This window comes from Rhamphochromis sp. 'chilingali' (genome assembly GCF_963969265.1).
Source record: "Rhamphochromis sp. 'chilingali' genome assembly, chromosome: 6".
NCBI classification, from domain to species: Eukaryota; Metazoa; Chordata; class Actinopteri; order Cichliformes; family Cichlidae; genus Rhamphochromis; species Rhamphochromis sp. 'chilingali'.
This window is the reverse complement of record NC_137933.1, coordinates 30,998,401-31,286,758: the sequence shown is the minus strand read 5'-3', so window position 1 is coordinate 31,286,758 and position 288,358 is coordinate 30,998,401. Positions and strand designations below refer to the sequence as shown.

The following is a 288,358-nucleotide window of genomic DNA, read 5'->3' as shown; positions in this document are numbered from 1 at the left end:
CAATGTTAATATTCCAGTGTGAATTCCTTAAATCAGCCTAAAATGGCTGAGCAGCAGAAATCCCCACACCCATCACCCTGGGGACCATTTTCTGCCCATTGACTTCCATTATAAACGCTATTTTTCAACCCCAAATTATCATCATATGATTTTATTTTTTCTTCTTTTCTTGGATGTCAATGAAGACTCAGGGCCTTGAAGTTTTAATTTTTAAATTGCAAAAAAAATGCAAAAAAAATAATGGCAGGTCAAAATGTATGTTGGTGCCAATCTTTGGTCCATCTAAAGGCCTACTTATAATGACAATCACATATTACTTCAACTGGTTTTTTGTGGAAATATTTAGTTTCGTTTTTTGGTTTTTGGGGCTTATAACACAGGGCGCTCATGTAATAACACTGGGATTTGAAGGGTTAAAACAACGAAAATATAATTAAAACTTTACATGAATATTTCAGGGAGAAGTAGTTTTACAAGGTTGGCTAATTTAAAGTGGAATAAAATATGGATATATGGTCTTTTTATGGCGTGGCTGAGAATGGTCCCTAGGGTGATGGGTGTGAGTTTTTTAAAGGATGGCAGGAGGGTTAAGAATGGCAAGAACTACAAAACTGTTTGATACAGTAAACTGAAATATGTGTGCAAGGTTCTGTAATAGATAAATTACACCTGTAGCTGTATGATCTCACCTTGACTGTTCCTCATCTGCCCAGAGCACCAGAGCCAAAATAAAACTAAGGTGCTGCACACTGACTGTGGCATGTTTGTGGTATTTAACAAAAATGAGGGCCATTAAGTTGGCGAGCAGGCAGAGATGAAGGGAGCAGGGAGAGCGTTTGAAAAACTGCGTGGATGCGAAAGCTGAATTCCTTGAACGCTGTTTGAAAACTGTAATCCCAGCCGAAAGGTCAAAAGTCTCAGCAGGTTTTTTATTTGTGTCTTTGTGCTGCTGTTTTAAGCCCAGAACACGCTTTGTACTCCGTTCAAAGAGCAACATGAGGGGTCTGTGAGGGGATTAGTCTGAATGATGACGGCAGAGGCGGTGATGTGCGTGGGTGTGTGAACGCGCACGGACACACTCACGCACGAGAGTGTTGCTGCTGGCATAAAAAAACATCTTCTCTGTGAAAGTAAACTTTTCAGTGGCCAATAAAAACAGATATATAGTTTTGTGTTGAGATTTTAGATTAATTTTTTTTATTACAATGTGAAAATTTACTGTTACATGATTGTGTTATTTTTTAAAATTCTTTTAGAGGATTATAAAAAGCACACTTTTAGCTTTAGCCTTGGTGAGCTGCCGCCACTGGTGCCTACATCTTTATAATGCTCTACTTTAAGTGACTTCCTGAATGAGGGGTTTTTCCTATGTAAGTGGGTAAAGGGAGCATCCACAAGGAAATACATTAAATACTCAGAGTGAACCGTTTTCTTCTATGGTCTAAGGTGTTGGATGTAGACTTTAGGGATTTCTTGCTTTCTATGTAGTAACTTCTGTTTGATTCATCATGCGCTCGTCTGTGTTCTTGCCCATCCTGTTTCCCATCTCTAATCAGTTGTTTGTCATTACATCTTTTATGCTTCTCTGTGTTTGTTCCCCACATCCTGTTTCCCTCCAGTATGATCTGAACTATTGTTCAAGCACCTTTTGTACTTGATATTGTAATTACAGATTCACTCTTTTGTTATGATAGTGTGCATGGTACAACTTGCATTTGGGTCCTTTGGCAGCAGCTCTTGAGATTTCCTGTACAGATAACAAAGATACAGTTTGTATATTTCAGTGCTTCATACTTGTGTTTTTAATGCCAGAAAATATACACTAAAATTACATCTAAACAGTGTTTTTGCATTAGACTTTACTTTTATATCAGTCACGCCAATCCCTCATTTTTATTGAAATCATCTTGTGAGCTTCAATAGTAATTTAAAAAGTACATTTAGCAGCTGTTTTACATTTTTAATCACTTGAGGTTTCCATATAAAAACTTATCAGCCATGAGGACTCATAACAAATCAATCACATGTTCATAAACACATGGCAGGAATAACTTTTTGGCCTGCAGCAATCTGTCACACAAAAGAAGTATGAGATCCGTTTCGGTGCCACCCCGATGTAAGTAATGGTCTCAGCCTCGCCACCTCTATAAAAACTGTTTGGCTCTGCCACTGAGTGCAGCTTGTCTAGTAATAAACTTTACCCTCACACTTGTATTTATGGAAATCACACAATAACATACAGTTAATTTGGGATAATAAATTTTACGTTATTGTAGTTACTAGAACATTTTCAGATGCATATTTTCAAAACTGATGATGAGTAACATCATTATTAATAGGTTGCAACATTTGTTTTGGAGCAAATCTCTTCATTAAATTTTCAGGTGCTTTTGTTTCTTGCAGAGCCAAAGTGCTATGGCATTATCATGATTGGCTTTTTCTGTATTTTAGTAATGGAGTTTCTTCTGTCTCCATTTGTTTCCTCAGTGGCTGTTCAGAAGGAAAAGGGCCTCATTACTCCTATAACGTGAGGTATCAAATACATACTGGTCAGCAGTTAAACCCACAGTAAATGCACAGTACCATTTTAATAGCACACATACGCACACATTTACAGAGAACAGAGACAAATGTTGCACAACACTGTTACCCCAGAGGTTCTCTGACTAGGGATGAGAGTTGAATTTACGAGCCTCGATCAGTTTCTCAAAAATACAACTAGTCCTCTGCGTCCCTGCAACCAACAAACACACAAACACACACACACAAAAAAAACCTTTGTTTCTTTCGCACACTCTTTTGCCCTTTTACCAACTCTACATTCAATGCAGCACACTCATAACTGCGAAAGGGAGAGGGCATGTATGTATGCATGTGTTTATGTGTGGCTTTGTGTTTTCATGTGTCAGTGTGTTTATTTGCCTTTGTCTGTGCTGTGATTGTGATGGTGTGCTTGGAGACATTGTTAGCCCCAACAGAGAATTGCTGCCGTGTGTTTCAGCTCAAGGTCTCAGCCTCCGTCTCCGGCTGTGGTCTCAGCTCCTTCCAGCTGCTCCTGAAAGCTCCACTCTGCCTGAATGAGCTGCTAACCTTGGCACCAAATCAATATCAGCCAAACTCTTTGAAGAATCACAGATGGAACTGGCCTCACTGCTCTGTGCTTTCGGTAGTGTGTGATCAGTGTGTGTGTGTGTGTGTGTGTCTGTAATTGCTGCCAGCCTCCCTTTCCTGCTTGGCCTGCGTCCAGAGAGCAGCGTGATGGTGGAGTATCTGCTCTCATTCATGATGGAGGGTGAGTTTTAAAGTTGGCTAAAATCCACCCACAACCCCCCATCAGTGGAACCCACAATGGTTACAATTCATAAGTTTTCATAAGTTTATTTATTTTATTGAATTCTTCAGTTATGCGAATCCAAAATAAGGCGGTTCTTTCTTTAATCCTTCCAGCTGCCTTTGTCCTTGGCGTAAACGTACACTCGCACACGCATGCTTCCTGTAACCCGGACTGGTATCATCTGATCTGGGTGTTGCTGTAGCTGATCGATGGTTGTGTTGAAATATCTCAGGGTGTGATGGGAGGCTGCATTCACACAGGCACAGAAACATATCAATAACCTGAACTCTCTGATCCATCATCTGTGTCTCTAAATACAATTAAATAGCTTCTTTTACACAAATGCACTCTGTACACAAGCTAACACCTAAAAACAAATAGATACATGCTTGAATAGATTTTACAGCTGATCTACTGCAGCAATGCCGGCACTGGGATGGCAAAACACACAAAACAGACACCTGACATGACAATGTGCAGAAACTCCTTTATGGTTTCCCTCACTAAGGCATAAAGAAAAGCAACGTTTCCAATTAATGGGAGGAGAGTGTGTTAATTTTTAGATTAAGTGTGTTTTCTTTGCTGCCAGCGTGGTTTTTACACAATAGTTTTGAATATGACGATATCTGAATTACATGCAAGGATTCCTTATCACAAAGAAGGTCTGCATATGAGAAAATGTGCAGAATTTGTGAATATGAAGCATCGTCTTTATATTTCTTGATAAGAGTGTGATATTCATTAAGTCCAGCCTACTAGAAAAAATGTTTCTGAATTGCTCTTATGCTGCTCTGTGAATAACTTAAGTTAGCAGCTATTACAAGGCCAATATTTGCACAGAGCAGCAGCCTGGAAAATGAATCCTTTGTTGCGCATCTCATTTAATCAGTTGCATGAATCTTCAGTGTTTAAATGAGGAGTCACTTATTGTGGCTTTGAGTCCAGTGTTACCCTGGAACAAGGTAAATCAGAAAGTCCTTCAGAAACAGAAAAGAATAGAGGACACTTGGGCACTTTTCACTCATCAGAGGGCAAATTGGTCCGTCTTCTGACTGCAGTCTGTTGATGGGAAGGACAGCCACACAATAACAAATATATTGTGATTCTGATTGTATTCTGCCATCATTTTTCTTTGTCTCCTTCTTTCTGCTCTCCTCTCTCATTTTTTCCCCTTTTCTCCTGTCCTCATTATTTATCTTTACTCTATTCTATTACCCCCCCTCCCCCAGTTCGTATGCCTTCCTGCCTTCTCGTATTGATTTTCATTTATAGGTTTTCATCCTTTTCACTCCCATTTCTCAGCACTGATGGCACCTTGCAGCTTGCCTCTCACTCTGCCTCTTCCCTCACCTCTCCACGAGTAAATGCCTTTCACGTTCTCTTGCTGTTCTTTTGTTATAATATCAGATACTTCTGGGCTTTTCAATACAGGGAGGGCAGGCTGCCACAAAGAGCATGCACCACAGGTGAACAAGTCTTGGTAGTCTTATGCTATTCAAAAGCCACAAAGGTCACCCACTTTCCTTATACATTAATGAAAAGAAGTTGGTATGGATCCAGAAAGCTTTCAGAGAAAAAAAGGTGCCACTAGCTATCAAAAGATTTATTATAGAATATATTCACTGCAGTATAGTCTGCTTCATGGATGTTGATGTTACTCATATCAAATGTTGGCTGTGAGTTATGAGCCAGGAGATGGATTGGCTCAATAAATACATTGTTAGGAAGCACTGTGCCCGCGTTGTGTATTCTGTAATCACAGAAAGGTGCCACAAGGGAAAAAGTAAACAAAAGTGGGACTTGTCATACTGTTCCCCAGCTTCTGGGACTGGTTATTAAACAAACCAGATTTCCAGATAATAATTTGCAAAAAAATATATATATATATATATAAAATGAATATATTCATAGCCTAAATCACTGATGTTTACTCATAAAAGACAAATCTCTTAAGTCTTTGTTTATTTCAACTTGCAATACGACATGTCTTCTAACATAATCAGGTTATGTTTCACAGTCAGGATTAACATAATCAATGCAGGAACAATTCTAAAATTAAGGGACAACAAGAATTAGGAACATTGCAAAGCTGACACCATTAAAGAGAGCTTGGGTTGACTTCACATGTTTTTACAGTGCCTGCAAGTTGTTTCCGTGGTCCAAAGACATGTCTTTTAAGTTCATTATTGATTCCAAATTCGTCATAGGTGTGGGTGTGAGAGTGATTCTCTGTCTTTTGGTGAGTGTGAGCCATCCTGCTGGTGTTAGCTGGATATTCTGATATTCTCCATCTGTCACAGCCTTTCTAGATTAGCGATTAAGGGTACAAATGATGTTCACTGAGAATGTTCACCAGCATAGTGTCCAACATGAAGGTGCTAGAGTTGACAGCTAAAACAGACTGAAACTAGTTACATGTAGTTAGAGTCATATATACCGGGGCATTTTTGCTATTTCACCAGTTTACCAAAACATTCAAGTCACAGTTAATAGTATCTGTAGTATTTCCACTAAAAGGGACTCATTTTCCATAGAGTTCAGAATTCAGTCATTTTCATTGGATTCTTCTCCTGAAAACAGGCATACAAAGAAAAGAAAATACTTTCCAAACCTCAAACTTTCCCTTTTTTTGTATTTATACATAGATATTTTTTAGGTTATAACATATTTAACACCAAAGACAAGAAACCCTGTTAAATCAGTTGCATCACACCTCAAACAACTTTAGATTCCTAGCATAGTGTGAATAACAGTCATTAAAAATACCAGATAGCATCCTCATCCGGACTTCAAGACTACAGAATACTGTTTGTCCCGTGTATTACATCCATGCTGAAAGTACATAAGAAGACAAAAATCTACAAAGCAAACATTGTTTACCCAATTAGATGGATGGCTCTGTGATTGTGTGTAAACTGGACTCCATGTTTGTTTTGACTCTCCAACCAACGAGGAGAAGCCTGAGTATCAATGGAGCGAAATGTCAACTAAGAAGAGCGATAACGAGATGGCGTCGGAAATGTATGCCCTTACTCTCTTGCGCCTTACACAAACATGCTTATATCGATGTTGGTTATTAATTGACCAGACAAAGAGTCATCCAAGGAAACGGGCTGTTTTTCTCTGATAACAGACACAACCTCTAATTCTGAAAGACTCTTTGTAGTTAAAGAAATCAAACTGAGGATGATTCTTCTTTAAAATAACAACTAAATTCTTTATTGATACAAATAAATGAAAAAAATGACTTTAAGGAGCGAGAATAATGCTTAATGTCTAACATTTTCCATTAAGAAAACAGTCTAATGCTAGCTAGTTATTATCTTTTTAAAATTATGAAGCCAATCAGAAATATTAAGATATTCCAAAACATTTCACTACAAAAAACAACAACACAACAACAACAAATGTTGCTATGTTTAATTTATCACATTCAAAATGAGCTCACATAAGACTGATAAATGCAAAGTTTTGCTGATCTTCTGCTAAGTCCAAACTTGTATTTGTCTTTGACTGTTGCAGCCCTGAAAACAAAAACAATAATTGCAAAGCTATTAGCAGTCACTTGTCAATCCCCAATAGTACCGGTCAGCACAACTGTAATGAAATCTGTCAGTGCCAGTTAAATCTGTCAGTGCGTCACAGTATACCACCATTATAAATCTGGTGTCTGTGATACATTTTATTTCGACCAGTAATGAACCAAGTGTATCGACTGAGAGTAACCAATTACATTTAATGTGGTGGAAAACCTTGGAAGTGTCTAAAAAAAGTTGTTGAGAGAGGAGTGAGGCGTGCAAGGCGTACAGTGATGTCTACATTCTGCAGGAGTACAGTGACAGTACAGTAACTTTTCCTTCTAACAGTGAACAGCAGCAATGTGACAAACTGATTGGTAGGTTTGTGCATTAGAGATCTGAAAACTAATGGAGAACTCTCTTTTTTTATTCTTTTTTACAAGAACAAAGGCGCAAGGACAACAACTATCATGAAATGACACTTTCACCAACCAATAAAAACCCAATGAAAATATTCTGGAGAGACAAGAAAGGTAGGACAAGTTTGGAAGTGATCCGATCAGATGCCTAAATTTAGATGGCTAAATTGTGATTAAAACAAAATAATGTTTAATTCAAAAGACTATCACTAAAACTAGATCAAAGTTTGCTGTCAAAATTAACATTGCTGTGGAGGAATACAATATCAAGCATGCTTCAATACTCTTTGTGTGTTCACTCCCACTGCCACAAGGGGGAGAAAAATGTTTTGCACTGCAGGGTTAATAACAAAGGGAAAATGCAAATTTAAGAAAGGAAACATCCCCTTCCACTGCTCCAGCTCCTACATTTTAACTTATTGGATATTGGAAATGCTACTGCCTGCATTGATACTGAATGTCAATTGCAAGTCATTTAATGATCTGATGCTAATGGAATTGCCAAGAAAAACTCAGTTTGGGGGATTTAAATGCAAGATCATGTGCAACCTTGATACAAATACATTTTCTAAGGTGTCTTTTGAAGTTTGCAGAGTCACAGTTCTGATATAGAATGTGAAGAATTCCTGTCTTCTCTGCTGACATATGGTATGAATATGATTACTCCCAAACAGAGAGCTTCTCCTTTCCCTTTTGCCCCCCTGCAGGTCCTCACCTGTGGCGCTACTTTGCTATTTTCCTCTTACTGATTGAAAAAATCTAAAAGTGTTCAGTAAAACAGGGGTCTTTGCCCCTGTAGCCTGGCATTACCAAGAGTCGTATTATCCTCAGTAGTAGCTCTGAAACACACACACACACACACACACACACACACACACACACACACACACACACACACACACACACACACACACACACAAACAATGGCACATCGATCACACATCACTACATTCTGACATCCTGAGGCCGCCCGTACATACACACACACACACAGACCTACACATACACCTACCCACACACACACATACACTTACACACACACAGTCACAACAAAAACATTGATTTGCCCCCCTCCCCTCCTTCTGCAGAAAAAGACTGCCAATCTTCACCAGGCTGTAATTTTATGGCACAACAAAATGAAAGGGTAATTTTAGCAGGATAGTGAGGGAGAGGCACAATCGGAGATAAAGGGACAAAGTTTGGTGTCTGAAAGGCCGGTGATGATGATAGCAGCCGTGCAGCGAGAGAGAAAGGAGAGAGAGAAAGGCCGTTTGACAAGGCTGACAGCCTCACGCCTCGCTACCCAGCTCAGCACAGAAAGACAGGCGCTAAAACACTGCAATTTAGATAGTTTACTGGCCATTGTCAAAACACTAGCACAATCTGTGGAGGGTTTAACGGGTTTAAAGTCACTCAGTGGGGACCCCCCCCCCCCCCCCCCCAACTCTACTTATTACTTTCCAATGCTGTCTTCTGTATACCTATGCTGAGCATACTGAATAGTCGACCTGCTGACTCTCTCGCTGCAATGTAAATTTCAGTTTCAATGAAAAACTTCAAATTAGTAATAACATATGTATAACTATATTAAATTATGATTCGCTGTTACTAATCTGCTATGGATATTTTTCTTTGCTCTTTATTTAGAAATTATTTATCACAGTGCAAAGATGGACACAAACAATACACTATGAAGTTTAAAGTCACTTTTTCATCTGCCCTACCCTTGGCTAATAAATATAGTCTTTGAAAACCACAAGAGAACATTATGCCAGAATTGGTACCATAGTATATGAGTGTGTCCAGAGGATTTCATTGTGATTAGTCACCGCTGCCTCTTCTTCCTCACTTTGTCCTCCTTTTGGGCCAGATGGTATCAGTTTATTGTGTAGCACTGATGAAGACAAGCCATGCCTTTTATTCAGTTCGAAGGAAGGCCAGGATAGATTGATATTGATAACTTCAAACGGAGGCTTTGGTCTGTGGTTTGCAGAGTGGAAGATGTCCAGCAATTTCCACTTTTTCCCACCCTTACATACAGAACGCAGTGCTGTATCTCTGTTAATAAATACTCTGACAAGTCAAGGAGTCTCTGACAATTAGTGTTAGTTAATGTTAAACAGTTATTTTGCTCCTCAGCACCATCACTTTGGATTTGAAAGCAGTTGGTGTAATTGAAATGCTGACTTTCAGGATTAATTCAAGCATTTAAACAAAAACAATATTGCAATTATTATTTGGGAAGAGATTTTCACATGCTACTTCATAGAGATGGGAATTGTAAAGAATTTGGCAATTCCAATTTGGTTGTTGATATCAGTTATTGATTCTCACTGGGCTTTCACTGGCAGTACATAACGTAATTTATCCCATGAGAAAGTAATTAATTATACTACTCATTACATTACTTTGGGGTTCCTCCCTGAAAAGACATGAAACACACTGTCTCACAATTACCAGTTAACAATATAAACCTGAAGCTACTGTACCCACACACCAACACAAATTCCCATGCTAATAAGAACACACATAATCTTCTTCTTAGTATTTAGGTATGAACACACAGCAAAGGTGAAAACTAAGACAAAGAGGCTTCAAAGTGATCACCACAGTGATTCCACTTTAGAAATTTCAAGAGGTAAAAACAGAGGCTGCAGCCCGACTGCTCATCAGTTTGTTACCTGTTGAAGTTCAAGCTCTGGCTGCTGGGTTTGGGTCAGCATTCACTCAACTTTATTATCACTCTGGGTTCTTGGCTAGCTTGGCATTAGCACGTTGTCTGTGCAGATGCTTGCAAAGACCTGAAGTTGTGTTGGCAACATACTGCGGTTGTTTCTGTTCTGGATGCAGTTTCCACTTTAGCATCATGCTTTCATCCTTTTGTGCAATGAAAAGAAAAGTAATGTCCATATCCAGGCTGTAGGCAGCACCACTATTTTCCTCCTCAGGCACAGCTGATTGTAGTGCAAATGGAGCAGATAAGCAGACTCGATAAGAAAACAGACTAACAATTCCAAGAAATCAAACTACTGGGAAGTTCTCGATTCCCGTCCGCTTGGTCCATTTTTTTGAGACTCAAAATTGTTTGTAATCAGTCTATGCCTGAAGTCTTCAGTACTATTCAGAACTAATTCTGCTACCTAGCAGATATGTCCTCAATACCACCCACTCCAGCTGTCTCCACATGATGACTTCCTTCCGCTGCAGTAACACCTGCTTTGACCTGTATTGAGTTTTCATTTCAAAAAAAAAGCTACCAAATGCAGATTCAACACTTTAACACATATGAAGAAAACAGTTCTCCTCTGCCCATGAAACACTGATTTGTACAAATACTTTAAAGAAAACTTTGAAAATAGAGGTGCTTTTGGGGGGGGGGGGGGGGGCACGTGTAATTCCAAAATTCTTGATTTAATATTTTTGCTAAAGTCCTTGAATTAAAACTCTAAGTCTACAATTCAATCACACCGTGATTGATTTTTTTTTTTTAATCCTCTCACCATTATACTGATTTGCAGATACAAAACTATGAACTTTATTGTTGTAAATGGAGCATGTCTTTTTTAGGTTAAGTTCTTTACTTGTATCAATTAATTTTGATGTGAGATTACACAAAAAGTTGCAGTAGTGAAGACTGGCTTAGAACCAGAGCTTGTACACCAACAGCAAGCCTTAATAAGATTTAATCTGGCCCAAGAGCCAAACAGGAGAGAAATGCAAGACTAGGCCTGCACAATTAACTCAGTTTTAATCTCAATCATGAATTTGGCTTCGAACAATTAAATGAATATGTGTCAGTAATGTTTAAAATGTGTGCTTCACTAATAACAAAAGCAATCACAGCTGTGCAGCTTGACATTTCCTCGACTATTATGGACAAGAAACACTATGTTAAAAGACAAACACAACAAAGAATTTAAATGTGTGGCACAGCAGAAGGTGAAGAGCTTCTCCTCCAAGTGAATTATCAGCCATTGTTTGGAAATACTCCAGATTAAGCTCAAGTGACGTTCACAGTGAAAGAATCATATGCAAATAGGGCTGTAGAGCTGTGTGTGGACTGACTCTCGAATAAGGAAGACCAATTTTATTTTGATATAAGGTTAAGTTTGTTTGCAGAAATGTTACACAATGTGGATGTGAAAGCAAAGCAGTGTTATGTTTCCATGACAGGACAATAAAAATATTTTTTCACTAAAATCAATTCATAATTGTGATCTCAATATTGATCAAAATAATCATGATCATGGTCATAATAGCCCTTCAAAGATAGATAGATAGATAGATAGATAGATAGATAGATAGATAGATAGATAGATAGATAGATAGATAGATAGATAGATAGATAGAACATTTGGGGGAGGGGGCACAGTTTAGAGGTCGTAACCTTGAGTATCGATCAGGTTTTGCCATTTCCATGGTGACTGGAGGCCCTCTCTCTGACCTGCTGGAGTACATCAGACCTGAGATCCATAACGCCTGTTTGTTCTCTCTTTTACTCTCTCTTCCTCCCTCTCTCTCCTTCTCTGTCTCATGCACATACTGAGACACACCTACACAGAGGTGCAAAAACACTCATCAGCTCACACATACACACGTATGCACACACACATGCACACAACTGCTCATCCAAGCACAGGAAGAAACTGAATTAAACCTTAAAAAACAATCTGAGCCTGCAGAGAGGACAATTCATCATGATCTGTGTGTGTGTGTGTGTGTGTGTGTGTGTGTGTGTGTGTGTGTGTGTGTGTGTGTGTGTGTGTGTGTGTGTGTGTGTGTGTGTGTGTGTGTGTGTGTTGCTGTTGCATGGAAGGGGGGATTGTGGAGTTGGTGCAACGGGGTAACTGCAACACTCGAGCCCCTGACCAGTGGTCCACAAACTCACACACAAGCAGTGCTCACTTCACAACACTGATCTTTAAACACTCATCCACATTCCAGCCAAGGTCAGCTAGACTGTAAATGAAGCTACATATCTGGCCAGGATTTGAGTGAGTCAGAGAAAGAAGCTGAGCCAGTGAGAGAGAGAGTGAAATGAAAGACAGAAGTAGAAAATGAGAAATGAGAAGAACATATGACACATATAGTGGACGCATGTTAGAAACTGGTTTATTTAACACAACCCCAACTTTTTCTTCACTCTCACTTAATGGATATTTAATGCATTCTACCAATTTACAGTAGTGGTCTTGTTCCTTTGTTTAGCATTAAAAGATGAACTCATGCCTTGTTTTTTGCTTTTTCTTCTTTAGCATTTGCTCCATTGGCTCTCTCTTGTAAGTTCCTCTGAATGGACTTGTCTTTTTCTGATTTGTTGCACTCACTGTGTGTGTGTCACTACAGGAGGCAACTAAAACAGAAGAAGGGCTTTGAGTTTGTCCCATAGGCTAGCAGGGGCCCGCAGAGCTGAGAGGCTGCCTCTTTGTGAGGAAATGATTTTCTCGGTGCTGAGGAGGACACTCCAAATCATCTCCAGCAATCTCAGTAATGGCCCTGAGACGCCGCTGCCTTTGTCCTGTAATGGTGACAGATGACTGGCTGGGCAGACGGGGGCCATCCAGATGCCTAGCAAAAACCTCCACGCGCGTACACACACAAACACTTGCATAAATTGCCACTCCACCAGCAGCCGGTGTGATTGCGGGTAATTGTCTCTTCTCGGGCTGTGGTGTTAGTGGTTATCCTTAACGATCACTCACAAAGAGGAGTTCCAACTATCTGTCCTTTCAAAGGAAAGATGATTCCACTTTACAGAGTCACGCCTGAGCACCCCAGCAGAGCTCCCTTCAAATATAAAACCTATGACAATACAGCTTTTAATGTTAGTGGATTAAAAGTGTTTGGACTTGTTCACAGAACAGATGACATGTTGGTTATGTCAGCCAACACAAATGTGCATAAATTATTGTCAAGTCTACTGCAGAACAATGCTATTACAACATCATTTATTTCTGAGGTGTCAAACATAAAGCTTGTGGACGAGAACCAACCTCCTGGATGGTTTTATAGAAAACAAAAATTGCACAGGAGGGGCTGATCAGAAGTTTAGGAACACATACCTTTAAAAGGCCAAATCTGTGCAAAAATGTGGATTCATTGTCATTTTCTGTCAGGTAGTCAGACGGTCATTTCGTTCTGATGGCAAAGGCAAAAAAAACTTTCCCTTTATGAACGTAGTCGGGTTGTTGAACTGCATAAGCAGTTATTTGTAATTTCTTAAATGATCCTGAAGGTTATGGAACAAAACGTTCAAGTCGAAGACCCAACAAATTTTCACCAGCACTAAGCCGGAGGATCCAATTGGCTGTTGGTCAAGACACTGGATGATCCTCAACGCAAATTAAGGCCGCTACTGGTGCCGACTGCAGCCGCATAACCATCAGACAGCATCTGAGACTGAAGGGCTTCAAAAACAAAAACCTTCTTCAAAGGCACTTCAAGAGAGCACCAAACATGGGACATTGAAAGGTGATAGAAAGCTTTATTCTCTGATGAGAAAAACAAATGTAACCTTGATTGTCCTGATGGTTTCCAAGTTTACAGGCATGACAAGCAGATCCCACCGGAGATGTTTTCTACGTGCCACATTGAAGGGTCTGGGGTACTTTTTCCTTCAGTGGAAAAATGGAGCTTCAGGAGGTGCAGGGGTGTCAACGGGCCACTGCCTATGTCCAGATGTTGCAGAGAGCATCTGTCATGACTGAGGGCCCTCGTCTGTGTGGTAGCAACTGGGTTTTTCACCATGCCCAAAGGACAAGGGACTTCTTCCAATAAGAACAGCAGAATAACATCACTCTTTTGGGCCATCCTGCATGTTCACCTGATCTAATCCAATTGAGAACCCTTGGGGATGGATGGCAAAGGGAGTTTACAAAAATAGACAACAGTTCCAGACAGTAGATGCACTTCGTGCAGCCGTCTTCACCACTTGGAGAAATGTTCCAACGAATCATGGAAACGCTTGTAATCAAGCATGCCTCAAGGAATTTTTGAAGCGATCAACAATAATGGTGGAGCTACTCATTACTGAGTTCATGTTAGGAACTGTTCTGGGAGGGGGGGGTTAAGGGGTTTTTTTTGGAGGTGTGGTCCAAAACTTTTGATCAGCTGTTTCAGTTTAAGCATTGTTTTCAATAAATTGCATGCTCAAAAAAATGTTTTGTCTCCCTCCCATTTCTTCTTGTTGCAGGTTGAAGGTCTACTTGGAACCTGGTTAATCCAACCATGCAAAATATGATTATTTTTTTTGTTGTCATTTTTCAAGTGGTCTTAAGCTTTTGATTGGGATTGTGTAAGACCCATTTTGTATTTTTTAGTTTTAATTCAGTGGAATCTCTTTTTTGTGTTTTAACAGCTGGAAAGACCCCAGTTTGCATGCTATTACATGCTTTTTTGAGTAAAATACGTTGGAGAGAAAAAGTTACAAGAGTCACTGGTAAAAACCTGCATGGGGAGGGTACAACAAGAAAATTCAAAGCTGAAACAGATTAAAAATACCTTTAAAACCTCTTTCATTTGTATGTTTTAAAAGTTTACCTGTTCAAGTTTGGTGTTAAAAGTGCATTGCATTAACTACACCTTATGCATCGCTGAATCAAAAAGGAGACCAAACCTTTTTGTTCTGGTATCACTGTTTGTGAATCCTCCGACTTTCAGCAGGACATGAAAGGACAATTTTCGATCACAGGGGTTGAGAACATGAATTAAATGGTTTGATGTGACCTAAAGTTCGACTTTTAGCCAAACAAGTCTCAAACACATGTTAGTGACAGAATCAATGGGTGTAAATGGAGAAAGCCTGTTGTCTTGTTCCATGCCTGGTAAAGAAGAGGTGTGAGATGTTCTGTTGCAGTCCCAGTGGTCTGGGGTGTTAGCTTCACTTTAACTTGTTTGAGAGCTACCATATCTCTGCTATGTAAAGTGTAGGAATGATCCAGTTAAAGTATTCAGAAACTATCCATCAGGGTTTGAGGTGTTGATGTATTTCTCATTGACTGGGCAGTTTTTGTGCTTTCTTTGTCAAAGTGGGACGACTTTAATCTAAGGTCAGAGGAGCTAACAAGACTTTCTTCAGAATGTGGATGTAATAAGAGGCTTCACCGTTATCACCGTTATGTAAAACTATTCTAGCAGAGTGAAAGAATAAAAATATGGAGCTGGAAATGTGCAGAATGCACTGAGCACTATTGGGACAGAAAACATCATTTTAATGAGGGCCTCTATTAAGTTGTTTCAGACCCTCATTTAAATTGTTTTCCGTCTCAATATTGCAGCTATGAGGATAATGAAGAGTGGAAAGGCAATTAGTCCAGATGTAATACCAGTGGAGGTATGGAGATGTCTAGGAGAGAAGACAGTGGACTTTTTGATAGAATAGAATAGAATAGAATACTTTTATTTGTCAATTTCTTCAAATGTACTTGCCATACAAAGGAATTGAAATTACGTTTCACACTGTCCCATGCGTAGGCATTGACAACAATAAGGTGCAGATGCACAACAAAAACAAAAACAGCCCTAACAATAAGATAATAAATAGTAATATAATAATATAAATAGTGCTAAAAGAATACTAAAAAATATATATATAGCAGCAGGTGTGTGCAATTGCAATGCAAGTCAGGAATGTTTTCAGTTCTTGGTTCAGAGAGTGTTTCCTTGTTGGAGAGTGTGGGGGGGTAGAGTCCAATCTGTCTACTATACTTCTGCCAATCTGGTGATTCTGCTGGCTGGGAGCCGGGAGGGAAGAGAGTTCAGCAGTCTCACAGCCTGGTGGATGAAGCTGTTGGTGAGCCTGGTAGTGCGGGAGCGGAGACTTCTGTATCTCTTTCCAGAGGGCAGGAGGCTGAACAGACAGTGCGCGGGGTGGGTTGCATCGTTGACAATTGTGATGGCTTTGCGGGTGAGGCGAGTGGTGTAAAAGTCTTGCAGGGAGGGGAGTGGTACACCAACTATCCTCTCAGCTGTTCTCACAATGCGTTGTAGAGCTTTTCTGTTATAGTCAGTGCAGCTACCGCCCCACACAGTGATGCAGCTGGAGAGGATACTTTCAATAGTTCCTCTGTAGAATGTAGTCAGGATGGGTGGTGGAGCACTTGCCCGCTTGAGTTTGCGCAGGAAGTAGAGGCGCTGTTGTGCTTTCTTGGCCAGTGATGCTGTGTTGGTGGTCCAAGAGAGGTCCTCACTGATGTGCACCCCCAGGAACTTGGTGCTGCTCACCCTCTCCACTGCAGCGCCGTCGATGGTCAATGGGGGGTGACAGGTGTGGCCTCTCTGGAAGTTGACAATAATCTCCTTGGTCTTACTGACATTTAGCAGGAGGTTGTTGTCTCTGCACCACGTGGTCAGGAGCTCAACCTCTTTCCTGTAGTGGGTCTCATCGCCCTTGGTGATGAGCCCCACCAGCGTTGTGTCGTCCGCAAACTTCACAAGGTGGTTGGAGCTGTAGGTTGGTGTGCAGTCATGTGTCAACAGGGTGAAGAGCAGAGGACTGAGCACACAGCCTTGTGGAGCCCCCGTGCTCAGGGTGATGCTGTTTGAGACCTTGTTGCCCACACGCACCGCTTGAGGCCTCTGGCTGAGGAAATCCAGCAGCCAGTTGCAGAGGGAGGTGCTGAGGCCCAGTCTGTCCAGTTTACAGATGAGTTGTTGTGGTATTATGGTGTTGAATGCTGAGCTAAAGTCTATGAACAGCATTCTCACATATGAGTCTTTCTTGTCCAGATGAGTTAGGGCTGGGTGGAGGGCAGAGCAGATTGCATCCTCTGTGGATCGTTTCGCTCTGTATGCGAACTGGTGTGGGTCCAGGGTGGGAGGTAGGGTGGATTTGATGTGTGACATGACTAGTCGTTCAAAGCACTTCATAATAATGGGTGTCAGTGCCACGGGGCGGTAGTCATTGAAACAGGCTGGGGATGGTTTCTTTGGCACAGGTATGATGGTGGCAGTCTTGAAGCATGATGGGACAGTGGCTTGCCTCAGGGAGGTGTTAAAGATGTCTGTGAAGACATTCTTCAGCTCCTCTGCGCAGTCTTTCAGCACACTACCAGGGATGTTATCTGGACCCGCTGCTTTCCGGGCGTTGATGGTGATGAGTGTCCTCTTCACGCTGGCAGCAGACAGGCACAGAGGCTGGTCGTGTGGAGGTGGTGGTGTTTTCTGTGGGCGTGTGTTGTTCTGTGCTTCAAATCGTGCAAAGAAGCTGTTCAGGTTGTTGAGCAGAGTGGTGTCGCTCTCACAGCTACGCGCTACAGGCTTGTAGTCTGTAATAGCCTGGATGCCTTGCCATAGGCTTCTTGCATCCTTGCTATCATTGAAGTGGGAGGTTATCTTGTGTGTGTAGTCCTGTTTCGCTTTCCTGATGCCACGGGACAGGTTGGCTCTCGCTGTTCTCAGGCCTATTTCATCCCCAGCTCTGAAGGCCTTGTCTCTGGCCTTCAGCAGCCTGTGGACATCTCCTGTTAGCCATGGCTTCTGGTTGGCTCGAGTTGTGATACTTTTCACCTGTGTTACATCATCAATGCATTTGGTGATGTATGAGCTCACCGTGTCTGTGTACTCCTCGATGTCTATGATGTTATTGTAGGTGGCTGCTTCCTTGAATATGTCCCAATCAGTTGACCCAAAGCAGTCTTGAAGAGCAGAGGTGGCCTCCTGTGGCCACACTCTTACCTCTTTCATAACAGGTTTGATGACCTTCACTCTCTGTCTGTATGCTGGCATTAGCATAACAGTGAGGTGATCAGAGGTGCCGATGTGGGGGAGGGGGATGGCTTTGTATGCTCCTTTTTCCTGTGTGTAGACCAAGTCCAATATGTTGTCTCCCCTTGTTGGAAAATGTACATGCTGATGAAACTTTGGGAGAACAGTTTTAAGATCAGCATGATTAAAGTCTCCTGCGAGGATGATGAAACCGTCTGGGTGTGCTGTTTGTTGCTCACTGATGGCCTGATACAGTTCGTTCAGCGCCGCATTTCTATCGCTGTTGTTGCTAGATGGAGGTATATAGGTAGCGACCAACAAGATCGAACTTACCTCCCTGGGCAAATAGAAAGGGCGACACTTCACGATCATGAACTCCGCCAGTGATGAGCAGTGTTTGCGTACTACAGTGGCATCCCGACACCACTCGTCACGGATGTAAACACAGACCCCGCCACCTCGGGTCTTACCTCCGTCTACGAGAGCCCTGTCGGCTCTGTAGCATGCTAGCTGCTCCAGTTGTATGGCCGAGTCCGGAATGTTGTCATTAAGCCATGTCTCGGTGAAAACTAGCACACAACAGTCACTTACTTTGCGATTCGCTGATCTCAGAAGTCGTATGTTGTCCATTTTATTGTCCAGAGATCGTACGTTGGCTAAGAGGATCGATGGTATGGCTGGGCGAGTTGGCTTAGCCTCAAGCCTGACTCGGACACCTCCGCGCTTGCCCCGCTTCCTTGTCCTAGCGCACCGCTTTCGACGCCTCCTTGCCCGGGGAGGGTTAGCAGGCGAGTCCGGTGAGTTGCTAGGCCAGCTAGCAGGCTGTCGCAGAAGTCCTATCTCCCTTAGCATCTCAACGTTAGTGTTCAAAACTTGGCAAATCTTGCTTCTCCGAATGTGTAAGAGAGCCTGACGACTGTACACATATTCCGACGTGGACTGGCGAGAAACACTTGCAGAAAGACATTTACTTGACGAACAAAACATCGCATTTTCGGGAGAGCGTGAGGTCGCTGCGTCTACACGCGCCGCCATTTATATAACTGTTTTTAGGACTGTTTAATGTAATTCTTGAGAGTGAGAGTATGGAGGACAGCCTGAGGAATGGAGCAGCGTACTGGTACTGATTTTCAAGAACAAGGATGATTTGCAGAACTGTAGTAACTATAGATGGATAAAAGTGATGAGCCATACCATGAAGATATGGGAAAGAGTTGTTGAAACTAGGTTAAGAATAGAGGTGAAAATCAATGAGTGATATGGCTTTATGCTGAGAAAGAGCACTACAGATACAATATTTGCTTTGAGAGCGTTGATGTTATAGTATAGAAAAGTCAGGAGGAGCTGCACTGTGTATTGATGGATCTAGAGAAAGGTATGAAATGGTGTGAAGAGAGGAACTATGATACTGCATTAGGAAGTCATGAGCGGCAAAGGAGTTTGTGAGTACTTGTGGAGGACATGTATGTGCCTAAATGTACCTAAAAACCAACGAAGATTTCGACATGCAACCATAGACATCTGCTCAGAAAACCTCCCATCAGCTACAGCAATACTAGCATAGTACTGACCCATCAAGGCACGGTCATAGGACCCTGTAGTGTGTCCTGGGTGTCCTGTAGTGACAATGGCGATGAAACCTTTGGGTCCTGTGGGTTGCACTGTTGTGCTTCCAAAGATTCAGGTTGTTACCCTCAGTACAATGGATACTCTGTTAACTTGGGAACTTTTTCAAATATTGTCATGTTGCTAGAGTTAGGATGCTTTAGGACAATTTATTTTATTATAGCTGAATTATTTTGAGGTTTCTTTTACAAATTCATGCCACTTTTTTTGCACTTTCTGCTGTTCTCACTCAAAGTTTGGCAACATGAAGGGAGATACATCATCGGTCTGACAACAAATACTATCTTAAAGTTTAAAGGTATGTTTTTACTTAATTTTACCATTGAGTCTGTGGCAGTACATGAAATTCATTGATTTTTACAAACAACACACTAAGAAAAACATTCCTTTCTTAATAAAAAGTAAATTGCAATTTTATTTCACAGACGACGGACGTTATTGGCGTTCTGGTGTAGGTTAATTTGTGTATCTGCATGATGCTTTGCAAGGTTAGTTAGGGTCCGAACATGTAAAAACACTGAAGCGTTTTATGTATCATCATCAGCAGAATGTGCAGACTCTTATTTACAGAATCTAGCTCCATTTCAAAATAAACTATCCCTAACTGCTTACCCAGGTTATTTCTTTAACCCTTTAAGACCTACCATAGAACCAAGTTCGCCAGAGCTTATATTATATTTTTACATGCTGTGGAGCCATTTTTGGGAGCATTTCAAGTTGCTATACATCAATACAACCATTATAGCCCAAACTTTAATAATATGTCTGCATTAGGTGCATAGTAATTACATAAATTGCAAAAAAAGTGCAATAAACTACAAAAAAATTGAAAATCGTTTTTGTTTTTTTAACATATATTTCTAGTTAGAGAAATTTAAGAGGCTTATCCCTCAAAACTGTAAATACAAAAAAGTTACACAAACTAGTTTCCCACCACAGGAAATTTATTTTGAGTGTCTTCATAGTTTTATTTTTGAAATACACCAATTTTTATATACTGCAGGAAAAACGAAAATAAATATTATAGTGCAAATTTGCAAAATAACAGCATATGCATCAAAATAAACTATTTCCAGCAGTGCAATATGAGTCTTAAGCATCCCAGAAACGACACAGAAAGTCATAAAGTCAAACATAACTTTTTAAAACACATAACAAGTAAAACACAAGCTCATAAGGCCCCGATCGTAAAAAACTACATTTCCGCAAAATGACGTCACTTCCGGTTTCAGGCAGGTCATGCGGTCATGTGATAGTTCGCGCTGATGGACGTAGGAAGTGTTACAAACAGCTGATGGATCGGCGAAGCGTGTTTCTGGAATATCATGTTTTTGTTGCTGCAAGTGATTTTTATGCAGTTTTTGCAAAGCTATATGTGGAAGGAAACTGTGACCTAGGACAAGCTGATGGCATAAGATGTAAGTACAACTCCTCCAGTTTCATATGCAAAAAAAATTATTGCGCTAGCTTACTTGGTTGCAGAGCTACCGGGATTTAAAAATAGTTACGCAAAACAGAGCGTGCCCGCTCCGATCGGCTGTAAAGGGTTAAACATGAGAACAAAGTGTGGGAAACACTCTTACTCTGAGCAGTTCTTTGCATTGTGTCTTGCTGTTGGAGTCCTGCTGCCATGTGGGGGTGTGCTTGGTCTGGTTGCATGAATCGTTTCCCAGCATAATACTGAAATATAATGAAATGATCAATGTTATTCACCTATCAGTGGTTTTAATATTGTTGCTGATCGGTGTAAATTTAGTACTCATTAGCAGAATAGACCACCATCTTGCCATCTTAAAACTGCTCCAGGCTTTTTTCATTGATCTTTCATTCCAGAGCTGCAGAATCCTATTAGTGTATGTCACCAATAAAAATCAGTAGGCAGAGGATATATTCAATGGCCTTTCCTCATTAGGAGATGCCCACCAGCAGGCCTCAGGGCAGATCAAAAGGGCTGGTCTGAATATCACCTTCAGGAATAAAGATGTTTTTTTTTCTTTAAAATCAACTCCAATCCTCATGTTTCACTGCGTGAGGCATGCAGAAGTAAAACTGTGTGAGGTTTAACAGACAGTGTCCTCTGGGTCTGAGTTTGGCTGTTTGTCTTCCTGCCTTTCAGAGGTGTAGTCTTTATGGTCTACGAAGCTATCTCCAACTGGTGAAATAATAATTTGCACTTTCTATTGTTCAGATGGGTACAAAATAAAGAAAAACACAAAAACTAACATGTGGGATTTAGATGCTTCTTTAATGGGGAAAAGGGGCTCAATGGAAGGCTGATTAGTTTGATGCGAGCCTTATTCTATGGCATTATGCTTCCTATCGATTTTCCTAAAAAGTCTGTCTAATGGCTCATGACCAGTAGACACAAACACAAAAGTGACCAAGTGAGCAAACCAATCAGTAAACAGTGGAAAAAAGCCCCTGTTTGCGATAAGGATAAGGATATACACATAAAGATAGACACGAGGATAACCCAGGTCTGATAGTGCCGTTGTATCGCATAACCGTACTCAAGACCACACACTTTTAAATAAAATGTCTTTTTATTGGAAAACTTTAGTCCTGTGATATGCTGAGCTGTTAAAAAGTAGAATAATATGATACAATATTTTAGATGTATCATGCAGTCCTAAGTGTTGCTTTAACCTTCCTGGAAAACTGAGCTGAATAAGAGCCTTCTCAAGAGAACGCTTACTGTAGAAATGCCTGGATTAACTGCACTTACAGTATGTAGTAAGGCTGTGTGAATGTGTGTGTGTGTGTGTGTGTGTGTGTGTGTGTGTGTGTGTGTGTGTGTGTGTGTGTGGCAGGCCATGTGTAAGGCAGCCGAAAGTGGTCGGAGCCAAATTGCTTTATCGTTTGTGGATGAATTGAATAAAGTCATATCTGGCTTTTTGGAATGTTACCACAGGGTTCAGGAAAATTGGTTAGTGGAGCAATCTCGCTGAAATTTCCAAGATCCTGTTACACACTCACAAGGCACTCAGTGAGGACGGTTACGGAAAAATACCTGATGGGTTTGGACAAAGGCAACTTCACTCAAAATCTTCATCATCTTTTACCCAAAAACATAGCTCAAGAGTCCAAGTCAAGACAATTTGAAGAAAAAAAAAGCTGGTGTGTGAAACACCAGTGGTACACTGTAAAACCTGACAAGTTAAGTTAACTCAAATGATTTGGGGAAACCGATTGCACCAATTGATTCAAGTTTTATAACTTAAACAGTTTGGGGTTATTTAAGTACTTTATTAGAGTCCCAAGAACCCAAAGCAAATATGATAATGTAACTCAAATGCATTATGTTTATTTACTCATTGTATTTAGTATGTTTCAACTTAAACCATTAAATTTCTTGTACTAAGATGCTGTATTTATTCAAACTTATTTAAAGTGTTACATGCTCATATTCAAATTAAGTTAAATTAACTTAAATAGTTGTATTTAAACAACTTAATCCAATTGGGGAAACCGATTGCACCAAATGGTTCAAGTACTATTAACGCAAAACCAAGCTATTATTCTTTCCATTCAGTTTTTATTAACTTTAACTGCAGAGAAAATACAGAATGAATACAACCATACTTTCAGTCATAACCTATGACTGCTAAAGCCATTATCAAATAACAAATAATTAGGCATTTTAAAACTTGCACTTTTAGGGAATTTTGAATGTTTTTTGTAGCATTTTGAAAATCGATTAAATGTACAAAACACAAATTTAGTCATGTAGACCTGATACATAGGTGTACATCATAAAAAAACAATAGTCTAGAGGCAATTAGAGCCATAACAATCACAATTTTAAGTAACATTTAGTATAATAATGAAATCACATGCACTACAGCAATGCAACTATAGAAAACAGCTGAACTAAGGATGTCACTAACAAAAAGTATTCTCAAAGGTATTTGTGGCTTCGCAACAGTTTTGCCCAGACCTCGAGTGAACTGGCACTCATCACACAATTAAAAAATAAAGCATGAAAGTATACTGTACATATTGACTAATTATCAGTTATCTCGCAAAAGATTTCCATGTAACTAAAATATGTTTTTAGAAATAAGCTTAAGATTACACACTATGTGAAGATTTTTTTCAATCACAAACAAAACGTCAAATATGGATTTTCTCCTTATTCTTAGCTTTCTCCACATTGCCTTTTAGAAAGCTAATTACCCAGAACAAATAAAACTATTGAAGCCATTCACAGATAACTGAAAAAGCACGAATATAGTGACCAGTGAAAAACAAACATCATCTGCACAAGCTCATTTTTTAGTGTCTGCAATTTTGGTTTTAGTTGCTTTCTCTCATCGTCTAGCTTCAGCAACACTACTTGAATGAACTCAAAAAAGCCAGTATACTTCATAGGATAGCTCAGATGCAGAGCATAGATTAGCCCAAACAAAGACACCAGGGCATCAGTCCATGAGTGATGAGTCATAACAAACTGATCTTCAAGTTCTATGAACACTTGGCGTGGTGAGAAAGGAACTCCTCCAGGCACCTCCTCTTCATCGACATCAGCAACCAGAGCAATTCTATGGCTTCATAGAACTCAATTTCACCCTAAGATATAATACAGAGTGCACAATTATTCATCCGTAATATCTCTGTTAAAAGCATAAATACAAATGTTCAGGCACCTTTCTTCAGTTTTTCAAATTCTATATATCATAACATGTTTTAAGTTGACAGTGAAGGTTCATTTTTCATTCATCCAGGTAGTCAAATCAAGGATGAAAGAAGTTTATAAGTCATTCAACTTCACGTCTTCAACTTTCAACCCAAGTCCAGATGACTTATAAACTCCTTTCAACCTTTTTTAAATTCAAATGTGCAAATTATTGTAATACCAAAGTACCTTGCATGTTTTGAAAATCTCTGAGGTACATTGGTAGGCCGGCCAGAACTGCTGTTCTAGTTGCATAGATGTCGTTTGTGTCCTTATATATATATATATATATTAGGGCTGCCACGATTAGTCGACTAGTCACGATTACGTCGACTATCAAAATCGTCGACGACTGATTTAATAGTCGACGCGTCATTTGAAGCTTTGTAAGATCCCAAAAGCAGGAATAAGTAGCAGGATTTAAGAGTGTAATAACGGACTGAAACAGAAGATGGCAGTACTGCATGTACAAGGATGCCAGCTGCCGTTAAACCCCGAAGAAGAAGAAACTGTGTCCCAGAATTCATAGCGCGGCCCAGCGCAGTTGTCAACAATGGCGGCAGCTAGTTAGTTTTAATATTACTCTTATTATTCTTTCTGGGTCACAAAATAAACGTTTAACATATTTTCAGGCGAGAATGTAGCTGTGTAAACCTCAAATATCTGCTCAGTTTATCAAGACACCACATATTTTCAAAAGCGCTCCGACGTTTTCGGAGGCGTCTGTTACCCACTAGCTCGATAGCTAGCCGGGGGCCATGAGAGCACCGGACTCCCGGCAGATCGTTTTCAAACCCACCGCCCTACTCAGGTTAAACATATACAAGTCACTTAGATAACTTAAAAATGTTATTGTTTGGCTTTTTTCAGTATTTTATTTGTTCCTGAGTAAATCGGCTGAGTTTATTAAACTCCACCGAAACAATCTGCACATTTAATTAGAATTCAATTAACTATCATCTTGTCTTTATTTTTTGTTAGCACAGACCTTAAGCACTTAAAGCTGTAAGCTAATGATAGTTATATAAGAGCAGATGCTGCTGGTGCAATAAGCTGTACTTTTACGTTCAGTGGATGATGATCTGATTAGTCGACTAATCGCAAAAATAATCGGTGACTAGTCGACTATCAAAATAATCGTTTGTGGCAGCCCTTATTTATATATATATATATATATATATATATATATATATATATATATATAAATAAATAAACAAACACATAACAATGGCAACTGCCAAGCAAGCAGAATAATAATTAGTATCTTTTAAATACCTGTTTTCCATATGCCGACAAAAGCTGCTCCATCCTTTCACCGACCCGTCCAGTTTTCCTCTTTTTGTAAAGTCCAGTCAGCTGAGGAGCATAATCATCCAGTGCAGCATAAAACACATGTGGCAGATTCTGATTGGTGATCCGATGAAATTCAAAGTAGAGCTGAAGAGAATTCCAAAAATATTATAAGCAAAACACAGCATACTATATGAGCAGCAAATGTTATATACATAGTTGTACTTACCTGTGTCTCATGAAAGAGTGCTGGCCATGGTCCCTCGCCTGGCAAAATTTGAGGTTATTGGATGAGGACGATTAACTTTGTCAGAATGTTGGTATGGAAAGTGCAGAATTGCTCTGTTTAAGTCTTCTAAGTTAAAATATCTCTTAGAAATCAAACCTTTAAACAATGTGCCAACTCCACTGAAATGACACCTTCAAACAGGTCGTGTAGGAAGTCAGGTGGGAAGCCTGTGACAGGATGAAAGAAAGAGAGATGGTCAGAAGGAACACAGGTGTTTTTAACACCATAGTTTTCCTTAATGTCATCATTCTGAAGCTCTTGCACAATAATTATCATGAGCATCTTTTGTTCTCATTACATAATTCCCTGTAACAGCATTTTCTGTTTGCATTTCTGTTTGGGTGGCATGACAAAACCTACAGAAATATGTAGACCTGAAACTCTCATTGAAACCAGCAAGTCCATGGGCAGAAGGTTGTCTGCCACAACAGAGTAGACAGTGCCTTTAAGACATTCACCAAGAGTCTCAATGTAGGCACCTACTTCTTCAAGAGTTTTCAGATCATTTAAGAGTGGTGACAGCATTTCCTTACACCCAAACTGGCGTACATCATTGGAATTGCACAGCAGAGCAAGCTGGGTGCAGTGTAGAGCAGAACAAGATTTAACTGGAAAGTTTTCCAGTGTCCAATAAACTGCAAAGACTTTATGTATTTTCTTTGAGGTACCAAGTGGGTTTGTGATCAAAATCATCCACATAAAGTATCATTGACAATTTCTGTCCCTCTTGTGACAGTAGAACATTTTCCTGGTAGTAGGATCCATCACAAAATGACATGAAATGTCCAGGAATCTGTGTGGGTGCTTGTTTAATTTCTTCAAGCACATCATTTTTTTTCAACAACAATTGCAAAGATGTGAGAATAGGCACATACATATAAGTGTGCTTTGACGATTCAATTAAATACTCCACAGGTTTGACATATGGAAAATTTTCTTCATAATATGATTTCCTCCTCTTTGCTGTAGATAGTGGTCCTTCAGATGTGACACATTTATGTAAAACATTACTATCAGAAACTGCCTGACAAATCTCATCCACCAGTTTGTCCGTATATGTACAGTTGTGCTTTTTCAGTATATCTACAACTGATTTTCTAACCAAAGGCTGTGATAACAAAAACAACTGATCAATATGCTCAATAATCTCCTGTGTTGCTCTCTGGGACACATGGAGAAGGGTCTGCATTTTCAAGAAAAATCCAGCCAGATTGTATTGCAACTGCTCTTCTAAACCCTCAATTCCACTGATTTCACTGGTGGATGCCACTTGATTGTCATCTGATGACTCTATTGAATCAAGCTGCATGTCATCTTTTTGTTCTACATTTATAACACTTTGCACAATGCCTTCATCGTAACTTGTTGAATTTTGGTGGTCTCTGCATTTGTGGGCATTGAAGGTTGAGTAGACATTGGTTTTAAAATTGCAGTTCTTGAAAGGACATGGAACAGTTTCTTTTCGTTTTAAATGCCCCCTCAGATGGATAAACATTTGGCTTTCAATAAATGGCTTTTTAAAATTACACATAGAGCAACAAAATCCATAATTATTCAAATCTGGATAAGAACCGTCTTTTCTTTGCGTGGGAGTGTGCATTGTTGACATGTGTATCTTTAATGAATTAAATGTATTAAATGTACACATGCATGTGTTGTAGAGACAGGGTAAGGGTGAAATTGTGGAGTACTGACCATGGTTGAGCCGATAATGCTTCAACAACATGACTTTTATGGCAGTAGAAAAACTAGACAAACTACACAACTTGCAATTCCACATTTTGATACCAAATCGTTTTAAAATCACCTTTACTGGTTGTCTTTAGTGCAGTGCTGGATGATCTCTCGGCATGCTACTGCTCCTTCAATCGTCAGACTGTAATAACACAAAAGCCATGAGGACAGAAAGCTAGCAGAACAGTTTTTACTTTTACTTCACTTAAAAACAGTCAATCTGAATAACACAAGCTTGGAAAACAGTAAGATTTATTCTTGCACTACAGTTCATTTTCAATTCAGGTTGGTCAACTACTCTATACGTTATAAAATAATAAAGCAATTTTACACAAGTGAAGTACACAATAGGCTAACCCTTGGAAAGTACAGAGTCAGAAACGTTTAGGTTTGGTGCAGTGCAGCTTTGAAAAGGTAAATTATTTCGCGACTAAAATGCCACTAACCATCATATTCAAAATTTGTGAAGGCGAACTTGTCCGTTAAACTCTTAAAATTAACACTAAATAAATTTTCTACTATTTTCACTGTGCAAAAGTAGGCTACATTTGAACTTGATAAAGGTCAGAGTCAGAAAAGCGTAAACACTGATTTTACCAAAGGTTTTGTGGCATGCAGTTTGCAAAAATCAGACTACTTACCAACTATTGATTGAAACAAGCCACCAACCGTTAATTTTTTAAATTGTGAAGGCAGACTCCATACAGCGCTAGGCGGGAATTGTGTGCTGGCAAGCTAAGTTACGAGCTACTACAACAAAGTAGTCTGATAAATTACAACGAAGTACAACTAAAACAAAGCAGTCTGATAAATGTACGTTTTGTATGCTAGAAGTAAGCATTAACAAAAAAACATAAAAATAACTTTATCTTGTACTTTCCACTCTCTTGACGAGGATCCTGTCTCATGGCCGGGCAAAACACTGGGGGCGGGGCTGTGGATGATGACTAATACAAATGAATTAGCACAACTTAAACAGTTTAAAGCAACAGTACTTAAAACGTTACAAAAACATAATGTGTACTTATTACAATAAAGTTATTATATCATATGTATACTTTTGGGTCTACCTAACACACTTCATGAAAGTTACTTTAACTATTTTTCAGAACTGAGTAAGAACAACTTACTTCTTTTAGTAAGATGCACTGTTGGGTTTTACAGTGTACATATCGGAAAAATAAAGTTTGTTTTGTTTTGTTCAGTAGATCACAGAGGGGTAAGATTCATTAAGATTCCAATATTGTTCTTTATTATCGATAATAAAAGGCACAAGTGTGTACAAAGAAGAAAAAATTGCTTTTGTGACATTCATTCATCACTAACTGTGGCTGGAGGATAAGATAATGGTGCTTACAAAAGGGGAAAACACACTCTATAACTTAAATCTCATCACTTTTCTGCAAGATGTTGTCTTTCAAGATGTTACCTTTGTAAATATATGATACATTTTCAGTCTTTAAATTCTGGGGATTTGTCTAGATTGTACCCTGCCTCTCACCCTATGGCAGCTGGGATAGGCTGCCTCGCATGATCCTAAATTGGATGTACTCAGATGAAATTCTGGGGCAGTTATTGGTGAATTCCACAATTTATATCAAAATATTTTGAATTTATCACTACTTTAATTTAGAGCTCTGACTGAGCTCTTCTTTTTGCATTCTAGTCAGGCTAAAATGAGAAAAGCTGAATATATCATCATTAAATTGAGCATTTTTAAAACTATTTTCACATAATTCTAAACATCAGACTCTCCTGTTGTGAAGCTGTATTAGCACACACAGTCACCAGCGACTTCATTAGAACTACCTGTTGAACTGTTTATTAATGCAAACATCTAATTAGCCAGTTGCATACCAGAAATTCAATGCTGGTATGTAGAACTAGTGAAGACCACCTGCTTAAGTTCAAATTGAGCATTTGAGTGGCAAAGGAACTCATATAAATACTTTAGTGTAGTTTGTTGTGATAGAGAGGTATTATCTTGGCACACTTTGGGCCGCTTTGCACCAAATGAGCATCATTTAAACACCACAGTCTACCTGAGTTGCTGACCATGTCCTTGCCCTTATAGCCACATCAACCCTTAATCTGATGGCTGCTTCCACCATGTCACAAAGTTCAGATCATGTCTTTTCACCTGTGTCTCATGTGCAGCGGTTGTGTGAGTGAATACAATACAGTGAATTTTGGAGCCATCAGTATAGAGTTTTTGATGTGTTTGAGAAATATGGGTAAGTTCAAATCTAGCCACAGATTAAGGTGATCAAATGTAGCATACTCCAATTCTAGGTTCTAGAAGACCCATCGGTATTATGAAACATAGTAAGAGGAACAGACGAGTAAGTGGGAGGGGTCATTCAGGTGCAGTAGGCTTATTCACAAGGTGGTGCTCAACCAGAGAGACTCATAGGCGACATAATTGGAAGTTCAATAAATCCTTAATGTTTTTTTCCACATGCCACAGTATGTTTCTGTGTTCTAAAGAAAAGCTGAAGCAAATACATTTCCAGACAGTCAAATGATTTGTGATAGATGAAAAGCCGATTACCTTGATCTGGATTTTTTTTGTCCCCCACAGGGATGTGATAAGATTTTATTATAACTGAAGTGTAAATGAAGTGCTGCTTGATATATTGCTTTATATTTATTGTATGAACTGAAATTAGGAGGCACAAACCTGTAAGTGCCTGGATTGTGTTGACATTCTGGTATTTCTTATTTCTATATTTCTGTGTTTGAATCTAATTGTTCCCTTTGTCCCTGAAGCACTAATCCTAGTTAATTGTTTTAAATTAATGTTTCCTTTTTTTAGATAATGTGATCTGTATTCCTGGTCCTTCTGCCTTTCTTCAGGGCTTCCCAGTAGCAACCTGAGCTGACTAAGCGCAGAGTGGTGTGGGATGGCACTTGTCTTTTTAGTGGAATGATGTGCAGTGATATTTGGGTAGGATAACTTATGATGAGTGGAGAAGTCAATACTTTCCCAACCTCTGGCTCCTCCTGTTGTTTATCAGAACTGCTTGTATGCTGCATACCCTGACTACTACTTTTGCTTAAATGAAATCTATAACTATTTTCCTAAGTAGTAGTTTTTAGACTATACTAGCAAATTAAATGTACACGGGGTGACTAAGATCCCAAAATCAAACTGCTAAGAGGCCCAAAGGGTTCTCTCTTACCTTTGTCACTTTCAATTGTTTTTTTATTTTATTATTTTATGTTATTCATGAACATTTCTATCACAAAGTGGTGATCAACACATCAGTTTGTCATGTCCTTAATTATGGTGCAAAAGTTTAGACAGTAGTGAAGAGAGCATGTGCATGCTGCATCTGTTTGCCCTCAGTATGTAGTTGTGTATATTTGTGTGTGGATGTGTGTGTTCATCTTTGCAACGTGGGGCAATTTGATAAATGGCACCAAAGTAGAATAGACTGGTGTTCAGATGGCTTCAACCTTGTAAAGATGTGACAAATGACGGAGCAGAAAGTATTGATTCCAATCTCTCTGGTGCAGTGTTTCACTGTGAAGGCTGCGCACTTGCAGACACACACATACTCACACTATACATACAAACATGGCTGGGAAGAAGCACAAGGACGGTGCACATGCAATGAAAGGATTATGTGTGCATCTGTGCGTGCATATGTGTGTATGAAAGTATGTCTGTGTGGGAATTAAAGGACACGGATTTCAAAAAAGACTGTACGTGTTTGTGTGCTGGTGACATAAATAATGTGCTGTACCTTGTTGGTTTGTGCTAGCTGTGGTCTTCGAGCATGTGTAAGTGTGTGTGTGTCTTTCTTTGACCATATGTGTGTTTCTATTGTTAGTTGTTAGTGTTTGGATGCCAGCAGGAGTCCCTGGTCACACACATTAAAGTCTCATCTCACTGTGTTTTTAAACCAGCTGTGTTTCTCCACGCTGTCAAGAACATTCAGTGGCCCGGTTGATATCTCTGAGTGTGTGTGCGTGTGTGTCAGCTGTGTGTCAGGGTCATGGACGTGTGCGTGACATTTTAGCATGATCACATAAGAGGGCAGAGGTCAAAAACAGCTAACCAGAAGTAGAGAGGAAGGGGAGGTAAGGAGCTCATCACAGGGAAGGGAAGACCAGGAAATAATTAAACAGAAGGGAAGAGGAGGATAGCTGGTCACATTTCCTCAACAGACAGATAGCATTCTTGGAAGGGCAGGAATGGAGACCCAGTGTCCCCTTTTTTGTCTGTTACATGAAGTCACACATTAATTATTCAATCAACAGTGTCCTGTGGTTGATTTAAAAACAACCTCCTAGCCTTTCACTTGCCACAAAGAGTCCCCAGAGTCACAGTCAGTGGATTGTTGCTTTGGCGCAGCAGTGGTATGGATATGTGGCTAGATAGCTGTGTTAAAGTTTAGTAGTTATTAAAAATGTATAGCCAACAAAATGCCAAAGAACATATGCAATATTACAGGAAACAGGCACCTCTCTGTTACTGCAACGCGCACTGCAACCCTGAATTTGAGATTTGCCATTTCAGCAAAAGCAGATGTGCTGTACAAGTAGAGTGATGTGATAGTGATCTTGAGGACTTTCTATTGGAAGCACTTCAAGTATTGTTGGATTAGAAGAAACCAAGTGAAAATACCTAGAGCTGGGAAATTAAGCTTCCACTTTATTATCCTAATATGGACACTTTTACTTCCAAACCAACATGGTGTAGGCCGAAATGCTGAACCTGAAGCTTTAAACACAGTCACAGGTTTTGCATTAATGTTTCATTTGCAATCAGTGGAAGACACAAGAAGTCATTTATTTAGGGGCGATCGTGCCTCAAGAGTTGGGAGTTCGCCTTGTAATCGGAAGGTTGCCGGTTTGAGCCCCGGCTTGCACAGTCTCGGTCGTTGTGTCCTTGGGCAAGACACTTCACCCGTTGCCTACTGGTGGTGGTTAGAGGTGGTGAGAGGGCCCGGTGGCGTCAGTGTCCGGCAGTCTGTCAGTGCGCCCCAGGGTGGCTGTGGCTACAATGTAGCTTGCTATCACCAGTGTGTGGATGACTGGTTGTGTAAAGCGCTTTGGGGTCCTTAGGGACTAGAAAAGCGCTATACAAATCAGGCCATTTAAATAATAGGAAATAATGACTGGATTTTACAGATTTTGCACTGCCTGCCAGTTAAACAGAGAGCAAATAACTTTTGATCTTATTTTTTTAAAAATAATCATTACATTTTATTGACTCTGGGTAAGGATGATTATATTGTATCACTGTCCATGACTGCGTAAATACATAAAATTGGAAAATTAGAAAATATTCACCAATCAGAGACTCAAGCAAAGAAAAACAAAAGAGCTTTTGCATTATGGTCGATTGTTTTAGGCTATCTTGTTCCGGCAGTTCACAGACTATTTTAAGGGTTGTACAATTTATGCATGCAGCATTGATTTAGCGAGACAGATAGAGATAGATAGATAGATCAAAACAGTCTTACAGCAGTTTGTGAAGCAGTCACGAAATGTCATCTATTGATTTGTGTTCAGGGACACAAAATCCTTTTTTTTTTCAGTGACTGCCACAAAGTCTCAGGGCAGTTTGTGAAATACTCTCAAAATTACATATTTTGTGTATATAACATTTTCATTTGATATTTATTTTTACATTTTCACTTGCCGCCTAGTTCGGTTTAAGCAAACATTTACCTTCTTAGGTTTACAATTACCGTTGCCTGTTCATTTAGAAGTTGGGCTGACTGTGCAGTGCACCTGAATACTCAAGTCTTTAGATGTTTTTGTTTGTTTGTTAAATGTGGAACTATATGCCATCTCAGCTAAGAAATGTGACACCCCTTACTTTCTCAGCAGTGATCTCCATGCTTAATTTCACCTCATTGTTGCCAAATTTGACTTGTAGTTGCACTTTAGCAACTTGGAAAGAAATGTTTGACATTTTGCTATGAAAATTAAAAATGCAGTGATATATTTTAAAACATGTACAAAAATGCACAGAAATATATGTAAAGCAAAAACTAAATCCTGGCAAACTTTCAAAAGTCAATATTTAGTTCGACCAACTAGTTTATTCTTCATCACAGCCTTAACTTTACCTTTTTTGTACTTTCTTGAAGTACTCTTCAGGAATACCTCTCTGCTTCATGAAGGACTTTCATAGCTCTTCTTTGGATGTTGGCTTTTTTGTTCCATTGTCTCTAAAGATGATCTCAGACTGCTTTAATAATGTTGAAATCTGGGCTCTGGGGAGGTTAGTCCCTGACTGATTGTGTTGCATTGTGTATTTTTCTATCCAGGTATGCTTTCACTGCACTGATCATGTGTTTGGGGTCCACTGAAATGCTAAAATGGAGATTTAAACCTTGACGGATGTAAACATTTACTGATGCACATCTCTCCTCCCACCATACTGACAGATGAAAATATCAAATTTGGTCTAATGTATCACTTTATAAGACCTGTTACCTGTTACCATTCATTTTCAGTCCACTTCTTGTGTTGGCAAACGTCAACCTTTTCTTCCTGTGCCCCTCCTTAAAAATGGCTTCCTGGCAGCCAACCTTCTTATAAAACCATTCTAACCAAGCTCCAGCAAACAGTAGATTAGATCAACTAAGGAGCTTGATGGATCTCGAAGAACTATTGCTCAAGACCACTTTAAAAAATTACAAGAAAATCTATTTCCATCTATTTATGCCTGAAACCATATGAAAACAGTATTTGTTGAGTGCTAACACTTGTACATACACAAACGCACACTAACACAATCATTACTGTCAGTCAGGGGGGAGAGCATTCAGCAGGGGGTCAGTGCAGAGGTCAAAGGCATTCAGAGGACCAAACACCACCACCCTCCTCCTGCTCACCTCCTCCACCCCTGCAGCAACGCCTCCATCATCCTCCCTTACTCCCAATCAAGCCCTTCACTCTTACCTCTCCCCTTCCAGTCTAAGATGTGTGTGTGCGGCACCCAGACATCATCTCCCTGATACGCCTGCTCCTGAAGCTGCTGTAAGGGAGCATTACTTCCGACCTCTGACCTGGGGAGAATTGACTCTTCACCAGGCCTTGCAGGGTCGCTCACCCCTGACCCTTGAGGGCGTCTAGTCAAAGCCAGCCAATCACAATTCTCTTTGATTCACTTTCTGACCCTCCGCTCTGGGCGGAAAAGGTTGGGCTCGTAAGCATGGGGGGAGCTGGCCATAAAAAGCATACCACCCTGCTGTGATGGAGCATATGTTGTAGCGTCTGCCTATCATGGCAGATCTGTAGGGTTTCTGTCACAGCAAGCGTCAGCTCCAGTATGTGCATGTACGCCTGTGTGTACTAAACAGGATCATAATGTACTAAGTAGTACGAGCTGAAAAGTACATTTAGAGGACAGGCTGCTGGACTAACCACAGCTTTCTCTAGTATTAGAAATGCAGCAAAAGTCCAATATTTGTATATATTTCAGGCAGAACCATAGAGTACATTCGGGTAAGGATGAATATCCATGTCCTTTAGCCTCCTGCTGCTCTGGTGAGGTCTTGGACAATGAAGTTTACTGGAAAGTGATGGAGAATTCTTACGGTCATGACCATTGGTGTAATCTAATGACTGTTCTCTCACAGCAAGGAGGAGGAGGATGGGAGATAGTAAAGGCCATGGAAGTAGTGGACAGGAGGGAAGTAGATGACGGGGGGATGGTCAGGAGGGATGGAAGATGCTGTTTAAAAGCAAGGTGGGCGTCTGTCCTCAGGACTGGCCGTCTGGTGTTGACCTCTATTCAGTCAAATCAGATAAGCAGCTCTCAGCCAGTCAAAAGCACTGTCTTTGTCATGTGCCACCAGAAGCATAATTCAGATTCAGATTCATTCCGGTGTGTTTGCGTGTTGATAATATTTAAATTATCCTCTACTTTTTAAGTGAGATACTTTTTGTCGTGTGTGTGATGAACTTTGATCTGCTTCTGCTGCTTAAGTAAAATTTCCAAGAATGCAATAAAATAAATATGAAATATGAAATCATAGTCAAGATTCTCTGTGTCAATATTTTGTCATTATATATTTGTTTATTTTAATGATTTGTAGCGTATGGTGCATGTGTCTGTGTGGTTAGCCTACTGACCTCCAAGGATTTATGGGATGCAAGTGTGAAAGCTTTGTCACAGAGATATATCTTCAGGACCCATTGTGTTAATGCAGTTTGTGTTGGGTTGGCCTCGCTCCCTCTTCCTTATTCTGTGTGTGTGTGTGTGTGTGTGTGTGTGTGTGTGTGTGTGTGTGTGTGTGTGTGTGTGTGTGAGACAGGGACTAATTCCATTAGTGGTCTAGTGCTACGGGAGATGAGCAGGGATTGACAGAGCTGCAGTCGTAATGAATTGGCTCTGGCAGCATCACTCAGCCTATAAGTTCGCTCTCTTTCTCTCCTCCCATTCCTCCCTTCCTCCCCCACTTCTCTCTCTCCTAGTAACACTTTCATTCCGCTGCCTCTCAATAAACACACCCTTGTTAGGGCCTCTCTCCCTAATCACAGCTCTTCATTACAGCCACATTGGCTTAAATAGCTGGTTTCATTACAGCTGCTGTGTGTGCAAAACCCCATCCTGCATTTGCCAATTTCCTCTTTGTATGAGTCCCAGGCCACACTCAAAATCCACTAATTATTCCATAGTCATCATACCGTATTTATATAAGGGAATTGTAAAAGAGATTTTACCTTTAAAGATTTTTTTGCCATTTGACTAAAGTTTGTCACGTTGATCACATAATCATAGGTGCTGCCCAAAAGTTTGTGATTGGCCTCAATCACATAGGTCAAAACTGGCTAGGGAATATGAGTATTCTCTGGCCATTTGCAGGTGATTGCTTGAAATTACTGTGAAATCAAAAGCCCCAGTTGGTCATTTTATTGGTATTTTATTGAGCAAAAGGACGAGAAGCACAGTGATAATGTAAACTACATCCAGAACAGAAACAACTCCATTATTCTTCTAACACACCTTCAGCTCTTCACAAGCACCTGCACAGACAGCATGCTAACGCTAAGCTTGCCAAGAACCCAGAGTGATGTAAAGCCGCGTGAATGCCGACCCGAGCCCAGCAGCCAGACCCTAAACTTAAACAGGTAACAAACAGATGAGCAGTCAGGCTGCAGCCTCTTCTCTGTGGGACTGTAGCTTCAGGTTTATGTTGTTAACTGGTGACTATGAGACAGTGCAGTTCACATCATTTTATGAAGAAACACAAAAAGAAATGTAATGAGTAGTATAACTAATTACTATCTCCTGGGGTTAATTAAGTACCCTACTGCACTACACTACAGGAAATTGGTGTAAAATGTGTAATACATTACTTTTTTGAGTAATGACCTCAGCACTTATGGTAAAAATGGTAGATGGACTGGTTCTTAAATAGCTTTTTTTACTTTGTCTGAGCACTCAAAGCACTTTATGCAACTTGCCTCATTCACACCAGCACTTTTCCCTGTGCTTTTTCTGTGTAAGTGCCTTCCATCTAACGTTCACACACATTCATACTCTGATTGATGCATCAAAGAGCAATTTGGGGTTAGTATCCTGCCCAATCCGCCAAACCACCAACCTTCCGATTAGAAGATGACCTACCTTCTCCATCACAACAAAGAAAGGAAACACCTCCAACATCCACAAACATTTGACCACACAGTGTGCAATTAATTTGCAAGAATGTAACATCTTTGAAATGTTGCTTAGCGATAGTGGTGAGAAGCCAATGCTAATCTCAAGAGAATCGATGAAGGAATCTGAACCACTAACTTCCAGTATTACTAAATGCAATTTTCCTGATGCAACATAGTATTTTATTCTATTTTATATAATATGTTATTCTATTTTATCTTATTCTATTCTATTCTATTCTACTCTATTCTATTGTTTTGAATCATCCCTTAGTTCTAGGCTGTTTTTTCACCACTCTGCATTTAATCTTTTGTTAGTATTAATCTCTGGCTCTCTACCAAAGCGTTCTTAGTCCTTCCTCCTCTCACCCCCAACCACTCATGATAGCTCCAAGAGCCTGGTTCTGCTGGAGGTTTCTTCCTGTTAAAAAGGCGTTTTTCCTTCCTACTGTCGCCAAAGTGCTTGCTCATAGGGGGTCATATAATTGTTGGGGTTTTCTCTGTATTATTGTAAGGTCTTTACCTTACAATATAAAGTGCCTTGAGGCAACTGTTGTTGTTATTTAGTGCTATATAAATGAATTTGAATTGAAAGTGTGACATTTGGGTGAAATTGGGTGTAAAAGGATAAACAGTGCTGTGTTGAAAACCTCAGATTGTTCTGTTCAGCTGTATTCTTCATGATTTTTTCTTCAAACACTTGCCGAGCATTCATTAAGCAATGCTCCCACTGTGAAAAGGACACCATAACAAGTAAGAGATGTGCCCTTTGAAACATGCTACCTTGAAGGCAGATGTTTTATGTTGCCTGTTTGGTTCACACATTTTTGAGTTTTTCTGCTGCTCAGTATTTAGTTACCAAGTTACCAAGCATGTAAACTATGGGAAACTGCAGCAATCTGCTAGCAACCAAGCTAATCCCCTGTAGGGTTTTGGTGCAGCATCCTCCTTGAGACTGATTCTAGCCAGCAACAGCCAAGAAGCTCCAGCAACCACTGTCCAACAAGTCAAGGAAAAGTGCATTTTTTTAGATCCTGTCCTCTCTGGCAGATTTTGCAATCAGAATTATGATCTGAAATCACTGTCGTGCCAAACACACTTTGCTTTTCCAAGGTCAGCTCCATAAATTCTCTACAGGCTCCTCTTCTTCAGGGTTTATCTGTTCATGTCTTCATTTGTATTCGTGTTATCTAAAGTTATTACATTGTATGTGGTCTAAAGTATGACAATGTATAAGACAAGACAGGCAGGAGAGGGGAAGAGGGGGTGGGTATATTAAAAGGACAGAGTAGAAATAGAAATGTATCTCCAACTAAAATCAACAATCTTCTTGTTGTGTGTGTGTGTGTGTGTGTGTGTGTGTGAGAGAGAGAGAGAGAGAGAGAGAGAGAGAGAGTGTTGTGAGTCAGTGTGTATGTGTCTTTGTCACAAAATGTATGTGAAAGTGATAGGTGGTTAGGAAACCTCAGGAGCCAGAGACAGGCAGAGAAGGATTCAGGTGAACCAGGCTATTTGCAGCCTCCCAAGAATACCTTTGATATCTGTGCACCCATCCCAGCAGGAGAAGGAGAAGGAGGGAGGCCCTAGATGGGGAGCCCACAGCCAAGGGGTGGAAGTCCCAGAGAACCAGAGGCGACGGGCAGCCGATTCTGTAGAGGCCAGGCGCTGTGGTGTCAGCCTCCCTGGGATCCAGGCGCCCCAAAGTACCCTCAGATGACAATTCAGTGCCTTTATCAAAACTTAAATATGTCTTAGAAGAATTGTTTGTTTCTCCCCCCCTGGCAGAATCAATGCCATGCTGCATTAAAAGTGGCCCAATACCTTTCTAAAAGATCATGATATTTTTTTTCTTAGAGTTATCACCTGCCTGTATATCTGAGTTCTAGCTTACCTTCCTATCCCAACCAAAACAACACCAACATCACTAACCCCGAGCCTTCCAAATTCCTCACATGAATAATGCATTGTACAGTTGCTCTTGTTTGAAGTTATTCAGCAGAGAGATGGACAGAGTACTGAAAGCCTCCAGGTAACATCACTGACCTTTAAGTGGAGAAAGTAACTGCTCCTGTAGTGGGGGAACCCTACTGGTTGTTACAGAGCCAGCCAACCCAGTGACAAAGAAAACCGAGGTGACGGGGGGCTCTGAAAGGGCACACAATGTCGATACAGGAGGAGGAGTGGTCTTCTGGACCCCCACCAGCATAAAGAAGATGAACACACTTGGGTTCTGCAGGTCTTTATCTGAAAGTCTTGAATTGTTGCCCTTTGTGTGCATTGTGCTGTGATTGAATGTGATCCCATGTCCTGATCACCAGGTCTGAATGAACTTCACGCCTGATGACACTTGACACAGATGGTACTTTTCTTTTGGCAAAGTGTCTTGTGCCATCCAGGGAATTTTCAGAGTAATTGGTGAGATTGTTTAGCTGGCTAACCACACAGACACAAATGCAGATGAAAGGAACCAGTGAATCCCGCATCCCATTCAAGCCTCCTAAATCAACATCTATCGTGTCCAATAGGACAGATGTTGGTTAAAGTTGCTTTCTTACTCTTTCCTATTCAATTTACATTAGTAAATGGTGTTTCCTAATAGTAGAGGAAACATGGATGTTCAAACTTCCATATTTTAAGGTATTATATTAACTTTTTGTCCATATGTATATAGTATATGCTTTTGTCTCTCAGTTTAGTGAGTGGCAGGTTTCAAATTTAATTATGTAACACTATGGACCCTAATATGACATGCACATATAACTGTAAAGCAAGAGAGAATAAACCAACTTTTCTTCTATGCTACAACTTAAACTAGCAGTAGAGTGTATTGGACTGTGCAGGGTTTAAATGCACAGGATATATGCACTTTTATCAGTGAAGTTAAATTGAATCAGTTCAGGTACTTTGTGCATTGTTTTTATAGAGAATACACAAAAAACACATTAATGCGTTTAATATTTTTTGAAAATACAGGTTGTTGTTCTTTTTGTCTGTCAGTGCTTTTGACTGGACCCATCCTCTGTTACTTCTTGATGTTAGCCTTTCTTCTGATCTTGTCATTTATTCTTTTATAAGGACATTGATTCTGTAGGTCATGTCTGCTGACCAGTTCCCTCCCCCCCTAGGAGAACTCTTTCATGTTCGCAGCAGTAAACTGACGTCTTCTCTGGCCACCAGCAGTCAGCTTCCATAATGCATACATCACAGAAGCATGCACATTCACATAGAAACACATATAGGTGCAAATAGTGAAGTCACAGGTGCTCTCTTGCAGTATAAACATAAAGACAAACACAACTTCAGCATTTTAATACACCTCGACATTCCGACACATCCCAGAGACTTTTCTGCTTTCTATGGTACAAATTCATTGTGGTTGTTGTGTACATATTATCCAGTTCCAAGTTATTCTCTGTGGACCTAATCATAACAAGCTGTACGGCTTCAGAATTATACAACTTTGCAGGCCATGTCTTTTATTTTGCTTTTTACATTGATTATCCAGAGTATGTATACTGATATATAATTTCTTGAAAATGAGTATTGAGATGGAAAGAATGAAATGAATATTAGACTGAACTGTTACACTGTACTTTGCTTTCAGCTCATCATTAATGCTTTCCTGAAGGCACTTCTAAGATAAGGGTTATATTCAGTTACACATGTGGAAAGTTGTGGCTGCAATGTGTAGCAATCATTAGATCTTTGAAGTCTGCTTGAAGTTTTACTGAAGGACATGTGCATAGTTGGTGCATTTTAGTATAATGTCTTTGTAGATAAAACATGCTTAGAAAATTCAGAGGCACATGGATATTTGCACAGAGCTAACCACCTCAGGGGAAAATATGCTCTTGGGATCATTAATTATACCATGCCTTTTAAGGGTTTCAGAAAATCAAATGTGAATTCTCTCCATTTAAAGTTGAATTGCATGAGTAGATGCACTGATATGATGGCACCTCTGTAATTAATTGTACACCATAATAGTTTGCTAATGGTTCAATTAGCTAACAGTATATTTTTGTAAAACAATGTTCATTAATAATAACTAATTATGGTATTTCTTCCACTATTTGTTCAAAGGTAATTCATTGCATAATTATCTCCTTATATTTGTATTTATTCTTTGCTGCACTCCTGTGTTGAACTGATAGTGTGTCCCTACTGATGGGGAATTCAAGGAAACAGTTCAGTGTGTAACTGGCCATTCATTCTGCTATTAATTTAGTATATAATCTACTGTTTGCTGCTTATGCTCCTGCAGCAGAAATATTCTGCAGGGTGTTGAATACATTTAATTGCAAATGCCCTTTTTAGCTGTTATTGTGAAACAGTCACAGGAACTGTGATCTATATTAATGTGTTGTTGGTTCAAATTCACCATCTGACTGAGGCCTTTCTGTGGGGAGTTTGCATGTTTTCCCACTGTCTCTATGGTTTCTTCCTGGGAACTCTGGCTTCCTCCCATAGTCCAAACACATGATACTTGTAGGGTTGCGCTAATTGGTGATTCTAAATTGACCATATGTGTGAATGGTTGTCTGTCTCTCTATGCTGACCCTGTGATAGACTGGCAGCCTGTCCAGGGTGTACGCTGGCTCTTGCCCTGTGGCAGCTGGGATACACTCCAGCACCCCTGCGACCCTGAATTTGGTATGTGGGAGAAAACATGGATGGATGGACTTTAAAATTATTCATGTAAAAGAGCGAGAAGGATTGAATAAGAAGACTAGCCACTACCCACATCCTTAATTTCTATTCTAATGCTGAAACACCATTTATCAAAAGCTGAGGTATTACAAAGCAGAGGTGAGGTAAAACCAGAAAGTCAATGCCAAATACTCTTTTCCTTTGACTAGTGATTTTTTTTTTTGCCCATAGCAATACATAAATTTTTCCAGAGGTGTTTTGTATTGCTCTCTATGCACTTCAGGTGTAAAATAAAAGTGATGATTTATGCTAATTATTTGCGGGCTTGGATGCTAAACTTTACTTGCATTTCCATGTACACCCTCTGCTATGACGTGAAGCACCAAGAGTCCAGGAAGTAAGAGCAGTGGGAGAGAGTGAAGACTCTTCCTGGACATTGTATCACTGTGCACTAATTGTCTCTTTAACTATACTTTCCGGTGGTGGAGCAGGTGTAGAGAAGGGAGCCTCGAAGCTGATGGTCTTCCAGCAGGTCCATATATGAAGTACCTTGTTAAGCTAAGGTGGTCGATAGTGTCGGCAGTGTTTGTGTGTCCTCATTAGCTGCAGGATGTCCCTCAGTAGGCGAGGGGAGGTAAGGAGGCCCTCATCAATGATGAGGTTGTGAATGTGTGTGTGAGCATTTGTGTGTGTGAACCATCACATTGATCGATCCCACTCATAATCTCCCATGACCCCCTAGGCAGCAAGAATTACACCAGTGGGCAGTGTGTTTGGTGTGTGTGTGTGAGTTTGTGTGGCTGAGTGAGTAGGGGGTGGGGGTCTCCATAATTACAGCAGATGGAGATAGTATCTGAGGGACCTATGCACAAGGGAAGCTGAGAGAGGGCAAGTGGATTAACTCAAGAGGAAGAAGATGAGTGAACATGGTTCTCGTGTACTCAACTCTCCTCTGCAGCTAGACAACATGCTCCTCTCAAAAAGACTGGTCCATATGAATCCTTTAAATCCAATATCATTGGACCATTAGTGTATAAAACATCAGCTGCTTTGTTCTATCAACAGTGCAGTTTTTGGTGTGATACAGGAAAGCGTGGACTGGAGCTATAATGTTTTGGGAGAATTTGCCAGCTGGACTGCACTATGATGTTGTTTTGAGCTTATCCTGTTTTCCTTGCTTTGGGACTTTGCTGATATGTAGTCATCAAATGTGGTAATTCATGCACTACGAAATATACTAAGAGCAGCTGATGTAAACCAATCAGCTGCTTTTTGTGCAGAGAAAAATTAAAAAATTTTGTCAAACTAACCTTAAAAAAAAATCAAGCTTATCAGTGCTGATAACAGCTAGGTCTCCTACTATGACCGTGGCAGAGCCTGCAGAGTCAAGGACCAACAAATGAGCATGTTTTTCTCTTATTTTCTTTTCTTTTAAATATTCCAGGATTTGGCATTGTGACTTTGTCCCCCAGGGTCACACCTTCAACATGGAGATCTACAGAAACATCTGTGGCCATCTAAGGAAGAAAATTCAGCAAAAAAACAACAAAAGCCTCAATGTGCAGAATGTGCTCCCACATACTGTTTTTTGAAAATGGGGGACTTTAATTTTTAGCCACATTAACATGATCTTTACTCACCACCCACCTAACATTCAAGCTGTGGTACTCTTGATTTAAAGCAGATTTATGGTTGTGCGCTTGTGTCCGTATTTGCCTACAAACAGCTTTGCAGACTGACGGCTTCATGCTGTAGCTGTTTGCTCTCTTGTCTCTGCTCTTTGTGAACGCTGCCTCGCAAACAAATCTGTGGGCAAGTCTTGATTGTGCTGCTGTTGATCTTTCACTCAGCCACAGAAAAGAGCCAAGTTCTAACACACAAAAACATGCAGTGAAATGAGCTTTAAAAACAACAAGAACTGCCAACTGCAGCCACTGTCCGTCCTTTTCGTGCTGTTCTTTTTAATCATTCATGTTTTTTCCCCATCCTGTCCACTTTTCAGTTAATTGGTATTCGACCTACGCACAGAATCGTCCACTCTGAGCTGCCTGTTGGGGTTTTTTGTGAGGTTTTTTATACATTCAAGCATATTTGTATGGGTTGCATACCCCTCTAGGTTCTGCGTAGGCGAAAATCTACACTAATGAACACACGCTCACTACTATAAATCCCTCATCAGTCCCAGAGAGCTGTGTGGGTCAAAACAACAATAATTACAAACCAAAACCTTTCACCTATGGTGGAGGAGCATCTAGTGTGCTGCACTGCACCTTCTCTGGTTTTAGGGGCTTACTTAAATTAATCACATGACAATCACACCAAGAATAATACATAGAACAAAAGATAAATTTAATTATGCTTTTTCAGATTCACAGCATTAACGACAGCAAATTATAATTTTCAGGCAAGAGAAATCAAATTATTATTCTTATGAAAGAGACAAAAAAAAGGTTCAAGCTCACAAAGTTGGCTTTGTTATGGTTCATTTTTTATGAGACAGGCGCAACATCTTCTCTGCTCGTTCAGTCCTTCAGCCCTAACTGTTAATTTTCTTGGGGAGGAAAGAGGTTGGAGTTATATGAAGGCTGTCATATGAGAGTCGGCTGATACATCAAACACGATGACCTTACCCCTGGTGACAGTCAGGACAGGACAGTGTGTGGGTATCATAGTGTGTTTTTGTGTTGGTGTGAATGTTCATATGCGCGTCCTGATTTTTAGATTATTTGGCTTGTTTTCCTGCATCACAGGTCATCGTCTTCCTTTTCTGGGCTAGCACATTACGTAGCAAATATGCAAATCAGGATGCATGAAACGGTAAGCGAAACGAAGAAGGTGTGGATGCACTAAGGGATCTCCTCAGGTATAGGATTACATAGGCTCAAGATTATTATTGATTTGCTCATAGAGCTGTCAGTCTCTGCTCAGCTACCGTTTGCAGGGTGACTGACAGGGACGGGGTTGGGTGGCCCACAGCCAACCAGAAGGAACCACTCTGCTGGATGGGCAGGAAAGATGGAGGGAGATTGAGAGAAGGATAACACAGAGGGATAAGGGTAATTGATGATTGTTTCAGCAACGGAGAGGGAGGAGGGAGAGCAGAACAGGGGGCAAGAGAAACCTACACAGAGAAAGAGAGTGAGGCTGATGAATAGGAGATGGAAGAGAAATGACTGAGGGCAGAGAAAGGTAGGTGATGAGACAGACAAACTGGGAGAATTTGGTCTGCAAAGAGGAACGAGCACTACAAATATTTTCTAGAATTTTTAACTTAACAGTGAGGAAATGTATGTTTTGTGAAGGTTGAGACTTTTTTAGGGCTAAAGTTATGATGACATTCAACATATTTTAATAGTTAAAAGTGGGCCAACAGATGCATTTTGTCACTATATGTATTTTTATACGTTAAAAAACACATATGTACACCGATTAGTTACTTCAATTTGTCTAGCATCACTCACAAGCTCTCCATAGTATGTAGGATCTCTATAGTTTGTTAGCAGGGTTACTCAAAAGGTTGTTGACAAATTTGTATGCAAGTGTTACCAGATGTAGCTGCTGCTGTGGATCCAGGATTTGCTGGGAGCTTTCTCTACTGTTGGAAGATTTCACATCAAATCTTCATAAAAGAAGGCATCAAATAAAAATAAGAACATGTTAGGCACAATACTCAAGAGAATATCACAAACTCATCAGTGAATCAGTTCAATTCAGAAAATAATCAATTCCTTCAATGCATGGTGTGGAGAGGTGCTGACTATCAGACTGCTTTTGTTTTTAGTTTTGATTGTGCTGTTGAGCTCCATGAAAATCAGACAGTGTGAACACTACTCAAGCAAGCCTTAATAAGCAGTGCTGGGCAAAGGCCTTTTACACAGCAGTCAAAGCTGCTTTTTCATGTCTCTTCACAGTACACGATGGTTACAAAGCAGATTCTGTAAAAAGGAAAAGAAATTAACAAGTCTCAAAGAAATGTGCAAATAAATTTGTTTTTCTAGAGTGTATATATTTGGGAGCAAAGCAGAATGTCAGACATTTCAATGTTGCTCGTTGGGAAGGTTGAAATTTCCTTTTAGTCTCCAAAACTGCAAAACATATATATATATATTCCTCATGGCAGACAGCCTGCCACTTCTTCAGCTCAGGAAATGAAGACTAATTACCTTTCCAGTCAACACGGCATTGTTTTTCTAGGCTTTTATTTTAATGACTACTCACAGGCAGAGAGGTTAGACATCCTGAGCAAAGACGCAAAGGTTGTAATTGTGGACTCAAAGGAAATGAACAAAAAAAACTACCCTGGACAAATTTCCTCTTACCCTCTAATGACAAATTATTACACGTCTTGCACATCTACAGGTGGTTGTTGTGGCTAGTTGGTATACCTGCCATATTACCATCACTCTCCAAGTTTTGACAGTTTTAATGTTAAAGAGTTTTTCTCTTTTTGTTGCCTAAATCTAACCACAGAAAAGAGGATTGAGTCCTTTTTACACCCCTATCACTGCCTGCAACTACAAAGCTTCTTTGATTTGGCCTGTTTTGGTTAATAAATCTTAATTTAACTGCATAAAACAGACAAGTCTACAGACAAAGTTCAGTGCAGTTCAGTTCATATAGGGCCAATTCCTAACAGTCACGTCAAGGAGCTTTACATTTAAAGGTAAAGACCCTGGGATATTAGAGAAAAGCCTCAACAATCACACAATGCCCAAAACACAAACTAAAGGCACTGGGTAGTAAAATGCATGGCAAGTGAAAAGGCAGAGTGAAAAAGAAGTCCCCCAACAGGCTAAAGTAGCAGCACCACTAAGAGATGGCTCAGGATCACCTTATTCCAACCCAAACTACGGGTTTTATTGTGGCGGACATGGTGGGCGTGGCACAGGTGTGGAGAGGCTGAATCACCTGATCTGCATCAGCTCCGCATGCCTCCCCTGCCTATAAGAGCAAACCAGGTCCTGAAGGATGTTCTTGGTGGTGTGTATGTTTGACTGGCAGCTGAAAAGCTGCAGCCATGTTGGAACAGCAACCATTAGAGAATAAAAGACAATGCTGAAAAGCATCAAAATGTTTTGGCTGTGTGATGTTTACATTTATCAAAAAGGAAATTTTTGAATTCTGATCTTATAAGCTGAGAGCGTGGCTGTCTCCTGAATCCAAAATGAGACCTGCTTTCACAGCAGTGGGCGCTGATAGCTGAAGGCTCTGTGTCCCATTCGATTTTTAGAAATTCTCCAAACCACAACAGTGTCTGCAGTCTTAGGTCCTTCGGAGTCTGCAGGACTCTGTTAAGGACATTCTATGACACTGTGGTAGCATCTGCTCTTTTCTATGCAGTGGCCTGCTGGGGGAGTGGATGCACGGACAGGGACAGGAGCAGGATTGACAAACTGGTGCGGAGGTCTAGCTCCGTGCTGGGATGTCCCCTGGAGTCTGTGGAGGTGGTAAAGCTGACATCCATCATGAACAACCCACATCACCCACTGCATGAGTATGTGAGTGGGCTGAGCAGCTCCTTTAGTCAGAGACTGAAACACCCTCGCTGCAGGAAGGAGCGCTTTCGCAGATCATTCATCCCACAGCAGTTAGACTCTATAACTCCTCAATCACGATGTCATAAGTCACTGGACACTGTGAACATCCCCGGTCACCACTTCATGCATAATGGACCTTCCATGTGTATGGACATGTGCAGGTATATATGTATACATATGTATATTTAGTAGGGGTGCAACAATACTCGTATCAATATCGAACCGTTCATACAGTGCTTTCGGTTTGGTACGCATATGTATCGAACTGTTAGGTTAAGGCTGTGTGCAGGCAGGAATAGGACCCAAGGTGCAGACTCCGGAGACAGACGTGAACTCAAAAAAGGCTTTAATTTAATACTCAAAATATAACATAACTGAAAAAACTCAAAACAAACTTAAACTAGAGAAATGACAGAACACACAGCTATGAAAACGGTAGATCGCGACACAGACACAGAGAAACACTGGGCTTAAATACACAGAGGGAGCAATCAGGGAATGGGTAACAGGAGGGAAACACAGCTGGGGCAAATCAGGCCTAACGAGACAAGAGGAAGCAAAACCAGACACATTAACATCAGACATGGACTTTCAAAGTAAAACAGGAAACACATAACACAGACTGAACAAAGACACAGACTCATATGCAGGCACTACAAAGGGAACAGAGACGTGGGAACAGGGCAGACACAAACACTGACTGAACACGGGGATATAGGAACTTAGGATACACAGACGCGAACTAGACAAGGGGATGCAGGTGATAGGGGAGACATAAGCCATAAGACGGAACTCAAAGAAACCAAAAACTAGAAAGTATAAATAATAACATAAACTCAAACACCCTGGGTCAACGACCCAGGCATCCTAACAGTACCCCCCCCCTTAAGGGCCGGCTTCCAGACAGCCCAAACCAAAACATCAAAATCAAAAAAAACAAAAACAACCCAACCAGGGTGGGCGGCGGGGGAAACAGGATGGAGGGCTCGAATCAAAACAAGGAGCCAGAAACAACAAAACAAAAAAGTGCAAACACTGGAGCCCGGAAAGCAACAGAACAAAACACAGAAACAAAGTCCAAAACAACAGCACCAAGGCCCAGGCAAAGTCCAAAAGCAAACAAACAAAAGAGCTCACGAAAGGCGCAGAGGCCCAGGCAATAGTCTCAAAAAAAAAAAAAAAAAAAAAAAAAGTTCAGGGGGGCCGGCCCGGAGGCTGACAGCACGATAGTCCAATCCCGGGCAGTTCAGGGGGTCGGCCCGGAGGCTGATGGTCCAAGAGCCCAGAAAACAGTTCAGGAGGCCGGCCAGGCAGAAGGCACCAGTGGCGACGGAGCAGATCAGGAGGCCGGCCGGGCGGGAGGCAGCGACGGCGACCAAGCAGGTCAGGAGGCCGGCCGGGCGGGAGGCACTGGTGGAGGAGTAGTTCAGGGGGCCGTCCATGACGGCGGCGTAGTTCCGAGGGCTGTCCATAACGGCAACGACGTCCAGACATCGGCCGGACAGAACGTGCAGGACGAGCAGGACGGGCAGGACGAGCAGGAACAGACAGCAGGGAGACCTCAGGAGCAGACGAAGCTGAACACTCGGAGACTGGACCAGGCGGAGCTGCAGAGGCTGAGGCCGGACCAGGCGAAGCAGAAGCCGAAGCTGGACCAGGCGTAGCACAGGCTGAGGCTGAATCCGGACCAGGCGAAGCTGCAGACTCAGAGGCCGGACCAGGCGGAGCAGCAGAGGCAGGACCAGACGGAGCTGCAGACTCGGAGGCCGGACCAGACGGAGCTGCAGACTCGGAGGCCGGACCAGGCGGTGGAGCCGGTGGTGGCTGAACGGCCCCCTCGGACTCTCCAGCGGAGACAGGAGGCTGAAGCGGTTCCTCGGACCCTCCAGCGGAGACAGGAGGCTGAAGCGGTTCCTCGGACCCTCCAGCGGAGACAGGAGGCTGAAGCGGTTCCACGGACCCTCCAGTGGAGACAGGTGACTGAGCAAACAACTGAGGCGGTAACTGAGCAGGTGACTGAGCCGATAGGTGAGCTAATGTCTGAGCTATGGAGAGAAGTTTAAGTTGTATTGACTGTTGTAACGATGGCAGTAATGGCGGGTGAGGTGGTGGATTAGCAGATGGTTGGACTAGGTTGTCTGAGCCTACGGATCCTACAGAAAACTGCTGGACGGGCTCACCTGAGCCTCCAGCGAGGTCAGAAACAGGTGCAAGTACCTGCCGGACACCAGCCACTCCCACCCGAGGAGAAGGTACGGGTGCAGGAGCTAACTGGTTCCCGGTCATCCTCACCCTGGGAGCCGGGACAGGCACAGTCAACGGCTGGGCAGCTGCAGTCCCCACCCGAGGAGCTGGTACGGGTGCAGCGACAGGCAGAGGCTCAGCCAGCCTAGACACCTGAGCAGGGACCAGCTGGACCTCAGCCTCCCTCACCTGAAGCACTGAAACAGGTGCAGGGGAATGCTGGGCCTGAGCTGCCCTGGGAGCAGGAACACAATGGTGCGAAGGAGCAGGCCCAGCAAACACAGACTCTTCTAAAACGTTTTTTAACTTCCTACCACCACCACGTCTAACAGTCTTAATAGTCTCAGTCTTAGCAGTGTTCATTTGATTATTAGTTTCCAGCTCCGAGGAACGACAGCAATCACAACTCACCACCGGGAGTTGCTCCGCAGAAAAAGAGTGGTGACGGTGTGAGCGTCGCCTCCTCCGGGAAGTGGGAGGTGGCGAACTGGGCTGCGAATCCTCCAAAGGACCGGGCTGCGATGAGGAAGCAGAGAGTTTGTGAAGCTCAGAACGTGGCAGACCCAAAAACAGAGCGAAGGACTGCAGCGGAGTGAGTCTAACGTCCGGTGTCACATAATCTCTCTTTCTCCGCCGCTTAACTCTCTTGTCGGACTGGTAATCCAGGGGTGAAGGCGGAGGTGTAGCGACTGGAGAGAAGGAGCACGTGCTCAACCTGATCGCCCGAGGCATAGACGCTGGCTCGGCCGTAGCCATTTGGAGGCTGCGGGGCCCTCCCAAAGCCAAATGTGACCCATAGAAGGGTGACTGGAGCTCCTGGGCATGCTCAGCTTCCTCCCTCACGATCTCCTTGAGGAAGGCAGAAACTGCGGGTCGCTGATACCACACGGAGTCTGCTGGGTCCATGTTCTGGTCGCGATCTTCTGTTAGGTTAAGGCTGTGTGCAGGCAGGAATAGGACCCAAGGTGCAGACTCCGGAGACAGACGTGAACTCAAAAAAGGCTTTAATTTAATACTCAAAATATAACATAACTGAAAAAACTCAAAACAAACTTAAACTAGAGAAATGACAGAACACACAGCTATGAAAACGGTAGATCGCGACACAGACACAGAGAAACACTGGGCTTAAATACACAGAGGGAGCAATCAGGGAATGGGTAACAGGAGGGAAACACAGCTGGGGCAAATCAGGCCTAACGAGACAAGAGGAAGCAAAACCAGACACATTAACATCAGACATGGACTTTCAAAGTAAAACAGGAAACACATAACACAGACTGAACAAAGACACAGACTCATATGCAGGCACTACAAAGGGAACAGAGACGTGGGAACAGGGCAGACACAAACACTGACTGAACACGGGGATATAGGAACTTAGGATACACAGACGCGAACTAGACAAGGGGATGCAGGTGATAGGGGAGACATAAGCCATAAGACGGAACTCAAAGAAACCAAAAACTAGAAAGTATAAATAATAACATAAACTCAAACACCCTGGGTCAACGACCCAGGCATCCTAACACGAACAGTACAAAATTTTTTATTTATTTTATCAACTTTTCTTCTGACGATGTCTGTGTTGAGCGCTCAGTGGATCTGCGTTCGACTACTCCGCCTAGGCTGCACTGTCGAGTGCAGATCCACTGAGCGCAGCACAAGCTAGCAAGACAGAAGCTAAGCTCGTTGCAAAATGGCAAATTGAACCTCCCCCACCCTCATTCAGATCTGGCGTTTGGAACTATTTTGGTCTTCATGTGAAGCATGACCCTGATGGTAATCGCGTCATGGACAAAAGTAAAACAGTATGTCGGATGTGCCACGCAATGCTCAATTGATGGGAACTAGTGCGTCCAGTCCCATGCACGGGGCGATCCGCGGTAGCTCGTTAACGGAGATTTGCGCGTTATGGCGTTAATGTCAATTTAACGAGATTAACACTGACAGCACTAGTGGGAACACAACGAATATGACGGCACATTTACGCCAACATCATCCTCGTGCAAAGACAAGTGGAAGCAGACAAAAACAACAAGCATGCATGCTACAAACTTTACCCGAGTCATTGAGACAGCCGTTAGCACATGATTCTCCTTATGGGGACCTGATATGTTTAATATGCTGCTGAGAATATAGCCCAGAAGAAGCGTATAGTATAGCTTTTATTTTGGAAAGAGCCATTTCTCTGTAATAAACTCTCTTTTCCAAAGATGAGTGATTTCTCGATCAGATAGATTTATTTTTATTATTATTATTTTGTTGTTTTAGCAACATTAAATTTAAAAACTGTACTTTTGAGTTAAAATCTATATTTATAATTTTAATAAATGACAAATTAAAAAGGCATGAACATTTTTTTTTGTATCGCAAAAATATCGAACCGTGACACCAAAGTATCGAACTGAACCGAACCGTGAATTTTGTGTATCGTTGCACCCCTAATATTTAGTGTGTACATGTGTGTGTGTTTGTGTGTACATGTCTATAAATAGGAATAGTAGTGGTACAATAGTTATGTCAAGCTATATAGTTTATGTCTTCCATATTTCCAACCATATCCATAATCACATACTGTGTATGTTACCATTGTACATAGTGTATTATCTTACTTCCTTTCACTGATTGTACTTATTTGTATTTTTGTATTTCCTTCTGATATCTGTACCTGAGCTGAGGTGACGCAAAAACTTCCCCATTGTCGGATCAATAAAGTCTTCTCTTCTCTTATCTTCTCTTATTTTATCTTAGAAGTGCTCTGTTGGGATAATGTGATACTATGAGGTCCTTTAGATCTATGATGGGACATGATTGGTTGCAGTGACGCTGGATTAAAAGCAGCATAATTAACCTAAACTGAGAAAGTAAATTAGACCTGTGCAATTTTACAGTGTTTTTTGTTTGTTTATTTGTTTTTAACAAAAACAGCAGGAATTTTGATATTATATCAGGAAAGTACAGGTTTAATTATTACCTGGGTAGGTAGATTGTATGATGCCGTTTTCAGGCTGATAGCACACCGTGGACCCATTGTGAATGCATAACTATGGAATTTCAATCAGCCTTGTAAGTGTATCATTTCTAACAACAAATACTTTTCTGCTGTTGGGGAGTGGTTCGCAAAAACAGATTTATGCGGAGCTGCAAAATGCAAAGACAACAAGCTCTCAGACATTTAAACTGCAAAACAAACAAAGAAGTCTAGCGAAAACATTAGCCCATAAACATTACAGTGAGAGAGACAGCTCACCCAGACAAGGTGGGATTGTTGGTGCCAGACAGTGTGGTTATTCCATCTTAGAAAACAGACGCCCTAACTGGATTTTCATGCACTAAAGTGTCTAGATCTCTAATAAAATAAATAAATAAACAAATAGCGGCAATTCTGGCATTTTTATTATATACATTTGTGGATGTTGGACAGACAGCAGTATTTACATTTCATACATTGGTGTTGTTTTCTAAAGTGCAAATGCAAGCATAAAACGATCGGTACAGGTATGAAATATTGAGAGGAATGACACCTACATCTACTCTAGAGATACTTGGTGCGTAAATCTAGTTTGTGTGATGCCTCCTGTGTCTCATCTTGCCTGCTCGCAGCACTTTAATCAACCCCCACCTACAAACATGCATACATAGAAATTCCAAGATAGATAGATAAACAGATAGATAGATTACATGTTTCTTTTTCATATGCTCGCCTTCATCTACTTCAACACTCAGTCTCTTTGTATCTCTTTATTTCACTCGCTTTTTCACAGTGGTTCCCTAAGACTGCAGATGCAGGCACAAACAGTCACTCTGACATTGTTAGACGTTGCACTTTAGAAAGCCAGATGATTCATGTTTTTTATTTGAGCACCATAAAACAATAAAGCATGATTGCTGCGCCTGCTCCTGCTGCAGCTTCCTGCCGCTTTACAAGACGGAGACCAATAAATGACAGCGTTGATTTCTGCCCACACTTTGCTCTTTACCACGTAAAATTATCCATATCCATCTATAGAGACACAGTGAAAAAGGCTTTTAATAAAACACTGACATATGTGTTACACTAATGAGCCTTGAGAAACATGCCAGTGGCACATGGGAAGTGGGAAGAAAATGCTTCCACATAACGTGTACTTGCACAGAACGCAACATATTTCAGGTTGGCCGACATGGAATTAGAACTTAATGTAATATGTTTATTGTAAAGCATGAATTTTCCATAAACTGCTCAATAAACAGTAATTAAGTAAGCTGCACATTGCAAGTAAGCACTGGAAGTAGAAAAAGCTGAAAACAACTGACCAGAAGTGGGAAGGTGGGCAGATTTGAGTGTTTCCTCTCAGAAAGCTGTCTCTTTGTGTACAAATGCATGCGCTAGCACTGTTAGTATATTTTCATGTGATGATCTCATCCTTGTTTTCCTCCCCTTGAGGAGAGGTATTCCTACTCAGTCTTATAAATGAGAGCCTGATCCCAGTCCCAACTCATCACATACAACCTACTGAGTGGTCACACTTAGCATTATTTGCAAGATTTGGGCAATATCTTGCAAACAAATGCAATTTTACCAAAGCTAGTAACTTATGAGGGAGTGACAGAAAATAAGTAGTCAAAGTAAAACTGGATGCAAGTAACAGTCTCTGGGCTGATGGTCCTGTTGTCACTTGAACCTCTCCTCTTCATGAACAGTTTGTGGCTCTTTTAAAGACGAGGGTTTGGCTCTGTGCTGTTAACGATTGCTCTTGTATCAAAGCACAAACACCAAAGGATACCTTGTGCATACCTCTGAAACAATGTTTTAGTGCACATGTAGAATGACTTTAACAGGGTCATACCTATAAATCATGTTTGTAATTAAAGAAAGAAATCCACTGTAAAGAGTATGAGATAAAAAAGGTTTTTGAGGAACTGTGTGTAAATGACCTTTAAATTTGGTAAATATTTTTACGTTTGTTTGAAAGGCACTTCGGTTTTATTTTGAAATCCATGCTTTTATTTTGAAACAGGAAACTGGCACAAAACCGTTAAAGGGCTGTTAGTAACGTTTCTTTTAGGATATGGTAAAATAGTGTGCCTTAAAGTGAAAAATATGTACGTTTACTTTGCCAATTAGTACCTGGCTGACAGTGGCACAAGGTTTGTTAATGTTTCCTTTAACGGAATAAGTTACATGCAATCAAAATGTCGTTTAATAGAGTTTATATTGTTAACCTTGAACTTGACCTTTATGTGTAGTGGTAAGTTAGTGAGGTGATACAATGAATTGAGTGATGTAAATTTGATGTATATGCTATATGTGAGCAGGAGAAATTTGTTTCCTTTGATCTTATGGTATTAATATTGCTGGTTTTGTTTTGCTCCTAGCTCTTACGGTGTCTTCACTGAATGTTTCAATAAAAACATTTCCAATAAAACCTCTGTGAAGCATCAGTATAAGAGACCATCATTCAGCCAGGGATGCTACAGTAAGAGCTTCAGCCTCACGAGTTTCACCTGACTGCCAAAGTCTATGATGAAAGAAGAGGGATTCATTGTGATGGTCTAAATGTGACACTCGCTCAAAATGGAAGCATCTCAGATATTAACTGCAGAAGCAGAAGGCTCAGATCAAATAAAAGACATCTGTCAAGCAAGCAAGGATGAGGAACTTCGCAGATCTGATCGCCCAAGAAATCCCACGGAGAAGATGCTTACATTTCAGAAAGAGGAGGCATACAAAAGGGAGAAGCGGCTCATGCACCTTTATGATCAATGGAAGATCCAGGCACGTAAGGCAAGAAATCAGCTAAACCTAAACATTCCAGAAAGTGAAATCGCAGCTCTCATTGATATCTTAGAGAAATGCATGAATGATATTACGGACATTTATGTACAGATCAGAGATCACCTCACACCATCCAGTGAAACGAGACGTCGTGTTGATGCATGTGAGGCCGTAACAAAGGACATTATTAAAATTGCATATGAAAGAATATCAGGCATAGACGAAGACTATGATAGTGAAGCAGTCAAAGAACGCCTTCGTGAGCTCCTTAACAGAGACTATGCTCATTCCATATATGGATCCACGGTTTCACCTCCAAGTCAACACACTATAGACTCCATTGTCGCAGTAAAAAGAGCAGATGCTGCAGCAGAATTAGCAGCAAAGGAAGCAGAATATGAGTTGTTATTGGCGGAAGGAAAACAAAAGGAAAGGATCCAGCTCTTAGTAGAGCAACAGAAAAGGGATCTTGAAGCTCAAAAACATGAACTAGAAAGACTAAGGGCTGAAAAGGATATAAGAGCAGCACGAGCAAGATTGTCAATTTACAACCAAGATGTAATGCAGGAGGGCAGCTTGTGCTCTGCTAACAGCAAACTAAGGAACCAGGAACATATGCACCCACATCAAGCTGTATCTCTGGCTCCAGTTCAGCATCTCATAAGATTTCCAGCTTCACCTCCACAGACAGATGTGTCCCACTTAGCTCAAGCAGTACAAGACAGCATAGCCATGAACAGACTTCCAATGCCAGAGCCACCTGTATTCACCGGCGACCCAATCCAGTTCATTGAATGGAAATCTTCATTCATATCCCTCATAGATAAAAGGAACATATGTTCAGCTGACAAACTGCATTACTTGAGAAGATATGTGGGAGGTCCAGCACGAAAGACACTTGATGGTATCTTTTACAGGGAGGATGATGAAGCGTATAAGGATGCATGGGATCGCCTTAATAGCAGGTACGGTCAACCATTCGTCTTGCAGAGAGCTTTCAGAGAAAAACTAGCTAGCTGGCCAAAGATCCACTCAAAGGATGCAGAACAACTCAGAGCATTCGCCGACTTCCTACATGCATGTCAGCAAGCCATGCCTCATATTAAAGGGCTGGACATTCTGAATGACTGTGAAGAGAACCAAAAGCTGGTCCAAAAGTTACCTGAGTGGGCAGCTTCAAGGTGGAACCGCAAGGTGACCCAGTTTATGAAGGACAGACAGGAATTTCCAGCCTTTCAGGACTTTGTCAACTTCATGTCATTAGAAGCAGAGATTGCCTGTAACCCAGTAACTTCCCTCCATGCATTACGTTTATCAGACTTACCTGCAGAGAAACATCATCTGAAAGAAAGGAAAAATAAATCTACTGTTCTTCATACACAGACACTTACAGAGAATGAGAAGAATGTACCATCCAAGACAAGCTTAAAGCCCCCTTGTACATTCTGTCATGATAACAAACACCGCCTACATAGTTGTCCAGAGTTTAAAGGAACGCCTCTGGAAGAGAAAAGAAAGTATGTAAGGGAAAACAAACTCTGCTATGGTTGTCTGAAACCAGGCCATAATGTTAAAGACTGCCGCCACAGACACTTATGTGATATCTGTAAGGGACGACACCCAACTTGCCTTCATGACGACAGATATTCCAACATGAATGCTGTGTTAGCCTCTAATCAGAATACAGACGAAGCAGTTACGACATTGTCTCTCAATACAGAGACTGAGCACACATCTACGACTACATCCATGATTTTGCCAGTCTGGGTTTCCTCTTCCAACAACCCAGGAATAGAAAGGCTTGTCTATGCTCTGCTTGACACCCAGAGTGACACTGTGTTTATTGATGAAGATGTTAGTCGTAGCTTGACAACCAAGACCTATCCTGTAAGGCTAAAGCTAACCACCATGATCGGAAAGGACACAGTAACACACAGTGAAAGAGTCTCAGGTCTCAGAGTGCGTGGCTATACCTCCACAAATCACATTGATCTCCCTCCTGCCTATACCAAAGACTGCATACCAGTGAATCGAAGGCACATTCCTACCAGTGAAACGGCGAGGCATTGGAATCATCTCAAAGCAATAGCAGATGATATTCCGCCACATTTAGACTGTGAAGTTGGTCTTCTAATAGGTTATAACTGCTCACAGGCACTAGCACCAAGACAGGTCATCCTAGGAAGAGATAATGAGCCTTATGCAGTCCGCACAGACCTAGGATGGAGCATCATAGGCTGCTCACCACCTCACCTTGAATCTCCTCCTGTCGCCAACATATGCCATAGAGTAACTGTCAAAGAGCTTCCTCCAGTGACGCCATCCGATGCCATTAAAGTACTTGAGTCTGACTTTAAGGACATCAGCAAGGACAACAGAACAGTGTCTCAAGATGACATCCTCTTCCTCAATATGCTAAAGGAAAGCATTTACATGAACGCACATGGTCACTATGAGATGCCTCTCCCTTTTAAAGAGAGACCCTACCTTCCCAACAACAAGCAGTTAGCTATCATCCGGCTCAACCATCTCAAACGAAAGCTGCTGAACAACAAGAACTACAAGACTCACTACGTAACGTTTTTGAATGAGGTAATTAAAAACAATGATGCTGAAGAAGTTCTCTGTGAAGAGAAGGAAGGTGAAACATGGTATATTCCACACCACGGAGTTTATCATTCCAAAAAACCAGAGAAGCTCAGAGTGGTTTTTGATTGCTCGGCTAAGTACAAGGGAACTTGCCTAAATGATCATCTCCTGTCGGGCCCAGATTTGACAAATACTCTAACTGGTGTTCTTATCAGATTTCGACAGAACCATGTTGCTCTGATGTGCGACATCGAAAGGATGTTTCATCAGTTTCATGTGCGCGAAGCGGATAGAGACTACCTACGTTTCCTGTGGTGGAAGGATGGGAACTTCAGTGTGGAGCCACAGGAATTCCGTATGAAAGTTCACCTTTTCGGTGCTGCATCTTCACCGGGATGTGCCAACTATGGGTTGAAACATCTCGCTAAGGAGAACGAGAGCATGTTTCCTCTGGGCTCCCAATTCATTATGAGGGACTTCTATGTGGATGATGGTGTCACAAGCATAGCAGATGTAGATGAGGCTATTCAGCTTGCAAAAGAAGCCCGAAGGCTCTGTGCTATGGGTGGTCTGCGACTACACAAATTTGTGTGTAACAATGCGAAGGTGCTTGAGAGTATAGCACCATCTGAGCGTGCCACTGAAGTAAAGGCTCTTGATCTTGCCTTTAGTGATTCATCACTGGAAAGAGCCTTAGGAATCCACTGGCACATTGAGTCAGACAGTTTCAGGTTTCATGCCCGTTTGAAGGACCAACCAGAAACCAGGCGTGGTATACTATCCACTGTTGCCTCTCTTTATGATCCACTTGGGCTTATTGCTCCTTTCCTGCTAACTGGGAAAAGGGTTCTTCAAGAAATGTGTAGGCATGGTACAGGTTGGGATGACCCACTCATCAGTAAACTGCAACCAGTCTGGAGATCCTGGAAGAGTGATCTGGCAAATTTGGATAAAATCACCATACCCCGATGCTATGTACCAGCTGACTTTGGAAAGGTCACAAAGAGAGAGCTACATCACTTCTCTGATGCAAGCACGTATGGTTATGGCCAGTGCTCATATTTGAGACATGTGAATGGAAATGGAACTGTTCATTGTGCTCTGATTATGGCAAAGTCCAGAGTTGCTCCAATCAAAGCTGTGACCATCCCCAGGTTAGAACTGACTGCTGCTGTTGTATCAGTTGCAGCAAGCAATACTCTAAAGGAAGAACTGGGAATTTCAGGGATTGATGAATACTTCTGGACAGACTCCAAGGTTGTACTGGGGTACATTAACAACGAGACACGTCGCTTCCACACATTTGTATCAAATAGGATTCAGAAAATACATCTCAGTACAACTCCTCAGCAGTGGCGATATGTTTCTACTGACAAGAATCCTGCAGACCTTGCTTCGAGAGGTTCTAGTGCAAGCAAGCTTCTGACATCGAACTGGTTTACTGGACCCAAGTTCTTATGGGAGAAAGAGGTATCACCAGAGGTAGAGGTAATCCCAGAAATCCCAGTTGGGGACCCTGAAGTTAAAAGGGTTCAAGCACTAAATTTGGAGTCTGCAGAACAAGTGACTCTTTCAGACCGCTTGTCAAAGTTTTCTTCATGGTGTAAGGTCAAACAAGCTGTTGCGCGACTTCTTCGCCGAACCAAGAGTGACAAGTCAACAAGCCACAGCACAGTTCAGGAGCGAGAGGTTGCACAGCGCATCATTATAAGAGATTTATAGAGACGAGTGTATCGAGATGAGATCCAGCTACTTAGTAATGGCTTACAACTTTCACGGCAGAGTAAACTGTTTCGATTGGATGCCTTTCTTGACAAAGATGGAATCCTCAAGGTGGGAGGAAGACTGAAAAATGCATCTCTCCCTGCCTCTCAGAAACATCCAATGATCATTCCAAAGGACCACCACATAACGAGGATGATAATAGCTCATCATCATGAACAGGTTAAACACCAAGGAAGGGGTATAACCATCAACGAGATCAGATCAAATGGATACTGGATCCCAGGAATGAACAGAGCTGTTGCATCTTATGTGCATCAGTGTGTCAAATGCAGGAAACTCAGGGGATCAGTGGAAGAGCAGCGAATGGCAGACCTGCCATCTGAGCGGGTGGATCCATCTCCACCTTTCACTTATTGCGGAATGGACTGTTTTGGGCCATTTTTTACAAAGCAAGGGCGTAAGGTGAATAAGCGTTATGGTCTGCTTTTCACATGCCTTTGTTGTAGAGCAATTCACATTGAAATGGTGAATGATATGTCAGCAGATGCCTTCATTAATGGCCTCCGATGTTTTGTTTCCATAAGAGGAGCAGTACGACAAATAAGATGTGACCAAGGAAGCAATTTTGTTGGAGCTAAGAATGAAATGTATAATGCGCTGAAACAGATGGATGTCAATCGTCTGACTGCATTCTTGGCTGAGAGGCAGTGCGACTTCATTATGAATGCTCCCCATTCAAGCCATGTTGGAGGTGTCTGGGAGAGACAGATCAGAACAGTAAGAAATGTACTTCGGTCCACTCTTTCACTCTCACCTGGAAGATTAGATGATGCCTGTTTGAGGACATTGTTTTACGAAGCAATGTCTATTGTGAACAGCCGTCCACTCACTGTGGATAACCTGAATGATCCAAATGGTCCAGAACCGCTGACTCCTAATCACCTACTCACTATGAAACCCACTGGAGCCTTACCACCTCCCGGGACGTTCATCAGAGAAGACATGTATGCTCGTAAGAGATGGTGTCATATCCAGTATCTAGCAGAGCAATTCTGGAACCGCTGGAGAAGAGAGTATCTCTCTAATATTGCCACTAGACAACGTTGGCATATTTCTAGAAGGAATCTGAAAGTTGGTGACATAGTTATCGAAAGGATGGATGATCTGCCACGGAACGAGTGGAGATTAGCCAGAGTTGAAGAAACAGTCGCTGATAAAGATGGGCTTGTGAGGAAAGTTAAGATTCGTCTTGGAGACCAGAAAATGAAAAGGGAGGGTCAATGTTCTGGCAAGCCATCCATTGTTGAACGGCCCATTCAGAAACTGATCTTGCTTTTAGAGGCTGTCTAAGACAACGACTATACCCTTTATTGTATGAAGACTTGTGGACATTACCTGCAGGCTCATGCATGGATAATTCTTTGTTTTCGTTATGTAAAAGGCCTTGTGGTTAAGGTCATTTGTTTTTAAAATTCATTCGTGTTATAGTTCTCCCTTTTGTTAAAACACTCATGATTTGGTGGGAGTGTAAATGACCTTTAAATTTGGTAAATATTTTTACGTTTGTTTGAAAGGCACTTCGGTTTTATTTTGAAATCCATGCTTTTATTTTGAAACAGGAAACTGGCACAAAACCGTTAAAGGGCTGTTAGTAACGTTTCTTTTAGGATATGGTAAAATAGTGTGCCTTAAAGTGAAAAATATGTACGTTTACTTTGCCAATTAGTACCTGGCTGACAGTGGCACAAGGTTTGTTAATGTTTCCTTTAACGGAATAAGTTACATGCAATCAAAATGTCGTTTAATAGAGTTTATATTGTTAACCTTGAACTTGACCTTTATGTGTAGTGGTAAGTTAGTGAGGTGATATAATGAATTGAGTGATGTAAATTTGATGTATATGCTATATGTGAGCAGGAGAAATTTGTTTCCTTTGATCTTATGGTATTAATATTGCTGGTTTTGTTTTGCTCCTAGCTCTTACGGTGTCTTCACTGAATGTTTCAATAAAAACATTTCCAATAAAACCTCTGTGAAGCATCAGTATAAGAGACCATCATTCAGCCAGGGATGCTACACTGTGAAGTGGTCAAAGCTACTGTAGTGGATCTTCAGCAACAAAAAAATGAACACAATAAGTCCCCTTTAAATCTCATTCACACACATGCTTTATTCAGAAGCATCCTTGGCAGTCCCTATAGCACTAAGTCTTACTGAGTTTACTTCTGTACCAGAGTAGCTTCCTTTTCACCACTCTACCCTCAAGGACTGACTAATGGGTGTGCTACAGCTTTTTCCTTCTCATCATAGCATCTGGAGGTTTTTCAGACAGCCATTGGCTGTTTGGTTTCTTTTTCAGTTAAAATTATGTACAGAGAGTCCCGGTCTCTAAGTCTACAAACTTTTAAACTTCTTTCATTTTCAAAGGTGGTGGAGACAGGGCTCTTGGGAACTTTTGTTGCTCAAAGTTTTGCACAACACCACACTCACCCCCAAAATCTGCTGGGAGTTCTTGGCTTGGGCTTTGCTGTGTTGGGTCATCTCTTTCATGCAGAGATGCAAGTCAACTGGATTAAACTTCCTGCAGCTGGACTCAAGTTTTTTGACAGACTGATCCAATAACGCATTCATGAAGTATCACTGTAATAAATGTTTAAAATACTTTTTGTCTTTTTTTGCTATTTTGATGTTCTTTGAGTCATTTCTTCAACATAAGAATATGGGGTTTTTTTTTCTTAAGTTAAGCTGTTTTATACATATAACTGTTTTCTCCAGGTTTTGACTTTCCTTCTCCAGCACACATTATTTACAGGCAGATGGTGGCTGTCTGCCACACCTCAAGGTGCTTGTGTCAATGCCAAGCACATGCACCACACACACACACATACAGACACACACTAAAGCATCGCTAGCCTTGATACACACACAACTAACAGCGTGTCCCTGTCCCCTTGTCACGCCACCCCTGGCCCCACCTCACCAGCACCTCCCTCCCTCCTGTGTGTGTGTGTGTGTGTGTGTGTGTGTGTGTGTGTGTGTGTGTGTGTGTGTGTGTGTGTCTGCTGATATACTGTTTGCCTCAGTATGTGGCTTAATGTGTGTGTATTGGACCGTGAGTGCACACACGTCTCCTTTTCCCATCTGAAATATGGCTGTGTCTGGCCGCCTGTATATCTTGACTTGTTCCTTCAGTAGAAAACCTTGGTCGCTGCTGATGGAAGAAGTACCACCACAAATAGCTCAGAGAAGCATCTCTAACAGGTCACTGCCAAAATGAAGGCGGCATTCACTTTATGACATGCTTTCATGCACCCCTGATCAATTACTCAGACAAGGAAGATGCCGTATCTAACTATAAAAGGTTGTGTTTGTCACAAGGATGAAAACATTAAATCTAATAACTAGTGAATACCCAGTGTGGTTATTATGTCTTTGGAGAGCTCCTGTCTTTTTGGGCTGTAGTCCAAGCCCTGGTGTGTCAGTTGGTATTTTATCATAATGACAATAAATAATATGATATAGTAATTATATTCTTCTAAAACTCAGTTAAAAGCCAATTCAGAGATAAAATGATCTAATATGAATGTCTGTTTTTGGCTAATCCAGTATAGCTGAATAAGATATGAAAATAAATGTCAAATCAGGGTACTGAAAAAGTCAGTTAATCCAATTTATAAAAAAAGTCCTGCACATAGGACATTTCCTACTGATGCAATAACTTGAAATTAGTATGCTCAGTGCATGAAATTTGCATTATTTTCTCTAAGCTAACAAACACTCAGGCACTGCTGAAGGACTAAAACCAGAGCTGACCACCAGAAGCAACCATGCTGTAAAGGGTTTCATGCATTTTAGCATAAAAGGAATTTTTCTGTCTACTTCCCCATATGGAAAAGATATAAAGATATATATAAATCTTATATAGTTTGTATCTGTCTTGTGTGAAACTTGTATGAAAAGCATACAAGAGTGAAAACAGATATAAGATCCCTTGAAAAATTATATAAATGAAACTTGTATGAAACAATATATGAAAGTGGCCACTTTCATGAGTAAATCATATAAGCCTTATATGATTCACTATATGAAGTAGGCCACATCTTATGCAAGTCTCTTATAAGTTTTTTTTATTTCTTTTCCATATGGGTCCAGTCTAAATTGGATTGAGTGTCATTGTGTATTTTCCCAATTTGTTGCAGCGCTAATATATAACACGAACTATAGACCCATTTTGTCAGGGATACAATCTCCATTGTTTTTGTTGTAGATAGTTTTAGTGTTAATGTGCATTTGGGGGCGTTGCACCCCAGAACCTTCAAAGGTTTTCAGGGTTATCCCCGTCTGAATGGTATGTTGGGAACAGGCTCCTGTATGTGATGTGGCTAACTGTTGACGTCTCAGAAAGTGGTCAAACGTCCTGGTAAAGGCTCTGAGTTTCCAAGTATCATTATCCTGAGGTTATTATTTAAATAAATAACAAGGTGTGATCGAGATATTTAGAAGGTGCAAACTGCTGGTTACACTCAGGAAGAGGAAGTCCAAATTAGACTTTTCCGGAAAACATCTAAAAAAAAAACAAGCTGATGAAAACAAGATTAGCTTCTACCAGAATGAGGGTAAACAAAAAACAGCTAATGATTCGAAGCGTGTCACATGTTCTGCTAAACATGGTGGAGACAATGTTGTGTTATAGGAATGAATGGCTCCCACTGGAACCGGGTACCTAGTGTTTATTGATGATGTGATTGCTGATATAAGTTGCAGAATGAATTCTGAAGTGTTAAGGACAATACTCTCTATTTAGAGTATGCTGCAAATGCTGCAAAAAAAAAAAGAACTTCACAGTGGAAATGGATAATGATTCAAAGCATAGTACAAAGCCAACACAAGAGTTTCTCAAGGCAAAGAAAGGGGATATTATTCAATAGCCAAGCCAATCGCCTGATCTCAACTTAATAGAGTATTTTTCAGTTATTAGATTCAAAGCTGAACGGCGAAAGACTCACAAGCACAACTGAAGGTAGCTGCGGTAAAGGTCCAGCAAAGGAAATACAGCATTTGGTAATGTCCATTAATTCTAGATTTAAAATATCGCTATATTTAACATTCTGTTAGTTTATCCGTTTTTTTTAAGGCTCTGGAAATGGGGGATCATATTATATAGATTTTTTAAAAATACACTGAAATCTGCAGTGATGGAGTGTCTCAGTTCAGTTTATTGAATTCCAACAGTTTAATCAAATTCAGTTTTGTTTACATAGCACCAAATCACAAGACAATCGCTTCAATGGTGAAATATGTTCAAGGATTCAAAAACAAAAGACTTGTCAAATATTTTCATGGACACTGACAAATTGGCTCATTCTGTAACAGTATTTCAGACATTTCTTTGGATATTGGATAAAATACCCTTTTCCTACTCTTCCATCACTGACATAAACTGAAATTCAGAATCATTCAAACTCCCCACAGCAGCTGATCTTTATGAAGGACTACACACTTTTCAACTCCCTCTGCAGCCTACACAGAGGGTGACTGACCTTTGCAAAGATTTTAGATGAACATTGAACGTCCTCTCTGTGACTGTAGTTTCCTCCAGGTGCTACATCTTCCTTCTATACACAGGTTAAGTGAGCTGAAAACTGACTCAAATTAAAGTGCAAGCTCAAAACCGTGTGAAAGTGTGTGTTTGTTTGGGAGAAAGCCTGCCTGTGCCAGAGAGATCTATTGGAATTTTCCAAAAATAACTTTAGGAAATGAAAAAATGTAATAATTTTCGTAGAAATTATTAAAAACATGTGTATGTTCTTTCATAAAAAGTGAACTACAGCCTTCAAAGTAGTTATGTGGTTCAGATATCTCTGTTACAAGACCTTAATTCTTTCAGTCTTGAGCTCTATCAGACTGCAATAACACGTGACAACTGGCTCATCCTGCTTTAAAACAGTTTCACAGCAGCAAGGGATTGACTTTCACTTCACTCCTTGTATGCACCATTCCCTCATTAATGCCACCACAGCTTGCCAGGGCTTTGTTCAAGAGCACTTAACAGGTCACTGAGTGTTAACATCTAATGACAGCATTGCACAGCAATCTTTAATGTGTCACACCGGCACCTCCAGTAGCACAATGATGACTTGAGGATGATTGTAGAGGATTATGTAGAAAATGGATCCACTCAGGTAAAGTCCCCTCCAATCTCTCATTCTCTGCTCCAAGTGGCCAACAGCCTCATTGCTTGATGAAATCAATTATCAGTTTCCCTCACTCAGATCACAGTCTTAACGCCGATGGTGAAAGACTGAAAGACTCGCGTCTGTGAAGATTCCAAACAAGCAGAATCAAGGAACAATGAATTATTCCATTAGGAGGAAGAGAGTGGGATGTGTGGGATGTGTTTAATGAAATGCAGGCGCTCACAATGCTCACACACACACACACACACACACATGGGGGTTGCCAAGATATCGAACCAAAGAGGGCTCAAATACCTCCCATGGCTGACTCAGAAATAGGATGCCCCAATCAGCCTCGGGCAATTCTCTATGCATGTTTGAGTCTGACATTTGTTTGTGTTTGACACTTGATACCATCTGTGTATGCATGTCTTGCATACATGTTCATGCATTTATCAGCTTGTATATTATATTTTAGAGGCACATAAAATAATTAGCCGGTTTTTGCATCTTTGTGCGCAGTGAAAGGATCTGGGGTTTGTTTTTTGCTTTTCTATTTTTTGCGTGTTATTCCCATTTAGAAGTGCTAGAGGGAGCTCTCCTCCATTTTACCCACGGACAAAAGTCAAGGACTCCCCCACAACCACACCACCCACCCCTCCTCCAGTCACCCAACAGGGCCAGAAGGCCAAGGCCAGTCCAGCCCTTCAGCCTCAGAGATGGACTTGGACGCCCCGGGGGACCACAGGGAGACCTGCTGGGACCTGAGCCGTGGTCAGCCACAGGGTGAGACAAAGAGTGAGGATGCTGAATGCAATCTGACCCTGTCACTCACTCGGAGAGGCAGGGAGAGAAAGTGGAGAGAGGGTAAAAGTAAAAAGTAGGAAAACAGTGAGAGAAAGATGGGGGGAAATCACACAAAGATAGAGAGCAAGACAGAGGTCCTGCCAGGGCTGAACGGATCCATCAATACAGTGAAATGAAAGAAAAGAAAAGATTCAGGCCAGGAATTATTTTGGGTCAGTACAAAAAAGCCTCGCCACTTTGCAGATTGGGTGTTTAGTGTAAAAACCCAAGGTCTAAAGCACGGCTGTAGTCTGGGCGCTGAAAAGCCATTCTCTGAATTCTGTTCTTTAAATGGGGAGAAATATTGATCTGGCTCAGCTGGCCCTGTAGTGCTCCGTGTGCATGTGTGTACATGTGTGTGTGTGAGGCTTTGTCTTTTAGGACCCAGTGGGGGTGGCGGTGGGGTGTTACCATGGATACGGCCTCACCCCCCCACCACCACCAACACCCTCCACCATCTCCACACACACTCACACGTACACACATCTTCTTTAAGGCCGCTGGTCAAAAGATGTTGAAATTTCTTAAGGCGTATCGGGATGTGTCACACTCCTGGACGTCCAGATAAGGATAAAAACTGCTCCCCAAGGCTACACGAGCATCGAGGTCCAAGGAAACAGACAATCAGAGTGGAAAAATAATAATAATAATAAAAAACCTGCAGAACACTAATGTGCAACACAGACTCATCGGTCATCATTTCCTTTCAATTTAACCTCTTTGTCTCTTCCACCCTCTAAACACTCCTTCTTTTCTCATGAACGCACACACTCACACCATTTTGTGCTCCAGCCATCATATCCTGCAATCTTCTTATAGATCTACACATTTATGCGCACTTAGATGCACGCACTAACACACACCGCCATATAGCAGGCAGGTCCGGATAGTTGGTGCATACAAATGCAGCTCAGGCACACACCTGTCTCGTGAGAAAAAGACATGAGAAGAGGAGATCAGAGTGGTTTAGTGCCAGGTAACTGATATAAATACCCCTCATTACTATGGTGACAGGAGCTTTTTCTCTCCTCTGGCAAAATAACATCATTAGTAGCACTCACACGCTTGCACACATGCAGTGGCAGCAACAAACACGACACACCTGCAGATAAACAAAAACACACACCTTAACGGGGGGAAAAAAAACCCTGTTGATTTTTAGGCAGGTAAAAAAAATATGGATACATGCAGGAAAAAAAAGACAACACAAGGTACACAAATGCAAATACATGTACACAAATGGATAAATATGAAGCTCGACACTCTTTTTCTCCTAAATGATGATGTTGATAATGATAGATAGCGGAGGGTTTCATAGGGTCGTTATAAGGCAGGAAGTCACAGCGCTAGCCTGCACAGGAAGATCAATACACCCAGGGTCAGTTACAATATTTAGGGTCACATGACTCCAGGACCAAAATAAATCAGGATGTGAAATATTGTTGGGGTGGCTGCCGGGATGGGGCTGCGAATGAAATAAGTATGAGCGAGACGAAGGAAGAAATGAAAGGTGAGAGATATCAGGAGAGTAAAAAAGTGAGAGACAGAAAATAAAAATACAGAATTTGGACAACATACGAAACCTGTTCATGATTTTACTCGAGGTTTGGGTGTAAAGGGGGATCATTTTAAACGCACTATATGAAAAACTATTCATTATTAATACGCTAAAAAAGAGTGCATACAACATGCACGCTTCTTAATTTCATCTGCTGCGGTTGTTCTCTCCCTTTATCTAGATGTTAGTGGGTATTACTTCTGTGGAGAGACTATTTAATAAGTCATAAATAATATTATGTTTACTTGAACAGTAAACATAATATTATTTCTGAGACCATTTTAAGCAAGCTACTTACTGCAGGAGCGTATTTCTCGCAGAAAACCCTTTAATAGTGGAGCACATGGAATCAGATTACACTGATTAGATTAGATCTTGCGTATTAATTTCTCTGATGAGCACATTCAGTGTTTTGCTGAGTAATGCCGTTGCTGTCCAAATGGCGAGTGCAAGACAGCAGAAGGGAAGACAGATGAACAGCAAAGACAGCAATTGTATTTCCTCTTTATAATAAAGCTTTTAAACTTTTAGCTGATTCAAACATCCCCCTCTTCTGTCTCTGCGCTGCTGGAGGAAGGGGTGAGGAGAGAGTGATAGATGGACCCGCAGATACATTGTTTAAGGCAAAAGCTGAAGCAGAGAAAGCTGCTGTTTAGCTCGTATCTGTGAAGACTGTTTACAGATGCCGCGCTTCCCATTTGTCGTTGACTGATTGTCGATTCACTGCCCGCGCAAAATTATATCAATTTCTCTTTGGCATGCAACGCCGTGGCTGTGCACAAAAACATTGATCAGCTTATAATAGACTCTCCTATATGCTCATACATGCGTTTGTATGCAGGCATGTGTTTCTGTTTGCGTGTGTGTTTGCCTAATTAATTGAGGATTTCTGGATCTATTCAAGAAAAGCTGACCTCTGACCTCCTTAACAAGTAGCAGCTCCGCCCCCCTCCGGCCCCGAGTCTCTCAATCTCACACTGTGTTAAAGGAAATTAGTCACACACTTAACCACACACACCCTGCCCATTGTTAAGTGACTCCTAAAGTGTGTCAAAGAGGTTTCATGGTTGCTTTAAACAGCTCTCGTCTCCCTTCCAGGCAGCAGGCACGCTCAGGTTCAACACAAACTCTCCGGCACACTACAGATGAGGCACTCAACCTTGGCCCATGACCCTTTATTTAAATCATGCTACATGCAAATAAGAGGCTTCATACATTGCATATAAATTCTATGTATTGTTTTTTGTAGTATAATCTTCTTGGTGTCCTCCAAACTGAATCATGGTTATCTCAGACAAGGCCTGAGATTTCATGATGTGGAATCTGGGGATTTACAGTCTAATGAAAGATATCTGCTGGGTGCATTTGATCTGACTCCTGTCAATGTCCTGACCTAAAGGAATGACTTACTCTAGCACACAGCTAGCTGATTTCAGATAATGATATTGTGATAATGAAGGCTGCTCCAAGAGACGCAGATTTTACTTCTTGAAAACCACCAAAATTCCAAAGTAATCATCACAGAACTTGGAAATGATGCGCTGTAATGTAACTAAATTATTTCAGCCTTCCCCAAAAACATCCCGTGTTGTATTAAAATATGTTCTTAATAATTTGGCACTCTAGCTTAGCTCACAATCTTGTCCAGCCCTTTAAAACATCAGTTTGGGGAAGTAAAATTTGGGGAAGCTGAAATTCAGTAATAAAAAAATGGCAGTGCATGTCAGTGATTGTTTTTATTTTTTTCATAATAAATCTTGAGACCCAGTAAACAGAATTCTGTGGAACAAATATTCTTCTGTTTTCTCAGTCAGATGAAATAAAACGCAGGAGAATAATGCATTCATCATATTTATTTAACATAATATTCAAAAGTGATCAACGCGTTCAGCTAAATCAACACGCCGTCTGTGTGTGCACGGTCCCACACATAAATCTATGATTGTGTGAATTTCTGATAGCCACACACAGATGATCCCGGTGATTGAAAGTGTCTGCCGATTATTGATTTCCCGCAGAGAAGTTGCTAAAAGTCTCGCAGCTAATCCTGGCGGGCTGAACACGCTGTAGATAATGACGTGTAATGAGCTAATGACTTGCTGAAATATTTAGTAGTGCCTCAATAAGGTTGCACTATTAGAGGTGGAAGAGGTCATTAGAGGACCGTCTGAGGGACAGCCCTTCGATTAGTAACACCCAGGGTCTTTGTCTCTGTTGGTCCTCAGAGCTGCGCATACACACAGGCAGGTACGTGCGTGATTAAAAGCATACACACCTACATACATACACAACACGCTAAAAAAGAAGAGACGAAAAAGCATGGCTGTTAGGAGTTAGACCATTGATCGGTCAGCTTTTAAGAGAGTGACCTTTTGCAGAGGGCCCTACTGGCCTTGATAAATCTGATCTGGGGGCCATCTGTGTCTGGGTGGGAGCAGCCTCTTTAGGATGGGACCCCAGAGAGGAGAGGAGAGGAGAGGAAAAGGAATGCAAAGGAGGACTGGAGCAGAAAGAATAAGAGGAAAAGAAAAGACAGGAGAAGACAGGCTATGTAAGAGTGGAAAGGTCAAAGGGAGAAGAAAAGCAAGGAGAGGAGAGAAGCAGAAGGGATAAGAAAATAAAGTAGATGAGAGGACAGTCAGGAAAGAAAAGTGGAAGACATGAAAAAAGGAAACCGAGATAAAGCAGCTATTTGTTAGAGACAGTTAACAAGTTGCTGCACGGTGATTATAAATCTGACAGTCCACACAGCTGCCCCGCAGTTTATAAAGGCTGTGCAGAAAGCCATCTAACAGCCTATCAATGCAAACAACTTAATTGCACAATGACTATTGACAATAGCTTTAAACATCCCAGAGTTCAGAGCAGGCTAATAGAGATCAGTTTGTCTAAGTTGCCACTTTCTAATGCTTAAATTGCAGCCCAGTGGTTGCTAAATACAAAGACTGAAATGCCGTGAGTGCAAATGAATGTACTGTTAGTCCAAAACGATACAGCCATCACACTTCTCACACACACATGATGCTTTACCGATGTGTTTCTGTTGAAACTGAAAATTAGATTTAAGGAATTTTAAATGTTTTTGTAATTAATGATTGAAAACAGCTTGATTTAGTTTCAGCCAGTTATGTAACTGCTCCAGTTGTCGGATCAATCTGACATTAGCAGAAATCAGTTTTTGTTCGAACATTTGAGTTTGATTTGGATAACAGCAAGATGCGTTTGATCCAAGTACAGCTGCAATGCAGGTCATTTCCAACTGCTGCACTTGTGCAACTATGCAGGATTTTTACGGCATAGAAATGGTTTTTAAATTCTGTATTTGTGCACATCAGTGTCTGGTATTAGCTGACGTTAATTTATAGCACATGGGTGGCATTTATAAAGAGAAAAATACATGAAGTATCAAGCACGCTTGCTCTTTTGTAGTTAAAGAAATTGCTTTGCAAAACACATGTGTTTGCTTTCTTTCTCAAAGTCAAAAAGACTGAAGAATACCAGAAGACCTTCTAAGTGGGAGACCACCCACTCTCAGTTATTCTGCTTACAATGGGGGCAAAGGCAACATAGTCTAGGCCAATAAAAAAAAACATTAGAGGGTGATTTTTGTCCTTTTTGCAATTTTAATTATGCTTCAAATTGGGAAGAGACATTAATTACTGTAGTTCCATTTCTAAATTTTTGAACCCTTTCTGTAAATATCACACTCTCTTAGCCAATCATCCAATCATTTTAATTTCACACTTCAAAAAAAACAGCAGCAATCACCAGCTTGCTGCTGATACACACAAGTAAGTTTCTGGTTTTCAACAGCTGACAACACTCTTCTTTTGTTCCTACTCTTTGGAAATGAGTGCAATCAAGGGAGTATGTGCTGTTGTACACCCATAATCAATGAGTCAGCATGCATTAGCATAATGCATTTTGTGGGAGGAATCAACTACACTTTATAAGAAAAACCAAAGGATATTTTGAATTTCTGTTCTGACATAACTAATACTGGCAAAAATGGAAATGAAAATGATTGTTGAAGCAAGCCTAAATACTTTATCAATTCGCTCCTGTTCATTGAGAAAACATAGCCACGGAGACAGGGGAACAAGCAAGTGCACTCTTAGTCCTAAACCCAAATAATTGGGGAATGTTTTGTCAAGAAAGACATCCAGCGTAAAATCTATGCCAAATCAAACATGCAGATTTCCATATCTGGCTGGCTGAGATCTATTCATTGAGGACTGTGTGCTTTTTGGTGAACTGCAACCAGTGTCAGTGTAATGGTATCAATAGGAAGTGATATTAAACTAGACCCTATTATCGTTTGTTGCTTATCCGCATAAAGACTTGATGCACACTTGCCTTTTTTTTTTTTTGTCTAAAGGCATCACATTTAGATGACAACTACTTGTCATGGAAGTGTTTCATTTTTGTTCTAATCACAACTAAAAACCAAAGTGGAAAAAGAAAAGTTACACACACTTTTGCACATTCCGTTTTTCCTCTTTGGTTTATGGTAAGATTAAACCAACAAACAAGCAACTTTTCTACTCTTTGTTCTTGCTTATGTTAATTTTGAAAGGGCATGTCAGAGTATTAGCCATCTTCACATCAGCGCCTCAGCAATAAAGCAAATAAGCACTAAACAAGTTGGCTATTGTTTTTAGAGCTGTGAGATCTGCTATGCATGAACCTACATGAGAAAAAGTTCATTTGAGGGAGGAATTCAACAGAAACAGTATTTGATCTGACTATCTCTTTTATTTAACTTCAACATTTCTCCTGATGTGTGTGGAGCTCAGCAACTATCTGCCTCTCATTCATTTGCACATCAAAGCCATGTGTACTGTAGATAAGAAATGCACACATGCTTAACAAACACACACAAACTTTAACCTCACCTGCTGCAGTACTACCATGTTAACTACTGACAAAACCAACATGCTCCTTACAAACTAACCACTCCTACTGCACCCTCAAAATGTAACCTTAACACACACACACGCACACACACACACACACACACACATGCTCACACACACCATTACTCTTTCTTTCTCTCTATCTGCTACATTTAATTCCCTTTGGAAAAGACAGGTGCAAACGTTGATTGAGCCTGAGCCAGATTTAGCCCCAGCTCTCAGTGTGCGTCCAGCTGTACTCTCCAACCCACTGAGATCGATGTCCAGCCAGCCAGGCAGCCAGCAGGCAGGCAGCCAGGCAAGCAGCCAGTCAACCAGGCTGCACCCAGCGGGCAGAGAGGGCCTACGGCTTCCCCTCAGCCCCAGATACAGCCGCGCTTCACTGGGCTCATTGGGCAGACCACAGCGGGGCATCGCGCAGTGCCAAGCCCAATCACTGCACCACTGATGCAGGATGTGCTGCAGGCAGGACTGGGAGGGGACCCCAAAGGCCTGCTGGACTTCCACCCATTTTCCCTTTACAGCTCCCGCTAACACCACCTTTCCTCCACGCACTCCTCCCCTCTTCCTGCAACCTCCTCTACACCTACACCTCTATTGAACCCTTGCTCCCTCCACCTCCTCTCCCTTTCTTTCCTCGCTCCATCCATCTTGGAGCTACTTTGATTCGGGTCTCTCTCTTTTCCATCCTCCATCCTCCCTGCCCCAGCCGTTCTCCAGCCAACCACAGTTTCCTATTGATTTATTGATTGCTGTCTGCCTGTGGGAGAGCGGCCACAGTCTCCCTCTGCTCTCCCCTGCATGGATTTGTCTTCCCTTTCCCCTCCTTTCTTCTCCCTCTCTCTCTCTTCCTTCACCCTCTCCATCTCACCATCGATGCAGCAGCTCTGAAACATGAATTAGAGAAAGCAGGGGAGTCCAATTTACCAGGAGAAATCGGATTCATCTTCTCCTGTGCTCATTTCTTCTTTCTCTCCCTCACTCTCTTTGGCTTATACCTGTCTTTCTCCTTCATTTTCTTCTGTGTATTTGCTTTTCTCTGTCCATTTTATCTGTTGTGTTTTCACTCTAATTCTCCCGCAGGTGAATGTTAATGACAAGACACCTGGCACAGTCATTTAAGATGCTTTGCACTATGGTTAAACAATGATAAAACATGTTTTACATTTAATTCAGTAGTTTTAAGGAAGTCAAAATATTCCTACTAATGCTCCAGCCTCACTAAATGTCTACTTTAGATATTGTTGCAGGTGTTCAGCTTTCGGAGGAGGTCAGAGAGAGGAAAAATAAGATTCAAGGCAAATTATTATGCATCCTGTTTTACACAGTTTCATCCCATAAAGTAATATTGACTGATACGGCTTTTTTCCCCCATACACAGGCTTTCCACATTCATACATGTATTTTTTTGCACCATAAAAAGTACCAGTCTTGCTCCCTCTTTGTTTCAGGTCCACTGCTGCCAGCATCTTGTGTGCAGTTGCAGAGTGCTGTAACTCTAATTATCACTCATAAGGCACCACAGCACCCTGTATTACATGGGCTTGTGCTCCAAGCTGAGGAGAAGCTTATACCACACTGTCCCACTGAAATGCAGGTTAGTGCCGGTCACTGAGAGCAACATCTGATTATCTGACCTCTCGGGTCAACTCGCAGCTCTCAGGGTTTGGAACAATAGGATCAGTTGTAATGGATGGACAGAAAGATGGGGAGAAAGAAAGAGTATGAGAGGGAAAAGAACCCCCATTTTATCCAATTTAAGCTCTAATGTCAGTCATAGAGTGCATAATTTTTATATAGTTTAATAGGTCTCCCAGTAACGTGCACATAGTACACAAGAGATGGAAAGTTAGCAAAAAGCACATACTTTTACTAGAGCATCAAACTGAAAGTGCGAGTTCACCCAAAATACAAAAAAAACAAACATTTTTTCTCACATTCTTGTGGTCATGCAGATAGCTTTTCTTTTGTTTGCCCTGTTTTCAAAGATTTTTGCCTCCTCCGCAATACAGTGGAGGTTACTAGAATTCCATTTGTTCAGATCAACAGCAATATGCCAACAACAATGCCCCTTTATTATTACCAAACATCATCATCCACGGTTTTTATTTGAACTATTTTCTTTTGAAGTAATGATCCTTGTGAAAATGGCATGTTCTTAAAGGAAAACTATCTGCGCAGTTTAAGGAAAAGTCACAACATTTGTTAGTTTGACAATGTTGTACTTTGTGTAGCTAGTTCTATTTTATGCATTTATTACATGCATAGGGGGAAAAACAACACCTTAAAACTTTTTTTGATGGGTGCACACATACAGGATAAGAGATTTGCCTCTTTTCCATAAACTGCAAAGCCAGGGCTGTGACTTGCTTTTGAGTACATTGACTTATTGCTTCTTCTTTTTTTTTCTGAATACTTTCCAGCTCTGCTGCAGCTGCCAAAGTTGCCTAAGCTTGCTCCTCCTGCCAGAGAAAACTCTCTGGAAATGATGTTTCACATCCAGGAACAGAACTCTATATATAAGGGCAAAATCCCATATGGGATGAGAGTCGTGAGCAGGGAGGAAGGGAAGGGGTTGATGGTGGTTGACAGCAGCTCTTCAAGAAAAGACTACATCTCTGATTATTGCACCGGTGCAGGACACTCTTTGTATTGATAAAATCCATACTCCTGAGATACGTACATCTGTGTGCGACAGGGAGCGTGAGATTAGTTTCCTGACTGGAACCTAGTTAATTCCACGGAGGAAAAGGCACTCCGCACCTGAGGCCCTGGAAGACGAGGAACACAGACAAGCCGACTGCACAGGGAAGGCAACTTATACGCACACTGTAGACACATAGAAACAAATGACCGTACGCGTAAATACGCACCGTCACACACTTCTCACGCACGTGACACTAGTGCATACACACTAACACGCAACATGCACGTTCCCCCGGCCTGACGCCACCACCCCGGCAGGAGCAGAGTGGGGGTTTAGGTGTCTGCAGCCCAGAGAGTGGCAGCACAAGGACAGACGTCTCCCTGGCTGTCTGGCTGCCGACAGGTCTGCTCGATCAATATGCTGACTCTCTCTCTTCCTCCTTCTCTTCCCTCCTACCCTCTTTCCCTTTTTTTGTCTTTTCCTCAATCTTCATCTCGTTTGCTTTCTTTCCTCATTATCCAATCCATCCTTCCCTATGTTTTCTTTCTTTTTAAACATTTCTCCCCCTTCTCATTAGATGTTTTTTCTCTCTCAGCTGTTTTTCTGATCACTACCTATTGACCGCTATAACCCCCAACCCTTTAGTGTTGCTCCTTACGCACACCTAATCGTGCTCAACCTAACCTTCTCCTCCTGTACCTCTCTTAGCTGTTCATCACTCACTTTCCATCATGCCAGGGAGAATAAGCAGGAGTGTGTTTTTAACACACTCAAGGCCCTCTGCCACCTGAGCCAAAGCACCTTGCACAATGCAAATCTATTACTGGAGAAATTATCGACCATAATCTCCATCAGCAGAGCTATACAAATGAACACACTAAAATAAATGTAAAGGGTTGAGCATGCCACTCTGACATTGAAAAACATAAAGTGCACTTTAAATGTAAAAAAATAGCTCTTTTAAGAAAGGTCTCAACACAGCATTGGTCTTCTCAGGAGCTCAGCAAGAACAGGACACACAATTGTGAAAGTGTCTTTTATATTCAGCCATGCATTCTTCATTTCCACTCCTCTTAAATGCAAGTTTCTCTAATGTGTCTTTCAATCTTTATTTAAGCATGTAGTCCCATTGAGATCAAGAGCATCTTCTTCAATAGAGCTTTGAAGGATAAAAGGAGGACGAAAATGTTAGAGTCCAAAAAAAGGGATATGAGAGTTTACAAACTGTGGAGGATCAGACCAGACAGCTTTTAACACTTTCATTCATTCATAGTGGTGAACAGGGGCCTATTCAGAGTTCAGTTTGAACATGAATGTAGTTTATTTGTTTTGTCAAACTTGTTTTAACAAATTTTCACATATATGTTAGCCAAAGCTGTTATTTTGTTTCTCTTTGCAGATTGATATAACTAACGAGACATGTTATCATTTTACTTCTCACTGACACTCAGAGGCAGTCACTGTTCACTGAGTGTCAACCGAGAACAGCGGCGTACAGCCCGTGTGCATGTGCGCGTTTGTGTGCGTGTGTTCTTGGGTTTTCGGGGGGCTATTATGTGCAGTTTGGTGTCTGTGATGGTTTTTTGGGCATGACCTCACCCACCGAGGAGTGCTCACACGTCTCTAATCTCTTTTAGATGGCATGCCTCTCTTTCCCATCATGCGTTTTTTCCTTGTGGCCCCTGGGTAATAAATCTAATGCTCTAAACTTCTACTACATCTCATTGCCATTTCTCCCCCGCCAAAAAAGGGAAACTCTGCGCTTTATGTTCTCTTGAACTTCGTTACGCTGTGCCAGAAAGGAATGATTTCACAGGAAAATGTATATATCGGCTTTGATTTTTGTCTACTTTCTCGCAATATGGGCCTGCTCTAGTGGAATAAAAATTGATTTTTTTAAGCTTTTTGTGCATTAGCTTTTAAATTTGAGATTGTATTTGCAGAACCTGTTTGTGATCAATGAGAGAAATCAAGATTTATAGCTGTGATGTAATATACAAGGAACAGCAGCATCTGCCTGCATGAGATGAGTATAACATCCTGTTTTGACAGTGTGCCTTGGGTCTGTACAGTATATATCCATCTATCTATCTATCTATCTATCTATCTATGTTCTTATAACTGCAGCTGAACATCAGTTCATCACATCATCATCCCATTTTTTGCTTTTTGCTGAAATTATCTTCACCAATGGCATCTATCTACTGTGCCTTATCAGTTTTGCTGTCAATATATCTGTAGTCCCGGTTCTAAAAGGTATGATTGCTTAAATTTGCACAGTCAAATAATACGTGATGAAGAGCTTGAAGATTAATACTAAATTTTTGCTATTTTCCTTCACTTAAAGGCAGGATAGATGTAAAATATCAACTTAAATATTATTTCAAACATCTTTATCAGTATCATCCCAGAATTTTATAGTGTTTGCACCCCTACTTAAGACTTTCCTTTGGCCTTGAGGAGCTAAAAGAGATAAAAGCAGTGAATCCATTTCCTCTCATGTCCTCCTAATTACTCCTCTTCATCATCATCATCATCATCATCATCATCGCCTGCCTCTTTATTTATGTGAAAGCCTCTTTAATGACTAGGTTTGATGTCCTGGCTGCCTGTCTCCAACTTTGGAGAGCTTCCTTGAAGACTAGCAAGTGGCCTTTCATAAATACACATACAAATACTGTAAGCTTCCCACCCCACCCCTACACACACACACACACACACACACTGCCCTTGCTCCAGACTGTCCATTGTGTGTATCTGCAGCCTTGAAGAATCTTGAGGAGTGTCTTAAAAGCATGAAGAGGTTCTAAGAGGGGCACACAAACCAACACACACTCTAATGGCCTCACATTAGCTGACAGCACCAGGGGATAGACACACACACACACACACACACACACACACACACACTTCACAGGGTTCTTTCGTCTATGCAGTCTTTTAAGAGAAGAGGGCAGTTTTTGGGTCCCCCTAAAGACTCCCAAACAGAATAATCTACTTTTTAGTTATGTTTGGAGGGAAAGTCAAAAATCTGTGAATCTCTGAAGCCTTTATGGTCAGTGGCTCTGAACAAGCGTATGAATGCTGGATGATTTAAATCAGAACAAAATAAAAATCAAATGGACAGCACATAAGTCTGTCAGCATTCCAAAGTAGATTCAGTAAGCTGCTATTTTATGACAAATTCTTTGCATTGTTTAATTCAAATACTTCAAAGCTTTTAAAAATGTTTTGCTTCATGACTTCTTCAACTTATGAGCAACAACTATGAAGAATTATTTTCCCCCCATGCACTTCAATAAACTTACTTCTGCATTCTTTCAAACTCAGACAAGTGACAGTATTTACGTGACAAACAGAGGCTAATAACAAAGTTCCTTTACCTTCTTCCAAAGTGTTTGCAAAAAAGGATAAAATCAGAAGAAATTAAAGCTCCAGGAACATTTTGACTGGCGCATTTTGGCTCATGCCATGACCCCAACAAAGGCCTCAAGCCAAAATATGTTATTCAAGCAACATCACTGTTCTTTGAGTGTCTTCATTTATCTGTATTTGTTTCTAATTGATCAATATTTGTTCCCTATTGTTTTCTCGTTTTTTAACCAATTGTAAAGCACTTTGGTCAACTCTGTTGTTTTTAAATGTGCCATACTGTTCTGTAATGCAGGTAAGTCATCTGTGAAAAGTGAAAAGATGTGGGTAAGGTGAAAGCATTGGGAATATTTTTGTCTGATGTAAAGGAATCAGACAGAGTGAGAACACATATAGATGTTGTTGCACACTCAGTGTTGTCATTATGGATGTGCTGGGGAGGGCCAGGCTTTTCCAAAAAACGTCACTGCACCTATCAGCTGAATTGTACTGATATTCTTTTACAACGATAAGAGAAATTAAGCCAGGATTCAGTCTGAGAATTTCATAAATTTCTGATCTTCTGGGATTTTTCCACACAACAGTCTCTGGGGATACAGAGGTGTGAGAAAAAGAACATATCTAGTGACCCTCAGTTCTCTTGCTGAAAATGCCTTGTTGATATCATGGCCATTTAAAGAAGTCCCCCATTATTCTGTCAATAATTAATAACTGTTAGTTATTCATTTTACAGTTGAAAAACATGGGGTTAGTCATCTTCTCCCAGGTCTCCACTTATTTAAATTACTTGACAAATTTCCATCTGATTATAGAAACCTGCAAAGGTGGTTAGAGGTCTATAATGATATCCTTTTGATCTAGCAGGACTGAGCATGAAAAGACTATTCTAGACAGCCTGAGTCTTCCTGACTTGTTCATGTGGAAGGTTTTAAAACTCTGTTAAAAAAAACATAAATAAATAAATTCCCATGTAGGGAAAGTGTTCAGTAACTTAAACTACTGAGAATTTGGGGATTTCATCAAGCAGTACATAATATCATTAAAAGATTCAGATAATCTAGAGAAATATCTATAAGCAAACAACAAGGCCAAAAACAATAATCAGGCAGCACTGCAGCAACAATAGTCACAAATGAAAATCACAGCATGGGGTTAGAAATCCTTCTGAAAATCATTGTCATCAAATGCAGTCTGTTGCAGTTATAACAAATACAAACAAGATCCTGAAACACCCCCCTCTTTTCTGTGCCCAAGCTCACTTCAGATGGACTGAAAGCAAGTGGAAAAACTACCCCGTGGTATAATTAAACTTTTTCTTCTTCGGCTAGTCTCTTTAGGGGTCACCACAGCAGATCATCTGTCTCAATCTCACCCTGTCTGCTCAGCTATACCAACCCTCTGCATGTCCTCCTTCACTACTTCTATTCATTTTGAGGTCTTCCCTCTTTTCTTCTCAGCAACATCCTTTCTCCAATAAAATCCAACCTGAGCGGTACCTGTGATGTGCTCATTTCTAAACTTGGTCACTCCAAGTGAAAATCTTAATATCTTCAAATCTGGATGAAGGTTGAAGCTTGGCTTCCAGTATTTTTGTCAGTGCCACTGTCTCGAACTAAACATACATTTAAACTCACCTTTAGTGTCTCTGGTGCTTTCCACCCATCTCCCTTTCACGTGTATTCTGTTTATCTTCAACTGACTTTGATTCTCTCCAGAGGATACCTCCCCCTCCCCAGACTCTAGAGGGGGCAGATATATCCATATATTGGCGTTAATGTTGGTACTGGTCTCAGATCAATATCAGAATACATACTTTAGTTTGTTTCTTTTCTGTAAGTTTGATACTTTGCTCATGTTCATCAGACAGGTGACATGTCTGTGTAAACTCTCCTCATGGAGGTATTTATATCAAATACCTTAAAAAGGTATTTGATATATGAACACTATTCATTTAATACTGTATATTTAAACTTTAAAGGTTTTGTCACGGTCAGCTGTGTGGCAGTGAAGGCAGAACCCAGAGACAAAGGGTGAACTAAAGAAGACTGCTTTATTTTTGGACTTAAAAATGCAAAAACTCCGGCTAAAACTAGGAAGCTTCCAGATCACAAGGGAAACACAGAACTCACGTGAACAACACAACACAGATATACACTGGAGGGCATTAAGGCAGAGTGGACACAACTGGGAACCCTGCTGAATAGAATCAGACTGACAAGAGAGGGGAAGCAAAACTGAACATAACACAAACAAGACATGAGACTCTCAGAATAAAAAAGGAATTGACACATACAAACACAATGAGACTAAGATAAAGACAGGTGAACTTGACAGTAGGACTGGGGATAAACCAAATGGAGACATGGCAGACTGGGGAGACAAGGGGGCGAAACACAGAAAGATAAACAACATAGGGACATAAGAGAAAACACAGGGACAGTACTACAAATGTATTAACCTGACAAGACAGGGACACAGACAGTCACAAAGATGGAACAGAGAGAGTACCATTTAGAAACTCCTGGATATTGTTCTGTTTGGATTAGACTAGCTACCGACATTTCTGTTTTTTTTGATAAAACTTGGCATATTTGCTCATACCTGCAATAATTTAAATTTAATGTTAAGAAGTATTCTACATATTTTATTTTAAAATATTGCATAATTTGACTCTATACCATTCAGAAACTGTCACTAGTTGTCTTTTGCAATTTGTAGTTTTGGGGACTTTGCAGGAATGCTGGACTTCTTTTTCATATTTTAACTAACCAATACTTAGATTTTTTTTTATTTTTTTTTTACAGATTCTGATTAATGTTGATAGTGATAAAGAGGAGTGAAAATTTCAGGTTTTTCTGATTAATAATCTTTAAGATATTCCTGTTCAAAGACTGCTGAGATTTCAATGTTTGGAGAAAAAAAGAAAAGCCTGAAACTGGATAGATTTTTCAAAATATATGTATATATCTTGAAAAGTATTTGATATACAAAGCTAAAAATTCACAGCAATCACAAGGTTTCTACCATACATTTTTGATGCAAATTGGAAACGGTCAAGCAAACGGTTTGGTTGAAGTTCAGATGGAATGAACCAGTAATTTTTGAAACCAGGGTGCATGCCTAAATATAATGACTTCTATGACACACTCTCGTGCCATCTTAATATGAGTGGCTAATTTTAAGCTCATTTTAGCTACTACTATCACATAGATATACAGTCCCGATCAAAAATTTAAGACCACTTGAAAAAGTTTTTGCATGGTTGGATCTTAACAAGGTTGAAAGTAAAGCTTAAACATGCAACAAGAAGAAATGGGAGGGTGACAAAACATTTTTTGAGCATGCAAAAAACGACACTTAAACTGAAACAGCTGATCAAAAGTTTAGGACCACACCTCCAAAAAGAAAAAAAACCCAGAAATCCCCAAAACAGAAATCAAAGTTCCAAACATGAACACAGTAATGAGTAGCTCCATCATTATTGTTGATCACTTCAAAAATTTGTTGCGGTATGCTTGATGCAAGCGTTTCCATGAGGTGAGTGGGAACAATTCTCCCAGTGTTAAAGATGGCCACGCAAAGGGCATCTACTGTCTGGAACTGTTGTCCATTTTTGTAAACTTCCCTTGGTCCAAAAGAACATCTGGACATAGCCAGTGGCCGTTTGACGCCCATGCACCTCCATTGTCAAAGGTTAAAACCTTTTGTGTCACTATTTATGGGGTAAAACTGTGGAATAGTTTTACTATAGATCTACAGCAATGCTCAGGAATTAGTAAGTTCATGAAAATACTTCGAAAACTGATTTTGGAAGAATATGATACCGATAAAGATGATCACCCATTGTATGTATAAAAATATCAAATTATATCCAAATTATATCTATCACGGTAGCCAAGTTTATATAGGTTCTCCTCGTGTATCGTGTGGAGTATGTGATGATGGGAATTAGGTGAATTATGTGGGATCAATAAGATGTTGAGCAGGGGTAGGAATTAATAAGTATGTTCATACTTCTTCCTACTCCTTTTCAGACCAAACATTGTTACATTATGTCAGACGATTTTGTTTTATTTCATTATATATTTTTTGTTTATCTGAACACATACGTGTGTGTGTATATCTACACATATATTCGTATCTGTAAATGAAAATATATGTAGTGTGTATATATTGTTTTTTGTTTTATATGTCTGAAACAAATAAAGATACAATACAATACAATACAATACATTGTTCCACTGAAGGAAAAAGCACCCCAGACCATTATGGCGCCCCCTCTACTGTGGCGCGTAGAAAACATCTCAGGTGGGATCTGCTTGTCAAGCTAGTGACAATGGACACAATCAGGACCATCAAGGTTGTTGTTTTTTCTCATCAGAGAATAAAACTTTCTTCCACCTTTCAATGTCCCATGTTTGGTACTCTCTTTCAAAGTCCAAACGGTCAGTTCTGTGGCGTTCAAGGAGACGAGGCCTTTGAAAACATTTTTGTTTTTTGAAATCTTTCAGTCTCAGATGCTGTCTGATGGTTATGGGGCGGCAGTCAGCACGAGTAATATTTGTGTCGAGGATCATCCAGTGTCTTGATGGACAGTCAATTGGATCCTCCGGCTCAGTACTGGGCTAGTGAAATTTTGTTTGGGTCTTCCACTTGAAATTGCAAATGACTGTCTTACTGCGTCCCACCTCAGCAGCAATGGCGCATTGCGAGAGACCCTGCAGTTCAACAACCCGACCGCGTTCAAAAAGGGAAAGGTTTTTTTTGCCTTTGCCATCAAAACGTCATGACAGTCTGACTACCTGACAAAAAATTACAATGAATCCACATTTTTGCACAGATCTGGCCTTTTAAAACCATGTGGTCCTAAACTTTTGATCAGCTATAAAACAGCCTGTGTTACTTTAAACATTCTTTTCAATAAATTGCATGCTCAAAAAGATGTTTTGCTCCCATTTCTTCTTGTTGCATTTTGAAGCTCTACTTGGAACCTTGTTGAGATCCAACCATGCAAAATATGATTTTTTGCACTGTAATAATAATACAATATCCATGATTCATCTGTTGAAGCAGTCACATTATAAGCAATAATCATATCCATAACAAGTTAGAGGAATTGCATTTATGTATGCAGTTGGTATCATGACTCACCTTTGTTACAGTGAGATTAAGATGCTTTATGCAAAGTTTCACAATATTCATTCATATCCAAACTGGCAGTGGACTGTAACAAAACTAGACCAACACAAAAGAAGTGCACCACCAAAAAACTTGTAATTCTATTTAAAAAAGTATGTTTTTACTTCTTTGGGATTTTTGCAACAAAAAAACACACACACACACAATACAATACAATAAATAGAAAATACAAGTTCAACATAACAAAAATGGGTTGGAGTAGTTTGCTGTTGCTCACCCGTGTGAAGCATAGCGAGCCTCTGATGGTATCCACTCTCCATCATTGCAATTTTACTGTATTCTGCTACACCTTTGTTAACAGTTGAAAGTCCACCGCAGAAGCATTCAAAGACTTGAATTCATTCATTGTGTTATAGCTTCAAAGCTCATTTATCCTTTGTCACTGCTCACTGGCATACTTTGTATTCAACATTTGTGCCTTACACAGCATCTCTGCATTTTCTTTTTTCCTTTTTCTTTTTTTTTTTGGGGGGGGGGAATATATTGCTGACCTGTTCAAGCAAACACACTTCCTCTGATCACAAAGACCTACTCAGAGACGTGAAAATATTTCACACTCTTGCTCTATTTGCTCACCGAAGGCAGCTACACATGTCGATATATCCTGCACGCACTGGTCAGAAATACAGAAACTAGAACACTTCTCAATTTTAACCTCTCAGTATCAGCGTCTTTTCAAGCATTTTCTTGCTGTTAAAAGATAAACCGGTGTCCACTTCCACTTCACTTAGTGAAAAGAAAATCAAATAAACAGATTTAAGTCACAAGGGCAACTTATTTTTCTGTTTTTCTGTCCCCCACTGTCCGTGTATGCATGTGCTGGCGTGTGCACTTGCATTGCGGCAACCTGCTAGGCTGGGACTGCTGTTGGTGATGAGGGACATTGATTTTTTTTCTTCTCCCCCCTCTGTTTTCTCTGGGATTTTGACAGAATCATAGCACCATGGAAACAAAGAAACTGCTTTGTGACAGAGGAAAACCTTTCATTTCAGCTGGAGTGAATGGCGGCTTGCTGCTGATAACAGCATGGGTAATCATACACACACACTCTTACAGAGATACGCACACATACTACATCTGTAAGGTACTACACAGCACTCACATATAAGGTTAAGGAATGATTGTTGCACATGATTGTGAAAATAAACAACTCAAAGGTCCCTTTTCACTAAACTGCAGCTCAGATACACAATAACAGCTATTATCGGCTTCTGCAGGAATAGATGTCAGATTCAGGATTATTTCCAATCCAAAAAAGAAGAAGAAGAAGCGAGGGGGATGTATATACCCAGTGTTTTTGAACATGTTCGGTTATGTAAGCCATACACTGCTATGGTTTTTGTGTGAGTTTATAATTTTCCATCATTGATTTGGTAATGAGTAAGGAAGAACAAGAGGCAACCCCTGAGCCAAAACCGAGTCAGTCTCCATAGCACCCCGTGTTAAAATGCCCAGTTTTACAGAAAATATCAATATTTTGATAGAAAACCCATTCATAATAAATTAGCTGAACAATCCATAATTCACCTGCTGTCACACCTCAGCTAGTTCAAGTCACAAAAGTGGACTTCTTCTTTGTGGTGTTAGTGGCTTTTGGACTTTTGGAAATGCAGGAATTCTGTGTTTATTTGCTGTATTGCTAAATATACCACAGTAGCAGACCTTCCAAGATGTTTGTGCTCCAGTTTTGGTGTATGGTGTTGTCTGTTAGAACTAATTAACAGGAATGTGTGCCTGTGTTATGCAGTCACACAGGCACATCCAAATTGTTTATCAATCCAAATGAATGCAGCTTGCTAACTGAAACTGTTTGCCGTGGCTGAGAAGCTTACACCCCAGCCCGGTGTACAAGTAGAACCAGGGGTTCAAAGTGGGACATTACAAACCAGTGGGTTATATGGCTGCTTTCATCTTTTATATACAGTCTGTGGAAGAAAGTTCAGACTCTTTCAGTTGCTCATAATGATTCAATTTTTTTTACCCATTTTTAAACTCAAGTTTAAATTTTTAACTAATTATTATAGCATCCAATCACAAAAATGACACAAGTTTAAATTAATGATAAATATTCTTTGTTGACATACAGGCCTTCTTTTGTACAAATAAACTGTAAACTATCACCTGACTCCATCGGAAAACATTGATCAGTTTGAGGGGTTACATGCCTTTTGTCTTGTGTTACTTTCGAAGATGTGTTGTTGAATGCGAGGGCTACTGCTACTTTTGATTTTTCCTTTTAGATTACAGATTGTGTCATTTTAATGCAACAAAGCATCTGGAAAAACAACATCCTAATAGATAGCATGCAGTATGAACGGCGGGAGTACAGAGTCAGATTGCTCTTCATTAAACGATTTGACCCCAAAATATTAGATTTCAGAGATTCTATTGCATTTAGCATCTTTTCTATCATTATTGAGATGACGAGGGATCAAATCGATTCTGTGTCAAATTAACTTGAAGAACACCAGACTGCCAGGCTTTCTTTGTGTGCGACTGTTTGTGTGCGCATATTTCCAGATGTGTTTAGGTTCACTAACTGAAATTAATGTCTATGTGCAGGCATCTATGATATCACTTATTCTTTGCTTTGATTGTAGTGTATGTCATTAAATATTAAGGTGAGGACATGGTATAAGGTTGGAGGAAGGTTATTTAAAGGTTAAGGATGGACTAGCAGATGAGTATAGTTATCCTTAGAGTTAGACTAGGGCTCAAGGAAATAAATGTAGTTATTGTACTGTCCTCTGAAGTGATGGAAGCACCACTATGTGTGTGTGTGTGTGTGTGTGTGTGTGTGTGTGTGTGTGTGTGTGTGTGTGTGTGTGTGTGTGTGTGTGTGTGTGTGTGTCTGCTGCAGCATGCTGAGTTTGTCTCTATTGAGCTGTTGGTGTAATCTGAACAGCTCTACTGAGAGGCTCCTAACCTGCAGCAGAGCAGACGAACAGCAGTCAGTGGTCACTAAGAACAGACAGATAAAGGGACAATGTGGTCTCAAAACATAACTCATCCAGCAGAGATTACAGAGGCAGGACTGGAATACCTTTCCTCTACCATCAGCTTTCCTCTTTGAAGAAAAAAACCAAAAAAAACCCAGTCTGTATGATTTTGAGCTCCCGCTCAGTGATTGTAGCAATATGCAACTGAACAGGGTGAACTTAATGTGACCAAAGGGACTTGCTCAGTCAATCCCCTCTATCTCCCTACTTTTCATGTCTCTGTGTGAGTATTAAGCCAACAAATGAATATTATATGTTTTTCTTAAATCCATATACATTTAGGATTTTATACAGTAAAATTAAGATATCGTTCAAAGGTTGGAAAACTCTGTAAATGTAGTTGTACAACTGTTTATGTGTAAAAGCCCAAAGAAGCTTGACTCATTCAAGCTCATCCAAAAAGACACAGATCATCTCAGTTGTCATAGAGCAAGACATGAGGTACAGTCTGGACAGGTTGCCAATCCACTGGGCTAACACAGACAGACAACCATTTACACTCACATTCAGACCTGCCAAATTATAATTACTAGGTACCTCAACTCCATGCATGCCTTTAGACCAGGGGTGGAGAACTCCAGGCCTCAAAGGCCGGTATCCTGCAGGTGTTAGATGTCACCCGGGGTCAGCACACCTGAATCAAATGATTAGTTCATTAGCAGACCTGTAGAAAACCAAGACATGTTGAGGAGGTAATTTAGCCATTTAAATCAGCTGTGTTGGATCAAGGACACATCTAAAACCTTCAGGACACTGGCCCTTGAGGCCCCTGAGGCCACCCCTTCTTTAGACTGTGGGAGGAAGCCAGTACCCAGAGAGGTGGATTCAAACCAAGGACTATCACGCTACCCTGAGTGGATAATGGAAGAAAATTGACAGATAGATCATTCAAACTTCTCTGTGATGTGTAATCTTCAAGAGCAAATTGTTTTTGTTTGGTTTTATATTTTATGGTGCCCTCTATCAGAAAACGTCATACAGTGTTTGTGTAAAAGTTAATAAGGAAGCGAGTACAAGTTATGATTGTAGCATCTTTTTAGATGAGGAACACAAAGTGCTACAAAACAATAATGTCCTACAAAGAAGCACTGAGATCCTCTTTTAAAGTTTCGATCGAGTCCACAGATCTCAGTAATGGTTGTGCATTTTATAGTTTAGGCGCTACAACCTCAAACACACAGAATCCTTTAGTTTTCAGTGTAGGACACTCACTAACCTGCAGGAACCTCAATGACCTGCATGTAAGTGTTTGCTAATCTTGCAGAGCTCTGAACATGATCAGCAAGATCTTAAACTGAAATCTGATCAATCTTGCACAGCTGACTGTCACTTGACTTTATTGTCATAGCATCTGATGCAAGAAATGCTAAAAAATGTCACAGAATCTATACACAATTATCTAAATTCTAAAAATGAAAGTCTACTTATGTGTCTAGCTTTCTCACTTTAATAGTGTTTCCTCAAGTTTCTTGGTTTCTGATTATTCAAAGTTATTTTAACTTTAAGTTCAAAATCACAACTAGAGATTGTATCTGTTTTCTCATCAAAAAATGCAAAATCATTTATTTTTACACGAGGATTTATACAAAATCATTGCTCTATTCATTGTATCTGAGTATATGTGGGATTTCCTGAGCATAGACAACAATGCCAGTGTTCACTGGAATAAAGAGCGATGTCTACTAGTTCATTTGTGGACGTGTTTGGGCCAATAATGATGCTCTATAAAAGATATTAGTTATAACTACGTAGCTATGTTGCAGGGATTTCACAGATAACAAGAAAAACATGAAATATCCTTCAACTACATTTTTATGTTTCATCAAATTCAAGAAATCAGTACCTCAGATTTCTTGGTGAATGGTGGATTCTTCTTTAAAGGTCTGGACAGCATTTGGTGTTTTGATGTGTATTCACTGCATCTGCCCTGGCCTTTTGAGGATGACTCGTCTCATCCGAAGCCACTCACAGCTAAATGTCCCATCTGGTAACATTTCCACGTTTCTCCGCCTTAAATCAATAGCAATAATTTTCCTAAGACCCTCATACACACACACACACACACACACACACACACACAATGCACACACTGAGACACATGCACAAGGACACATGGCTATCTCCACTTCTTTTTGTTTCAGCTGCCATTTAATTTGATTGGCATTTGTGTGGCTTGCTGTCCTTTGAACAATTGGCTTTGGATGTGCACTTCAGTTAGAAACTAAACGATATGCTCGTTTCTTGATGCACACCGCATATCCTTCTCATATTCTCGTCTCTCGATGAATTCATTGATTGTTTTACCGCCAATATTGTTGATTTGCGGTTCATTTTTTTTGAGCGTTTTGGTTTTCTGAAAAAATCTATACAGCAGTGTGATACTGCAGAAGCACAGAAGCCGGCACACACATGCATCGGTCTCCATTTTACCTCGCTGCAGCTGCAAGTTGGGGCTGCGTGATGGCCGACACTCAGCTTAGAGGTGAAACTCATGGATGCCTACACGACGCATACATGCTAACACACAGAATACATACACACAAATGCAGGCGCTGGCTTTCTCTCTTTCGCTCTCGCATGCAAACACACTTGGCTGCGCTCTGTGATTGATTCAGGACCGATGGAGCCGGGGTAACGGTGAGTGATGCTTCGTTATTAATGTATCCAGATGAGATAATTACTCAGCCCTTCTGCTCCTCTGCTGGTCAGCCAGTTAGTTAAACACGCGTCGGGGATTATGATGTCAGCCAGATTAAATGATCAATTACACACACACGGCAGAGTGCAAGCTCCCTCTCCCTCTCTCTGAAAACACACATACATACACACAAACATGGTGAACATGTGTAGATATTGTGTGTGTGTGTGTGTGTGTGTGTGTGTGTGTGTGTGTGTGTGTGTGTGTGTGTGTGTGTGTGTGTGTGTGTGTGTGTATACTGTATGTGTGCATGCTGGTCAGTGGCCGGTTGGTTGGGGGGCCCTGGCTTTTGACCTTGAGCTCAGGGGTCAGGCAGCAGACGGCCAGCCAGCTGGACATTTCCATCTGAAAGACCCCAAGGACCCCTCAGCTCACCCCCACACACACACACACACACACACACACACTACCTCTAAGATCCCCTCCTTTTTTACTTGTATCTCATTTTCTCCTGCTGTGGATGGTTGGATGGTTTATGAGTGCGGAGAAGCTACAGCCATTCATTTCTCCCTAACTGGGGGTCTAATGGAGAGGTCTACGCTGGAAACCTGAGCTCTCACTGAGTAATGAGTCGCCCTTTACTGTCTTGTGTGTGAGTAGCTTCACACACATGTTTTCTGCGTATGTGCACTGCCCAGCCGGCTCTGTGCGGCCAAGCTCTGACCCTGTAAATGATGTCTCTCCTCCCTTCATCCACAGTGGCTCTTTACTGCTAATAACCTCTGATCAGATCTTAAATGGCAGAGCCTTCCACTGGGCTTGGACTACCTCCAGCCCAACAGGCTGCTAAGAGGCTCCAATCAACCGTAGGCCTTTCTATTGGAGGTTGATACGCAGGGATCCACGGCTGGGATGGGTCACAGCCAGCGGACCCACGTTGTAGCTCCACAAAGCCCCACTGACTACCTCTTCTGCCATCCCCGAAAGAGCAGAGGGGCTGAGAGGGAACAGAGGAGCAGCAGTGAGTAGGGGGGAGGGAAAGGGAGCCAGCCACTTCTCCACAGTCTAATGTAGTTAGGGCAGGGCCAATCAGTCATCCCGACCAATACTAACCATGTCGCTGGGCTTCTCCTCCCATCTTTTCCACACAGGAGCCACAGAGAGCAGCACTGCACATTTACCTGCAATTAGATTTGCCCGAATATCCTGCTGGGAGTGATGGAAGCCCCTCAGACCTGGAGATGGCAACAGCACTGATTCTTTGTGTATTGTATACATATATACAATACACAACATGTAATGCACATGCTTATATTAGTGTATGTTTTGGCACATGTGTTATCAGCAAATTGTAATTCTCATAGAGTGTGTGTTTGGTTCAGTAACATATTAAGGGATGGTGCTGCCTTGTGACAGCCCAGTAGTGTTTGCCTGGCCCTTTGAAAAGGTGGTGGATGGATAATGATTTAACCATTAAAGATTAGTGATTGGATGAATACAATGGAGAGGCTGATAGCTACCTCTGTCTGTTTGCTTTGTCCCTACTGGGAACAAGACAGACCATACACACACATCCACACACGTTAGTTCAATCCCCTGTTGTAGAACCTAATGCTAAACTTACTGTAAGCATGCACGTGTCACAGAGACACCTTAACTATGGAGTGAGAGCTCGGGGCAAACTGTGTGTGCTTGTGTGTATGAGAGAGACTGTGTGTGACTGTGTGAACCTGTGCTGTGTAAACACATCTGCAGTTTCGAGGGAGGTTCTCTCTGCTCGTCAGAATGCACACACACAGATTCCAAACACTCGTCCCTGAACCTCCACTCCTCCCTCCCCTCCTTTCGTCTCTTCTTTTCTCTCCTCTCCAATCGCTCCTTTCTTCACCTCCACCCCTCTTCCCCCCATTTCTCTGTGATTTACAGCTCCTGGCCCCTCCCCACACCTCAGCAGCACATTAAGAGCATTTAAACTGTAGCCGTTACTAAACAGGAGTCTTTATGGAGCCGGTCTACACATCGAAAGCCCATTACAGCTACATCAAAGCGGGATAACAGTGACTAATGAACAATAGATATCATGAGAGACTGTGCCAAATCAGTATTCACTGTTATACAGATGGTGGTTGTATGCGTGTGAGTATAGTGGGCAATTATAGCTCCATTCATTCATACATTTGCTCAACTTTTGTGTGTGCCTAACACTTATAAATATCATTTTAGTTGTGTAACAGGCTTCAACTTGTCTGCATGTGTTTGTGGGCCTGTCTGGGATTAAATTGTGTTTTCTGTCTCCAGTGTTGCATCTCTTTGCTCACACCACCTTGACTCTCAGAGAAACTAGGCTGTGACCTATGTATGTAGAGCGAACACTTGGCTTAAACACTGCGATCCAAACATGTGATAAACCTCAAAGTTGCACTCCTGACATGGACATGACCGCCTTTGTTCCCTTTCTTGTTGATGTTTTGAACGTGTACAAGTGTGGTGGAGCTATTCTGAAGGCTTCACCCTTCATTATTGCAGTGTTGAATGGAGTAGGTGGAAGTGGCCTTCATAATCCTATAATGGTAGGTACATGATGACAGGATGAACCTGTGTAATCCTCTTTTAGATGCAGCTATCATTGTCCACGCTTTCCCTACTAATCTCACCAGTCTCCTCCCACCCCACCCTCCTCCCTCAAATGAACCCCCAAACTTACGTATCCAGATATTCAGAGACATAATTACAGTTCATCTATAACTATGCTTTGCTCAAGATAAATGTACAAAAATAATTAACCTGATTCGCATCCTCAAACATTTATTTGCACTGACTCTGGAGGACATGGAAGCAACATGCCTGCAAGCAGTCAGAGTGAGCTCAACACACTGAACTTCTCTGCAAGTTAATGATTCACCTGAATGTCAAAACCTGAAAAATATTGTGTTTCTTTATGACACTCAGGCATTTTAAAATAAATGCTCGAAATCTGCTACTGGGCAAAGAGGACAAATAATAATATAAAAAGGCGGTAAAAAGGTTAACAAGAGGACTGTAAAATAATAAGAAACACTTCTGGAATCACTGTAGTCTTGGGCTCGAATTTCATGTTGAAAAAGGTATTAATTCAATATTTCTATGAAGGCTGTGAATTGAAGCATTGTGATGGCTATTGTAGGTCCATGGAAAGCCAAATTGAAAAATGAATCCTCTGTCATTCCAAAGTTATTTTATTTATTTAAAAAAAACATATCCATATTATTTCAGACATGTGATTTTTAAATTGTGATGAATATCCATACTAGATTATTATGGCTCTGACCAGCCTAATATTAACACTGGTAATCTGCTCCAGGGAAGTTGTTTTCTTTTTCTGCAACTGACTATTGAGGAACTGCTATATTTCTCTCTTTAGACAACATTTGATAAAAACCACAAGCTTACAGTTGGCATAAAGAAGTTTCTATATAAAAGTTTAAAGCACACATCCTCTAAAATGAAGTCAGTTTCTTCCTGCCTCACAGAGATGTACACATGCCATCAGAAACCTATTGTGCACAATGGTAAGCCACTCGCAGCCAAACACACACACGCGCACACACAAAGAAAAGGACAGTCTGTTGTTGACATGAAATGTATAATCCTCCCCCTTTCCAAGGTATAGATTTTCAGACACAAGTAAAAGACAGCAATCCTTGACCCAACCACTGAGCACCTTGTTAAATCTGCACACACTGTGTGCTGCACACACATTGCTTTTAACAGGTGGAGCTTAGTTATTAAATATAGCACTTCCGATAGTGTAAGTGGCTGAGAGGATCTTAACTGATCAGGAGGGACACTCCTGTTCAAAGCATTATTAAAGTTTAAACACTGATCTACACTTCTGAGCTTTTCAGCTTCCTGGGACTCCATTCACTTCTATAAAATCACAGGAACTAATTAGCTTTCATAAATAAATCATATTTTGCATCTTTGTTGTGAAGGTAATGTTCTTTTAAAACTTACTAGTAATTAAGATGCATTTTGTCTACAGTTTAGGATGGCGTGTTATTTAATTTTGAAAAGGTTAATATAAATACACAAGGAATGACTTGAATCACATTTCTAAAAGGTGAAATAAAATCATAAAACACATGTATGATGTATACATACAATAAAATGTGTTTTAAGGACTCCTTAAAGTACTCATATAAAAATGAAAATTCAAACAATGAAATATTACATGACTCCAGCTGCTGGTAACAATCATGCCATACAACTGAAAGCTTCAGAATAGCCATTAAATTGACCTGGAAGTAAAGTTGTTGGTCAACAAAAAATGAAATATTAAGTAACCTTTTTATGTCTTAATTTGCATTATAATGTAATGGATGTAGTTACTAAAAACCTCTTTGAAAAATCTTATAAACAGGAGACTTCCGCCTGATCTAGTAAATGGAAACAATCCAAATGTATTTTGTTTGAGAATACAATTTCTCTGTGAGCAGAATGGTATGAGGACCTCACCACTTTTTATTTACCATCCTCTCTCTGGTGTGTATCTGCCAGTGCACTGACCACTGGCCCTCAGGCCCAGGGTTCACTGACCCTTCACCCCTGACCCCCTCAGCTGGCCAAACTCTAACCCTGGGACAGATGGATAACGGACTCTATGCTTTATCTCCTCCTGACCACACTCTCCTTCTCTCTGCCCTCACCATAGCCTTTCCTTTCACCTTTTAGTGCCCCTTCCTCTCTTTTCCTTCATCATCCATCTCCTGCTCTTGATTACCTGAATTCATAGATCCACTCAAGTCTTCACCTTTACTCCACCCTCTTATTTGCCTCTCCCTACACTTCTCCCCTCTTTGCAGAGCTCATATATTTTTACCCCCCACTTATTTTACAATTTAAATTTCTCTCTTAAATGCACAGTTACAAACGTGTTTCTTTTCCATAATGTTTTTTTTTTCAAAAGCACTGCTGTTCTGCCCTACAGGTTAGATTTAGTGAAATATTAGAGTATATATTAGAATATAGTAGAGACAGAAAACCATACATGACCGCACTGACAGACCACAGAAAGCTATTTCAGTCCAACCACGTGATGCCAAAAAAGTAAGACAGTAGTTAGCTCATATTTGTAGTAGATTATTTCAAGTGCTTATTTTGAGATTGCAAAGATTAAACTTGTGCTGTAATGCTTCAATCTCTCTCTCTTTATTCTAAATATATGTATATATTTGCACAAATACAAGCATAAGTGAGAAGAGAAAAATAAATATTGATTGAATATTAATTGTAGCCCATAAATGCTTCAGAGGGACTTATACACTCTGATTGTACTTATTGTGGGAGTATTTCACAAATAAACTATGTTTAAGTCTTAGTCATGGAGGCTCCGTCTGCTTCCTTAAATTTCCCCTTTTTTTATCCTGAAAGAAATATTTGATCTGCGTCTTAATAATACTGCAGTTTGTTCTCTCATCTGACTGTGGGTTAATATATGGGATCATTATAAACATTTATGCAGCGAAGGAGCTTCTCGTGCCAAAGGGGCTGACGCTCAGGCGGATCGAACCTTTCGATTGATACTGAAACAATTTGCATACTGATTCTCTTTCAGTGCGCACGGATCCATAACAACACCGGCCAGCTATTCAAATGCGTCTGCATCGAGAAAAGCACGGGGAGATGCACGGTATCGCTGCAGGAAAAGAGAGGCTTTGTACGGGGAGACGAATTTGCGACTGGAAACGAGGCGCATGCAGCGGCTAAGGATCTTTACCTCGGTCAGGATTTGGGACTCTGGCAGCTCTGGAGAAAAACTGGAGGCTTGGAGAGCCGGAGGAGGAGGAGGATGAGGGAGAGTAAGGGACGGGAAGGACATAGATGGAGGAGACGCGAGGATGCCAGCGCATCCTCAGCTTTTTGCAGCTCGCATGTTGGAGTTAAAGAGCTTATGTAAATTGATGTTGAGGCTCTGTCGTTCTGTGCGCTTCTGTAAGGCAGTGAGCTGGAAGGATGATAAAGATGCATGACAGAAAAGGATCCTGCGTTAAAGTCTGGAACTACAGTGTGTGTGTGTGTGTGTGTGTGTGTGTGTGTGTGTGTGTGTGTGTGTGTGTGTGTGTGTGTGTGTGTGTGTGTGTGTGTGTGTGTGTGTGTGTGTGTGCGTGCGTTGGCCGTGCGTGTGCGTGTCTGTCTTTATGTGTGACGCAAAAGAAGAAGAAGAGTTTAAATGCACACATTTGAAGACTGGCACCCTGTTGAGAAGAGATGTGGAAAAAAAAGAGTGCTTTCCGAATCTGACTCACACAAGCTGAGTGTTTCTCTGGCGCATATGCGCACAAACTTAAAGCAGCTGCGCCACATTTCAGTCTATAGTATCTACACAAGGGCATCAATTAAAATGGTCTTTTCCTAGTTAAATGTTGGTTTAACTGTACTTAAAATAATATAATTTCCGCACTGCGTGGCCGATATTACCGGCTTGCTTCATAATTAACTGAAACTGCTTGAGAGTCGACTTCGTTTCTCACATTTTCATTTTATCTAAAACATCAGAAAATAAGTCCCAATAGTTACGAGTTCGTGAGGCAATGTAACCACCAACACACGCATAAATATTTCAGAATTCAGACGTTTTTGGTTGCACACACAGTTCGCATTAATTTGAATTTCTAAAGAGAAATTGATCATTTAGATGCGATGATAACGATGCACCTGTAAAGATAGTTAAGCTGGCCAGCATGCTGTCAAATCTCTTATTGAAAAATATACCCACACTCCTGTTGTTAATGCATGGATAAAATGCATAGATTTTATCCAAATCTGACGCAGTGCTGCAGATATTAATAATAATAAAATCCTTAGTTATTAAACCTCAAATTATAAATGTTCTAAATCAGCAGATACATCTACATGAAGACAATAGTTTCGATTTTTGTTCAATTTGCAGTTTATAGAAATATTTAGGACATAGTGTGCCAATGTGTATTCTGCAGCTTTGTATAGTCTGTTTACTCATGAGCTACTTTTATACGTGTTAACTGCAAATAATACAAGACACTATTTACAGGTTCGCTATTAGTACAGAAAACCATAATTAGGATCAACTAAAATAGTTAAAAGGAAAAGCCGAGAGATTGTGGCTACAAAAACACGGCAATAAGCAGGGTTTTTTTAATTACATTTATTTATTTCAGAAATTTGGAAGAAATTTTCATTTTCCCTAAACTCGTTATTGTTGCCTCCAAAAGCCACACAGCCTGTTTGTGTACGAGGTCATTTGGATTTGAAGCGCACATTTAGTGGGGCTGGTTTGGCTATCGTTGACACGGTTTTGTTGTCATAATTGGAGTCTTACCAAAGTTACAGGGAGTAATTGGGCGGCATATGGGCACCTTAATGTAAAGTGATGCCTTGTTAATTTCACATGAGTGCACGAATCAGAGCAAGTGACGCGGAATAACACAAGAGGCAGTTGAGTTACCCCTGAGCAAGGCAGCAGGTCCGGCATCTGCTGCTCGGCCATGATGGCATTTATAATAATTAGGTGGGGAAATAAAAAGTAAATTCCTTAATCTGGGATGAAATTTTAAGCCATTTTACATCAAAGCCCCAAGGCGTGTGTGTTCCAAAATTCTGGTGGTTATTGGGGAGGAAAGAAAAGAAAAAACTTTCAACAAAAACTTCTTAAAATGATCTTCAAAGATCTTTAAATCTTTAGATCGCTCTTTAGCTTCATTTCATCTAAGTTTACCATTTCCTACCAGGCTGTATTATGTTATTCATGTGACCTGTTTTTATTTTAATTATTATTTTTCTTTTCAACCTCAGAATAAAGCTGGCCTACTGCCTTAAACTAACGTAATTTCTACACTTTTAGTACTATTTCAATTTTCCATAAGACGGCGTTTGTTTTTTGTTTTGTGTTCTTGTTTGTTTGTTTTTTAAATAACCCGGTTGCTCATTTAAATAATCACATTATTCAAAGAGAAAATAATTACCGCCTGTCTAAAATCCCACAAACAAATTACGCAAAGAAAAAAAAAAGTATATTTTAGGTTGGTTTATTATAACAAATCGTAGGCCTTAGCCTGAGTCCCTCCAGGAATTATAATTTTATTCAGTATTGATTGGCGCGCTGTGGTGTGTTTTCAAGGCCTGTGCTTTTTGCTCTAAAGGACAGCCATCAACGCTGCAATGCACATTTTCATTTTTAAAAAGGAAGAAATCTGTTCATATGTTTTCAGATATTTAGGCTTTAATATATTTTCCTCTGTTAAATTCCCGATTCAAATAAAAAAAATCATCTAAAAGTAGAGGAGGACCCATTTATGGATCTCGGGATTTTAGAGGTGAAGCAGTAAAATCAATTCATGGGTTCAAACCTATAAAACAAAAGCGAAGTGATTTATTTTCAAAAGGATGATTCAGTTTCCGAATGTATGCGTCGTTATATTGCAAAGGGTCAATGACCATACTGCTCAAATTCAAGTAGGCTCATTTATAAAAGTTAAGTTCCACCAGATGCCATTTAGCAAAGGCTTATTCTTAAACAAGCCGTAATTGTCATTTTGAGCATCTATAAAGCTTGCAACGCTGTGTCATTTTGCAGAGCTGCTGAAATATTGATCCACCGTCCTCTCTGCCAGACATTATATTGTTGCTGCTCGGATATGCTGCTGTGGGGCTTCATGGGAATTATGCCCCTGATTAATAATCAGTGTGAAACCTACATTTTGCACTTTCAGTGCCCATTCTCTGGATCAAGTTTTCCTTGGCGCACACTATTTCATAAGACTTGATCAATATAATATTTTTCCCTCCAACTCGCCGGTATTTCTTCATCCGCGCATGTATGGATCTGTGGCACACTTTGGTCTCTGCTTCTGTTTCTTTTGTGCTAATTGAATTGAATTCCGCTTGAAATGTATCCTCTTTCAGAAGTGCTCAGAAAACCGTGTCCCTTATATTCTCTGCAAAGCAAATGTCACAGCCTCGTAAGGTTTGGCCTATCTCGGCACAATGGCCACAGAAAGCCAACACACATAAACACACAGCTCAGGTCGTGCAGACATGGCAGAAGCCTATCGATCCGTATGAGAATGTGTAGATGAGGTTTGCTTCCAAGTAAGGCCAAACCTTAGCCCTGCTGGATCTCGTTTGCTTGTGCGAGGAGAGCGCATCAAAAATAAAAACAGACGCGAAAATAGCAAAAGTTTTATTGGGAGAAATTGAGTTTTTAGTTTACAGAATAAATTGTATTTAAAATTTTGATCAAAATGAATTAGAATAAATTCTGCTTGAAATAAAACCAGATGCCTCAGTGTGGAATAAGTTGGTGCTATTGTTAAATTAACATAATTTTATTTAGTGTTTTTTGTTTTCCTGTCCTCAGCTCTATTTTCCTCCCTCCAAAGTCTATTATGTCCGCAGGTCTGCACGGTTGGACAGCCACACTTCGAGGAATTAGTGTCCTTTTGTCTCGACACACGTCACACACACGCCGTTGACATTGACTTCACATCAGAGGCAGTTTAACTTCTCTCTCTCTCTTTCTTTCTTTTCTTTTATTTAACTCGTTCAACCGAGCGCAGGGTCTATTGTGGGGGCCCTGACAGATGCGGGGCCCCTAGCAGGTCCATAACAGGGAAAAGTCTGAAAGGTTAATCTGTCCCCCCGCAGATGTTGGCTTTGGGAGTCTTGAAGCGTCACCTTTGACATGTCCCTCATTCAGCAGGGGGTCCAGAAGGACACTGACCGCTGCAAGCTGTCACCTCGGCCGGCTGAGGACGCCCTGCGCTACCGCTCTATTAGGCTAAACGGCCCTTGACGTGTAACTTAAATGTAAGCGGGGGCGGGCTCTTGTCAGGCTGCAGGTTTGAGGGGGTTGGACACTCATGCAAAGTGCACCACAACATCAACAACAACACAGGGACACGTAGTCATGTTACGTGTCAGCACGTGATTTCCATCGGTGGGACTGGATTGTACACACCTGCCGTGGATGCGCACGTGTGTGTATGCGTGTGTAAATTTCTGAGAAGTTTCTGCAAATAAAAAACAAATGTTCTTAATTGACTAAATAACATGTGGGTGTTGTATTTTTATTATCACCGTTTAATGGCCATACTATATCCTCAAATAGTTCTAAAGCACAAGGATTAAATATGCCCCCACACACTCACACATGCACACTCATGCACACATGCTGGGCTTGGTTCGTTAAGCCTAATAGTTGGACAATAGACACATCTGCTCATCTTTTTCTATCAAAAGAGAAGGTACTACGGTCTTCGTTTGGTTAAACTGCCACATATTTGGCACGGTTGTGGGGGCGGGTTGGGGCAGCTGACTAATAATGATAAAAGAATGGATGTATTTGATGCTTATGAATATATACAGGCTGTGACTTTATTGACAGCCTTTTAAGGGAACAATTAACTCATCCTGCTTTGATTTCTGTGGCGACCGTTTCTGCTTCGTCGAAAGGAATTAAGTGTCGTTGTTGTTTTGTTTGGGAGTTTTGGAGGTTTTGGATCCCAGACTCACCGGTTAAAAATCAACTCCATATGAACCCGGAAGTTTACTTCATTTGCGGTTAATAGTTTAAGGAGGACTGAATGTGAAGCCTCATTACAGCCTTAATGAATTTAACATTTTCTAAATAAGAGCTGATAATTAACGATATAGCTGTGTACTCAGTCAGCATCCATGAGCAGATTTCGTAGGGCTTTGATGTGAGCTCTCTCTATTAGCATTATTAGCATTTGCAGCAAAAGCTAAAGGGTCCTGAATAGTTCTAATAGCTGTGAGCAGCTTTTCTTACCATCCTTCCTTAATAAGGTACCTGACGTCAGAGAATGGGGCGGTGTGTGTACGCGTGTGCCTGAAAGAGAGAGGGAGACAGAAAGAGAGAATACGAGTGGAGATGGGTGTCCCCTTTGCGCATGTGTAGACAGTGAGCTGTGCTGCGGTGGAACAGGGGCTGGAGACACACTGCTAGAGAGATGGCGCGGCACCCGACCGGAGCGCAAGGACAGCTGGTTGGTGGTGGGGGGGCTTGAATTATAAAGAGAATCAGAAAATTAAGAGAGTAATTATTTAAAAAAAAAAAACAACTGTCAAGCAAAGGGGGATTCGGAAGAGGAGTTTTCATTCTGCAAAACAGCGTGCGAGGTAGGGGAATAATGAAATAGGTGAATGTAAGGACAGAGAAGAGGCAATAGCAAAGGAGGCTACTGCAAGAAAAAAACAACAACAAAAGAATTTTGAACTTTTACTGGACGTGAGGACTTCTGGACATCAGCTAACTGGGGTAGGTCAGATAGATGGTTTGTCCACAGCGCTGCCCGGATCATGAACGCACAGCTGTCGATGGAGAATATTGGCGACCTGCACGGAGTGAGCCATGAGTCCGTGTCCGGTCACGGAGAGCTGCTGAGTGGCCACAGTCCACATTCCCGTCCGAGCCCTAGGGGTTTAAGCCACCGTGCTATGGGCATGGCGACCCTGCTCGACACCGGAGACTATCACCCCAGCCACTCTGGACACTTGCATCCAGCCATCAGCATGTGTGAAGCCCCCCCTGGCATGAGCGCGAGCAGCACTTACACTACCCTAACCCCCCTGCAGCCCTTACCCCCCATCTCCACCGTGTCCGACAAGTTTCCTCCCCATCATCATCACCACCACCATCCACATCATCCTCACCCGCACCCGCACCAGAGGATCCCCGGAAATGTTAGCGGCAGTTTCACGCTAATGCGAGAGGACCGGAGTCTGGCGCCTATGAACAGTCTGTATCCCGCATATCATCACAAGGATCCGTGCATGGGCCAGAGCCTCTCCCCGTTATCCGGTTCCGGTCTGGCCAGCATACACACGTCCCAGGCCGGCATCCCCCCCTACGCTCATCCTGGTGCCGCTATGCCTGGTGAGAAGATGCTCACCCCGAGCGGGTTCGAGGCTCACCATCCGGCCATGCTCAGCAGACATGCGGAGCAGCACATGAGCTCCTCAGCTGGTATGGTACAAATCAACGGCCTCCATCACCATCCGCACGCCCACCTTGGCGCGCAGGGCCACGGCCAAGTGCTGGGGAACAGCCGGGAGCAGGCCTCCGGGCCCGGGCAGCAAGGGGGCGGCGGTGGAGGGGGTGGTGTTTCTGGGGGACAGATGGAGGAGGTGAATACCAAAGAGGTGGCGCAGAGGATCACCACAGAGCTGAAGCGCTACAGCATCCCTCAGGCCATCTTTGCCCAGCGGGTCCTGTGCAGGTCCCAAGGGACCCTGTCCGACTTGCTGCGAAACCCCAAACCCTGGTCCAAGCTTAAGTCCGGCAGAGAGACCTTCCGCCGCATGTGGAAATGGCTGCAGGAGCCTGAGTTCCAACGCATGAGTGCGCTCAGGCTCGCAGGTGAGCGAAGCCTCGGTAAAGCCCCATTTTTGCTTTCATCTTTTCATTGATTTCCAAAGAAAAATAAAACGATCGGCAAATGACTGTAATTTGGCACAGAAGGTCACTGGCGCTGAATGTTATCTTGTGCTGAGCAATGGAGAGAGGAATTGAAACTGGGCTTGTAGTTTGTTTTTTGCTATACTGGGAAAAAAAATATAGCAAACCAACTGTAAGACATTCAAATTCACATAAGAGTCACATTCAGGACTGGCGTTTCCTCTGTGCTGGATAGGTCTTTAAAAGATATGTATAACTTGTAATCTCTCTAATTGCCTCCAGATGCTGGAAGTCAAATGATATCAGCTTTAGGACGGAATCGGGAAAAGTTGGCCCTGGTTACTATTATTTATGTTGAGTGGTTAAATTCAACATACAGTCAGATAAACAACAGGAGGAATTAGAGCCGAAAGCAAACTTCACTGAGCTGAAGACCGTGCAGAGACTGGCCTGACATCAATACGCATCCCTTTTCTGTCTCTACACTGATTTTGGGGCTTGTGTGGAACAAGTACTCATGTCATTTTACCTCAAAATATCGACCGCTGGACTGTGTGCGTAAACTGATCCTTCTCCCAGAAATCGTTAGGAACGTGTTTATTTTGGTGTAGATGCAACCGATCAGCTCCTTTTTTTGGAGTTGCCCTTCATGTAAACACAGAGTGTGTGTGCACGTGTTCCTGGGAGTTTGTCATAAACCGAATCAAAGCGACGCCGGAGTCATGCGTTATTTAGTTGGTGTAAAGACGTTTGGAGCTCTCTTTGGCAAAATTAGAGACTTCAGTTCCTCAGCAGAAAAGAATTGAAAAGAGCACGTGTTCGTGTTTAGCTGGTGAACAAACCCTGACTTCGTTGAAGTTTCTCTAATTAACTGGTAGACCTCTGTATGAATTTGTCCCTGTGGTACGCACGAGTCAATTAAGGAGCCCAGCGAGGCCCAAATAGCACGTGCGCGTTCACACACACCAATAGACCCAATAGATTTTTTTTACGTTTATAGGCCCGATCAATGACCTACAAATGGGGCTTTTGTGCTTTTTGAAAAGTGAGGCTACACGGTGGAAAGTGCGCGCTTTTGTGCACGTGTATGCTCGCGCGTGTGCACATCAGTGTAATCACAATTGATTATTTTTCAGTTTTCCCATCTGCTGCTACTGATGTGTGTGTGTGTGTGTGTGTGTGTGTGTGTGTGTGTGTGTGTGTGTGTGTGTGTGTGTGTGTGTGTGTGTGTGTGTGTGTGTGTGTGTGTTTTGAAGAGATTTTATCAGTGGAAAATGAGTGAAACACACACGCGCACACGCATATTTGATATTGCATTTGCATCATTTTATCATTAGTGGAATGAACATATAATTAAAACTAAACTCAGACCAGCAGCATATTGACTTGTATCGTTAAAGCTCTGATTTTATTTTTCAGAGAAATAGATATTCATACAGTGCAGGGAAAATGTAACAGGCCTGCTTCAGTTATTGTTGTATTTTTCTTTGTCGATGTTACCTAACTTAAAAAAAACATATTTAAACTGTATAAACTCTTGTTTTTGTTGATTTTTTTATTTTGGGGGGTTGGCCAAAAAAGTACCAAAATATCAATTGCGAGTTTTATTTAGAAAATGTCAGATAAAGAAGATGGATAATGGAGAAAGAGGGGGAAAATAGAGTTAAAAATTAAATAAATTCAGAATAAAATAGTCTGAGCGCCATTTTATTGATCCGTTCGTTCCTGTGTGAACTGGATATGTGATCTTGTACTGAGGTAGATTTGATCTGTTCATTGATTTTAGGCTTCTGAAATTAATCTTGGGCCTTCTCTCGTTTTCCCACGTATTCAATTACCCATCTGAATATTTGTATGTGTAGAATGGAATAGAATAAAATAGAATACAATGGAATATAAAAGTGAGGAGAGAACCCACTCCAGACAGCGCATAGGAATTCATTACAACTTTTTTTTTCTTTTTTTTTTGTGGAAAGAAGCTGTGATTGCATAGACCTTTCTTGATGGTGGTTGTGTTTTCTTTTTTATTATTCTTGGTGAATAATTATCTACTTCCACTTAATCGGGATGTAGATTCTTGAAATAAATACACGCTGGGCTAAATCTTCGCAACGTTTTCAGCTCAGATGTCTGTTTGTTGTTCTCTGTACGGTTATGAAACGCGGGGCATTCGTCACATTGTGTCAGTACACGCTATGTGTGCAGTCTGTTTTAGTGTGTGGAGTTATCTCGTGTTTGTAATGATTAGCCGGGAGCAGCAGCGGTGTGTGTGTGTGTGTGTGTGTGTGTGTGTGTGTGTGTGTGTGTGTGTGTGTGTGTGTGTGTGTGTGTGTGTGTGTGTGTGTGTGATTAGCCCGATAACGAGGCCGTTGTTATGTTCCCATCGGTCCTGGGAAAGCTCCCTGTCTTCGCGGGCCTCCCGTGCGGGGTCGGGCTCCTCTGTGCTGGCTCCTGCTGTCTGAGTGGCCTTCACTCGTGCTGATTTATTGCAACCCTTACACGAGGAGCTCCGGCCCTCTGTTAATATTTACCTGTACTGGAGACAACGGGCTGCTCATACTCACAATTATAGACCCACTCCACTTTATGGTCATGCTAACAGGCCGCTTCGCTGTACTTTAGCACATGCTGAAGAAAGTGCTTGAAATTAGAAATCATGTATCATGTGAGATCTCGGCGGGGGGCAGGTCCTCTTTTGATTTTATAATTCTAATCGTTTTTAAAGTATCGCGTAGTGTTACTTAAGCTTTCATTTGGAGATAATACACCAAAACTAAGAACAACAAGAGGAATAAAGTAGAGTTTAACGATAATATGTAGTGCTTTACTACAATATAGAACGGGAAGTCATTTTATTAGTTTATTAGTGTAGGGAAACACTTACTGTAGTTGTTCTCCTCTACCTTTTTTTTTTTTTTTCAAAAAAGGTGTCTAAATTTGGCTGATCGAAGTTTTCTGTTTTCAGCACGTTGTCTCGGGTTGACTCATGAAATGCGTTTGTTTACTTCGTGCACTTTGCAAAATTAATCGGTGCTGGTCGGAGAATTGTTTTGTGGTTGTGATGTGTTGTTCATTAATTTCCCCAGTGAGCCCATATTTGGTCTCACCTTAGCAGCCCGCGTCTGCCCCCTCCTGGTCTGACCTCACTCTCCGTTTAAATGACTGGAGCTTGGGGTGTTAATAAAAAAAAAAAGCTGTAGCCATGTAGCAAAGAGTTCAGATTAACTGAAGTTTGACTTTTTATCAGATGGATTCCCAAGTTTTTGTTTTTCCAGTATAAAATCATCTCCAGGCCATTTTCTTTATTTATCTACGTCACCTGCGGGGGACATTGCTTTCAGCACCGTGGACAGCGCTCATTGTTCTGGCATGCTTCCTGCTGATTGCTCTTCTTCTGGACCCACGAAACCTTTGGTGCCTGAATCAAAAGAGGCTCTATGTGGATCTATGAGTCTAATTTTGCTATTATATCCCATGTACCTTTTAAAAAATCTGAAAAGAGGAGTTTTGAACAAAAATAGCACTACTTCCAACAATCATTGGCTGTGTGATTCTTTCAGAGTAAATGATGCAAAAACCGTAATAGAAATGTGTCTGTGAAAAATGTTGATAAAACCTTTCAATTACCAGTTCTACTGGTTTAGTATCCAAAAATGTGAAATATGAAATAGTATCCAAAAATTTGCTTAGACCAGCAAAGACAGTTTACTTGATTTCACCAAACTCAAACCACACACAAGCTACATCAAACATAAGGAAGCTTTCAAAACAGGCTGTGCATCGTTTACATTGAAGGCTAATATTTTATTAGAGCGAGCATGAAACACAAGAAAAATATATGTTTCTAGGAATTAAAGGAAATTAAAGAGATATACAAATAAGAGCTTGTGTATAATTTGGTTCTTGATACAACTGAATATTCTTCATGTTGGCATCACTAAAAACAAATTTCAGCTGCATGTGTATCCATAGGACCTAAAAAGTCCATATCAGAGTAGATCCAAATTGACTTCTCTATAACATTACACAGTAAAGAGGCTTGGATTGGCTTTAGATAATCACATTAGTTTAGCACATTTAGTCCCTAGAGGATTAAGTACCCCTGACCCCAATCCTATGTTATCAGAATATGTAATTTTTGTATTTTGAACAGGTCTCAGGTCTTGACGATCAGGATACAAAAGCGAAAAATACAAATTGTCACATACAAAACCTCTGTTTTACTTTTTATGAAGATAAAACAACATTTTAGCACTGAGGACTTTGCAGAGTTGGAGTGGAAACTACAACCTGCCTCCCCCAGCCTAATATTGTGGAAAAGAACCAATTCATGGTTCAGGCCACACTCTTTACTCAGGACTTTTTAAAATCCCAGGATAAGTTGTGATTCTCGTTTTTCTGTCTTCTGCCCTCTCTCACAAATCCCCTCTCTCTCTCTGTATGTCTCTTTGCTGAAATCTCCACAGCATGTAAGCGTAAGGAACAGGACCACGGCAGAAGCGAGCGGGGAAATGTGACCAAGAAGCCCCGGCTTGTGTTCACAGATGTGCAGCGGCGGACACTCCATGCCATCTTCAAAGAGAACAAGCGTCCATCCAAAGAGCTGCAACTCACCATTGCTCAACAGCTGGGCCTCGAGCTGGCTACAGTCAGCAACTTCTTTATGAACGCACGCCGCCGGAGCCTAGATAAGTGGGTGGATGACGGCTCTGGTCACTCAGCCAACTCTGGCCCCAACGCCTGCACCAAAGCCTGAAGAAGGACTGATTTGACCAACTCATGGACTGACTCAACCTCGGTGGAAAAGCTTTAAAACTTAAGAGAAACAAAGAAAACTTAAAAAAGACCTTGAAGCAACGTTTTGCCCTTAAACCTGTACTATATTGATATTTATAGTATCCAAAGATGAAAAAACAAACCAAAGACTTCTCCTTTGACCTGCTTTACAATGTTTGTTTTAGCAACACATTTATGTGTAACATACTGCAAAAAGACTATAGTTTTACTCCCCCTCTCACACACACTCGCTGTCACTGGTCTCTAGCTTTATTACACCCTCCCCTCACCTCCCCACCCAGTATGAATCTATCATTCGCCACTGTTATCTTTAATCTGATTGGTTGGTTTTGATGATGGGTCCCTAAACAGAGGTTTAATCAGCCTCTTGACAGTCTGATCTGCAGTTGTCCACGGCCTCGAAAACAGCCAGAATGTGGAGCTCCAGTGGGATTGGCCAATCAACTTTAAAGAAAAAAAATCCCACAGGAGAGACTGGATTGTTGTGCAACCTTGTTCGGATCAGTGGAGCGGACTGTCTGACTGTTTGTCCAACTGTCTGTCTTTCTATCAAGCATTCCAGACAGACAGGGAAATGTCCATGCGTAGACTGCTAACCCTAAAACCAAAAGGTCCAACCCTAAACCAAACCAAATAGAAAAGAATGCCTAACATCAACCCACATGGTAGTGCTTTCTTCCAACATGCTGAGGCATTGAATAATTCAAAAAGAAAAACCAAAGCCTTCTACACCTTGAAGCCTCTTTTGCAGTTTAGAAATCAAACCACTTAAGAACATCCTTTGAAGTAATTTGACCAAAGAATATATTTTGTAGTTGATAAAAGTATTTTTTACCTGTTTTCCTCCCTTACCTCCTGAGACAGACTGTTAGTGTGCTCCACGAAGAAGGAAATCATACTTGTCCTTCTCCACAGAACATTTTGAGTCACATTTAAATATTTGCTCCCTGTAAACGGAAATACTCTATGGTATAACCCTAAAAATTAACTATTGATATTTGCCTTATAGATGCCTTCTTGGAAAGAAATAGACTATACCACTTTTAACTTCGCAGACACTCTCCTGAATTATGATCATTGTACTCAATGTTAAGGTTAGTCATTACAGCTACATCTAATCCTTCTAATCTGCTTAGCTAATGCCGGCAGGTTTAGTTCTACTTTATGTGTTCAAAATCCAGCACCTGTCAAAGACAAATCTCTTCAGTTTTCTATGTAAAACACAAGCTACTGGATCTATGTGTGGTTTTGACACTGTGTGAGGGAGCGTGTCAAAACCACAGTGCCTCTGGTGGTTTTAATAAGCACTTCATATGTATTTGATTTTATCTCCTCATCAAAGATGTTGGGCGGAGGAGATGATATCAATGATCAAATCACTTTCAGGCGCTTACACAGCAATGTCAGCTTGTCACCTGAATACGAAAGCACCCCCGCTCCCTGCCTGCTGCCAATCCACCCTGCACTTCCTCCCCTCCCTGCCTCCACTCTCCTAGTAAGCTATGCATTTCAGCACTAGGAGGAAAGCACTACACAGGGCTGGCCCAGGGCAGCATAGCATTAGATATATTACGCTGGCCCCTTGCCGTCATCCTCTTCATGGCCAGGGTTAGCAGCTCTACATTCATCAGAACAAGCGCTGAAGGAGAGGCAAGAGAGAGCTGCTTTTTCTTTATCTCTGAGAGAAAAACCAAAAAGACGACAAGAAACCAAAAAAAAAAAATGTGTCAAGACCTGCTGATGTTTTATAGTGTGAACCAAAGATGCTACCTCACTCAAGTTCCATACGTGATTTTTATCACTTTGATGATACCAAAGATAACCAAAGATTTTTTCTCATTGCACGGCCTCTATGAGTGGTGTTCAAAGATGTGATGTATGTGTCCCCTCCCCCCTATCTCCTGTCTCTTTTTCCCTTCTCCTTTCTCCTCCTCTTTCTCCCCCTCCCACCTGCACTCAACCCATGCACCCCCGCTATGCGTGCTCTTGCTTCATCTGTGCTCTGATTACAGCTCCATAGATAGTCATACTGATGTAGCTATAGGCAGATGTGCTGAACTAGCCTTAGATACACACAATCAGCCATGCTGGTGCCTGTGGGGTACAACTACCTTATTAGTAATGTGATCAGTGGTTGTTCATAACAGAAACACATTACTGTCTACCGCTTTGTTGACAGGAAAGGCTTTTAGTTTGGTTCATTAATGATTTTAAATTTGCATCTGAAGCCTTACCCCACCAGAGCTCTCAGTGTTGCAGCTTTATTTCCACCTGGCCTGCCTGTTAGTGTGTATCTATAGGCTGATAATATTGATCCAACAAATAGGTCAGACATCTTCACCTTACAACAGGCAGACAACCTGACATAGCCATGGGCAGAGTTGATGACTCAACTATAGGCAGACATGTTCCTGAAAGTAGAAGCAGACGTGTTGCAATCTTTCTAAAACTCCCAGGACGAGTGCCTTGCTTGAACCAAAGTGTTAAACCGCTGTTGACCTCTCACCTTTGACTCTGTGAATACCTCAGCCTGTAGAAGGGCCACTACTGAAGAAACAATGAGAAGATTTTTTTCTTTAATCACACCGTGGTGCTTTCGCCAGCGCAACCATGCAATGAAAACATACCAAAGGAATTTTTGTTGTCCACTTCTACAGTTTAAACCAAAGGTCTTTGTTTATCCTCTCCCCTGCCCACCCTTCATCCCTCCATCCCTCTTTCCCTTAACCTTGCTTGTCTCTCTGCTGTGTGTAGGAAGGTCCAGCACTCTGGCCGTGCATGTCTTTACCAATGTGTCTGAATACCTCATAGTAATAATTCCTTTGAGTTCTGCATTGAGACGTCTATCTGTGAGTTAGGCAGAACTCCACTTGTGTGGTAATTGTTATTGTTACTTCAAAAAGCTGTATGATTATCTATTTTGAAGTTGCTGTTTTTTGTTCTGTTTTGTTTTTTGGCAGAAGTGCTCTGTTTCAAGACATGGAGGACAAGTTTCAGGGTTGATGTAGGAAACTTTTGGGATGGAGGGAGAAGCGTATTTTTTATCGGACACTGGGTTATGCCAATATTATGATGGTAGACTATTGCTTTTACAGGGTAAAACCAACTGCTGTGATATTGTGTTCATATTTTCCCTTTTCTCTACTTCTGTGTTGTGATTTTAATTTAATTGCATTTTTGTATTGGTTAACCACTACTTTAATTTATGCATTTGTAGAAACTCTAGATTTGTATATAGTAGGTTTTTGGAAAAAAGAAAAGAAACAAAAAAGACCATTTATGTTACAGCCTTATTTCCCATGCTTAGATATAACAAAGGAGTAGTTTTTATTCTTCTTCAGCTAAATCCTAGCCGGCATTTCAATGTGTGTTTTAAACACTGCCAGAAACCAAGACAGTTGATTTGCCAATGCAGACAAAGTTATACAGGAGCTACTTTGTTGAACAGTTGGCAAAAAGCAGTGTGTACGTGTGTGTGTTTTTCTATTCTTTTGACTTTTTAAAAACACTTATTTTATGGGTATTACTGCACATCCAAAGATTTTTAAAACAAACCAAAAATTGGAAAAAAAATATGTATAATGTTGAAAAGCACTGGCATTTGTGAGGTAGACTTGTTGAGTTTTGATTTGCCATTCGCACGGGTATAGAATGTAGAAGGCGTAGGGCTATGTAGGCAAGCTTACTCTACCATGTGGGGAATCTCCTGTTCAATGTACAATCTGGAGCATTTGAAACGAGGGCTGCAAGCCCCGCTCACTTTGCTGTCTCATACACAGAGTGAGGTGGAGTTTAGGCTGGGCAGCCGGTCTGCCAGGGGCTGTGCCGCGGAGCTGGGTCTGTTTTTATTGCCGTGGCACCGCCGCCTTGCTCCATCTAGTATCTGTTCTTTTGGTACGTACTCGTGTAATGACTATAAGCAAAGTCTAATAAAACTGCAAAGAACCTTACCAAGGAATCCGTGTGCGAGTGTGTATGGAGACGATTATTCGGATTGCTCTTCTGTTTTTCTGTCTGTGAATGTGAGCGTGCGCCTCAAATGTCAAGTACTGCTGAAGTATGCAAGTTTGTATGTGAGCTCATTTGCATGCATCTCTTTGATTCTGTCGTTGCCCATTGTCTAATGTGTTTGTACTGCATATTGTCAAGCTTTTTGCTGATGTGTATGCATGTGTGTGGCTGACTGGTACATTTTAAAACAGTAGGTCTCTGGGTATCAGAGGCCGCACTGTTAGTACTGTTTCCTCTCTGTCATGCTCAGACAGCACAGAGTCTCCACGGACTAAGGGGTCATCACCAAAATGTCCATGACAGATTACATCAGGATGTTATGCATTCATTGTGTCTTGAATGAATAAGTACAGATGCTTTAATTTTACATAAAAAGGCCTGTAAAGTGAACAAAAGGATAATGCAGCGTGGGCCTATGTTTTCCTGTTTCCTAATTCATCTCTTATTATTTGTTTTGCCCATAAGGAGTTCCCATATGATGGGTAGCTTGGCTACAAGTCTCATAATAATACTGCAGCACCTAAGACAATCATCTGGATCTCTTACGCTGGGGAACTAGTTTCCCACCCGCAGAGGGGTGTCCTCCAGCTATTCATATACAAAGATGCTTGAAGGGTTTTGATAAACAAGCATATTTGTTGTCATAGACATTTAGGAATAAATTACAGTAGAAGTTCATTTTGCACTTGCATTTCAAAATGAAATCTCCTTGCTCTTGTCAGCCTTGTGCTCTTGTCAGACTCGATCTCTTTCTTTTGACCTCCTTATCAACTCACAGTGCTTCTTCGGTTTTTAGTCTGCGTGTCAGTGTGTGTGTGTGTGTGTGTGTGTGTGTGTGCGTGTTTGTGTGCGTGTGCGTGCGTGCGTGTATGCCAGAGAGGCAATACTGTCGGTGTTACTCTCAGATGTAAAACTCCATGTCTCATGACTTGATTTGTCATTGCTGTTTCCCAGGCTTTGCTACTGCTTTCTCAGTGCCGTGCAATATCATCTGTTGTGATTGCTAAGCAAATGATAAAAAAGAAAGAAAATTGAGAAGCAAGTGATGATGTCATTCAGCTTTTTTCAGTGTTCAAATGTTTCAACATTTCTGTAGTCACAAAAAGTAGAAAATAAACTGTTGGTATTTCCAGCTTCTGAATCTTTGCTGTTGTATTATTAACATTGTTACTTTAATTTTCTTTTTACTAGGTTTTGTCTTTTCTTGCTCAGACGGACAAATTGAATCAATAAAACTTCAAATTGAATCGGCATGTAGGAAACATCCAGGTATATGAGTCTGTCTTGAATGTCAACCTGCATGACAAGTAGTTTCAGAAGATAGATCCTCAAGGTTAGAGGCTTCATTTGCACAGGCTTTCTCATCTTCAAAAATATATGAAGTTGTGTTCCTAGAAACATCTAGAATGTATGCACACATGTTGCTGCAAATATTAAAGAGTTTAAACGAATTCACTGTGATACAAGCAGCCCATCTGATGCATCAGCATTTGTACCGTGGGATGAGAACATGATGGATCACACACACACACACACACACACACACACACACACACACACACACACACACACACACACACAATAATTTTTACCTCTAACAAATGTGGATTGAAGGCTTTTAATTGACAGATAAATTGTTAGTCTGGAAAAGTTCCAAAATGAATCACATTGCCGCAACAAGTAAAGTATCTCAACCTGAAAGCTTCTGTTTTAACAAACCTGTATAACCTTCATTTTTTTCTAAATCTCCATGAACTACTAACAAACAGGGGTCCGTCTTTACTATAAAATATGTATAACGCCAAAGAAACTAGAGCCACCAGTTTCTTATTGCTAAAAATGTGAGTCACATTTAAGCAGCCAAGTGCAGAAAAACAAAATGTAATTACATCTGGGCTATCATTTTAACTTTCTCAGAGAACTACACGTGAGTCTATTTATCTACTCTGTAGCCCATTACTAATTTAACTGAATGATCTCAAAGTGCAACAATAAAGTGATTCCCTGCATACAACAATGATCGTCAGTACTTGTCCAGGACGTGAACAAAGGTTTACCTGAAGAACACTTTAACGTGATGAAATGATCAGTGCTTTTAACTACTAGGGGTTTTAATCTTGTAGCCGACTGGTTTTTTTTTAAATGCACCACCTGTATCCTGTCACTAGATGGAGCTGTGACATGAATTTTCACAAACAATCATTATTTGCAGTTACCAACATCTTTAAAGGAAAAAGAAAAAGAATAACAAAGATTCAGGGTACTGTACTGCAGCACCTACGAAGATAACTATCCCCATCACACTGAGCTGATTTTCTGACCGTGGGCTAAGACGATAAGGCAAATGAGCTTTATATGCATTCAGAAAATGCCCCCATTAGAATCAGCAGGGGCTTGACTGTCTATATTAGCTTAACAGTTTATTGCTAAATTACATCATCAAACAAACTACAGGCCTCACTGTGTTGCTGGTGTTTGAAGGTAATTAAATTGTGCAGCTCAAAATGTCTGCTGACTTTCATTTGGTTTTTAAAAATAACATAGCCAGTTTTCTCAGGGAGAACGGTGATCATAGTGTATTTAAAGCACATTGCAACTTTATGAAGTAGTTTGTTCTGTAAGATGTCAAAGAACAGCATTTTTTTTTTTATTCAGATGTGCTATATTTACATGTTTAATTTTACTGACCATAATTTATGGCTATTGTGCAGACAATTGTATGGGGGATGCCATGGTTTTAAAGAAATGTGTATCTTCAACCATGTGATATGCAACAGCTCCTGGGGTTTTGTCAGGATGGGATGCAGAGCTCCACTATGTTTGACTCAGCACAAACAACAGTTAGTGTTGTCCTCATACATATGTAAACTTTGCTCCTGCTTTGTCGATAAAAGCCCACAATCAATTGGTAAGTGTTTGTTTTATTGTGCAAATGACCCACATTCTCTGGGTCACATGCATCTGGTATCAGAGAGAAAGCACAAATCAGCTGAATTAAAATTTAAAAGGCTTGCAGCTAGGAGTGGATTGATTGTCAAACTCTGGGTTGATACTGTTACCAGTATTTTATGCAACAGTCTGGCTGGCAGTCCATATGGATACTAAAAAATTTTTTATTTTATTTATTTTATTATCCCCACCCTTTATGCAAGAGAAACAAATAAATCTTAGTTTAAAAAAATACCCCAATCTTCATAACTATTGGGTGTCTATATTTAACACTCTGTCAGAGATGTATAACGTTAAATATGATCCTTCTGCTCTAATGGCTATCTTTGGGGTGATACCTCAAGATATCACTTTGCCAAAATACTATTCGAATTCTATTGCCTTTGCTTCACTTATCACAAGGCGCCTTATACTTTTAAGATGGAAGCAGGGAGCTCCTCCCACACATGAACAGTGGCTTGCAGAGCTCATGAGGTTTTTACATTTAGAAAAGATGAGATATACACTGGCAGGTTCAACCACCAAATTTCTTAAGGCATGGCAGCCATTCCTGATGTACATGGAAACATTTAAAATGACCACCTTATCATGACCGGATGCCATATCTCTATATCACTATCATAGTTAACTGTACACTGAATGTCCCTTATACATTTTATTTTTATATTTGTTTGTTGTTGTTTGTTTGTTTTTTGTTGTTTTGTAGGGGTTTCTTTGATTTGTTTGTTTTCCTTCTCTATTTCTGTTATCTTTTTGGGTATTGTAAATACTGAACAGCAAACTACTTTATGTTCAATGTTTTGTTATTAACATGCTGCTGTGACTGAAAATAAAATTTATAAAAAAAACAAAAAAACAAACTCCTTTACAATATTTCAGTCAAAGCCATTTTATTCAACACAAAATTTCTTTGACACAATTGACATTTGTTATCACACCCGTTATCAAATAACCGTGGTTATGTTTGAACTAACATTCCTACTTTCAACAAATAGCTTCATTTTTTTTAGTTTGCAGTATCTTACAATATTTTGCTATCTTTGTTCTGTATCCCAAATAGTGTAATTTCACTAGCAAACTAAAGCCAGGTCTACAGAGTCTGTTCATGAAGTGAATTGTTATTGTTGCCTTTAATCAACACTGTGTTTCATCACAGTGTTGATTAAATCAGAGCATTTTTCCCTTGTCCTCTATTTTCCACCAGAAAGTCAACACACCACATCTTACATGTATCAGGATAGGAATAAAAAACGCTGCAGGTGAGACTGCAACAAAGGAATGAGTGCAAAACTACTGCTTTCACTTAAAAATATCATTAGTTTAATGTATAACATCTTCCTTGACATTGAATGTGAAATTGCTAATCCATGTGAATAACCATTCAGATTTTACAGCAAATTAACTGATTTTCAACACAGAACAACTTTTTTTAATCAAGTGTGCATTTGTATTACCATTGACACTGCTGAAATGCAACTTGTAATTTTAAAAAGCAGTGTCTTGGGTAAAATGTGAGGCATTTAACCTATGCTAATTTCAGACCCCCATGGTGCTCCAGCTGGCTAAACAATGGTTGAAATGGGTGGGGTGGTCTTAACACCTATTTTAAAAGTATTAAAACTATCCCCATGATGACAAAGAAAAACAGTTTCCCATGTCCTTTTTTTTTTTTTTGATTTTTCTTTTCTTTTTACTTTTTTTGGGTGCCAGGACAGTGGGTGAGAAAAACATGACTACTCTTGGGGGAAATACAATTACATTGTTCTTCTGTTACTGCTTCTACTGCACATTTTCTGACAAGAGCTGACTCAGATTTAAAAGTCAGAGGTGGGAGCTTTTTGACCTAGATGAAGACCTTAAAACTACTGAAGCAATGCACAATAAAACGACTAAGATGCATATGGTCTCAATTTTGATTTTTTTTACTCTAATTGTTATAATTTACCCCAGGTTGTGTTACTACTATCCCAGCAGTGAGGCAGGCTATGAACAATAGAACTCCTTGTGTTATGCATCAGGTAATTAATTGCCTGAGAAAGTTGAACAGGTTACAAACATTTCTACTTGCAGTGGGTACATAAGGCTATTTTATGCCAAAGTGTAAGAATCGTGGCCCAAATATTCTGCGAGCTGTAAGTGTTCCAATCACCCCCAGGCTCCCCTACTGTTTTTTTACTTCATTTTTGCCTACTCTTTGGATTTCTTGCCTTAATGCCTAAAGTCACCTCTCATTACCAGCATCTGACTGTGGGGAATCTTCAAGTGTCATCCATGCCTTATAAAATGTTTCGCTTTTAACCTTGAAACTCTCAACCTATAGCTTAAACATTTCGAGCTATTTAAACAAAAACAAAAAAATCAAGTTCTATTAACCATCGCCTTTGTTAAAAAACACCGCAGGGGAGTTTCTACGGAGGAAAAAGACGTAGTGAGCCAAGGGTTACTGTTTTCCAGAAACTTCTGAGTGAGTTTAGATGACTGCCATCCAGTTTGTAGCCAACTAACATATAACAGCATCTCCAAAAATAATCTTGGCCTTGTTTAGGTTGAAGCCAGAACAAAATGTCCACAACGGAAAAAAAGACGAACCCTCACGCGCGCACGTGAACGCGCACCGAATTCCTCTGACCAATCAGCATTGGGAGAGAAGCCCATCTCTTGTGCGTCCTCGTCTCCGCTCGGACTTTTTAATCGCTGTTTGTCTTTCGGAAGTGAAAAGGCACGCTGCTGGGCTTGTGTTTTATTTTTAAATCTACATTTTTTAGCCACACATGGCGCGACTTCCTCAGAAGTTTTGGTACCACTTCTAAGTTGGCGGTTGCTATGGCTGCGAGTTCATGCAAGGCTGGTAGAGAGGGAAGTGACGAGAGGCACTGTTGTTGGGACACGTGACTAGAGCTGCACTGATCTGTTTTGACAAGCAGCGGGGAGGGAAGTGAGGCAGACTGTAAAGCATCACGACTAGGAGGACTCACTGTTCCTTTCATCTGCATTTCGCCTGAATAATATCAGTACCGACCTAGTCCTCTAGTTTTAGTAGTCAGCTGGTGTCAGCGCCCTGACAACAACGGTTGCTCCTTAAAAATAGAAAAAAAGCTTGTGGGAAACGTCGCCGTCGTCCCCGAAGCGTTCGGTCGGAGTCGGACTATTTGTTGTCGGTTTGAAAAGTTTTAATGAGGATCACAAAGGAAGTCTGTACAGGTGGCGTTTCTAACGCAAAGTAGATGGCGACGATTCGAGCTTTGTTGACGGGCAGAAAGTGCACTATGTCCGTGTGATTATCGCTGGTTATCGTTTCGCGAGAGGAATGATAACGCTGAAAATGTTCTCGTCTTAGCAGAGAAAAATACCGAGACCGCCCGTCATCGGTATTAGCAGCTGAGCCGTGGCTACCTGTGCTACATTACTGGGGGGTTGGGGATGTTTGCGAGGTCGTCGTCACTAGCACCAGCTTAACAATACAGAAACAGTAGGGGTTATATAGTTGGTTGAGTTTGCTTTCTGAATAGCAGTGCTGAGTTAGCAAATCCCCCGCGTCTTGGTAGTTAGGAGCCAGCCTTACACAAACGGGGACACCGAAATGAACCACGACTTAACTACGGTTCAGGTGGTGGAATTTGAGACTAGCTGCAAGAGTAGCCGGCTTGCTAGTTAAATTATTTGCAGTCAGAACGGCTAGGCGCAACCAAGCAGACTGACAATCCTTACGCTCACTGTAAGTGGCACACGCTATCTGTTATCTTTGTGTTTGACAATACAGCGCGACTGGATGGGAGCAGACAGTAGCATGCTAACAAAGCAATGCTTTGTTGTTGGATAGGGGGCAGTTGGCACCAACACGCAGGCTTCACAGCTGATATTATTGCTTAGGTAACGCAGCAGCTCTCAGTCACAGAGAGGGGTTTAAGGGGGGCAGACGCCCGTTGTGTGTGCTGTCCAGGCTAGGTGTGTTAGGAAAAAAGAAGACTGGGAAGATCTCTGCAGGAGCACCTGAAGGCAACCTGATGACACTGGACAACATGAAGCCCGAGCGAGGTATGTGTGCCACCAGAAAAACACGCATACACAGACATATATTTATAATGTATCTCCCTGGGGTGGTCAGTGTTTGGGTAAGTTGTGCATTTCCGGCTTTTTAGTAGACTGACTGTACCCATTTCCCCGAGAGAAGAATCAGGTCAAAGAATTATGTAACAGCTGGTCAGCCTGGTCACTGGTTATTTGAATTAACAGATCCTGACTTGGGTAAATGAGTACGTTTGTGTGCAGTAAAACACACATTTGTTGCTCTAATTTACAATGTTAACCCTGTCAGCTGTTTTATTTCCTCATTTTTTGCATCAGCATATAACCTGCAGCTCTTGTTTTGGTAGTCTCTTGCACTGGGCTGCTGCAAAATATTCTTGACACCCACCCTGTTGTGGAAATAAAGCTCCTGCCTTATGCTCTGCAACCTGTTTACAGCTCACTGTATCTGCAGCAAGAGGTAAAACAGGGACGGAGGGGGACATCCTTGTTTCTTTCAGTGTGATTATGCTAATTATACCATTGCATCAATTTGCAAAGGGTAACTCGGTGCCTAAATCTCTGCCCTCAGACTGTTAACAATAGGTTTTGTGTAAGCTCCTTTATTATGTTAGTTGAATTATTCACTAACTAAATGATTCATTTGGTGACTGAGTGGTTGTTTGTGTCCCAGAGTTGTGGTTGCTTGAATTTGTGGAAATTCCAAAATAGCACCATACTTGGGAGCAGTGAAGGCTGACTGTTTTCAGCCAGTTATAGTCTTTGTGTTTACATATGTTGTGAAACTGCAGACAGGCTGCTGACTGGTTTGAGTGGGCTCTTACTTAAGCACGATATGCAGATAATAGGACCCTTACACCGCACAGTAAACATGTGCCCCACAAGGGCATAGGCTTTTAATCCCAGCCTTACCTTTCCTTGCCTGTAGGATCCTTTATATAGAAACACAGAGCCAAACATTTGTGGGATGTGCTTTGCCAGAGTAAAGGGCACACTGGTTGACATAGTACAGTGTAATTATAGCCTAATAATGCAGCACAGCATACTAGGTCAACTAAACAGCCAAAAACAAACCTGCTGGTGCAATTGATTTACAAATAATCTGTATGCGTCTTCCTGCCTTGTGCAGGCCAGTAGATTGAGAGCTGTTGGCCTAAAACACATTTCTACAGTGCGTCTGTTCTTTACCCTTCATGGATTATCGCTGTCATGTTCTAATTATGAAACCCTGTGCCAGTAGAAGCTGCACCACAGCAGCAGCTCACCGTTTGACTGGCAGATACCGTGGTGCTATTGTTATTTTGAACATACTGTGCTGTTCTTGTGGTGGAGATGCCAGATTGCTTATAGGCTAGATGCCTTCTTTTTCTTGCTTCATTTCTCAGAGAAGGGACTGCAGTGGAGAAGAGAGGAGCTGTTTACTCAAGCAGCGTTTTCACACCTGAACTCTGGACACTGTCAGAGTAATTAGGACAGTCACTATCCACAAAGCTGCCCTTTATCACATGAAGGAGACAGCATGAGATAGTCTCTGGACATTTACCTTGGGGATGTTGTCACATGGGCTCAGAGTTTCATCAGGAAAGCTGCTTATTGGGATTGGGATTTATTTTCTTAAATGCACATCAAATGTCTAAAAAATAAAAGTTCAGTGATATAGCCCATATTGGCTTTAAAGATGATCTACTAACAATAAAGAGAGTAGCACAAATTAGTCAACTTGATGAAGGAGCAAGTAATCTACTGTCCAAAATAATGCATGCTAGCACAGGTTTTATGCATTACCTCGGTTACTGTGCATAATACCTGCATTGTTCTGGATTTTATTTTTGTTTTTAACCTGAATACCTTGGGAGGCAGAATCAGACATTAATCTGAAACACTTTAATCCATAAATAAGTTCATTTGCGATGTCGCAGAGCTGTGTGTGCATGTGCACTCCTGAGAAAAACCACACAAAGCATTGTGTGAGCTCTGGAGTTCTCATGAAGGACTCATCTCTGCATGGCTGAAAACCTGAAACTCAGTGACAAGCTACAGGGAAGCTTTGGCACCACATTTACATCATTAAGCCATTCACTCATGCCAGTACAAACTCATTCTGATAACATTTCTAAATGATTTACTCTGAGCATCATCTATCACAGCCACATCAGGAGAAAAAATAAGACAGTGTCACAAACCTTATTAAACAACATTTGTGTGGTACATTTAAATAATTTCTTAGCAAAATTTTGCACTGTGAAAGTCAAACTGTTACAAATACACGGGCAATAAGGCAAGCAGGAAAATCAACCATGTCCCTGCTTTCAGTAACAAAATTTATACTGCACCTATTCAGTAAATGCTGACACTAGCTTTTTACTGGTAAAAGAGGGCTTTGCACTGCTGCTGATTGTCAGTAAATCTGACCCCTTGTGTGGGGAAAGACCTTCAGGCTATTGAAGGGCACCAAGGTCAGACTGAGAGTTCCTAGGAGTGCCTTGCTTTGTAAGTCCAAAAGAAAAAATTGAACAAGTCCAGACACATCTATTTCACACTGTCTCAAGTAGGGCTGTTCGATTATGGCAAAAATGGTAATCACGATTATTTTCACTGAAATTGAGATCTCGATTATTTGACGATATTTATTTAACCCTTTAAGACCTACCATAGAACCAAGTCCACCAGAGCTTACCGTATATTATTTTTTTACATGTTGTAGTGCCATTTGTGGGAGCATTTCAAGTTGCTATACATCAATACAACTGTTATAGCCCATATTTTAATAATATGTATGCATTAAGTCCATAGTAACTACATTAATTGCAAAAAAGTGCAATAAGCTACAAAAAAATTGAAAATCGTTTTTGTTTTTTTTTTACATATATTTCTACTTGGAGAAATTTAAGAGGTTTGTCCCTCAAAACTTTAAATACAAAAAAGTTGCAAAAAATAGTTTACAACAACAGGAACTTTATTTTGAGTGTCTTCATAGTTTTATTTTGGAGATACAGCAATTTTTATATACTGCAGGAAAAACAAAAAAACAATCCTATGATGCAAATTTGCAAAGAAAACAGCAGGTGCATCAAAATAAACTATTTCCAGCTGTGCAATTCGAGTTCTAAGCATCCCAGAAACTATTCAGAAAAGTCAAACATGACTTATAAAAACACCAGTATAGGCTTTTAAGGCCTACAAGTAAAAAACGACATTTTCCGCGAATATGGCGTCACTTCTGGTTTTGGACGAACAGCTGATCGGCTCGGCAAAGCGTGTTTCTGGAATATTATGTTTTTGTTCCTGCAAGCGCTTTTTATGCAATTTTTTGCAAAGCTTTATGTGGAAGGAAACCGTGACTGAGGACAAGCTGATGGTATAAGATGTAAGTTTCATATGCAAAAAAAATTATTGCGCTAGCTTACATGGTTCAGGTTCTACAGGGATTTAAAAATAGTTACACAAAACGGAGCGTGCTGCTCTGACCGGCTTTAAAGGGTTAACAATAACAATGTATTGAATAATGACTTTAAAAAATAATATAAAATAGTGTCCAAATACTGATAACAGTGCAAATGTTTGCAATATAAGAAATAAATGAAAAATATAAACATCTATGTTTAGTGAACTTTGCAGTGTTGCTCTGTGGTGCAGCTACTACACCGTAGCAAAGTTTACACACTGTGTCTACTTGATCCACGTCTGACTCCGCGAACCCATAATGTTTCCACACCACTGAAGTTTTTGGGGGTTTTTTACCTCTCTTTTCAACCAACGGCAGTCACTCTCCTCTCCAAATAACTTCTGCTTAGCTTTCCGAGCTTCCCTTGGGTCCTCTTAATTGTTGTGACACGTGTTCGAAATGCAGAGAGGTGCGCTCGATTTGCCACACGGAGCAGCGCGAGAGTAAAGCTTGAGGGAGGTGCTAATAATCGGCTCAGTCATTTTTAATGATCGTTGAAAGCCCAGATCGTAATCGTGATTAAAATTCGATTAATTGAGCAGCCCTAGCCTTAAGTTGTACTGCCTCTGACCTCCTGATCAGCTTGGCGGAAAAAGTCATACCTTCTGGGGAAATGATAAGATGAAAAAGAAGTACTCTGCCACATCTTGCTCCTTGCTTCACCATTAACCCTTTTGAGATAGAATTAGTGGACTTAACAATGGTCAAATTCAACATATCAGACTAGTCTTTGTGCTGAGCAGACCTATCAGATCCCATGTAAGTTGGATGAAAATGCTCCAAATTTTGCGTTTTCTTATCCCTTCATGAGCTTAATGAATTCATACACGCAGGAGTGCATGTTTTAAATTTAAAACCACAAAAGAGCACTAATGTCAGACCCTTTCTCAGGTATCAGTTTATCAGATCTGATATTTAGGGGAAAGAAGCAAAATCAGTCTTGGTCTTCAAAGAGCCCAGCTCCCAGATAATTTGGACATCCAAGAAAAAGAAAAAAAACTTTTCTTAAAGTTCAGCATCTCTTTGGGGCCTTAGTGAAGTGTGTGTTTGTTATTTATGAAAAAAGGAGCACTTATATTCTGCTCCGGGGCCTAACCAGAGTCATCTGACCCCCTTGTTTTTCTGTGAGTTGAGCTATGAGTCAGGACACCATGTGTGTGAGTGTATGTGGGTGTGAGAACAGAGTGAGTGTGGCACAGTATTCAACAGATTGCTGTTGGCCCTAATAAGCGCTGTACCGTTGAACCATGTGGCTCAACTGACAGCTTTTACAGGTGCCATAAAGAACAGCTTTGGAAAACTCCAGAACCATTTACACTAGTCGGGGGGGAAATGGCTTTTTGTATTGTTCCAAACTGTTGCTGCTTAAGTGTGGTAAAGCTGGGTTTTAAAAAGACATAAGTTTTCTTTGTGTAGCAGAGGAAAGCACGATTCAAAACCACTTTGGAATTGTTTATGGTATAAAATCCTCCGTTTTGCTCAGCTGTGGCCTTTTTCACTCTTAGATGAGTGGAGGCTCATTACAAATAAAAGCTGATTTGCATTAGATGTTGACTAGGGATCATATAGATGAGTAATGAGCAAGTTTCCTTATGCCCTCAACCACAGCTCTCATTGTCCACTTTTCAAACAGTATAGTCTGAGATGATCTCAGAGCTAGTCATGTCGGACTTAGTCAGCTGGCAAGCCTCAGTTCTGCATTTGTGCTCTCTATAATGCTACTTGGTGTGTTTGTACACCAGTGCTTCCAGTTGAAAGAGGAGTCGAGTACAAGTCCACCTTCCCCCACCCTCCAGGCTCGTACCACTGCCTGCCTTCTGCCATACGTTCAGCCAGATTACAGCTGCCTCGAGATGTCCCCAACACTTGCCAGCGGATCAGCGTCTACACTCTCACTGATGAGAGACCTAGATAACGCCGAGCGACATGCACTGTTGTCCCGTATAGCACCTGTCTAGTCTCGTGCTGTCTTTGCATCCTCCTCAGCTGTGATTTACCTCCACAGCAGGAGGCTGACACAACAGGTGCTCTCTTCTGTTTTACTCCTCTCACACAGTTGGAGCCATCATTGTCTTTTTTAATTTATTTACTCATTTATCTACCGAGCTTCTGTTCTCAACATGTTTTAGCTTCAGTGAAGTCCAAAGCTATTTGGACAGAGTTTCTGTAATTTTTTTTCTCTAAACACCATCACAATAGATTTGAAATAAAGCAATTATGATGAGATTGTGTGGAGAAGTGTAGATGTCTGGCTTTAATTCAAAGGGTTTAATAAAACGATTAACCATTTAATTTCATTAAATCAAATTCAGTTTTATTTGTATAGCACTGAATCACAGCAATAGTCATCTCACTTTATATAGTAAAGTAAAAAAAAAAATCTGGCCATTTATGCATTATCCCTCCTGATTGTAAGGCACCTGAAAACTAAAAATATGAATATATTCAATACAAAACTACTTTATTGTTTTTTTTATTTTAAGGAATGTTTGTTCTCTTTGTCTGTTTTTTTTTTTTGTTTGTTTGTTTGTTTTTTAACCTGGGGATATTTCTTCTGTCAAAGTCTTGCAGCTGGAATTAATTTTATCTTCTAAGTGCTTTTCCATATTGCCTTTTCAATACAACAAAACAGCCATTTGCTGACCCAGCTGCAATGAACATGGATATTGGACTGCCCATTGTACACCCAGCTTTAGAGCTGCCTTTCGCAACGAATACCATTCAGCTGTGAGTTACTATCCTGGCCCCTGGTGTAATCAGCCTAAATCAATGCTGTTGTGACAGGTTTCACTGTAAGTAGCCTAGCCTTGCGGTCGTATGGGATTGGGCACCCACTCCTCCCAGACCAGTAATGCTCTTACATAATGCTTGAGCATTTTATTAAGAACACCAAACCTTTATCTGGACTTAAATGCAAGTGTGCTCTTACCTTGTATGTACATTCTGTGTGTGCATATATAGACGTGAAGTTTAAGATTACTACTTTAAAGAGCTTTATCCTCACGCAGACATAAAAGCAGGAACATTTAGCCCAGCCACTTTGTTAACCCGCACTGTTAACACGCTTTTTGGACAATCAAAAATACAGAGTCCACAATTGGCCCTGGACTGGCTGAAGCAGTAAGTAGCAGCATGGGTCATATTTCTACTGCCAGTGAGTGATGTCATTGCTTGTTTGTTCGTCACATCCTCCCGCCCCTGTGGCTCCTCATAGCCAACCAGCAGCCAGCTCTGCAGGAACAGGAAGAGCCATCTGGGCCTGGTGATTTTTCTTGGTGGGGGTGGTGTTGTGGTGATGGTGGTGATGTCTGTGTCTCTTTGTCTCTGTGCATTTAGTTTCTTTGTTTTTAGTTCTATCTGTCACTGATTACTGATCTGTTTAGTTTGTCTCCCTTTTATACTTTTAGGGTTTAAAAAAAAAAAGAAAAGAAAACTAGATGAATTCACTAAAATCTAAATTTACCCTTTAGTATAAGCTTTTGAATTGATGGAGACAAGCTAAACAGCATTAATGCAGTAAACAAACCATGTTTCTATGTATAGGAACTTAATCTCCATGAAAAATCAAATCTGGGTGGTGCATCCTTCCTTCCACTTCAAGTTTTAATCCCTGATGTGACATAACAACCTCGCTGTTGCACTATAAGCTCTGCGGGATGAGCCCTGTTAGCTTGAAAAGCACAAAAATAGGCACTCATGCTTGTTAGAAATATTTAGAGTATCCATTCATTGGTTTCTGAGTTATTTCTGGAACTGAGAAACCAAAATGACAGCTTCTTGTTAATCTCAGCGGTGTTTGGAGACAGTATGTTAAGGGATGTGTGATTATCACTCTTCTGCCAGGTCTGAGAGGAGGGAAAACCTCCTGGCAATTACTTTTCTTTCTGACTTCCTTGCTCCACTGGTTTTCTTTTACTTCTCCTATCTCCCTTTTCTCTCCTCCCCATTTTCTCTCCACTCCTCTGTATCATATCACATATAGACCTCAGCGTTTAACACCCCCACCTCCACTATCTGCTGATAATATTGAGAGAAAAAACATATTGACAGAAATAGGGCTACCTTGACTTACTATTTTATACACAAGAACTAAATACCTGACAGTGTACCATGTATCTTTACAGGCTTCTCAAAGAAGGCATTATGCAAATATTTGTATGTGTAATAATGCAGGGAGTTCAGGAAAAAGTCATCATATTGACTGGCAGTCAGAGTGACTGTGTCATAAAGCAAATGCAAATTAAATTTGCATTTCATGCTGATATGACCAGAAAGTCAAGAGTGGCCAATGAGTCCAAATCTAAATTTTATCTTTATGAGAGCTTCTGTGTGTAAATTACATTGTTCGTATTCCAGGCATTGCATATAAAAACATTTTCTCGACTGTGTTTCATTTAAAGGTGTGCTGGTCAAGATAATTCCCATTTGTGATACAGTGCAAACCTGGGGCTTGGGTGTCTGCTCACAATCCAATGCCAGTATTGCATTTGATAGCTGTTTTCCTCATTGTAAGAGACAGGGAATCTTTTATATGTTTTAAGGCAAAATCAGGATCAACCTCAACAGCGCTGTTTTATCTTAATGAAATAAAATGAGGAATGAACAGATTTCAAAGTTTGTTCAGAGAATGTATTTATTTGTAAGTAAAATAATAAATGACAGCAGGTCCATGATAAATGCAGTGGAGAAAAAAAGGGTGATATTCGCATAATTGATTAACGCAGTCTGATTAGGCTTCTAACACACATGTACAAAACGTGGAAATGATGGGAAACATCTTATGTGAAATAATGTTTAATCGAATCCCAGCATGAGCTGCAGTGATCCAGTGTCCTTCTTGCCTCTACTTTATGTAACTTCTCTCAGACCAAACATAACAAGTGGAAATGAAAATTAGTAGAACTAGTAGTAGTAAGTTAAAAAAATATGCAAAAATACAAGTGAAATGCCTCCAAACTGCTATGCTGTTAGTTCTCCTGATAGCTCCTGCTGCCACATTGCAAAGTAAACACAAAACAACACAGAGCACTGAATAGTTCAGCCCAACACGTCGTCACCAATACCTGATCCAGCTAAGATCCAATCCAAATCTTATAGCAGTATAAATATTCCATTCTCTAACCACTGTTTATAAAATCAAAACCTCTACTGTCAGTTGCCATCATTTTTGTTTTGTTTTGTTTTTCGACTGGTTGATGTTTAATATAGCCTCAACAGTCCAGAGTGAATCAGAAGGCTTTTGAATCCTCTTGAAGGGTTTAATTTCTGTTACCAGACACCACATATCTTTGGTTGCAAAGAGTCTTACATAAGCACCACTTTAATCAAGTTCACACACCACACACCTCACTGGCTTCTCTGTTCCCATGCTCACTGTGTGCTGTTGTGGTCAATTACTAAAAGACCAAAGTAGGTGACTCAGAAATGAAATGTCAGATGACACTATTAAGACACAAAATACAAATAAATAAAATAAAATAAATGCATTGTTTTCTGTGACTGTGATTCTGTCGACTTATCAAATTATTAGATGCAACTTTTTTTTCTTTCTTTTGTAAATTTAATTGGGTTCTTCTCTCTCATGTGACCTCTTCTTTTAGAGTAATGAAATAATGGGTACACATACACAAACACACAGACTCCCGGTGTCTGTTAATGGAGAACACCTTCGGGGCTCTTTGTGGAGGCGTTAAGCACATTGTTTATTAACCACAGTGTTAGGTTGAGTTAATTTGAAACTCATCACAACTACCCCCTCTCCTTAACTCTATTGTCTCATCTCAGTTCTTTCAGGCCAACAACCAGGCTATCTAATGAGTCAGGTGATTCCTTATCACTCCAAACATTGCTTCATCCTCCCAGCAAACCAGCTGACAGTCACTCTTTCCTGCTCAACTGCGTTATTGTTCTTTTCACCTTTGCTCGACAGGCTTTAGTCGTTAGATTTTTTTTTTTCATATAGGTATATGCTTTTAATGAATGCTGTTGAAATTTGCTGTCAGGAGCTGTAACCTTGCCCTTTCCTACCAGATTAATCATTCTGTATAACCCTGCCAGCAGTAAGGCAAAGGTTTAAAGCAACTGTGTCAGCTTTAGCCTTTTGATTCTTTGTCCACAGCAGCTATTTCCAGTCTCCAACCAAATCAGTCTGGCCCACTTTTTACACAGCCTTTGGAGCTACACTGCTCGGGTTGCTTAATTCAGACTCCCCTTTCTAGAAATTGACACTAGCAGCACAGGAGGGGTCAAAGGCCTGTGCATTTGCGTTAGACAGGGTAGCTCTGATTACAGAGAGAGGCTGGGTTGTCCCACTGCCCTAGTGTCCTGTCACTGCCAGCATTCAGCTTGCTGAAATTTAATAGTGGTCTTATGTGGAGTGAATATAACCGTAAAAATTACCAGGATTTTGTTTTGTATTTTAAATTTATCATAAAAATGATAATGTTTTCATCTTCATTCCAGCACATCTAGTATACTATCAGGCTGCGTGTTTGTAGTGTTCGGGAAGTAATGCAAGATAAGAATCCGAGTAGATGTAAAGTAGACTCTATAGTGTACATTTAAAGGCTACGTTAGAGAGGTCTACTTAACTGTTGGCCCCACTGGAGCTTAGCAATTCTCACTTTGACCACTGCCCACCTTGTCCACTATTGCTGTACTTACTCCACTCCAGTTCAGGTTAGATAACAGATATTAGTTAGACAGTGAGGTTGAAAAGAACCACTCTTGTTTGAATAACAGAGGCTTTGTGCCTCACAGCTCCAGTGTGTGCAAATAAGGTCAAACAGGATACTGCAGAGAGTTGAGGTCAAAAAGGGCACCGTGGAAGGGTACACCGGACCTTTAAAGATACTGTTATGGATATTTCAGGTGAAATCGGGGGGTATTTGGAGACCTCCAGGAAGAGGTGATTAATTATTATTACTAAATGTCACAAATGCCTGTCTTTTGTTAAATCTCATGAAATTTTACTGTACTTTTCATTCTGCTTAACTGTTGTTCATTCTGCTGCATTTACACCAGGAAGCTGCCCAGTGTAACCAGTCTTATACAGTTAGCTGCCAAGCAACTCATTTGAATAATAAGGGGTTTAAGTACCTTACTTAAGGACTTCAGTTGCTATAGTTGTCAAAGATGAAGGGAACATACTGCATCTCATTTTTAACCCTGGATGTCTGTACAGGATTTGAATTTACACATTTGTATTCACTGGCTAGCCAAGAGTGTGCAGATTTACAGTTCAGAAAGGCTGTAGAAGCTGAATTTGCCAGTCGGTATAGTTATAGCTGCGTTAATTACTGTGGAGGTTCAGTGAAATCCTGCAGACTCATTACACTCCATCAATTGCAGTTACCTAACCACAATAACCTGCCATTGTTACTGGTTCTTTCATCATCCAGTATTGACCTAATACTGTAAGAAAGCTGAACAGATTTGTGTGTATGAACAGAAGTTTTCTTGGTTTTGAACTCGGTGACATACAGTTTTGTTCTCATTAGCCAAATGAGAAATATCCACCTGTAAGTTGGACATGGAGATGAGGATATGTAAAGTAGTAAAGTCGAATAGTAGCAGTTTAGACAAGATGCATAGCTCTTTATAGCTCTTTTATAAAATAAAAAAGCCTGAAGTTAACCTTTTGCACCTCAGCTCAGATTAGGTTTGTTTGTTTAGTCCTTCGGAGTCCAGTTAAGCTTCACAATGGTGATTTTTTTTTTCCCATGAGCTCAGAGGTTGTTTATCATGTAACATCAGTAGTATGTTACTCAGCTACTAAACAACAGCTCTTGTTTTATGTCTGACAATAATGGGTGTGATAGAGAGGACAAGGTGGGGTGCCAGTCTGGGTTGTGCATGTGTTTGTGTGTCTGTGTGTCATTTGTCTGTTGGCAGTTGGAGAATAAAAGCTGAGTTCACAAAGAAGGGTTCTCCTCAGCTGTAGTGGGACTAAAGTCCCTTAGCCAATCAGAACTTGTTGCTATGTCTCATGTGAATCTGCCCCTTTGTGTTGTTAGTGGGAGAGGGACACACACACATTACAGAGTCCATAGTTTAAAGGAAAGTGGGAGCATTTTCAGAAAGGCAGAGGAAAATCCCAATATAGTCTTTGTAAAACTAGTAGTTGTCAACAGAGTCCAAGGTTTAGTGGTGAGATACATTGGCAGCCAGCTTATTGATGAAATTTAAAATACCAGGGTCTCTCACTCTGTTAGTAAAAAACTAAAACAACTGTGATTTGTTTTGTTTTTAAAATTGAAGCTGGAGTTCTTTCTTTATGAGAGATCTTTACCATTATTTACAGCCGCTGGCAAAAACATGCCGGTTTCTTGGCAGACTTCACCACTTCCAGTGTTTTGTAATCTTGTAACACAAGGCAGACAAAAGCAGGAAAGGTGAGCTGGCAGTGATGTGTGATTCATGTTTTAAAACGCTATGGAAACACAGCTGACCCTGTTTATTACAAGTGAAGTTAAGCAAAGCAACAGTCCTCTGCTGTTTTACCGCAGAGATGGAGAGTAAAAGCTCTGTCTGTATAGCGATTCACATTAGAGTACCATAAACGCTGAGGATAACATGCACAGCGACCTAGAGAGGGCTCAGCACTCACAAAGCGAGCATGATCACATAAACAGCTTAACTGTCATAACAGAAACTCATAATGTGCAAAGCAAGGCCGTGGCATAGAGCACCTCACTGCACCCTTACAGAGCACAGCTGAAGCGTTAACTGTCACTTGCGAAGACACATATTGGCGCAGATCATTGCTACACAGAGACACTCTTCAATCACCGTGACGGGAATCTTTAACACAATTTTCCTGTTGCCTTGGTAACACGTGTCCCACCCACCTTTCTTCCCTGGTCAGCAGTTATGATCATTGATCACAGTCTTCTTCCATTCCCAGGTCAGTCAGCCAGGAGGAAAATGACTAAGACCATATCTGTTTTTCTTCCGTTTGTGTTGGAAGTTGTTTTTGTTTGTTTTTAATAAGAAAAGCGGAGGTTATTTATTGCTACAGAGCCTGTGTGGTTATTGCTGGTTCTTCTTTTACAGGAAATTTAGCAAGATTGAAGCTTTTAGATTTCTTACATGGGTGCACTGTGTTCGGGAGCACTTTTAAAACTGGCAGATGTTGAGAAATAGATATAGTACAGCTTCTTATTTTTCACTGGTGAACCTCTTTAAAAATTTTGTCATCTGTATCTGATAAATGTTGTTAATTCAGTTGTCTGAAACCATGTGCATCACAGTGTTGTTTCCTTAGAATTTCCCACGATGTTACAGTTTTTGGTGATACTCCAAGCTTCTTGTTAGCTCGTGATATGTGGTACATGGCATGGGGGTGGTTTTTTGGACCAGCTTGTGAAGTTATACAAGACTGTTCCCTCTATCCAGATGTTTGACTTTTTTTGTTTTTGTTTTTTGGCTTTAACTTGTAACCCGGTCCTGTGGTTGTGTGTTACTGTCCCAGTGTGAGTAATGGTAATTTTAGATGAAAGCTGTAAACCAATATGCTGTCCCAGTCAAAAAGTGATAAAGTTTTTGATCTACAGTAACTAAAATTAAAGGTTATTATTTTGTTTCATGGGCTCGTTGGGATTTAGTGGTAGTACTTTTTGACTGTGTTGTGTTGACTGGCAACAAAGTGTCAAAGTATTTGGGTCAACCAAAACTGTTTTAAATCCAAACTCCTGTTTTTGTTCAGCACAAGTATTTATTTTTTTTTATAACCAAATTCACGCATCAGCATTACAGGATATATCATAGTTTCGCAACACTTCACCAATATAATGTCTTTAATGCAGAGGAATAGAAACAGTCATTGGTACTGTGGATTTTTGATGAGTTTTCTGACAGTTTACTGGAGAAAACCTTTTTAAAAAAAAAAGTGCAAGGGTGACATCACCATGTGGAATAAATGCCTGGTCCAAACAGCCTATATTATATGAAAGGTCTCCTTTTTACCTACATCTTGATACCCAGCTCATTTCTAGCTGTGATATTCACTATACTTTTCTAATGTAGTTATTTTTAACGCACAGAAACTTGTGTTATTGCTGTGAAATGGAGAAACAACATTGTTGTTCATATATATATATATATATTATAGTTTGGAAGTATTGCATATTGGTCAAACAATATTAAGACCTAAGGCAGTTTTTCCAAATCCTTGGGAGTTTGAGAATACAGAAAGGCCTCGTTCACAGAGGATCTCCGGATTTCCCTTTGCAATTTGTTGCCTGTTCAGCTTGTGTCAGTTTTCTTTTGGCATAAACTAGTAGGTCCCTCTTAATCTCTTACAAAGCTTTAAAGTGGAACATCTGTATGCCATGACAGTTGTGTTCAGTGCTTTGTTCTCATTTTCTAACTCATACATGAATTATTCCTTTACTTGGAGACAGTTGGTCGTTCACATTGTGGAGATCATCTAACTCTAAGACAACATTGACGTTTCTAACATGAGAGCTTCATGACTCATGTAATGAAAAGTCGGAGCTGACTACAAAAACAGACACTTGCTTTGTGACTTCTTGTTTGGGAAGAATAGTGAAGGTCTGTTTTGGTTCTTTTTTGTTTTTTATATTAGATTTCGGGACAGATAGTCGTGATCCTTCAGATGTAAAGCGAAATAGATATAATTAATTTGGTCTTGTAAAAACCACCTGGTCTCCAAATATAATCAGTCACATTGCAGAATTATGGAACAAAAGGGGGGGGGCAGCCTTGTGAACAATTCCCATAGTGGTAGAAATGCATTCGCAAGAGCTGCTGACATTTCAAAACTGCCACCTGCTTTGCCACCAGTGCATTTGTATACTTTAAGGCTGAAAAGCATGCCTTCATTTTTTTTGAGGTAGTTGCACAGTGGACATCAGGCTGCTTGCATAAGCATAGCTTTGTGGTGGACTTCATGGGAGTCCCTGTAGAAATAGTCCACAAAGTTGTCTGTACTGTGATACTTGTACAGAGTTAGCTCAGCATAACAGTTATAATATGTAGAAATCAAAAGGAACAGAGAACTGCATGGATGTCAGCATTTTAACAAGTAACTTGTGGCTGTTAGAACTTTTCTCACACTTTTGAAATACTGATGATTATTCTTATCTTTTAATAGCACATGACTTCAGGCACTCTCTACTTTAGCAGTTTCTAATATGGGTTTTCATAGCAGACACCATTACAAAGTCATCAAATAGTTGGTTGTGGGAACCTTCACTTTGAAATAAGAGTGAGAAAAAAACAGAAAAGGAGTGCTTACCAAGTTGTGTCTATATTTATCACACTGGGGGCTGCAGTAAAGGCATTTAGCATAGAAGAACTGTCTTGTAAAAATGCAGCTGTGAGTGTGTCTTTATATCTCTATCGGGACTGCAAAATTCTTGATTTCAAAAGAGAGCCTTGGTGTTTTTTACCATTCAAAATCCAGAGGACAGTTGTGTCCAGATAATGAAAATTTTCATTTTGTAATGTCTTTTGAGCATTGTTGGGTTTGTTGAGAAGCAATGATGGTGCTTTGTTAGATGAAGGTTATGCTGTGCACCAGTAGTGCATAATGTCACATGTTGTGGTGCTGCTTCCTTTGGTTGTTGGTGTTGATTGCTCTTGCAAAGATGACAAAGAAGATGTGATGTATGCTGCTTTTTTTAATCTCTCATTTCAATGAAACTGCATTCAGCACAGTAGATTCTCACTCGTATTTTATGAGTGAAACACAAACAAGTGTTAGATTTGTGTTTATTTATTTATTTTTCCTCTACTGATGCACAGTTAAAAGTCATGTGACACGAAACCAATGTTTTGTTTTATTTTAATCCTTTCAGTAATGCATACTGTACATGATAGAAGTTTAGTTTTTCTGAGAAAAGCTTTGGCTTAAAAATACAACTGCGTATATATTGCAGCCCTTGAGCTTTTGGCACTATCTGCTGTGTCCAGTCCATGCATGATTGAAGGTGAGCTCATTACTGCATCACATTTTTAATTTATATTTCCTGCAGTGATGACTAAGAGGTGTAAGTGCAGCCAAAAAAACCCCAAAAACCCTTTACTTTGAACTGTTCAAGAATCAAGGACATCCACTGCTGTACCCGATCGTAATAAGAAATTTTGCGATAGGAAAGACTGAACCTTCTATGTTTGGCTCCATTCAGAAGGAGTTAGATATCATTGTGTGTTAAGCTGACACACCTCAGTGAGCCCAGCAGACTGCTGCTGCACTGAAGCTGCCTGGAAATTGCCTTAATGCAATGCCTCCCGGCTGGCTGGTTATCTGAAGTCTGCAGACCCAAAAAAATCAAATGTCTTACACTTATCAATTTAAAACCTCAAAAGATTTTAAACATCAGGACTAAGACTGGGCATTTGAACTTTTGTAAGTTGCAAATACCCACTTGTGTCTTTGTTTCCTTGATTTGTCTCCAGAAATGGGTCCACTTGTACAGATCTTTGTTCAGAGTTTTATTGCATATTCATCTTGAGAAAATTGTCTCAGCCTATAAGAGCAGTCAGAGCTGTAGTATCTTGTGTGGATGAAAATCAATTATTACTATGAGATACTTATTATTTTTACAGCATACTTGTGCTCTTAAACAAAGCAAGTGTGTGTTTACTGTTCCTTTTTCTCTTGCTTCTAAGTTTATTCTAATATTAGACGTGGATGTTTTATACAAAGGCAAGTGGAACACCCACTGATAGATCTTTGTTGTTATGTAAATGTTGAATCATGTTTGGGGGGGTTTTCTGGTTTTTTGTTTGTTTTTTCCCTATATTGCAAAATAAGTGTTACACTCACTTAATTTAATTAATTAATTAAAATAAAATTAAGGAAATCCCCACTGTAAAAATTGGACTCTCACAGTGCATAGGGTATATGTTGAAATGTGTTGATGTGCTGTTCTCATCTATAAGAGCTGCTTCATCTCCAGAGTCTTTTATTTATTCTTTTCTGTCCCTGTGAGTATTCTTTGAGAGGAACTCTGCTGAGATAAATGTCACATAATTTGCTTTATTTTTAAGAAATTTTTTCCAAGGTTCAAACATTTGAATGAAATTCACTTGACAGACAGTTAACTGAAAACATGGTTAAAATGACTTCCTGTCTCCCCTTTGAACTAACTGTGTAGGTTTCCGCTTTCCCCTTCAGTCATCTGTCTCCTTCAGTATCTCTACAGACCTTCTGTCTTTCTCTTTGTGAGCTCTGGCTGCTGCCCTGCAGTATGTTATCCCCCCTCTTTTTTGAGTGAGATATATCCTTTCCTTGATAATCAGTACCCCAGCTTTAGGTAGGTGAACTCTGCATTGTTGAATTCCCACTGTAACTTTGATCTGTGACTGATCTTGCACCAGCTTTTGTCTCCAGTTACCTCCATCTCACTTTTGGTAATGCAGCGAATATTTTAGTTAGTTGTTGCTGTTTTTTTTTCTTTTTTCTTTTAAACACAAACGCAAAATAGAGAGAGTAAACCAAACTTCTGTGCATCAGATTTTTGAAGATGCCTCTTTGGTGTGGGAACTGTTTTTCTGGCATTTCATTAAAACTGGATTCTAGAAAAAATTGTTCATTGGTCAGTAATGAAAATAATTATTAGTTAAAGAAAACAGAGCTTTGCATATTTCACAAATCAAAATAATACAAATCTAGCTTAGTTATTTAATCCTCTGTCTAAAACGAACTGTTTTGCTTGCTTCTTTTTTTAACCCATCTTTCTTCTGATTGGCTGCCCCTCATAGTTGGAAGGCTTGAACAGTGGGATGGGTGGGGCTTCTGTGCTCAAAGGTGGAGCTGTGTACCTGAGATGACTATGTTAGAGATAGCCCTTCTGATTAACATCATACAGAACAAAGCCTGAATGATTTGAATTGACTGTTAAAAGCATATGCTGACCTAATTTATTTAAAAAAAAACCACCATTGTAACTGTTTATATATCGCAGGTCTCTTTTAACCATGCTACTCTGGAAGAGGCACAAACCGGGTAAAGTAATGGCCGTACAGAGGAGGATGAGAATGGTGGACATATGGGTACTTACTCAGCATTCTAATTAGCTGTGAGTGTATGTGTTTGAATGTTTGTATGTGTAGAGAGCAGAGAAAGAGGCACAACTATGCAGTGATTGTGTGGCCATGGTGCGCGGATTAATGGGTCATCTTATCTAAATGTGTGTCTCTTACATTCTGTCTTTCGCTCCCTCTTTCATGCCATCTGTTTGTGTTTTTAAAAAGCTACTGGGTACACAGTGTAAATGCTCTACTAGACTAAATGCATTTACATTGTATAATTTATAAAGACAGAAACAAGTGTAAGAATCTGTTGCAACACATGCAACAAAAAAAAGGCACACTGAACAGGTTGCTAAGGCACTTTACTGTGACGACAATGTTGGCTATCGAGAATGACCCCTATGCTCTTGTCCTGGAGGCCTTTTTCCATCCCACATGACTCTATACTGATCTTTTGGCTCGAGGAGATGGACACAGCTGAGAGGTGTGTATGTGATTGTGTGCATGTGTGTGTGTGTGCTGAACCAGGCGATCTGTAGGCGGATTCAGGCTGCTCTTGGTGGCAGGCGGTCATAGGTCTAATAATAAGACGCCCGAATCTTAATCCGACCTGTTACATAATTCACATCACACATGATCAGGAGACAGATGAGAGATCACATGCACATGGAAAAGAGGAAAATAACATTTTCCATCATGTGTACATGTATTACTGTTTGGGTTTGCTTAGTGCAGCATTTATCAGTGAAGTGTCACTGGACCTAAACACACAATTGTTTTCTGTTTGCATTTCTCAAGCACTGTTAGTAGTTGCTTATGGTACTTCTTTCAAACAATTTAAGAGGTCTAATGTAAACTGAAGAACATAATTTACACACATAGATGACCCAAAAACAAATTGAAGGAAGAAAGGAATAATGTATCTCAGACAAACATTAATTTAAAGTGTATGCATACAAACATATCAGCTAATGAGAGACAAAACTGACCGTTTGAAAAGATGGAGAGGCAGGAATTAATCAGTCATGGTCCAGTGGGTAAACGGAAGATGAGGGGAAGGAAAAGGCAGGATTGAACGTTGAACTTGTAGGCTTAATGACAAGTAAACAACTGTTACATAAATTTTAAAGTGACATTAACTATTTGTAGGTATGATTTAAAACATTGTTACATGCCTCTAGCTTTAGGAAATAATTTTAATATATATTTATTAGCTTAAAACGATATATGAAAAAAAAAAAGCCCTGAAGTTTTCAGGTTTCTAAAGGTCACATGTGCGTGTGAGAGCTAGTCAACTAGATGTTGAAGCTCTGCTGCCTTCGTTGTCCACAACAATAATACTATTCAGTCAAACTAATTATTCAGATTTTATAAATGGAATTTGGATTAATGCAATGATCAGACACTGCCCAGTCTTTAACCTGCCAACTCTTGTGTATTATGTGCACAGCCTCTTCCACACACTACTCAGACAGCTCCCTCGCTGTAAGCAAAATTTATTGTGCATCATTTATGTCTTTTGCGTAGGATTTCGAGTATACAACCTACACAGACATGCTTGTGTGCTGTAGTGCAAAAAGCCAGCACATAGTCTGGCATTTCTGATAGTTTAAAAAGTTGGTTTGATAAGTAAAGGGAAAGACAGCCAAGTTTTCCAAGAAAAGGAAGGAGTTATGAAACCATTAAACACGAAGAAGGTAGATGTGAAAAGCACTGAAATAGGCTGCACTGTACAGTTTTCATTGTTTGGGGGTTTTGTTTTGTTTTTGTTTTGTTTTTTTTACACTTGTTTTCACTTCAAATACATTATTTGTCTATGAAGATCTAATTTGGTCTTCTCCACAGCAGGGGCTAAGCTAAAGGACCAACAACAGCGCATCACAAGCAGAAGTAGACTACAGACCTGCTGTTTCACATAATCTTGACACTGCCCATTGTTGACAGTACACAGCTACAACATGTAGACTTAAGTCTGGAAAACTTGGTCTCAGGTCACCACCCAATGATGCTGGCCCCTTAAAACACACAGTGTATTTTCTGTAGTGTGAATGCCTTTAAAACATTCACGGTGCAGAGAGCAGGGCTTTTTCCTGCCACATGCTACATGTGAGAAGGGAAAATATACCAACCTGTTTCTCCAGAAACAGGAGAGGGTTGAAAATAATTATTTTTCTTAAGATACTGCATTACTTCCATCAGTCATTGAGTTGAGCTTTCTGGGTGAGAGTTTTTCCCATGTAGAAGGATCAGTCTCTGTACCAGCAAGATGAGAAAAATGCCTTACTCTGACTTTTGTTCTGCTTTTAATCATTTCAAGTAGCAGAAATCGGACACAAATGGGATTCTTTCTGAACACTTCATCTGTCCAAAGGTTTTCTTCGCCTTAGCCTCTTTTGTCTTATTCTGTATCTTGATTATCTCCTAACTTTGATTCAAGTTGTGTCTCTTTGTGTTTGTGTGTGTGTGTGTGTGTGTGTGTGTGTGTGTGTGTGTGTGTGTGTGTGTGTGTGTGTGTGTGTGTGTGTGTGTGTGTAGGCTTCATAGGAATGCTCTATTCAGGCGCAGTCCTTTAATGAATGACAGCTCTCATCTACACATACAGAGCCTGGGCCCCTTAACCAGAGCCTCCACCACTGGTCCTTTGTGTGCATGTTGTGTGTCATGTTGTCCTTGTTTGTTAGCGTTCATGTGTGTTTTTGCAATATGTGCTTTAGGGGTGTATGCGTTCCCGAGTCTAGCTTTCCCTAGAGCGAAGTAATCTGACACCCACTGTGCACATATGAATTGGGAGCTGTGTGTGTGTGTGTGTGTGTCTGCTTTTGGGGGTTAGCAAACCATTTCTCAGAGGCTGTTTTTTCCCTCTGCTCACTTAAGCGCTGCCCCCCCCCCCCCACGCCAATTCATCAGCCCATGCTTCATTTTGTTCCCGAGTGTCACCTTTAGCCCAGATCCCAGTAGTACCAGGAGCCTCTTTGACCAACTGGGAACATCAAACCTTGGTTGGAAATCAGCAAGCCAGAACCCACCATACCCAGTGTGTGCAACCAGCCCTCATGTAAATACGAGAGACGGTGTCCTTGAATGCTGACCTTTGTCATACATTACCCCATTGCTCCTGTCTCTTCTCTCTTGTTCTAGCTCACTGTTGGTCTCCTACTCCCTTTGTTCACACAGTTCTGATTCAGCCCATAAAGAAAAGGAGATTGTCTGTGAATATAGCCTCCCTCTCCATCTCCTTTACCCTGCTTTTATTCAGCCTACAGCTGGCTAACAGACCCCCTCTTCCCCTCCCTCCCTCCTCATGTTTTGTATTGGACTGCGTTAGGGCTGCCACAAACGATTATTTTGATAGTCGACTAGTCACCGAGTATTTATGCGATTAGTCGACTAATCAGATCATCATCCACTGGACGTAAAACTACAGCTTATTGCACCAGCAGCATCTGCTCTTATATAACTATCATTAGCTTACAGCTTTAAGCTTTTAAGGTGCTAACTAAAAATAAAGACAAAATGATAGTTTATTCAATTTTAATGAAATTTGCAGATTGTTTCGGTGAAGTTTAATAAACTCCTTGCTATCTAAAATATAACAGGACAACGGAGTATATTCTCCAGCATCTCACACTTCTGATAATCAGCTGTCTGCTTGATGTTTATTCAGCTGTGTAAAAACTATAACTTTAATCTCAGACAAACCGATTTACTCAGGAACAAATAAAATACTAAAAAAAAAAAAAGCCAAACAACAACATTTTTAATTTATCTAAGTGACTCATATATATTTAACCTGAGTAGCGAAAGACGGCGGTGGGTTTGAAAACAATTTGCCGGGAGTCCGGTGTTCTCACCGCGCTAGTGACCTAGCCCCCGGCTAGCTATCAAGCTAGTGGGTAACAGACGTCTCCGAAAACGTCGGAGCGCTTTTGAAAATATGTGGTGTCCTGATAAACTGAGCCGATATTTGAGGTTTACACAGCTACATTCTCGCCTGAAAATATGTTAAACGTTTATTTTGTGACCCAGAAAGAATAATAAGAGTAATATTAAAACTAACTAGCCGCCGCCATTGTTGGAAACTAAGCTGGGCCGCGCTATGAATTCTGGGACACAGCTGCTTCTTCTTCTTCTTCTTCTTCTTCGGGGTTTAACGGCAGCTGACATCCTTGTACATGCAGTGCTGCCATCTTCTGTTTCAGTCCGTTATTACACTCTTAAATCCTGCTACTTATTCCTGCGTCTTTTGGGATCTTACAAAGCTTCAAACGACGCGTCGACTATTAAATCAGTCGTCGACGATTTTGATAGTCGACGTAATCGTGACTAGTCGACAAATCGTGGCAGCCCTAGACTGCGTCTCTCTCCACGTGCAGCACCAGCTCAAAGGCATGTAGGAGGAGTTCCCTGAGTGGAATGTGTGCGACTGGCTGGCTATGATATGCATGCACTCACACATATATACAGCAGCAGCTCATAGCTCACACTTCTGCATAGCCAGCTGAGAGGGACTCTATTCTACCCAGCCCCGCTGTGGTGGGAGGAGGACAGGGTGTGTTTATGTGCTTCTGTACTTGTGTTCTTGTGAGGACCAGCACAGTCATAGTTTCAAAGAAGAGAGAGAGAGTGAGAGCAGTGTTTTCACCTAAATTTGACTTGAGTTTGGTTTGCTGCTGGCTCACTTATTTAGACCTGCAGAGGTTATATGTACAGGCAACTCCTGTGAGTCAGAAGAAAGAAAGCTATGATTCTTTGTGCTGCTGTGCATCAGCTGACCTCCTGCGGGATTCTGGGAGTTTTCTCTGGAGAAGAGCAGGAGATGGAGAACTAAGACAGGCTCTTCAGCTGTTTGCTAAAAATACCCTCCTTAAGGTCTAAGCTCATTTATAACACAAACAGCAGGATTTGTTTAATTTTGTTGTGGCAGGAGACACGCGAGCTAGTTGACTATCATCTTACTGACCCAGCTGCACCTTTTTGTAGTTGAGAATCAAATACATTTAATGAAATCAAATACTTAGCATAAGCTGTAATTTTACTGTGACATCTAGTTCTCCTTTGTGCTCTTGTATAGCTGTTAGTCAGAGGGGAATAGTGCCGTTAAAGGTCCTGCTCTCTCGTGCCAGCCCCACCCACAGCCCCTGGCCAAACTGGTGGAGCATGCACTCTTATGATTTCTCTTGAGTGATTTCCTCGTGTAACTGGTTGATCTTTTGTTTGCAAATGTTTTTCCAATGAATATTAATGATGTCATCGTCAGTGCGGCTGATGTTTATGTGCACGCCACATAGAGAAGAAACAATCAGTGTGGCTTCACCCAACAACTCAGCTGACATGGATGATCTAAATATATTCCTTTGAAGTGGCCAAACTGGAAAACTTGTGTCATTCACTGCATTGCCCCACACCCCTTCTCTAAGCAAGTCTTTTCAGCCCAAGTTAAATGGCCATTTTCAAGCATGCAACACTGAACAGGCAGAACAGGTGGCTTTCTGCAGTGGGTACATTACATTTTGTTTTTTTTTTAATTGATACTTTTTTCCAGCTGATTTCCCCCCCCCCCCCTTTTTTTTAAATTATTATTATTTGTTTGTTTGAATGTGCACTGGTCATATAGCTACTGCTGACCCTTTGTTTCTTTGTCTTGTCCAGATGCAACAGAGGAGTTTTTTGAGTACGATGCGGAGGAGTTCCTGGTGTTCCTGACCTTACTCATCACAGAGGGAAGGACACCAGAGTATTCTGTGAAAGGCAGGACTGAGGGGCTACATTGTCCGCCAGCCCAGTCAGCCATGCCTCCTCTTCACAAGCATGAATGCAGCGACAAACTACCCCAGGTAAGATTTATTTCATACATCCAGGCAAGGCATAAAGTTATCTGGTACTGTACCCTACATTTAAAGGCTTGTGTTTTTTAAACTGTTCCACATTAAGAATATGGCTGCATGTACATATTGAAAGGAGCCCTATGTTTTGTATTCGTAAAATAGGCCTAATTTGGTTCGCTGTGGGTCAGCAGTTAGTGGTAGTTACGTGGCCTCGAGGGCTGTTTGATGTCATATCACCTGCACTGATAGCGCTACAGATTTTTACATGATTAAAAATTCCATGTGGAGATATTATTACTATAGTCATGCTATGGACACAATTATCAAACAAGCCCGGGCATGTCTGAGAGCTGTGCGTCACCCTCAGATGATGATTTAGTACCTAAAAAGAGAACTACTTCAACCAACCGCAATGCTTTGCAAAATGTACAAGAAAACTGTTCCCACTAAGCGTGGAAACAACAAACCATTAAGTACAACTGGTGATATGCTACCCAAATGTAAACAAGTGACTCTACTGAGAGCTGCAGTACACGGCAGTTAGAGTCCATCTGACCGGAAATGCAAAGGCTGGATGGAAATTAGTGCTGTGGTTACACGGTCGAAGAGCGTTGCTTTAAACAACTGGTTAAAAAGCTTGACCTACAATATAAAATTCCAGTTAGAAAATCTGTGTTAAAAGTGTGTGTGTGTGTGTGTGTGTGTATATATATATATATATATATATATATATATATATATATATATATATATATATATATATATATATATATATATATATATATAATTTTTTTTTTTTTTTTTTTTTTTTTTTTTAAGGTCTAAAAAATATACATTATAATTTAATTTAATGTTTCTGAGTGAGTAGAGTGTGACATCATGCATTTATCTGCAGTTTGGATCAACCTTACATGTAAACATAAGGGGGATCACATTTAATACAATTATATTGCGTTCTTGTCTTTCTGAAATGGTTAACAGGTCGATACAGAGCCAATCTCCATGTTACGTGTAGCCAAATGATAGATCCACCTCAATTTTAACAACCTGCACCATCCATCACTTTAGTAAACATTTTATCAGGAATTGAGGTGTAAAAGGCACAAAACGCTGATAACCTTCTGTGGGATGACCTTCCAGTCCCCCTTCAGGCACAGAATTTTTCCTTGCTTTAAGCAATGTCAATGTACACAGTTACTCATGCAGTCTTTGTTATGTAAACTAAAAGTTGACTTTCCTGAGGCTGGGCGGTATACCAGTTCATCCAGTTTATCTGGTGTACTGCCCTGAATTCCTTTTAAATTTTGTCATACCAATCCACAGCTGACGTTTTGAGCGCTTCAGGTATAGATTGTCGTATCCATTAGTTGCGCATTAATCTTATAGTTTTAACATCTCAACATAATAACCCAAGACAGACAAACAAACAAAGATAAATTGGAAAGTGGAGATGTGCGGGAACTGAGTCTGCTGTCTCAAAAGTTGTGTTTAAAACATAAATAAATAATAATGTTTTTTGCAGTGTTGTGGGTTTAAGCTCAATGACAGAGGAGCACCCAATAATGTAAAGAATGCGGTATGCTGACTTCATTCAAAAACACCAACAATAAAAAGATATACACATAATTTCAAAGCATAACAGGTGACCTGTTAAGAATTAACTGTCAGCTGAATTTATTCTTTTATTTTTGCATTTATAAAAACCAAAACAATAATATTTAAACACATTCAGTTATTGTTGTATGTTGTTAACTCCTGACAGTTGAAAAGTAACGTATTACGTAAGACTAGGTAACAGCCCTCGTGCAATAAAAGCAAAAGAAAACTGCTATCATAAAAAATTACATATTCAGAATGAAGTGTAACATGTTAACAGGATGTTTCAGTGAGTGGTACCTAAGCTGCTCTGATTTGATGGTATACACACTGTACTGATGCATTAGTAAAGATAATGAAGCTCTGTAATAAATTTTTATTTCTACTTTGGCAACAGAGTTGTAACTTTGTAACGAACCGCTGTGTTAGGCTGTTAGCTAATAAATTGAGTCTACAGTATATCCCTCTGTCACTGGACTGCTGTGCAGGATAAAAATATCTTCTTTTTTTTTTAACTCAGAGGTTAATAGCAATATTTACTCTCTACCTGCTGTGCCCCTAACTTTGGTGTTGACATTCACTAATGAACACTAACCGCTCACCTTTGTCCACGGGTGTGTGTGTGTGTGTGTGTGTGTGTGTGTGTGTGTGTGTGTGTGTGTGTGTGTGTGTGTGTGTGTGCCTAGTGTCGGCAGGCGAGGCGTACCCGTTCTGAGGTGATCCTACTTTGGAGGAACAACATACCCATTATGATCGAGGTCATGCTCCTTCCAGACTGTTGCTATGGCGATGAGTGCCCCCCAAGTGATCTCATCAGTGACCCGGTCATCAAACAAGATGCTCTGCTGTTGGAGAGATGGACCTTGCAGGCTGTTCCTAGACAGTATGACACACACACACACACACACACACACACCATTTTAAAGATGGGGAATGCAAGTAAATGTCTATTTTGTTATTTTTCGTAACGTACACTGTCCTCTTTTACTATACAAGAAGCATTATCTCTTTGCTTACTTTAATGTTCGGTTTTGCTGATGAAGAATCATCTTAAGCACAAAGAAGTTGTTGTGCAGGCAGGTTTTTCTAAAAAAAAAAAAAAAAATAGATTTGACAGTGTTCAAGACACTATTTGCTCAGGCTACTAGAATAGTCAGATTTTTCAAAGAAGAAAAACAACACAAACATAACTTGTTTACTGGCTCTCAGCCCTGTTTGATCTTGTTGAGACTAGCTGAAAAAGCACTTGATTTATGGAATACAAAATTGTTATTACTGTCAGAGCTATTCATGCCTTAATGATAGGGAAATGATATCAATAATCTTGCTACAAACGTTTTTTAACTTGACTGGACAGAGCCTCACGCTTACAGTCTGATGATAAAACTGACATCACTCTGAGCCAAATGGACAACAGCAGAAACTTATAACACGTCTGTAAGGGTCACTGCAGCTGCTAAACTTGAAAGGATGTACATGGTATGTTGGGTCTCTAAGTATAATTAACATGTGCTTGTTTACCAGCAGACTTGTTGCACATGGACCAAACATGGGGCATAACAGTCCTCTTAGTATGACATCATGTGTTTTACAAAACTGCTGCATAAAAACGGCATTTTATTTTATATTTGGGGGACAAGGAAAACCTTCACCAACAACAACAAAAATTTGAAAAATCGTTAGTTAAAAAACAAAAAAACCCCAAAAGGACAGAAAAACAAAGCACAGTTAAAAGCTTTAAAAGAACTAGAAAATAAAACAATGGTCAAAAATCCAAAAAATTAATAATAAAAAATATATATAATTGGTGCGGTACTCAGGGAGTTAATTAGTCTGACATATTGGCCTACTTTCCTTCTCACATGTGTAGGAACAAGGAACACTGTGAAAGATTAAAAAAATACACATCGTTTTCTCATTAACCTGACATACTGGCACACTTCCACCATTTTTTTTTCTCTTTTTTTCTAGAAGCGGCGACCGTTTCATTGAAGAGAAGACCCTGCTGTTGGCTGTTCGTTCTTACGTCTTCTTCTCCCAGCTCAGCGCCTGGCTCAGCGCCTCACATGGCATCGTCCCCAGAAACATCCTGTACAGGTCAGATGTAACACTCACTGAAGACTTTAACAGTGATGAGCTGAAGACTGTTCAGTCAAGCTTCCACACTAGTGCTAGTTCCACACTAAAGCGAAAGTTATGTTAGTTGCACATTTATATACACATGTGTAAGGTTTGTGTGCATAGCTAAAATGTTATTACAGCCCAGAACGTTCTTTTAAACTTAACAGTTAACGGGACCCTGTTTATTGAATCAGGATTTTTCCATCCAATAGGATCAGTGCTGCTGATGAAGAGTTGGTGTGGCAGTTTTCCCAACCACCTTCAGAGCACATATTCCCAGTCCCCAATGTTTCCCAGAGTGTTGCACTGCAGGTCCGTGTCCAGTCGCTCCCCAGACAGCCCACCTATCCCACCCTAGCCTGCAGCATCCATACCGGCCTTCCTCCGCTTTACAGTAAGACTCCCAGCCTCAACCCAAACCTTAACAGCCATGGTGGCCTGCCCACCCTCAAAAAGAACCAGGACCCCAGTAAGGACAACCTCCTCAACAACTCTAATACGTACAGCAAGAGCTCCAACTCAATGTCCAGCCTTCTCCTCAATGGTTTACCCATTCCCAATCTCCCCATCAACAACATCCCCATTAACAGCCTTCCTCACACATCTGTGCCACATCCATACAGCAAGAAGAGCCAAGAGCCTGGTGAAAATCACTCGTATCAGAACGGAGAGCTCCCACAGGGCAACGCCCCCCAACGTCAGGGCTCCCCACTCTTCCACAGGCCCTCTCACTCCCCCACGCCATCCCGCTCCCACTCCCCCTCCCCACTTCCTACAAGTAAAGCAGGGAAGTGGCTGTACTCAGCTCTCAATGGTTCATCTGAACCCACACAGGTAGAAGACTATGGTTCTTGTACCAGCAACAACAACGAGAGGTCAAAGAGTGCACTCCCCGAGCCTCTGAGAGCTTTTAAGAATTTTTCCATGGCCGAGCCACCCCGCTGCCCCTCCCCGAGGCCTGCTGCACCTGAGACAAACCCACTGATTGGTTCCCTGCTGCAGGAGAGACAGGAAGTTATTGCCCGTATTGCACAGAGGCTCAACTTTTGTGACCCCACAGCACCCCCACTCCCTCCCGGCCTTTTTGCTTCTGACAACCCTCCCAAAGCCATGTGGGGCAGTAACCATGATGATATAACTGCCAGTAAGACCAAAGAGCTTGAGGTACCGCCCTATGAGTCTGTGGGACATGTGTGGCCCACCCCGTTTAACACACCTGTGACTGACACTTCTTTCGGGAAATGGGAAAGCTCCTCCCCTAAACCTGCAGCCTGCAGGAGGCTAAAAATGACTGAGACAAGAGACAGAGAAGAGGAGAGGAACGGGGAGAAGGAGTCAGACAGAGAGAAGGAGAAAGACAGGGAGAGGGATACAGACAGCTCTCTGATTGCCCAAGCAGTTCAAGACATTACTAGGCTCATCCAGGAGAGACTGTCTGTCCCCTCTCTGTCCCCCCGGCACAGCAGAAGCGGCAGCCCTCTGCACCATACTCACACAACAACAGTGACACACACAGTCCGCACATACTCGCACACCACACACATCCCACATGCCCCACACACTGCCACCAACGGCTACACCAACGGCCACATACCTAGCCACGAACCTCACAGAGGCAGCACGCACACCGCTGCCACACACACGCCTGTTTGCACAGACAAGCCCCGAGTTGATCGGGGTTCCGAATGCCATTCTCCCCGGGCCCAAAATGGTGCTCAGTCTACACTTGAAGAACCCTCATTCAGAGGCCAGTCCCATGCACAGGCTGGTCAGCGTTTACGAACTCCTCCAAAGGAAAAGCTCAGAGTCAGGACACCCAGCAGCCATGAATCCCCCCCTGCCTCCCCCCTCATTGAAAACCGCTCCTGGCAAGCCCAGATTTCGAACTGGACTTGCGACTACGCCAGCCCAAACATGAACTGTAACAGAAGCCACGACCACAGCAAGCCTCAAGCTCAATCCCAGATGCAAATGCAGATGCAAAACTGCAAACCTGCCCAGGCCCCGACCCTCCAGGATGAGAACCAGGCACCCTCAGATTCTGGATGCTCCAGCACATCAAGTCTAGATATGACTCCACCTTCTACTGTTCTCGTAAGACAATTCTTTCTCTAATGAGCATTGTCCAGTATGTGTGATACCCTTTTTAGTCATCAATAATGTATCACACCTGTGCTAATCACAGTTTTATATGTAAGACAAAAAAAAGGTAACAGAGTAACATGCTTTATTCTAAGTTCAGCTGGGGTAGGAAGATGATGTAAGTTCACTTGTCCACTTGCAAGCTGTTTTAATGTATTCTCTCTATACTCCCAGCGTACTCAGAGTCCCTCCCCTCTGCGTCCCTGCAACAGCTGGAAGAAACAGAATCGCCACTCATTAGACGCTACAGCAACCAAGGCCTTCCACCCCTGCACTGGCCTGCCTCTGCTCTCCAGCCCTGTAAGTAACACACAAGCACACACACATTCATGTACAGTAGCTTCATGTCTTCTAACTGAAACAGTTCTCAGCTTCAAAATTGAACATCTGCGGAAAAGACACTTGAGTCAGATGCAGGCTTACCTAATGTTTTAGCTATGCTTTAATAGTCACTGTCAGAGTCCATGCAAGTCTTTGTCATAACACCATGCTCACCACCTCTTGTTGAAGCATTACTCACAGTGCTTCACCAATGAATATACTACAGTACTTTAAATGTTGATGATTAGGATAGCTTTTTTTTTGGGCTGCTGGGCTACTGAGTAGTTTTTCAGCGTTGATGTGCACACGTGGCGATACGTAAGCTAAATGACTCATCAGCATCTCACCAGTCACAAGTTTCATCATCACAGTTTCTTCTGATCACTTTTACACATACTGTAACACACACACACACACACACACACACACACACACACACACACACACACACACACACACACACACACACACACACACACTTAAGTCTCACCAGCAGCAAGCTGACACATGCAGGTCATGACACTCTCTCTATAAAAAATATAAATAAATAAAAATATGTGTTGATGGTGTCCTGTGTGTCTGCTACAGGTTCCTCAGAGGAAAAGTCAAACAGGATACTTTGACCTGGACACCTCTGTGGCTGGCTGTAAGGGTTTGCCTTGGGCCTCTGGGAAAAGGTATACATTTTCTCACCTGGGATCTGTGTTACTATAGTTACTAGTTTCCAACTCATTTTGTACAAGAAACTAAGTTTTGGGCGCTTTGACTAGTTACAATGCAGTCTTTTGTCTTACAGTTACCTCCCACATTATCTGATGATTACAGTACCATCTGGATCTAGTTACTCATACTTTTCATCATGATTTTTAAAACCTACATGTTTCGCTCACTTTCCAGGCTCACAGCTTTTATTATATGTAACAAATATCGAGAAAAACTTGAAGATGCAGGTATTTTGTTTATTATACAGCTTATATTGTAAAGTACAGAAAATTCAGATCCTAATCACACCCGAACCCTTGGATACAAAAGCCTCAGATAAACAGTTGCATAAATCAGGCTGTGTGAGAAAAGATGAGACCATAGCAGCTTCACAGAGGGCTAAAGCTGGGTCAGCCCCGTTCTGCTGACTTTTCCTCTCACAGTGCCACCTGCTGAAGCTCTGCTGTACTGTGACTGCATCTAGAAATGCACACACGCAGCTCAAAATGGCAGACAGCACTGAACTGGCTTTATATACACAGAGATTCATGGCTCTGCCTACACACAGCAAATGTGGGTGGAAGCTCAGTGCTGCTTTTTTGTACAGCAGATGTTTGAAGAGTTTGGTATTCGGGGGTGAAAGGTCATTTTAGCTGTTTAAAAGAGCTGTTTTGCTCTGGTTGGTAAAAGGCACTATATGATATTATTTGTTTATATTTCGCCAAAAACATATGGTTGATTGAAAGAGTCATATGTAAAGTTTCTATGTTGTGACCTGTGGGCCTGAACACTTTATTTGCACTTCAAATGAATTAGGATTTCAGAGTAACCAACATTTCAAGTTGCCACTCGTGTTTATACACAGATGGAAGCCGGTTTGAGATCATTTTAGCTCACCTGAGACGCATATCTATTAAGGCACACTAGAAATGTGTGCCATGTAAATACCTTTAGGCATTTACATTAGGGCTGCTCGATTATGGCAAAAATGATAATCACGATTATTTTCACTGAAATTGAGATCACGATTATTTGACGATATTTATTTAACCCTTTAAGACCTACCATAGAACCAAGTCCACCAGAGCTTTTTTTTTTTTTTTTTTTTACATGCTGTAGTGCCATTTGTGGGAGCATTTCAAGTTGCTATACATCAATACAACTGTTATAGCCCATATTTTAATAATATGTATGCATTAAGTCCATAGTAACTACATAAATTGCAAAAAAGTGCAATAAACTACAAAAAAAATTGAAAATCGCTTTTGTTTTGTTTACATATATTTCTACTTGGAGAAATTTAAGAGGTTTATCCCTCGAAACTTTAAATACAATAAAGTTGCAAAAAATAGTTTCCCACCACAGGAAATTTATTTTGAGTGTCTTCATAGTTTTATTTTGGAGATACAGCAATTTTTATATACTGCAGGAAAAACAAAAAACAATCCTATGATGCAAATTTGCAAAGAAAACAGCAGGTGCATCATTTCACTGTGGGAAGTGTTACGAACAGCTGATAGGAACGGCAAAGCGTGTTTCTGGAATATTATGTTTTTGTTCCTGCAAGCGCTTTTTATGCAATTTTTGCAAAGCTATATGTGGAACGAAACCGTGACCAAGGACAAGCTGATGGCATCAGATGTAAGTACAACTCCTCCGGTTTCATATGCAAAACAAATTATTGCGCTAGCTTACACGGTTCAGGTTCTACAGGGATTTAAAAATAGTTACGCAAAACGGAGCGTGCTGCTCTGACCGGCTTTAAAGGGTTAACAATGACTTTAAAAAAATAATATAAAATAGTGTGCAACACCACTGAAGTTTTTTTTTTTTTTTAAACTCTCTTTTCAACCAACAGCAGTCACTCTCCAAATAACTTCTGCTTAGCTTTCCGAGCTTCCCTCGGGTCCTCTTAATCAGCGGTCTCCAACCTTTTTTGCGCCACGGACCGGTTTATGCCCGACAATATTTTCACGGACCGGCCTTTAAGGTGTCGCGGATAAATGAGGGAGGGGCTAATAATCGGCTCAGTCATTTTTAATGATCGTTGAAAGCCCAGATCGTAATCGTGATTAAAATTCGATTAATTGAGCAGCCCTAATTTACATAACGCATTTAAAAACGTGTTGATCCAGCATGTGTTTTTTTACTACAGGGTGTGTCTAAAGAGAGAGGGGTACACTGATGAGTCACAGCAGCTGTTCAGTGCTAGTGCTCCACCTGCCAGTCTCAGCCTGCTGGGAAACTTTGAGGTATAGCACACAAACACAGAATCATCTGTTCTCTTCAGCTATCGTTTTTGACATTAGCTCAAGTCCGATTCTCCTTTTTGGATCCCTAAACTGTCACATTCTCAAAGGGATTTAACCTCGAGCAACCACCATACTGCAGGTTGTACTTTTTTTTTTTTAAAGAAAAATGAAAACATAGCTGTGAAACATGGTCTAACAAGTCCTGATTTTAAAACTTTCAAGTGAAAACCAAAACTGTGTCAACCTGTAGAAAAGTAAGAGTGACATTTTTAAAGCTGAACTTATGTCCCATTAGGAGTGTGTGCTGAACTACCGCCTGGAGCCTTTAGGGACAGTGGAGGGTTTCACAGCAGAGGTCGGCGCCAGCGGATCCTTCTGCCCCAGTCACCTTACCTTACCTGCAGATGTGTCCTTCTATAGTGTCTCTGATGACAACGCTCCCTCACCATATATGGTAAAATTTCTTTTTCTATAAAGTAATAATAAAGCCCCCTAAGCCTAGAGATAAAACCATATTAGCTCATGTGTGTTACTTCTGTTTGCCTGTTTTTGATTGCCATGTGTTTTCTGGCAGGGTGTGATAAACCTGGAGTCCCTGGGAAAAAGGGGCTATCGTGTACCTCCATCAGGAACCATTCAAGTGGTGAGGATTTTCTTTCACAGTTGACAGTAGACATGTTTTCAAAATATAGCTACATCACAGCGTGGCTGAGAACAAAGAGCAGATTACAGGAAGTAACAAAAGTGAATGGAGACTCCTTGTGGATGTAGAGGAAACTGCATCATTAAACATACAGGGACCTGTTCAAGGCTGTTTTGTTTCATTTATAGTGCAGAAAGCTCTTATCTCCTTAATACTCGGATTACATTGTTGGGATTGTAGGTATAGAGGAATAGTCATATTATGTATCTTGATCACAGCATGTAAAGTGTAAAAAAATATTTGCTATAGTTAAATGAAAGACAGTGTTAAAACTTATTACAAAGCCTGACTTTAAAATGGTTTTAACCCTGCCATGCTCTCCGGTTAAACCCCTCAGACCTTATTCAACCCTAACAAGACAGTGGTAAAGATGTTTGTTGTGATGTACGACCTACGAGCCATGCCAGCTGGACACCAGACCTTCTTACGCCAGAGGACCTTCTCTGTTCCCGTCCGTCGTGACACAAACAATCAGACCAGCAGGAAACCCCTCGCCCTGGGCCAGGGACGAACCTTGCGCTACCTCATTCACCTGAGGTGAGATGGCTGTTATTTTTGTCTGAACACTCAAAGTGGAGCATATCCAGCAGCACCCATGTTTATACTCCCATTTTCATGCTTTTGGCCTGTCATTTCATGCTTTTCTCCCTCTCCCAACCTCTACCAGGTTCCAGAGCTCTAAGTCTGGGAAGATCTACCTCCATAGGGACATCCGTCTGCTGTTTTCCAGGAAGTCCATGGAGGTGGACAGCGGTGCTGCCTACGAGCTCCAGTCCTTCACAGAGTCCCCTGTTGACCCGCCGTACTCTTCCCGCTGCTGAGGCCTGAAGCCCTCCCTCCTCCACCCGGCAGGCCACTACTGAAACATTAGTCACAACTTGATGCCAGCGACAGACTCAGACCGTTAGTCCATTTGAAAAGAGACGAGGTTTAAGGACCAGAGTCAAAAGCCTCTCATGGTCTGTCTCCACAAACTTATGTTTCATCCCCTGTCATCCAAAACTGGCAAAGGGGGCAGCAAGCTGAGATCCTAGGAGACTCATCAGAAATAAAAGCTTGTTCTCTGTTAAGCTTACAGCTTTGGAGCAGAGTGGCTGAGTCAAAAGTTTCGGTTTTAGGATGTATTTCTAATGTTGTACTCCTGGTCAATATGTGTTTAACAGATTTCATGGGTAACATGCTTACCTTCTATTGTGTGTATCCCCTCCAGCGTCTTGCAGGAGAGTAGACACACATAAAGTTAGACAAAAAATTTATTTGAAAAGAGTCGAGGCGTTAAATCGAAATGTTAATTGGACCTATTGAGTGTGAAATAAGAAATAATTTGTTTCTAATTGAATGTGATGGCCTTTTAATAATAAACGATTCCGATTTTAAATTTTTCAAGATTAGATTGACCCAGCTGAACGTGTACTCAGTTTTCTCTCTGTGATTCCTGAGCTCGGAGCAGAGGTTGTGCATATAGATGAAGAACCCTATGGCAAACGATGCAACATATACCATGGACCACTGAAAGAAAAAAAAAACAGCAACAACAAAAAAAAAACAGTCGAACGAGCAATCAAGATAGACTTACGTGAAAGCATCACAGCAGAACATCAGAAGTGCACTGTGGATTTTTTTTTCTCAATGTAACTGGAAATGAAACAGAAAATAGAAATATTCTAATACTTTTGTACTGTTACAAAACCACTTTATTGGAAGTGTTGCAATAGAAAGAATAACCTTAGTTTAGTGTTTACACATTCACTTTCAGTTTACTTACCATCGGTTTATTTAATATTTAAATGTTTCAGTTATTACTTGTGACGTCTGCCATGCTAAGATGATGTAGTGCAAACTGTATATCATAGTATGTATTTTTGACATTAATATTCAAATCTGAAAAAATATATCTATATATCTTCTAAAGCAATTTGGAATCTGCTGTGTCTCTTTGTGGTTTTAATTCTCACACTATGTTTCCTGTTCTGCCTTTTGATGTGTCTTGATGCTCACCTCCGTCTTTATGTGCAAACAGTAACTGGTTTTCTGCTAAATGCAAGATAAAAGGTGCATAAGAGAACGTGGGAATGGCAAGAATGATGTGTGGGGTGTGATAGCTGATTTTCAGCTGTCACACCCCCACACATTTTTTTTTTTTTTTTTAAACATTGGCCAGTAGTCACTGACTCATCCTGGTGCAAAACAACACTATAAATACATGTGTTGAGATCTGCTACTGACAGCCCTTGTTTTTAGTACATTGTTGATGTTTTTCAAACACAGACAGCATAGCGCACTCTTTGGGATGAGTCACAAGCATTCCTTGTATATTAGGCTGTAATCAGTAAAAGTATATGCACATGAACCATTTTAATCACAATGAGAGTAAAAACGGTATATCTGAGGTGTAAGTGAAAGTTTAAACACAAGTTAAATTGCTTTATGTAATTACAGAAATTTGTTTCGTTTTGTTTTTCTCCGGTTCAAAACAGTGAGTCTTTGTTACCATACACCCCAAATGCATTTCAGATATTTCAGTTTTTTTTTTTTTATCAGTCTCTCAATTTGTAAAACTGAGAATTGGCTAAACTTAACCAAATTTATAAAATAAATAACTGCGATGTTTTTGAAAATCGTACATTTCTGATGAAAACTAACTTTCTTTTCTGAAAAAGTTAAATTTTAGAGAATCCTGATCAACTTTTATACTGTTTCCAGGGCTTTTATTTTGAAAATCAAACCAACTGAATAGTTTCCTATATTGGAGGACTTTATTTAGAAAATTACATAATTTTTCATATTTTTTATTAAGAAACTGGGGGCTTGTATTGTATCTGACACACACCTGTTGGGCACTGTCAGGGTCTAGGCCTGTGGTCTGTTGTCCTTCAGTGTGTGTCTGAGAAAGAGGAAAGGAAATTGTGAATGGCATCTGTGAAAACTTGATGTTAAGAGCAATGTTGCCTATAAGCTGCGTGCGTGCAGCTTATAGGGACATATATAGATATCTATATATCTATCTATAGATAGATATAGAGCCAAATAATAAATGGATTGCACCAAATTCTTTTAATTAACTTGTTGAAAGAATGACTTGACATGACTTCCAGCTTACATAACCACCGGATCCACCATGCAAGGTATTTCCAGGTATTTTGCCTTTAAAATGATAGATTTCTGGAATCTGAGGTATCATAACAAAGATTAAATGACTGGTCGTTTACAGCTTGAAGGATCCTCTTTGTTGTCAATACAATGATTGGAGATGACTAGAAAAGTTTTACTTTTGATACAATAAGATCCTTTTGAAGGGGTAGTGTGAATATCATTGATTTTAAGTAAAAGGGTTTAAGAAGTAATGCAAGTACACTTGTTCAAGTAGACTAGTTTAAACTTGTTTCTTGGCACACTGTGGGGGCCCTTAGCATGATCTGAGCTAAATCCCACATCCAACGTGTTGATTGCTGCTGATCGTGTCATCCCTTTATGGCCAGTGTACTCATATTCTAATGGCGGCTTCCAGCAGCATAACGCATCATGTCACAAAAGCTCAAATCATTTCAAACTGGTTCATTAAACATGTCAATACATTTCTAAAAAATGACAAATGGGTTCTGAAACATTATTCGTTTACGCTGCACGTGCTCATATTTGGCTCTTTTTTTCTTCTTCTTTTTTAAATCAGAAGGAAAAACAAATTACTCTGGGGGTGGGTATAAAAAGAAAACACTTTATTTTGTATAGCTGTATTCCTCTTGGTTTTGTGCAATGAGATGTAGTGAGGAAACGGAAAATAAATCGGCCAGCATTAAGCGGTGCCGAGCTCTCCATCCTCCAGATCTGCGGATTATTTTCTGAGATCTGGATTTGTGACACAGCACATGGACCCAGCAGCTGATCTTTGTGTCATTATGCAACCTAAATCTGAACTCCGTACCCGGTGCGTGTGCATGGCGGGAGCGCGCGTGGTGTCTCCGCATGTGACGTAGTATTGTGTGCGGGAGTGAGCGCTCGGCAGCTCTCGGTTGGGTTCGGTGAGTCAGAGTCGAATCGGGCGAGCAACACGCGAGCGGGGGATTTGTGGAACACTTGTTCGGCTGGTGAGCGGTCTCCTGACAAAAATCACAACTGTTTAAACATGTCGGGGGATAACGAAGAGACTCAGACAGCTGAGGAGACGCCGGTGGAAGAGAAGGTAAACGCGGGCTTTTCCTCACGAGCCCCGGGGACGGTTGCTTCGTGGTAACCTAACACTGTAGCTTAGCTTCTCCTCTTCCTCTATTTCGTTGTTGACATATAAATCACAACTAGCTACCGAGACCCAGGTAGATTAATATTGTTCGTCGGGTATCCTAACGATCTTCTATTACGTAGTAATTCGCGCTTTGTCTTTCAGCTGGAAGTGTTTTGACGCTAGCTGACGTGACATTCAAAGCGTCTATTAGCTTAGCTGCTAAAAAAAATTAGCTTAGCTCATTCAGCACAGTGACAGTTCTCTTTAAACTAGAAGTGCTAAATCAGGGCCTGTCTAATTAACTGTCTTGCCAGCCTGGCTATTGATAGCGTGATTTTTATTTTATTTTTTTAAAACAGAAACGAGTATCCCAACCGGTGGTCCAACCTACACATTACTAGCTAGTAGGATATGCTAATGCTTCTGTCTAGCTTGTTTAGCGGGAGCGGTGAATTTAAACGCTTTTCCATGGAGGACCACCCTTTGCCACCAACGTATTCAGTAAAGTTGTTCAATAAGCAGCCTTCAAACGTCATTAGATAGGTTTTATTCATAGTTTTACGGGCTTAAACGTCTGTGTAAGTGTGGTGCTGTCTGGAGCTACCAGCTGACCGAGAGCTGATTAATCTAATCTTATGCTTCTGTTTGTTTACAGGAGGTTCAGGAAAAGACGATCAGCCCCGAGAAGGCAGAAGAGGCTAAACTGAAAGCAAGATATCCAAATTTGGGAAATAAACCCGGAGGGTCGGATTTACTTCGGAAACGCCTTCAGAAAGGGGTGAGTAATCTCATGTGTTTGTCTTCAAAACATAAAGGGTTCACTTTAGGATTGTCCTTGAAGCTTTTGCTATTTTATATAGGTGCGCTACACGGTCCTGACTAGCAAGTTATTGGTGTTGGACATAGTTAATAGAGAAATATGTCCAGCCCAGTTTATCAGGAAATTAAACTGAGAAACTGACACATATTGGGGGGTTTCTGTTTTATTTTTCTTTGGTTTTTTTAACTTATAAAATGAGTATATTTCCAGAATTTTCTTCCATAGAAAACAGTTCAGTCTCGGTAAAATCAACTTTGATTGTGGATGCAATTTAAGGATTTTCTGCTTCTGTCATGTTGTAAAATCTGGGACAGCAGAGAATCGAAAATAGGTTTAGGTTTAAATAACTTGCGATTGGCACCGTAATAATTACTTGACTTTTTAAAAGTAATCACCTGTCAGTAGAAGACCATCTAATATCTGCTGAAGGGCTTAATAATATATCACAGCATGATTTAACCTGTGTGGTCAGCTTCCAGGAAATTTTCCATTCTCTTTTAGAACATTTTAGTAATCATGTTTGTTGTGATAATAATACACTAACCAAGATTAATTTTCTTTGAATAAATAAATATTTTTCTTGTACTTCTCACAAGAAATTACCTGCTGCAGTAATTTCTTTTTGAAAAACTGATGTTCCCTAAAATTATTATTCGCAAGTGATGCTAGTTTCAGTCATTGTGCAGAAGTACTGTTTATAAGGGTGGGGAAACCTGCAGTCAGCTGAAACTGAAGAAGTCACTTGGATGAGTGATGAAACTTTTCTCCCACTTAAAGCGCTATGTCCAGATGAACAGAATCAACTTTTTGGGATTTCCTTACCTGGGTGACACTAGTTTTTTCTTTTTCTAGTTTTTGCATTTAATTTGCTGATCAAGATTGTTACTGAGTGTATGTGTTCTAATGTTATACTGTGTGTATTTCTCATAGTGGATGTTTTTCTTTCAGTGTTTGCATGGTCCTCTCTGAGGAAAGTTTGTCTTGGCAATTTGGCATTTATATTTCCTGTGTGATACCCTGAGAGACCACAGAAAGCCTCCACCAGTTGTCAATAAGAAAAAAGAAAGACCTGGTTAAAATTCCTTAATAAAATCTCAGGAGTGTACCTTTTTGATCTACAGGGTGGGCCATTTATATAGATACACCGTAATAAAATGGGAATGGTTGGTGATATTAAAGTCCTGTTTGTGGCACATTAGTATATGTGAGGGGGCAAACTCCTCAAGATGGGTGGTGACCATGGTGGCCATTTAGAAGTCGGCCATCTTGGATACAACTTTTGTCTTTTCAATAGGAAGAGGGCCATGTGACACATCAAACTTACTGGTAATGTCACAAGAATAACAATGGTGTGCTTGGTTTCAATGTAACTTTATTCTTTCATGAGTTATTTACAAGTTTCTGACCACTTATAAAATGTGTTCAATTTGCTGCCCATTGTGTTGGATTGTCAATGCAACCCTCTTCTCCCACTCTTCACACACTGATAGCAACACCGCAGGAGAAATGCCAGCACAGGCATCCAATATCCGTAGTTTCAGGTGCTGCACATCTCGTATCTTCACACCATAGACAATTGCCTACAGATGACCCCAAAGATAAAAGTCTAAGGGGGTCAGATCGGGAGACCTTGGGGGCCATTCAACTGGCCCACGACGACCAATCCACTTTCCAGGAAACTGTTCATCTAGGAATGCCTGGCACCCATAATGTGGTGGTGCACCATCTTACTGGAAAAACTCAGGGAACGTGCCAGCTTCAGTGCATAAAGAGGGAAACACATCATCATGTAGCAATTTCAAATATCCAGTGGCCTTGAGGTTTCCATTGATGAAGAATGGACCCACTATCATTGTACCCCATATACTGAGACTTTTCAAAATAAACAATCACGTGAAAGAGCAGATTATTTACAGATGAGAAGTAAAAAAAGAGCCGCCAGGTGCTAAAAAATAAACCTTAGACTCAAACTCATTGAGATGCTGCAGTAGCTGGAGTTGTTAAGGGTGCCATTTGTGAGTAGCTAATATCCGCCGAAGAGATGTTCGACTAATGCCACTCTCCAGCGACATGCGGCGAGTGCTACGCTGTGGGCTCTTGCTGAATGAAGCTAGGACAGCCACTGATGTTTCTTCATTAGTGACAGTTTTCTTGCGACCACATTTTGGCAAATCCAACACTGAACCAGTTTCACGAAACTTAGCAAGCAGTTTGCTAACTGTAGCATGTGAGATTGGTGGTCTCGCAGGGTGTCTTGCATTGAAATCTGCTGCAATGACCCGGTTACTGCGTTCACCAGATATCGACACAATTTCAATCCGCTCCTCACGTGTTAACCTCTTCGACATGTCAATGGCTGTGAACAAAGAGAAACTTGTAAATAACTCATGAAAGAATAAAGTTACGTTGAAACCAAGCACACCATTGTTTTTCTTGTGACATTACCAGTAAGTTTGATGTGTCACATGGCCCTCTTCCTATTGGAAAAAACAAAAGTTGTATCTAAGATGGCCGACTTTTAAATGGCCACCATGGTCACCACCCATCTTGAGGAGTTTGCCCCCTCACATATACTAATGTGCCACAAACAGGACTTTAATATCACCAACCATTCCCATTTTATTACGGTGTAAATGGCCCACCCTGTAGATCGCAGTTTGTGGGATTTACTCTGACATTTAAAAAATTAGACATTTTTAAATTGGTGTCTATTTTCATTGGTGCCACTTTTGTTTAATTTGAATCTTCTGTTTTTCTGCAGCAAAAGTACTTTGACTCTGGTGACTACAACATGGCAAAAGCGAAGATAAAGAACAAACAGCTGCCAACAGCTGCACCAGAGAAGACCGAGATCACAGGGGACCACATCCCCACCCCCCAGGACCTGCCCCAGAGGAAACCCTCTCTTGTGGCCAGTAAACTGGCAGGCTGATGTACACGCAGCCTCAGATGGCCCCCTCAGCACCTCCCAGCCCCTAATCCTCTCCACTTAAGTCTCAGAGATTTAATATTACCTCTCCTATGTCTCACTTTATCACTCCACCCTCTCCACACTGGCCTGGGCCCCACCCAACTGGATTCCACACCTCCAGGTCAACCATGTCAAATCCTCTTTTTTGTTTCAACCCACCCTTTGGCTTTTTCTCTACTGCCACCACATCCTTTCCTCTGTTATTGTCCTCCTACATTTCCTTCATGTCTTGTCTTTACCTCCATGTTTGTCCATGTACACTGAAGAAACGGTCTGTGATGCCTCTGAACAATGGATGGACAGCAGATATGACTGTTTACGAGCTGAAGTGAGGGGCGAGCAGCAGAAGCTTGCATCTTGTGAGGTTTGGGCGCGGGGGGGATTTAGTGTGGTGTTCAGTCTGGAGATTATGATTGTGTGTGTGTGTGTGTATGTATCTGATATATATTTGTCTGGCACAGGGGCAGAATGTTTTACATCAGATTTGTATTATTCACTGTATGACCTTACTCTAAATTATGCTGTCAATATGCTTGAATGATTGAATATAGTAATTCAGAGGCCAAGTTCCGTTTTATTAACACTATGATTGTGTCTGCATTAAAGGACCTTGCAGTAAAGGCTGGGGTGTCACTTTGAACTGCATGTGTGATGCTGGGCTCCCGAAGGTGAAGCTTCACATACTGCATTTTTATTCATCAAGGTGCACTGAGCAGATGTTTAAAAGAGATGCTAAAAAGCTTGGGTGCGGCTCAAATGCTGGTAGCAGGTAGTTCCTTCAAGAAGTGTCAGAAATAGATCCTCTTCTTAAAAGAGCAAAATGCAGTGTTTTTAAGTTTACACTGTGTGCTGCTCCATTTTATATGCCGACACAGTCCTCTCCTAAGGATGGAGTCATCATGAATGAATCAGGTTTTAAAGGGTTAGAGGGGATACAGGACCTGAAGGGTAAAATCCTTCAGAGGGACCAGTCTTTATGCTGTATACATTGGTGGACAAAAACAAGGAACAAATAGTGTAAGTTTTGGGGAAATAATCTTGTGTAATCATGACTTAAAGTAGTTTTATCTTTAGCCCTGCATAGTGCTTTTCCAGAAGTTTTTACTGGCCAGATGCAATTTACTTGTGGTGTGATAAATCAAAGCTAGGACATCTGTCCAAGTTGTGCATGTACATGGCTGCCCTGCTGTCACATTGTGCCATTTTGTTTTGTAAATAAAGTAGTTTTGCACAATACTTTTGTGTAATCTTTAAAGACCTACGATGTATTTAAGGTGCTTTCAGATTGCTAATGTTTACATGGTAAATCTAATGTTTACATAGTAAGATTTAAAATAGTTTATTTTCTAGAAGTTAGAATATTTCTGTGTTCCAGGAGCCATAATTTAAGTACAGCTTTAAATAAGAATAAATATTCAAGCATCCATTTTCTTCTGCTTACCTTGGAATATGGTCACACAAGCAGAGGAGCCTAAATGTTTAGGCACGCCAGATTTGTCCAACTCGCCACTAGGTGGTGATAAGTTGACAGCTCAGTTCCTCTCTTCACCCAAGTGTCCAGAAGATATACTTGCAGATCTGATGATACTGTTACAAAATCCACCCTCGACATGCAACCAGGGTGTCCTGGTGTCATGTGCACTTAGGGGCACCCTTCTGTTCGAACATGGTGTTCGAACAGAACATTAGGCAGACCGTTCCTCCCAGTCACGCCCCACCAGGTCTCAGTGTCGTTTCCCCTGTAAGCATTCAAGTCCACCAGTAGGATGACAAAGTCACTAAATGGAGGACACTCAAGAGCCACACCCCGTCACTCCCAGAAGGCTGTGTTCTCTAAAATATCATTCGGTCCATAGGCACAAACCCAGTCACTGGCACAGGTAAGCAACCCCCTCATCCATGGGCGAAACCCCCCAGGGTGCATACAGCAAGCAATAGGGATACAAGGATACCCACCCTTGCCCACCGCCTCTCATTAAGGGCAATTCCAGGTGGCCTACATGGGTTAAGGCCTAAGTGCTCTCCCTTAAGCTCCCTCCCATTCCTGACTCCAGGGTGAGGCCTAGGTAGCCCTATCCCAGTCAGGGTAAGCTGGTCCCTTGTTCTCTTTTCCATTTCCTCACTCAGGACTAATTTGCCTTGGGAGACCTAACCAGGGCCAAAAACTCCAAACAAAATGGAGCCTGGGCTGTCATTAAAATACAACAGAATGAATACATCAATGGGGTGAAGAATACAAGAACAGCTTGGTAGAACAAAAAGGAGCTAAATACTTAAAACTAATTACAATACAATGTCATGTGAAGATGAATATGAATTATACACTGGTTCAACTCTTCGGTAAGACAAATATTTAATCAATCACATGGCAGAAACTCATTGCATTTGGGTATTAAGACATGGTAAAGACAGCCTGCTGGATTTCAAACATCGGAATGAGGGGGGAAAAGGTGATTTAATGGACTTATGACAGTTAGATGGTCTCATCTGACTATTTCAGAAAATGCGGATGTACTGAGATTTTTCCATACAACCATCTCTAGAGTTAACCGAGAATTGTCTGAAAAAAATAAAGAAAATATTCAGTGAACAGCAGTTCTCTGGGTGAAAGTGGCTTGTTGATGCCAGTGATCAGAGGAGAATGGCCAGACTGCTTGGAACTAATAGGAAAGTAACAGAAGCTAAAATAATCACTCATTACAACCAAGGTACGCAGAAGAGCATCTCTGGACACAACATGTCGAATCTTTGAAGCAGATTAGCTACAGCAGCAAAAAAAGTACACCAGGTGCCACTCATGGGTGGTTTTAAACAACACAGCCTACCTGAGTATTGTTGCTGACCATGCCAGTGGATACACACAGTGTACAGCAGGATAACACACATTGTCGCAAAGATCAAATCATCTCAAGCCAGTTTCTTGAGCCTTCAGTTTGTGCCAACTCTGGGGACAAATGTGTAAAATATTATAACAGCCAAGAGAGCATTTGTGGTTTTCATGCATTTATGATGATGATAAGGAGGAAGGAAGCACACACATGCATGCATAAGTGTTAATATTAGTATATTATTAATATTAACACAGTTTTCAATGTGAATTTTAAATATTAGATTCTGATCTAACAGATGTCTAAACTCATCTGTTGTTAAATTTCAGCCCCACTTTTCATATTTGTTGTCATTCCAGTTGTGCCCTGGCAGAATTTGTGATTTTTGGCCATTTTTCAGAGAATATGAATGACAATACAAAAACGTTTCTTTTACTCGTGGTCAGTCGTTGTGTTTGCCCTTTTCAAATCAGAATGACACTGATCAGAAATTTACATACCCTACCAAAAGTTTACATACCCTAGTTCCAGCACCGGATCCCCGCAGAGCTGCATTCCCAGCCCCCTACTGTACACCCTGTACACCTATAACTGCACACCAACCCAACCTAGCAGTGGCTGCACTTCCTCGATGCCCTAAGGAAGAATAAACTGGACCGGATAAACTGGACCTGCTGCTGACCTTCTAGCGCTCCTCAGTGGACAGCGGGCTCTCCGATTGGCTGGGTGTTTGGTACAGGGGCCACTACTAAGAACAGGAAGGCTGTGCAGCGGGTACCCCTCTGAGACCATCACCACATACTCTTATCTCAGAAAAACCAGGGCCATCACAGGTGACCCCTTGTACCCCTCTCACCACCTGTTTGGCCCACTGGCCTCTGGTCAATCAGGTCCCACACCTCCAGACTTACAAATAGCTTCTTCACACGCAGACTCAGACCAAGTCTTTTCTTTGCATTACTTCTAAGCACTTTGCAACCATTTTGTTCTCTGATTTTTTATGCACGCACGCACACACACACACACACACACACACACACACACACACACACTACAAGTAAACAGATCACAGGTGAGGAGGGTTACCTTTAGTAGTCATTTAAACCTCTTTGTGTCAACTTGTGTGTGTGTGTTATCATGCCAAAACTTCGAGGGTATGTAAACTTTTGATCAGTGTCATTTGGGTAGTTTGTGTCGTTATTTTGATTTAAAAAGGGCAAACACAACCACTGGCCACGAGTGAAAGAAAAGTTTTTGTAATATAATTCCTATTCTTTGAAAAATGGCCAAAAATCACAAATTCTTCCAGGGTATGTAAACTTATGAGCACAACTGTACATCAAACTTAGTATTCACCTCACCCTTACAGGGTGTGCACAGCGGGTTTTATCACATCAACAGAGTGAGTGACACAACAGCCACCTTGTGTGGTTAGCATTATACATCACAGTCACTGCAGAAAATGTATTTTACTGACAGAGAATGTTTTTTTAATCATCATTATGATCAAAATTATTTTAATAGGGACAATGCAATTTAACAATGACACAATACAGACCTTGACAGTGACGTGCTGTAAAGATACAACTATTTTTAATTTCCAGTCCTTGTCCCCTAGGTGGGTTTTTACATCGACAATTCACAAATAATATATGACTCACTTAGTTAACCAGAATATGTCACCTAAGGTTTTTGCTATATGTATATACAATTATGAAAATGAAACACAAATATATACCATTAAGGAGGCATTGTCACCAAGTGTATGAAAACTCAAAGAGGTGCCTGCATTGCTGGATGCAATAAATGCACTGAACATGAGTAGGTTTTATATCTGCCTAACCAATTGCATCAATGCCATTATATTATATATATCCCTGATGTTGGCTGCTGGGTGTGTGGAGAGATCACTTACTGTTTCCTTACTTGTCTTCTTAGGCACTGATTTTTCTGACTCACGCTAGGGTAGTACACACTACATGTAGATTATTTATCAGTTATCTGTCCTATATAAGTCGTGATTCTGACTGGATATTATTGCCATTGGTCTTGTGAACTATCACAGGTGATTTAACGTGGCTCTGTCCTGTGTTTCATTGTCTGATGAAGAGCTGGTGTGCTCAAAACGTCATACACCACGAGATGCAATAAAAAACATTATTTTAAAAAAGAAACTGGAGTTCTGCATTGTGCAAATTATTCGAGTGTTTCCTTTCCTTTTCTTTCCTGCGTTCCTTTATGTGTAGTATAAAGCCTTGACCATTAGGGGGCGCCGTTTCCCACGCGGCAGCAGTTTTCCTCCGTTTGGCTGAATCATTTTATCCATCATCATACCCAGAATGCAAAGTGAGAGACAGCGAAACCTCGGCAGCCTGGAGCCTGTTGGGTTATCATGGCGATAAGAGGCACGTCTTCCCCCTGAGTCTCCGTGGCAACAAACGCTTTGCTTTCCCGCTACATGAAAACACACGCTGAGCCCCGAGCAGCGCGGAGACCTGCCGGACTTTCAGCCCAGATTGGAGGAAGGACATAGCGAGTGACCGTCATGGCAGCGTCGGAGGAGCTGTACACAAAGGTAACGCGAGTGTGTAGCTTTGTGTAGGTGCCTGCTTTTTGTAGCCGGTCCGCTAAATAAATGTCCGAATCGTGGCTTCACCCTCTAGGAAAAATAGCTTTATAGCGTTTTGTTCGCCCGACGAACAAAACGCTGAAAGTTTGATTTTTGCACCTCGGGGAATGTGCAGGCTCTGTGTCCGCGGCTGCAAATGAATGAAAACGGGGTTGAAACCGCTTAAATCTCGTGTTTAGGTGTTTACATGTAACCTTGGATGAACAGCTGAAATGGGTGCAGCTGACAGATGCAGCACAGAGTCGTTTCCTCGCCTCTTCCTCCTCCCTTCATAGTCCTCCTTTGCGTGCAGAAACATCTTCCAAAAGATTTACTTTGCCATTGGATCTCCAAAGAGAAAAACACATATATTATTTTTTACGTTCATATTTTAATTTTACTCTCTGGAAGCCAGGGGGCTAGGATGATGCAAAGGCGGTGCCAGCCAACATGGAGGCTCTGCTTTTTCGGCTTTAAACCCTGTTATTTAAGCTTTAGCTCAAACCTTTGCATCGACATATTTTAATGTCAGAGATTACTTTGGATTTAGCTTCTTGGCTCAGTTGTATGAGCCCTTTCTTTATGTACTCTTGGCTCATGCACATAAAGACCGCCGCATCCGGACACTTTAGCATCCTTCCCCTCAGCATCCAGGATGCTCAAAGGCCCTGAAGCCTCGGTGTGGCTGTGCAGACCCAAATAGTCCCTGAAGACACCATGATACTGCTGCTAGAAAGAGGCCTGTGTTGCACTTTTAACTCTCAAGGTCATGCTGTTGTTTTGCTTTTACGTGTTGGTGGTTGTAAATGTGAGGCAGAGATGCAAGAAAGTGGTGTGTGTGCTTGTGTGAGGGAGAGGGAGGGGAGATGAGTCACCCATCCCCCTACTTTGACAGCTGGTGTCTTTAGTGTGTATAACGTTTGTGGTACAAAGACGGTGCAATGATTTCAAACCTGGACTAAACTCTTCTTTTAAGTGAATCTCTGGACCTTTTTGCAGTCTCTGTTACCTAAACAAAGCTCCAAGGAGGAGACAGTTTTAAACCTTTGGTCACCAAAAGGACACTGAAGTATCCTCAGGGCTGTTTTTCTAGAATCAGTTAAAAAGGCATGTGTTAATTGCTGCATGTAGAGCTAAAGCACTGATGGGAAATCATCTGGAAAGAATGACACTTCTCTGCATTGATTAGATCCTATTTAATGTCAACTTTTGCTGGTTAGACTTGATCATGTTTGAATTTTGTGCACCTATTGTTCCTTATCGTAGACTTGGATTGTATTAGAGTAGCTTTGCATGATTTAAAATAATCCCCATTGATCTTGTAGTGAGCCTTTGTTCAGCCCTTCAGTTCATCCAGTGTCAGAATTAACTTTTTTAGCTCCCTTCATTTTTTCCTTTAAGCCATCTTTCTTCTAATTGGCTGCCCCTCACAAACAGAAGGTTTGAATGGCAGGTGGGTGGAGCTTCTGTGCTTTTAGCTTAGAGCTATGTGCCTGAATTCGCTTACTGACATCCGACAGAGCAAAGAATAGAAAAAAACTGTCTGAAACCTGAGCTTTGGGCTCATAGAAACAACTTTTAGGAAGAGCACCACCATTCAAAAGTATCAATACATAGAAGAAAATAAGGAAAAGCAAAATAGGTCTTTGCAGACATCCTTCAGAATTGTCACAATTTACTGCATTTTCTTGAGATTGTGAATTAACATGATCAGGCTTTTGCAAAAGGGAAAGAGTGTTAAAGGATGTCCACACAGGAAAAGATGAGCAGCGATATGGCGACCAGAAACCAGGAATGTAAATGAATTTTAGCAGCTTGAAATAACCATCGTTGATTCAGAAGGGATGGATCTAAACTTTAAACTCTAATTTTTTTCCATCTTTTAAGTGAGAAACTCAGGAAACCACTTTGAATTTCTGTCATTTAGCACTTTCCTAGAGGTCATGAGGATTTCAGGTTGCTAGAGATTTCTTGAACAATCTCTAGAGTGTGTCTGCGGCTTTAGAGGGCTACCTATAAAGCCTGGAATGTTCCCAATGACAACCAGTGGGCTAAAAGTCATATGCAAAAAGCGAATCACTTTATATCTGGACAGGGATTAAAGATGTCACCTTTCCTTTTCTAATTTTGTTTTTTTAAACAATAAAGTGATTAACAGAGAAATTGACTGGCAGATTATTAATTAAGGGTTCTGCTGGGATAGAAAAAAAATACACATTAAGATGCATGGATTCTGCTTAAATAGCACTTAGGTGTTCGATTACAACCAGCTACCAATAGATGCTGCTGAGTTTGCTTCCTCTGCCAGCAGGATATGGCTTATAGCCATGCATCGACTGAGCTGCCTGTTTCCATAAAAATCTGTTAAAGCGGTGAAATGGCTTTAAATGCAGGTGAGTGTTTGGTTGTATGTGCTTGCATGGCTGCTGACAAGAGTTCGTTTCTGCTTTGAATGGCACAGTGTATTTTAGGAGGACTCTCTATGTGATTTGCTTTTCCAGCACAGGGGCGGGAAACAGTCTGCCCTCTGTGCACACGAGTCAGCCTTATAGGCGCTTACTGTGCATATGTTATCACAAACATCCACACTCACACACACACACACACACCAGCAATCTGTGTTTGTCTCCTGCGTGACCTGACTGCCTGTTTAAAGAGAGGTGACTCAGGGGTGAAGTTCTTTGCTTTAAGACTCTAGTCTGTGTTTTGTTTTGTTTGGGTTTTGTTTGTAACTCGGACCAACAATATAAAACGGATCAAGATCAAAACTAGTAAGAGGGAAAGAGAAGCAAAGAGAGGGCGCTCTCGTGGAGAGGAAAGCAAGCTGCACCTTAAAAAGATGACTCAGAGCTGAAAAGGCCTTTTACCGCACAACTGAAGCTTCAAAAATACACTTGAGTGTCATACAGCTGAGTGTTTGCTGCACTATAACAGGCACATGTGCTGTGTTTTTAAAATAGCTAGACTCAACATTGATTTGTAAAACTAAACTCAGAACTAGGGCTACCCCGCATAGCATTTATTTATTTATTTTTTTTGAGCTGAGGTGACCAAGAGTGAGCAGTTGAGCAAGAAGGGGGCGTCTGAGAATATCATAAAGAAAGTTAAAAATATCAGCTCTGCTACGATTACTCAGAAAGTTACAAGCAGTGTACCTATACAGCCACTGGACTTTACAGGAGGAGGTGTGGCTCTTTCCCAGCTAAAGCAAGAGTGCCATAGATTTTTTTTTTGCAAAGTTGCTAAGTTTGCAACAGTGAAGTGAACTGAAGATTGAAGTTCTCTGCTGAGAGCAAGAAGGGTGTCATGCACTTTGAGCTGAGATGCTGGGTAGTTTTCATATTTAAACAAACAAACCAACAAACCAGTGAAGATCAGAATTGAAAAGAAAACGAACGTGTTCCAGCCGCACTGAAACAGCTTCATGATTCGCCGTGTTAGAGAGCTGAACATGGTTAGACTTTTCTTACCATGCATTGTTGCATATAATGCAATAAGAAGCTCAATAAGCAAAATTTAAAAAAAGCACTCAGTAAGGAACAATCTAAATAAAATACAAAAGAAAGTCATGTAAAAAGGTCAGTGTAATACAACACAAAGTCTTTCTAAGTTGTGTTTATATGGGCTCGTTGAATGATCCAGCGTAAGATCCAGTTTTTCCTTTAATAGTAAAACATAGTAAAGGTTAAGTTGCAAAAACGGAGGAAAAGATAGGCATGCTAATAGTAGGTTAGGTCATTACTGCTATTATTTCTTGGTTGATTATGGTATCACACACAGGCACTAAAATATGTGATTATACTATGAGGCGGTTACAAAAAGATCTCTCTGTAGCTGATTAGAAAATTATTCCCACATGAGGTTTTCACAACGCTCAAATTAGTCTGCATATTGTATATTAATTACAGCACAGTATTTATTTATGCTTTTGTTCTTTTCTAAGATAATTTTTTTGGATAGTGAAGCAATGACAATATGAAAGTGGGGGAAGACGTACAGCAAAGGGCTGCGGGTTCATAATTCAAGTGTCAGTTAAAATGTAAATGTTTTCTACTGTAGGAACTTGCAGCGAGCTTTAAGGTAGTGTGTCAAACTGCAGGAACTGCCCGTTCTTCAGGGACATATCAGAACACAGTACTTGTTTCGCAGTAGGTATATCTGATCGGCCCTGAAAAGCTGCTGTGTGGGGCTTGACGCTGATTGGTTAAACCTATGCTAAAAGCAAAATGATCAACAATGTAAACAACAAGAATGAACAATAATGTCTCAGTTCCAGCAGTTGGTATAATTTTTTTTCATTTGTCAAAATAGTTGCAGAATTGTTACATTTAAATCACTGTTAAGGATTTATGTCATTTAAAAAGAAAATCAATTTCCCAATTTTTACATTTTTAGATTACTTATTATAGATTTTTAATCTTAACTGTTGAGTCACACTTAATTATATTGTTGTTGTTGAACTCAAGACTTGTAGTGGCTGGTTTTTAAATTTTATATTGATATTTTAATTGTAATTTATCCTTCGAGTCTGAAATATTGTTTACACTGAATGTTTTTGTAAGGGTTTTTGGAAGGCTGGCTTTAAAAAGGATATTTAACATAAATATTCTTCTTATTTCTATTATAATATTTATTATAGGGCACGTCAGACCTACCCAGCATTGCTGCAGTGGAAAGGTACTTAAAAAATGTCATATTTTTATTCTCTGTATTGTTTTTGTGATTGTCCAGCTTGTCTCACCTCTAAAAATTCTCACTGTCTCAATTGACATGGGTCCTAAGCTCAAAGAGCTGCAGGTTGTTTCAGCGAAAATGAGAGCTGTATGATACGAGATAACCTGTTGAGCAAGCTGCACATATGGCCACGTGCTAGTTAGTGAAGTCACACAGTGAGAGTAGTCAGGAGCAGATGATGGAAGGGAAAACACCTGCTGTTACATCACTGGTTGGGGTGTTGCCAGCATGTCTGACCTTTTCAACCCATTGACAGCCGTGCATTGTTGCACTTCTGCCATAACTGAATGATCATTTTGTCTCATTTATTCTGGTATCAAGACGCAGACTACCTAAGAGACCTAAAATGTGGACAAACCTTTTTTGAAAATATTATTTTATGACCTCAAGTCTAAGAATTAATTAATTTAGTGGAAAGAAAACCATTAGTTTGCATATTGTAGCTTGATATGCTGATATCCCTAACCCTTATGGCATTAGCCTGAACTGACCTAAACTTGGTATCAAAGTCTTTATTTCTTACATATGTTTATTACATTTTTGTCAATCTATGGAGAATTATAACTAGCAAACACGCTGCAGATGTTAGTTCGACAGAATATCGGTACCTTCATTTTGCTCTAGCCTGTTTCAGTGGTCTGAACATGGCAAGTCAGTGATTGTACAGGATATTAGAGAAAAAAAAAAAGTTCACCTGTTTAAAACACTAATTTAAAAAAAAAACAACAATAACAACAAAACAAGACAGCGCCACAACCTTTAGTTTTGGCTGCTTTTTTGTGCAGCTGTGTATTAGCCACCATGTTAGCTTGCAGTTTAGTGTGTTTGTCATTATGCACACTTTAGCTGCAAACAGGTGGCCCACAGTTTACTGAGAACCTAAAGTGATATGTTGGACTCCAGTTTAAAATTGATGCAGATGACTTTCTGTTTCAGTTATTCACAGTACTGCAATACCATTGTGATACTATAGTGGTAGTATTGTATCGCAGTCTGTCGTGAGTTAGTGTAATTGCCACCCCTATTAAATGTGACATTTTTAATGATACGTTAGCATGCTCGTGTTACAAAACCCAGTTTGATTTAAAAAAACTTCACGAATAGTCAGATCTGTAGGTGTTTTTCCAACTCGTCAGGTGGCAGGTTTTATATTATTCAACGTCATGGGTTTATTTTTTCCCCTTTATCTGTAATTGAGAGCATGTGCATTCAGTTACTGCCATGACCTGGTTAAAGTAATTGCGCAATCATGTTGTACTCGTTCATGCATGAGGTCATTGCAATCCAAACCAAGATACATGGAAGTATTCTATGGCTGAATGTTCGTGAGTAAAATAGCGAGTCCTTTTAATGTGACTGTGTTGATGTATCATCTGATTTTGACCAGAAAGCATAAATAATGACCAGAATTCAATGGTAAAAGAAATAAATAATTACAGAATTTCAATATTGCTTTACGGGAAGATATTACGTTCCTTGAATAGGCTAGCTCCCTTCATGTATCATCCAGGTTCAGTTTTCATCTTTGCAGCTCCCGGCCTGCAGTTGTTTTTCAGAGCGGCTTGTGAGACGGTCCTGTTTACTCGCCGTCTGCCTCGTAGATCATGTGATCAATGAAGGAAGCTGAGATTTTTGTTGACAGACAGCTGGGAAGGCCAGTCGTCTGCCACGAGGCAAGGAAGTTTGGGGAACGTCGTTGAACGCCGCTTGTGTCTGCAGACACAATGGGAAGATTTCATCTGCCAGCGAGCTTTGGAGCTCACTGCTCGATCAGTTAGTGTCTGGTCTTGTGGCGCGTGTGGCTGGAGGCATCCACAAAACCATCAGAGTCACAGCATGAGCTAGAAGCTCGCTCAACAGTCAAAATGAACCGGGAGTTGGAGTATATGTTTCTGAAAGTAAGTTTTTGCTCCTTTTTAAGCTTTAAAGAAATTCCTCCCCTCTTGATTAAATAGTTGTGTCATTATTTTTTAAGGAGATGGATGCTTTTAATGATAAACTGGTGTTTCTCTTTATGTCATATAAAGAACCTTTCTATGCTGTGATTTTGAATTTGGTTTTATTACATTACCTCTGTAATGGTGGCTGTGGAGCCCCAATCCTGACACGCCCTTTGAAATGGTTATGTCACTGAAATCAGAAGGACAGTAATAACTTCCACTTAGCAACAAATCAGATTTTAGCCTGTGCTGAGTTTTGTTATCAGAGTAACAGCAACATCTTTGTTACGGTTTGACGAAATTGAATCAGTAGAAGTAGCTTGTAGTTTTTCCTGCCTGTTTTGGATGCACATCTGGCTTTGCAGGCTTCAGTACAACTTTGTTGGTTGGATGGACCAGCAATATGTTCTTCTGGATAACTTATCTAGCACTGTCATTGCTATCACATAGATTTATTTGCTTTTTATTGACTATTTTAAATAACAGCTGGAACTGTCTTCCACTTACTCTGTTGGTGTGTTATGGTGTTGTAAATATAAGAGAGGACAATTGTGGGTCCCATTCTCTGCTCTTATATAGTGCAAAGAGGCAAACAACACTACTCCTACACTATGCCAAGAGTCAGCACTGGCCAAACTAATGTGATTAGATGCTGATCAGCGTCACAGCCTCTTAGTAAGAGATCTTGGGCAGTCAGTAGACGATTGGCACGCTAGTTGTGCCAATGGTCTAGTTGGGAGCGCAGACAATCAAGGTTCCTTCCTACCAAGCTCTCCAACAGCGCTGAAATCTCTCTAAATCTTAGCGTCATACTGTGTCTGCCCAGCTGAGCAGAAAAACAGCAGATTCTCACATGAGTGGTATCATGTGATGAGGTTTCTGCAGTCTCCATTGACCGCTTTACTGAGAATATGTGAGCAAAACACTTTTTCGCATACCGCTGCGGCTGTCTGGAAGGTCGCCTTTGCCAGCTACAAAATATATTAAGGTTTTCATCCATTTCCGCTTGACTTACTTTTATGAGGTGCAGTGTACTTGTCTAAATTCCTTTTGCTCCTCTGTTCGGTCAAAAGAACAACATTGTCTCAGTCACTAGACCGAGGAATAGATATTTTATTTGAAGACAGTTTAGCTGCATGTTTGATGTTTCAGGTTGTTCAGCCATAATCCTTCTGAAATGAAAATTATGAGAATCTGAAATATAGTTTTGAAGTTTTTTGCTCTTTTTGTAGCAGGTAGATTACACCCAAAAACCAAATACCCAGAGAAATACAGTCATTTGGAAAATTGTAAATATCACAAAAATCAATAGATTTTCAGTTACATTTGCATGGGGAAAAAAGTATAAATCATGAAGGGATTTTTCCTGGCTCCAAATAGGCAGTTAGGGGTGAACCTCTCATGATAAGCATGATTGATCCATAGATAAAGAAGTAGGCTTGTGTTACCTTAGCAAGTCTATGGCTCCTTAATATTTCTGCCTGCAACTGCAGTATGCAGTAAATGTATCACTTTACTGAAGAGGACAAACCCAGCCATGCAGGCTCTCACTTTATGAGAAGGTGAGTTATAAGTGGGGAAAAGAGACTTGCAGTAGGCCAAAAGGTGCCCACTTCTAGAGCGAAAGCTCAGAGCTCCGTATTTGCATCTCTTTAATCTGTTGTTGACTCTGAGCAGAGAGTAAACACTTCTGATGGATGCCCCGCCCCATCGCCACATCCTTGCAACCCCAAAACGTTGCGCTTTACACACTCCCAGCTTCCTGATCTCTGTGACATTGAAAACCTCCAGTACACCTCCAGTTTCTGCATTAGCAGAAATTATTTAATACAGAGAGGCGTTGCAGTCGAATACGGAAGAGTTAAAGCTGAAATGACTTTCAGGACGTCTGCAGGTCTTCTGTGATAACATCAGTTCTGTCATATTCAAAAGGTACCACAATGGCTCCACAGTGTTTGGTGGAAGAGGTTTAATCTTCATCTCAGTAGTTTCTTACTTCTTTCATTTGTTGATTTTTAGATGCTAAGAGCACAAACTTTGGCCGTCATGTAAAGAAGTTGCGGTGTAATTGAGTGAAATACGATTAGCTGGTGTTAAGCCAGAGGTAGCCTAATCAGTTCCTGATCCTTTGTCTCAATTAAACCAGGATTAGCATCAGCTCAACTTGCAACTTCAAGACCTTTCCCTTCTGTTAATTGACCTGCTGACCCCTACTGTGTACTGAAAACCTTAAGTACAGGAAGAAATCATTTTTGAGATTAAAAATGCGTTACACAAACCCAATCCCAAGATTGTGCTATTTGACCCTTAAAAAGAACTAAAATACAGGATTTCTTCTTTTAAATCATTGTCTTCTGAATGTAGCCAATATGAAACAGCTGGAGCATCTGCTATGCTCTCCCCCCCGTATATATAAAGTATATATAGTGTCAGCTAAATTGTTGGTTTATGAGCCAATCATCAATGTTTGGAGCAGGGAAGAGAGCTAAAGCAACATCTTTTAGACGGCAGACGATATAAGAAGCTGCACCAAGACATAGTATGAGATAAATATGTTACTTTCATCCATGAAGTCATGCAAAGCTGCTCTAGTAGTCCATGTGGTATTCAATGAAACCTATACTACAAATCTATTTAAAAACAAAAGTAATTAAAATAAAGTTGACCCTGAGATACTTCCAGAGAAGTATCCTCTTCCACTTGGGGTAGCAACTCATTCCCATCTTGGAGTGGGCGCTCCACCCTGGGTGGGCTTTGCTCACTCTTAGATATAAGGCCTCAGTCATTTAGGAGGAGCTCAGAGTAGACCCTCCATAGCTCCACTTGTACTAGCTTGATTTATTATTTTCAGAGAGCGCTTAAAATGGGGAAGGTTCATTTTAGAAAAAGGTGTTATGTCTAAAAAAAGTGTTCCCTTCATATTTCATACTTACATTTGTATACATGGAAAATCTTCCTGCATGCCAAGGGTCAGGGGAATAAACCGCCAGTGGAGGTCATTTTGCTGCCTCCAAATTCACGAGAATCTATTTCACGGCAATTTGCTGCTTATTTGATTTTATTTTGATTCACTGACAGTCAAAGAATGACCGCCAGATCAGTGTATGGACGTATTATGCTCAATGGATCTGGAATCGAGCACAATATGTTCCCTTTAAACTGTTTTAATAAACAAGTCAGTGACTCTGTCTTTTCCTGAACTGTAAGAAAATAAACTGGATACGCCAGGATTAGTTTCAAATTAGAACAACAATGAGGGACAAATGGAAGTTAATGCTGCAATGTTTATGTGCTGGTTATACTGTGATATTGATAAGAGATGTTGTTTTCTCTTTAGGAGTGAACACATTTTAAATCGCCACACAGAAAACATTTCATCCTTGCTTTGCTGCGACCAAGCATGTGCTGCATGGACGTGTCTTGCATTCAGCATGTGGGGGGGAAAGTAGAGACACTGTAGTCACATGATTGCTGATGTCACACATGCTCTGACGTCTTTGCTCCTTTATTGTCATGCCTCCCCTCATTGTCTGCCACCCCAGAAGACACCAGCCTAGCCTAACCAGCCTCCATCCATCCCTTCCACCATCCACCCGTGTCTCTCTGTCTGTCTTTGAGGCAGACAGTCGCTGCACCCCGACTCATCACATTTTTCTCTCCAGCATTTAGATGCTATTCTTTTCCAGCTTCTTTTTCACTGTGGACGATGATGTCCTTGAAACATGTAGATGTCTGTCAGTTTCTGTGTGTGATTGCGAGTGTGTGAGAGAGACTGCGTGGTTTCAACCTACATCTCTCCTCTATTTCCGAACCCAGGGGAATTTGTTGGACTATAAATATGATTCATTACCTCTGCAGCTGTACTACAGTGCTGTCTTTCCTTTCCCCCTCCATGTATGTCTGCTAATGTGCAAATTGGGAGCATATTTCAGTGTTAACTAATTCAGGATAATCGTGCCTCACACCTAGTGGTGTGTGAAACAAGTGCTCTGTGTGTGTGTGTGTGCTTTTTGTGACAATTACCAGGATCAGAAAGTGTGCAGCTTTGCCTCTGTGAGGTGTGATGATGCTCAGAACTTGCTGTTGCTATTTTTAGTCTCCATCCTCCTCCTCTTCTCCTCCTCGTTCTTTCTGCCTCTTTGTTGCCATGAGGCTGGCTGCTGGGATGGTCTAACACAGGGAGTGATGACATGTTGGAATGAGGAGGAAGATGGTAAAAGCCTATATTCACCTGCTTATAATTCCATCCAATCTGTCTCTCTTAATTCCTTTTAAGTAGCTTTATGTGTATAGAAATCATATATATTAACAACCACTTATGAGTGTTTTGTGTCTTATTTATCTGTGATTGCCATGCCAGTGGAAAATCCCTTCGCTCCTACTTTGAAATTTCAGTTGCTGCGAACCAAATAGACTCTGCAGAGAGTTTCTCATACTGCAGTTGAACAGGCTCCAACTCCACACTCATGGACTGCAGCTGGAAACGGTAGCCTTTGTTTGGGTCATCTGAAGATCCACTTTTACGCTGGAGGATCACTTTAACCAGAAATTTAATCAGGTGAACAACTGGTTTATGTACAGGTACGCCAAACTCACCAAGGCTGCAGAGGAGATGAGGCAGTTTGAGTCTGTTCACTGGATGAGGAACTCACTATAGAGCCAACGTATTGTTGCTCTGTTATTTGTTACCAGAGTATGCAGTGAGATATAGTTTTGCAAGTGACACAGAAAAAAAGAAATGCGTAAATTACATTCTCATTCAAATCCTGCTCATTGAATACAGCTAATTATCAAAGGACAGTGTTGGGTGGATGTTACTGGAAAACTTTGATTCTTGTCTGTACCAGGGGCACTGGACTCTGTTTTTCTTGGATTAATATTTTTGATAAGAAAAAAAGACTTCAATAAGAGAAAATACAAAGGTTATGGGTTCAACAAGCCCTTGTTTATTTTCTAGAATAAAACTAGTCCATACTGAAAAACTTTTCATCATTTCCTCCTTTTTTTAAAATATTCTGTTTGGCTGATAGAAAACTTACATACACTATCCTCCCGAGATCCAGCCTATGCAGTATGCCCTCTTTTTATTCCCACTTTTTATTCCAACAAACTTTCCTCACAAGAAAGTTACAGCTGCCAACTTTAAAGCCACAACCAAACATATCGACCATGAGTTAATGATGGTGGTCGTTATCTGGCACAAAGCAAAATCTCTCTGAAGTTGGAAGGAAAATGGTGGAAAGCTTTTTATGCGTTTACATGAGCTGAGCATGGAGGAACAGTTTCTGCTGTACGGGCTGGTAGAGTAAGGCCAGTTTTCCAGCAGCTATGCCAATAACCTGACCTGTAATATTAAGATCACAATCTTTAACATGATTGTACAGCCTGTGCTGCTTTGAGAAGACTAAACGGAGAGAAAACACCAATATAAACATGAAAAGAACCTAAACCTTCATGAGTAAAAGCTTAAAAAGGACGTTTCATTTAAATCTACCTTCTTTCTTGTTTTAGGAGTTTTGTGCCGCTCAGTCAAACATGCTGTTTGATAAGTTTTTGCCTTGCAGAGTGGTGTTTATACTTGTCTTAGGCAGATGGTTGCCTCTCCGTGAGCCAGAGGTTTCTTTTTATAGTCTTTACCTTGCAGTATAAAGGTTTTGAGGCCACTGTTGTTGTGATTGTGTAAATAAACTGGATCAAAATGTCTGGAGAGAGCTTGGTAGGGGCCATTGGCATGTCGATGAATGTTGCTCTATTTCATGCTTTCATTTAAGAAAACATGCATTTGATCATGTCTGATTTTTTTCCAGTAATGAACATTAAAAGTGGCTCATCTGAAGCGACGTAGCAGAATTTACCAGCAGCCTCTCTAAAAATGATCTCAGCAGCCATCCCAAAAGAATGTCACTTTTACTAAAACTGTTCTGTTCTCTTGTAGAGAGTTATCTATTTATTTAATTTTGAATAAAATTACTGTAAATCCACTGGAATTCAAATAACAAAGTGTCTCTTATGAGAGATAAGGCAGGATGTTTGATGCTGCAGATGATAGTGAGCATCGGTGTCAGACAGTAATGTGGTTGAATCCTGTGGTTTGATCATTTGGGTGGTGTGTGAGAGCTTCTTCCTTTTAGCTGCTGTTTCATGTGTAACTCGGCACAGACGCATAGATGTGCAGTTTCTCCGTCTCTCATTGTCTTCAAACATACTGAATACAACAAACATAACACTTATTGTGTGATACATAAATTAGCTCATATTTGTAGATTTATCAGCTAGTACTGGCTTATCTAAGACATGCTGGTATTGCTATAAAGTAGGTGCTGGTGAGTAATTGCAGTACAGAAATGCAAAAGATATCCAACTTTAAAATGTCACAACACGGGGACTATAAGGCTGTAGAAGGCTACTGTAGAAGTAGCTGTTGTGCATTTTGCAGACTTTAAATGGTCATTTGCAGGCCTTTAAAAATCCAACTTTGGATCCACTGTCACAAAAGCATTTATATACTTCTTTTCTACTAATAGATTGCTGCTGCATATCCAGGCTTGGTGCTGTTTGGAGAACCAGTCCACATGAGAACTGTAATTTCTGAGACTGTAACGAATGTTAAAAATTGATCTGTTCACTTTATTGCGGCTAATTAGTCCCGTTTTTGTTTTTTTTGTTTTTTTGTATTTTTGTTTTTTTTCCCTCTTTCAAATGGGCTTCTTGTGAAAAACCTTTGGGACTTGTGGGTCACTCTGAGGTAACGCATAACTTCCTCTCTACCATTCAGCAAGCAGCAGCACCCAGACAGAGTTGTGCACTCCCTGTGTGACATTGTGTTGCCTCTGCCTTTCTCTCCAAGTGTAGCACATTGTCAGACAACATTGCCGTTATCAAATTTGACCCTGCTACCCCCTTAGTTGGGCAAAGCTTTAAATATTTCCTATTTATTATCATTATTAACTCAGACATTTAAAAGATGGTATTCAGGACAGCCCTAGTAATTTCCACCTGGGGGATTCTGGGCTGAATCTGCCAATCATTGGTAGGTGCCATTGGTGGTTTAACCTCGTAGGCCACCTATACAAGTTCTAACTTCATCCCAGTAATTTTGTGTCCTGCACTGGTTCCCTTTTATATGGATGCCAAAACCTGGCAGTTTGGGTAACAACACTGCTTCAATGGAAGAGTTGACTTTTAAGAGTTTTAGTTTTTAACCTCTTGGGAACACAACTCTATTCGTTTTAATGTGATAGTATCCTATTTTTACACACCTTAAATATTCCCTATTTACTGTGTTCCATGCATATCTTTTTCTTTTTCTTTTTTTCAAATTTTCTTCATCCTCTAACTTACAAAGATGCTCGCTCATTTCTAAGTGCCATTCTCATTATTCTTAAGTGCCACACTATACATAGCCTAAATATACAGGTCACAGTGTTTAGTGTTTCTGCACCAAAAGAGAGAGAGATAGGAATAATGTGCATAACCTGAGGACTTGATAGAGCTTCCATCCATCATCTATCCCTTTCTGTGTCTGGGCCATGGGGCAGCATTCTCAGCAGCGATGGCAGGCTCCCTCTCCCTGGCAATCTCATTCTTTTGGTCACTACCCAAGCTTGGGACCATGGGGTATGAGGGGAGGACTTGGATCGACCGATAAACCAATAGTTTTGTTTTCACAGTCAGCTCTGTCTTTACCAAAACTTACCAGTGCACCTGAGGTGGTTTGCAGACAATTGTGACGGGGCTGGAATGAGAATCAGCACTTTTTTACAGGTGAAAAAACCCCTAATTGGTTCACAAGGCTCTAAAATATTAAGACTCAACAGTTTCTCTGCTAAAGCTGCCATTTCACCCCCACCACTCTCATGCACTATGAAGGGAGGGTTCATGAGGATTTGTGTGACTATGAGGTCATGATTCAGATGATCGGTAGTGAAGCAGCAGACAAAATTAACCACTTATTCTCCCGTTATGCTCCTCTACAGTGAGGTCTTTGTCTTTTGCTTCTGTGAAATCGTCATGAGCAGTTTACGTAATGAAGGTTAAAAAAAATCCTTTAGGCCTGAGAGCGTTCCTGAAAGTTCAACAAGGATTTTTATCGTCATGTGCTCATTAGATGCTCTGGAAAAAATTGGCACTTTTAATATTTCTGTATTAAAAGTTATTCCTGTTCATTTTTCCCCTTTTGTAATGTTAAATATGCTGCATGGTTCTCCAGCTGACTCCTGTACAGTTGGGCTTCCTTGCATAAGTGTGGGCATGCGTCACCATTTATAAGCTAGTCTCTTCAGCCATGTGACCGGCAGCGTCCATCACTGTATTCTCACATTTCTGTGATCAGCTGATTGCCTCCGGTCACATGTATGTAAGGCCTGAAACACTTTTCTGGTGATGCCTGTGTGTTTGTGGGTTTGAAGTTATTATCATGCAAGATCCACTGCTGCTTTCTTTAGTCAGTATAAGCTAGTGTTTGTTCAGTTGTTTGTTTCTATAACTTAACTGACCATTAGGAGCTGAGTTCTCATGACTGTGAAACACAGAACCCAGTGTTTTCTCTGAGGTCACGGATATTAAAAGGATATATTGGATATATTAAAAAGGAGGCGTTTTAGTAAAACTGTCCTGTTGTCCTCCTCCATTTGAATTGAGCAGAAGGAAACCTAAGTGATTTGTGTTGGCATGGAGCATCAGGTGGAGTGGGTTTATCCAGAGATGTGAGAAAAGGGGAGATATGTCACTCAGTGAATCGGGAGTTCAAATTTATGGAAGAATTCTGCAACAGCGAAGATGGTTATATGTTTATAACTTCCAGGGAGGAGAAAAAACCTTATTTTGTAAAAAGGGCAGAAAGCATGGGTTGTTTTTGTTTGTTTGTTTCTTTTTAAATTACACATAGAAATGGCCCATAGGTATGAATGTGAGTGTAAATAGTTGTCTGTCTCTCTGTGTTAGCCCTGTGACAGACAGGCCACCTGTCCAGGGTGTACCCCACCTCTTGCCCTACAATAGCTGGGATAGGCTCCAGCACCCCCCGGCGACCCTGTGATAGATGGATGGATGGATAATTTCATTTAAAAATCATGGCTGGGAAAACGATAGAAATTTGGATGTCCATAGAAACGGTCCTGTGTTTAATACTATAAACGCAGCAGCATCTCTGCAGTTTTTATGCAAGTATTAAAGCACTTTATTGTGTACCTGATGTGAAATAACATGTCTGGTTTCTAACTTTATCTGTTTTTGTTTTTTGTGTGTGTTTTTCTGTGTCTCAGTGTGCTCGGGTTTGGATACCTGATGTAGAGGAGGTGTGGAAGTCTGCTGAGCTCACCAAGGACTACAAAAGTGGAGATGTCTCCCTGCAGCTCATGCTGGAAGATGGAAAGGTGAGGATGATAAGAAGAGGAGCAGGGTGGGGGAAGAAACAGCCTCTTCCTCTTTGTTTTCCCCCCCCCTCTTCTTTCTCTTGGTTTTTCTGTCTCTCTGCAGGATTCCTTTATGGAGAGCGCTAATGATAAAACCAATAACCACTAATGAGATGTAGCAGAAGCAAAGATGCCCCGTGGAGCATTTTTAATGTATCTCAGTACATTTAATTTGTTGGCTTAGAATAAAAACAGCTACCAGCATGAAGCTATTCCTTACCATGAGGCACTCATTTAAATGAATGCCTGATAGTGGCTGAACCATTTACTATATTGCCCGTAGTGATTTAAGATTTATGCAGTCATATTTAAAAACACAGACTATTAACAAATCGAAAGAAACACCAACATAAAGTGTCTCGAGTGTGTTGAGCCTCTGCTTCCTATCAGAACAGCTTCAACACATCTTAGTATCGATTCTCCAAGTCTGTGGAGATGAAGCATCATTCATCCAAAAGATGCTCCAAAATTTGTTGTTTTTATGATGGGCATGAAGAATAGGATAAAGGTTTTGTTCTGTTTAGCTTCTCAGCTGCTTAATATCGCTAAAACTTCAAACATTTAAAATTTAATTTGTTGAAAAGTGCCAAAGAACAATCAACAGATTTTGGGTGTCAGTAAAGGTCAGATGGAGGTTCATGAGGTTTTTTCCTTTTTGTTCAAGCTAAATGTCACAAACTACCTATCCCTGGGCTTTACGCTGCCATAAAAGTAGTAACAATCCAGGTTAGCCAAGGTTACTATAGCTGAGTAAAAATAAATTAAAAATGAAAATAGGTGCAAAAACCTCTTTCAGTAAAATGAAATAACTCAATTCAAAACCAGACTTAGAAAAAATATAAAAATAAGATAAATGTATAGAAGACGTCTTCTGTCTGATGAGGCAGATGTTGTTGTTTTTGAGTCACCTACCCTCCGTATACCCTCCAAATTAACTAATTAACAAGACTAAAGTCGACACTAAAACAAAGCATTTTCAAAAAAAACCCAAAAAATTAAATGAGCAAATCCACTCAAACCGAAACTAATTTTTTTTTCTTCCAAAAAGCAATTAAAATATGCAAAATGATAAGAATTCTGATTTTGATTAAATTGAATAGTTATACAGCTTTGGTGCAATATGCTCATGTGTGTTAGATGACCTCTGCTGATCATAATAACTCAATTATTCTGTGAAAGATGTAGCTAATCTGTCTCAATCTTGATATTGTTTTCCTGAAGATTTCCTCTTACCGAACCAAATATCCTTATCAGACAAGTATCTGAAATACAGTACATCCATCTCACAAAGATATAAAAGGAGCGAGCAGCAGAAGCTTTCACACAGAAAGAGGGGAGCGAAAATGAAAACAACATTTATACTCTCAAGCTTTGAGCGGTGGAAAATCAGTAGCCTGTCTCATGACATTTCTGAGAACGTGGATATGAAATAGTGTTCAAATACCCTGTTAGCGTGGACCTCTGTTAGTGGTTATATAAATGATCTGATCTCTTCAGAAAGCCCCAGACAGAAAACAGCAGCATGGAAACAGTTTAAAGATAAAATCTCTGAGTGGATTTTATTGCAGGACTTAATTTAGTTTGATGTTAGCAAAGCAGATCTTTTCTCCTTTTAGCAGTGGGTTAAAAAACATGTTCTCTTCTCATCATTTGATCAGTGGGCATAGTGAGTTTAATGGTGACATTGTATTGTATAGAACCACATAATCTACTTGGCTGGTAGTTCCTTATTATGGTTAGAAACAGCACATTTAAGTGCTGTAAATCTTGTAATATAGCTTATATCGCTCGAGTCCCTTCATTTTTTTTTAGTCCTAGTCGAATATTTGTGTCTTCGTTTTTTTAACTGAACCCAGACGTCCAAATGAGGTTGTCTGGACTCAGAGTTTGGATGACAAGCTTTTGACGAGTCATTGGTGAGACAGGGTAGAGCTGACATACCTCCACATCAAAAGAAGCCAGTCGAAGTGGTTCAGGCATCTGACTAGGATTCCTCCCGGGTGAGTTGTTTGGGTCATGTCCAACCGGGAGGAGACCTCTGGGCAGACCCAGGACACACTGGAGGGATGTTGCAGCTCTGCTGGGCTGGAAACATTGCGGTATCCCTCCATAACAGGTGGAAATGGTAGCTGGAGAGAAGTAGGTTTGGGCATCACTGCCCCTGTGACCTGGACCTTGGTGACGAGTAGAAGATGGGTGAATGTTTTTCTGCAAGTTCTAACAAATCTAAAGTCTCATTTTAATATTTTAACCCAGGATTTTGTACCAATCCACCATCTTTTAATAAAACGAATACCTTGTTGTGCCATATTTTGAATAATGTGCTGTTTCTTGATTAAGTCCTGTTCTTGTGGTCGTCCTCAGAACATTGAGCACAAGCTGGACCCTAAGACAAAAAACCTGCCTTACCTGCGAAATCCTGACATTTTGGTGGGCGAGAATGACCTCACAGCGCTCAGCTACCTCCACGAGCCAGCAGTGCTGCACAACCTCAAAGTCCGCTTCATCGACTCGAAGCTTATCTACACTTACTGCGGTAAGCAGGTGCTTCGTCTATCAAAGATGCCAGACTGTATGTTTGCAAGTTTAAAATTACAGCGTTAAGTAATGGTGTCATTGAAGGGATAAATATTGAATTGTCACAGAGTTCCTTTTTAAAGCTGAAAGTAATATAAGCTTTATTTCTCAGCTTATTTTAATCACCTTAATAATGGAAGATTTATTAATTTAAATAAACAAGCTTTGTCTGCCTTCAGCATTTTAGCTACTTTATTCCATTATCCTCACTGATAAACTCAAGACATGTTTGCTATTATTGTAAGACAAATTCAGTTCACATGAGATAAAAAGATAATTAACTATATTAATCATTTATCATCATAACAGCATAATTCCTCTTTATGTGGTCTTGCTGCTGTTCAGCTCATTCTTCCGTTTTTTTTTCTCCTCGCGTCGTAGGAATCGTGCTTGTGGCCATTAACCCGTACGAGACGCTGCCCATCTATGGAACAGATATCATCAACGCCTACAGCGGTCAGAACATGGGCGACATGGACCCACATATCTTCGCTGTAGCAGAGGAAGCTTACAAGCAGATGGCCAGGTTTGTCTGAGCATGTGTGTGTTACCTGAGCAGGCTTGGTTGAAGTCTCCCTGTTGCTCAGCCCTGCCTCTCTCATTAGAGTTTGTAGGTCAAAGCGGAGCCAGAAATAGCCACACGGTGGTCTCACTGACTCTCCCTCTTTTATTTTAATCACATGCGTAGCCCACAAAGACTCTCTGCAGGAGCCAACTAGTAGATCTTTGCACTCTCCTGGTGGGGGCTCATATCATTAACACATTGAATATTGACAGGATGTTGCACTAAGTTTACTCAGACCACAGGGCAGTGAAGGAGGGCCAGAGGCAGCAGCCACAAACATGTCCACTATCTCATGGTTGCAATCCTCTTTATATTATAATCATTAAATAATCATATGTTTATTGTAAACTAGGGTAAGTCTGTAGGTTAGTATTCTATTCAAGTTCTTATTCAAGTGAAATTTGCACAAAGCTTCAGAGTCCTAACTGATGCAATATGTTTGAGACTGATTGAAGTGAAACTAAATGTATGTAAACTCAAATCAGAGTGAAATTAAACTTCCCTTAAAGCCTGCAAAAAGGATAAATGGTGGCTGGAGGTGGAGTAGGATCTGCAACTGGAACTACAGAAGAAAGGTGATGCCTTAGGAAGTAGCAGTATGTAAGGATTATGTCTCATGCATAGAACAAGGAAAGTGACCTGCAGATACATTAAAGTGTACAGACCTGCGATGCTTGTTCTGTCAGCAGGCTGAAAAAGTATTGATGATGATAGCATGTGACACTTCCTATCTGGCTCCTGAAATTGTGTGTGTCACACTTTTAATTATGAAACTATATTTAATTTGGACTGAAAGCTGTAGCAATTTGCATCCAACTGTTTCCATTCTCTTAATTACACTGGTCTGCAAAAAAGAAATCAGCTGCATGGGATATTTTTGGTAAATTTGATGATTTTTAGGGTGCTGAATCCAAAAATGATCTCCATTTCCCTCCGTCATGTATTTTATTACAATTAACTATGCATAATTTTTCTTATAATTGAACAAAGAAGTAAAAAACCGATTCCTTTGTGATTATGTTTAACACTACATTTACTATTTTTGTCTGTGAAACCTTTTCTTCTTCTCTTCGATGCTCCTCTGAACACACTTTTGCTTCATTTCACTTGATTCTTGCTCTTAGAAATATTAAATTAATGTGAGAAATCATTATTGGATATGTTTTTTTTTGACTCAAGTATAAGATACCCGATTTCAGTTTAAAAAGGGAAATTGTATGCTTAATTAAACTAAAAATATGAGTTTTGCAAGAAAACCTGGAAAAATGGAATTTAAAAAATATTTCCTGGTTTCAGTGAGTAAAAATCTGAAACAGTCAAAAAATCCTGTGCAGTTATTTGGTTGCAGACCTGTGTTATCGTTTCATTTAGTGACATAAAAAAAACATCCATATGATCCCAATACTATATTGTAATCTACAAACTGTACTTTATCGGCATCGTTATGCATGAACTATAAAGGCTGTTTTGTTTCGTTTTTTAATTTCAGGGATGAGAGGAACCAGTCGATTATTGTAAGCGGGGAGTCTGGTGCAGGAAAGACGGTGTCAGCCAAATACGCCATGAGATACTTTGCTACGGTCAGCGGCTCAGCCAGTGAGGCCAATGTGGAGGAGAAAGTCTTGGCTTCCAACCCCATCATGGAGGTGAGGACTCGATCCTGATCGTTCACCTGTTTTCTATTTAATTAAATTCACTTTTGTTTATATAGTGGTGGTTCACAACACCAGTCATTTGACAGCATTTTACCTTGTAAGGTGAGGACTTTGTAATAGTAAGAAAATAAACACCATGATCAGATGATCCTTTGGGAGCAAGCACTTGGAGATGATGGGGAAGAAGAACTACTTAGACTTTGTTAAATAACTTAAACGTGACCTTGTCTAACCTGTATACTTAAAATTACAGATCAAAACACACGTTGTGCTTCGGCACTACAGTCTTACAAAGTTTAAGTTTATCGTTGGAAGCTAGGTTCCTTCCCCTTCATAACAAGAATTTTCCTGTTTAGATTATTCGAATCTTTGTCTCTCCAAAACTTTTTTTTTTTTCAGGGATTAAAATTTTCCTTCAGATTGTTGTTGTCTGTCTGTGTTTCTACTGCAGTGAAGACCTGTGAAGCTTAGGCAAATTAGTCCTGACAGCTGTTTTTACGCACGTAACAGCCAGGTTGTATCTCGGCTGTCTGCGTCTGTCTTTTCTTTTCAGTCTGCATCAGAGCTTCAGGGCAGTGCGATGGCCGCACTTACACACATCAAGCATTGACAGCAGACTGGAAGAAGCCTTCTCTTCATTTAGAAAAAGCACCTTCCCTTGGGTATATGTGGAGATATGAATATGGTGTATTTATTAGTGATTTGTATCTATTTTATATGAATCACAAAAATAGTGTTTTATTTCTCTTATTTACTACTTCTTATATACTGTTCATTCACTTTCTTCCTCGGTCACCCACAGCCGTTTGTTGTCCCATTCTCTTTCACTCTCTTTGAACAGTAAGTTTAAAGCTGCCATCATTTTCCAATTTCAATTTTTACTTTTCATCTGTTTGTAATTTAAATGGTTGTCTTCAGCTTTAAGCCTCACCCAAACGTTTTTCTGGGCTACTTCCCAGAGTAGGTACGTCTTTCTCCCCTGAAAAAAGTCTTAGACAGAAGTCCTGTCAGGGAGGTTTTCACTGTGGTCACGCAAAAAAGAAAAATCCTCTTGTGGAAATTGTGGTGGAAAAGGGCCTCTCCTCTTCCTTGCTTTCATTCTTACTTGTCTTTACACACTATTTTGTTCTGTTTCTTCACCAGACTGTGGCCTCAGGCTGCTCTGTGCTGTGATAACACAGGTTTTATCCTTAAGTGTGCTTGTTTGTGTATTTGTTCCCATGGACTCATAAGTCCAGGAAGGTTGCAGAGCTCTTTTCTGCCCCTTATGCCACTCCTTTAACCCACCCCTTCCCCCACCTTATCCGTTCTTTCCTACCCGTCTGCTAACATCACTCTCCTCGACCACTGCTGCTCTCCCCTTCAGCCAATCAGGAACAGGCTGACAGAATGAATAGAGAGCTTTCTTCTTTTGCTGCGGTGATGTCACTTCAGCCTGGATGCAGAGTAGATTGTTGCATCGATTTCACAGAACCTGTGTGTGTTTGTTTGTGTTCGTGACAGAGGGAGAGTGTTTGAACGAGGTGTTTGTACGTGTTGGCTGATGCAGGCAGAAATTGGAATACCTGCTCTGATAAAAGTCCCTCTGTCTGCAGTGAAAGACTGTGTTTGACCTTAATTCAACAAGAACCCACAATTTAACTACATTTAACGGAGCTGGTTCTTAACTTTGTTTTGTCTCTGGACAGCTTCAATGGTCTATTTACATCAATATGGCTGATTGAGAGCTTGATGTACTGTTTTGGTTTTAGAGTAAGATGAACATAATACAGAAACTTTGGTCTTTATGTGCAAGTTGTACATCAGCCTTTAGGATGAGAGAACTGACGTCGCCAGCAGTCAGATAGAGCCAGCTTAGCTGTTTCCTATCAGAAGGTAACAAAACCTGCCTACTGATTAACACCTGGTACAACTCATTGTGGCGTTATGGGGTAAAAAAAGAAAAGCAATATCAGTCAAAAGAAAAGAAGAGTTTAGATGCAAGAGCCTCTAAAAGCCGCCTCTGTGAAAACCTAGAAAATGTGTGTGCTAAATCCCACGCTGAGCCTCCTCCAAAACATGGTTTCCTGGCAGAAACCTCTCAAAGTCACTTCTGTTCATCACAAAAAAAGCTACATGTCCACAACACCACCAATCAGAAGACGCAAATCAGATCATCAACTCAGTTCGCTGACACTGTCACAGTAATGTTGTTTTCCAGCTTCAGACATTACTTTGTACCTTAACTTACTTGACATGACAGCAGTTGCTTTTTTTGAAGTTATATGTGCACAACTGTAGAAAAGTGTCATTTAGCCTTTTAAGCCTAACACTATTTTTTAATGTACATATTTTCACCAGAATGTCATCTAAATGGAGTCATCTGCAGAACTGTGAGGCCAAAATGAAAACCTGAAAGAAGCTGTCAACAAGAGACACATAGGAGATGATGATGATAATAATAATACACCAGTTGTCAGCTTTTTGTGGAAATTGCTAGATAGTACCTCCTTTCCGATGATCACAAATATGTTGCAATACATAATTAATCAGGGATCAACATTCAGCCCTTACTGTACTTACTGGCCTCTTTAGTAATGATGCTGCGCTTAGGAACCATCAAAAGTGGTGGAGGATGCAGTTTTATAACAGGTATACTTTGCATCTAGTACTGGGTTCTCCAGGTTGTAAGATAAATGTGTTTTTTCCTGTTTTAACCACAGTAAAAATGACCGTTCACTCTGCTGTATATTTTCTTTTCTTGTGTTTCCTTGCTGCTCTAATATCTACCCAGTCAAACTCTGAGCACTCTTAACATGATTGGGGTTCTTCCACTATCCAAATGCACAGACTCTTTGCATTTACAGTGCACGGACCAGTTGTGGTTATCTGCATAGCCTCTCCTAAAGACGCACTTTGTGATGATTGTTGGTTGTGTCTGTCTTCTCTTACCCAGGCCATCGGAAATGCAAAGACCACCAGAAATGACAACAGCAGTCGCTTTGGGAAATACATCGAGATCGGCTTTGACAACCGTTACCGTATCATCGGTGCCAACATGAGAACATATCTGCTGGAGAAATCGCGAGTGGTATTTCAGGTGAGTGCACAAGATAAGCCTATGCTGTGTTTGTTGTTCTGTGTACTGATTCGTTCCCTCATTACGTTTTTTTTCAGCAGTCACAAATTAATGCTCAAAAGTTAACCTTTAGACATTTTCAGTTTCTACTCTGAATTTCCTGAATGTTTTTGAGCATCACTTTTGCTTTGTTCTGCGTGAGCATCTTGTCGTTAGCTTGCTTCCTTAATATTAGGGGTGCTTTGGGGAAAAGCTTGTTGTCGGCCTTTACAGCATTATAATGAAAGCTGTTGCCCTGCTAGAGTTACAGCAACATTCTTCAGGTCATTCATAAGAAAACTGCACTGGCAGTAAAAAAGTCAGGCCCTTCAAAAAAACTCACTGGAAGGATTTTAATAATATCATCACTTGAGTAGTAAAGTCTCAATCATTGATCCTACAGCTTATGTAACATTAACCCTGCTGTAGTGATACAATGGGTAGACTGTGAAATGCTGTTACACAGGAGGATGGTACTCTTTGTAATGCAGTCACTCCTCAGCAGCTTGTGCTACGTAACATCATTAGTGGGGATCATGAAAAACTTGCCCTGTAAGTACAGAATAGGTATGCAACAATCATTTCCTCCTTCACAAAGACAAAGGAAACCAAGTAAACCCGTCCCTTTACTGCTCATCTGTCACACTGGGTGACAGCACGGCACTCCTTTCCTCCTTTCCTATTCCTTCCATCTCTTTGTCTGGGCTGGCTGACCACTGGGTTTGGAAACTGTGGAGTCCGATCAGATGAGCAGTGACCTTGCGCACAAAAGTCAAATCAGTTTTGTGTGAAGTTGACTTTTGTTGTGTATGTAAGCTTTGTAAGTTTGATGTTCATGGCAAAATCACAGTGCACACAGTGTAAGTGGTCTGAATTAAACTTCCAGACCACTTTTCACAAAATTCAAAATAGCAGCCATACTGGAACCTGTCTCAACATACCCGAGCAGATGATCCTGGACTAGAGATTGGCCAGCTCATTTCAAATAAGGATTTCATTTCATTTTTATGGGCACATTCAGGGAAATACTTCATAATACCTCATAAAAGTTTACTGAATACTGTCTTTAAATATTCTATAAATAGAGTTTTTCTCTTATATAAGCTGTTATCTTTCTTTCTTATATATTTAGTGGGTGTGTTTTCTTACTGGAGAAACCTGTAGGGTGGCATCTAGATGATAAAAGAACAAGGACATTTATTGCCTGGAAAAAGAAACATTTTCTCTCTCTCTATCTCACTCACTCACTTTCCCTCTCTCTCTCTCTCACACACACACACACACACACACACACACACACACACACACACACACACACACACACAGTTATTATAGACAATGCTACTGAGGAATGAGGATGTTGGCAGAGAAACGTGATTACGTTCCTCACATTTGTCAAACTGTATAATTGTAAAGCAGTATGTAAAGAAACAAGCAGCTGATTTTTCTTGTCCCATGAATGTTAGCTGTAAAAAAGTAAAAAAAAAAAACATATCTGAATGATGATTAACTAATTTAGTGAACATTAATATTAAACCATTTTATTCATTATTAATTAAGAAATATAATATCTTATTGATTAATCAGATATGATCTTTCTGCTTTCTTCCAGGCGGACGAGGAGAGAAATTATCATATCTTCTATCAGCTTTGTGCATCTGCACATCTGCCTGAGTTCAAGGCTCTGAAGCTAAGTAAGTCGGTCAGATACACGTTACACACACACACACACACACACACACGTATATGTATATACATATATGTACAGTGGGGCAAAAAAGTATTTAGTCAGCCACCGATTGTGCAAGTTCCCCCACCTAAAATGATGACAGAGGTCAGTAATTTGCACCAGAGGTACACTTCAACTGTGAGAGACAGAATGTGAAAAAAAAAATCCATGAATCCACATGGTAGGATTTGTAAAGAATTTATTCGTAAATCAGGGTGGAAAATAAGTATTTGGTCAATAACAAAAATACAACTCAATACTTTGTAACATAACCTTTGTTGGCAATAACAGAGGTCAAACGTTTACTATAGGTCTTTACCAGGTTTGCACACACAGTAGCTGGTATTTTGGCCCATTCCTCCATGCAGATCTTCTTGAGAGCAGTGATGTTTTGGGGCTGTCGCCGAGCAACACGGACTTTCAACTCCCGCCACAGATTTTCTATGGGGTTGAGGTCTGGAGACTGGCTAGGCCACTCCAGGACTTTCAAATGCTTCTTACGGAGCCACTCCTTTGTTGCCCGGGCGGTGTGTTTTGGATCATTGTCATGTTGGAAGACCCAGCCTCGTTTCATCTTCAGAGTTCTCACTGATGGAAGGAGGTTTTGGCTCAAAATCTCACGATACATGGCCCCATTCATTCTGTCCTTAACACGGATCAGTCGTCCTGTCCCCTTGGCAGAAAAACAGCCCCATAGCATGATGTTTCCACCCCCATGCTTCACAGTAGGTATGGTGTTCTTGGGATGCAACTCAGTATTCTTCTTCCTCCAAACACGACGAGTTGAGTTTATACCAAAAAGTTCTACTTTGGTTTCATCTGACCACATGACATTCTCCCAATCCTCTGCTGTATCATCCATGTGCTCTCTGGCAAACTTCAGACGGGCCTGGACATGCACTGGCTTCAGCAGCGGAACACGTCTGGCACTGCGGGATTTGATTCCCTGCCGTTGTAGTGTGTTACTGATGGTGACCTTTGTTACTTTGGTCCCAGCTCTCTGCAGGTCATTCACCAGGTCCCCCCGTGTGGTTCTGGGATCTTTGCTCACCGTTCTCATGATCATTTTGACCCCACGGGGTGAGATCTTGCGTGGAGCCCCAGATCGAGGGAGATTATCAGTGGTCTTGTATGTCTTCCATTTTCTGATGATTGCTCCCACAGTTGATTTTTTCACACCAAGCTGCTTGCCTATTGTAGATTCACTCTTCCCAGTCTGGTGCAGGTCTACAAAACTTTTCCTGGTGTCCTTCGAAAGCTCTTTGGTCTTGGCCATGGCGGAGTTTGGAGTCTGACTGTTTGAGGCTGTGGACAGGTGTCTTTTATACAGATGATGAGTTCAAACAGGTGCCATTCATACAGGTAACGAGTGGGGGACAGAAAAGCTTCTTCCAGAAGACGTTACAGGTCTGTGAGAGCCAGAGATTTTCCTTGTTTGAGGTGACCAAATACTTATTTTCCACCCTGATTTACGAATAAATTCTTTACAAATCCTACCATGTGAATTCATGGATTTTTTTTTCACATTCTGTCTCTCACAGTTGAAGTGTACCTCTGGTGCAAATTACTGACCTCTGTCATCATTTTAAGTGGGGGAACTTGCACAATCGGTGGCTGACTAAATACTTTTTTGCCCCACTGTATACTGACAATGGAATTAAATACAAAAGCTCTAGCTGTAGAAGTGCTAAATTCATTTGCAGCACCTGAACACACATGGCTATTAATGAAATGCTTTAGAGGTTCAGACTTTATAAAAGTTGCCATCATGGTCTCACTCATTTTGAGAGCGCCAAACCAATGACCTGTATGAAAGATGGATGTATACAGGCCAAGAAGTATAGAAAGCTGTTGGTTTGCACTATACATTTTGGAGCCTCAACATCAGCATTTAACAATGTCAGTGTTTTTAAAGCCAGAAGGTTCCTAATTTAGACAAGAGGTTAGAGTGCTAATTTGCGAGCTAATGCTAGCTAGCTTGATTAGCAAGCTCATGAGCTGCATGAACTGCATGCAGTCACATAAATATATGCAAAGTAGTGCCAAGCAATAGAGTATTAAAAAAACAAGAATTTCACCAAAATGGAAACACAAACTTCTTGGATGGTCTGTATCACAAATCAAACCGTATTATTAGACAGACTGTGCCATTAAAAGCCCCAAAAGGCACCAATAGCACAAACAGAGAAGAGAAATCCAGTCCACTGTTCAGCCAGCACAGCTGAGGCCTAGAAGACAGCCAGGGGATACAGGAGTCTTGTGTTGTACATTTGCCAATCAAAGTGGCCACACCTCTTAATTAAATATAAATAAATAAATAAATCGCTCGCTGAAGGTGGAGACTATCCATAGAGACCGCAACTGTTTTCGTACCAGGGTGTAAGCATGTTTTTAAATGCTTTAATGTGGGGCAATTTAATATGGACGTCTGTGGGGATAAACTCACTTTTTAAAGCAGCCTTGAAGTGGAGGAAGCAGAGGAAATGCAGTTTATGGCACTTCAACGCTTCAGTGCTATTTTTATTTTTTTTTTCCAGCCCCAGAGGTTGTTACTTGTTTAGACCTCATGAAAAAAAACATTAAGTGCCACATAAGAGTGATCTTTTTCTTTTTCACTTCAATTTTAGGTGCAAATAGATTTCACAAGCAGTCCAGACCTCTAATATGAGTCATGCTGGTGGTGGCATCGGACTCCTGTAAATATGTTACAGAACAGAAAACTAGGAGAGGCAAAAAAAACGCTCCCTGTTCTAAGCACCGATCACCAGATGAGCACGTGCGTACACAGCTGGGATTCAACCCCAGACTACTCACTTCCTCCTCTGACCCTTTCAGCACATATACTACATTCTACTCGTAATCTGATGATGCCTAAAAAAGATCTTATGTTAGACAAAGTCATCATTTAAAAACGAGGCAAGAGGAGGCAAGTGCATAATTTACAATATGCTGAAAGGTTATGGGTTTTTTTGTTTTTTGTTTTTTGTTTAAGGCTACGAAAGACCAGCTGTAACTAGAACTAACTTCCTTCCTCATTCGTCTGTTATATTTTTGTGAATGAAACTTACCCACAAATGGAACATAATGGTTAGACTTTCACTTTATGCTGTAAAGTGAAAGCATTTCATTAAAATGACTTAACAGACAGGGGGAATTTCCTTTCCCAAGTGTATTTATTTTTTCGGCTTGTGAGTCACTCTTGCTGTAGACAGTATGCCAGAACGGTGAAATCCATTGGCTCAAGAAGTCACTGACTTTGTAATGAGCAATAAAAATTAGGCTTAGATTGAAATTGCTTCTTGATTTTTATGTGTTTTAGAGCATTAAAAAAAAAATGAAACGACAAATGCAAAGCATCCTGCCCAAAGATCTAGATCTCGTTTAGATATATATAGGTTCAGGTTAGTGTAATGGTCTGGCACTAGTATGATTGGACAAGCAGTTGATGAGATGAGTGAAACACACATAGATGGACAGTCAGAGATTTCTCTAAATTATTAGTAAGATATCAGCTTAGATGCATCAGGCAAAGTTCCTGCTGTAGGAACTGAACTGTGACTCATTGATTCTCTGGTTCATCAGGCTCCCTTATAGAGCGCTCCCACTGTGGACCTGCACCTGCTCATCCTAGTCATGGACACACACTCTCTGCTGGCACCGCCATTTACTGCCACTCACTTGGCACTCTTTCTATCTCCTACACACACACACACACACACACACACACACACACACACACACACACACACACACACACACACACACACACACGCAGCTGCTGTCTTTTCCTCTCCTGCTAACTTCCTGGCTCAGTTAATGGAGTGGTTGTCACAGTCATGTCACTGACTCTTGTTGCCAGGCAACAGACCATGCCCTAATTCGGTGTTAAGTGTGTATAAAGAAACCGATTGTAAGAAAGTTGGGCTCATACGCAGAAGAAGCGTTCTTGATTTTGTTTATTTATGAGAACTGAGAGTTTTCCACGTTATCAGTCTCCTGAGCTGACAGTGAACAAACACCCAGCATCACTCTGAGTGAGTCAGTGTCACAGAATAAAAACAGATTATGATCATTTCTACCTAAACTCAGGAAGATACAGTGAATAAGTTGTTAATAACAATGAAACAAAAACAGAAAACTTCAGCTCAGCAGAATATGACGTATTACCTTAAATAGAGACCAGGGCCTTTAGAAAGTAGAAGTAGTAGGGCCTGTAGAAAATCTTCTGAAATCTGACCATGAGATTCGTTTGATGACCACAATTTTGTGTCCTTGTTTTATTTGATCCTTCAGTTCAGCAAACCAGGATTGCAGCTCTGGTTAGTTGCAAGGTTGCACGTTGAGTTCATTCTGGACACAATGTTGCAGCATATGATTGTAATACACACCTTCCTAGTTAGTGGCTGAGGTTTTAGTAGCACACGTGTCCAAGTAGCACAATGTAAGACTCACTGTTCCATGTTTGCCCCTCTGTGTCTCTATTCAGGCAGTGCAAATGACTTCCTGTACACGAGGCAGGGCCGCAGCCCCGTTATCGACGGAGTGGATGACACCAAGGAGCTTTGCACCACACGCAATGCTTTTTCCTTGCTGGGTAACTCACACACCTAAAAAATACACGCAGGTTGAAATCTGTATGGAAAAAATGGAAGTAAAAACCTAGGGATGTGTTTGTGTGTCCTCTGCAGGTATTAATGAGTCCTATCAGATGGGTTTGTTCCAGGTTTTGGCTGCCATTCTTCATCTGGGAAATGTGGAGATTAAGGACAGAGATGCAGACAGCAGCGTTATTCCTGTGAGGATACTCTTCATACTGCATAAAGAAAAGGGGGAGTGTATCACTGGGCTGTTGCATAAATAAGTGTCGTAATTAGGAGGGACTTTCTCAGTTCAGCTCCACTTTAGATCAAAGTGGACTGTATGTGGCCCTTGATGTAAAATGAGTTTTGCATCCCTGATCAAACTTAATGATGTAGGTCATTCCTTAAAAAATGCCTTGAAAACAGAAGAATCCTTCATACTTGTGCTTTAAATCCCCCGGTAGGAACTCTGAACATGGTAATGCCAGCCAGTTTGTTCTGAATTTCAATTTTAGGGGTTTTTCAAAAGCTTGCTTGCTTATACCTGTAGGTACCTTGTATTCACAGTTTGCGTATTCATGAGCCTATCACGTGCTTACAAGCTAAGAAGCTTTAAAATTAGTAAATAGGTAGAGGCAGAAATGAGGCTGCAGCTTTAGTTGTTTGGATTAATTCCACTGGGATCTATTTGTTCTTTTGTTTTAGAATTTTTTAATAAAAGCCACTTTTTTCCCCACTTATTCCTCCCTAAAGATGCATTTAGTGGCCCCACATCATATCCATCTGTGATGTGGAGCCACATCATAGATGGATCACTTTTGTGTTGGATAGTGGAGATAAAAACTTCTTCTTTCTGATGTAGCCCAACAACCGTCACCTGATGGCGTTTTGCGAGCTGGTGGGCGTGACCTACCAGGATATGTCCCAGTGGCTGTGCCACAGGAAGCTGAAGACGGCCACAGAGACGTATATCAAGCCCCTCCCTCGTCTGCAGGCCACGAATGCCCGTGATGCCCTGTCCAAACATATCTACGCCAAGCTCTTCAACTGGATTGTGGAGCACGTCAACAAGGCTCTGGTGACAAATGTTAAACAGCACTCCTTCATCGGAGTCCTCGACATCTACGGGTATGTCTGTGTAGTACTTTCAAAGTATGTAGTAGTTACAAAGGGGTAGCTAATCAGTCTGAGCTTTTTAGCATCATTCTTTCGCTGGATTTGTCTGAGTTTGCTCATCAAATTAAAACACAGCAGTGAAAAAGTGTGTTTCAGGTCATTAACATCACTCTTGTTCTTCACAAGGTTTGAGACATTTGAAATCAACAGCTTTGAGCAGTTCTGTATCAACTACGCTAATGAGAAGCTGCAGCAACAGTTCAACATGGTAAGCAGCAGCAAAAAGCAAACGATCAATAGCTGCCCTCAATCAAAACGTGGCAGTTCACAAACTTCAAAAGCATGTCAGTGGTGGTTCTGAACAAAATATGCAAATTCCATGAAAAACCTCAGAGTTTAAAAATAGAACTAAATAATGGACAATTTACATGAAAAAAATCAATGTAAATAATTTATAAAGAGCAGCATAACTCTTGTTAGGCCACTCCTTATATTTAAAGGTTGTAAATACTAATAAAGTTAAATACCTAACTGTGTGTTTCTGTCTGCACAGCATGTGTTCAAACTGGAGCAGGAGGAGTACATGAAGGAGCAGATCCCCTGGACTCTGATCGACTTCTATGACAATCAGCCGTGCATCAACCTCATAGAAGCTAAGATGGGCATCCTGGACCTGTTGGACGAGGAGTGCAGGGTATGTCTTATTTTACCCGACAAATAGTGTATGCAGAACGGGCACAACATTGAAATACTTGGTTGCAGTTTCTTAGGTTCGAGCTAATTCGATTTGTAGAGTTCCTGCTAGTTCTGTGAGAAGTAAATCATGGGAGTTGAATCTGTGGGCTAGGTCTGATGATAATCCCTCCCTTAGCCACTGAACTCTGAACCTAGCAATTCTGTGGTCCCATGCTGGTGCTAGTTTGTACAGGTGTCAGTGTTTTATTTGTAGAAATGCATGGCACTGGTTCTAGATTAGCACTGCGTGGGTGAATACAGGGTAATTGTTGTGTTCCCGAGCAGTTTCTGTGGACTGGCTTGTGCATCATCCTAATACAGCAATGCTGTGGTTGGTGCTACATGTTACTTTAACAGCAGTTTTCCCAGCAGAGCGTTTCATTTTTACAAGGCGATCAATCTTGTTTACTACACCGATTGATTACTTCACCGGTGTATTTCAGATCAGTTATATCACGGTCAGCGATTCTGTTGCTTAGGTTGCATCATTCTTCACGTTTGTCTTCTATTTGAGCAGTTTGCTCTTCATGCAAAAGTTTTTAAGAACCGACTTTCTCCAACTACATATCTTTAAAGAAAAAGAAAGGAATTACATTACATAAGTTACTTACATAAACTTTCTCATGAATATAAACAAGCAAAATAAAGTAAACTGAGCCTGTGCTGCATGTTAAGCAGAGGCCTGTGGGTTTCTTCATTCACACCCACATTCTGCTTTCCATTTTTTGACGTCAGCCTGCAGCTTGTCATTGCCTCCCACCACACACAAGGCTAAAGTCACCAATACCTAAAACTGAGAAACCCAAAGCTAAATATTAACCACAGCTCTCTTTTTCTTCTTTCTCACTGTGAAACTAAACAAGAGGCGGACGTGAGGTTGTTTTTAGTTTATGTTCATTCATGTTAGTAAGACTGGAATGAAATATTGAGCGTGTATGAAATAAACAGAATTGAGCTTTGTTTTAGTTAATGCTGTGGCAGCTGTGATATTAAAGGCTCTAGTTTCTTGTCCTGTGTCTGTTGAGCTTATCTCTCTGTCGCTCTCAAACTCTGCAAGGTCATTTTACAGGTTGTTGACATTTGAGGTGGGAACGCATTTCTCACATTATGGCAAGGACGTATGTTTGTCAGTATGCAATGAATGACAAGAAAAAGTTCAATCAAACAACTGAAATAAACATTGTAATTTCTGAAAAGATGAAAATGCATTATTCATGGTTTCTTTTTTTCTGTAACAGATGCCTAAAGGTTCGGATGACTCATGGGCTCAAAAGCTGTACAACACCCACCTAAAGACTTGTTCCCTGTTTGAGAAGCCTCGCATGTCCAACCGCGCCTTCATCATCCAACATTTTGCAGACAAGGTGGGTCTGTCAGACTGTATGCTTTGTGTTTCCACACTGTTACATATTAGGTTGTTACATTTCTTTTTCTTTTTTCTTTTTTTTTGTATCATAAGTGTTTGTGTACATTTAAAAAGGTTGATTTAAAAGATTTAACAGCATGAGGGAACAGATTAACTGCACGTGTGAGGTATTTTTAGGGTAGGAAGATGGACTATTTAAAAAAAAAATAATAATAAAAAATTATCGGTGCTCTAACGTAAATGAGCATTTTAGCAATGACATGTTCGTGTAGTGGTGTAATAATAATTTTTTTTTGTCCTCTGAGATGCTGTGTGACAAAGCATTAATTTTCATTTCTGTTTTTACAGCTTCACTATAAGGTTACTGAGAAAGCGGATTAAAAGACCAAATGATGTTATATTAGGATACCTAGAGCCATATAAGTCTAAGGATTTCCAATATTTATACTTTTTGTATTAGATGAAATGTGCTTTCACTGTAGTTCAGTTTGACTCATTACCAAGAGGAAAAATACATCCTATAGCTTAAGTTCTTACAGGAGTAACTCGGGCTGAACAGATCCAACAAATAAAATAATTTTATAATAATTATTAGATATTATAAAATCTCTTACCATAATTATGACACACAACTCTACATATCAGTGTCACCACATGATCATAGAGCTTGAATAAGTCTGTATAGCTGGAGTTTCTAAAAGAGGTTCTAAAAAAATGGTTACATTTTTAAATCAGGCCAGAATAATTGTGGAACAACGCATTTTCAACAGACCAGACAAAGTCTATTACCATTTAAAAAAAAACAACAAAAATTAAAATATTCCTCTCTAAAGCATATACAGAAAAACTTTATGCGTCTCCTAAGACAGATTTAAAAAAATTTCACTAAGCACTAAATGATCTCCGACGACATTACACTTCAAACATACTTTACAAAACATGTGGAACTCTCGCGTCACCAGGAAGAGGTCACCTATGTCGCTCCCAGAATCATAGCAAACCAAAATAAAATGAATAAGTTTGGAGTGCTTCTTCAGTACATTTATGTCTTGCATGATTTTTTTCCTTCTCTCTCCTTCTCTTTTCTTCCCTCTGTAAAGCATTGCCTTGTGTTTGAACAGTGCTATACAAATACATTTGATTTGATAAACTTAGTGCATTGTGTAAGTCAACGAGGAACACAAGACTAATGCTGACAAGTGATTTGAGATGTTGACACGAGTGATTAAATAGTAGACAAAATTACAAACAATGCAAACTATAGGTTTGATTTCTGGCATGTAAAGGACAAATGCACATCATTGTATCCAGATACTCCTCGCTCCCTGTATTATAAAACTCTTAGCTTATGGTAATCATCTGTGTCTTTTAATATCTTTTTTTGAGCTACCCGTTTCTTGTCAGACACACATGTACACTGTTACTCCATGTCATTATTCTCACCGCATTCAAAAACAATAATATATAGAAAAAATCTATTAAAGCAAAAATAATTAAAGGCTGAAAATTTTGAGAATGTCTTTCCATCAGCTTCACCCACTCACATGTACATTTTAATAGCTTTTTTGTTCTATTTCTATTTATTGATGCTAGTGTCATTCATGATGATTAACTGAATAGCTCAGTTTCCCTGTTGAGCGCCACTTAAGCAGTAAAAGACTGTGACTTGTTGACTTGCACTTGACCCATGATGCAGCCTTCCCTGCTTCCCTTACAACCGTTCATTAAAGGTGTCCTCTATGTGTGCTGAGTTTTGTAAACTGGACCATTTTCTCAGTATGTGGGTTGGAAATGCTGTGCAGTGCCACATAAAGTGGGGCACCCGCTCGTCCTAAGTGTAACACAAGCTTTGCTGTGTCGTTGGGCAGGTGGAGTACCAGTGTGACGGCTTCCTGGAAAAGAACAAGGACACGGTGAATGAAGAGCAAATCAATGTGATGAAAGCCAGCAAGGTGAGACGCACAAACACCAACAATGAAAATATGTTTTGTTGTATGTAATCAGCCAAATGTAAGCCTTTAAAACACATTGGACTTCAAGAACTGTGAAGCATCCACTGACATGTACGTCTGCTGCTCCTGCAGAGATGTGCCACCTGGTCTCTGTGTGGAAAAAATAGAAAGTTGTTTATTGGCCAAACATGCTGTTCAACTTAAAGTATACGGGGAACAGCGCCCTCTACTGGTGAAGAGGATAGTGACACTAGCAGAGATAAATTCTCAGTTGTGTAGGTTTTTACTTGCATGTGGCACAAAAAAGCTAAATGTGTGCCACACATTTATCCTGAATGCAGGATAGATTCAAGTTTGACACATGAAAGACCTTTCTGCAACTTTATACCTGAGTTAAGGACTTCAGTTAAATGTAAGTATATGTTATAGTAGATCACAAAACCTTATATATGCAGCAGTACTCAGAGACCCAGTTTTTCTACACACATAGCTGCAAGTCCAAGTTAGTTAGATCGCAGCTGAATTAACGTCACGTGTGTGTTTGTGTGTGTGCGTGTTTTGGTCTTGGCTGGAGATCACTGTGTAAAACCCTGTTGGGTTAAAAGGGGCCTAAGCCTTTAAATCCTCTTCGCTGTTTTGGCTACACACACACACACACACACACACACACGTACGCACAGAAACACACACGCAGACTTTATTGAAGTGTGTTTGTTTAAAATTCTCACAGTGACCTTCGGCTGTTCCTTTATAGACCTTTTCAGCAAAGCCAGAAGTGGGTAAGGGTTGAAATATAGATATAGTCCGCTCTAACATCTAACAAGACCTTTTCACTCTCACACACAGATGTGTATTCTTATAGTTGCAATGGAAATCAGAGGCATTAAAGCAATTGGGGTTTACCTTTTAATGAGATTTAGTCAAATTAAGGTTCTCTGCCAAGCTTATCCCATCATTCTTAATGTTTCTGTGTGTGCGTGTTTGTTTTTACTGAGCTAATACTTAATATGAATAATACGGTAATACATATTTATAATATTGCAATTAACTAAGGAACAGCCTTCTATTCATCTGTAATATTGTCTGTATCTGCGTCTAAAACCAGCTCTTAAACCAGCCCTCAACAGCCAGTAAAACTGAAGTGATTCATAAACATTTAGCTGCTAGTTGTTTGTGTAGTTTAACGCATTAACAGATAAAGTATCATAAAGACTCTGAAGAATCTGCATTTCTGCTTTAGGTCTCTCATCCAGAAATGCACTCCGGCACACTGAATGCCATCTCCTCTCCAATCTTTCAGAAGATTTCAGGCTCTTCAACTCTTAAGCATAAATTCCTAAATTATTATGGCCTGTGTCTTACTCTCTATTTTTATTGTTTTGTCGGTATTGACAAAGTTTTGATTAAAAAAAATTAATGAATTCAAAAATTGGATGTTGTTCTACAACAAACGGTTGAGAACAGTTGAGAAACGTGTGCGCACAGCATCAGATAAGCAGCGTTTGGGAAAACGTCACTTTTTCTTCTTTCTCACTGTGATGGGGAAGCCAGTTTCACGTTACATTTGTTTGCAATTTTTTTAAAAGGTGTCATCTCTTAAACTTTCATTTTCCAAGCAACCCAAATGAGATGTCTTTGCAGGAATTGGGTCTGAATGCAGCCACCTTTCAACCACAGATGTGTTTTATACTGCATGTCTGCTGGATGTCAATGAAAATGTTTTCGTTTTGTTTGTTTTTTAAATCACGGTTCCTTCCATCCATTTCAGCTTCATTTGTCTTCCTGGTTTTCTTTTCCTTTTCATTTGAATCATAATTGTGTGTGATTGCTTTGGATGGGGGAAGATCGTGATTTAGAAACTGACCTTTAGGATTTTTTGACATTTGGCTTTCCTTTTTAACCTTTCATTGTGGGGTTTTTTTTTGTTTTTTGTTTTTTTGTAATTGTGTCTCCATATGTTGTCCATGTATGTTTGGTTCTGTCCTCATCATGACAACCTTCACTGCCAGCAGAAGGTAAACACAAGCGTTCTTACAACGCTAGTCTGCCTGTAGCTCTTCATTTAGCTTTAGCTTTTTCCTTTGACTTTCCTCCTTCTTTGTCTCTGTCTGTGAGTTAATACACTCTAACAGCACTGAGGAGATTTGAGTTTTGTGTATGCCTTTGTTTGCTGCATGGAAAGCACTAAAAGGGGGGATTCAACATTGAAAATAAAGGGATGAAGGAAGGAAAGTATTTTTATCTGAGAGCGAGCAGCACGTAAAGCCTTTGTGGATGTGGCTGTCCTGCTTAATGATGCTAGTTAGAAGCAGCATGGCACTGCAGCGACACATAACACAGCATCCTTCTCATATAACCTTCATGTCATATGGAACATGACATGTTTGTGATATTATTTCATGGCATAATGATGCCGTACACTCATATATGGCCACTGCATACTGTCATATATGACAAAACTTAACCTTTTAATTACATTTGTTTGTAAAGCATTGTAACAACTCTGACTGTGACTGAATTTAACAAAACTTATTAACAAATCAACCAATCTTTTCGCTCTTCTACTTAAACTCTCAAACTGCGTTCGAGCTGTTTTGTTTTGGTTGTTTTGTCCGTAGAAGTTTTAATTAATTAACTCACTCTGATGTCTCCACACTGCATTTGTAAATTGAAAACATACAAGTTCAATTCCAAAAAAAGTCATAAATAAAAAGTGAATGTAATCATTTGCAAATCTCATAAACCCATTTTTTAATCAGCCAAAACATATCAAATGTGCCAGTATAAGAAAAAAACAAAGTTTACCACAACGGTCTGTAAGCGTCTGCGAGTCCAGGGTCTTCTTTGGTGTATTTTACACTTAATAATGCTCAAAGTGTTTTCAGTTGGTGAAAGCTCTGCACTGCAGCCAGGCCAGTTCAGCACCAGGACTCTTCTACTACGAAGCCATGCTGTTGTAATAACTGTAATATGTGGTTTAGCATAAAATATGCAAGGCCTTCCCTGAAAAAGATATCATCTGCATGGGAGCATATGTTGCTCTAAAATGTGTATAAACCTTTCAGCACTGATGGTGCCTTTCCACATGTGCAAGCTGCTAATTTCACTGGCTGTACCGCACCTTCATATTATCAGGGGGTGCTGAATAAGTAAGATGGCACGTCTCCTTTTTAGTTCGGACCGCAGACCAGTTTTCCACTTTGCCTCAGCCCATTTCAAATTAGCTTCGGCCCAAAGAAGACGGTGGACTTTATGGATCGTGTTCACATACAGCTCCTTCTTTGCATTATGGAGCTTTATGGATATCGCAGACAGATTTCTGGATGTGTTCCCGAGCCCATGCATTGATTTCGTGAGAGAATCATGCATGATTTTAATGCAGTGCCGCCATAAGCATCCAGTATTGATATTTCTGGCTTTGTCCCTTGTGATTTCTTCAGATTCTCTGAATTACTTGATATTATGTACTGTAGATGTTGAGATATTCAGTATCTTATGTTGGGGACCATTATTCTGAAATTCTTCCAGAATTTGTAGAAGCATTTTTTTGTAGAGTGGTGAGCCTTTGGCCGCTCTTACTTCTGAGAATCACTGCCTCTCTAAGATGCTCATTTTGTTAAATACCTAACCGCGTTGCTGATCTGATGCCAGTTAACCTGATTGTTATTATCCTCCAGCTGTTTCTTTTTAGCACCACTTTACTTAACGGCCTTTTGCTGCACCGCTTCCAACCTTTTATAGACGTGTTGCTGCCATCAAATTCAAAATGAGCCAATGTTTTTTCACGATATAGTAAAATCTCTCAGATATCTAAACACTTGATACGTTTGATATGTTCTGTTGTTAGTAAAATATGGGTTTATGAGATTTGCAAACACAGTGTCCAAACATTTTTCGGTTTTACAGTAAGTGCTCATAGTGATGGTTTTCAGTGTCGCAAAAATAGAGCTGCTGTCCTGCTTTGTAAGCCAGTATGCACTGCACGGTAAGTAAGAAAAATCAGAACGCATGGCGGCATAAAAAAAATCATTTGTGATTTGTAGGAGTTGAACTAAAGCCTAATTACTGAAACAAAATGAAATATCAGTAAGTCAGAATTATCTGCAGTGTGTGATGCCATGCACAAATGTAGGAATGATGCATCATTGCAGGCACCGTGTTCCTCAGGGGCAGCTGGACCTCCTAAAGTACGTTTGTCTATGGAGGCAAAGGCAGAGGCTGTTTGGTTTGTTTTAAATAGTAGACGTGCGTTTACAATATTGGACACTGCTAAATTAGAATGACCCAAATGCTTATGTTAGATATAAGCCTTTGTTTATGAACTTTAAGTCATCTAAAAAGAAGGATTGCATATTGTGATATATTAAATTAAACATATTGGGGACAGTAAGATTTCAGACGGTAAGATAAGTTCTCACATGTTCAACCTTTATTATCTGTGTTTTTATTTATTTATTTATTTATTATTTCCACTGGGACATTGAAAAGCAGCAGAAAAGCGTGGTATTGTTTATAAAACCACATCACAACCAGTAATCAGAATCCCTGAGCAATATGGCAGCAGCAGAGATGCATCTTATCGTTTAGGATTCATGTCGCTATCAGCTGGTAACTATGAGTGGGCTGTTGTTTTTAGTTTAACCTGCTGGTGGAGCTGTTCCAGGACGAGGAAAAGGCAACCAGCCCCACTGGTCAGGTCCAGGGAACCGGGGGCCGCACCCGTCTCAGCATCAAACCCGACAAGAGCCGGGACACGAGCAGCAAAGAGCACAAGAAGACTGTCGGCTGTCAGGTGCCTGTCTCACTCTTAGCTGGACTTGTGTAACTTAGACACTCTGTGTGGTTTTTATGTGGGTGTCTGTGGGCATTAGGCGTGGACACGTAAGTTTGTGACTGCGATAACTCCAGAACGAGGTGACGTAAGAGTTTCAAGTTGTTATCATAGACGTATCTACTAGGAGACGGAGGCGAAGCACAAGCAGTTGCCAGTATTTTATCTTTCTTATGAGTTTATTTTGGGAAATCTGAAGCCTGTTAATTGTGACTCAATGAACTTTAAAGACTTTCATCTTAATTTTACAAAAGGGATTTAGGTCATGATGATGATGGTGATCCTCTCTTGTAGTTTCGTAACTCTCTACAAAAGCTGATGGACACTTTGAACGCGACCACTCCTCACTACGTACGCTGTATCAAACCCAATGACTTCAAGTTGGCCTTCTCGTGAGTTCCAGCGTTGTTTTATAATCTGCTGTTTTTGTAGGAAGATTTATCTCTTTTTCAAGTTCTCTGTTTACATTTTAGACACCAGTAACACTGCGTGTTTATGCAGTGTTTTATTGTACAAAACTGTGTATACATGATTCACATTGGCTGTGGTTATTCGATATCGGCAGGTTTGATCCCAAACGTGCGGTGCAGCAGCTCAGAGCCTGCGGCGTCCTGGAAACCATCCGGATCTCTGCTGCAGGCTTCCCATCGAGGTACTGATGCACCCCAGCAACACTGTGACTGGCTCACACTGTAAACGTCTAATTATTTAATGTGTGTTCATATAGAAGAAATATAACATTTGCATAGCAGAAGGCCAGTGCAAGCAGTTGGATCAGCTGAAGTGATGAGTACTGGATTAACTCACTCAAATAGACATAGACACGGTGAAGAGGCTCAAAAATGCTGTCACTGCTCATCTCACCGTGAGCTTCCCCAGTATGTGCACAGTTCTTACTTTCCCCAGAAAATCCAGGAGACGTGTAGAGGTAATAATAAAGGTTGAAAAGCCAAATCAAAACCAAAACATAGTGTATTAAATACATTTTAAAGTAAAGAGACGACTATACAACGAACAGCAAAACGTCACACACCCAGCACTACTGAATAAATTGTTTTACATATGAAAATGTAGACAGTTTAGTACCATCTCCCTCAATGTGATGCTCAATGCAAAAAAAAAAATTCAAAATAACTTCTTAGATCAAAGAGTCTGCCGTCCAAAACTCCAAATACTTGAATCTTTCCAGCTTTTGGTGTTTAAAGTATTTCAGAGGAAAATTTGATAAATTGAAAGGATCAGATTGTAAGCGTCTGTGTTTGTTTGTCAGATGGACGTATCAGGAGTTCTTCAGCCGTTACCGAGTGCTGATGAAGCAGAAGGACGTCCTCGCTGACAAAAAGTTGACCTGCAAGAACGTTCTGGAGAAATTAGTGCAGGTCAGATAGTTGGTCCCTTGCTTCATTTTACAGTTCTGTGTTATAAAACAACAGATTAAAACAACTTTTAAATCATGACTGAGTTCGTTTCACCTCTGATCACTGCTTCTTTTGTCCCTCAGGATCAGGATAAATATCAGTTTGGCAAGACTAAGATCTTCTTCAGAGCCGGTCAGGTGGCTTACTTGGAGAAACTGAGGGCAGACAAGCTGCGTGCCGCCTGTATCCGCATCCAAAAAACCATCCGCTGCTGGTTGGCACGCAAGAAGTACCTGCGCAAGCGCAGTGCTGCCATTACCATACAAAGGTTCACCAGAGGATACCAGGCCCGCTGGTGAGAACTGTGGCACTTAACATTTTATCCAGCTAAAAACTAGAGGTGTGCAGAATTTGAATCCTGACTCTTGCTTCTCCTCAGCCTGGCCAAGTTCTTGCGCCGCACTCAGGCAGCCACTATCATCCAGAAGTACCAGAGGATGTACGTGGAGAGGAAACGCTACAAGCAGAAGCAGGCAGCCGCTCTGGCCATGCAAACCATCCTCAGAGCTTACATGGCCCGGCAGAAGTATCAGGCGGTGAGTCATGAAAACACTCCTGTTTTTAATATTATATTCTGTTATTCTATGTTTGCACAGTTTTCAGTTGACAGAAGGAAGTGTAATTTTTCTAAAATTCACTTTAATGTACTCGTATTTCTTTTCCTCTCTATCACTGCCTTTGTATGTGGCTGTAGCTGTTGCGGGAGCATAAGGCGGTAATCATTCAGAAGCACATTCGTGGCTGGTTGGCCCGGTGCTGGTACAAGCGCTGCCTGGAAGCCATCGTCTACCTGCAGTGCTGCATCCGCAGGATGAGGGCCAAGCGTGAGCTGAAGAAGCTGAAGATTGAGGCTCGCTCAGTCGAACACTTTAAGAAGCTCAACAAAGGCATGGAGAACAAAATCATGCAGCTGCAGAGGAAGATCGACGAGCAGGTAACACGTTGACCTGTCGTGTTATTTATTTATTTATTCATTTATTTATTTATTTTGTTCTCTATGAGGGTTTTTATTTAGCTTAACTTTTATCCTGTACACCCAGAGCAAGGAAAACCGGTTGGTCAACGAGAGGCTAGTCGGCCTGGAGAGTTCCTACACAGTGGAGAGCGAGCGAATGCGCGGCGAGCTGAACCGGTTGCGCGGGGTGGAGGAGGATGCCAAGAACAAAGCCAACCAGGTGTCCTCTCTGCTGGAGGAGTTGGAGAGGCTGAAGAAGGAGCTGAGTGCCACGCAGCAGGAGAAGAAGACCATCGAGGACTGGGCACAAAGTTACAGGGACGAAATGGAGAAAGTAAGACAGGAGCCACTGACGCATCTCTGTCCACCATGAATATTTAGCATCTTCATATTTCTCTTCATTGTCATTCACTTCTTTCTCTTCCTTTATTAATTTCCACATATTTTGGTTGCATACTGAACGCTCGCTTGCTGCGGATGAATTTAATCACATCACTTTTTTTTCGCCGCCTCTCTTTCCCCTCCTCTTTCTCATGTCTCTCAGACTACTTCAAAAATCCACATTATTAGTTTGAAGCTAGAATCAACAGTGACCCCTAATAAGTAAAGTCCCCGGTAGTCTCCAGGAGAAATATATCATGTTTATCACAAAACTGTGTGTTCTTTTTTGCTTGACTACACATATTGGCAATTCAGGAGCCAGAGCGAACCGGGGGGAGAGGGGCACATGGTGGGCTCAGAGGGCGGTATTGCCCCAGGGCAGGTGAGCACAGGAGAGTAGTGATTTAGTGAGACAGCTGGTGTGTGTGTTGTTTTCTCTAGTTTACATTGCTTTGTCTTTCTTTACACTGTTGCCAGTGAAGGCTATTAGACTGAAGACCCAAAGAGTTGTGATAGTTTCGTATTTTTAATTTTCTTTTTGCTCATTAGGCCAAAGTACTGTTAGCGGGTTGAGCTACTGTATCAAAGATACATATTTTTGTTATTGTTTTTACTTATGTTTAGTTTCCCTTAGAGTGAAATCCCTCCAAAAATACTGATGTGCTTTTTGCAGGACATAGATTTAGGTTTAAAGGGATGTAATTGTTGGAAATGTTGCTTTTAGATAGAAAAATAACCCACACCACTGCACACAGTTGAGTTGACTCCCCTGTTGCAAAGAGACATTGGAGAACAGCACAGACCGAGTCAGACTCATTGCAGCGCTATCATAACATCTCTCATTACATTTCATTTCATGAGATTATTCTCACAAATCTAAGAGTCTAGTTTAAAAAAAATCTCAGCAACAAATGTGTCCCACACAGTATGTTCTGTAAGAAAGGTTTAATCATTTGTGATGTAAGGATCATATTTGTGTGTTTTTAGATGGTGGCAGAGCTGAAGCATCAGAACGGGCTGCTGAAGAAAGAGAAGGACGACTTGAATCGGTTGATTCAGGAACAGAGTCAGCAGATGACAGGTACGCATCACCGCATACATTTAAGTTACATCCAACAGCTCAGTTAATTTCATCTTTGCAAAGTTTGAAACGACTTGTTCTTTATGTTTTACCCCTCAGAGAAAATGACTCGTGCGATAGCAGAGGAGACTCAACAGCTGGAGACCGACCTGAACGAGGAGCGTTCTCGCTACCAGAATCTCCTGAGCGAACACCTTCGCCTCGAGGAGAAATACGACGACCTCAAGGAGGAGATGGCTCTTTCTTCGGTGAGCAACACATTTGCTCATGTACTGCGAGCAATGAGCCACATTTCTACACCTTTGTTTAAATGTTAAGCTTCCAGAAAAGGTGAGAACAGCAGAAATACTGACTCTTCATAGACTCTGTGGAAGGCAGATGCTTGGTAGTGTTCAGTGCCTAACTGCACTTTTAATCTGCAAGCGCAGCAGAGTGAGTGCGAGTCAATACTTGTTCAAATTAAAAGGCTTATTTCCTCTTTTGTCTGCAGAACGTCTCGAAGCCTGGCCACAGGAGAACAGATTCTACCCACAGCAGCAACGAATCAGAGTACACGTACAACTCCGAGTACGCCGAGTTGGAAGATGGTACCCGTGGCCGCGAAGTAAGAAAATTAATTGTGATCTGAAGATGGAGTTTCAACCATTAGGGAAACAAATCATTAAAGTTAAAGTGAAGCATAACCCTAACTGGAACACAAGTTAGGAGATGTTTAATATTAGTGTTTGAAAATGTTATTATAGTTGATGTTTATGTGCTTTAAGCATTTGCATTTCAATACGTTTCATGTGGCACATTCGTAATCGTTCTTCTCACATGCAGGATGTGACACGAGGAATCGACACCTCGCTAACTCTCAAGCTGCAGAAACGTGTCACAGAGCTGGAGCAAGACAAGCAGTTGCTGCGCAACGAACTGGAAAACAGAGAGGAGCAGCTGCAGCGGGCTAGTGCCATGGTACCTTCACCCATTTTCACTGCACTCACTGAAAAACAGATGATCTAAAACCAAAAGTTGAAAGGTCTGTTAACAAGCAGTTCAGTCAGATAATGGATATTTGAGATGATATAGAATATAATTAGAGCTTGTTCAGGTTCAGGTCTTCCTCAATACTTATAAAATAAATTTGACGGTTATGGTAAAAAAATACAACTCAGACCAAAATCATCTACATGAATAATTATCACTACAGATTAAAAGTATATAAACGTGTTTTCGTTTCAGGCTCGTGGGGCTGAGCTGGAGTACGAGTCCCTGAAGGTAAGTAACATGACCATAGGTGTCCTAACCTCCACTCACTCCTCTGAATGACATCATCAATGCTTCTTATACAGCAAATGAAAACAAAGTCAAATTTTCTGCTCGTATTTCTGACTGTAACTTCATCTTTCAGCGTCAGGAGCTCGAGTCAGAGAACAAGAAGCTGAAACATGACCTGGAGGAGATGAGGAAAAGTCTGCTCGGTAACGCTGCTACAGGCGCCGGTGCTCCGGGCTCGCCAGCTTACAAGGTGCTCCTGGAACAGCTCAACGCCTCCTGTGAGGAACTGGAGGTCCGCAAGGAGGAGGTGCTAATCCTGCGCTCCCAGCTGGTCAGTCAGAAGGAGGCCATGCACCACAAGGTAGCACTTGATATTCTTTATTTTGTTCACATTCAATTAGAGAAAAACAAACATGTGTTTGGCATGTTGTCATGTTTTACAAGGTCTCATAACTGTGAAGGTGGATGAAATGCTGCTTTTTTACATCCACCTTCTCATATTTGTGTGTTTTCATCTCTGTCTGCGTTTGTTGTTGTTGTTAGTAAGCAGATAACAAAAAAATGGGTCAACTCTATTGACCCAAAGAATTTTTTTCTAATTTTAAGTTATAACTCTTGTTGTGTTTAAAACTAAAACTTCATTGAGCTTAGGATCGTAAAACGAGTCTTTATTTATTCGACACGTGAACTCTTTTTGGGGGTAAAATCATTGTTCACACTGCGTATTGACAATGCTTCAACCTGTCCATCGTGCCTAACTGCCCCGTCTCCACCTTCTCTCCTCCATTCATGCTTCCCCACAGGATGAGAAGGTACAGTTGAAAAATGGCATCAACCACGAGTATTTGACATGTTTTTTCATGGTCTGTGCTGTGTATGAAACATCCTCAGGCATCTCAGTGAAACACAGAATTACAGCATTTATTCTGGTTTCCATTTTCAGCGAGGACGCTATCAGCAATGAAAAACAACATAAAACAACTGCTTTCCTGATTCAGTTGTGTTTTATTGTCTTTTATTCTGCATTAGTTTAACTTTTTGGAATGAAGAGATGCGACTCGCTGCCATTGTCTGCTTTCACACACTCAGTGAAACACATTAAGTCCCGTTCTCTTGAAGCTGTGTGAACATTTGTAACCTAAATTGAAGACTAAAGTAGAAAGGTCAAAGAAGTTACTGATATTTCCGTGTGGAGCAAGTATGACCGGTTATAAAATGTTGTAATACAAAGTTAAGTAAGTGGGTAAGAATCTGAAAATAAGTGAGAAATCCTTTGCTAAAGATAACTGAATCAGTGTAGCTTAATATTGGATAGACCCTCAATGGCCACTTTGTTAGGTACAAAGATGTTTAACTGCTTGTTAATCAAATATCCAACCGACCACATTACAGCAGCTCAGTGCCTTTAGGGGTGTAGACATAGTCAAGACAGCCTGCTTAATTTTAAGCTGATATACACAAATTTACTAGTGAAAATACTTTATACTTTATTTTAATACCTAATAAAGTATAATACTTTATTAATCCCAGAGGAAATTATGTTCAGAAAATTCTGAATTTGGTGCAAAATAACAGGAAAGCATGTACCCATTGTGCCTTGTATCAACAGTTCAGGCTGGTGGTGGTGTGCGAAATATATTCTCTTGACACACTTTAGGCCCTTTAGTACCACTTGAGCATCATTTAAATGTGTGGCCAGTGAATCTGTGATCAGTATAGATGTGCTAAAAAGTAATAGTTTAAGAAGACATAAGTAATAGATTTTAAAATTTCATATTTGGCTACAATTACATGTGTAGAATTAGTGGAGCGTTATATAATATATAAATATTTACCTGAATAGCATGGATATCTGACTGAAGCATAGAGGTTCTGCTTTTAAATGTTAATATGAATTCAGAGTTTAAGCCGCCCTTAACTCTAACTGTTCAATACAACATAATGAGGTGTAAACAGATCTAAATCACTTTAATGTCAGATCAAGTTCAGATTTATGAGGAGACTGGGGCTCATCTGACACCAAGCAGTATTTATTTACAAAATTAAGAGAAAGGAAAAGAACAGATAATTAAAAGAAGTAAAATTAAAGAGTCAAGACATAATAGTCATATTTATAATCAGACACTGTCTTCACCTGTGTATTGTACATTTGTCTTGTCCTTTGTCTTTGTGTGTGTGTGTGTGTGTGTGTGTGTGTGTGTGTGTGTGTGTGTGTGTGTGTGTGTGTGTGTGTGTGTGTTGTACTTCAGTATGAAAGCTCCCTGCAAGTTGAAATTGTGGTTTTTGAATAATATGAGTTTGTCATGAATAGGGATGGGTATTGATAAGATTTTCACGATTCCGATTCCATTTTCGATTCTGTTTAACGATTCGATTCTCTTATCGATTCTTATTTTTAAAAAAGGAGAACACTAAGGTCGATTAGCTTAGAACTTTGTTTTATATCTTCTCTTTGAACAAGGTAGAAATTTAGGAGTAACATGGCCTTACAAACCCAACAGTGACATCTTAAGAGATCCAGCCTACGGCTCTTCAATGGAGTGTCACAGGGTCCCCAGGAAAAAAAATTGTAAATGTAAAATAATAAAATAAATATTCTCCTGTAGCAATAACAAAGTGTAACATAAATTATTCTGTAGCAATTACACAAGAATATCCAGTAATGTCCCTGCCTACAATTAAACACATTCACTTACCAAAGTGAAATCGAGGGCATCTGCTGTGGCAGCCTTTTACCACAAACTGAGTCACTGCTCGGTGACATTCGTCTATCCTGGCCTGAAAGGAGACGCTACCGGTAGACTGCAGTGAGAACTGCCAGCATCTGAGGCAGCCAGACTCTGTCTGTCTCTCTCATCATGGTCACCTAAATGCACAGTAATGGCAGGTTTTGTAATAAGGCAGATCGCGCTAACATAATATGCACTGTTAGTTGATTATTTACCTGCCGCATTAACGGGAGAGGACGTGCAAACGTTACCGCTGCTGCTGGGTTGAGATTCACGAGTCCGGAGCGGATTTAAAAACACGACATTCATTTAAGGTCATCGCGTGTTTTGTGAGCAAATGCTTTTGCATATTCGTAGTGTTTCCTCCCTTAAATTAAATATCTACTTTGCAAGTATTGCAAGTTGCCCTGTTGTCATCTGTTCTCGTAAAGTATAACCAAACTTTTGAGCATGTGAACCGCTTAGGCGCCGTGTTCCCTGCCAGGTAAATGACGCTCCGCAACGTGGTGACGTCATTCGGGGCGACTGGAATCGATAAGGGAATCGTTTGCAAAAATGGCAAACGATTCCAAGGAATTGAAACAGTGGGAACCGGTTCTCAACAAGAACCGGGTTTCGATACCCATCCCTAGTCATGAATACTTGAACAAAATTGATTGAAGGTTGTTTCAGATGGTTTAAAAAAAAAAAAAAAGGCGATAACCGCAGTACTGTAGATGCAAATATTATATGTATCAGATATACATATATTCTGGCTACCAGTGTCTCATTAGGTGAATGGTTCTTAGTCATGTATCCCAAAAAACATCAAAACTTTTGATCACAAGTGACAAGTATTGTTTCTCTATTGTCTCTTTGCTTATTTCCAGGAGACCATGACGGAGCCTTCAGTGTATAAAGATGACGTGTCCAAACTGAAGGACGACGAAGTCAAGCAAGCTTACGTAGGCCTCAAAGACACCAACAGGTACTTTCTTACAGCCACTTCTCTTCCTCACCTCCATGTCTTTACTCATTGTCCTCCACTGGCTCACATCAACCTTTGTATGCTCTAGTGCCATTATGATACCGTGTATGTGTGAGCGCTGTGTGTGTGAATCCCTGTTTGTCCTGTCAGATCTCCTAGGTTCATGCGTCAGCAGCTGGAAGTCAGTGATCTCCTGAGTAGGCTGAGGTAACCGATGAGACGTGGCCGATGCATCGTGGAGCAGAGCATGCATGGCCACACTGTCGCTGAAATACTGGGTTATAAATGACATGTTACTGCAGCTGATTTCAGTCTGTAGTGCTGATGAAAGCTTGAGCAGCAGAGCGTAACATTTTTTTGGCCCTAAAAGCATGATGAATAACGCGCCTATTTTCATTATCACAGCGTCAAATAATGCCGCCGGCGTGTCTTACCCAACTCATCGTTAGTTTTTCCTAAAACTAATGTGTTCAGTGTCTAAACCAAATCTTCCAGTAAAACTGAAAGGGAAAGATGAAGGAGAAAAGAAAAGTTCACATCATTTTGGTATATTGTGGGCCTGATCTGTAATTTCGTCTTACTGATTGGAAACTAGCTGACTGATTAGGTTCAGTGTTATTTATTTGTGAAGTGTGCCGATTGGATTTGAAAAATATGACGGATAGAAAAATGTTACAGAAATAATTGAATTATTAAAAATAGTTCCAAAAAAATGTGTGAAATTGAACATTTGAACTTCCTTCTGAGACTCAAAACATTTTGAAAATACTGAAAAAAAAAATGGATGGATGTTAATTTTATATTGATTTTTTTTGTTTTGAACTTGTTTGAAAAATATAATACTGCTGCATCTGTCTGCCCTTTAGAGTAATAAATAAACAACTAAAGCTCATGAAGACATTTTCATTACGATGAACTATGTTTAGGATGAAAGAACTTTATTAGGATAAACTAATCTAGTCCCCTAATTTTCTGTCTTTAATACTATATGCATATGACTGACTTCTAACGTTTAAAAAAAGAAAGTGAAAAAAGGTTTTAAAAAGTGAAGTAGGACGTGAAGACATTTTCTGGATGATTAACCCTTCAGCTTCCTAAAGCAGGTCTTTGTAACTTCTTGTACATAATGGTGGACAGACGGCAAAAACGGCATATTTGACGTGCAGGAGTGAGAACACGCTGCAAAATAAAGTATTAGATTCTGTTTTGGCCTAACAGAAAGAGGACGTTGTGTATATGTAGCTGTACTTACTGACATCAAGAATATCTATGTGGCTCATGAGGGAAGTGAGAAAATGGTTTGCATGGGTCAAGAGTTCTGTAACTTTAGTGGCTCTACAGTTGTTGTGACTTTATCTCTGTATTCACGGTGCTGTAGTTACTGCAGGACCTGCTTCACTTAACAGCATGAAAGTATCTGAGCAGCGAGGGAGATGGCTTTGAGTTTCGGTTTGACTTTTACGCCCAAAGTGACTAACCGTGCCACAGTTTAGATCCCGATGTAGAGCTTCAGCCTCAGCTTTATAGAAGGAGTTTGGCATGAATGGTGCATGAAATGATTCATTTATGTTTTAATTGTTTTCATTATTACGCTAAAACAGCGATGCACAGCGTACTTGTAAGGAAGCGTGCATTTACACACAACCACAGACTGTATATAAAGGAGGGAGGCAGCAAGGAAGGAGATGCAGAAGAGGTTTGCAAACATTTGACTGCTGATTGCAAAAAAGTTACTGTAGAGAGAAATCTATTGGAAAATGGCCACATGAGCACCCTTCTGATGTTTTTGGGGTTTTTTGTCTCAACACTTGATTCAAGTCTTATTATTATTCAGACCTCATATGCTGCACATGTTGTATCACTGTGATTTCCCCACTCCACTCTCCAAAAAAACAAATTAATTTACACAATACATTGCACGAAAAAAATACCTGATGTAGCAAATATGACAAAAATTAAAGCTCATGTTTGCAAATTAATATTTAATTTATAATCTTTTTAAAAATTTTGTCACAAAGTTCAACACAGAATTTTCCATTTTCAAAAAATGTAAATTTTCTGGTAATTATTATTTAATGGTTCAGGCTTTAAAGGGTTAATTAGATTTGACCCCTGCTCATCCAATTTCAAAACACGAAGATAGTAAAGTCCAAAACACGTCACAGCAGGGCTTCCATCTTTTATATACAGTCTGTGTGCACAACTAAAATGGAAAAGGGTAAAATGTTACAATCTCTGTATTTTAAAATGTTAAGTCAATTTACTTTTCCTCATAATAATTTTACTGGCTTCAGAACAGTGCAGACATTAGGCCTCATTCACAAATCTGCGCGTGAACATTTCAAACGTTTCGTGCAGAAATCCCAAATTCATCCATATTTTTTTTTCCTGAAAGCTGGTTTACAGCAGCTTCAGACTATCATGAGGGCCTTTCTGTCTCACACATTTTTGCCGAAAGCGTAGCATATTAAGGTGGCTTTATTAAAAAATAAATAATCCAAGCATATTTGGCACAATTAATTTAATAGAGATCATCCTAATTGACAGTTAACATCGCCTCTTTACTAAATGCTACTTCGGCATAATAAATGGCTTTGGGTGATGGATCAGGTGGTGCTCGTCCTTCACCGTTGCCTCCTTTTTCTTCTGGTCTGTTTCCAAGTTTTCACCGCAGCTCTGATGTCGAAACTTTTGCCCGTGTCACCTTTCGCTCCAAGTCTCTGGAGACACAATATTTACTGCCTCGGCTATTGCAGTCCAAGCTTTTCGCTCCTAAGGAAACACTTCAGAAAAGTGTGCCTTCTCTGGCTTCTACCTCAAAGCTCTCACTCCCTTTACTTTTTTGTTTTGTTTTTTTAGCAACCGTGCTTCCCTTTTCACTCTCGACTTCATAGAGAAACGGAGTATGACAGTTTCTAGACGGCAAAAAACAGCCACATGCCATTCAATATAGAATGATTTGGATTTGCACACGGAGGCGGCGGGAGCTAAATTTGAAAGTAATCTTGCAAGTTTAAACATTACTGTGCACAGTAACACGTGCACATTTTATTGAATGAGGCCAAATGTTTGACAGCTGATAAGATCAATGAGATCAGATTATAAATATCTACAGCGACAATGTTGTTTTACAGTAGAGCTTCCCTAAAAGTTCAACTTTGTATCGCTGCATTCATCCCTCTGTTTATGTCCCATTTCTTGACCTTTTCTGTTCCCACTGACTACAAAGTTCGGTCACTGGATCACTCAGTAAATGCAAGAACAAACTCATTCACTCACACACATATAAAATACTGCTAATTCACATCAGTAGATTTATACCACTGTTACCTGCAGTGGTTGAATAAATGATTAAAGTGGACTTTTTCTTTATTTTCTGTTGTGCACATACTGTTACAGTAATGAGGTCTGCATATGTCCATCTCATCTCTGTCAACCATAATCTCAGGTTTGACACTAAAGGCTCTGTTCCAGATGTTCCTTTGTCTTTTTTACTCTTTGTGATCCCTGTGAAAGTAGTTATCTCTAATTTGGTCATTTCAGGCAGAGAAGCGCCACCTGCTGTTCTAACCTTGTTAATGAGGCGGCAAGATTGATGCAGCTGTTGTAAAAGACAGAAGGGGTTAGAAACGAGCGGAATAGGTGCACTTTAATGTATTACTGAAATGCATTGAGTCAGAAATAGGACTTCACACATCATCAGTACATCAGGTTTTACAGGTTTTCTTCCTTTAACTTTATGACATCACACAAATTAGTATTATTGTTATTTTGTGTTGAAGACCAGATGCAGGATGTTATCACACCTCAGATAAATATTCTTGCTCATGTGGTCCCGCTCACCCGATCACGTTTCTTTGTGCCATTGTAATGTTCATGTTGCTTTGTGTTGTGTGTCGGTCAGATCTGCTGCTCCAGACTTACGTAAGCTGAATGAGGACGGAGAGCTGTGGCTGGTTAATCAGGGCTTGAAGGAGACCATCAGGTTTAACAGTGTTTTTGAGCATGACACGTTTGCCTTTTTTCACGGGAAAGGATGTGACCCGTTGGTTTTCTTCGCTCACGTTTCTCTCTCACACTTCATTTCTCTCACATCAGTCTGTTTATTTTGACTGCCTTCTGATTATTTGTCTTCCTTATTGTTTCTGCCACACACTTCGCAGGGTGCTATAATGTAAAACTTTCTTTAGGTGTTGTGTAATGTACAGTCACTGATGCAAAGCTTTGGTTTGAGTTTCTAGATTTATTTCTGACAGTGAAGCAGGATGTGTCTTCGTACTGTACTAACCATGTTTTATGCAGCTATGAAAGCTTGTTAAATGTCAGTTGACCTTGGAATTTTTCTTCCTTTTATGCTGTGATGCCTTCGGCTTGTGAAGTTAGATGGGCTGAAATTTTTATCCACTCAAGTGTTTCCTCAATAACTGCTTACTATCGTTAAAAAGCTGTGAAAAAACTCTTAAGTGTTGTTCACAGACATTGACTGAGGTTAATCACTTTCTGCATGCTTTTTATTTTTTACAGTGTTTGCCTTTAAATCTTGAGAGGTCTGGTAGTGTCATGGAGCAGTTATTTTTCTCTGAGGGGGTTGCACTGTGATGTGTGTGCGTGCAGTACTTTAAATACATAATAAAGAGTTCAAACACATCCAGAGGAATATTTTAACAAGTTTTAGAAATAAAACCCAGACTACTATAACCTTAAAAACGGTTTAGGATCAGTGACAAACAGGCGGCTGCACACGAGTTCAATCCCCACCACAGCCGATAGCCCCATATTCCCAAAGCACAGGACACCTCGAGGAATGTGGGCGAATGTCTTCTCCAACCAGTCAACACATGTAGACTGGTTGGACAAACTCTCAAGAAGAAATATCTGCTAATCATCTTCGTACAGATGTATTATAAAATGATTTATGCATGCAGAAAAACAATTGGATCATAAAAACTAGTAAAAGAATAGAAGTCATTGTATAAACTATAGTACATAAAATGACTGATCCCTAAAAGGCATCAGCAAGAAAGGATTGCATCAGAGAAATTGATGGAAAAACAGAAAAACAATGTCTATCCACCAAGAAAGGCAGTCAAAGTTCTTTTTTAATAAAGCGTATGAAGTGCTCCTGTTGTACTAACTGCTACTGTAGTTTTCATAAAAAGATAGAAATACTGCATGTTGGTTGTTGAATGAAAACTGAACCTCTGTCAGCTCTACCTGCTCCGTTCCTGAGCCTGATCTCTGAGTACTGATTTGGCTCGGTTCAGTTTTCCTCAGAGAAACTTTTACTCTGAAGAGAGGAGGAGAATGAATGAGCGTTGTTCAGAAAGGCCGGACTCTGGGCTGCTGGTAGTGTCTGCACAGCATGCTGCTGCTGTCCTCAATCACCACTTTCTGGTGGAAACTACAGCTTCTCTTTCCCTTCTGCACTGGACGTCTCACTGCCTTTCTCCCCCTCACAGTATGATGCTGATTTCTGTCTCTTTCTCTCTTACCTCTCTCAGGCTACTGGAGCACCAGCTGCAGACTCAGCGGAGGACTTATGATAATGAGGTGGAGTCGTTGCGCAGCGAGCTGCAGAACGTCAAGGAGGAGAACAACCGGCAGCAGCAGCTCTTAGCCCAGAATCTGCAGCTGCCTCCAGAGGCCAGAATCGAAGCCAGTCTGCAACACGAGATCACCCGGCTCACCAACGAGAACCTGGTACGCTGCAGCTTCCACACATAGATACGGGGAGGAGCTAAACTTTGTCTCACAAATTCAGCATAATTTTTAAATGATAAAAATAAAAACAACACACTTATACACACACCTAAGAATGGATTTTAGGTGTGTGTATACACAAACTTTTCTTGATATATATCCATATAACTACTGACAGCTACAGACAATTTGTATATCTTACACTCATATTAAATCTGCAATCACATTATTTATTATTAACAGGCCAAAAACCCACAGAATAATTTTAATTTGCTGTAAATACATTACCACACACCACTGAGAAAAGGTCACACCCCCAACCAACGCTTCTGAAATAATCATTCCACCCCACGGTTTGAGAAAACTGGGACTACGAAGACTTTGGGGGACGGTCAACAGTGTGGATATTACACTATCCGTAAAGATGGCCACAGCTCATTTGACTAATACGTTACATCACTAATAATAAGACCACGGCTAAAAACTCTTCCAGTGGTAGAAATGTGAATAACAGCATTTCGACTGTGTGATTTGAGTCACTTTCATGGCCATACATACACAAACTAAACCAGCCGCTACAGAGCTGCGTCCCACACGCTCATTTGTGTGGATGGTGTCACCTGACAGGAACTCATGGCAGACGACCCCACGGCATCCCGAGAGGCTCGAGTCGTCATTTTACGGCGGATGGTTGTATGTAGAGACCGCGTGTGTGTTTGCCTGCGTGTTTGCACGTTTCTGACTAACTGAGATTGTTCTGAATGAAATGCTGCAGGGTGTCGCTCTAATTCTCTGCAACAGTGTCTTGTAACTCACAGCGGAGCAGCACTGCGCCTTCTTCTTTTTCCTAACAGCCAAAAAATCCTGCAATCTTCCTCTGAAAAAACCCCCAAAACAAAAACCAGTACGGCAGCACTAATGTTGATTTATAAATCACACCAAGGAAGTTTTTAAATTCTTTTCTCTTCATCTTCTAACCTTTTGATTTCCGTGTTTGAGCTGATGTCCACTGCAAAGCCACTAACAGAAGAGTAGGATTCCTCCTTGTAGCCACTGGAGGGCGACATTGCAAAGCGGTCTGTGTCTGATGATGCTGTCTGTTAGTCCTCACTGTTCTCTCCTCTGTGTCCCTCGCTGTGTTTTTAGGATCTAATGGAGCAGCTAGAGAAGCAGGACAGAACAATCCGAAAGCTCAAGAAGCAGCTGAAAGTTTACTCCAAGAGGATTGGAGAGATGGGAGGTAAAGCGAGAAAAACCGAAGCCTGAAAATCTCTATTCATATATGCTCGTTTCCACCACATGTCAGCTGACTGTCACATGCCATGCTTCTTCCAGCCGGTCAAACCGAAGGCCAGACTTCTCCGGGACAGATGGTGGATGAGCCCATCCACCCTGTCAACATTCCTCGCAGGGAGAAAGACTTCCAGGGAATGCTAGAGTACAAGAAGGAGGATGAAATGAAACTGGTTAAGAACCTCATCCTGGGTAAGAATTTAGAATTAATGATATAGTCCACTATCTAAAGCATTAAAGTAGATGGAAAGGAGTCCTGAAATTACTGAAACTCCCTGGAAACTGAAGCCTCAATTCACGGTTTGCACAAAATAAAATCTACAAATAAACTCACCCCTCCTCCATCTCTCCAGAACTAAAACCTCGTGGTGTAGCAGTGAATCTGATCCCAGGTCTGCCAGCCTACATCCTGTTCATGTGTCTGAGACATGCAGACTACGTCAACGATGACCAGAAGGTCCGCACTCTGCTCACGTCAACCATCAACAGCATTAAAAAGATCTTAAAGGTACGTATGCTTTTAATATTTGAATGAAGTTCACATTTTGCGTTTCCAGCTCCTTTGTTCTTAAATTACATTTTTGGATGTTTTTTTGCGTTAGATAACTAAAAAAGGTTCTGCAGTGAACACAAACTTCTGCTGATGTTTTCTTCTTCATCAGAAACGAGGAGATGATTTTGAGACCGTCTCTTTCTGGCTGGCCAACACCTGCCGCTTCCTGCACTGTTTGAAACAGTACAGCGGAGACGAAGTGAGGCCAACAACAATACACAAAACACAGAAAATGTCCCATTCCAGTACATACAAGGTTTTTCTAGTCAGTTCAATAAGACATCTGGTATCACTGTATTTAGATATTCGGGAAAGAAGGAATCTCTTTTATTATCTTGCTGTTACAGTCCTTTATATACTAATCTGTTAAAAATGACCAAAAGGACAAAAAATATAAAGCTTGACGTAACAAGCTGTTGTTTTGATTGTTTGTTTGTTTTTTGTATTGACCGACTGTGTCGTGGATTAATATTGACATCGTTCACCTTCTCTGACACATTGTTTTCTGTGCTTGTCTCAGCAATTCATGAAACACAACACGTCGAGGCAGAACGAGCACTGTCTGTCCAACTTCGACCTCGCAGAGTACAGACAAGTGATCAGCGACCTGGCCATCCAGATCTACCAGCAGCTGATCAAATGCATGGAGAACATCCTCCAGCCCATGATAGGTTTGTCCCTGTACATGTGATGTGTGTGTGTCACTTGATAAGTAATTTCCTGCTCCTTTGGTTCTTTTATGCAAACAAGCTTTAAGACACCTTTGACAGTTCAATATGGTCCAAAGTACTCACTGTATCTGCTCTTACTGATGTTACAGTTGCGCATCCATGAAAAAGAGGATTTACGAGGTGCAGTTAGGAGTTAGCCATAACTGTAAGCTATCAAAATAAAGAAAAAATGCTAAATTCTAGCTGAGGAATTTCTGAAATAAATCCATGTGATACTATAATTTTACTGCTATAAATGTAATTATAGACGAGGATTTAAAAATAGTAAGATTTTAGATGGTTGGTGAAGTTAGGAAGTTGCCATAAAATGTTCAGGCACCCACAGCTAGCTACAGAGATGTAGTTGGGCTGACATATAGTTTTCACAAGACTCGATGCAAAAGAAGTAAGTACATGCTGAGAGGGTTGAACTTATAATCAGGGTCGGTTGGTCATCATTTAACAAGCGGGTAGAGCACATGTACTTATACACCTCCTGTGTGCGTGTGTTTCCTCAGTCTCTGGCATGTTGGAGCACGAGACCATTCAGGGCGTGTCGGGAGTTAAGCCCACGGGTCTGCGTAAACGGACGTCAAGCATTGCCGACGAGGGCACCTACACCCTGGACTCCATCCTGCGTCAGCTCAGCGCCTTCCACTCCACCATGTGCCAGCACGGCACCGACCCTGAGCTCATCAAGCAGGTGGTGAAGCAGCAGTTTTACATCATCGGCGCTGTCACACTCAACAACCTGCTGCTACGCAAAGACATGTGCTCCTGGAGCAAAGGCATGCAGATCAGGTATGAGGTGTCGCTGCTCAGAGAAGATCTCCAGAGTGAGGCCGGATGCGTGATCTCATCATGCGTGTTTGCAGGTACAATGTGAGTCAGCTGGAGGAGTGGCTCAGAGACAAAGGTCTGATGACCTGCGGAGCCAAAGAGACGCTGGAGCCTCTGATCCAGGCCGCTCAGCTGCTGCAGGTGAAGAAGAAGACTGACGAGGATGCAGAGGCCATCTGCTCCATGTGCCACGCTCTCACCACTGCTCAGGTAAAATATTTTTAAAATTATTATCAGCTAAAGCTTCAGCTAAAACCTTTCTCTTTCTGTGTTTTTAACTTTTCTGTCTTATGTCTTTCAGATCGTAAAAGTCCTGAACCTCTACACCCCCGTCAACGAGTTTGAGGAGAGAGTGTCAGTCGCATTCATACGAACCATACAGGTAATTTCTTTTTTGGCTAAATCAAGTCTATACTGCTTTATCTTCAGTGTTTTGGGGTCATTTTTTTTCTGGTTCCAGGCAAGCTGCAGCTGAGTGAGGCTGGCTCTGCCCGGGTTATCTTCCTGTTAAAAGGAAGTTCTTCCTCAAAGCGGTCACTCGTAGAAAACTGTCTGATTGTTTGGGTTTTGTCACTAATATTGTGAGGTCTTTGAGACACCTGTTGTTGTTAACTAGTGCATGTACCGTAAAGGCAATGAATGTGTGCTGCTTTGAAAAACATCAGCATTTTTCTGGCGTTTCTGGGCATCTGATAAACAGAAACTTCTGTTCTGCTTGAGTAACTGAAACGCCAAGCAACACAGCTGCAGAGATGAATGCATCCAGTGTCAGCGTGCATGTTAAGGTCAGCATTGGATGGGGATGGCTTTTATATTCAGTTTCCTTTGTGCTAATATATGTCATGTGAGAGAAATATGTCAGAAGTAACGTCAAGTTAAAACTACATTCGCAACAATGCTGGTGAGGAAGAGAATGATATGTAGCTACAGCTCCAAAACCACAACTGCTAGCTTTGGCTTTGCCTAAAGCCGTCGCTCTGATGGAAATGAATGCGCTTGTTTATGTGGTGGAGGGGGTGCTGCCAAGATCGACTCACTGTGAAGTGAAGTAAAGTCGATGTACAGTAGCTGGATAGATAATTGCAAAGACGGTGTTTATATAATTTATTTTTAAAGTAACAGGTTACTTTTTAGTGGTAGCTATCTTGTAATAAGAGAGCTGTAAATTTGATAACAAGTACAGTTCCCTGACACTTCCCATAGGCACTATGTTGAGCTCAAGGGTCCTCTCAGATCTGAGTCACTGCACTGATCGGTATTTACGAACTAAAGTTCATGCAATCGATTCTGCACCAAGATAACTTTTCTTACTTGTCGAGTCTTCAAACAGACTGGCTTAATATATTTTCTGTCTAATACCTTTTTTTATTTTATTTTTAATGCACATGAACTTTTTCCATCATCTCTCTCTCCAGACTCGCTTGCGGGACCGCTGTGAGAGTCCCCAGCTGTTGATGGACACGAAGATGATCTATCCCGTCACCTTCCCGTTTAACCCTTCTTGCCTCGCACTGGAAACCATCCAGATCCCCAGCTCGCTTAACTTGGCCTTCCTCACCCGTGTCTAATGCGAGCCCACCAGAGCACTCTGAGCCCTGCGGCGAATTTGTCTTAGTGGCCACAGTCGGATTTGCAAGTCACCGTCTCCCCGAAAAATTTAAAACACCACAAACACTCGCAAATTTCACTCACGTTAACACGATTTGAAGTCATGTTTAAATAAACGGGTGAAAGGGTTCAGCAGTTTCTCTAGTTTAAACTCAGACATGCACGCACATACATGAAAAATGCAGACACGTCACATCTGTAAAGTACTTTCATCCTCCGAACGTACAGACGCACACTCGCCTTCTCTCTTTCACGAACGCACAGATACGCACACATGTGGTTATTTCCGCTGGTTTAAATCTGGCCGTAAGCCCTGAGCATCATCCGCTGCTTGTACAAAACGCCCGCCTCTTAGAGAAGCCACAGGACCAGATCAATGCCTCCAGGACTCGCCATCGATCCTTCATCTGCGTTTCCAGTAATCGTTAAGATAGTTGTTGTTGTTGTTGTTGTTATTGTCTCGATACACGAGAGCAGGCCCACCAGGTGGAGCTGAAGCCTCAAAACAAGTTATGATTTGTCAGTCTAGCAGTCCGCCCTCATGTTGGGTAAATTCTGAGCTCCTGTGTGAGGGCAGCTGAATGATGAGGTGAAAAAGTCAGCGCTCTCTCCACCCCGTGTTGAGGTGACCACTGAGCAGATTTCACTTTGTACGTTTTATTCTCTGAACACGTCAAGCCAAGACAAAATTCATCATCTGTACTATATTATTTATACATAAATAAATATCTATATAAATATGAATAATATATATCCTGTATTTTATTTATTGCACTTATAGCTACATCCCTTTTTAAGATTAGAAGCTTCCCCCTTGCAGCGAATGTGTCCGAAGTGAAGGATGGGACCACTCTTTCCCACGGCAAACAGCTTCTTAGAGACAGTTTTAGTTGCTTCCTTGGCTATTATGTCAATATCAGGTAAATATGTAGTATCTTTAATGAGTGCCGGCACAGATAATTATTTGTTAGGTCGCGTCTTAAACCTTGAGATATTTTTTTTGTCATGTTTAGCCTGCATGTCTGGCAGATGAAGTGTAGCACAGGTTTTATAGGCGAGGACAGATTGAGAAGGTTTAAGGTTCAAACTCTGCAAAGGGTTTAACCTGCGACAGTCTGCACCGTTTACAGCTGTGACCAAAGCCGAGGGTCACAGGAAACACTGACATGAACACATACTGTATGAGTACCAACCTTACACTCTGCTTACTGTTTTTTTTTTTCTTGTCTTCTGGCTCAGAGCCATAAAAATGTTTTACTGTTGTCATTGTGTGATTATTTACTTTGTTCAGTATTGTTATTTTCTTAAGATAATCTAAAGCCATGTATTACTGAGCAGAATAGATGCAAAAGGCTGCAAAAATCTGTTGAGCTTTACATTCCCTCTGCTGCATCCTCTCACAAACACAGCTCTGTTCGACTCCTCTTACATCTCCTACCCGTCCACCTTCACTCAGCATGTCCCAACGTGGACTTTTATTACCAGAAAAACAGAATGTGTTCATTTATTCCTCTTCTCAGTTTCACAGCTGGGTTAAGGGTGACAAAGAAGTTTTGTTTTTTGTCATTTTGTTGTTGGTGCACATGTTCTTTCAGCTCAGATTGTTTGCTTGCATGCACTGCTACTCCTGCTGCCCCCACTTAAACTGCATGGGTTTGGCAAAATCCAAGTGCATGCTTTTGATTTTAAAGAAGAGAAACCCAGGCACAGGTGAAGTGTCGGACGAGTGTCTGGTAATCTGCCCATGTTGGGATTGAAGTAGTTTTCACACATGCATCTGCTGGATTTGTGAGAAGAGTTGCATGAGATATTTAATATATTTAACCTGCCAGCTCACGTTAAAAAAAGGAGCTAAATGGGTGTATCATGTCCAACCTCCTACATTACCCAGGTGGCATCCTCACCTAAACAAAATCCCCTTTTCCCACTTACGTGGGCAGCAGTACTGGAACCAGTGCTGATGTGAAAACAGTTCCGAGAATAAGCTCACATTTCAGCAGGTGTGAGAAACCGTTATTATGCAGTGTTACCAGCAGATTTTGGGTCATTTCCATGTGAAGAAATCAGGCCAGTCATTGGTCAGTTTCTTGTGATAGCCCCTCCTATATTCACTGACATCACTGGTTGGGGTTGGGCACAAGTGCTTTTTGAGAAAATGTATAAAACCAGTTTAGACTGGGCACAGTGGAAAAGAAGTAAAAGGATGCAGTGACCCGATTCACCAGCCATTATTCAGAGTTTGTGTGTGAAAACAGCTTTTCCTTTGTTCGCTGCCTCGTCTTTTGGCACTTCTAGTTTACTTCTTGTTGTACCGTTAGTATTAAGCTGCCTCTCGCCTTGATGTGAACCTTATTTTGCGCGGTGACCTTACCCTTTCAAAAAACACATTTCACTTTGATGGAATATTTTCTCCTTACACACATGAACTGGATTCTGCAGTTTTGATTTAAATTTTTCAAACCTTTTCAAGGATGTAAAATTTACATTCAGAGGGGGGGGAAAAAACTATCAAGGTGACGTACGAATGCCAAACTCTAATTTTAAGTGGAGTAATTATGTAAAGCTATTTTGTGTTGCACTTTCCTGGGACCATGTTTTTGTTATATTGGTTGGATTTGTAGTTGGTTTAGTGTATGTTGTGTGCAAAGAGAACATATCTTGTAGTCGTAAGAAAGATGGTTACTGAAGGAGTTAATCAATTATATGAATGTTTAAAAACGTTGAAGTGTATCATGATTTTTAGCTGCACATTGTAGACCAAGCCTTATCTGAATCACTTGCTATCTGAATGACTTACACACATGATCAACGAACATTATGGCATTGTTTTGTTCTGTCAGTGCAGTATTTTTTTTTCTTTCACTGTAAAATGAATAGAAATGTGTTTTTTATTTTGATTGCGTGTCATTCGGTCCTGCAGTTGGTGTCACAGACATCAAAATGAACTTTTTTTTCAACACTGCAGAGGAAATCTGATAAACGATAGATGGGTATGGACTGTAAAAAGAAATCCATCAAACTTCCCCGTTCTTTTCACACAAGTGCAGCCTGTTGACCTTCCTCTAGGTAATGTCCTGACTGACTAACATCTCTTTGTTAACATTATAAGTTGATGTGTGGCACAGGTGTCAGAGATGAAGCTCAGAGTCAGAGGACACTGCAAAGGATTAGCTAGTTTCAGAGTAAAAACAAAAAGCATCTTCATTCATTCAGTGGTTCGTGTTACTTTCTTAGTTGAGCAGAGCTGCTGCAGCATCTTGTTCCCCTGGGCTTCTCTTGGGCTCTCAAACAGGAGAAATATGTCATTCATTCACTCTGCATTTCCATACTAAAGAGAGAATCGGCTGTATGATATGACTCAGACATTATAAATTACCATTGTTCTCATCAGCACTAGCATAAATTGTGCCGTTTTAAAGAAATGTTCAAAACTAACTTAAAAAGAGATACATCCCCTCCCCAGCTCTTGAGGTACTGGTGTGAACATGCTGAAGCCGGTACCAGATGTTTCCTCTCCGATCCCATGTGTACATTTGGAAAAACTGGACTGTTTGTAGTTTCTGGTAGCTGTGCTTAGTGAATGTGTTCACTGTTAAGAAACTTGGAATAAATTGTCAAATCTGTAAAAGTAAAATAAAAGAATTCCGCACTGTTTGGGTTTCCGTGTTTCTTATTTTTGAGAGTTTTGGGTTGTTTTAGGAAAACGTAATCATGAAACAAAATAAGATGTGGAATTTTTGTTTTTTCTTTTGGGGGGTGAAGCAGTCTGATTTCTGAGGTAAAGCACAAAACCTGAAATTTGGAAGGTTTACACACAGTTTCCCTGATTTCATTTAGATGTCATTGCCTTTAATCTGTTGAGGGTACTGTACTTTCTGAGCTTTTGATGAACAAAAATGTTTATTATGCTTAAACTCAAATCAATATTTTGCTGAACAGCAGATTTCATTAGTTACACCTCGCTAGTACCCACTTGGCTTGGTGTTAATTCTCTGTGGCACCGTTTCAACAAGCTGCTGAAAACGTTCCTCAGAGTTTGTTTGATATCGACATGATGGCATCACATCATCACACACAATTTACTGCAGATGTCAGCTGACCCGTGGTGCAAATCGGTTCCCAAAAAGTGCTCTACTGGACTGAGATCTTGTGACTTCGGAGCCCATTTGAGTACACTGAACTCCCTGTCACAGTCTAAAAACACTTTAAATGATTTGAGCTTCATGACACGGTGAGTCAACCTTCTGGAAGCAGTCATCAGAAGGTGTGTTTTCACTCTGAAATAAGTGATCAGACTGTGGGTTTAAACGATGGCCAACTGATACCAGCTGATACTGAGGGCCCCTTCTGCTTCAAAGTTCAACACATTGAACATTCAGACGTGCTCTTCTGCATACCTTAGTTGTAACATGTGGTTGTTTGAGTTACTGTTGCCTTCCTATCAGCTGGAAGCACTCCAGCTATTGTCCTCTGACATTAATGAGACATTTTCACCCACAGAAGTGCTGCTCACTGAAATATTTTCACTTTTTCTGTAAAACCCTCTGCAAATCCGGTTGTGCTTATAACTGGTAAATTGGTGCCATAAAGTAATTGTGCAGCTGGTGGTGATCCAAAAGACTAATGCACTGGGGTTACACAGTAAAAGTAACCTCCCAGGCCTTACAGGTAATGCTGCAGGAGTGTATAAAGCATGGTGGTAAAAGCAGAGCAGAGTTGGGGCTTAAATGCTTCACTAAGAAGCTTACCATTCCCTCTCTGTCCCTCACTGACAATCCTCTTCACTAGAAAACATCCACTTAGATCTCCAGAGACAAGCAGCTGCTCTACAGAGGGGAAAAAGTATTTTGTAAGGTAAGATTTATTGTTATTTGTTGATATGGCAGCTATCTGTGTGGACTGACTGGAAGCTGGTGTTTTAGATGTTTGACTCTGCAGTTTAGATAAAATCATCAAAGACCGTGTTGGGTATTTAAATGTATCCAAATGATTAAGACACTTGATACAAAAGATCATATGAGGACAACTTAAACAGAAAGTTGATATGTGATTACATCACATATCAAAGGACGGTAAGAAGTTCAAATGAAAACGAACTTTTTTGAGTTTGTGTGCAAACTTCTCAATGCAATCTACCAATATGACACTATGCTGTTCTATATATACATTATTTACTCATTATATGAGTTATACTGTCATGGAAAGCCAATGACATGAAATGATAATTCATTATAAATGAGGGAAACTGTTTGAGTTTCAGTTTAAATGTATATAATTGTGTAGGGAAGCGATAAAATGTTGATCCATATTTTGGATGACCATATTTAGTTCAGATTTGGAAGTCCTTTATCATGCACTGCTGTGAACTCGGTGTTGCTGGATGTGTGTGGTTCCCAGAATAGCTTCTCTCCTCAGAGGAGGATCAGGCTGGAGTAGATTACCAGCTGCTTATCTTCTGTACAGCTCCACACACACAAACGCAAAACAAGACAAGTGGTCAGAGCTGAGAAAAGAAACCAGAAGAGCCACAAAGAAAACCCTCCAACATGTAATCCTGATGATTAAAGTCATCTTTATGTGTGTGTCTTGTGGGTTTCTGCAGGTGTGCTGGTGATCCTCTGCAGCCATGTGTGACCAGACTTTCGTGGCGGCCACTTTTGGCCCCTGCGACAGCTGCAGTAAACCGAGTCCTCTGATGAACATCTACATTAAGAACGAGGCCACCAACTACTGCTCCCTCTGTGTGGAAATGGTAATGTTCTCCTTTCATTTTCATCGCTACACCTCCCCTCAAAAATCAAACAAAAGGCAGCATTATGCTAATGAATACCATTGTGAATGATTGCAATGAGTGTGTACTGCTGTTTACCTGAAATACAACAGAGCATGCACCACTTATGATTGTTGTGGCAGTCTCGAATTATTCATTACCATTATATAAAAACAGCCCGAGTCCATGTTCATAACATAATCATTCATTATTGGCTCATGCAATGCATACCAATTAACAAGATGTAGCCTAATTTAAAAGCTGATACTGCATTTATGTAAGTAATCTTATGATTGTGCAACAAATTTATACCTAAGCAGTCAACATTTTCTAACAGAAGGTTGTTGTTTTTAGAGAAAAGGTCTTCGCCCTTCAGGGCCGGCAAATAGCCTTTAAGCTAATCAACCATGTCTATTAAATTTATTAAATTGAACATAAGCATAGATGTCATGTGTAGCCCTTGTGAAAAAAAGTCCTCTGTCCCTGATTTAAAAGCTTTATACTTAAGCAGCTACCACCTAACAATTCACATGATGAGACGTCTGTTTCTCCAATACTGGCAAAAAATGCCCGGAGTGTTCCTAACTCACCAATCGAGGGATAATATGGACAGCTTGGTATGCTCAACAGTGCTGCAGGATGTTTTTGTCACTAATGCTCGTTGCCTCCAGCATCACTAACATGAATGCTACAACCTTGCATATCTGAAGGCAGATATTCTGCTACTCCCCTTTAAATGTAAAAAAATGTGTGAGTCAAGTATTATCTGCATTTAGGGAACACATAAATATTGTTTAGCTCTGTTTGAGCTTGGTAGCTTGCTCCATTTTATTAATTTAGTTGCCTCATTCTGCAGATGAACTGGAGATTTTTTGTTTGTTAAATATCGAAACAATTTTATTACTTTGAAATTATTCACTTTACAGAGCTAAATGCCAGTGTTCGTAGTTTTGACAGGTGGAAATCAGGTTAGCTCACCTGTCCAAGTTACTGTACTTCCATGCTGGAAAGAAATGCTACTATTCTAATATGTATTTTAATTTTATCACAATATTAAAGCTGTAGTAGCAGATGGGTGTAAACAAATTATTTGCACTTGTCTGTAAAACAATTTCCTTGCTGTTTTTTAAAAAATATATATTTCTTCCTGTGGCTTAGTGTTAGGGTTAGTGGTAAAATCAGGACGTGCTTCTACATGTGAGGTACATCTTTAGTTTGAAGACACTCACACTTTGTGCAGCATCTGTTTAACTAATGACCCATCGCTCATCAGCACCTTTTGACATGTACACACACACACACACACACACACACACACACACACACACACACACAGGAAGTGGCTCTCAGCTCACTTGACACCAGTGTCCCCTGTGATCATCTCCAAACAAGGACAGAAATACACTTCCTAACATGTACTTTACATAATATTAACATATCTGCTTCAATTAAACAAACAATAGATCTGTAACAAAGGATCAAACTGCCTACTTTGATTCTATTGAGGTTTGATGTAATGATTATGTTAAATAACATTTGAATGGCCAGTGTGGGAAAAATTGTCAATTTTATTTGATATTCACTTGCAGAAAAGGACACACAAACACGTTAATCACTATCAACATGGCACAGTATTGAAACTGCAGCATGTTTAGACATGCTGTATCATCACCTGCTAGGTAATTCATCAAGCTTTATGTGTCCTGCTGCTGTTGTTACATGAATGTATAGGTGCTACCGCTATGGGTTTAAACTTAGTAAAATAAATAAAAACAATGATTAAATTCATTTAAGTGGTAGTGCACAATCATCACCACCACTCATTAAATTCTACTAAAAAAGCTATTAACAGAATGTGAAGAAACAGCTGCTCTGAGCTCAAGTCATAGAAATCTCTTTATTGTGCTGAAGAGACATCAGGCAAAGTTAAACAAGGGCTGGGCTATACTTTCATGTAATACCATTTATTACCTAAAGATGGCGCAGGAAACAAACTGACCAGTAATAATTTTACCCATTTAACCTTTTATTTAAAAGCAGCCTGAAAGATGACGTCTCCAGAGAGAATATGATAAACAAACTAAAAGAAATATAAAACTTTTTTTAGCATCAGTAAGAGCGAAGCGAACCACTGAGCCATGTGTCAGGGTGCGGGGCGGCAATATGGTAAAGGGTTACCTAGGCAACCAGAGCCTGGAATCTCCAGTAGTGGCAAAGTGATGCAAGAAGAGCGACTCACTTCCAGCACTGGCGCTGAGAAGTGTAGAAGAAAAATAAGAGCTGTAACTGTTTTACTCTGTTCTTTGTTTTACTGTGAAAGCTTTGTTTGTCTGCACACAGGTTAACGTAAATGGGAGTGTATAAGCAGTGACCCTTTGCATGTGCCTCAAGGCGAGCAGAGCAGCTCTGGTTTATGCATCTTGCATCTTTGTTTAGGTCAATCTGGCTTCACTCTGTTAGACTCCAGCCAGCATGCATGCGTGAGAATCAAGCTTTAAATATTGAATCATTTCTTTGTTCGTGGCCACTCGTTTGCAGACTGTCTTACCTTCTGTGATGAGTTGGTCCCTCTGCAGACATTTCAGTAAATAACATATAAAGACATATAGAGGCTCACAATTTTATTTCTTTCAATTTTCCACCACAAAAAATAACAAATAAAGTATAGCAACATTTTCTAAGATTGTGGTGGTTTTTAATTTTATTTTTTATAAGCAGGCGCTTGGATAGATTTACAATAGCAGTTTATATAGTCACAATTATGTATAATATACTTCGAATTTTTTAGATATGTTAATGTGAATTTAGACAGTCCTTCAATCGGACTGTCTAAATTAACTTTAATGAACATTTTCCAGAAAAAAACTGATGAAAAACTAAAAACTCAAAATAGGATTTAGACCTACCTTTTCAGAATTGTCCCACAAACTTAAACTGAAGATTGTCAGCTTTCTCATATATAATGCCTCATCATTATTTAAACATCTTAATATTTTCTCATATAAATTTTCTTGCATAAATTTTTATGTTAAATAACAACGCGTTTTGAAAGCAGCTGTCATGCCATAACTGGAATATGGGAATAAGACAAAAGGTGGAGACTGAGGAGCTCCCGGTGAACAGCGGTGCAGGGAGCAGAGAGGGGGAGGAGGCTGAGCAGAGCAGCGGAGTGCAGCACGCGCAACAGCATCACAGTCGCGCTCGAGGACTATTTAAACAAACCTCTAACCGCCAACCACCCGCTTCTCCCAATTCTCCCTTGTTTCCCGCTCCCTTCCTCCCTCTGCTCTCCTCTTTTCTCTGCTCTCGAAGATGGCTTGTCAGGGGCTCCAAAAAGGGGAAACCCTGGAGTCACTGAAGAGGGAGAGCGAGACTCTGAAGAAGAAGCTGGAGGAGGAGCGAAACAAGCTGAACGACGTGGAGTGTAAGTGATGAATTAAACAAACAGCAAAACGAGCTTCAAGCACTCTGCTTCTCGTTTTCTAATGAAACATTTTCTTATCTGCTTAAAATATGCAGCTGCCAGCTGTTGGACTTGTCTCTGAAATTTTACATGGGGTGGCAAAGGAGAGGTTTTGTGCAGGGGCGTTTCCAGGATTTGTTATTTTAATTGAGGGGCAAAGGATGGGAACCTTAAAAAAAGAGGGGGGGGGGGGGATATTTGATCATGAATAAGTCTGGTATAGAAAACACTGGAAATATACGGCTGTTAGTTAAAAGTGCTGGGGAATGAAAAACTTTATTTGGCAGATCAGAATTATTAATGTTTTTTTGTCACTTGAATGTTACAACTGCCTTTATATATAATAATCATAATAATTTAGGGCTACAGTCTATGAAGCTGACATGCAGAGGCAACAGTGCGCCTGCAAGGACAAACTCTTTAGCGTTATGCCCACTAATGCTGTAATTTACTGGCAGAGCTAGCAATGATCTAATAACAAGCATATTTGAACTACAAAAACATTACATGACAGCAGTTTTGAAACCCAAGTTTACTAAATATCTATCTGATAAAAGCATCGCCTATCGACAGTGATGTTCACTGGCAGAGTGAGAGCATCAGATCATTGATATTTAATAACAGGCTAATGTGCATTTAAGTGAAATGTACAACAACAGAGCATTAGCAGTTGAGAAATATAAAAAATATCTTTATCTTTTTTTAGATAAAGATTATTTTGATTATGAAATTGTTAGAAAAAACAGCAAAATGCACAGATTTCTACATTCATAAAAACCACTTGTTTTGCTAATGTTTTCACTTCCTTTTCACTGGTAAATTGTGCGTGCGTGTGTGTGTGTGTGTGTGCGTGTGTGTGTGTGTGTGTGCGTGTGTGTGTGTGTGTGTGTGCGCGTGTGTTTTACACCTCAGTGCACCAGGTGGCAGAGAAGGTTGAGGTGTTGAGTGCTCTCTCCATAAAGACCAGACGTGTACTGAAGGGTCACGGGAACAAGGTGCTGTGTATGGACTGGTGCAAAGACAAGCGACGCATGGTCAGCTCATCACAGGTATGCACCTGCTCACACACACACACATACATCCATACACAAGATGTAGTATCTAAAGATAAATATTGTGTTGTTTCTATGACACAACAGTGTGTCTGTTATTCTGTGTTGGCCTATTTGTTTTTGTGCGTTTATTTTTCCATTAAAAGACTTCATTTCTCTATCCTAGGACGGAAAAGTGATCGTCTGGGATGCATTCACTCTTAATAAGGTGTGTAAACCTTTATGTGGCGTTTTTGTATGTGTAAGAATTCCTTGATCTTTTAGTGCATTTTTTATTATTCTTGCAAAATTACAAAAAAAACTATGAATTTCATGTCTATGAAATTTGGGAACTTGGAAACATCATGTGCTTTTCCTCTCCTTGCAAATTTCTGGAAAGGAAAAGAGGAACATTTTACGTCAGGGGCTTGCAAAATATGACAATCTGCTGCTGTGAATCTTTCACGCTTCAGTCCAAATTCATCTCAAGTTGCAGCAAAAATTACATTACAGGAACCTTGTCCCAAGTTTAAAAATAACAAGTTTAATTTTTTGAGTAAATATAACATATAATGCATACTGTTACAGCACCATTAGTGCTCTTGCATTAATGCTAATGCTCATGTTTTCAGTCTACCTTAATAATTTCCCTCAACATAAAAAAGATCAGAATCAATCTCCGTCTGTTATGTAAGTCTGAGTGATTTTTCTCTTCCTCTGAATGCTCAGATGCATGTTCCATCACCATATGTGCTGGTGTTGAGGGTGTGAGTGGGCCATCCTATATCCTTAAAGAGAGAGAAAGAGGACTTGACACGACTATATGGAAATATGAATTCAAATATTATCTATCCATCTGTCCCCCATAATCACTCAGTGTATGTGTCCGGCCTTAAATGATAGCCAGGATTCAGCTTTTCTAGCCGTTATGCCTCGTGACGAGGAGGCATAAGTACACTGAATTTAATCCTCATTAATACACACCACATCCAGATTAAACCACAGCTGTGCACAAGCTGCCTTGCTTGTTTTTATGTTAAAAAAGAAGATATGTGTTTTTTTTAACCATAATAACCATTTTTTTTCTTTGCGTATGTGTGTTTATTACGTTCTCTGTTGCCCACAGGAGCATGGAGTTCCCCTGCCGTGCACGTGGGTGCTGGCGTGTGCTTATGCCCCCTCGGGCTGTGCTATAGCATGCGGGTAGGGGGAAAGATCTTTGTGTTTAATCATGAATGGTTATCGGTGACTACTTTGTCGCTGTAACTGGGGTGAAACCCATTACTGAACATTTGCTTTCTCCCAAAGTGGCCTGGATAACAAGTGCTCAGTCATCCCGTTGTCTCTGGACAAAAATGAGAACTTGGCTGCGAAGAAGAAGTCGGTTGCTATGCACACCAACTATGTGTCAGGCTGCTCCTTCACCAACTCTGACATGCAGGTGAGCGGTGCATCAGCTGGTGGAGCTTTTAGGGGATGTGGTCCTCCAGGCTTCTCAAATAGCCAGTAGAAGTACATGGTAGCATATTCAATGCAGCCAACGAGTGCAACAAGGATTTTTCTTTACTTTGAGCCATGATAGCGAGAAAAGCTTTTGTAGCACTGCTAAATATAAAGAAAAAACATGGCATAATTACCCGATCAAGCTGCTCATCGTATGAATGTTTCCCTTCCACCTCCATCCCTCCTTCATTACATCTAATCAGTCTTGTTTTTTCAAGGAATAGTGACGGTTATCTTCTTCATTTTTCTTTTAAATACTGGCTTCCATATGTTGAAAGTTAGGGGTCTTTTCTGTACAGGTAGGGAGAGGAAGAGAATCAAAAAGGGAACATGAAGGAGACGACCTGAAATATTTGGCATTAATAATTTACTTCACTTTGGCCCTCGGTGAGGCACAGGAACACAGTGGGAGTGGAGGTAAAATGAGGGCAGGGAAGGAGAGGAGAAAGGAAATGGGTGGCAGGGATGAGGAGGGGCCGGAAAGAGACGAGGGGGGGGGGAAGGTATGATCCTCTCTCATGGGTGTATTAATAGACACTGAGTGGCTTTTATCTAAAGAAGAGTGGAGCACAGTGACTTGAGGGCAGAACATTTAACACAAAAATACACACATGCATGTCGTCTTCCTGTCTGTCGTCTTTTTTCTCCCTTCAACACACTGTCACGCATGCCAGTCTTTATATTTTTTAAGTTCCCGTATATTTTACTGCAGCAGTGTGTAGGAGACTCAATTGAGCAGCTTTAAAATCCCTTAAAGTCTAGATTACATGCTTTGATCGTGTAGTATTTGTGTATATCCGTGTGTTAGCTCAGGTTTTCAGCTGGTGCTGTTGTGTGGTTTCACTGAGTAATAACGAACCAACCATGGAAGTTTTAAGGTCAGGCTGGTGGTGCGTAAAGTGATGCAAAGGCTCTCCGTCAGATCGCTGAGATTTCCATCTGTGTGTGGGAGTAATTGTGGCTTACTGATAATTATATTCGTGTTGAAACTGGAGTTACCGCTTGGTGCAGGCAGGATGTGTGGTGTTTTTTGTGCCTGGGGTCATCCAGCAGGAGCTCTCTAATCCACCAGCCGGCAGGGACCTCAGATGTCTGCATGTGTCTCTAAGTGCCCGTAATCTGTTTTCATTAGAGGATTTGTTGACATTTTGTCTGCTTCTTTGTATTCAGATACATAGTAAGAGTTTTTGTAACAGAGAGGATGTACTCTTCTTCCCCACGTTGCCTGTTTGTATCATATGCAACTCACTTCATGTATTCTGATGACGGTTTCTCGATATTTTGTTTTGTTTTTAATTTTATTTCATTCATGTATTTATTTTTTTAGGTTTTTATTATTAATGTCCTTTTAATGTTTATGTAAAGCCTTTTGATTTGTCTTGTGCATGAACTGTGCTATAGAAAAAAAACCTGCCTTGACTAATAAATAGGCAAAGGTTCCTCTTTAGGTCAGATTTCCTGGCAAATTAACTGACAACCCCTCAGAGCAATCCATCTATAAAAGCAGAATAAAACAAGCCGAACGCTTAATTTTTAAAAAAGTACTTTATTTGACCATAATTGCGTAATGATTAGGAGCACACTATCTAGTGTATTATCTGTTTCATTTCTACGTAATTGAACTGAGAAATGAAACCAAGCAGCTAAAAATACTTTTAAAGAAGGAGGAAAAAAACCCAGCAAAGATAAAACCACTAATCATATGTCTGTGTGGGTGTTTAGGGTAAAGAAACCTTCACTTCTCTGAATTAATCAAGTGCTAGAGTTAACAGTCATGTGAAAATGGACGCCTCATGATTCAGTAGTTTTTAGAACCACATTTCGCAGCAAAAAAAAAAATCAAAAATAATCAAGGTGCTGCAAGGACAGCACCTTGATTATTTTATTTTTCAGCCATTCTGCTGTAGATTCGCTGGTGTGCTTGGGATCATTGTTCTGTTGTGTATCCCAGTTTCAACCAAAAAATAGGCTTTCCAAACTATTTTAATATTTCTAAGCTTCCTTTTTGTTTAGTTTCTATGGTCTGGGTTTCACTGGCTTCAAGGTTCTCGATTGGGCAAAGATATTTAAAAAATTTCCCTAAAAATCATTTCTAACCTCAATCAGATATTGGAACGTGCCTTTGTGACGTTTCATGCCATGATTACTTCAATCTGCTTCTCCGAGTTTTTACAGGAACTCCCCAATGCTGTGGAAAGGACTGTATTTATTTCTGACTGCTAACATTTAGTTATATTTCAGTGTTTTATAATATTACACATCAACAATCAGAGCTTTGTGTATAGTTAGAACAGGATGGAAAAAACACACTGACGATGGTGTCATATTTTGGTGTTAAAATTATACTAGCATGTAAAAATACACAATTGTACTACACAATTCACTGAAATATACCTTTGGGTTAAAAAAATTGTTTTGTAAAATGGCAATTGTCTAAATTATTTAGTTCTGCAGTTTGTGCTTTTAGTTGAAGTTTCCATAAAATATGATTGGGTCATAAATGATGCTTATCATTTTAGCTGCTAAAGTAGTTGGGTTGCTTAAGGGTTAAACAAACAGGCATGAGTGATAAAAAGTGTTGTATATATAAAGAAGATGCATGGCCTTGCTCTTATATTCATGTATCTCTGTACATTTGTGTCTGCTAGCTCCTGACCTCCAGTGGCGATGGCACATGTGCATTGTGGGATGTGGAGAGCGGGCAGCTGCTGCAGAGTTTCCACGGTCACACAGCTGATGTCCTGTCCCTGGACCTCGCCCCATCTGAGACTGGAAACACTTTTGTCTCTGGGGTGAGAGCGAAAGAGAGAGAGAGAAATATTCTGTGGATTGGTTTGAGATTTATGTGGTCTTCTTCAGGGGAAACCCTGTAATTCACTTCTTTGTGTTTGGTTTTCATTGAACTATGATGAAGAAACTGGGATTTTACTGGAGAACAACAATATTTTCTTTGTGCGCCTGTGTGTGTCTGTTTATCTGTATGTGTGTGTTTGTGTTGTCAGGGCTGTGATATGAAGGCCAATGTGTGGGACATGCGCTCTGGACAGAACATTCAATCTTTCGAGAGCCACGAGTCTGACATCAACTGCGTGAAGTGGGTCCTACTCTTTTAAAAAGCTTAAGTGAATCACAGTTTCTTGATTTTACAAATGAAAAATGGATCATTTCTTTGACAGACATTAAAAAGCTGTAGCCAAAGGGAGCAAATTGAATAAATCAAAATCCATGAAGAGCAAAACCACATACAGTATGTTCACACATTGAGTGAAGACAGCTGCTGCCTTTTGATGTTGAGAGAAAAACAATTCAACAAAAATAAATATAATAGTTTTAATTTATTTCTGAGACATTATTTTTACATTTTTGTATTTTCTTGTAGATATTTTTTGAGTGTGTGAACAAAAGGAGAGTATTGAGAAACCAACACATTTTTCATTTAGAAGACTTGTTTGTGTTCTTGTGTTGGTCATACAGACTGAGCTCTGTGATGCAGATCATGCACCAAAATAATTTACTTACTTCAAAAGAAAAGCTTAAATTAAAAACAGAATCTGTCAATTTCCTCTTCAATGGAAAATACATCATTACCGCATCATTTCTAAACCTGCTTTTGTCTACTTGTGCATAGGTACTACCCCAGTGGAGATGCATTTGCATCTGCCTCTGATGATGCGACGGTGAGTCCTGTCATGTAACCTGCTCATCTGTTTGTTTCGATGAGCTCATGTCACTCTGTGCCATCAGTGATACAATACGATAAATGACTGTCTCAGTTCCTGCGTGGAGCAGTAATATTGAGTCACAGAGCTCCCTCTGATTTATTTTTGGAACATTATTAAGCTTTATTGTGAACTCTGTGATTCGCTTTTTCTTATCAAGGCATTTATAACAACATTAATAGTTTTATTTATTAGAAAGGTGCTTTAAAAGCAACGCTACAGAATAGATACATTAAGAGTACAAAACAAGATAAAACTGAGTATAAGCTTAACCTTAAGGATGACATTAAAATAGAAGTAAAAAAACAGAAACATACCAAATGCAGAAAATCAATACAGAACTATCAATAAGAGACTAAAAGCAATGACAACAAAAGACATTGAGATGTTATTGCACTAAAATATTGTACTTTAGTTTGTTTGTTTTTTTCAGTCTCGACACCATGTAGTACTCAAGCCAGACACCTAGAGTTTTAAAAAGCACATTAGTTATTAATAGCTTTATTACCCATAATAAGGTATTTTTAGGGAAAAAATGTGTAGGTCAGTTTTAAAGTGCATAGTTAACTGTTATTAAATACATTTTTAAAAATGTGGTAATATCATTAAAGTAACAAAAAAAAAAAATACAAATCCTGTAAGGATTGTTTGTGATCTTATTATCAGCACTTATTTAGACTTATTAAGATGTAAAATTGTTATTATCGATTAATTACCTTAGTATAAAGACTTATTGTCATCAGTAAAATTCTTTCTAAAACAAACTGGGACTCAAGCTGGGACTGGGATGAAATGATTCCTCCTTAAACCTGGAAAGCGTGAGAGACTTCATGTTTATGGAAGAAAGCAGGACTGCACTGATACTCTGACCTGTGGTTCAAAGCTTACACCTGGATAAAATTGTACAACTACATTAGGTTTTATATTAGCAGACAAGTGGCTGAGACGAAAGGAAAAAGCCATTGATGGGAGAAATTTTCCTTCAGTGCTTTCTGGCAGAAAAACCTTAAAGCAGGAAGACTTTAAGACGTCAGGCGAGATAATATAAAGTGCAACGAGGTCACAATAAAGAGCAGATTGTCCCAGATTAATGGATCCATTTCCCTTGGGAGACTGGAGTTATTGTCTCTGAACAATAGTCGTTGTTGAGATTGTTTTTTTTAAACTTAGGTGACTCATTTTCCAATTTCGAATTTCCTTTTTTTCATCTTTAAGTTGCATTTTGAGGGAGTTTTTTTTTTGAGACGAAGAAGGTCCTTTTACAAACATTAAACATGTGTTACATTTTTACTAACAGTTGTCCCATGTACATGTACAGACATGTGTAGTCTGTGTCATGAGACATGTTTAGTTTTATGCTACCTCTCAGGTTGGATTTAGGTTAAGTGTTCATTATTTTTCCTGTCTCCCTGTAATTTGATTGGTCACATTAATTAGGGCGTGGCAGAAACAACGGCAACATCAGTTTAGCTCTAAAAGCAACCTCAGCCTCGTTGCTGTGATTTACTCTGATAATCTGCACTGTAGGCCATTTACCGGAATAACCACCTTGGTATGTTTTTACATACTGGTTGTTTCTATGTTTTCTGGTTTTCCAAAGTGCCGTTTCTATGACTTGAGAGCTGACCGTGAAGTGGCAGTCTACCAGAAGGACAGCATCATATTTGGCGCTTCCACCTGTGACTTCTCTCTGAGCGGTGAGGAGTCAGTCAAACACTCTTTAAATTGCTGTAACAAATGTGTTCAGTACGTTTTGGCTCAAGAAAGCTTGAGAACGCTTTGGTTCTCTGTTCTGTCTCAAATTTAGATTCAAAAGGAATTTCACCTTATAATTTGTGAGTGTCTGCTTCCCTGGTTTTCCCACTTCCTTTTCATCTATGTCTCCACCATATCTTTCTCTTTCTTCCACCCTCAGGCCGTCTGCTCTTCGCTGGTTATAATGACTACGCTATCAATGTATGGGATGTTTTGAAGGGGACTCGTGCCACCATATTGTTTGGTCACGAGAACCGTGTTAGCAGAGTGAGAGTGTCACCTGATGGCACAGCGCTCTGTTCAGCTTCCTGGGATAGCACTTTACGGGTGAGCTGGAGTTTCTCAACAGGATCAAATTATATTTTTGTTTTGGGTAAACAGTAGGCTTGTTTTGGAATTTACTGTGGCTTTTTAATTTAAAAATATACTTCATGTTCCGTTAGTGAATGAGTCATTTTATAAATTCACTAGCCACTTTATTAGGCACACCTTGCTAATACTGGATTGGACATTCATTTGCTCTCAGAACTTCTTCAATTCTTTGTGAGATGATTAGAGCTTTGTAACATGGTGTGTTATCCTGCTAGAAGTAACCATCAAAAGATGGGTACACTGTAGTTATAAAGAGATGGACATAGTCAGCAAGAAAACTCAGGTTAAGTTGTGGTGCTTAAATGATATTCAGTTGATAGCGAGGGACACAAAATGTGCCAAGAAAATATCCTAAACACTGTCACACCATCACCAGCAACCTGAACTGTTGAAACGAGTCAGGATGGATCTGTGGTTTCATGTTATTTATGCTAAATTCTGATCGCACCATCTAACAGAAATTAAGACTCATCAAACCAGGCAACATTTTTCCAAGTTTGGTCACCCTTTGTGAATTGTAGCCTCAGTTGCCGGTCCTTAGATGACAGGAGCATTCTCTGTGGTCCTCGGTAGCCCATCTGCTTCAAGGCTCATCATATTTGCACTCAAAGATACTCTTTTTCAAGTTATTATTTGAGTTAGTGTTAACTTCCTATCAGCTGGAAGTAGTCTGACCATTCTCCTCTGACCTATCAACAAGGGATTTTCACCCAGAAAACCGCTGATCACCGGATATTTTCTCTTCTGGACCTTTCTCAGTAAACAATTGATATGATTCTGTGGAAAGTCCCAATAAATCAGCAGTTTCTGAAATACTCAGACTTAAACCATCTTTCTTCCCCATTCAAGTGCTTGGTCAAAGCATGTCTACATGCCTAAATGTTGCTGCCAGGTGATTGGCCGATTAGATATATGTGTTAACAAGTAGTTGAATGGGTATCTAATAAAGTGGCTGGTTAATTTATTTTTTTTTAATGTAGCTACTGACATAAAAATTTATGTTTTTAACTCTGCACTTCTGTCTCATGCAGGTTTGGGCCTAGAGTTTTTATCGTGGTAGTTTCCAACAAAGGTATCTACATTTGATGGCCAATAATCCCAAAGCCCAGCCTGAAATATTAGCACTATTTCAGGTGTGTATTGAAGAAACCTTCAGTCAGCCAAGCCCTCAGATGTCTCTGAATGAAAATATTCAATAATATCTATAAAGTGGATATTTGTTTAAGCAGAAGTTGGTATTCCCAGTCTTTGTTATTGTTACCCTGATGACTGATGCTAAATAAATATGTTATTTTTTAACATAGTGTGAAATATGTATTCCTGTAAAGAGCCAAATAACCTTTAGAAATCATCTGCATGATCAAACTTGTGTGTCATACTGCAAACAATATTACCGATTGTCATGTAAATAATGCCCACTGTCACTTTTCTTAAGAAGCTGTAGTTGCACATGCTGTTAAATGTGTTGTGTATATTGTCTCTACTTTTTTGGTATTTTGCTGTAGCTGATGTCATGATTAAACACAAGAAAAGAAATTTGAATAGAACCTCAGTTTTCTTATTTCAAAATGCATATTTTATTGTGGGGAAAATACAAATTTTCATGTAGGCTACAGCCACTTCTACCCTGGCCCCTACTTGACACACAGGATACTATATATATCCTTTTAATGCACTCATGTCTAACCACACTCTGAAGATGCAAATGCAAAAGCATATAAGGTTGACCTGATATGGCTTAACAAAGCATACAGCAGCATGTAAAGACTTTTGTAAATCCCCTCATTTTAACTGATTGTGCCTCTCAAGCTGCATTCAACTTCAGCCTCCCGGCATTCAGGATGACCTAGATTCGGTTCCAGTGGCTGAAATTTGCATTTCTTCTGTTCTGGGAAGGAGAGAGATGTAAATAAGCAGAGATCTCACAAATCTTTTATTGCAAGGTTATAATTGGTGAAATCACTGAAGCATTTAAATCCCCAAGTATGATTTTTTTGGGAAAGTTAGTAGAGAGAAAATGAGAAGGAAGTAGACAGAAGAAAATTGCGGTCTTCTTTGGTTCCATTTAGTGGCACTAGGGGGCGTTTACACTGTATCCCAGCAGAAAGAGGGTAGTGCAGCAATGAAAAGCTCAGTAAAACGTTTTTGTTGGCTTTTTTTTTTTTGCTTTTTGTTTCTTCTTTTTTTTAAAATATAAATTAATGAATAATTTCATAACAGTTCCTGAAAGAAAAAGATATTGGTTCCCTGTGCTAAAGATCAAGACAGGATTTTGTTTGAATTCTCAAACCTTGTTGGACCATTTCAGTCGGGTACTTGTTATCACAATTATTCCTACTCACATACCATGCCAGATTGCTTTATAGTACACAATCTGTTTGAATGCACTGATTTATATTGTCTGTTTTATTTACCTTATTTTATTTTTTTCCACATACCAGACATTTTATGATTGTCTGACAATCAGTTAACAGGCACTGAGCTTGTTGAATTACGTAACTGATCCACAGTAAACATAAAACTGTCTGGCTCTGCAGAGGATATGGAGATAAAAAAAAGATTCGACACTTGACTTTGTTTGTGAATAAGGTGACCATATATCAAAAAAGTAAATGGGAAGCAAAACGTATGCTAGAGGGGGGGTCAAAGCAGGACATTACTAATGCTGACAGGATGTTTGAAATTTTAACATAGTGCTAAATCTTATCTTTAGTGTCATACAAACTGCAAAAACAGCTGGAAAATAACACAAGCTACTGACTAAAAATGTGAAAGCTGTAGTTTTAGCCTAGCACATCTACCCTTTTTAAACAACTCCATCTAAACTGCAACGCTTTTATATCTGGATTTGACCAAAATAAACACCAAAGAATATAATGAACACAGAACAAAACAAATGTTAACCATCTCACCAAAAAAGATACACTAACTTTAGTTACTTTAACTTTAAGTTACTGGTTTGGTATTGGTATGTGAAAGCCAAATATATATTTTATTTTGAATGTAACAATAAGCACACATGGAAGCTTTTTTATGGTCTTATATGAGAGTCTTTGTAAAGTTGGGTTTCCTTTCTTATTGGAATCCCAGTTAAAACTGTTAAGTTAAATTTTCATCTGGTGGTTTGTTTGTTTTTTTTTATTATCGAGGCATTTCTAGATTCACACATCTCTTCCTGTTTCTGATATTTGATTTTCATGGACTATGACGATGAAGGGTGAACAATGGTTCTCTGTATGGTAGGGAAACAAATGCTGTAATGCAGGAAGCATGTGCAAAGGTCCACGATGACGTAAAGTGTACATAATTTTAGAAGAAAAAAAAAAGAACTTTTACGTCAGAACGATAACGTTTAAACAGCATTTTGTAACAGTGACATTATTCCCCTGAAGGAAGCAAACATATTGTTTCCATATAAAATCGCCCTGTGGTAATCTCCTGTGCTTATTAGGAGGGCTCAAATTCTGAGAAATATCAAATGAATCAAAAAGCCCCAAATTTTTATCCATCCCTCCAAGTTTATGCATCAAAGCCTTGCATGGCTTCATTAAATAGCCTAAGAGACAAAGAATAAGCTGATTCTGAGGGCGTCAGGTGGGAGACGCTCACTGACTTTTCATGTCATGACCCTCTACTGTTTGTTCAGTCTCTGACCTCAAAGCATTGTTGATGCCGTTCTTACACGTCTCTGTTTTTTCTAAACAAAGGTCAAAGGTCGGCCACCCTATCCACATCATCACTTTATGTATCTAGCGACATGTTTACCACAATGCTACTAAGTCCAGTCAGTACAGCGGGGGGGTGGTATTTCTGCTGTAGGAAGGGCAGCATCCAACTTTAATAACATAACAGCTGCATCACTGTGTTTCTGTGACATCGACCTTCTCCGAAAGCCACTAACTTTGCATTTCAGATGATTGAACTTATGTCATAGAAAACATGCACTCTGGGGATTAGGTTGCTCTGTTTTACGTGTGTTTTTTTCACTTTCGTTGCTAGCCTGCATTCAGATTGTCATAAATTTATAGTGGGAATCACCCAGGGGGAAACACCAGTGTAGACAGAGAAAGGCCGTGATGTAGGGAAGGTGAAACGGAGATTGAAGGACAAGCATACAACGGGTATTACCATGAAGTGAAAGTCCCTAAAATTAACACTGAGTTTATCATCATAGTGATTATATGCATATCCTCTGTATGTTTCACTTCCTCATGCTGTTCATGGATTTGGAACGAGTAACAGATGTCACTGTTTAGTGGCGAAAAAGAAATGTCCATAAACCGCAAGTTTGCTTTCTGAGCCGTGGGAAATGTTAACAATTAACTTAATTAATCCTTGCTATCAAAATTACACCTGTAGATTTACCTGGACTTTTTAAGCCAAAAGACAAACCAAGCTAAGGAAAATGAGTTTTGTAGCCTCTGTGTCATCACAGTTTATGATATCCTGGGATTTTTAATGACAGCATAATGAGGGGGTTTGACTAACAGGCAACATTGACTTTTTTTTTAATGACGGGGACTGCAGCTTCCACGTTTTATGTCAACAAGGGTCCAAAAAGTCCAATGAGACTCGTAACTTCAATTTCATAGGATTTCAGAAATATTATAATATTTTATTTGGTGGAGAGCAGGATTTACCAACTCCTGTTTTCAACCACTTCAGGAGGCAGAGGACTGAGTGATGCAGAAAGGAATTTTCACAGAATTCTTGAAGGAAAGAAAGACTTCCTGCTGTCAGCAGATGAGATGGAGGAGCTCCAGACATTAGAGCAGGAAGGTGAAAGCTCAGAGGACATACCAATTTTTAAAGAGCCTGTGCAGGGATGTCCATTGTTTTTTTTAGACACAATATACGACATCCACCGTCCATTGCATCTAAGAAGCAATGTGTAAGCTATAGGGCGTACACACTGAAGAAAGAACAATATAACATCCTCGACTTCACCAAAAAGTAAAATTGTTAATTTTTTTACTTGCTGATCTCTCTGATAGACATTAAATCCCCTCTGTTAAGTCCCTGCTAGTAAATGATTTAATAATTGAAAGCTACAAGTCAGAAGTCCTGGACTCCCTGAAAATCCATACACTTGATAACCAAATTGCATGTTAAGTATAACAGTTAAAATAAACTATGAATCCACTTTTTTGCTTTTTTTTTTTTTAATTTTGTTGACATGTCTTTTACAATTATTAAGTGATATTTTAATCATCAATATACTTTAACAGAAGTCCACAAGTGTTGTGGGATATAACTTGCAGTATATAATTACTGTTCTCTAATGAAACCTATCTAGTTGGGAAACGGAAGAGAAAAAACTTGGAAAAAGGAAGTGACATAAGTCATGTGCTAGTGGCAGTTCTCTGAGGTCAGTTCTCTTTGGCATAGTTTGTAATACTTGGTGTCCAGAAGACATATTAAATTCAGTTTCCTTCCTTTATTTATATAACTACACTTATTTATTTACTTTCAGCTCAACCTTTCTCTGAGAAAACACCAAGACTTACTGATCGCACTGATTTGTAACACTGCTATCTACACACCCTGTTACCATGCACATAAAACAAGTATTATACACTTGTGTAAATTATGATAAATAATGCTAGATTATATATCTATTCATCCATGTTAATTTGTGCTAGCTTGTTTTCAAACGTTGATATAAAACAAGTTTTATCTAAAACTGAGTATTCAGTATGATGGTAACTTCCTTTAAATTAACGGTCAAGATTATATTAAACTATATTTTTAAACTCTACTTTATAAGGTTCTGTAATATGGCATCTCAAAAAAATGTCACTTTGATGGTTTATTATTTGAGTTTCTTAACGGACAGCAGAAAATGTTAAAACATAGGGTTATTTAAAAAACAAACAAACAACATTTGAAAGCCTAAATTGTCCCCGAATTGTAGAATGATCCTTTTATGTTCTGATCATGTCAAGTGTTTTCTCGTCTGGTAAAACTACTACACAAGATGCAATAGCAGCAGAAGGCCTTTGTGTCAGCTGCACTGCAGAAAAGCCAACAGCTGAACACCTGGCGATAGCGATAGCTAAAACTCTGCAGTGACCAGCATTTAAAATCCACCTGCCTCATCTTTGGTGTTTGTTGTTATTATACATGTAAATATGTACTGTTATTTGTGTATTTTACTGGTTTACTGCTCATCTTTATTGTTAACCATCCAGTTTTGTTTTGTTTTTACAATAACTTTCTACATTGTATTTATGGTCTCCATTTGTGGCAATGTAAATTTAAAAAATACCTAGGCACAAAGACATCTTTCATGACAACTACTTAACGTAAAACAATGATTTATGGATTATTTGTCACCCTTTTTTGTACCATACCAAACCATGACCACACTTCCGCTGGTTATTCCGTGGCGGTGGTGTCTTCTTTCCACAGTCCACACGACGTTCCCAGCACAAAAATCATGTCGAGAGGCGGAGTCACGCATTCTGCATCAGCTGAAGGGAAGACTCAACTGTACCGACGCTCTCCTTCCGCCGTCTGTATGTGCAGAGAGCAGTCTGATATCGCTGGGAGGGTGAGTCTTTGTTTAATATATTTAAGAAAAACGTGTTTATTTTGCTAATTTGTGTCTTGTTAGAGAGCTACAGGAAAATGTCCACACTGGAGTGTCTTTTTTTGGTCGGTTTAAACCGGCTTTTACTGCGTAGACGTGGCTGTCGTAGCTGAGCTCGCTCTCCGTTCGCGAGCGCTCCTTTGTGTCCTCCATTGCTCTGGTGACAGATCAACGATTACTCAGCGAAGCTAAAGCCAACAACCCGGCCGACGGCTAGCTGCTACAGTAAACGGTCACGTAAAGTGACCCCACTCCCAAACTACAATCTGTTTGATCTGCGTGTCCGTTCGTTACTCTTTAAGTGGAGATAGCTGTGCGTCTTCAGCATCGCTGTGGCTTCCGTTAACAGAAAGCTAAAGCTAAACCGCAGCACAGCCTACGGAAATACTCTGCTAACACCACAGTTTCTCTTTGCCTGCGTTTAACGACACCTGACGCGGAAACCGAAGCCGACTCACAGGTCATAGTGTTTGACTTTTACGCATTTTTATGTCGAGAATGGAAAAACCCTTACGTTAGGTTGGCCGGTGTTAATATGAAAACAGCTGCGGGTGCAAAAGCAAAGCTGATGAAACTAGTTTGAAAGACCGTCTGTTGTTAATCACACGATTGAGGTAGCTGGAGGCGAAAGCTAAAGGATTTTGCCTTCATAATTTTATATTTAGGTTTTATACAGAGGCTGTAATCAGTTAAGATGACTCTGGGAGATGTCAGCAGCCAGTATTCATTATTTATATGACATCAGTTCAGAGCTAAAAGGCTTTAAAACCGTTTAGTTACTGTAGTACAGAGAGGGAATACAGTACAAAGAAGACAGTTTGGTAATTTGACCATGTCATCGTGGTTGTTTGAGTCATTTTACCATATTTTTTGGTAGCTTTTATACACATTTTTTTAAAGGGAAAAAATGATCGTGTTTGTTTCCCTTTGCCAGAAGGTGAGTGTTAGCACCTTGTTTTAAATGCCGGGAAAAACCAGTGTCACATTTTCACTTTTCAAATGAAGAAGGTACTTTCAGTTGCTTCCATATTTCTCAAGGGAGTTGCCACAGCATGGCAGATCAGATGCCCTTCCTGATATAACCCTCCCAGTTATCCAGGGTTGGGATAACCGTGAGGCTTTGTAGTTGTTAATTATACAGAACCAAACACACAGTTTAGGAAGCAGTCGGCAGATTTACTGATGATAAAACCAGATCATCAGCATTTGTTCTTCATAGTAGTTCAGTGTCTCGATTGGCAAGTTCCTTAAGCTCGTCTTCTTTTCCCCTCACTTGTAGAAAATGAAATTCTGTGGGCTGTGGAAAGAGACCCTGGTTTTGGCCGAGGACTACCTGTCCTTTTGCTGCACGAGTCCACATCAAGCCCCTCCACCTCCCAGCGAATCAGCCGCTGCCATGAGGCGTCTAGGCTGGGACATCGAAAGACAGCACCAAGCTCGCTTCGACAACCTCGCTCAGACCTTCCTGGTGCAGTGTGGACCGGACCACTGCCTCAGCCTCAGAAAGGTGATGAAGGAGCTGGTTGGAGATGGACACTTGAACTGGGGGAGGGTTGTTTCTCTTTTCGCCTTTACTGGAGTGCTGGCCAGAAAGATCCTGGAGCAGAAGCCGGGGCTGGACCCTCGTCAACAGCAGGAACTGGGACAGGAGCCCATGAGCTGCAGAAGGCTGGCAGAGACCATAGCTGATTACCTGGGAGAAGAGAAGAAAGACTGGCTGTTGGATAATGATGGATGGGTAGGTGTTCCCTGAAACTGAGTCAACACAAAAACTGAAGATATGGGAGGCTTTGATTATGTCAAGAGCAAAACAGTGGATTCAAAGTGGTAGTTGTCTGGGGGATTTTTGTGTTTTGTTTTTCTTTGAATTACTGTCACTGGAAATCACCAGTCTGATAGATTGATCTGTTGTTTAGGTTTATGCCATAAGATACAACCAGGGACAAATCTCTTAGATTCTTTCTTGTTTGGCATCACAATGAGTGTTGAGACTACTGTGATTCTGGGAATTACAAAGTAATTGTAGACAACATGCTGGGGAATTTATGCTAAAACAACAAGATCTCAATAATGGTGGTAGGTAAAAAAAAAGGTTGTCTCGCCAAGAAATCTAAAAGATTTTAAAGTGGAGAAAAAGAGTAATTAAGGCAACTTAGAAGGATTAGACTTGGAGGAAAATTAAAAAAAAAGAAAAGAAAAATATAAAACATGTTCCAGTAGCAGAAGGTTAGGGTGATCACAGATGATGACTTAGCAGGGTTAAACCTGCTGGGAGGCTGCTTATTTACTGGAAAAACGTGAACTATAATGCCCTCTGGCTGAGTCCCAAAAGCCTCAACTGAACATCAGATGCTGGCTTTTATGAATGGGCTTACCCAACACACACCCACACACACACACCCCTCCTTTCTTTGGCTGGCAGCTGGTTTCAACAGACACAGCCAGATGGACTTTTTGTAGTAACAGTCAAAGCTTGTGTGTGTGTTGAGTTTGGCTTTAGCTGTATTGAAAGTTAGCGTGGTATGACTAGAAAAACAAGCAGCTGTCGGGCAGCGAGAACACCTGGAGCTGAGAGCAGGTGCACTCGCTGGTCAGAATGTATGTCTTCAGTCTGAAAACACGATGGAGAGATGGAAAAATTCAAATTCCAACATACTACTTCTGTTGTTGTACATTTATTTGAGTTTTATACACAAAGATGTACTGATATCAGCCCAAACAATTAAGATGACTTCTACTGATGGCAGTAGCCAATATTTATCATTGTTTATGCCTAAATTTGTTCATAATTAACATAATAGGAATTTAGGGTCGACATTGATACTTAGGCAAAAACAAATCAGCCAATAGATTAAAAATACATTTATTTTATACATTTTTTTTATGTCCTCTTTGCTCCTGGGGAAACAAACAAACAAAAATGAATCGATTTTGAAGACTTTGGCCTTGGCCAACATTTAGCCAGAACAAAATTGATGCAGCTGGTAAATTTTGTGTCACAAACATCACAAAGCTTCCTGATTCAAGTTGTTCTAGTTTTCACACCTAGTTTTAGTTTTAATGTACCATAACAATCATCATAAAACATTAACAAATGAAATGATGTCGATGGTATTAAAGTTGGATGTCTGACCAGTAAACCAGTGACACGGACGTGCTTTTAAACCCGCATTATGAACATGGAGTTCATTTTGTAAATTTGGGTAATTAAATCCAGGTGTGCTCAATGGTGTGTGGTTTGGCAGACAGATCTGCACCCTGTTTGTTGTGTCTGCTTTAAAAACATAATGATGAAAACACTCAGCTCGAGGCTTCAGTTTAGGTTTGTTTATATAGCGACAAATCACAACAGCAGTTCCTTTGTACTGTCTGGTAAAGACCCAGCAGTATTGCTCATAACAAGACTTAACAAACCAATTGTTTACAGCGTGGTGGCTACCTCCATCTTTTATATACAGTCTTTGTGTGTGTGTGTGTGAGGGGGGGGGGGGGGTACAGAGGTGTAGCTGCTTTCTCTAAAACAGTGCATTGGGGGGGATAACTGGAGGCAGCACTCGTAATAATACTGAACATGTTGTTTCTGTTTGTCTTCTTGTAGGAAGGCTTCTGTAAGTTCTCCCGCAGTGCCAGAGAAGTGAGCCAGGACTCATCCATGAAGAAAGCGCTGTTTGCTGCCGCCGGTGTCGGCCTTGCTGGGCTTACCTTCCTCTTGGTGCGCTAGCTGGCATTCTCCACACTTGATGCATCCACATATTTTAAAATTCGGCACGATTTCGTAAACGTTGGACAACGTCCGGCGACCACTCTGCAAAAAAGGGCCCTCTGTAGTGAAAGAACGTTATTTCACGATGTTACAGTAATGTTTGCACAGTCTCGGAGCCCCTTAAAACTGACATTCGTCGCTTGCCCCTAAAGATTGTAAAACCAATTTGAATGCCTTTGGAAATGTTGCAGTGAGTGAGATCAGTTTACATATCCTGGCTGATTTTTTTTTTCTTTTTTCTTTTCTTTTTCTTGCAGTGAAGGTAAAAAGCTTCAGATTTTGATTTCATGATCCTCTGCCCCTCTTTTTTTTATGGTATAGAGGCATTCCAGAGTAAAATGTAAAATTTAATATATTGTATTTATATGAAACCAGTACACTGCAGTCTGCCGTTTGTCCTGAATTCATATGAACTGTATAATTTTTGCAAGGTCAGCAACGCTGTTCTGTACTCCCATGCAACGGTGCTAGATAAAACATTTCTTTGTCAACTTACCAAAAAGCAGGGACCATTCTGAATACAAATAGATTACTCCTGGGAAAAAAATAAAATTCCTCCAAATTATATTTTTACATTGTTTCTAATTTATTTTGCTTTTTTAAATAAAAGTGTTTATTAAATGTTGTCATGTTTTATTTTTTTCCTCCCCTGAATGTCTGTGCCGGAGGTCAGGAGCGTGACAGGGAAATGTAAATGACAGTCCCTCCTTTCATGTGCAGACACATTTTCATAAATAAGATATATCCTGCCGTCTCTCCTGTGCTCCTCCACTGGTGGACGCTCAAACTCAAATCCTGTTGTGCTGCACTAAAAAATGTTTTAGTGCAGCACTGAATAAAGAGAAATTAAAAAAACAACAACATTTTAGTAAAGTGACTACTCTCTGTATTGTTAGGAGAAAGAAGTAATAGTAATGACCAGAGGGACAGAAGTTGAATCCAGACAGTATAAATAGTTGATTTCACGATCACGTGTAGATGTATAGGTGTACACCAAGGCCTTCTTTTTACTTCATATATGTCATCAATTAAAATGTATAAGTATCCTAATTCAAAGTTAAGCTATACAAAACGAGAGGCTGCTTAGTTGCCATGTTGTGTTCAAAGTAGATGTTCTGGGTGTGACTGTTGCCACTTAGCAGTGAGAGGCTGCTGCAAAGTGATGCTCTTATCACTCTAAATAAGGAAGGAAATTGTAGGTTTGCATATTATCAACTTAGATCCTTTATTAATGTTTTGCAGGAAATTACATTGCCAGCTTTCATTGCTTCATCTGTTTACACAACATAATAAGCACATCCACTGTCTTCAAAGCCAGGTTCACAAACACCTGAAGGAATCACTGAACACATGGAGATGATCTGCAATGAGGCTCAAATGTAATTTGACAAAAATAATTTAAATGACATTCATAAGTTAGGTAGATAAGACATCTGGAGATCTTTTCAGGTGTGATATTTGCATCAGGAAGCTATAGCTGTGAAAACCACATGTAATGAAAGAAGCTTTCAGTGCAAAACAAATCATGCAGAGACATCGCAGCAAGTTTAAAGGGTTATCTTATTTTTCAGTTTCACAATAAAGTTTTTTGGACAACACTTATAAGAATTAGCATTACAAAGTGCTTTACAAAAACACCAAAGTGGCAAATAAATAGTTAAATGAAGATTCAGACCTGCAAAAAGGATCAATTATAATATACAAAGCAATTTAAATTTAAAGCATAGTAAGTGTGACATCAAGAATAAACAGTGTCACTAAATGATCAAGAACAAATTTTAAATAGCCGAAAAATCTAAAACGCTCAGCAGCAAAACATTAAACCTGTAGCAAATGTTTCAGTAAGGGAAAATTAATTAATTAATTATTTAAATCAAAATAAATGTAAAATAAGTAAAACTATTAAATGTCATTAAATAAAATATTAAAGTAGGACAATAAAAATATACAAATCAATGGGGCAGCTGTGCCTTGAAGGTAAAGCAGGTCATCCTCAGCATCTGCACAAGTGCACAAGATACTAAATGTGGGTGATTGCAGTTTAAAATCGGAAAAGTGCTTTTAGTGCACATGTAGATTACAGAAGTGCGTACAAAAAAGAGACGCATGCATTTTAGCAACTGCCTTGTGATCAAAACCACCCCAAGCCACCAAGTGATTAGTTGAGATTCAGTGCACTCACTGGCCAACCAAGTTAGTCATGGTGTCAAAGACACTGCCATCTTATTTCTGCTCTAGTGTGTCTGGGCCATTACCAAATTAGAAGAAGACGGAAAAAAACCCTAACAGAAAAAAACTGAGTCGACTTTAGTGAGGCGGGACCATTGAGCAGATTCCTGCCTCAGGATCTCAGGATGCACGCTGGTTGGTAAAGGAACAACAGCGTCTCAGTGCTAATAGTAGTTCATGAACTCTGCTTTCTGTGGTAATTTGTGTCAAAACTATATTTCCTGCTACAGCAAGAGAAGCGCCAGGTGAAAAAGGGCAATAATTCCTCATGTACAATGTATAAATTGTGCATGTAGAGAGAACGCTCCCGGTAAGGAAAAAAAGACCAGAAAATACCTTTTTTTTTAAAATCTCCACAAACAGACTGAACGATGCCATCTCACAGTAAAATGCGACTGTGATTAAGACAGCAGAAGATAACAAAACTCTGTTTTAGGAATCAAAAACTCAAAGCTTTGTGATGTTGACACAGAAAGCGGGAAAAAGTTATGCCAAAACAATTGGTACGACCAAAGATTGACAAATAAAATCTTAAAATTGAATTTTTATTGCAATACCTCTGAAATGGTAGCAGCAGAAACTGCAAGCCTTGTTTACATATTTCTTAAAACTTAGGTTTGTATAGAAAAGCATGGCCAGGTTTCTGATTCAACAGGAACAGACAACCAACCCCAGTTTGTCATGAAACATGTCTCGTTGCTAAAATGCAGAAGGAGGAGGTAGGAGAATTTGCCCCCCACCAACTCTGTTTATACCAGTAAGGCCCTCTCAAGATTTTAGCAAAACATGCTTTCTGGGTATGATTGCGTTCGTGGGAAACATAAGAAGTTAGAGAAAATGTCAGAGGTCAATTTCTTTTTCTAAACTGTGCGAGGCTTTCTCAGTGTCTAATCTGAAGATCGAAGGCTTTCAAGGGAGCAGAACACGGCCCCTGAAATGGTTTCGTGGGAACTGGGAGTTGGACCAAATGTGACCACTTCATCATGTGACAAAAAAAGCATTATTGCCATGAGAAACAGCAACTTCAACACAGATACAGAATTCACCAAATCCATTTCCCAGGAAGGGAAATCAGGTCAAAGGCTTGTGGTGGGCTGAGGCCATAGCTATACATGAGCTTTTCTTAGTAAATGAGTGAAAATAGAAAGATGTAAACCACATACACTCCAGATTTCTGGTAAAATCTGGCTGTGTTTGTGAGTACATCCTGCTGTTAACCTAGATACATAACAGCGAGGCAATCATGGAAAGTGTATCAAACCCAAAAATATTAAACTGTGGGTGTGTTACGCTCTCAGGAGATGGAGACCTCCAGTGAATTAGCTGTATACTGACTAAACAGGGCTAGCGCGGCGTGACAGTTTGACCAGACTGAAACCGAAACTTGGCCTGCACATGAATTGATGTGTTTTTTTTAAATGGCAAATCACTGTACGTTAATTCAAAATAAAATAAACCAAATCTAGAAAAAGTCCCTCAGAATCTGTCGCTTTTTTTCTGTACAATACCTTTAGTGTATTTATTGAAGCCATGCAAAATTTTACCTTCATACCAAGAAATAATTTTCATAATTTTTTTGTAACGTCATAAGAACAGAAGATATCCACATGACATTTTTAAGTATGAAAAAAAAAGCTCTGTTAAAACTGCATCCAAATCAGTTTTACGCCATCAACTCTGATGTTGTTCAGAATTATTCTTTAACTGAGAGCATGATTGCATTCAAGAGCAACGTTTCACCAGTTTAATCTCTGTGACGCAGTGGAACAGAAACAAGCAGGAACTGCAAACGCCACACAGAAAGACCCCGTGGATTTGAAACAAGGACCTGCTTGCTGTGAGGTAACAGTGCTAACCACCGCGGTGCCCAGTCACGAAAGGTCTCAGTGGATAATTTGAGTGTCGGCCAGCAGATGAGGATACTGCACTGAACACAAGACGACTGTGACACTTTGAGTGGGTGTGTGTGTGTGTGTGTGTGTGTGTGTGGGGGGGGGGGGGGGGGGGGGGGGGGGGAGCAGTGACTTTTTTTGTGTGTGTGAAAAATGATCCTGCAGGCAAAATAGTCCATTTCTTTCTTGCAGTTGTGCTTATGATTTCCTTTTTTATGCCTGAGTGACTTTTAGAAATATTTTAGTTTAAGATTCTCCTGACCCATCAAGAACTTATGCCACCATCACTCCTCCAACCTCCTCACAAGGACTTTGCTGTCTGTCTCTCAGTGTCAGATATATCTGCAGCAAGAGTGTCTGAGCGCCAAAGGACACCTTTTGGGACTTTTGTCAGTCACCAACTCCAGCAAAAGTTGCATCTTTTGCAGCCATGGATTACTTCATGAAGTTGCCCAAGGTCTGATCTGACCTCTACAACACTGCAGAGACTAGAGAAAAAATGCTCAGTGCATCATGGGAAGTACCCCATCATTCTGACGCTAAAGGCAGCAAAACTAAGGGATGGTTCAAGCTCATCTGATCAAGCTCTGACTTTCAGGTTTGATCATAAAAGTACCTATTCCTTTCTCCAGAAACCAAACTTGCCCACATCCTGTAATTCAACACAAAATCTGACTGTATTTGTATTATTTACAGTAATATTTGCCCTGTTGTATTCTGAACTTCATTCATTTTGCACAAGGACAATTATTTATATGGCCATTGTTGTGATATCGCAAGCTCTTTCAACCATCATAATCACTAGGAAAAAAAATCTGCAATTATTCATCTCAGTTTAGAATAACCAGGTCACCAAACACGTATCTGTTTGGACTGTGGGAGAAACCCGTCAGGAAAGCTTGCAGACTCCTTGTAGGAACACAGAAGAAGCCCAACCAATCAGCAGGCTGAAGCTTGAAGATGCCTGAAGCTCCCCAAAACTTTGCTTTACTCAACAAGCTTCAGCGTTAAAGAGGTTCCTCCACATTATCGCAGTCAGTAAACATTTACCAGCTAAAGCAGCTTACAGGAGCAATCACAAACAACAGGATCAAAGACGTGGAGAGTTTAGGCTTAACAGAGTGGAACTGGCCAGCAGCAGAGAATGACAGCGTTTATAGAAATCACAGAAAACAGATAAAGACCAACTTGTCTGTTATAAATAAGATGCGGATGTCTCTGCTGAGAGACACACAATTACAGCGTTAACAATAGAGCATTAATGGGGCACCGAAACTCTGCTCTCAGTGTAGTATGTGCATGTTTCTCCGTTACAGCCATGACATACATGCAGTCGCACTGTTTGTGAAACAGAAAACCCTGACCCTCTGATGTGGCTTTGTGCTTCCTGTTGATAGTTTTTTTAGTCTTCCAGTGAACCCGAGCATTCAAGCAGCTGCTTACAAATCCTCAGTTATTATCATGATCTGTTTATTTTATGGATTATAAGATACAAAGATTACACAGATGGCGACCTCTATAAGTGCTCTGAAAGTAGACCAAACAGGGCCATGGCTTTGCATTGTTTCAGCTGTCTGATGTCCTTTAAAAGATGGTGTCTGGTTATTCTTTCTGTGCATTAAATTTGTTTTTTTTATAGATAAAATATAAATGATGGGCACGTACTGTGTTACTGCACACAAAACAATCAACACATACTATAAGAAAATAGCTGAAATAAGGTAAAATTGGAGGAAATAATGATATATTTTAGTTTAAAATGTTGTATTTTTCAGGAATTCATTAATGCCTTTTATTCAGTTGTAGTTTATTGTATGTCAGCCTCTCCCAGTTCCACCAAACACCAAATACTCCATCAAGGAAAATAGTTTCCAGCTAATGCGCCTTTTTTTGTTCCTGGTTTTAGAAATGCCTCAACAGGACATAGCTGTTGAATTTCTGAACTGTAGAAACAATAGCAAACAATAGCAAGTTGGAGTGGTTCAGTGACAATAGGAAACACCACATCAATCTGGTGCGTCATTGTGATGCATGTTTAATTAAAGAAAAACTTGTTACACAGCAGAGAGGCGAAGCTTTAGATTTAATCCTTTCACACAGTGGAAAACAAAGACTCCATTTAAACAAATGACAACAGTGAGACTTTACTTTGATAATGCTTCATTTCAGGGTTGAAGGTGTATGATACAATAAGATTTTTAAAAAGTCATAAAATATTTGAATATATATTTGTTTGTTGTATCATATATAAACAAATATATCATATAACACAGCTTGTGTATATTTAGACTAATATCATTTATCAGATATGACAATCAGTTGAGAAAGTTTTTCCTTTCATTACAGTGACTGATAATATTATCCTGCGGATGACATCAGCCCGGGTGTGAAAATCGCTTCAATCGAGCAAATCAGAGATTCAACAGTGATTTCTTTGTTTTTATTTCATTTTTGAAAAAAAGAGCTGCAAACATGAACAAAAAAGCTAACGTGTTTGAAACATATATTAAATATGTGTCACTAATTCAAAATCTGTCTAAACCTTTAAAAAGATCAGATGACAGTGCACTCACCACACAGGTCTATCAAAATAACAGTCCCATGTGATTTTTTATGTGTGGCAAAGCATAAAACATATACACCACATATTAAAATAAAAAATACCTCCTAGAAAAAAAAGTTCACAAAGTATCTGATGTTGTCTTAGCTTCTTTAAAAATGTTACAATGCAAGGCTCACTAAATAAAAGAAAGATAAAAAAGAAAAACTATTAGACTCTTGTAACTTCTTTTGCTTATCAGCTAATGTTACAGTGTTTCTCAAACAGTGGGGCAGGGCACTAGAGTGGCCAGTTGAGAGGGGGAGGGGATAAACAGACAGTTTGTGGTAGCACTTAATAATAATGTTGCACTATTAAGCATTATTAAGGTATTAGCAAGTGCTTAATTCATCATTTATGAAGCATTACTTAGTATGCCATTTATAAATACACATATTATTATGACTGTGATTATTGTTAGCAGTGATGTATGTGGTAGCAGTGTTAGCTATACAAGGGTAACAGTAACAGAAGGATAAACATTTGTGTATATAAATGACATACCAAGGCAGATAATGCTATATAAATGATGAATTTGCTATATTAATGCTTAATAGTGTGACATTATTATAAAGTGTTGCTGAAGTTGCTAATGCTACAAATGCTAATCTGAAGCTTATTTTAAGTCAAATTCAGCGTAGATATTTCTTATTCTTAATGAACGTTAAACTTTTGTGGGATTTGTGGCACAGTAGAAAGAGGCTTGAGACCCACTGGATTAAAAGATGGATGTCACTCTCATGTCTGCACCATCAATATGAAGCTGCAGCCAGCCGCTAGTTAGTTTATCAGCGTAACATAGAGAGGACAGGAAATCACAAAAACATACCATAATCAACATCTTATATTTCATTTGTGTCGAAAGAGTCCATTTGTAACCCATCATTCAGGTTTGTTTGTTTTTTTTCACACAATACACTGTGAGGCACAAAAGTGATGATCAGATCTTTGTGCACGTTTCAAAGATGTGATAAAATGTGTTTGGTTTTTTCAGCTACACTTCAAAACTATTTAAAACTCCCTGCACTTCCTGTTTGCTTGACACATTTACTACATAGCGCTTCAGGAATATATGCAGAGCACCACAGACGACAGGAAGTGTGCAGAGACCACAGCAGCAGATCTGAATTAAAACAGTCTGCGAGTATTCGACAGTGTTCAAAAAACCATTTTGTCACAGCTGACGTGCAGCTCGTAGTTAAAACATGATACTCGTTTATTCCATAAACCGACGGTTTCTATTAAACAAGCATAATAATCAAGGGGCTAACAAGGACTGCTGTTCACCTGTGTGAGCTATCCTAAGGCAGATACATGAGAGTGACATCAGTCTCCTCATTCACAATTATTCTATTCAAGGCACAGAAACAATGTTTTTTGTTATCTAAAAAGGGAAAATCCAAATGATGAATGTAAACTAAACTTAGATATGTTTCATAATAACCTGCGCTACACAGACCTGATGAGAGCACATCTTCAGGCCAGGGTCAACTGAAAAGCTTCTCCAGTGGCATCGTGCACACACCACATGCAGTTTTTAGTGTGTGCATTCATAAACAGGAGTGCAGATCAGCAGTCAGGTCCTCTGATGGGCTCCCATCAGCATCTCATCTGCGTGTGCATTCACAGCAAACAAGTTGTCTGATCTGTGACACTTTTAATTAAGAAAATGTGTTAATGTCCCTTTCTTTGATGCTTATGTTAATTTGTTTGGATAGAGAATAGGGAAACACACAAACAAATAAGAACATCGGTCAAATACAGTCAGTGCAAATACAGCTGGCATTTCATCCTCCATCCATCCTCCTATTGGGTAGAGCATCTCTGTTTCCAGTTCTTTTTCGTTCCTTTCGTTTTTGGGACCATCGCTCTCACCTTCTCTGTCAGCTGGTTGAACACAAAGATATTTAACATTGATGTGTGGTGAGCTGTCAACGTGCCCCATCAAGTTAGTAATTCAACACATCCTGTTCTAGAAAGCAGGTTTAGTGAGAACTCTGAGTTTGTTAACCCTGATTATGAGAAAAAACCTCTTGGTTTTCAGTTCCAGAAATAACCCATGGGTCAGTTACCACAGTAACAGAGTCTGTGACGCTCGTCTGCTCACTTCAACAAAGCCTGAGTTTCTCTCTAAGCCCTCCCTTCCTGCAGATGACTGACACAGCTTCACTTCCTCAATCATACAGTCGACATCAAAGTTCACACAGCTGGGGGTTCATTTGTGACCCCAGTCGAGTATCTACAAATGCAGCGCTACAGTTGATTTGTCAGCCTACTTTGCCTGCAACATTTTACAGAAGTTGTAAAAAAAAGAAAAAGAAAAAAGTTTATTTAGTTTAAATTTTGTTTCATTGTGAGCAAGTTTTTTAACTAAAGAGTCGGGACGGTTGTGTGTTATTGCAGCTAAAACATAATATACGAGTTGGTTAAATAAAATAAAAACAAAAAAACAATATCATAGAAGAAAACACACTGAAGAGGGAGTTCAGTTAACTGACATCTGATGACCTCCCTGTACCCATGATGACGAGCTCTGACATCTCCGGAAATCTTAATGAAAGTGTGGTTTGATAATCATTCAAATAGTTCCAAGTTTTTTCAAGGGCAGCTGCAAAGGCATACACCCTACTTACTAACTTTTAATGCAACTCTATAAGCAGAAATATGACAGAAACTCCTCAGTTCAGGACAAAAACTTGAAGGGTTACGCCCTGTAGGCTTTTAAGGGGTGAAGAGTTCAACAGAAACTACAAAAGGGTGAAGAATTCAAAAAGTCGAAACATAAATATGATAAAATAAAAAGCTATTAGTTTGTTGTTAATCAAATTATTATAAAGTATTATAAGTTTGCAGGCAGCAACAAAGGGCCTCTATTACTGCAATACATAACTCAGAACAATTTTAAAATCTACATTTTTAAAATAAGAAAAAACTACGAGGATTACAGAGATGAATGTACATTTGTGTGGGTTTTAAAATCTCTTTTAATAGAAATAAGTCAAAACCATTTCAGAATCTCTCTCATATAGAAACAAAGTAACAAGTGTGATAAATGTGAACAGAACGAGGGATAAAATTAATATTGAGCAGAATGATAGTCGCTAAAAATATTTATATTTAAAGTGCATTGAGTGCGCAAGTAGAGTAGGACAGTGCTATTTACTGTTGACCAAATTAGCTTCTTCCGTTGAGGCTTAACACCTCCACAAACTGTAAACCCAGTTATCCAGTTATGTATTTGCTATTTGTTACATTTCTTTTTTTTAACCAGTCTGTTATCAGCATGAGAACAGAGCAATCATTGTGGACTTGTTTTCATCTTAGAATATAATTGACATCTTTCTGTGGACTGTGAGGCAGCTGTCAAGTGTTATTAGGTTACTCTGCACTCAAACATTTCTAGAGATGGACCGATCCGATATTACGTATCGGTCCGATACTGACCTAAATTACTGGATCGGATATCGGAGAAAAATAAAAAATGTAATTCGATCCATTAAATATCACGAAAGCACCTCACAAAACTTGCAACATGCCGTAACTCACCTCAGAACGTTAGCACGTCAGAGCAGTATGCATCACGTGATAGAGCGGCTGTGGCATGCGGGACCTGTCGGTGGTCTGGATAGCATCTGGAGCTTCGCTAGCAACCCGACATTTCATCTCCGACAAAGTTATCCCCGAGAGAAGTAAAGCAAGTGTGTAAGTCCATCTCTGAATGTTTGTAAAGCATTCCTGCGTTAAGCTTAACAAGCGATATATGGAGCGACTGCCTCTTCTTGCTGCTACTTCAATCATGAAACTGCTTAATGATCAGCTGATCGGCTTTTCTGTCTCGAGTCCGTGTCTCTTGTTTGCTTTTGGCCCACTTTGCACCAGAAAGAGGAAACCAGCGGCTGAACAACAGCAGCACATTTAAGCTTGATAAGCTGTTGTTAGAATGTATTTAATATTACTTTCTACTCCAGGATCTTTTTCTATGTAGCTGACGCTGGTAACTGTGCAGGGGCGGATCTAGCAAAGTTTAGCCAGGGGGGCCGATAGGGCATTAACAGGGAAAAGGGGGCACAAAGACATACTTTTCTTTCTTATTCTCATTTAAAAGGTCTAGCTTTTAATAAATAATTATCTGACACCCAAAGTTTTAATTTGATGTAAAATGAATAGAAGTCAATTACTGTATATAGTGACTATTAAGTCTAATATATATATACCCTAGTAAGCTATAGTACTTTTTCCTTTGGGAAGGTACCATCTGTGCAGTCTGCAATTTTGTTGAAGAAAGATGTTGAATCTATTTAATATTTCTTGAAAAATAATTGATTTCTGTGCATTTTTTTTCACACTGCATCAAATTAAGGTTGATTACGTCGATTAAGCATCATGAGGTGGAGTGTGAGGGGTGGTTCCCTATTTTTTATTTATTTATTTTTGTTGTTGCTGGGAGTTGGAACCCTATTAGTTAGGTTGCTTAATATTTATGCTAAGTACTCTTTAAAATACCAGAATAGGGAGGATGGTGTAGGTTGAAGTTTATTAGATTGATCAGTATTGCTGAACTATGAAATATTTTTTTTTTTGCATACAGGTATAACAGAATAGCTTTAGTGTAGTTGTTGTTTTAAACTTGAGTATGAACTTATACAAAATGCAGCAAGATATTTAAAAAACAGTTTTGTTGATTAAAAAACACTATATCGGATTCATATCGGTATCGGCAGATATCCAAATTTATGATATCGGTATCGGTATCGGACATAAAAAAGTGGTATCGTGCCATCTCTAAACATTTCATCGCTTTAGCAATCACTTAATCTTTGTTAGGGGTTAGGTTAATGTCTCTGCTTAATGTAGACTTTTTCCCTTAATCAGAACAAACATAGACATGTAGAACAAAGCTCTGCTGCCTAAGTGAAAACACATCTTCTAGTTTCTGAAAATGTGCCTCATTATAACACGTGGCTAAAGCCTTCTGCACACATACATGGCTGTTTTGGTAAATGGAGCCTTTTCTACAAGTAGCTTTGGTTCACATCTAAACAGTGTTTTAGATTAGTGAGCTTTTAAAAACCTTCAGAAACCATCTTTGTCTTTTTTATGAGGCCAAACGATGCTGTGCTGTTGTTTCTAGACGTCTGATTGGCCAACACTTCTATACAATTAAGATTATATTGCTGCACTAATCAGTTTATAAAGGGATAAAATGTTCCACCGTCTACAACAGTCCCAAGTTTCTCATGTGGCCCCATGAGAAAATGAATTGCCCACCTCTGATCTAAACAACACTTATCATTTATTGCATTTTAATGCGGACAGATATGTTTTTCAAAAAGAAAGCGCAAAATCAAAATTTTAAAAATAACTCGTGTGCAAGTTGCCTAAGACAAACACTAACCCAATTAATAACTAATGGTTTTGAAGCAATTCTGATCTGCTGTGTCCTCATCTCAGGGTTATTCAATCCAGATTTCAGTGCCAAACTCAGAGTTTGTTTGATAAACCTGCTTTCGTAAACAGAGCCCAGGTACTTCCTTGTTAGAATGACATGCCAAAAGTTGGCTTGAAAACACGTGCCACTAAAAAAAAAAAAAGGAAGCTAATTTATGTTCATGAAAATCATATGTTTGTTCAGCTTGAAAAGAAAACTGTACTTAGCTGGCTTTGTTTTTGAACAGCACAGTGTTCAAATTAACATAAATTCAGTTGAAAAAAGGGACACTACAGTCTGAATAAGATGTAGATCTACATTTCACTAACCTCTTCATTATCAGGAAACTCTCCCGTCTTCAGCTTGGAGTAGATTAGCTCACCGTTCACTGACACCTCAAAACTGTCTGCGATGGGGTGAGAAATTCACAAAAATGAAACTGTGTTCATATCATTTCACACACATACTGTCAGCATGACTGCTGGCTAAACTGTTTGTTTTTGTGTGGGGGGAGGATGCCACGTTGAAATACTGATTTATTCCATCTACCACCAAAATACAGATCTGTGACATGTTTCATGGGTAGGTAGAAATAAGTAAATAATAATAAAAGAAAACTGTATATGTACACTTTTTCCCCCGCACGAAACTTAAAAAGCGACAGTGAAATATGTCTGTAATTGAAATGGCATGAGTGGATTTCCACAGACAATGTATGACATAAAGACCAGAGCAGCTTACTGTCTTCTCCTGTGAGTCCTGTTAGTTTCACACCAGGAACCTGCCGGAGGAGACCAGCTAGATCCCGGTAGCGAAAAGCATAACTTCATCCTTTACTGTGCCACAAACCAACAACAAGGGAACATCAACATCAACATTTACCACACCTTTAAGCTCTAGTTTGAAATACAGAAAAAAATAAGCAACATAAATGATAAATGAAATGATGCATTTAAAAACAAAAAATCATCTCAAAGTAAAGCTACATCTTAAAAGCATAATGAATAAGTAGAAAGAAAAGCAAGCGTGCTGATACCGTGTGCACAGAATACATTAGACTTACCAGTATTCAACAGTGACTGTGGCCATGGTTTGCAGCTGCTGAGATGTAAACTCAGTGCTCAGCTTCAAGAAGTGAAACGCCTAGTCACGATCACAGTCGACTATATTAGAAGCAAACCACACCCAGTGGGAGGGTGGATGAGACTTTTTTCTCTTTCTTTCTTTCATACAGTTTTCAAGTGACTCTCTGTCCTGTAATGACTGCAGCCACACCTGATGTCCGACTTGTGGGGATAAAGGTTCAGCTAAGAATGTAAAAAATGCAAATCTTCCAGTTATCTGCAGTCAAAGTTCTCCTTTCAAGTATCAAATTATGGCACAGGTGAGTGTGACCAGAGGCAGCTACACAGAGGTTTCTCTGTGTGCGGACTTGATAACAAGCAGCCGCTTCTCACCTCAGGAATCTGTGAAAACAGCACAGCTACTGTTTCCTTTTGCAGAATGACAATCAAGTATTTCTATGCCTTTCATCTGCAGGCAGGGCTGCTGGTAGCTTGAGCGCACCGGCAATATTTCAAGAGTAATTTAACCCGTGTTGGTTAGATGTGCATGCTTGGAATATAACTAAATGTCAGGTGGCAGACTTTATCATGGGAACTAATCATTTTCACTTTATCTAGAAAAGGTTACAAAACTGAATTTGGCTTGTTGTATTTCTTAGAGTAGAAATATACTTATGTCAGTAGCTCCAAACACTTACACATTCCCAGTTATTAGTTCAGGACAACTATTTCAATATTCCACTCCTTTTAGTTATGTTTTATAGACACTTTCAGCGGTTTGTCCATTTTTTGGCAACAAACTCCTTTATTCACACTATCAGTTAAAATTTCAACAGGTGGGAACCGCACTCCTGTCAGCTCAGAACAAGAAGCGGTGCATTCACATCAAAACTGGACAACACAAGATTGAGAAAACAATATTACTTGGCCCCGTGAGTCTCCATTTCTGCTGCAACATTTAGCGGGTAGATTGTGGTTTACACTACATGAAAGAATACACCCACCTTGTATCACTAGTTCAGGCTGTTGCTGGCATAATGACGCGGGGAGATGTTGTACTTGACACACTTTAAACCTCTTAGCACCAACAGAGCATCACTTAAACACCACAGCCTACCAGAGTATTGTTGATGCCATGTCCATCATAACCACAGTGTATCCATCTTCTGATGGCTGCAGAATAACACACGGCACCACAAATCGTCTCAAACTGGTTCCATGAGCATGACGATGAGTTTAGTTTACTCAAATAGTCTCCAGCCGTAACATCTAAGTCTAATAACTTTAGCATCTTTGGGTTTATGTTTTCAGCACCTTATTGACTGTCTCATAAAGAATTAAGGCAGTTCTGAAAGCGAGCCCAACCCTGTACTAGCAAAATGTACCCAATAAATTGGCCATTAATTACATAATAATTTAATCAGCTTCCACTTCAAGAATTTTAGCTGCTGGCTATAATATTGGCTAATAATTATCCAACGTTTTACTAATTAGCTACATTAACTCTGAAGTCAATACCGTGAGTTAATAATTTATAGCTTATTGCTAATTTTAGACAGCTGTAATAACCGTTAATGTACAATGTTTGCTAACGATTCAGTGTCTCCGATACTATTATATACGAGTTTGAACAGTTTCCATAAGCTAACCTAGCAGTGGCTAATAATTTCCAGCTTTTAATTAACATTTTACTACTCAGCCTTAGCTAACCACTACAGTTGGCTAACCTAAATCTTGTTAATAATTTTCAACTGTTAAGTTATCATTTTAACTAGCGGTTTCACTTTTATTTTTTCGTATTATTGATGACGATCAATTAATATAATTTGTAAATTAAATTTTGCTTTCTGGTTAAGCTGTTACCTTTCTTTTTAGGTTTGATCATAAAATGTTAAGGTTCGTTAAGGTCATTTCTCCATGCACCTGACTGGCCGTCACTAACGGCGATGCATTTAAAGTGCGTTTTAACAAACCATCTGTCTAAACCCTGAATATATTTAGATTTGTTTTTTCAGAATAAGCACAAAATCCCCATGTTCATAATTATTTTGGTTGAAAAATAATAATATCATAACTTAGAATTAAAAAAAAAAAGAGCAAAATATTGATGTGTACTTACTGTAAGAGCTGCAGGCAGAAACATAAGAGTTAGAATCTGAATAGAGACCACAAATGTTAACACAATGATTATTTTAAGACTTGGGCGATGTTGCTAAAACTTTAACATTTTATTTGTTTAAAATGATATCCAGTACAAAATGTATACAGTAATACCCTTATGTTTGTCACTTCCCCTGAATAAAATATTTTTATCTGTTTAGCTCATGCCAGGTAACAGTATCTATAAGATACACTAGACTGTAATTTGCTCATACAATAGTTGATGACAAAGATATAGCAATAGTACCTTTGTAACAATAAAAACTATTATCGATATTTTGCTGGACACACTTTCAATACAATAAAATTACATACATTGTTCTGTAAAAGTTGCATTGCAATCTGCCCATACTTTACATGATCTTTAATCGTGTATATGTTTTCAATAACTAAGAGACAAAACGTTTGATACAAGTCTGTAAAAATGATCTGGTGGCAATCCGCCGTGTAGCAGTGACTCGGTTTCAGCAAGCGATCTCTTCTGAAGCTGCTGTAACAGATATACAATGCACTTAGATTTGTTCTTTTTTTTTTCTTCTTTTTTTGGTAAAACAAGGCAACTTTTCAGACTTCTTAATAAATAAATCCTTTGCAATGACACTGTACCTGTTGATATATCCAGTTTACATATATATATATATATATTCATAAAATTGTACAAAATATTTTAAAACCTTCTCCACACCCTTCCCATGTATATACTAAAAAAACAAAAAAAACAAAGAGTAAGATGGTTGATTTATGTTCACACAGCATTTTGGTGGGTGGGACAGAAAAACATGACACAGTCTGCATGCACCAGTTTCGATTGAAACATAGCTATTCCAGTTCATTGCACCTTCCTGCTCCTTGGCTATGACTATAATGAATCAGGTTAGTGTCTCCTCGCACGCATCACAGCATCAGCCTCATTGATTGGCGGGACTCTTTAACGCCACCCCCGGCGCTCGGAGGTTCTTCTTGTGGGAATGTCACCTTATCTGGTGTGTAGTCGTTCCTCTTCAGATCTGATGAACATGAAAAATGGGAACAAAGTTAAAGTGTGGTCAATAAATCAGAATTCACGCAGGCAAAAAGCTTCACAGATAAGTGGCAACCTAATAACGAAACATGTATGCAATAATGTGGAATAATTTTTTTTTAAAGTAGAAATTTAATTGGCTTATAAGCAGAATAAGAGTACATTAAATACATAACAATTAAAAATCTACGGATGCGTAAATGAAAATAAAGTCTAAATAAAATGAGAATGTAAATAAATATTAATAATATTAATATTATCATCATCAGGTGTGAGGGTTTTTAAAAAAAACAAAAACAACCATGAGTCAGTGGCCAGTAAGCAACCCTGTTTGTCACCAATTTTATTCTGTTGACGTTATAACGCGACCAATGAAAGGATGTGTACGCACAAATTGACGTGTGTGGTTTCACAGTAGTATCTTCCGTGGGTGGAGAGGTGATGTAAGGGTTGAAGGTTTGCATGTGCATTTGATTATGACTGGAACTTGTATGCCTGATATGCGTTTGCTTTTTGTTTATAACCCATTTAGTGTTACATATTCCAGCCCAGAGACTAGGAATGGAAATATGCAAGAAGCTAAATGTGGAACAAAGCATCTTTTTCTAATGTGAGAACAGCTGTTTTGTGAAATACTGCAAGGTTTAGATACAACTTCTGTGGTAGCTCCTGTGATATTACTGATGACTGTGTGGCAGCAGGGGGTCGGTGTACACCCATTACAATAGCACTCATCCACCTTCCATGATCCACAATGTCTGGCCAGCAGAAAAAAAAAATACTTTATGTCAATAAAATCATGTATCAGCTGGGCTTTGGATTTTTTCTTAGGATTTCCCACCTCAGAAGCAGATCAAGTTAAATTGGACTACAATCCCCTGGACTCCACCTGTAATGGCTGCAGGCCCCACTGTTTGCGAACCACTCATTTCGTGTAAGATTAAAGTGAAAATTAATCTAACTAAAGCAACAATTAAATCTCTCTCACCAGGAAGTTTGAGTTTCCGACAGCAGGAGTTGCAGTGGTGTTTTGTACGGAAGTTTCGAATAGCATCGTCTCCCAGGTTTGCGGGTCCAAATATCATATCGTAAGATCTGCAGCAGGCACGGAGACATCATTTAGGACAAACTGACAGTAATGTTAAAACTGAATTAAATATGAAGACAAATTAGAGCTATTTTGTAATATACTGTACTATTTAACTTTAACTTGCTAGTTGCTCTTCTTACATTTCCTCTGAGAAAAATAAAGTATTCTAATTCTGAAATAACATCACAGATTAAAAGGGCGACTGATTTATGTGAGAAATGGAGCACTCACCCCTTCTCACCGCTCTTTATAACTGAAGGATCCGTCAAAATCTCCCCGACACCTACAGGAGGCACAAGATTTGTTTCACAGCTGACAGAGTAAAGAAGATGAGAACACCTCAGCTAACTGCTCACGTTTGTCAACTACAAATACAGATGTCATCATTTCTAAACGAGCCCTTTGTCTTGAACTCCATAACTGATTATTGATGGATCCATGTACTGAAAGTGATGGATCCTATTGTTAAATAAATGAACTTGACAGTTTTTGAGGCATTGAAAGATGAGTTGTAGTTGTATTAGGTGGGACCCATCACATGTCCTGAGGGTGTGTGAAGACATTTTACCCTGCAAGTCGAGCACCAGTAGCTCTCCCCGGGTGTACTCGTAGGTCCAGTGGCTGAAGGCCAGCATGGTTTCCTCCAGGAGATTGGTGGGGACGATCTCATCACCATTGTTGTTGTTGAACTTCCTGAACTCGCCGGTAATGCACTCCTCTATAGCGAACCACTGTCCAGCAGAGTGGCAATACAGCAAAAAGACCTCCAGGAACCTGAAAGCATATAGCAGAACAGGCTTCATTCAAAAGCAGTTTGAAGTTGTTGGAAAGGACGCAACAAAATATATCATGCATTAAGTTTTCATTATGGAGACTTGGTATTAGTTGAAAAATGAACTGCATCTAAAGTTAAACAAACCCCCCCCCAAAACATTTCAAATGACAGAAAGTCTTTGGTGCTCCAGGAAACATTAGTTTGCCTTCTTAAAATGCAAATATTAACAGCAGAAATGTGGCAGCTGCTTTGCATTTTAATTTGGAAAGCAGCCAAGCCAGGTGAACTGCAATAACACAAGAAATATCAAGCTCACTAAATGGTTGGATCTCAAAAAAATGATATGAAAATACCACCAAATAACTGAATGATGTGACGCTGGTGACTGAACCCATAAAATAAAGCAATATCTATGTTAAAAACATTTTAACAAAGACTTTTAGCCCTCACGGAGCACATCACATGAGAACAACAGCAGCACTGTAGAAGAAAGAAAAAGCAAACAGATCAAAAGACGCACACAAACTCTACTCACTGCCAGTGCAAACAAAACTCTTCCTGTTTTGTGAAAGCACTGCACTGGATTAATATAAGCTGACTTTTATTTTGAAGTGGACTCAGGAAATACTGGTCTGGTTGTTGTTGCTATGACTCATCAGTGGTCATTTTTAGACATTGGTTTGAATTATTGTGACTGCTGCGATGACCAGAATGATATCAGATTACACACATTGTGATGGAAAAAGAGGCTGACTGTGGCTTTAATGCTTTAATAAAAAAACCAAGAGTTTGTCCAGCTGACCAGGACTGTTAAAGCTGTAACAAACTTTTAAAAAAAGGAAGTGAAATCTTTGAGTTTTATGCTTTAAGTCCTGGAAATTGAGGCCTGCAAAACTGATACAGATGAATAGTAAGGGTTCATTTGCTTAACAAATAAAGGAATGTCGACTGGCCTGTAGTTCAGACTATGACAGTAAATAAGAACAGAGGATGAATATAATGGCTTTATCTAGCCACCATCTTCCAACAGACTATTTTTATTATGTAGATGTACAGGGGTGTTTTTCAGTGGTTGTAAAAGTGTAAATAAAAATTGTCACCATGACGCACGATCAACAAGGCTCATGAACAACTTAAAGTTCATGTCGCAGATGGAAAACTTGAACAAGCTTGTAGTCAAGGTCTCAAAAATATTTGTATGGAAATATAATTAGATTTTTAAAGAACTGATACTAGTACCCAGTGATAACACAGTGACAGACATGCTCATCAAAGTGGATGTAGGATGTTGTACACCCAAGTGAATGACTGACAGAAATAAGAGGAATGGTAGGATATGAAAAATAAAGCCTGAAAGTGGTTCTGTACTTTATGGTTGAATGGGATTTCTGTGTCAGGCACACTCACCTCGGTGAATAGGGGATTGTCTTCGGCCTGATTTGGTTGAAAGCAAATGTCAGTTTCTGAGCAGCTCGTTGTTGTTGAATTTCCTGCAGTGACACAAAGCAGCACTGGATGAAAAGCTTCAAATAACCTTCATAACGCAACGTTACACAAAGCAGTGCATGTGAGGGTTGCCAACAGTGATAAACGAATAAAAATGTTAAAATATTGCCATAAATGACATTATTTTGCTACCCCCAATATGCCAGAGTAATCCACAGGTCAAAATATTTACCCTGAGACAAAGATGGAGCACAGTGTCCTCCTTGTAGATACTCTGCCATGTTTGGACCACCTCAGGAAGGAAGGATTTGACTATATACAGGTGTCCTGGTTTCAGGATGTCGTACTCTGACCAGGTACAGAGCACCTTGAGGGCCCGTCTGAGTCCTCCGCCCATCTCCTCCTTGCTAAGAAACTCTATTTTTGCACAGAGGCCCCGCTGAGCCCAGGAAGACATGCTGTTGTTGATTGTGTTCGGGGAGCTCTCCTCCAGACGGTAAACGGTCACCGGCTCCCCTGAAGGAACACAGAGCAGCGGGTGATGATTACACCTCACACTGTCACGACCTTAAAATAAACAGTAGCTTTAAAACTCATTCATGCAGGCGTATTGGTCTAATAGTGACAGGCGCTTATTTTCGACAGATTTGATTCAATGTGTCTTTAACTACAGTAGCTGCGGGTCGAGCAGCTAGTTAGGCTCTATGCTCATTTTTCCAAATTTTCTAATTGTTTGAGTTTTCACCATAATATTTGTGGATTTTTACTTGAGTCAAATCTTTTTGTAAATGGCATAATTTCCATTAATGCAAAGAAAAAAAAGAAGAAAAAAAAAAAGTACCACTTTAACCGGTAAGGAATTACAGCCATTTTAATATAAAGGCCCAATTTTCAGATGCTAAAAGATCATTGGACAAACTAACATATTCTGACTGTACATGTGTAAAATGTACAGGCCACTGCTCCCACTTTGTTTGACAGTAATACTCTTGCTCCATGTCAATGCACCCTTTTTTTGGGGGGGGGGGGGGCAATCTGGTGCATGAGTTGCAAAAGTTTTGTCAATCTTTGCTACCACTTTAATAGATTTTCACCTGGATAAATAAGGGATGCATATTTGCTACACATTTCTCTTCCCTGTTCTGTATTTGAATACTTTAAGTCACTTTTCGATTGATTATTCTTGGGACATTTATATCAAAGAAGGCAAACAAACAATGTCTTCGGGCTGGACTTTAACTGAAGTCAGTGCAGTTACAAGATGCATCCTCGTCAGGGACTTATCAAACTTATTCTACTGAATGAGTCGGGGTTTTTTTCCAACTCGTGCATTGGAAAATTGGCACAGAGCTCCTCTGGGTGTGTCAGTGAGAGCCTGAAAACCCTTTGTTCCACTCTTCCTCTTCCTCTTCCTCATTAGGAGCAGACAAGGGCTCGGGAAACAACACCCAGTAAATCCAGGTGTAACAAGAACTGCAGGTTCTTGAATGCTCTTAGGCCACTTAGAGTTTACATCCACTTCTCTAAGAACCAGTATTTACATTTAGTTTGTACCAGTATCTCCATACAAAGCCAACATGCAGAACAACAAAACAGAGGTAAAAATTCAACTGTAGTGACGGATTGATTAAAAAAAAAAGAAGGAATCATTAGTTTAGCAATTTGATCACATAAATTTAACAGATATTGATCAACCAACAAGCCTCTGAACAGGACATGGAAATAAATTCATACAGTCTGGTAATGTGAGCCTTGAGGCTCGATGTTTTGTGAAACCTAGTAGTAGTTTTTTATGTGATTATTTTCTTTCACTGGCTGATTTGGGAGAATAATAAAAAAAACAACAACAAGAAAACAAAAATAAAACATATTTGGCATTAGATTAGAGATTAGAATAGGACTAGAGTAATGGTTAAAGGTTAAAAGACCATACAGACTCATTTGGCTGTCGTGCTGCATCCTGGAGGTGTTCATACTAGGACTGTTAACAAATATTCTAGATTTGATTACGGGGGTAAAAAAAAAAGAAGCATTTCTTTGTGCTCTGAGCAGCACAGACTGGAGCTGGACTTCTGACAGAGAAGCTGTGCGTGTAAAACATATTTAAATGTTCTTTGAAAGAATAGTCAAACGTGATTTGGGCCAACTCTTACAGCTGTTACAGCACTAATTCACATAGAACTTAACCAGATTTTATTTCTGAAATTTGATTAGTAACTGGCAGCATGCCTCTTACCCATATAACACATCTAACTCTACTACATACACTCACAGGCCACTTTATTAGGTTCACGAATAACACCAGCTTGGACTTCCTTTTGCCCCCATTCATTCTTTGAGAGACAGATTCAAAAACAAAGTTGCTCTACTGGATTGAGAGCTGGTGACTGCAGAGACCATCTGAGTACAGTGAATTAATGGTCATGTTCAAGAAACCAGTTTCAGATGATTTGAGCTTTGTGACATGGTGGGTTATCTTGCTGGAGCAACCATCAGCAGATGGGTACACTGTAGGTATAACGAGATGGACGTAGTGACAATCTCGTGACAATCGAGAAGTCAAAATGAACAACACACACAAGTACACTTATTTGCTTCACGATCAAACGACAGCTATTGCTGACCCAGCTGCAGATATAGGGTGAGGAAAAAAAGCACAAACAATACTGAAAGCAGATCTGTGATGTTCCGTCTTGATACTTCCTCATTCTGCAACTGCCTGCATCAAGCTTTCGGCTGGGATTTTCACCTTGTGAAGTACTGTTCTTACCTCTAGGTGGCACAGGGGTGAAGGGGATGCTTTGAGACAGCCGCATCAAGTTGTTCCGCTCCACAGCTACAAGAGGAAAAGTACACATGAACATACACCATGTACAGCAGCAGTAGAGGAGTGAGCTGAAGTAAAACTACAGAAAATACTTTGTCTCGGTTACACTTTTCACCTACATTTTAGTACTGATTTTAATAAAAATATTAATAGATACAAACATGGAACAGATCTTACTGTCTAGCATCACCATCTCACCTGAGTACTGGTAGCTTTCAATGGGCTTGAATGGAGAGCCAATAGCTACGGAAAACAGAAAATAATGTGTTTATATTTGTGCAAAACATACCAGCAATAATGACTCAATGATCTTCGGAATTAATCATTTAAGACCGTCCAGACTATCAAACAGACATTTTTACCTCTGACCCTCAGTGCTATTTTATTGATAAAGCTTCTTTGCTGTAAGTCAGGGCTGTCTGATTATAACAAAAATCATTATTGTAATTTTTTAGTTAATACTGAGATCATGCTTGTTTAGTCACAGTAATGTAGAACTACAACTTCCTTGCGACTAGAACACAAAAATAAGTGGAGGACATATTTGCAATCAGCTCTTAGTATTAAAAAACTCAACTTAACTAGCTGTCAACTTGTATTCCGGTTATGTTCCTATATAAAAACATGGTCGCCAAGCCGTTAAATCACCATTCTGCAGCAACTAGTTGACTATTTGTGGGGGATTTGCGGTATTATTGGAAATAAACTGCACTGCACTTCATACACTAAAGTCACTTTAACGATGGAAGCTGACTGCGTACGCATGTTTGAAGCGATCATTTTAAGGTTAAGTTCATTGCACACTGTTGTAATACTCTGGGTTGTACCAGAGTCTCCAATAACTGTCTTCAATAATGTCACTGTAGTATTAAGAAAAAGAAACTTTTCTTTGTAATCGTGAATTTTCTTGAACTTTAATTATAATCATTTAAACCTAAATAATTAGTTGTAGTAATCCAAGTAATCCTACCAGAGAGAAGCAACATTTTAAAAAAAGGGGAATAATTGCATAACATTATGCAGCTTAATAATTGTTCTATTTTAATTACCTTGTTTTCATAAATCTCCAGAACAACATTTTAAATGATAAGTTTTGGAGATATTAGCTGTATAGATGCCTGCTTTACTCGATTATTGGGAAACTAGATGGAATTTTGTGGCTTATTTTGGTTAACAGATTCAGCTCAGTTGAAATATTACAAATTAAACCTGCTTTTAAAAAGGTTTGTGTCATGGTTTCTGCAAAGAAGCCTTGCTGTTCCTGAGTTTTTCAAATAGTGATTTGAGCACCAGAGAAGTGCCATTTATTTCTATTAAAATCAATGAAGCCAGACCTGACACTTCCAAATTAGGGCAGCTTCCATTAAATCAATCTGAATGGATTAAAAGTACTGCATGTCCACAGTTAAATAATGTTCCTTTAAGAAAAACGTGAATTGTTCCAACATCCACCAGCAGGTGTCACTGCACTACTTAACAGAGGCACAAACAGGCCCATGCTCTTTTTTACTTCTAAAAGTTTTTTTTAATTTAAGAAAAAAAATAGATTGAAGTATAAAAATGTGATATCTATACATTATTAAATTTATTACAATTTCAAGCCAGTTGTTTGTTTTATAAGAAATTCTAAAAGTCACATGTATGATCAAATATTTCACACAAATATCTTACTTTAATTTGTCATGTCTTTAGTATCATCAATTTGTTTGTATAGATATTAATAAATTATTTAAAATATTTTAATGACTGTTTTTTTACCGACTGACACTATTCAGGGCCAGAAATGTGTTGCAGATACATTTAAATACTTGTTTTGTTCAAAAATACATAAAATGATTTTCATATATAAAGACAAAAACAACAAATGCCATTTTCCACTCATTTTAAAAGTTTGCTTTAAAACTGATTGGATTAGCCATTTTTCACTGGATTAATCTCCCACTAAAGCTCAGAATAGATGAAATGACTAATGCAGATAACTATTGTGCTTTTTGGCCAGTCAGCGACACTCACAGTCCTTTCTGGGTCCGAGGTGGGCGTGACGTGGCGTATAGAGAGAAACTGCAGCTGTAACCACAGAAGAAGAACTAAACAGTAAAAAACTGATCCAGAAAAAAAACAAACCAAAAAAAGCCCCATTAAACATTCTGCAGCAGCGTTTCTCTCTCCTATCAGATTTGTCTGCAGGTGTAGGCTTTTAAATATTAGTGAAATCGTTCCTCTCTATCACATATTATTGATCCGTTCTAGACCTTTCCTTCTCTGGAAAATGCTTCGCACAACTCTAAACACGTGCTGTGACGTGTTCTTCCCTTAAGGTCAACTGAGTTTATTCTAAAGAACAATGCTGCGAAAGACAAATCACAATTCTTCAGTTAAACATTAACGAAATATTGTGAAAATGGTATTTTAAAAAAAGGGAAAGGTGTTTTTGGTGAAACCTGTTACAGTATAGATTTTATTGCACACAAAGGATGTTGAGAAAGCTAACAGATCAAAGATCATTGTGATAACATTGTAAGTAAAGCAACCGAACTAGTTAAGCCAGACAGAAAACCCTGACTACGCAGATTTCAGAGGAGCACAGATCTCACCTGTTAGTGTGTCTTCCCCAGGGGCTCGCCTGATAGGGGAAATACACAAATAAATACAAATAAGTACTAAAGCCCAGCTTGACTTTGACTTTACTCTGTGCCTGTGTGCACGTGTGTGGGTGTGGACACTTACAGGCTGCTGGCTTGGGCCGATTTGACCTGAATTCTTTCCTGGTAAAGAAAGCAGAAGTTGTTAAACAGTTACAGGAACAGGTACAAATATAGTTCAGAGTTAATCTGCACAATATATGACTTTTTCCGATGGAAAGTACACGGACTAATCTTACCAGTACTGCAGCCCTGGGGTCATCATGTGTGAGGATGTCTTCAGCAGACACTCTGCTCCTGTCCTTCTTTGTCAGAGCTAAAGAAACACAACCAGTGACAAACAACCCGTATATTTCAAAAGACGTGAAACATTGATCACATTAATATACAGTCTGTTCAAAAGTATTCTGGAACAATGTTTGTCATTTTTCATCTGGCCATCTTCAAAGTGGATTTTAGTTCAAACAATCAGAACGTGATTGATTTCCAGCGAGCGATAGCGACGTTATCGGCCTCACGAAACTGTTCTTCAGTCAGTTGTTCAGTTACCTTGAGCTTCTGAAAATAGGGGACGTTTGCTGCTTTGTTACCTTGGAAACTTGAGCTGGGAGTGACGTCATACCCAAGATGGCTGAGTTCTAGTATTTGCAGCTGTTTTTGTTTTGTTCCCCATCATTCAGCCGTCACTACCATTACGTGCAGCATTTCCATCTTCCCACTTTCAATGTAACGCAGTATTTGTATAAAAACAGCTATAATTCCTCAACACTTAATGTACTACCTGAGTCACACTGAAACTGTGTGACACAATCACATTGTGTGGTGGTGTACAAAGGAAAACTTACAAAACTTCTGGACCCACTGCATGTTATAATTCATCGCTGTTTTGTGAACTTACTCGAGTCTGGATGAAGAAAGGCTGGGTTTCTGTCAAACTCAGTGAAGCCAGCATAAGAGTTGACTGCTCTGATGTGAGTGTGACCTTCGGGTTGAGCCTGGGGACGACACAAAAACACAGTGAGATTAAAAAACTAAAATAACAAAAACAAAAGCACACATGCAAAAAGTTGCGTGAAGGCAAACAGTTCTTAATCACAGATCTGTGGTGAATTTGACAGTTTAGCTGTAACAGGAAAGATTATTTCATACAACCGTTAAGTTAACCTAACAGAAATTTAGCATCCTGTTTACCCATCATGTTTTAATAAGTCAGCCATCTGTCACACACCAATTAACAAGTTACTGAATGACTCTTCCGAGTGTTTTTTTGTTTTTTTTTGATTAGTCAGAACACGTATTTGCAAATTCAGGAAAAATGAGACCGGTTTGTTTTGCTGTGGTTTGGTTGTTTTTACATGCTTATTATGCAAACAGCCCAGTCAGTCATGTTAGGAGTCTACATATGAAAATGTCTGCGGAGGTCTGACATTATGAGAAGAGAAATTTTAAAATAAATAAAATACACATCGGTATAGGTGACATACACACACCTGGGATTTGGTCTGTGGGGTCGGGCTTTGCTGTTTGCTGGAGGTGGGTGTTGCTTTGGCCAAAGAGTGCTGGAGTTCCTCACTGTCTTTATGTCCTGAACCAAGAAAACATCAAGTTATATTCCTATTACAAAATCTAATGCAACTGCTCAAATTAATTCAAATTAAGACAAACAAAAAAAAACAAAACATACACAGTCCCTGATTTAATGACACGACCAACCCCTTCATGGTGAAATAATCTCAGTTCAACATCTGATTCCTCACCCCCACCTGACAGACACAAATACCTTAAAATAATAGGGCTGTCCCGAATACAAGTTCTTTTGAGATCCGGGGGACACACATAATCACTAACTATTGTGAAATAGTGCCACATGCAGTGTAAAAATCTGTCTGGGTACTGCTGTTTGCTGGATGGTACAGAGAGAAAGAGATATGTGGTTTACGCCGAGTAAAAATGCCCACTGATTTTTTTTTTTGTGGTTATAAAAAGCTGCTAAAACTTGCAACAATCTTACAACAGTGAGGTGGTGAGCTAAAATGACGATCACTGCTGTTAACGAGAACTGTGAAAACCCATAATTTCCAGGCTTGTCTCTGATATATATACACACACATATATATTTATTTATTTATTTTGATGCCTATGCAACTAAATAAATCCGAATACTCAAATATTTGGGTGCAGCCCAAAAAAACAAAACAATACAAAACAAAAAACATTCATTGTTAACTTCAATAAGAAAACCAATCACCCACACTCGTGTGACTTAGGTGAAAACCACAGAACTACCCGAGAACAAGTCGGGCAAAAGGTCCAGACAGAGCAGAGAAAGGAAAGGAGAAGGTCCCCAGCCAAAGCACTACTGCACTCCTGATCTGGAGGTGGACAGCCCCAGCACCTGGCAAATGGAGCTCAGACTGAAACTCAAACCTCTTGCTGCATTTGGCCCACTCGCCAGGCTCCTCTTGTCATGATGACCTTCTGACCAACTCTGACCTTCATAGCAAGATGTTGCTTGTTCTGACACTCCCACTCTCTTTATCCACTGTCTGTGGGGTCTCCTGGATGCCACAGCAAACGTTTCAGTGCAGCCTGGCAGTCTATTATTTCCATAGCTGTCACCCAGTGGTGATGTTAACTCGGGGTCTGGAGAGAGTTCATCATCTGTATACCGTCTACTCGGATAGCCGGATCTGCCCTCGTCGTCACTGAATGCCTCGTTTACATATCCCAAATTGGAGTCCCACTCTCTCTCCCCCTTTGCTAACCCCTCTGTGTTCTCAGGCTTCACAGCGCAAGCAGGCAAGCAAACAGGCTGAGTAGAGCCAGAAGTCTTAGACACAATAACAACAGTAGGATAGAGACACACACACTTTTCATCCTCCTCTTTTATCTTCTCATCACCAGATTCAGCCTCATTCACATACTTACCCACAAATGCCCCAAACTCTACAGAGGTGCTGTCTGACTGTAGGGGGTGCTGGTAAAGCCCAGACAGAGCTAGTTCAGAGTGGCTGGAGCCACTGGGCTGGGAGGGGGTGCTGCTGATGTGGAATTGAACCCCAGGGGAGGGCACATTAGGCAGGCTGGATGGTGAGTCGGAAGGGCCCGGCTCTTGTGGACGGGTCTGCTTAGTCTGAGTGAGCGAGTGTCCTCGTTGACGCAGCTCTGAAGAGGAAACGGGCACAACACTTTGCTCAAAGGCCCTGCAGTCGGCACTGCTTGACGAGCCAACCTCTGCAGCGAGGTGTCCAAGCCCGAACAAGCCCCTCCTCTCTGGACTCAATGCTGGGTTCAGGGTGGGGTCTGGCCCCAATTCTGATGCAGGACTGGGCCCGATTCTCCGTCGGCTTTCTGTCCCAGCCCTTCGTTCTGCGCCCATCCCAAACAGAGCATCCGCAATGGTAGCTCCTGTCTGGGGAAAAGAGGAGCCAAAGTAGGCACTGACACTGCTTTTTCCTTTCACAGATGATTTGGAGAGGGGGCCAGTGTCTGTCGACATGGGGGCAATGCTCGGGACCACATTCTTAGACAGACTGAGCTCCCGAGTGATCTGATTGTGGACCTTGCTGGCTTCTGATGCCCTCTGAACTGTGAGTGTCTTCAGAGTGTCCACGGTCAGGGCTGAGAGGTCCTGCAGGTGGCCAATCTGAGAGTCCAATGTGTGCAATGAGCGCTTTATAAAGTTCACCTTGTTTCCAACCTCCTTCAGCTGCAAGCACATGACCTCAACCCTGTAAATGACAAACAGCAGCTTTCATTACTTACAGAACAACCCAAATTACCTGTAACTTTCCTCATTCAATTCAAATCAAGAAAACTGTTCAGATATTGTTATATTGTTTGTTGAATGTTGCTCTTTTCCCTTTTTGCTGAGTTTTTCCTCCTGTCCTTGGGCAAGTACTTCCATAACAGCCTTTTTATGTCCCTGAGATGACTCATGTTATAATTTGGTGCTATATAAATAAAACTTAAGAAAATAGATTTCTTGTTTAATATTACTGGTACAATTTTCTGGGTGTTTATTAAAACAAATAAAGAAAAAGAAACTGCCATTTGTTTTAATACTTTGAAAACGTATCTTGCCTCTGTGAAGGCCAACAGTGGTCTTACCTTTCTGAAGTAAGGCGTATGCGTTCCTCACTTCCCGAGTGAAACTGATCATCCTTCTCATGAAAGTACGTCTCCACACACTGCTCCTCAAAATCATGAAGCTTCTTTTGGTCTTCCTCTGTGAGAAACAGCTCTGAAAAAAAAAAGAAGCAACAGCAACTTGTAACTGCTGTACATTTCTTTGATGACCACTTAAACTGCTTGTAATGAGTATAAAAAGTATACTTGGTCCGTAGATATTCTCCTTCTTCCTTTTTCTACACATACAGAAGAGGGAGTATATATGGCACAGTAGGATGAAGGGAGGTGGGAGGACAGGCTTCTCATGGTAGGCCATAATGAAGTGGTAACGCTGGTACTTCCACACCAGATTAGAAATGGACTTTACTTGCATATAGACATTGCTGGAAGCAGAGTTAAACATTTAACTGTCAACTGCATCAATGGCAAGATCAACAATGAAATCAGAAAGCAGTATCAGTAAATGGACAAAACCAATATGGAGGAATAGAAGTTTAAATGTTCACATAGCTCAAAGCTGGGCAATGCTGAGGCTAAAAAGTACTTACTTGAAAAAGGCGATTAGGAGGTTGACCATCAATATGTACTGCACAAAGAGGTAGACTGCTTGTAGGAAAGGCGTCAGCCACACTCCTGCTGTGCACAGCGACTTCACCGATTGATCACTGTTGTTGGCACAAACTGTGAAGGAAAGAAGTCCATTAGGAGGGAGCAGGACAAACATCCACCAACCTTCTAATATTACAATGCACACACATGCAGGTTTAATTCATTGTCTTCTACAACTAACATTCAAAGATAAAGGAGGACAGCAAAGCTTCAACAGTGTGATGGAGATAAAAATGACTGGAAAAAAATGCTCAAATGACTGCAGTCGTAACATTCTTCATAGTTTTGTATCAGACGTATTCATTTTATTTTTATTTCTACTGGCTACAGCTGTTTGAAACATCGTGAATTGATTCTTTAGCTGCCACAAGGTCATGATAACCTATGTGATCAATTTAGCAGCTTGTAAAATGTCAGCATACCAGCTCAGATTACGGAGGTTGGCCAAGTGTTTTGTTCCACCAAAGCTTCAAATGCACCCAACACAAATGATGACCACTTAAGCACTGCCTTTTAATCTAGACCATTAAGAGCCACATCAGGACAGTTGATGCTGTGGTGGAGCAAAATGTCCTGCCCTCCTAAAGTGACCTGTTCTGGTTGCCGCTGTTTGGGAACCATGTTGTGCCAAAGAGGTTGTGGGAGCAAACGATGATTAGGATATCGTGGGTTTGATTTCCAGTGCTTGTTTTGACTGATGATTAGCTGACATGCTGTGGTGAGAAGCTTTGAACAAAACTGCCCTAACCCTCCTAGTCTCCCCTACCAAGCTCATCGTCCTTACCATCGATTTCATAGGCATATACTTCCCCATACATCATCCAGTACGGCTGAAAAACCACGTCTTTGGCCAGCGTCCAGCTTGGCTCCTCATTCGGATACAGAATAGCTTTCCTAGGTACTCCATAGCTCAGCAGGACTATAGCCATTATTACCACAATATAGAACATGTTGGCCACCTGCAAGTGCATCACATCAAGTCAATGGAAAACATGATGGATAAATAATAACCATATTAATTATCCATATATGAAAATATTAGACTGCTAAAAAAAAAATTTAGGGACTTTTTAGTATATATAGGTTACATCCGGGATTTAAAGTAAACTCGAATTTAAGTTTTTATATGAAACAAAAACAAGCTGATGCTTTTCCAGTTTTTAGTTTGGTTTAAAAAATTATTGATTTTAGCTGATAGAAAATCTTTCCAAAGCTTGTACTGAAATCACCAGGATTATTAGTCTAATACATTTTTAAGCTGTTGAAATGCACATAATTAAACATATGTTGATTACATTCTGATTCAATTTTGCTTAATTTAAGAAGAAATCTAATAAATTAGGAAATATGTATTTGCTTTCTGGCTGAGTTGGAACACTAATACCACCAATACAACACTAATACCACTACTTTTAAATACCGTATATATAGTAGACTTTAGTCAAATATACATAATATTTATTTATTCAAATGCCAACTACATATGAAGCTCCAGCTAGCATAGGTAGCTTAACTAAAAACAAAACAAAACTGAAAACAAGCAAAATAATGTTTCTGGTTTTGTCCAATGGTTTAAAAATAAAAAATAAAAATCCATATATCAACACCTGGAATTGCACCAATTAGACTTCAAATTAAGTGTGATGCCACACAATCCCCTTTAAAAAAAATTCACTTTGCAAATTATTATTATTATAATAATTATTTATTTTTAAAGGGTGTCAGAATTTAAAGGAGCTGGTTGATGGACATGTTTAAGCTTTGGACAAAGCCAGGCTAATCAGTTTAGCTCAAGTAAGTGCTAAGCTAGCTCATAATCGTTTAGTCCCAGTAAGGAAGCGAATTTAGTGTTTCATCACAGAATGCCAAATAAAATGAACCAGCCTCAGAGTTTATCTCATCATTTCATCCAATATTATATTTAACTATACCATAACATGTGATGTTATATTTTAATAGCACAATAAATGGTGAAACTAAATGTGGCAGGATAACATAGTGCGGTACAATACCTGCAGATGGTGCTGTTTAAATATGAATTGAAAGGGATTAAAAAAGCGAAAATAAACATGGCATATACATCAATACACAAAAGCCAGGAATCTCTGAGAGTTTGTTTAAATTATGAACAAACTTTAGAAACAAACTAAGAAAAAAAGAAGAAGCCAGATTTGCAGCTGGTGCTCCTTGCAGAGATGGGATAAGGAGAATTTGCGGCCAACAACCACACAGAAAGCATGGAGGTTCGAGGACAAGCCTTCTGACAAGCTATCAGGTCATTATCAGAGGCTGCTGAGAGAAGCAGGAAATTGGCTTTAGAAGACGCCGTCGTCCACCTGGGCTGCAGTATGTCTAACATGAGAGGTAAAAGTGGGAGTGGGGGTGGGGATGGGACACCTAGCATGCTAGGTACTATTGTTGAGGTTTCTGGGGTTTTCATGGGCCTCTAAAGGAGGATGCCCCTTGTTAACCAGCACAACAAAGGTTTTGCAGGACTAAAACACTCAACCTGGGGATAAAGTAACTCAGTCTGCAGTTCTTCATTTCTGTTATGCAGAAACTATGTCTGACAGGCCCAGGAGCCTGGAGACAATGTTTTCCCTTTTACGTGAGATTCACTCTGCATGCCTCAAGTTGAATTTTCCTAGAACCACATACCAGACATTGTTGTGCTTGTGGTATGAAAGTAAATTAAACAATCTCATCCTCAGTGTCACAAGTTGCTGTAAAATTTGTGTTCAAATGAATACTAAACTTAGAAAAGACTCACCATTTTGGCAATCATCATAACGTAGGGCCCAGCTTGTTGATTAACAGTCAGGAAATCCAGGAGTCGCACATACCAGAAGATGATGTTAAGACAATAAACTGTCCTCCCAGGGCCAAAGGCATCACCTCCGCCCAACCTCAGGCCACAACCAATAAAGAAGGTCACAATGGCCAGGAAGTCAGACACGTTGAAATATTCGCTGAACCACACCTTTATTTTCTGACTTATTTTGCCAGCCTCAGCCATAAACATCTAGAGAGTAAAAGCAGTAATAGAGAAGAGAAGTGAAATCAGAAAGACATTAAACAACAGTCAGTCCTCCAGAAAGAAGCTGTAATAATAAGCTAACCTCTGTGTATTCCTATGAAATGCAAACTCATTTTGGACAACGAACTTATGGAGACTCATGCATCTGAAAAAGGAACACTTCTGATCCACGCACCTCTCTGATTTTCTCAATGGCAGCCGTAAAGATGTAGACGATGACCACCCACTCTTGAAGAGTAGGCCATTGAGACATTTTCACCAGCACCACATATGTGTACAACATCAAGTAGCCCAAGTAGAAGAGCTGAATATGGGAGACAAATAAAGTAAGGTTCATTTAAAAAAAAAAGAAAAAGAAAAATTCCTCCCTCCCATCCCTCCTACATGTGAAACAATGCACAGCAGATTCTCTATAGTATATAAATCAGAGGGGACGGAAATGGAAAACGGCCCTGGCTTACAAAGAGCCCCTAATTCAGATAACTTCCTCAGTTAATTATTTTGAGATGAGGTCAGTTAAAGTCCTTCTAAAGGGTTGAACCTCATCACTTTGAGTTGGGAACAAATAGTCATGTCCCTGAAGTCTCTGGCCTCAGAGCTCAGCTGGTGGTTAGCCGTCTGAATAAATATTGTGAGAGAAATTCATCCCTCTCAGTCTCAAGTGAAACTCACAACTCTCAGTTCCCAGAAGGTATTAATGGGGCACTTTGGTGGATTACTTGATAAATGGAACAGAAAATGCTCAAACAATTGTTATTTTTATTAAAACCTGTTTAGTCAGTGCATTTAATATAAAACTGATTACTCACAGTGATAAATTGAAAAGTAAATACCTAACCATAAAGGCTTTAGGGCCTCTTACCAGCAGCACATTTACTGTAATATATTAACAACCCAATATTAGTCACAACTCCTGGGCTTAGTAGTTCATTTGCCCTCTTTGGACATGTGCAGAAGAGGGATCCCTGACATAATTGGCAGAGGATATTAAAAATAGAGCTGCCAAAGAGACTGTTCATCGATGTGGTAAAAGAGCCATGCAGATGGCTGTTGTGTTAGAGGAGGATACAAGAAACAGGATGAGTGTGCCACCAAGAAACCAAACAAGGGGGTGTTTTTAATGTTTGGCAACAAAAGGTTTAAAAATGATGTTGATGAAGCAGGTCTTTAGGCAATAGAATGGTGGAAAAGGTACCGTTTATTTTGCAAACATTTTAATAAAATAAAATGTCAATGACACAAAGTTAAAAAAATAAAATGAAATAGAATGCAGCCTCAGTGGAAGCTGCCAACCCCCCGACTCTACTACTCAGTCCCCACACTTATGTCTTTCCCAGCCTCACATGGACCCTACCACTTAAGTGAGGAAACCACCAATATATAAATATAAATAATCATGACAATGATAATCCTCAGTTCTGGTAACACTTTAAATATGAATACCTATATGACATATACTGCGCAGCCATATGTTCAAAGAAAGTCAATAACTACAGAAAACCCACTCTGTTGCTCTCCTCTACTGCTCCTATCATGCAAACTTGTCTTTACTACCCACCGACAACCAGGTGACCCACAGAAGGCAACAGGAAAACCAATCAAAACACTAAACTGCGTCCACCGAAAAAACTCCACCATCAAAAAGTAAACAGAAACTTGTGATCAAACACTGGGAAGGGTGAAAAGAGGATAGGAGTGACATAAATCCCAGTAAGATGGAGCGAGATGATCTTATAGTCACACAGGAGAAGATGATACAGAAGACTTTAAAGTACAACTGTCATACTAGTCTAAGGAGCTTGGAAAAAAAGCAAAAAAAAGTCATTCACCCACTATTAATCACGAGCCTCATCACACAGTAGTAATATTCTTATAATAGCGAGTCAGTGACCCTCTTAAGGGACAATCTGCACTAGGGTTTAAATATCTGGGACTCTCCACCATTTGGTTTTAGAACTAAAGAAGCCTCTTGGATGAGATTTGCAATGTCTTCCAGAAACTTTAAGAAGTCCAGTCACTTTCTTTCCAAGCTCCTTAAACTACCATGACCTAAATGACTGAGAACCTACACAGACAAACTGTCGTACCATAACATCAAATTAGTCTTTAAACGTGTAATTTGTATCACATTACTATATTATTACTATTTGCTGAACATGTTTTCTTGTGCTGATGAATAAGTGTCAGATGCCTGATGTTTTTGTCGAGTCCAACTTTTTCTTTAGAGGCACCATGAGGCTGGCATGTGGTTTTAAGTAAATTTCTTCAACTTCTGCACAGCCAGATATTGTACAATTTTACACAGACACTCTGATAAAATAATAAACTCTGATATATATAATCAGACTCAGAAGACAGACAGACAGATAGATACATAGACAGATATAGATATATCTCAGATCAAATTTAAATTTGTCCAGCAGTTTGTTTTGTGGTTAAATAGTAACAAAACTTGAGACATTTCCAACCTCAGTTTCACTTTGTGTTCTATACCTAGCAACAACCATGAACAAACTAACACAGTAAACGAAGACGGTGAACATTATACCTGCTTAACATCAGCAGTGTCTGTGTCAGCAAGCTTAACTGTCAGCATTTCTGAAGAAACTTTGCCTCCACGCAAATATCATTCCATATCAAAATCAACTAAATCTGAGAACAGTTCCCACCTGACCCTAAACGAATCAGCCAGTTTTGATGTTTTAAGTAACATTATTTTTCTGCTATTTTTAAGTCACATAACTTTTTAAGCACAGGAGGGGTTCAGAAAGGAAGCAATGCCTAACTCTAGTGTTTCCCATCGTTACGC

At 40.2% G+C, this 288,358-nt stretch overlaps 8 protein-coding genes and 2 long non-coding RNA genes across 18 annotated transcripts in view; 6 read left to right on the top strand and 4 right to left on the bottom strand.

Moving 5' to 3' along the window:
* Window positions 1-25,654: 25,654 nt before the first annotated feature.
* LOC308398659 lies at window positions 25,655-28,496 on the bottom strand. The gene is made up of 5 exons (XR_013971996.1): window positions 28,231-28,496; window positions 27,663-27,731; window positions 25,952-26,022; window positions 25,796-25,833; window positions 25,655-25,713 (listed from the first exon to the last, which is right to left on the bottom strand). It is a non-coding gene; the product is annotated as an uncharacterized lncRNA (long non-coding RNA).
* Window positions 28,497-49,392: 20,896 nt separating this feature from the next.
* On the bottom strand, window positions 49,393-50,556 carry LOC308398892 (uncharacterized protein; the record flags this gene model as incomplete). Its single annotated transcript, XM_080885760.1, has 2 exons — window positions 49,393-49,885; window positions 50,062-50,556. 2 exons carry the CDS (start codon window positions 50,554-50,556, stop codon window positions 49,826-49,828), a joined length of 555 nt encoding a protein of 184 aa, XP_080741886.1. The 3' UTR covers window positions 49,393-49,825.
* Window positions 50,557-100,402: 49,846 nt separating this feature from the next.
* Window positions 100,403-110,652, top strand: onecut1 (one cut homeobox 1). Of its 2 annotated transcripts, none has more exons than XM_080885942.1 (2): window positions 100,403-102,470; window positions 106,976-110,652. In XM_080885942.1, exons 1-2 carry the CDS (start codon window positions 101,411-101,413, stop codon window positions 107,263-107,265), a joined length of 1,350 nt encoding a protein of 449 aa, XP_080742068.1. In that variant the 5' UTR covers window positions 100,403-101,410; the 3' UTR covers window positions 107,266-110,652. The 2 variants fall into 2 exon arrangements, with proteins under 2 accessions (XP_080742068.1, XP_080742067.1); XM_080885941.1 differs by having other exon boundaries at window positions 100,404-102,485.
* Window positions 110,653-116,896: 6,244 nt separating this feature from the next.
* On the top strand, window positions 116,897-153,708 carry atosa (atos homolog A). Of its 2 annotated transcripts, none has more exons than XM_080885825.1 (12): window positions 116,897-118,301; window positions 141,388-141,572; window positions 143,846-144,042; window positions 145,131-145,256; window positions 145,493-147,374; window positions 147,597-147,722; window positions 148,332-148,420; window positions 150,601-150,697; window positions 150,993-151,151; window positions 151,272-151,340; window positions 151,738-151,937; window positions 152,068-153,708. In XM_080885825.1, exons 1-12 carry the CDS (start codon window positions 118,271-118,273, stop codon window positions 152,219-152,221), a joined length of 3,315 nt encoding a protein of 1,104 aa, XP_080741951.1. In that variant the 5' UTR covers window positions 116,897-118,270; the 3' UTR covers window positions 152,222-153,708. The 2 variants fall into 2 exon arrangements, with proteins under 2 accessions (XP_080741951.1, XP_080741952.1); XM_080885826.1 differs by lacking the exon at window positions 116,897-118,301 and adding an exon at window positions 128,517-128,644.
* Window positions 153,709-155,383: 1,675 nt separating this feature from the next.
* On the top strand, window positions 155,384-160,646 carry arpp19a (cAMP-regulated phosphoprotein 19a). Its single transcript, XM_080884638.1, has 3 exons — window positions 155,384-155,580; window positions 156,275-156,397; window positions 159,201-160,646. The coding sequence occupies exons 1-3, from the start codon at window positions 155,524-155,526 to the stop codon at window positions 159,369-159,371; spliced, it is 351 nt and encodes a 116-aa protein (XP_080740764.1). The 5' UTR covers window positions 155,384-155,523; the 3' UTR covers window positions 159,372-160,646.
* Window positions 160,647-164,578: 3,932 nt separating this feature from the next.
* On the top strand, window positions 164,579-227,584 carry myo5aa (myosin VAa). 5 transcript variants are annotated; one of them, XM_080884683.1, is made up of 42 exons: window positions 164,579-164,813; window positions 180,784-180,894; window positions 183,298-183,469; window positions 183,892-184,036; window positions 185,565-185,721; window positions 188,666-188,809; window positions 190,440-190,521; window positions 195,043-195,150; window positions 195,245-195,351; window positions 195,999-196,264; window positions 196,439-196,520; window positions 196,806-196,946; window positions 198,226-198,351; window positions 200,222-200,305; window positions 204,942-205,097; window positions 205,431-205,528; window positions 205,702-205,788; window positions 206,407-206,515; window positions 206,638-206,849; window positions 206,934-207,090; window positions 207,249-207,488; window positions 207,595-207,843; window positions 208,878-208,971; window positions 209,071-209,219; window positions 209,462-209,575; window positions 209,794-209,928; window positions 210,196-210,231; window positions 210,365-210,592; window positions 213,830-213,927; window positions 214,078-214,134; window positions 217,832-217,912; window positions 219,429-219,627; window positions 220,255-220,320; window positions 220,774-220,867; window positions 220,963-221,112; window positions 221,274-221,428; window positions 221,583-221,672; window positions 221,994-222,144; window positions 222,702-222,984; window positions 223,059-223,233; window positions 223,325-223,405; window positions 224,439-227,584. In XM_080884683.1, exons 1-42 carry the CDS (start codon window positions 164,784-164,786, stop codon window positions 224,589-224,591), a joined length of 5,652 nt encoding a protein of 1,883 aa, XP_080740809.1. In that variant the 5' UTR covers window positions 164,579-164,783; the 3' UTR covers window positions 224,592-227,584. The 5 variants fall into 5 exon arrangements, with proteins under 5 accessions (XP_080740809.1, XP_080740810.1, XP_080740811.1 ...); XM_080884684.1 differs by lacking the exon at window positions 214,078-214,134; XM_080884685.1 differs by lacking the exon at window positions 220,255-220,320.
* Window positions 227,585-229,368: 1,784 nt separating this feature from the next.
* On the top strand, window positions 229,369-243,766 carry gnb5b (guanine nucleotide binding protein (G protein), beta 5b). The gene is made up of 13 exons (XM_080885169.1): window positions 229,369-229,485; window positions 230,234-230,383; window positions 233,714-233,825; window positions 234,777-234,913; window positions 235,083-235,124; window positions 236,022-236,098; window positions 236,204-236,336; window positions 239,047-239,190; window positions 239,401-239,492; window positions 240,027-240,075; window positions 241,718-241,814; window positions 242,033-242,199; window positions 243,276-243,766. The coding sequence occupies exons 2-13, from the start codon at window positions 230,258-230,260 to the stop codon at window positions 243,285-243,287; spliced, it is 1,188 nt and encodes a 395-aa protein (XP_080741295.1). The 5' UTR covers window positions 229,369-229,485; window positions 230,234-230,257; the 3' UTR covers window positions 243,288-243,766.
* Window positions 243,767-248,645: 4,879 nt separating this feature from the next.
* bcl2l10 (BCL2 like 10) lies at window positions 248,646-253,183 on the top strand. The gene is made up of 3 exons (XM_080885100.1): window positions 248,646-248,797; window positions 250,116-250,574; window positions 252,435-253,183. The coding sequence occupies exons 1-3, from the start codon at window positions 248,684-248,686 to the stop codon at window positions 252,555-252,557; spliced, it is 696 nt and encodes a 231-aa protein (XP_080741226.1). The 5' UTR covers window positions 248,646-248,683; the 3' UTR covers window positions 252,558-253,183.
* Window positions 253,184-258,786: 5,603 nt separating this feature from the next.
* On the bottom strand, window positions 258,787-265,928 carry LOC308398536. The gene is made up of 4 exons (XR_013971966.1): window positions 265,811-265,928; window positions 265,489-265,583; window positions 265,077-265,153; window positions 258,787-261,206 (listed from the first exon to the last, which is right to left on the bottom strand). It is a non-coding gene; the product is annotated as an uncharacterized lncRNA (long non-coding RNA).
* A 2,093-nt stretch (window positions 265,929-268,021) lies between these two features.
* trpm7 (transient receptor potential cation channel, subfamily M, member 7) overlaps window positions 268,022-288,358 on the bottom strand; it is a 139,904-nt gene continuing 119,567 nt past the window's right edge. Inside the window, exons 20-40 of one of the 3 annotated variants that reach the window (XM_080883992.1) lie at window positions 285,725-285,853; window positions 285,283-285,534; window positions 283,297-283,471; window positions 282,452-282,584; window positions 282,108-282,286; window positions 281,883-282,015; window positions 280,200-281,503; window positions 279,263-279,357; window positions 278,671-278,767; window positions 278,012-278,088; window positions 277,858-277,895; window positions 277,725-277,753; window positions 277,144-277,197; window positions 275,329-275,373; window positions 275,074-275,139; window positions 272,536-272,819; window positions 272,265-272,347; window positions 270,651-270,856; window positions 270,314-270,365; window positions 269,981-270,087; window positions 268,022-268,978 (exon numbers count right to left, since the gene is read on the bottom strand). In XM_080883992.1, the coding sequence (XP_080740118.1) occupies window positions 268,866-268,978; window positions 269,981-270,087; window positions 270,314-270,365; window positions 270,651-270,856; window positions 272,265-272,347; window positions 272,536-272,819; window positions 275,074-275,139; window positions 275,329-275,373; window positions 277,144-277,197; window positions 277,725-277,753; window positions 277,858-277,895; window positions 278,012-278,088; window positions 278,671-278,767; window positions 279,263-279,357; window positions 280,200-281,503; window positions 281,883-282,015; window positions 282,108-282,286; window positions 282,452-282,584; window positions 283,297-283,471; window positions 285,283-285,534; window positions 285,725-285,853 (3,651 nt within the window). In that variant the 3' untranslated portion in view covers window positions 268,022-268,865. The remainder of the gene's footprint in view (window positions 268,979-269,980; window positions 270,088-270,313; window positions 270,366-270,650; window positions 270,857-272,264; window positions 272,348-272,535; window positions 272,820-275,073; window positions 275,140-275,328; window positions 275,374-277,143; window positions 277,198-277,724; window positions 277,754-277,857; window positions 277,896-278,011; window positions 278,089-278,670; window positions 278,768-279,262; window positions 279,358-280,199; window positions 281,504-281,882; window positions 282,016-282,107; window positions 282,287-282,451; window positions 282,585-283,296; window positions 283,472-285,282; window positions 285,535-285,724; window positions 285,854-288,358) is intronic. The other 2 variants (XM_080883994.1, XM_080883993.1) reach the window with 2 other exon arrangements.

Coding starts and splice junctions, on each gene's coding strand:
- onecut1 (XM_080885941.1), top strand. CDS start 101,411: ATGAACGCACAGCTGTCGATGGAGAATATTGGCGACCTGCACGGAGTG. Junction 102,486..106,975: donor CGCAGGTGAGCGAAGCCTCG/GTAAAGCCCCAT, acceptor AAATCTCCACAG/CATGTAAGCGTAAGGAACAG.
- atosa (XM_080885825.1), top strand. CDS start 118,271: ATGACACTGGACAACATGAAGCCCGAGCGAG. Junction 147,723..148,331: donor TGCCTCTGCTCTCCAGCCCT/GTAAGTAACACA, acceptor TGTCTGCTACAG/GTTCCTCAGAGGAAAAGTCA. Junction 151,152..151,271: donor ACGCTCCCTCACCATATATG/GTAAAATTTCTT, acceptor GTTTTCTGGCAG/GGTGTGATAAACCTGGAGTC.
- arpp19a (XM_080884638.1), top strand. CDS start 155,524: ATGTCGGGGGATAACGAAGAGACTCAGACAGCTGAGGAGACGCCGGTG. Junction 155,581..156,274: donor AGACGCCGGTGGAAGAGAAG/GTAAACGCGGGC, acceptor GTTTGTTTACAG/GAGGTTCAGGAAAAGACGAT. Junction 156,398..159,200: donor GGAAACGCCTTCAGAAAGGG/GTGAGTAATCTC, acceptor GTTTTTCTGCAG/CAAAAGTACTTTGACTCTGG.
- myo5aa (XM_080884683.1), top strand. CDS start 164,784: ATGGCAGCGTCGGAGGAGCTGTACACAAAG. Junction 196,265..196,438: donor GGAGTCCTCGACATCTACGG/GTATGTCTGTGT, acceptor GTTCTTCACAAG/GTTTGAGACATTTGAAATCA. Junction 221,429..221,582: donor GCATTAAAAAGATCTTAAAG/GTACGTATGCTT, acceptor CTTCTTCATCAG/AAACGAGGAGATGATTTTGA.
- gnb5b (XM_080885169.1), top strand. CDS start 230,258: ATGTGTGACCAGACTTTCGTGGCGGCCACTTTTGGCCCCTGCGACAGC. Junction 233,826..234,776: donor CAAGCTGAACGACGTGGAGT/GTAAGTGATGAA, acceptor TTTACACCTCAG/TGCACCAGGTGGCAGAGAAG. Junction 236,337..239,046: donor TCACCAACTCTGACATGCAG/GTGAGCGGTGCA, acceptor TGTGTCTGCTAG/CTCCTGACCTCCAGTGGCGA.
- bcl2l10 (XM_080885100.1), top strand. CDS start 248,684: ATGTCGAGAGGCGGAGTCACGCATTCTGCATCAGCTGAAGGGAAGACT. Junction 248,798..250,115: donor AGTCTGATATCGCTGGGAGG/GTGAGTCTTTGT, acceptor CCTCACTTGTAG/AAAATGAAATTCTGTGGGCT. Junction 250,575..252,434: donor TGTTGGATAATGATGGATGG/GTAGGTGTTCCC, acceptor GTCTTCTTGTAG/GAAGGCTTCTGTAAGTTCTC.